Genomic DNA, 288,358 nt, shown 5'->3' with positions numbered 1-288,358 from the left:
TCAAGGAATAAGAGGGGAAGCCCTCCTATGGATTAAAAACTGGTTGAGAAACAGGAAGCAAAGAGTGGGTGTACATGGGAAATGTAGGGAGAGATGTAGGGAGTGGTGTCCCCCAAGGATCCGTTTTGGGACCAGTGTTCTTTAACCTATTATTCATAAAATGACCTGGAAGTAGGGTGCTGGGTAGCGTGGTGGCCAAGTTTGCAGCATGATACCAGAATTAGAGTAGGGTGAGGAGAACCACAAAGGATTGCGAGGGAGCTCCAATGGCGGACCTTGATAGAATTAGGGGTGAGAGTGGAGCTAGAGAAATGGCAAATGCAGTTCAATGTATAGCAAAATGTAAGAGTGATGCACATAGGGGCAAAAAATCCAAATTCTCACATACACAGCTACAGGGGTCAGTGCTATCAGTCACAGACCAGGAAAGGGATTTGGGCGTCTTAGTTGATAATTCCATGGGAATGTCAACTCAATGCATGGCAGCTGTGAAAAAGGCAAACTCTGTGCTGGGGATAATTAGGAAAGGAATTGATAATAAAACTGCAAAGATGGTCATGCCCTTATATAAAGCAGTGGTGCGATCGCACTTGGAGTACTGTGTTCAGTTCTGGTCACCACATCTCAAAAAGGATGTTGAAGAGATAGAAAAAGTGCAGAGAAGGGCAACGAGGATGATTGAAGGATTGGAGCACCTTCCTTATGAGGAGAGGCTGCAGCGTTTGGGACTCTTTAGTTTGGAGAGGAGACGTTTGAGGGGGGATATGATTGAAGTCTATAAAATTATGCATGGGATAGAAAAGGTTGACAAAGAGAAATTTTTCTCTCTTTCTCACAATACTAGAACCAGGGAACATACATTGAAAATGCTGGGGGGGGGGGGGATTAGGACTAATAAAAGGAAACACTTCTTCAAGCAATGTGTGATTGGTGTTTGGAATATACTACCACAGGAGGTGGTGATGGTCACTAACCTAGATAGCTTTAAAAGGGGCTTGGACAGATTTATGGAGGAGAAGTCGATCTCTGGCTACCAATCTTGATCCTTCTTGATCTGAGGTTGCAAATGCCTTAGCAGACCAGGTGCTCAGGAGCAGCAGCAGCAGCAGAAGGCCATTGCTTTCACCTCCTGCATGTGAACTCCCAAAGGCACTTGGTGGGCCACTGCGAGTAGCGCAGTGCTGGACTAGATGGACTCTGGTCTGATCCAGCAGGCTCTTTCTTATGTTCTTATGGGAGTTATGCTTTTTCCCTTATATCTCTGCAACAAAAAGGGCTAGAAAACCTGATACAGTCTTTCATCATTATAACAATATTAAATTGCCTCCTTGCGTCTTCCGCTCCTCATTCCCGATTGGCTGCCGTTCTATGGCGGGAAACGTGAGTGCACGTCCCTTTTTTTGTTTACCGACGTAGGAGCTACGTAGGAGGATTTTTTAAAGGTGCGCTTCTCGCTGCTGCCATGAGTCTCCTGTTCTGCGCATGGCTGAAATACTGCACTGTGATTGGCTGGCTGGCTGGCTGGCAGAGTCGAGGCGAGGGAGATTCCGCACTCCGCCAGCTTTGGCTTGAGTGCAACCTGAGTTCGCCAGAAAGTTGTACTTCCCAGTTGAGCTCGAAAATTTGACGGGGGGGGGGAGCAGAGACAGACACGAGTCGAACGCTACAGCTGTGCAGAGTACCCGGGTCGGACCTATGTCGAACTAAGGTCGAATCCTACAGTACGGAGGGGCCCAGTAAGTCCCCTGTCAGTCCTCTGACTGGCGCTGGGGGAGATGGGCTCTGGAGCGGGGGACTCTCTGTCTACAGTTGGGGGCACAGCGAGCCTATCTAGAAAGCAAATGGGCAGTGAATATAGGAGTGGAAAATTCCCCAGCTTATCTGAGTGGGCAAGGATTCTGTTTTAAGGCAGGAAGGAGGAAGCTTTGCCTTCAGGTCAGGCTTCATCCTTTAGCTTTCTCTTAATTACATCCAGGCTTACATCCTTCAGTGGAAATGTGCTTTCCTTCAGAAGAAAAAGAATTGTAATAATATTCAGATGCAGTCAGCCTGAAGCCCAGTACTTTCTCAAACAACAGGTGAAAACCCTAGAGATCACTCCAGAAACACACCCAAGATGCTTGAAGGGTTTGAAGAAAATGAGATACACTTGTAATTAATAAAGAATATGGCAGTTAGGCAGGAGGGTGGCCAGAGGTCTTTTCCTTTGTTTGTTTATTTGTTAAATTTCTCCCAACACTTATTAGCCCAAAGTCTAAATTTTAAAGTCTTTAAATGGGTGGACAGGATTGCTCTACTCAAATTCCACTATTTATTGTTTTAACGTTAGTTTCTTGTCGTGAATTTTCAGGAGAGGCCAAGATTTAATAGTAAATTTTAATGTTTACCCTGTTCTTACAGAATAAGAAATTCCTACAAAATCTGGTCCAGTTTGCATGACTGCCCAAAACCGTCCTACGGCTGCAGCTTCATATGTCCATTTGAGCATGCTCGAATCTGCTGGGCATGCTCAGTGGTTACAAAAAACAGGAACGCTGCTTGATAAAATTGATTCAATCCAGCACGGGACTTTCACAGCTTCGGGTGTGAAAGAGAGAAAGAGCTTCATTTTGCGGCGCTGCGGTGATAGGAGCAGGTTTGTCTTGTAAAAGAAGATTTATGGGAAGGAGAGTTAGAAGACGCATTGATTCTGGGGGGACAGCATTGAGAGAGCATTAAATTTGGCTGTCAAATAGGAGCTGATCTGGTTGGCTCTTCCTTTTCTTCTAAGGACTGACCACTTGATGCTTGAGCTGAAGAAATAATTCTGCGAGTGCTGTTTACTGAGTTGCTGTGTAAAATCTTTCCACTCTGAGATTCAAGCGTTTGGGAAGTTTGTGTTTCAAGCACAGCCTTCTAACCCCATGCTCTCCTGAACCAATTATTCAGAAATCTGATGTAATTTGCAAACGCTTGGTGATCAAAAAATGATTTATGCCATTTTAGTATTGCTTCCTCTCAAACTAAACATCTCTTTAAACTTTTTACATCTGAAATAATTCTTGTGTTAGTATTGGGGCTAATTAATGAAATAGTGAAAAGGGTCTTTGGCTGCAATCTTAAGGGCACTTTCCTGAGAGTAAATCCCATTGGATAATATGAGGCTAACTTTGAGTAGAGCCTGATAAACAGAGGGAGTGATTCTAAGCTGGTCTACTTGGAAATAAGTCCAGAGTTATTCAGTGGGGCTTACTCATGGGAAAGCATCCTTAGGATTGCATCCTTACAGGGCAATTTTATCCATTGTTTATTTTACTTAGGATATTTCTATGTCAAGCTAGTTTACAGTTAAAACAATGTAAAATATAAATCAGTGGGTTTATATTGGAATAACTCTGCATGGGATTACTTGGAGTACTTGTGATTTAAATCTTGCATAGATGTTGGGGATTGTCAAGACCCAGTATTGTATTTAAAAGATGTATGCAAGTTCTTTGTGCCCTGGAATTTTCTTGTGAGGGTTTGGTATTAACAACGGTCATTCAAAGCAAATTTATTTTGCTCTTCCAGCTAGCTTTCTCTTAATTTTTTTCCTGACTTCACACTCAACTGCTTTATGGCATCCCAAAAGAAGCTGCAAGGTCTTGTGGCAGCCACCATCACTCCAATGACTCAAAACGGGTAAATATTTCCTTGGCTATATAAGAAAACTGATTTGATTTGGTGGTCTCTTACCTTACTTTGTTTCACATTAGTTTGTATTGCTCAGTGAGCTCTGGGATTGTTTTATGGTTTCCAAAGTCACTCATATGTAAATCTCTTCAAAAGAAGGAAACAAAATCAAATGTTGGAAACAAAAAGAAGGAAATAAAATCAAACAAAGGAGCAGCAGTGGCATAGTGATTAAGAGGAGGTGTACTCTGATCTGGAGGAACCGGGTTTGATTCCTGTTTGATTCCCTGCTCTGCTGTCTGAGCTATGGAGGCTTATCTGGTGAACCAGATTAGCTTGTGCACTCCAACACATTCTAGCTGGGTGACCTTAGGCTAGTCACAGTTCTTCTGAGCTCTCTCAGCCCCACCTACCTCACAGGGTGTTTGTTGTGAGGGGTGGGGAAGGGAAAGGAGTTTGTAAGCCCCTTTGAGACTCCTATAGGAGAGAAATGGGGGATATAAATCCAACTCTTCTTCTTCTTCTTCAAATGAGGTTCTGATAGGGGAGGGCAATTAGTGATCTTTTTGTGTTCTAAAGGCGCTTTTGGCCTTTGCAGTATGTAGCTTGGCTCACTTGCCTGAGTTTTCGGTTTGTATTAATTAAAAAGTGAGGATACCTGTTTTCTTCTTGCTTTTTTCCATGGGGTACTCATTAGGCCATGAATTAATGAATACTAGACTAAATGGACCTTGGCCTAGTTCTTCAAAGTACTTCTTAAATTATGGTGTGTACTAGGGATTACTGAGCACTGATCATTTGTCCTTAATTGTTAAAAGTATCCAAGATACTTTTTTTTTGTAAATTTAAAACCAATTACTGGACCATGGGTGTTCTTCTAAAATTAACAACAACAAATATTTATCCATAGATTATAGATTAATGTTTATCCATGGAGGTTGGCCTTCCTATTTATAATAGATTTTTAGTGGTTTCTGTGCTGGCCCTTTCTGCCTCTTGGAGTCCTGCTCAACATAAGAAGTGAAGGTCATGAGATGAAAAGACAACTTCAGGAAAGTACAACCTAATAGTTGCTGGGAAGAGAAAACACAAAGCTGTGTTGAAATAGCAATTCTTTGGGTCATCTACACAATTCTTGACTCATCTTAGAGTAACACTCTCATTGCCCTCCTGAACATGAGAGAATCTCTTGTTGCCTCCATAAACAAAGATATTCTATCTTTACAGATTAACTAGTTTGGTTCAGTCAGCAATGGGGAGACACACTGATAATTATTACCTCAGAGCAGAAGAATGTGAAGCAATAATGTCTATCCTTGGAGCTTCTTAAAAGAGGCAGAAAGGATCACACAAAATATCTGCAGATCAGGGGAGTATCCCAAATGTGAACCAAACAAAATGGCTCCCCATCCCCCCCACATACTTGGGTTACTTTTTGCGCAATATCAAGAGACACTGCTGAAACTGTTGACTGGGCAGAATAGAGTTTCTGTTCCCTCGATGATGACAGAACTTTGTCGTGTCAGGAGTGGGACTGCACTTTTCTGTTGCTGAGTGTAGTTACAGCATACAGAGGAAGAGTGGTAATGAGGATTAGAGATGACGGATAGCTTTTTCAGTGTTGAAGGTCATATAACAGAGATGTTGCTTCCCATGGTGTCTGCACTTCTTTCCCTCCCCTTTTGTTTATGTTGCAGGTTTTTAATCACTAAACTGGAATGGTAGCCATGGGGTCAGAGTGTATGCGTGCATGGTATTCTCCAATCAGAGGGATCATAGAATCATACAAACATAGAATTGGAAGGGACTTCCAAGGTCATCTAGTACATCCCCTTCCACAAATCTGGAAATTCACAACTACCTCCCCCCAAACCCCCAGGGACCCCTGCCCCATGCCCAGAAGATGGCAAAAAAAAAACCCCTTCCAAGATCCCTGGCCAATCTGGCCTGGAGTAAAATTGCTTCTGGACCCCAAAGTAGCCATCACCATTATCCTGTATGTAAGAAAGGACCACAAGAGCCAAGCAGTGGCGCAACCATTCCTGCCTTCCCTCATATGATCTGCCTAAGTTTACAGAAAGTCAGACAGCTATCTTGCTCCCAAGGAAGACTCTGAAACATTGTAAATTCACAAGCTGAACTTTTTCTGGTGGTCAATGTGTTTTGAAGTCATAAATGACATTAGAAGTCATTTATAGTTTCTACTGACTATAGGCCTTGAGTACTTTGTGGTAATCAGAGATGAAAGGGAACAGAATTCTGGTTACTAAAAGACCATATCTCCTAAATCAATTGTTTATTTGTTTACTATTATATCTTGCTTTGGAAATCCTAGTGTAGCATTCACAGGTCATATGTGCTGTTTCCATGTTTCCTATGATTTCTCTAGAAGTATTTCTGACAGCTGGATTTGATTCAGGTATTGGATGACTTCTGTTCATGTCAGAGGCTTAGCTGGGCCAAACTGCGCCCGGTGCACATACTATATTTTCCGCGGCACCCCCCCTTCCCCCACTTACCTTAGTTCCTTTCCTTTTTGAGAACTTTTTCAGGCTGCAAAAGCCCTGTTCTCAGTAAAAACGGCCTGATGGGAACTATAATTCCCAGGAGACCTTGTGAGCCCCAAGGTCTCCTGGAAACTGTAGTTCCTCAGGCTGTTTTTACTGAGAACAGGGCTTTTGCAGCCTGAAAAAGTTATCAAAAAGGAAAGGAACTAAGGTAAGTGTGGGGAAGGGGGGCGCTGCGGGGGGGGTGTGTGCCGGGGGGCGGGGGAAAGGAAGAGGAGCCTGGGGGCGATTTTCTGTGCCCCCAGGTGTTCGCCCGGTGCACGGCGCACCCCCCGCCCCCTTGTAGCTTTGCTGCTGGTTCATGTACAAGTACGAGGATTATCAAGGTGGTCAAATGTCAGAGGTCACATGTGCCCAGGCACATGCCAGCTGGTCACATGGGGGTGGAGAATCACCCCCACACCCCTCCCTTTGGCCCTGCCCACCAGGCTGCTCCTTCAGAAGCATGGTTTTAATGAAAAAGTTGGTTTTTAGTAGATGAGAGGGATATGGATGGTAGAAGGTAGGAATCTGAATAAAGCATTTTCCCCAAGCCAAAGGACAATATAGTCCAGTTGTCAATTCGCCATAAATCCAGCTACCTTTCTCCCCTATACAAGTTCTTTGCATGAACAGTGGTCGTTTCCCCACTTACCTGCTGCTGCGCGCTACTCTCCCCAAGTAGCGCGGGGTCCCCCGGCACTCCCCGCTACAGGGGCGGCAACAACGCAGCCGCCCCGACGCTGCTGCTGTCGCACCTCCTCAGCGTGCGTCATTCCTGGCGCTCCTCAAAACGGCGCCTTTTGATGACGCGGGGTCGTGGGGAAGCCCGGGAGCGCGCCAGAAATGACGCGCGCTGGGAGTAGCGCGCAGCAACCTTTGGTCAAGGTAGGTGGGGAAACGACCAGTGAGATGCAAGAAGCTCCATACCTAATGATTTCTACTGCCTGGCATTCTTTTCTTTCTAGAGAAATCAACTTGTCTGTGATTGGCCAATATGTGGACTATCTGACAAATGAGCAAGGCGTGAAGAATGTATTTGGTAAGTTGCAGCCTGTTTAAACTTGTGCCGTTTCACAAACTGCCCAGCTTTCTAACCCTGCTCTGAAAACTGGCATGGTTCCCAATATGGACAGTTAAAGTCATATTGACCAATCAGATCAAGATTTGAAAAGGCAGCATTTCTGTTTTCGAAACTTGACCAACTACTTGGTGGAATGGCTGTCTGCATTCCCTCTGCGTCTGGACTGAGGCAGACAAAGCCTCTTTGCATCTGAAAAGACTTTTATTGTAGTTCCTGGCATTTGGAAACAGAAGCCTGCCTAAAGTAAGGCTTTGACATGAGAGTTTATGCTGAAAGAGGCTAGTTAATGATGCCACAGGTAGCTATAACCTTTACACCTGCCACAGCAATTAAAGTAAGACATTATTGTACTGCCTGCTTAATTTTCTCCAGTAAACAGGAAAGTTGACCATCTGCACTTCAGATCATGCATTCAACACAGAGTTCATGGCCGTTTCTTCTTCTTCCCAAGCAAGCCTGAGAACTAAATGACATAGACGCCTCTAATGTAATTTTCAATATCTCAACTGACGACAGCTCCCAGGATATTGGGTTATAGTGTATAAAACCTTCTTTTTAAAGCAAAGACTGACACAGCATGGCTATATTTGCAAACAGTTCCTTTAAAAGGACCGGTTTCTGAATCAGGAGACTCGGTAAGGGCCGAAAAATGTCCTTGTCAACACGTTTGCCCATTGCTGTCCATCCTCTGCTATAACATATAACTCAGCTCATGCGGGGCATAGATTTGGCATGCTAGGTATTCTCATTTTCTTGCCTGGAATGCACCCTGGGATTGGCTTCCAGTCCTGTGTATCATGCAGGGGGCTTCTGCAGCAAGAGACTGTTGTGGCAAATATCCCTTGAAAGCAGAAAGTATGAAAATGGCTGCTTTAGAGGAGCAGCTCTGGACATGATTTCCTGCAAGATTCCCGGAACCCTACTAGGAAATTACAAATTCAGTGGTCCAGTCTATTTCAAACCATTTACCGGTTGAATCGGGGTGGAATCAATTCAGGGGCGTACTGCCCAGGGGGACATATGGGGTCAAATGTCTACTGGCTGTGGCCATTTAGTCACACGGGGGGCAGAAAATCACCTCACCCCCCTCCTCCTTTCCCTTAGGTCCATACCCTGACTTCAAGACCTGGTACAAAAAAGTTGTTTGGCCATGGTGGGGGAGGGTGACCGCCCATAAGGGAGGAGGGGGGCGGAAAACTCAGATTTTGCACTGAGCTACATTTTCCCTATACACCTCTGGATCAATCAGGAAGCTGGGTTTTCTGGGTTTTTCTTGCAACTTTCAATCCAAGGTGTTGAGGAACTTAATGTATTAGTACACCAAAGAAACAAAGACAACAATGTATCAGTGTATCAAGGCAACAATTGCTGGTGGAGGTGTAATTTCATATGTCCATAAATCTCTCATTGGAAAGAAATGGCAACAGAAAGCTATTTAAAGGATGTTTTAATCCCTTTTTTGGACTCTTAATTCTCAATGGTAGTGGGAGGAGGAGGCCAAGAGGCCCTCTGTAGGGAAGCTTTCATAATAGGAACTTGGGTTCCATGGTAGCTTTTCACTGTAGGAGCTTTTCACTGTATCAGCAGATCACAACTTCCTTCCTTACTGTCACAGCCCCAAATGTCCCCTGAAGTGCTCCTTCTGAAGAGGACAGGGAATCCCTAGGAAGCAGAAGAGGGGCAGTATGTGAAAATAGTTTAATTAGTAGAAATTTTCCAAAGTCCAGAATGTTCCTCATATGGCAATGGGACATAAAGCAGTCTTCCTTATTTTCAAAAAGAGACATATTCCACCTTTTCTCTGTGTCCTTATTTAAAACAAAACCTTTTTTTAACAGTGAATGGGACTACAGGAGAAGGGCTGTCCCTAAGCGTTCCAGAGAGGAAACTGCTGGCAGAGGAATGGGTGACCAAGGGAAAGGATAAGTGAGTAGTTCTGCATGGAAAAAAAATATTGCCTACTGAAGTAAAGACCGTTGGTCAGCAAATCTGTATCCTTTGTTTATTTCCCTTTTGGGTTTTAAGGGCAAGGGGTGGGAATGGTTTATCAGAAAACTGCTGATGTTGCAATACCCAAATATGCTGTTTTTGATGATTTTGTTCACAGGCAAGAGAAAATAGACTATTTCCCTAAATGATCAGTTCCTACCATTTTGTCTAAACTTCCTCTCAGAGGAAGTTTAGTGTAATGAAGGGGGCTTACTGGTTCAGTGACCCTCCCCCAAGAAGGGATTATTGGATTCCAGAAAGAGATCTCAGAGATGAGTCAATCAATCTCTTAACTCTGACCTTACCTACTACAATCATGCGTAAAATATTTGTGCTGCAAAGTCTGCTGGTATAAATGGCTTCTGCCCCCACCCATATGGATCCAAAAGGCAATTCACTTGTCCAGACCGAGGGTTGTTCATTTTATTTTTATTTTGTTGGATTTGCATCCTGCCCTTTCCTGACTGAAATCAGGCTCAGGGTGGCTAACAGCATAAAACAATCAGTTAAAATGCAAAAATATAATTAAAACTCTCTCAATTAAAATACCCACCAGCACTCCAGTTAGTTCATTTCATTCAACAATTCCCCAGGATGACCAACCAAGGAGGGAGAGACATAAGAAAGAAGTGAAAACCAAAGAAATCAGGACTGAAACAGCCAAAAAGAAATCAGAATCAAAATAGACAAGGGAATAAAAATAGAGATAAATAAAAATAGGAGTAGAGGGGGCAGCAAAGATCTCTATCGTCATCACCCTAGAGGTGGGGGTGGCAGCAACTGGGCCAGGAGCCTGCTGCAGGCGAAGCCTTGTTTTTGCACCCACTACCTCTATTGGGGGGAGGGGAGGGAAACAAGGCCTTGTCCCCAGGATGGGCTTATACCCACATGCCTCTAGTGAGGCGTGAGGAGATTGTAGCAGAAGAAGTGGGTGCCTCCTTCCACCTCTGTTCTTTCTCTTGTTCACAACCGCCAGCTCTTGAAGTACTTTTTTTTTTAAAGAAGGAAAGCTGGTGTCACTTGCTGTAGTTAGACTTGGGAGTTGGTGGGTTCATGTGTCATGTACACGCGATTATACAAAATGCATGTTGATGCAGAAGCTGTCAGTCTTGTTCTTTTCATCTCTCTTCTTTCCCAGCTCTTGTTTGAAAACCTAAAGCTGTTTTGCCTTTCTTGTAGGCTGGATCATGTCATCATTCACGTGGGGGCACTGAGTCTACCAGAAGCAAAAGATTTGGTGGGTGTGTTTGCTTTGTTTTTTTTCGGTTCTTGTTAAGACTGCTTTTATTTTGAATGCAGGTTACATCCTTTTAAAGAATATGTCATATTTTCAATGTGGGCATAAGTGCAAAGTAGTTCAAGGGGGCAAAATCATGTAATTCATATGTCACTGTCAGCTGGTTTGGATTGTTCATTTCAAGAGATATCAGTGGGCTTAAGTGACTTATGATGAGCTGTCCTGCTGTGCTTAGCAAATGAGAAAAAAGGTCACGTTGGATTCCTGGGAAGAAGGGTGTGTGGGGGAATTAGTGGTTAGGGTTTCTTTTTGCTTGTAAGAGAGAAGGAAACAGAGAAGATGGCCATATGTAATAAAGGTGACAATGTTGCTATAACTGCCTTAATTCATGAAATGTAGAAACTACATACAAATGTAGAAACTTCATAGAAATGCCTGCAAAAAGCCCATTTTCTGTGTAACTATTACTATTACAGCAGGGCTTGTGTCAGGTAGCCTTAGAGTGGAAGGAAATAAACTTAAAAAAATTAAGTGGATTCAGGGCAGATTTTGGGTTTGAAAAGCTTTTTACATGGCTGCCTTACAGCATAGATTCTTTCTGATTCCTGGAAGTCTTTTATAAAAGACTTTATAAAAGGAGAAGCAAAGCAAAGCCTTTATTGGCATAAACAGAACAACAGGAGGCAAAAAGAGGTAACCTCAGATAAATACATATTGTTACTGACTCTGAATTATTTCCAGATTTCCAGTAGAAAAAAATGCCATGGAACTGATCCAGTCTCAAAGACCATAGTATTACTTCCGCTTTCTTTTACTTCCTTCCCCCTGAGTTGACCCTCTGTTCTGATATATACCCACGTGGCAAATTTATTGTGCTTAACAAGGCCATTTGCCTGCCCTGTATGTAGCAAAGGTGCTGCCCAGACTCAGCCTTTTTCCATTGATGCCCCTTTGCTCTGGCATGTCCTCCCAGCAGAAGGGAGACAGGCCTTTCGAAAAGATGGTGAGCGTAATGTATTATTCAGGAAGGATGGGTGGCATATACTGGGTGGGTATTTTATTATGGTTGCCTCAGAATTATCTTGGCCCCCTTACTTATAGCACTGCAGGTGGTTTTTTAGGATTGCTTTTAGTTACCCACTTTGGGTTCTGTCTGCACTGGAAGACAGGCGAGTTTATAAATACTTCACAAAAGTACTGAAGGAAACTATGTAACACAGAAGCGTATCAAGGGGAAATGGTGCCCGGGGGCAACACCTCCTCTGGGCACCCGCCCCGCCCCCTGTGCTCTGGGCAGGACTTGGGGTGGGGGTGGGCTTGGACCAAGCCCTACTCCCTCCTCTCTGCAGGCCAACTCCTTCCATCCCCAGGCCCTGGGGAGGGCAAAAGCTGGCCCACACAGAGGCTGGGGGGCGGGACTCGGGTGGCGGCAGTGGGTGGCCCAGGTGGGCGCCATGGCCAAGCCTCTCCCCATGTGACCAAAAGGCATGCGCCCGGGGACATGGGTGACCCCGTGTCCCTGTGGGCCGTACGCCTCTGATGTAACTGCTGAAGCAAATTCTTGTCTGAGAGTGTAGGTAGGGATGGGTTTATCACCACTGCTGAGTTTTGTCCTAACAAGGTCTGGTGGCCATGTGGACTGTGAAATTGCTACATAGCTCACTTTGTTGTAGGATCTTAAAATTCCTGCAAATGAAACCTGAACACTCCATCCTCTGTTGGAGGACCATAGCATGGTCTTCTCCCCTCGTGCCAGTTTCAGCCCCCTTAAAAGGAAAAAAAAAAGAGCAGAACCCATCAGGTAGTTCTGGTTAGATAAATTTATTAGGATGGGAGGGTTAAATGCATAGTCTCCTCCTTGCATGGTTCTGACTTGAACTGGGACCCTGACTGACTAGAACTGCTCTTTTAAAAATCCCTGGAAAGATTTAGTCACAAATGTCTTGTCTCTTTTGAAGTTTATATATCACATTGGGGGTGGATATTTCTCATGTTACACAGTAATAGACTGTTGAACTGTTTAACCTGTTGGTCACGTGTTAGAAGTATGTAATCCATTACCTTACCATGGAGAAACATCTATTTGTGTATAAGATAATACTCGTTTTTTGAGATGAAGGGTTCTGTGTTATTCAAAACCTTGCATACTCTTACATTAAGAAACATTTAGTCTAGGACAAACTACTGTTGCATCTATTTTGTATTTTTTCCCCACTAGGACTCGCCTGATGATAATTGACAATATATTTGCTTTCAATATTGATTGTTAATATAAAATATTATCAATATAGATACATGCCTCTGACTCCTTATATTTCTCCTTTTCTAGGCAAAGCATGCTGCCGAAATAGGAGCAGACGGTATTGCTATCATTGCCCCATCCTTCTTCAAACAGGTGAACAAAGGTTAGTAGGAATCTCACTAGCTGCTGGGTCCCACTAACTGTGTTTAACTTTTGCATCCCACTGTCTAGGACTGTGTATTTGTAGTAAGACTGTTACAGCAGTCAAGTTGTATGGCCAGTTTCTTCTGACTGCTGTGGAATTAATACTTCACTCATGGTTGGAGGTAGGAAAGAGCTACCAAACCTTAATTAATTATCCTTACCTGGCATTTTTTAAAACATGTGTGGCCAACTCTGTGCATACTCCGTAAGGTGCAGGAAAACTGTAGAATATCGCATTATGTAGATCAAGCCTCATGACAGTATTGATCAAGCTTCATGACAGTATTGGTTTTAAAAAGCAAGAAGCATTAATGATTTGGGGTGTTTATGATTTTGAGGACGTGCTGGAAGGCAAGTGGGAGAAATGGCTAGCGAAACCTCAGAAAGCGGAAAGGTAGCTGAAGGAGGTTCTCAGTTCTCAAGAAGCAAGCCTTCACTGCCCTTCCTTGCTCTTCCTCACGAGTGACAGAGGAAGCAGAAAGCTTGCCAACTGATCATCACTGATGTGGCTTGCTTGAACAGGCTGCAGAAGTCTGGTAATTGGGCCAGAACTTTGATTCTGTTTTTTTTAAGTGTACACAAAGCTTTGTATGTAGGAAAGCAAAAGTTTCTGGTTATTTTTCTGTTCTCTGCCTCTTTCTCTCTCTCTTTTCCTTTTTAGATGGTCTTGTTGCCTTCTTGCGTAATGTTGCATCTGAAGCTCCGGGCACCCCATTTTATTATTACCATATTCCTGCCCTGACTGGAATAAAAAGTGAGTGTTATCCAGTCCATCCCCAGTTAAATTTAGGAGAAAAGCCTGACTCAGGTTCCCAACCACATTAACCTGCGGCCACTTCTGGAAGTTTGAAAACAGGAGTGGGAACCACAATAAAATAATTTTGAGACACTTCAAAGGTCATGACTTTCACCAAAGAATCCTGGAAATCCAACTTTGTTGAAAATTCTGCTGCATGTCCCCTATGTCTTCTTCCATCCACCCCACTCGACAATAGTTTGCAGTGTGTCTTCTCTGGAACAATTAAGTTAATTTTGTTTGTAGCATAGTCCCAATACCAATAATTTCATATTTCATCATCAGGGAAGAGGGGACTTCTTGGGATATTTTCTCCAGATGTTTACCATCTGAAATGAGTGGATATTTGCAGCACACTGTGGGATAGTATAGCAACCTGCACTGTGCTGTTGTGCTGCCAGCATCATAAATACTAAATCTAGTGTTAAACCTTGCTGAGAAAGGCTTAAAGCCTTTTTTTAAAAATGTGATTTGTGACTCAACGTACTTTCCCCCGTCTCTGCAGTTTGTGTTGAAGAGCTACTGGATGGTATGAAAGAGCAGATTCCCACCTTTCAGGGGGTGAAGTTCAGTGGCACAGATCTCCTTGACTTTGGACGGTGTGTCAAGAAAAATGATCAAGGCCAATTGATGCTCCTGTATGGTGTGGATGAGGTAAGGGATTTCTATATAGTGACTTCACTGTTGTAGAACTGCAAGGCGACTATGTAAAGAACAGGGACCAAAGCAGTAGTTTGGTTCCACTGGCAGATGGAAGGATTTCTGCCTATAGATCATGCTTTTCTCACCTTCTTACTCCTGCTACAGCCCCAAATGTCTCCCTAAATTTGCATTTAAGGTGACATCTTGAGCTGCAGCTGGAAGGGGGAGGAAAGAAATCCACACTCCGTGAGCAGAAATTCTTTCACCTGTGGAAGCATACTAGTGGATCTAAGTCAGTGTCTTTTCTGTTAAACCCACACGTGAAGCTGCCTTATACTGAATCAAACCATGGGTCTATCAAGTTCAGCACTGTCTACTCAGACTGGCAGAAGCTGTACACAATCTTGGGTAAAGATCTTTCACATCATCAACTGCCTGGTTTTTTAACTGGAGATGCTGAGGATTGAACCTGGGACCTTCAGCTTGCCAAGCAGAGGTGTTTCCACTCCAGAGGCATAGCTAGGGAAAATGTAGCCTGGTGCAAAATCTGAGCTCCCCCGCCCCCCTGGGATGGGCGGCTGCCCTCCCGCACCATGACCAAAGAACATTTTTGCACCAGATCTTGAAGTCAGTATATGGGCCTGGGGGGAAGGAGGAGGATTGTGGGGGAGGGGCGATTTCCCACTCCCCATGTGACTAAATGGCCGCAGCCTGGGGACATTTGACCCCATATGTTCCCCTGGGCGATACGCCCCTGGCTACAGCCCAGCCCTAAAAAGTACCAGTGCAATCCCAACAAGAGTTACTCCATTTCAAATCTTATGTCAAGTAGACCCCAGACTCTTTCTGTGGCCAAACAAGCAACATGGTTTTTATGCATTCAGAGGCTTATTCCACATGTGGATCTTATCAGCCATGTGAGTAGAGGAGGAAAAGAAGGCAGAGCCTGAAATCCAGAGACCAAAACAATACATCAAAGAGTGCCTAGCCCTAAGAGCCTTGGGTAACTTTAGCAGAAAGATTAATGTCTATGAGAGACATTTTTGTATGGGAGCCCAAACAAATGGTGATGGTGAGAAGGGATGAACCGCTGCTGTGGGGAGGGGACTGTGAGTGTAGGAAACACAGCACAGACAACCTTCCTGTTATTTCTTCCCCCCCCCCCCCCGCCCCACATCACCACCACCACCACCGCTGCCATCGCCAGCTCCTGCATTTCCCCAAATCTAATGTATGTGCCAAGCCTTGCCAAGATTACTATTTATCTTCCACACAGGGTGAGAATGGCTCTCTCAGTGTTCTATGGGTGAAGTGAATTCTGCCTCACAAAAGCTGAAATGAATTATTGGTCTTTAAGCTGCCAGCGGAGTCCTGTTTTATTTATGGGAATTTAAAATAAAAAAAACCCACTTTCTTTCCTTAGCAACTCTTGAGCGCTCTGATCATGGGAGCAGACGGGGCAGTTGGCAGGTCAGTCTCTCTTTTACTTTCTGTACTGTGTGCAGGATAAAAAGGTTTCTTTGACTTGCTGGGTCCCACCTTCTGTGGCAAAGAGGATTCTTGGGCAAGGCATTTTGCCTGCTGCCTCCAGCTTTATTTTATTTTTTTACAGAAGAATGTTTCATTTGCAAAATACTGTTTTGATTGTCCTAATGATGCCTAGTTGCAAACCTGTTCTGTCAACCTTAATTTGAGAAGCTGGAAAAATTCCTCTTCTCCAGAAGACCACCTTTGAGTATTCAGTGTTGTGGCTCAGGGCCTGTTTACATATATGCATTCATCAGGTCTTATCAGTTGAACGGTTTCCTCTGAGAAGTCTTCTTTTTGAATTGGCCTCAGGAAGATAAATTTAGGAACTGGCCCTAAGTTAGTGCCTACATTTTAACTGTCTGTTGCCAAATTGTTCAGATGGGATTTAACTCTAGCCCCCACCATCCCTTCAGAACACCCCAGCTATGTGCTGATACTGAAACTTGGAAATAATTTCCTCACTTTTCCGGCTACCTTATATTGTTCAAGCCATCCCACTTTTTAAAAAAAGCTTAAAGGAGTACAGGAAGGTTCACATATACACAACATTATGAGCCTCTATTTTGTGAACTTCTGTTTTTTATTTCATTCTGTTCTGTTTTTGGCAGTTACACACCCCACTTTCCCTATGTTAGACCATTCATGTGGCTATATTTTTAAAAGACACCCTTTTCTCCCCTGTCCCTTTCAAATCCAATGTGAATTGGTTACTGGCACCATAGAAACTTGTCTTGGAGCTTCCAGGAATATTGCTAATGTCAAAATTAAGTTTATGGGCTGCATAATTTTGCTTGTAGGAGCAGAGAGTTCACCCAGAGGCGTAGCTGGGCCAAACTGCGCCCGGTGTGCAGTGTGCTTTTTCTGCCCCCCCCCCCCCCGCAACTGCCTGACGAACTATACTTCCCAGGAGACCTTGTGAGCCCCAAGGTCTCCTGGGATCTGTAGTTCCTCTGGCAGTTTTTAGCCTGAACTGTAAATAGGCTGCTTTTTTCAGCCTCAAAAAGTACTAAAAGAGAAAAGGAACGTAGGTAAGTGTGGGAAGGGGGGCGGTGTGTGTGTGTGCCGTGGGTGGGGGGTGCTGTGGGGGGCTGTGGGGGGTGGGGGGGAAAGGGGGAGAGGCCGGGGTAATTTCCCGCCCCCAGGCATGCACCCAGTGCATGACGCACCCCCGTCCCCTTGGCGCTCCGCCACTGAGTTCACCAGTGCAAAAGTCCTTCAGAATGCATGTTGCTTGTTCACTTCATAGAATATGTGGATTTTCTAGAGATTCTGGTCAAAGGAGCAGCATGTGGGGGATTGGTTCTCTGGTGTCAGCTAAGACACCTGTAACCAGAACCTCAGACTGAAACCTGCAAATGGGGCCAAATAAAGAACATCTGTGTAGGACATGCAGTTTCTGCATGGGGAGATATTGCTCATTCTGCCCATCAGTAGTTGACTCTCTTGATCACATGTTAAAATGATTAATCTGCTTAATAGCTCAGAAGTTGAGATATCTGAAGCTGTAGCTAAACTTCTTTTGAAAGTTTTGTGCATCCAGAAATAACTTTTAATGTTTTTGCCAAGTCTAACCTTGTATTATATCTTGTTTTTAAAATTCATTCTGTAAATGCCAAATAAGGTTACTGAACTGTATACGGGGAGATAAGTTCAGAATGGCTATCCTTGGGTGGTCTATTTTAACTGCTGTGTGAGTACCAGAACATTTTCTGATAGTGTTTTCTCCCCTTATTTTGTTTACAGCACATATAATTTCCTGGGCAGGGCAAGTAACTTAGTGCTGGAAGCTTTCAGCAACGGAGATAACTTCTTAGCACAAAAATATCAGGTATAATGTTTCTGTGGGAAATGTATTGTTGAAGGATTTCATGGCTAGATTCAACTGGTTGTGGTGAGTTTTCTGGGCTGTGTGGCCATGGTCTGGTAGATCTTGTTCCTAATGTTTCATCTGCATCTGTGACTAGCATCTTCAGAGGTGTATCACAGAGAAAAGTCTGTTTTTGCCAAGTCTAACCTTGTATTATATCCCTGTCAGACTGCACAGGGACTGCAGAGGGAGGCCATTGAAATTCACAAACACCGAGACAGCTTCAACAAGAAAGAAGAGACTCTGAAAATTAACAAAGCTTGGCTCCCAGTACTTAAAAAATGGACTGATAACCCCACCCGCAATACAATGCACTCAACCACACCTTTGCATAGCAAGTTCCACCCAAACACTTACTGATTGGTTCCCCACCCTGGGACATGGACAATATACCCCACTAAACTTTCCCTTCTCACTAGACACAATGTAAAACAGACTTCTGTCTGTGATACGCCTCTGAAGATGCAGCCACAGATGCAGGCGAAATGTTAGGAACAAGATCTACCAGACCACGGCCACACAGCCCGGAAACCCCACCACAACCATACTCGAATAAGCTTGTGAAAACAGGCTTATATTGCTCACTGGGTGAGAGTTGCATGCTTTTCATCCAGTCTGATAGCCAGAAATACCTGCAAGTTTTACAGTATTGAAAATCTGTTTCGTATGAGGTGGAGGGAGCTAGAACCAATCCTGCCATTCCCATGGGATTGATGAGATGCCAGTTTTGAAAAGAGGCAGCTACTGCTGCTTCACCTTTCCCCTGTTGTATCCAAGAGATGGAATGTAGTATGATTCAGCAATATAACTTACTATGTCTCTCTCTTTTTAGTTCTCTATTCAGGAATTCCTTGGCTTTGTAATTGCACAAGGTAGGTACTATTGCACACTTTCTTCTTCTATGCCCTTTCTGCATGGCTTGAACATTATAATATGGATTGGAATTCAGAAACGTTGACACAGGTTCTTTGGTTTCCACCTGTCAAAGTTGGGGGTTTGCAACCCGCCACCTCTATGAGGATGATTTGATTCTCTTGTCCCCGAACTGGGGGTCGTAGAATAAATCTCCTTCTGATAGTTTGACCAATACTGGGTTTGGACTCTCACACATGCAATACAACACACCAATAAAAGCAACAGACTTTATTGAAAAGATTGAAGAACAGGTTCTGGCTTAAGCATAAGACAAAGGAAAAGCTTGTACAATAAAATAACAAATCTAGCTTCCTAATATACATTTACAGACATGAAGGCAAGCAAGTTTCAACATTTTCAAATCAGCATAAATAACATAGCAGCAGGCAAGAAGTGCAGCAAAATGGTCCCTGGCCCATTATTAGTCTTGATGTTGTTATTAGATTATGCATGAAAACATGTGCCAGATTGTTGTAGGCTAATTTTATAGGAAATTGAACACTGACCCTCCTAACCCATATACTTGTGATCCAAAAGATTATTCTCAAAAAGAAGCAAGATTCCCTCCTCCCAGCTAAGAGTAGTTAAATCAGATCACTTTGAATGTTGATCTCAAACTTTTCAGCTTAGCTTGCAATCAATAGAAAAGTAGTAAGTATTTAAGATGGAATTCTCTTGCTACTTTTAACACTTGGATGACAAATCAGAAAACAGGCTGTTGCCTTAAATTTATGACAAGGCCAATCCCTGTTTAAACTGTTGACTGTTATAGAGGTGATCAAATTTCTTGAAACCATCATCCAAGAGGTTTCCTAGCTAAATATGCTCTCTGGGCTCCCATCAGGTATCTTTTTGTCCTTTATAAATTCCCTTTAATATTTTCTTCTAGTTGCTGTTTTCTTTCTGATTTTTCTGATTTCTGTTGTACAACTGTGTCCTAATATTCAGCATTAAAAATTAAACAGTGTTTCATATGCTTGGATTTCCATCTGTCAAAGTAGCAACATAAACATAAGACGATGAATGGGCAACTTACTGTCTATTCCAGTATGTTAAAAATCACTCCGAAACAAGATTTCTTGCACAATATATCCGTTTATTGCAGCCTTGGTCATTTCTATGGAATTTAGCTAAACTGCAAAATGAAGGCTCTTAGAATTCTTCCAGGTTTTTTGTTTTTAAAGAAACATCACTAAATATTAGCAACACTTGTGGCCAGCTGTTGACTTTTTATAGCTGGTGCAGCATGGCATCTAAGGGCCATCCCACATGTTGCAATATTTGACATGCTGCTTTGGGGAATAGCATGCAAAATTCTTCTTCTTTCATCAAGTGCAGAAGCAACAGCACAGTGAAAAGGAAAACAGGTGGGGTGGCCAAGCATTATGTAGCATGGGAGTATGAACCATTTGAGTGCTATCTCAACATACTTCCACCCTTCTGGCTCCCAGCTGCATAGTACGATGACTTTTCCTGCTCCTGTGTATGATAGTGAAAATATAGGGGATGGAGATATATCTGGAAGAGATGATCTGTCTTTAATGATTTATTGTTTGCATTTATTTTTGGCTAGGCTTCGGTGTTGCACAGATCAAAGCAGTTATGACTTTGGTTTCTGGGTTACCAATGGGTCCCCCACGGCTTCCCCTGTCAAGTGCCTCTGAGGAATTTATTGCCAAAGTGAAAGCCAGACTGGAAAGTGTGAAGAACTGCCCGCACAGTTAACAACAATGTGGTCTAGAAGTGCTGTCTGTGAGACTGGGTCATCCTGTACAGTTGGAAATATCATCTGAGATGACTGAATAACTTTCATGAAGGGATCTGTTTCTGTTCTGGTTGACTACAGGAAAAAAAACCCTATAGCAGCGATTTTGTTGCCCATCCGGGCTGAGACATTTCTCTGACAAAGAAACTGGCTTCTCTGGAAACTAGAAGACTAAACTGAAATCCTAGAATTCTTCCACAACTTGGAAAGGAGTGTGTGCGCAATGCATATTAAATTGACACATTTTTATGGATTTCCTGCCATTTTATTTGAAGATGGTGGGTAATATGAATGTAATTAGACTTGATAGGTCTTAATCTTGCTTTGTATTTACAAAGCCCATTCATTTTAATAATAAAAATGGACATAAGCTAGACTTGTGTCAGAATTTGCAACATGTGTTATGCCTTCCTGAACATTTTAGTATCCAACTACAGCTCCTGCCATGGCTGATGAATGCTAACTGCCGCTTTCAGGTGTGAAGTGAGTGTTGAGAGTAGGGCTAACGAACACACACAAAGCTGCCTTATACTGAATCAGAGTGTAACCTCAGCTTGTGGGTTCTGTGGGGCAGAACTTGGAAGGAGTTTGCAGCAACTAAATTTTAAACAAAATGGTTTACTGTCTTTAACATATGACCCTTATCAAACATTAACATTTAACTTAACACTCCAGTCCTGTTCAAGTTTCATTCCAAGACCTTCTCATTACAGTCTGATAATGCCAAGTCCATTCTTCCTGCTGGTGGTTGGCTCATGAAGACTCCAGAGGCTTGATGAACTGGATTCAAGATGATGAAGGTCCCCAAAAGAACTCTCACCACTTACATACACAAAAACTCTTAAACAAGGTGTTAAGGGCTTATAAAAATCAATCCAGGGCCCAGCCTGGTAGCCTTGCTTCCTCCAGCCTCATCAGCTCTGCAGCCTTCTGCTTCTTTTCAGACTCCACCCCTTTCTGGGTCATCCCATTCTTAACATAGGGATTACAAGAGCAGTAGTTCTGTTGAGGTCAATACGGTCTACTCAGACTGGCAGCAGCTCTCCAGGGTATCAGGTAGACCATAGAAGTCTTTCGTCTCACCTACTGCCAGATCCAAGATGCTGGGGGTTGAACCTGGCACCTTCTTCGTGAAAAAGAGGCTCTTCCTTAGAGCCACAGCCCCTCCCTCAGAATGGTTATGTCTATAGTCCGGAAGCTGTGCACGTCCACCAGTTGAATTACAATGGATTTCATTCCCTTTTGGAAATTTTTCATGTTTTCCAAAAATTATGGGCGTTACCAGATTTTAAACACTTGCAAAGTACCCAACATGCTTCTTTTGTTCTCTGGTGATCTTTACTAATAGGTTAGGGTATACAAGTATACTCAAGCCAGTGCAAGACCAGACATAGAGAGATGGAGCCTCAAACTGCTTTTCAGCTTTTTCAAAATGAACTCTACAAAACCTTTAATTCTAATAAATTCAGTTTTAATGTATCATCAGCTGCATCTGTGGATGAACAGAACTCCCATTCAGTACATCCTGTTGTCACCCTGGTGGTATGTTTATATTAGCAAGCACTACAAATGGATTAATTACACTAGAAATTTAGACAAGTAAAGATATTCATAAAATCTCTCAAATTGTACAGGGTACAATATCCCTAGAGCACAGGTGTCAAACTTGTGGCCCTTCAGATGTTATGGACTACAGGTCCCATCATGTGGGATGATGGGAACTGTAGTCTATAACACCTGGAGGGCCACGAGTTTGACACCTATGCCCTAGAGCAGGGGTGTCAAACTCGCAGCCCTCCAGATGTTCATGAACTACATTTCCCATCAGTCCCTCCCAACATGAGCATTGGCTATACTGGCAAGGGCTGGTGGGAATTGTAGTTCATGAACATCTGGAGGGCTGCGAGTTTGACACCTGCGCCCTAGTGAAAACGACACTAGAGGCTGCCTGATCCTATTCATGTTTGCTCCGCGATGAGCAGTGGGCTTAACATAGCTTCTAAATAAGAGGGGATAAAATTGCAACAGTCTGGCCCTCTCTGCACATGCAAAATAATGCACTTTCAATCCACTTGGCAGCTGTGCAGAATAGCAAAATCCACTTGCAAACAATTGTGAAAGTGGATTGAAAGTGCATTATTCTGCATGTGTGGAAGGGGCCTCAGTTGTAAGAAGGCAGGGCTATGCCATATTACGAAGGGATTTCTACCCTTCCCTGTACTATTCTACAAACAGCTTTTTATTCTCCCTTGGCTGGTTTCCATGATAATAGTACTGCAATATCACTTCTTCCCATGGGGCGCGCGCACACGCTTTCTAAGGTTCTCTCGCGCCAGTCAGCCGCTCTCGTTTTGCGCAGGCGCAAAACATTCACCCTCTTGTACCGTCGGCTCGAGGGCGAAGGAGGGCCTTGCCGAAGGAGGACGGCTGCGAGCCACAAAAGCAGTGCTGCTGGCTGACACTTAAGGCCGAGTTCTCTTCGGTAGGACAAGATAACATATGCGAAAGTTGTTTAAGCCGCAGGCTTGTATGTATTGATGTGTGTTGAACGGGGCTGTTCGGATGAGTTGAGGTAAGGTAAAGAATGGGGGCATGTATTGCGCGGGCGCGACAATTAAGCGCCGGAGAGGAGTGCGCATGTGCAGGACGGGGGGGTTGAAGATTCCTCTGAAAGCGCTTATGGAGGAGCGCATGCGTCGAGAGAGCTTTTGGAACCGGGTGAGAGGAGTGGGTGCGCTTGCGCAGTTGTGCTCACCGTGGTGTTGGCGTCGGTTCCTTTTCCAGGACTCATCCCGGGCTCTCCCGCCATGGGGGACGTGAAGAATTTCCTCTACGCCTGGTGCGGCAAGCGGAAAGTCACGCCTTCCTACGAAATCCGCGCCGTGGGCAGCAAGAACCGGCAGAAGTTCATGTGCGAGGTGCGTCTGTGAAGAGCCGGGAGGGATTTGAGGCCCGGCCTTTGCACGCCTTCCAAGTGGGATGCTGGACTCTGCCTGGGGATAAACTCACGATCATTGCATAAAGGGAAGGGGATGGAAGGAAAAGTGGGGGAAAGCCGGCTGCTACCGATTATTGCCTCATATTCATGCACATTCCCACGCCTTGAGCATGCAGCTTGGTATGCATCTGTGGCTTGGGAACTAAAGCTGGGATGTGTCAAAGTGCAGCTTAGGTTTGGGAAGATGTCAGTGGGGCTTCATCTACTTTGAAGGAAGAAGGCCCCAGTTTCAATCCACCTGACACAATGTTGTTATTGATAACATGAAAGATTTTTACATAAGACATGAATACATGATGTTGTTTTACACAGAGTCATTCTGTTGGCCTAGCAAGATCAGTATTACCTGCTCTAGTTAAATATAATCCTTTGTGGCCTCAGCCAGAGATCTATTACATCACTTTGCTATCTGATCTTGTTAATTAAAGATGTTAAAGATGTTAGGAACATGCAAAGTAAGATGCTCTTCTGCTGATCCACTCTGAGTCTGAGAGTTAGCAGCAGCAGTATTTTATTGGTTTCCTTCATTTATACCCCAACTTTTTCCCTAGCAGGACCCAAAATAGCTTACATTCCTCCACTTTGTGTACTGATTGTGATAGACTAGTGGCTAAGTCCACTTCTTGTGTTTGTGAATAACTCCCTTAGACTGTATGCTAGCAATGTGTGTGTAGTGGTTAAGAGAGCCAGCATGGTGTAGTGGTTAAGAGCAGGTGCACTCTACTCTGGAGAACCGGGTTTGATTTCCTATTCTGCCACTTGAGCTGTGGAGGCTTGAACTGATGAACTAGATTAGCTTGTGCACTCCAACACATGCCAGCAGGGTGACCTTGGGCTAGTGTCAATCATAAACAGCAAATCCCCTGTCTGGCTCTAATACAGAATTAAAAACTCCATTTTAATATAAACATTTTAAAATACATCAATGAACATATAAACTATACATACAATGGACAACAACAATAATTCGAAACCCTATATACACTCATGCACAAAAATGGGAGAGAGATTCTCTGGACCAATGCATACACAACAAGTCTCTACCATGAAAACATCAGTGAGTTGCGCACGGTTGTGAGGTGAACAAATTGGCTGGTGGTCAATCTCCGATGGAGGTGGTAGTATTGACCCGGGATGAATTCAATACTTTCGACTAAAAAGTCTTCAGCCACTCATATCATTCTGGTACAAGTTGTTAGCCTGATACAATTCCAACTCCTAAACATAAGGCATTACGCTCTGGCCTTAAGCTCAACTCCACAAGTCTGCTCAGTCTCTTGTGGAGTCAACCTGTGGAGTCAACCTGTGAAGTACATGATGACCTTGGGCTTGTTTCCTTAGCCTGCCAGCGATGCAAGACTAAAATCAAGAAGAGCATCATAATCGAAGGAAGGGCAAGATAAAAAATAATTTTTCTTTAATCTTAGTGCTGATTTTTTTCAGATGATTTTGCTTAAGAATTCAATTTGCAGATGACGAACATATAGCACGGGCACCTTAAGTAGGGCAGACAGCAGATTTGTGGCACTTCTAGATAGGGGCAAAAGAGTCCATGAACCTGGCTATTGCATAGTTAAAGACCTGCACTCCTGCCTGCTCCCCTAACTTAGAAGTTTAAAGGCAAAACCCAAGGCTGCATGTGTACACATTAGAGTATCACTAAAACATTCTTTGAGCACTTGGCATGTGTGCGGCTGAGATGATTTAAATACTAATGTGTTATACTTTAGGTATTAGCCACTTTGCAAGTCTACTGAAAGAGGGGGAGAGAAGAGGGCCTTGAAGTGTGAAAAGCTCTTGTCTGGCCTTTCTGATTTCAGTAAACAAATTAACATTCTCAAACTGAAACCCAAGAGGCTTAGAACTGCTGCACCATTTAATTATTTGTTACACTTTTTTATCTTGGCCTTCATTCAGTGACATCAAGGGTGTAGAATATGTGATTCATCTCTCCTTTTATCCTTGCAATGGTCCAGCAAGATAGGTAAGACCCAGAGAGAGTGACTGGTTCAGTGTCACCTAGCAGTCTTCGTGACAGAGAGAGAATCTGAAGTCAGGTTTCCCCAGTCCAGCATGCAAATGTAATACATAATATTAATAACCACTGCACCACCCTGATTGGATTTTGTCCTAATTAAATAGAAAATATTTGCATTTGTAAACTCCAGCAAGTAGTGGCTGAATCAGGCATTCTGTTTACCGTCTCTGGTGTTCCTTTCCCTGGGCCTCCTCCAGCAGTGCAATGAATTTCCCAGCTTGAAGCTGATTTAAAGCCATGTTCACTCAGACAGTGAACTGATGGTTGGTGGGAGTCTTCGTTTTTTCTTCCTGAATATATTTATTCACTTGCTACCGTAGGTTCGTGTGGCAGGCTTCAATTACATTGGGATGGGCAACTCCACCAACAAGAAAGATGCCCAGACCAATGCTGCTAGAGACTTTCTCAATTACCTTGTTCGGGTGAATGAGATCAAGAGTGAAGAAATTCCGGCTTTTGGGGTACGTGGTTTTGCATTTATGCCTCCTCTGTTGTATATTTTGCCACACTTTGTGCTTGTATCAGTTTTGCAGCTAAGAAGAAGCAGGATTCCCATTCCAAATGCATTTTTAAAATCTGCAAGGTGGGCAGTATTCTGTTTTTTCAAAATATTTGTCCTGAGTTGAGCTCATTTATATAATTGACATGGTTGATTTCAGTGGAGATAGTTGGTGTATTACAGAGTGTAGAGTGTTTTGAAAAAAAAATGGGCAGAACTGGAAGGCAGAGGGGGGAACTACAGATACTGAATGGACAAGATCTGTATGTTGGACTGTTTACTTACCATTAATTCCCTGGTACATTTATTTGGGAATAAGATTCATTCAGTTTAAAGGAGTTCATTCCATAATCAGCATGCTTCTTTGCCTTAGAAGCCTTAGTTTTTGCCAGGTGTCTTTGCCTCAGTTTTTTCTTGACACAGCCAGATGAGGCTGAACCTTGCTTAAGAAGGTGAGAAAAAAACTTGAGCTCAAGAATGCAGGTTCTATGACCTGCAGTGCTCACAAATGTACATAAATGCATGCTGTCCAACTAAGATGCTGAACTGAAGTAATGTTTTGTTAGGAAGCATCTGACGTACAAAGATTCTTGGTTTTTTATTACTACTGTTTGCTTTGTAGAAATGAAAGTTATGAATTGAAATAAAACCCTACAAATGTAACTGTGGAAACTTTGGACTTGAGGTTGTTCTGTGCTTATTAGACCAAGCAAATAAAATACACTGTTTCAGGAATTACAAACTGAACAATTGTTAAAAAAGAAACCTACATTTGGATGGGATTTTCCACCCTTTTTGACATTTCATTCCCTCCAAGTAAGAAATAAGAGGCATCCACTTTTCCAGGAAGTGAGATACCTTAGAGTCTAAATCCACATGATTAACCATTGAAGAGATCTTCTTCATAAACATAAGGTCCCAAGTTTTGAGTTTCCACAGCGTTAAAGATAGTGGCTTATTTTTCTTCCAATTTGCTGTAGTACCCAAATGTGCAGTTTCCAATAAAGCTGAATTAAGTTTAAGGTTTGGAGTATCAATATCCCTTCTATACTCTCTTTCACGTAAAGATGATAGTTCTGTTAGTTGAGGTGCAGCGGTTGAGATAGTTGTATGCTTCCGCATTAGAATATACTCCTGAACGAATATGAGAATTATCATTCATTTTCCTGCATTGCCTTTCTCAAAACCATTACTTTGTGCATTATTGAACATGGTACTTTGATAAAAGACCATTTCTAGTTCGTTGAACAACTATCAAATTTTCAAACAGATGGGAGAGCAGGACTAGGTAGGCACTAGGACCCAGGCAAAGCATTCTACAGCAAAGAAGGTCCGGCATGCTTTGTTCTTTGTCTGCTATTATTTTTATGAACAGCAGAGTATAGAAGGTCCAAAAATAACCGTTTGGGAACTAGTTCTAACTTAACACTACATATCTTATGAATCACCATGAGTACTTTGTTCCAAAATCCTTGAATGGTTGGGCATTGCCACTGGCAATGATAGAAAGATCCCACTTATTCTTTTTTTTCCCCAACATACATTTGGAATCTTTCTACTGAAATAATGCACCTTTTTGTGGGGTAAGAATTTTGAAAGATGAAATTAGGATATTTCCTACCTCTGAGGTGACAAAGATGCTTGGTTGTTGGAATAAGTTGGTTCTTTTCATGAGGAGTGGCTGAATTGCCATTGATAGTCTACTCTTGTTGCTTAGGCCGGAGCTGTGGGTGCTCCTGGTGAAGCTGAAGAAGGTGGGAATGGATCTGATGCACCTCTGGGAGGGCCACCCCCTCCTCATGTCGCTCTCAAAACAGAACTGGGTAAGGTTTTGAACATCTACTGCCTGTGTGTGTTTCTTATCTTGAGCTATGTAATGGGACAGAGTGTGTGAATGAGAGGAGAAGGCTACCTGTTGTGGTTTTTTTAGTAAGTATTCTCAGGATGTGTGCTTCAGCTACTGGGAAACATTTGCATTTTCTTCCCTCTTAGATGGCGTTCCTCCTTTCGGACCTGGAAGCTCCGGCTATGCTGGAGCTCAGTGGGACCGTGGAGCAAATCTGAAGGATTATTATTCAAGGAAGGAGGAACAAGAAGCCCAAGCAGTAAGCAGTTTCCTTCATAAATTCCGATTAACTAACTTCGGTATTCATTCCAGTTCCAGGTTCCTTCATAATCTGGGTTGGCACTTCTTGACCCAGAGGGAACACTTCTTTGTTAGGTTTATGTCTGCAAAGTGCAGCAGAGCAGCTAAATAGTTCTACAGATAATGTTCAGAAGAGCTGCAGTTTCTATTTCTTGTATGAAGAAAGATGTTGATTACAGTTCCCAACAAAATTGTCTACACTTTGAGGTGGTAATGGGAGTGAATTTTGTGGATTGGCCCTTGTGTGTGTTTGTTCAATGCGTTCAGAACCCCTAGCATGTGCATCCAGATGAATTATTTTTAGGATTGCTGTTAGCTTTGTTGTAAAAAAAAAGCCTGGTTTACAGGAAAGCAGAGCCGTAAAGGAAAGACTGTTTTGTATTGCATCAGTGTGTGCTTGAAGAGTATAATTTGTAAAATTACAAGTGAGTTGTTTCTACTACCAGACTTTGGAATCAGAAGAAGTAGATTTGAATGCTGGCCTTCATGGGAATTGGACTTTGGAGAATGCCAAGGCACGCCTGAACCAGTTTTTCCAAAAGGAGAAGATTCAAGGAGAATATAAATACACTCAAGTGGGACCCGATCACAACAGGTTTGCCATTTTTCGTTCCTTGTGTTGGTGATTAACATTAGAAATGCTTCTTAGTGAGAAATTCCTTGTGGCTGTCCCAAACAGCCAGTGTGTGCTGTATACTTCTAAATATGTGAAAGGTGTTGCCTTAATACATGGGTCCCCAGTACTGGGAAATTTGAGAATGGTGGGTGGGTGCCACTAGTGGTGGCAAACCTTTGGCACTCCAGATGTTATGGACTACACTTCCCATCAGCCCCTGCCAGCATGGCCAATTGGCAGGGGCTGATGGGAATTGTAGTCCATAACATCTGGAGTGCCAAAGGTTCGCCACCACGGCACTATGGAAAGGCTGCCAGAGGGGCTGTAGCCTATCAGAAAATACCAAGGAGGTTGCAAACCAACCATTCTCCTACAGTGGAGGCAGCTGTTTCTCGATGGCTTTTAAACTTTATTGTACACAGCACGTCAGGGCGAGCCTTTCTCTTTAATATGCTTGTTTTCTACATGTGTTTTTTAATGTAGTGGATAATTTAAAAATGCAGCTTGTCCCATTTGTATCCAAAGTAGGATAGTCACACAAGAACTCTCCATTGTGATTTGCTGATCACAAAAAAACAAAACTGTTACCGTCTTGGGTGATGCTATGGGTGACTTTGTTTCTGGTTTTCTTTGCAAAATGAAACCTGTGAACATGTGAAACAGACTTGCAGCATCCTCTGCTGCCCTCCACTGCTTCTCCCTCGGCCAGTCCCCCCAGCCACTTCCCATCATAGCCCAACAATCAGTGGGTGTTGCCGTGGCAACTGACAGCTCTCCCCACCCTTAATACTGTTAAGGGAGGAGACTGAAAAAGCTAAGGTATCATCAGTACTTTTTAAAATCCTGAGTCGTGAAATAAAACAGACAAGGATTGTGAGGCCATTACCTTAAGGCAAGGGCTGGATGTGACATTGCATGGGTCATTGATGTCACATTCAGGGTTTTGTATTACTGTAGAGTTTCCACAACATCCGCCAACGTCATGTCTGGGTTGTCACTCAGATATGTCGTTGGTGTGTTGTGCAGTGTCATTTATTTCTGCCCCCGCTATTTTCCTGCTAGGCCACACACAAAGCCAAGCGGGAGGACTCAATTGGCAGATGGAAAACCCACAAGAAGCAGACAAATAGCATGTCTCTGACAGGCAAATATAGCTTCAGTTGCTTGTCTTGCAGGTACAGCTGCTGTTCAGATAAGCGACATATATCATGTGTTGCATATTGGTAATGCCCTTTCAACTGTTAAGTCTCAGTTGCTCAATTTAAGTGTATATCATTTAAAAAAATTTTCTTCCACCTTCCATTGGGGATTCCATTCAGGCTTTGCACACCTGAAACATTGACAGTAGGGCTTCCCCTTCCCCACTGGCTCTGCTCCTGTATGTTTATCAGCAGTTTGACCTGTAGCAATCGAGCAGGCGAACCTTCCTGCATCAGTCTATCAGGAGAAACTTCACCTGCTTAATTCTGCATATTGGGCCATTTCTGAAGACTCAGGAGCAGGGTTGGTTGAACTGGCAGTCCTCGTGGATGTAATTGAGTTCAGAAGATTGTTTCCCCCCACTGTAGCTATGGGAGCTGTTGCTGTTTGCAGTGAAGGCTGCTCCTGGAATAGAAAGCTAGAAATCCATTTGTTTGATGAAAGTTGCAGTTGGGTGACGGTATGTTTCTTAGCCTGCTTGCTGATTTTTTTTTCCCAGAGAGCATTCCAGGGTGTAGTATTTATTACTCCCAGGAGGGCTCGGACGGATCAGTCTTGAGTTTTCAGAGAAGAAAACATTGGATTGGAAACATGCTCTGCTATGTCCTTCTGTTTAGATTTCTCCAAAACTGTTTGTGAAGCAAAAAGTAGGGTGGGAGATCAGACATGGGGTATGTTCTGATTACCATGCAAGGATGGCTGTGGTTACTTCAATCAGGATTGATTGAGAAGGCACAGGTGCTATTTGTTAAGGACACTTGTACGTCATCCAAAATTTCTCTTCTTATTTCAAGTCTTAACATTTGCGATTGGAGATTCTTTGCCGCAAACAACACCTGGCAGTATACAATTATTAAATGCAAGCATGTTTTCCTGGGGTTCAAGACAGGGTTTTCTCATGAAAAGTGGCACGGGAAGTCAGTTCCACAGCAGCATTACAACCCGAGTTCCATGCTGAAAGGGGTGGGTGACGGTGACACCAGAGGCTTTTTTCTCGTTCACACATGTGCTGCTGCTTAGGCTGAACTAAGCAATCACATGGGAATCTATTGTAAATTGACTTCTGGTGTCACTGTTCCCCCCCCAGGTGGAGGACAATGAATTGAGTGCTGAATATAAGCCTGGCTGAGAAACATACCGGCATCGGTGTCATTAATGAGAGGGTGGCTGTTGTGTCCCTGAGAGCCAGTGGCCTTTTGACTCATGAAGCCGCTGTGCCTGCAGGTCAGTTCACTGGTGGTTTAGGAAGGGGCCGAAGAACAAGCTCTGACTAACGTGTTTTTTGTTTGCAGTGAGTCATGAAGATCTTGCAGGGATGTCAGTGTTTCTTCCTGCAGCATTAGTAGAAATATTAAAATTGAAGTACTGATGGAAGAGAACTGCATCGCTTAAAGTCCAAGTTGACACTCTGGGTTGCATTTTGTAACTTTTAAACTCATGAAAGCACAATTAGAATCTGTTCACAAACATTTCAAGAAGGATTTAAAACAGATTGTATCTAGCAGCGTTGATCCTGGGTGTCTGCTTCAAATTCATGTTGAAAATCCCTTTTTTAGACTAATCTGGACTGCGTAATTAACAGCCCGATTTTCTTGCGTGCCTGTTTAGTAGCAAGTCTCGCTGAGGTTAAATGAGACAGGCTCTGTATTTATGAGTCTTTAGGATTTCATCTAAAGTTCTGTGGATTGCAATGGCTCCCACTGTAAGATGAGCATGTTTAAGAACACAGCCTTGTTTAAGGAAGCCTTTTGCATAATTTTCAAAGATGTTTAAAAACAGAGTATGTTTTGCCAAATAAAGGGATTCCTATTTGCAGACAGATCCCAGAACACTTGAAACAAGGTTCTTACGGATAGTTGGTTTGGAGGTCAGTCACAACCTTAGATACATTTTTCCTAGATATATTGTTCACACAAATGTTGCCTGTGTTGGGAGAGGTATGTACATTACCCACCTTCTCAGTCAAGTCAGACTTGGGCTCCTGTTGGGGAAGGAGCCTGGATTGGGAACAGAACTTCTGAGGCAGGATTTTAAATGGGGTATTTAAGGTTGAGACTCCATGTGTATGGATGATATAAAATGTGGTTCTGTTCTGTAAAGCAATACTGCAGAGCTCTGTTTTGGCTTGACTGGAGTGTACTTCTCAGAGTATCCTAAAGACCTTTGTATTATTTGGGAGTTTCTGAGTTCATTTGCTGTCTTCTGATCTTCAGAAGACCTTGAGGTTATCTTGATACTGTCATAACCATAAGGTATGGCTGGACGTGCATGTTCGCAAACAGTTGTGCCCATTTTACAGTTTCATCAATTTAAACCCATATTTATAATGGAAGTGGCAATGTTGAGCATATTTACCTTGATCATCCTTAAAAGCTAGAAGCTCTAATGTTGGCTTGGGTTTCTTTGTTTTTTTTGTATGTATTCAGGAGCTTTATTGCAGAAATGACCATTTATGTCAAGCAACTGGCCAGAAGTAAGTATTTATATTATTGGGGGTGGGCATGATTTGAACAGACTCCATCAGAAGGTGTTTCATGTTCTGTTTCAGACTTGCTGCATAGCATAAATAGACTTGCTGTTTCAGACTTGCTGCGTAGCATAAAACAGCATTAAAGAATTGGCTGGGTGGTTCAAAGTATCTTGGTTGGTGCCCCCTGGTTTCTGGCCAGCGTGGTGTAGTGGTTAAGAGCAGATGGATTCTAATCTGGAGATCTGGGTTTGATTCCTTACTCCTCCACCTGAGTGGTAGAGGCTTATCTGGTGAACCAGATAAGTGTTTCCGCACTCTACATTCCTGCTGGGTGACTTTGGGCTAGTCACAGTTCTTCGGAACTCTCTCAGCCCCTCCTACCTCACAAGGTGTCTGTTGTGGGGAGAGGAAGGGAAAGGAGCTTGTAAGCCACTTTTAGTCTCCTTACAGGAGAGAAAGGTGGGATATAAATCCAAACTCTTCTTCATCTTCTTCATGAAGTAATTGTCTTTGTTCATAGTCAGGGAGATGGCCTTTGCTCTGCTTAGGTGCTCATTGACCTGGTAGAAGGCTGGTAAATGCAGCAGGTGGCATGGAAGTGATTGAGAACACTGTAGTACAAGTGTTGCATACAAATGACCTGTTTAGAAATGTGTGCTCCATATGCTTCTCCTATTCTTGTACGTTAAAACTTCTCCAGAGGTTTTTTGAAAGCAGGTGACCTATTTTTTAGTGCATATTTGGCCCCATCCATCCTTTATAGAGCTTAGACTGGGGCACACGGTTCTCTCCTCCTGCATGTTTATTCTCAAGCAAGCCTGTGAAATAGGTGAGGCTGAGAAAGGTCAGCTCAATTTCACCCAGAAAGATTCTTGGCAAATAGGGATTTGAACCTGAGTTTCCGTGGTCTTACTCTGGTCTCTGCACCAATTTGGCTTGCCTCCAGATAACTTTATAAAGGAGGCTGGTAATGCTGTATTTGCTGGTCTTTCGGTTGTTGAAAATGTTCACATCGGGAGACCTACATGTGCATTTGCAGTGAATGTTGTGAACTCTTCTCAATAGAAGACCTTGAGGCATTCCTTCTCCACTTGGATGGTACATTTCCGTAGAGATTTGGCTCAAGTCTCAGCTGCACCACATCTCCGCTGACAGCATGCCTGAAATACACAACGCAGCTGTGCTCTTGAGCTATTTCCATTTATGTTAAAGGTTTTATAAGGGGAGTTTCAGAGGACTGAGTGATGTTTTGTGGAAGCATGATAGCTAAATGAGACTTCCATGTTCAGAGGCATTGAATCTTTGGATGACAGTTATTTGGGGCAGTGTAGGAGGGGCTTTGGTCTCTGAGCCCCTTTTGGGGCACCAGGTCAATCCCTGGAGGAAACAGGATGCTGAACCAGATGGACCATTGGTCTCATCCAGGAGGGTGGTTCTTAAAAGACAGGAGCTTTGGAGGAAGGCTGGTTTGGGCTTCCCAACATAATCACCCAGTTGTGTGATGCAGCTTTAATGGACTGTATGGCACAGTAGTGGGTGTGTTAAAGATCTTACACAGGCAAATTCAGGAGTTGCTGTCACAAGATTGTAGCTGTGAGCAGAGAAACTTAAGAGTGATTTAGCCACATCATTTTCTCCATGATCTCTGATCATTTGTAGGTCTATTTTTCTGTGAGTCTCTGAACTTCAAAAAAACAAAAAAATCCTCCTAATACACAAGCCTCAATATAAAGTGCACAGTGCGTTTATTGTGCTAGTGTGATTCCTAAGCATCCACTTATCACTATGAACTATTGCCTATATCGAATACATAACAAATACTTATTATCAAACATACAACTCTTACTCATAACATACAATTAAGGCATATAATTAAATATAGAAACATACAAGGAACCATTGAGAATGGTGTTAGCCCTTAATTTTGAAAATATTACTAACACATCGTCAATAAAGCGCTTGAAAAGTTTGATATGATCCCAAAAAGGGTTCACTTGGGGATTACAGAAACAAGTCTTCTCCAGCCTGTCCATGTACAGAAAGCAGTGGCTGGTGCAATCCCACATCCCATATTGGCCCCACAAATTATGGGCATAATAATAATTATCAAAACAAAAATAGGCCTTTTAAGTATTATTTCTGCTAGTTCTATTAAAAGATGAGTAGGTGGATGTGGATCAGTTCTGTTATTAAGTACCTCCTCTGGTATACCATGAGCTTCTTCTTGGGGGATATTGGTATAAAGTGTTACCACATCCATGGTCAAAAGGGTAATATTAGGAGAGCAATACATAGCCTCAAGCTGAGCAATTAAATCCTGAGTGTTGTATGTTTGGTAATAAGTATTTGTTATGTGTTAGAATTAGGCAATAGTTAATAGTGGTAGTCTGTTAGGTATAGTGATAAGTGGATATTTAGGAATCACACTTGCACAATAAACGCACTGTGCACTTTATATTGAGGCTTGTGTATTAGCGTGATATATCTTTGTGTTTTGGAACTTATCCACTATCCACTATTGGATATTAGTTTCTGAACTTCACCCACCTGAGAAGAACTGACAGTTTGCTTAGAAGTTCACTTGTCCTTATTAGCTAGGCAGGTTACTAAATTTACTTAACCGTTCAGGACCTCCACCAAAGCACCAGCCACCTGCTCTACAGGTTTGCATGCATTTACCCAGGGTTGTACACAGTTCTATGAGATCCTCTTCCATGTCTCAAGCCATACCTGTGTTGCCTCTTTGGAAGTACTGGGATAAGCAGTCAGACCTTGGCTGGAAGGCATAAGATGGTTTCTTTTGCCTTTGGGGGCTCTGTTGTCAGGTGTGTCACCTGTCTTCACCGCACTCACATGTGCTGTACCCAATTCAAGTACCTAGCCTTATAACCTCACGTATTGGATGACAGATTCACTCCAACTGCTTTCTCTGTCTTTTGTTGTATAAATCAGAATTTGAATGACGAATGCCTCTGAATGAGGTGGCTGATTGTACAGGACCCTGAGCAGGATAGCACAGACTCAACTTAGATGCTGTAGTCAACCACTTCTCAATGTTTGCCCCTTGATCTGTAATCTGGTTATAAAGCAATTAGACTGGTGGCGAAATTTCAGGTTCCCAATATTTACTTGCTGTGGTGACAGTGCTAGTCCTTTAAAAAAAGAAAGAAGAGAATCAGACACATTTGTCTTGCAGCCATCCTACTAAGTGCTTCTGTGTTGCAGGAATCTTTGCTCGTGAGCACGGCTCGAACAAAAAGCTGGCAGCACAGTCCTGTGCTCTGTCTTTGGTCAGGCAGCTCTATCACCTGAACATCATTGAGCCTTACACTGGGCAGACCAAGAAGAAGGAAGGTGAATCGGTGAGTCCTCTGGGCAGTGCCCTGTAATTGCTGCTTTTCCTGTATATGTATGCTGCAGATGTCTGTTGGGCTGCTGATAAAAACGATCCCTGATAAGAAGATCCCTCCTGGATCAAACCAGTGATCTAAAGTTGTTTCCTCCAGTGGCCAGCCAGATGACCTAGAGGCCTATGGCAAGGGCAGAGAGACCAACACCTTCCCTTGTTGCTGACTCTCAGCAACTTCAAAGGTATACTGCTGGTCTCATTTGGTTGTCGTAGCTAATAGCAATTGACAGACCTATTATCTGTGAATTTTAAAGCAAGATCTACCCTGGTTAGTATTTGAAAGAGACCCCCAAGGAATACCAGGGTTGTTATGTGGAGGCAGGCAGTGGCAAACCACCTCTGAGCATCTCCCGACAGGGTTGCCAAAAGTCAGCTGTGACTTGATGGCAAAAAAAAGAGACTAAAAGAAAAAAGAAACTGAATAGCTATCAATGTATCACACACCAATTGTCATTTTTTTCTAAGCTGAAAAGTTTCAGTCTCAAATCTTTTCACATAAGGCAAATATTACAAACTTAATCATGTTTATCGAGCTTTTCTGTACCCTTTTATTTTCTGTTTCAGTTTTCTGTTCTTTTAGTCCTGCTGTTCAGTCCTCAAAGGCCTCTGAAGAGATTAGTAAAATAATTTAAAAGATCCATTTTACAATAATAATACTGAAATCCATAACTGAATTTTGTTTGAAGAGAGCCAGCGTGGTGGTTAAGAGTATCAGACTAGTCCAGGGGTCTGCAACCTATGGCTCTCCAGATGTTCATGGATTACAATTTCCATCAGCCCCTGCCAGCATGATTGAATTTTTAGTCCATGAACATCTGGAGAACCATAGGTTGCAGACCCCTGGATTAGTATCTGGAAGCCTAGGTTCAAATCCCCATTCATTCCATGGAAGCTCATTGGATGATCTTGGGGTAGTCCCATACTCTCAGTATCATCTACCTCAAAGGGTTGTTGTGAGGATAAAATGAAGGAATGGAGGGGAATGTAAGCCGCTTTGGGTCTCCAGAGATTTTTGCATGATTCTATGTATCACAACTCCCAAGATTCTTTTTTCCTGATCAGTCACTTCATGTCAAATCCTATCAGTGTAAATGTTAAGGACTTTTACTACAGGGTGCATCATTTGACATTTACTTATGCTGAACGTGTCATTTTGTTGCCCGCTCGCCCAGGTTAGGGGAGGTCTTCTTGGCGCTCTTCATAGTCTAATTTGGTTTTAACCATTCCAAATCATTTGATGTCACCTCCAAGCTTGGTCACTTCGGCAAATTTCATGTGAAAACGCCTCCTTTCCAAGGATCATAATCCAGAAGAGGCTGTGAAATTGCTGCAGTGTTCTAATCCTCTTAACTGAGATGGATACATGGGCAGCTGGGTGAGGAACTTAAAGTAGTAAGAACTGAAACGAGTGACAGAAGAAAGTGCTAAGAAGATGTTCCCAATCTAGCGAAGACTCCTCGGAAGTTGATAGCCTTTGTGGGCTGTTTTTCAGGATCAGGCTGGTATTACCTGGCTTAACATTTGGTCATTGCATATCTTAAAGATGGATTTCTGTCCTGTTCTATTTCTTTTCTCACCCTTTTCCTTATGGAGCAGATCAGGGTAGGGCACGCTAATTATAATTATCAAAGGGATGATCCTGTCAAAATCACATTGCTCTAAATGCTGTTAATTTCAGTGGGTGAAATTGTTCTTTTTGGCAATATCGTATCAGTACTTCCATGCTCAGTCTTCCTCATTTTATTAATATCATTCATACTGGCTAGTAAAAGGTATCTATATTGTTTTTATTACTTTTGTTGTTGTTGGATTTGCAATGTTGTTTTTCAGGTTTTGTATAATTTAGCATTTATGCAGTGTTGGGAACTTGGCACCTAAAAGTAATTGTTAAAAACAAGACCAGCTCTAGATGTTTAATATTTCATATTTGGGCTTGTGGCTTTTTTAATTCATTGAGAATATTCCATCATTTTCTTTCATGTAAGCATATTACTGTTTCAGTAAGTGTTTGCTATCTATCTCAGTTTGAGTGTTTCTAATATACTAACTCATGTTAATTCTGCAGATAGAACCTTATCAAGTAAATCTCAGTTCTGATTTGGGTAGTCAGCTGGAAAGTCTTGTCAACGACATGGGTCTTGAAATTGTTTCACCGGTGAGTGTCACACTCTGTATGATGCTTTGTTCCTTCTCTTCCTTTCCTTCTTTCCTGCTCAGATTAGATTTGGCCAGTTTTCACTTGTCCAACCTTTATTTCTCTGACTTGTAGCCTGAAGATCCCAGCTCCCCTGCCGTCCTTAACATTGGGAAGTTGGCCCACTTTGAACCGTCCCAAAAACAGAATCAAACGGGAGTTGTGCCATGGTCACCTCCGCAATCAAACTGGAATCCATGGACAAGCTGCAATATTGATGAGGGTCCTCTGGCATTTGTAAGTCTATGGGTGGCAGATTCTGACCAGCTTTTTTCTGATTTCTGTTGTTTTCCCCTTGACTGAAGCTTCTTGTGGTTTAGCTGTGTCAGATTTCAAGAAATATATTTCCTAAAATAGAGCCTTTTTTCCCATTGCAGGCCACGCCAGAGCAGATAAGCGTTGACATAAAAGGCAACCTTATGTATCAATTGGAAAATGATCAGGAATTGCAGAAAGTAAGTCTGATATTGATTTGGTGGCACAAATGATTTTTTCTGTTGGATGAGCCTCAATTGCTAGGATGGAGTCTGAGAATCTTGATGCTGTAGAACCACTGCTCTTTCAGCCAGAATTCATACAGGGACAGGTGGTCTCCAGGAGCCAAATTAGAAAAGACAGCACATGATGTGCATAAGAACAAGGTATAAAACTTACCAAATACTACAAAAAGGGCTGCTGTCTAAATTTGAGCCCTAGTTTGGTTTCCCCTCAGATTGTTTTGGCTTCCCCTCAGATTGACCCTGGAAATGATTAGAAATTACATTACTCTTAGAAGTGGAGAGCCAAACCATAAGAGTGGTCTGCTAGCAAGCCCAACCTGTAGAATCATAGAGTTGGAAGAGACCATGAGGGCCATCAAGTCCAACCCCCTGCCAGGCAGGAACACACTATCAAAGCGCATCCAACCTTTGTTTAAAAACCTCCAAAGGAGGAGACTGCACAACTTTCCAAGGCAGTGAATTCCACTGTCGAACAGCCCTGACGGTCAGGAAGTTCTTCTTAATGTTTAGGTGGATCTGTTTTCCTGCATCTTGAATTCAATACTCTGTGTCCTAGTCTCTGAGGCAGCAGAAAACAAGCTTGCTCTTCAACATGGCATCCCTTCAAATATTTAAACGTAGCTATCATGTCCCCCTGTTAACCCACACTTCTCCAGACTTAACATCCCCAGCTCCCTCTATGACAGGGGTCTGCAACCTGCGGCTCTCCAGATGTTCGTGGACTACAAATCCCATCAGCCCCTACCAGCATGGTCAACTGACCATGCTGGCAGGGGCTGATGGGATTTGTAGTCCACGAACATCTGGAGAGCCGCAGGTTGCAGACTCCTGCTCTATGAGATGCCTTTCTCATCTCATGAGAGAGGCAGCAGTGGCGTAGTGGCAGGTGCACTCTGATCTGGAGGAACCGGGTTTGATTCCCAGCTCTGCCGCTTGAGCTGTGGAGGCTTATCTGGGGAATTCAGATTAGCCTATGCACTCCCACACATGCCAGCTGGGTGACCTTGGACTAGTCACAGCTTCTTGGAGCTCTCTCAGTCTCACCCACCTCACAGGGTGTCTGTTGTGAGGGGGGAAGGGCAAGGAGATTGTAAGCTCCTTTGAGTCTCCTACAGGAGAGAAAGGGGGAATATAAATCCAAACTCTTCTTCTTCTTCTTCTTTCTCCAGCACCTCTGTCTGCCATTGTCATACTCTGCCCAGTGGTCTGTGCACTGATTACTCTTTCCTCTGTCTGCTAGGAGGCAGGTTCTTTGGCAAAACATTTGACCAGGAGCAGGGAAGCTGAACTTATGAAGCCCTCCCTAATTTCTACCTCTTTCAGGAAGCTTGTAGGTTCCAATGTTGTTGTCTGCAAAGGGAGGAAAGCATAACTAGGTCTCCCTGCCCCCTTCCCCTGATTATCTTTAAAAAGGGGTAGGTGAGTGAACCCTAGACAGAGGATGCTACTTGCAGTAGGGATGGCTTCAACCAGTTGGCAGAAGCTAGGTTGGTAATCATTGCAGGGTGTTCATGGTGACCTGCTTTCTGTCCTAAGATTCTCCAGGAGAGGGATACTCTGCCTGTGAAGAAGTTTGAGCAAGACGTTCTGGGAGCCATCCGCCATAATTCTGTTGTCATCATTCGTGGAGCTACTGGCTGTGGCAAAACCACGCAGGTGCCACAATACATCTTGGATGAATGTATCCACAGTGGAAGAGCTGCAGAGTGCAACATCGTTGTGACTCAGGTGAAGAGCATATTTGTTTGTTTGATTGATTTATGCCTAGCCATCCTTGTAGTCTCTACAAGGCATTGGCAATAAAGAGACCCATGCAAACTAGTTGTGGAAAGCTTTATACTGCAATATGTGGAAAGCTTTATACTGCAATGGCTCCTCTGGTTTCTCCTAGGGTATAGCTTGTGCTGAGATCTTCCCATTACCCTGATACTGGTAGACTCTGTTTTATTTGCTTAAGAGAGAACTGACTCTCAAATTGACTCCTTCCATTCACCTCACCAGCAGGCCTGTTCAAAGAAAGCAGGATGTCGTCCCAGGTGCTGCTGCCTGCTGTGCTATGTGAAGCTGGTTGGGAGGTTCCTGTCCTTTCAGTTTCTGGAGGGGTCTTTTGCTTCACTTCTGCCCCTCTGGCCCTTAAATAGCCATGTTGGGAAGGAAGCCCTTTGGGTCCAGCCTCCCTTGGCAGTGTTGGTTGTCCCTGACAAGCACTAGATGTGCAGCTGACATCAGTGGAGCCACCAAGATGGCCACGACATAGCTATGATTTTGAGCTGTAGCATTAGTTGTTTGTGTGTGCTCTGATCATCTAGGAGTCAGGACAAACCCATTCATTTCCTTGATGCCGTGTTGAATGGGGTTTTTATGATGATAAATGCAGTGTTTCAGGCCTGGGGCAGTGTTTCAGGCCTTGAAATGCCAGCATGAAATTTTAATCACTGCCATGACACAGACTTGCAGATTTGCAAATCAAATTGTTGGGCATCTGGTTATCAAGATATTGGAGATCTTCTGCCCGTCTGTTGGCAAGTCTCAGTCCCAGAACTACAGTAGATGTGTCAAAAAGGACTTCTGTTGGTGAGTTGGTGCAGTTTTCCTATTTCCTCTACACATTTCCTGCCCACAGCCCAGGAGGATCAGTGCAGTTTCTGTGGCAGAACGGGTCTCCTATGAAAGGGGAGAAGAACCTGGGAACAGCTGCGGCTACAGTGTCCGATTTGAATCAGTGCTTCCCCGTCCCCATGCCAGTGTGATGTTCTGCACGGTTGGTGCGTTCTGCTTTTCTGTTTTATAGTTTCTGAGCTGGGGTGGGAGATCCTGTGGAGCTAAGCAAACAAAACAAACAAGAAAAAACCCCTAGTGTTGTTACCCTGGTTGTAAAGAGTGTAAGGAAGTACTGAGATTGTTAGAAACTTATTTTATTCTGGATGTCCATCTGGATGTCCTGGAAGCCTGTAATACGAGAATGCAGATGTTTCCTCCACTATGTTCAATCATTGTGCTCTTTAAGAGCAGCAGTGGCATAGGAGGTTAAGAGCTCGTGTATCTAATCTGGAGGAACCGGGATTGATTCCCAGCTCTGTCGCCTGAGCTGTGGAGGCTTATCTGGGGAATTCAGATTAGCCTGTACACTCCCACACACGCCAGCTGGGTGACCTTGGGCTAGTCACAGCTGCTCGGAGCTCTCTCAGCCCCACCTACCCCACAGGGTGTTTGTTGTGAGGGGGGAAGGGCAAGGAGATTGTAAGCCCCTTTGAGTCTCCTGCTGGAGAAAAAGGGGGGATATAAATCCAAACTCTTCTTCTTTTTCTTCTTCTTAAAATTAGATGAGGTGAGTGCCAAATCTTGATGATGGTGAGGAGGAGATGTGGAGATGGGATTTTTTTCCCCCTGCTCTCACTTTTCCCCTTTATGGGGGGGAATCAGCTAGAGACTGGGTGCCATGTATGTTGGGAAGGAAATAGCCATGCTGGGAAGGAAGCCCTTTGGGTCCAGACCCCTTGATAAAGTCAGTTGTCCTAGACCAGGGCCTTCTCAGAGAGCTTTGGTGAAATGACTACATGCCTGATAACTGCCTTCCCTAATAGCAGATTTGCTTCTTTAAGGCGTCCTCCTGAGGAAGCTGGAAGCTGGGATCCGTGGAATCAGTCATGTGATTGTGGATGAGATCCATGAGAGGGACATTAATGTGAGTAAGATTTGAAATGGTCACCATCTTGTTCTCCTTGTAGGTTTTGTTGTTGTCGTGAGGTGAAAAAAACAAATTATACCACGGTGTTCTCTGCCTTCATGGGTACATTGGGCTGAATCTGGTCAAAAAGATCTGCATGCATTGATGGGGGGGGATTCCTCCCTCCTGTGGCAGACCTGCAGTTCCTCATTTTGCCCTGTCCCCCGGAGCAGAATTTGGGGGTTGTTTGAGAGGCAAAAGGTTAGTAAGTTGTGCTTCCATGCATTGAATTTAAACAGAGTCTAACCCTTTATGTAGTTGCAGCGTTAAAACCAGGTTGCATTAATATTGTTTCCAATGCATGTTTCCATCCTCAGCTATCTGACCTCCTTCCTTCCCAACTTCAGCATGTGGGTAATACTCATCTGAATAGCCCAGGCTGGATTGATCTCGTCAGATCTTAGAAACTAAGCAGGGCTGACCATAGCAAGTATTTAGATGGGAGACCTCCAAGGCATACCAGGGGCACTGCTGTGGAGGCAAGCAATGATAAGCCACCTTTGAACATCTCTTGCTTTGAAAATCCCACCAGTCACCATAAGTCAGATGTGACTTGAGGACAAAAAACTACTGATCTACAGAGTTATTGTAAATATATTATATCCTATGTAAAGCATTTTGAACTTTCCAGTTCATATTAATATTGCTTATTTTTAATTTAGGTCAGCACTTCACTCAGTTTTATAGCAACTGAAGCATTGTGTAATATGTCCATAGTTTCTTAGTCTTGAGATTCAGTAACGTTCTCATCATTAAAAAAACAACCCTAACCTGTTTCTCTCTACAGACTGACTTCCTGTTGGTAGTTTTGCGAGATGTTGTTCAAACCTACCCTGAAATCCGAGTGGTCCTCATGTCCGCCACCATTGATACCAGCATGTTCTGTGAATACTTCTTCAATTGCCCCATCATTGAGGTCTATGGTAGAACTTACCCTGTTCAAGGTGAATGATTGCCCAAGGAAAGTTTTGGGGAAACTGCCCTGTTTGTCTTCTTTCATTTTGCTCAAAACAATGTTGTTTAGGTTTTAGTGTGTCCTGGTGTAAAATTGTCATGCTGTGAAATTATTTTTAGTTGTATTTATGCGGTGTACATGATTGTGTTGCAGATGTCAAAGAGCCAGATAGATCCAGTTTTGTTAATTTTGTGTGTCTAATAAGTAGATGGGACTTTTGCACTGTTCTAGGGGTGGAGTCACACATAGGACACACAAGATTTAGGGGTATTGTATTGTCAAAGGCATTCACAGCTGGAATCACCAGGGTGTTGTGGGTGTTCTGAGTTGTATGGCCGTGTTTCAGTAGCATTTTCTCCTGATGTTTTGCCTGCATCATGATCCTCTGAAGATGCCAACCACAGATGCAGGTGAAACATCTGGAACATGGCCATACAACTCAGAAAACCCAAAATACTTTAGGAGTATTGTTTTTATCATGTTTTCCATTTCATCTTTAAATTTGAGGGAAGTAGGGCTTCATCTTGAAAAATCTGAAATACTTTGAATTGGAGCCTCTATTTGACACTTCAGTGTAGTTAGCTGATACAATCCCTACAGTGACCACGTTTTGTCTGTTGTAGAGTATTTTCTGGAAGATTGCATTCAGATGACAAAATTCATTCCACCACCAAAGGACAAGAAGAAGAAAGATAAGGATGACGAAGGTGGAGAAGATGATGATGTATGTCACTGCAGGTTCTTTTCCCTATTATATTTTAATGTCATCAGTACTCACAACAACCAAAATAATAATATTTATTGTTGCCCTGCCTCTCAACATAACTGCTTGTGGCAGCTTCCGGCAAAAGAATATTGCCTGAAATGTTTAAATCTTGTGCTTAGTCTGGTGGTTCCTGAGGCAACTGCAATAACAACAAAATGACAGTAAACAGGGAGACTGTCAGCTAGAGCTGAAAAAAATAACAGCCCCAAAATAAGGTCAGCCAGCAGTGGAAACTCATCAGTTTAACAAAAAATATATAACCTGCCTCATTAGTAGAATGTTGCCCAGGCAGCTTCCAGCAGATTTAAAAATAGAATAGGCTGCACTAAAAATACAATATGCTGCAGACCGCCCTCACTACCAGGAACTCACTGTTATCTCTAGTGCTGGAGATGCATGGTAATATTACCTTAGTTCACTAGTTCTCTGGTTGAAGAAGGAATCCAGGCTGGGTTACTCCTTGTGCTGTAGGTTGGATTGTTCTGATTCGCTAAGCCATAAACCCAACTAGAGTGGAGTTGGGGAGACCTTCCCATTCTGTCTACTCCAGGGGTCTGCAACCTGTGGCTACCAGATGTTCATGGACTACAATTCCCATCAGCCCCTGCCAGCATGGCCATTGTAGTCCATGAACATCTGGAGAGCCACAGGTTGCAGACCCCTGGTCTACTCCAAAGCTTCGTTCCTTATTTTCTCCTTTTGGAACTTCATGTATTCCTCTCTTTCAAATTCTCCTTTTCCCCTCCTCGGACTAGAGCATATAGGAGCATACTATTTACTGTAGAGATGATTGAGCATATATTTTTCTGCATTATATGTTCTTTCCTGTTACAGCTGTTTGACCTGCTGCAGCCCTAGAGAGTGGCTCATTCTCTTCCCCCCTTTTCTGAATGGGTTTAATTTTCCCCCCTATTACATTATTTTGAGCTTCAGCCCTTGGGGAGAGTAATAGCAAAAATAAAATGCCTGCTTCTCCCATGTGGAAGTATTGCATTCACTCACTGGGAACCAGATCATGGACCACTAGGATGGTAGGTTGACTCTTGATGTATGAGCTTCTGTTGTGTACTAAAAGATGCTTACAAGGGGATAAGTGCTGTAAGGTTGCTATTTTGAGCCGGATTGCCTAAAACATATTCTTGAAAACAGGACCAGAATAGGGTTTTCTGAGAATGGAATGTATCAGTGATGTCCTTGCTGTTCAGGGTATCTGCATCTTTCTACATATCTGACCTCTTGAGAGAGTGCTGCATAAACATCTTCAGAGGGAGTCATGTTCATCTGATTGTGCCTGTCACGTTTATTTTCTTTTTTACAGACCAACTGCAACCTTATTTGTACCGATCAATATGGCCCGGAAACAAAACGCTGTATGGCTCAGCTGAATGAGAAGGAAACCCCTTTTGAACTCATTGAGGCCCTCTTGAAATACATTGAGACCTTGAATGTTCCAGGAGCCGTTCTCGTCTTCTTGCCAGGCTGGAATTTGATATACACCATGCAGAAATATTTGGAAATGAACCCACACTTTGGTACAAACCACTGTCAATTTTCTCCTTTCTTTCCTGGGATGTTTATAGAAGTGATAAAACTGTCCTGCATGTGAGGAAAGAGTGAATCGTAGCATTTAAAGCATGAGTGTGAGGGGGCTGCGTGGACATCTTAAGTGTTTACCTCTGTTTATTCTTATTACAGGTAGCCAGCGGTACAGAATTCTTCCTTTGCACTCCCAGATTCCTCGAGAGGAACAGCGCAAAGTGTTTGATCCAGTGCCTGGTGGAATGACCAAGGTGAGCTTATTCATCTGGCAAGGAGCCCTTCGGGGATAGGCGGCCTATAAGTTTAATAAAATAAATACATTTAATAAAATAAATAGTAAAGAGGTAAGTTAGGGTAAGTGTAGTGGTAAACAGCAGGTGCTTTAATCTGGAGAAGTGGGCTTGATTCCCTTTTCTTCCACATGAACAGCGGACTCTTATCTGGTGAACTCAATTTGTTTCCCCTCTTACATTTTGGCTGGGTAACCTTGGGCTGGTCACAGTTCTTCGGAACTCTTTCAGCCCCACTTACCTCACAAGGTGCCTGTTGTGGAGAGAGAAAGGGAAAGGAGTGCATAAGCTGCCTTGAGTTTCCTCTCAGGAGAGAAAGGTGGGCTATAAATCCAAATTCCTCTTCTAAGTTTGCCAGAATAAAACAGACTTGTTGGTTTATCTTCACAGGTAATTTTATCCACCAATATTGCAGAGACCAGCATTACCATCAATGATGTGGTGTATGTTATTGACTCTTGCAAGTGAGTTTTTGATTCTTTTTTTAATTCATTCAGCTACAAAAAATGGTTTTGTGGTGGTATTATGTTAATGCCCTGCGTGCCAGAAAGCCCAAGATTAAGCCCACAAAGCTCTTTTTTTTTCTTTTTGTAATGGTGAAACACCAGGCTAAAATCTCAGAAGCCAAGCTGGGTTGATTCTGGCAGGTGTTCAGATGGGAGTGTTTAGATGGTCCATCTGATTTTGGTAAACTTCTCTGGATGGTAGGAATACTGTATACATGTCGCAGTCCCCAGTGGTCTTCTCATCTTCTGTGACCTCTTTATGGGGAATGATTGTGCGAACAGTAGAGGAAACCCACCGTCTTTAATTTTGATCAACGAATAGAGGTGATATTGTAGTATTACTGCAGGTTCAAATGTCACGGCTACAAGTAAAAAAGAAAGTTCTTCCTCTCCATGCTTCAGCTTACAAGTTCTGTGGCATTTCTTCTTACACCACATCTCAAAACATTGTAAAGACTTGGAGCCCATAATCCTTTCTGATTCAGCTGCTTCTCAATATTTGAGAACATGGAAATATTTGATCTGCAATGTTCACTGCTCAATGTTCACTTGCAGACAAAAGGTGAAGTTGTTCACTGCTCACAACAATATGACCAACTATGCTACTGTGTGGGCATCAAAAACGAACCTGGAGCAGCGGAAAGGACGAGCCGGTCGTGTCCGTCCTGGGTTCTGTTTCCATCTCTGCAGCAAAGCTCGGTTTGAAAGGTAAGGTTGTACTCTGCTTTAGAAATAACTGAATAAATAATTTAATGAAAAATGAGATGGAGGAGGGTTTTCGTGTTGCAGAGGGCTTGTATTGAGAAAACCTGCAGACTGCATTAACAGCGGGCACAAGTTTTTATTTGATGGAAGTTGAAATGCAGCTGCCTGATCCTCATGTATCTTCCAACATAGAACTAATGGTTGGAATATTTATTCCCTTGCTAAGGGGAACTAGTGTGCATGACCGAAAGCTCAATAGATAGCTTGATAAACAAAGTTAACAAATCATCTTTTCAATTCACGTTTTGATGCTATGCTAAGCTGACTTCATAATCTTGACATTTGTTGTGAGGTTACCAAAATTAAATGCACTAGAGAGCACTCGTTGTGGACATCTGAAGCTACTTGGGCTGCAGTCCTAGAAACACTTTCCTGTAAGTAAGCCCCATTCAGTAAATTGGGACCTACTCCTAAGTAGTACATTTTTATGATTGCTCTGATGTTGGCAGGAGTAGAGCTTAGCTGCTGTCATTGCCTGTGAAGATAAATATTGAATTGATTCCTACCAGTTTGTTCCTTGGATGTGAGAACTTCCTTCTCAGGTAGAGGGGCTTGTCGCATCAGTAGGAAGTTCTGTGCACGAAAGGAACATTCTAGTAGCAGTGGAACATATTAGAGAGATCAACCCAAGCAAACTGCAACTGTTTAAAATCTGTACCACACCTGTCTCTAGGCTTGAGACTCACATGACCCCGGAGATGTTTCGCACGCCACTGCACGAAATTGCTTTGAGCATCAAACTGCTGCGGCTGGGAGGAATTGGGCAATTCTTGGCCAAAGCTATAGAGCCGCCCCCATTGGATGCCGTGATTGAAGCGGAGCATACACTGAGAGGTACTTGATTGACCTTGACCCATCTGCAAGCATGGATGACATTCTCACTCACCTTGGTCATTACATTGTATTAATTCAGAATGGTGTATTTCATTCATTCAAATATGTCTGTTTTACGCCTACCACACTGTTTTCTACTTCATCTGCCTATTGGTATCTGTTCCAGTAATTTGTGGCCCATGCATCTGATGGTAAAGGGGGGAAAAGAGCATTCATTTCAGGTTTCCTGCCTGGGCTCCTGCAGGAACATCTTATCACAGGCAGCGGAATTTGTGTCAGGCATTCTGTTTCTGCTCAGAATTGCTGCTTGCTGCTCTCATGTTTGTTGTGGCCCTGCTTGTGCACTGGAAATCTGATCAGAGCCCTCTGAAAGCCCCTTTAGGAAAGCTGTGATAAAAATTACTAATAATCTGATCATCTTGTTTAGCACCTTACAAATTCCCTGGAAAGCAATAGTTCACATTTTTGCTGCTACCTTTCTGTGTTTAAAGTCAGCCTTTAAAACTGGCAACTTCAGAAAACATTGAGAAAACTCCTCAGAAGTTTGCTTTTGCCACCTGTGGATTTGGATTCCAGCTTTGTCAAAAAGTTGGCACGGTGTCCTTGGGCAAGACATTTTCTATCCCTGTTTCTTGAAAAACTGTTTGCCGGATCCAACCCATCGTCCACAATAGTCCAGTTTTATGGTTTGAATTGCAGCCAGCCCAGATTGCTTCAGCGAGGCTTACAAATGGGCAAGAAGGTGATAGCCTTTTCCTTCTGTTGCCATCTGCATAATATTAAATGCTTACCTAGTTATGAGGGTAGATTTAAAAGTTACATGAAAAGTGAACAGGTTTTGCTGATACCATCGTCATTGTGGCTTTTGTTTCAGAACTTGATGCCTTGGACTCAAATGATGAGTTGACACCGCTTGGGCGAATTTTAGCCAGACTTCCCATTGAGCCTCGCCTTGGGAAGATGATGATTATGGGTTGCATTTTCTAGTAAGTGCTGTTTGCTAGGTTAGAAGAATGTGTGGATGAATGGAATCCTGATGAATGTGAGCATTTTATGGTAGAGTGTTATCTTTTTTTCAAGCCAAAAGACCAAATATTTACTTGAAAGGAATACACTGGTTGTTATTAAAGTGTTAGGAATATCTTCACTCATGTTTATCCAGGGTTTATGAGAAGAATTAAGGCCAGGGGTGGTGTGATTCCTCCTGTCTCATTCCCAATTCCTAGCATCTACATTAATGCTTTCTGCTGTGTCTCGTAGTTAGATATCGTGATTTATTGAAGGCAAGCTCTGGAAACTAGTAGCAAGGCCGGTAGAAAATGGATTCTGTGATTTCTGTTTCAGTGTGGGAGATGCTGTATGTACCATCTCTGCCGCCACCTGCTTCCCAGAACCTTTCATCAGTGAAGGGAAGAGGTTGGGTTATGTCCACAGGAACTTTGCTGGAAACCGTTTTTCTGATCACGTGGCCTTGCTTTCAGTCTTCCAGGCCTGGGATGATGCAAGGTAATTTTGGCTGCAAATAGGTCACGTTGCCTACTGAGGCATTCTGCTTAACTATCTTATGGAAAAGGCTTTACCAGTTAGTTGTAGATCACACACTTTCCCCTGTTTCATTCTTCCCTTTTGCAGAATGGGTGGGGAAGATGCTGAAATCCGGTTCTGTGAGCATAAGAGGCTCAACATGGCCACGCTCCGAATGACTTGGGAAGCCAAAGTGCAGCTAAAAGATATCCTTGTCAATTCTGGCTTCCCGGAAGGTAAGTTGCTGCGGGGGAACACAGGCAGCTTTGACATTGCTTTTTGGCATTTGGGGAAAGTATTTGGAAGGCAATACATGGATAACATTGAAAGTTCATGAAGGATTTCTTGCCACGGTTGTTACCTTAGACAAAAGTATTTTGCCAGAATCTGAGCTCCTTTTTTTTTTTAAAGAAATATTAATTTTTAAAGATCTGTTTTTGCAACTTGCGTTGCAGCGGCTAATGGCAGGAGAGGCCAAGTGTATAGAAAGTGTACAGAAATGTAAAACTTGACTAGAGCATATCTTCCCTACAGAAATTGTCTGCATTCTTCCTCAGTTGCTTCTGCCATCAGCATCGAAGATTAATTCTGCAGTCATCTTAATCCCAATTGTTTGCAGAGTGCCATAAGCACATAATGGATTTTAAAGATATGTGAGAAGCTTTCTGCATGCGCAGGGACAAGCACTGCTGTTTGTTGTCAGAAGGAGATTCCCAGCTGCACTCGCTTCCATCTCCTTGTTGTGGGGTGGGGAAAGAAGCGTGTCTGTTCATTTCTAAGAGTTCAGGCTAAAAGTGGCCATTTAATTGGTTTGCTGCACTCTGGTCTCTTATATTCAAAGGGTGCCCACTTCACAGTTCTTTAGAGTCAGAGTTGTAGACTGAAAAGATGGGGGTTCATAAGGACTAGCTATGTTGCTGTGTTCACGATGCAGAAAAAAGCCAAGTTTCTGTTCTCTTCCCAGACTGTTTGATGACACAGGTATTTAACAACATTGGACCAGACAACAATCTAGATGTCGTTATCTCTCTGCTGGCCTTTGGCTTGTACCCCAACGTCTGCTACCACAAGGAGAAGAGGAAGATTCTTACCACTGAAGGGCGCAATGCACTCATCCACAAATCTTCTGTCAACTGCCCATTCAGCAGTCAAGACATGAAATACCCTTCTCCTTTCTTTGTTTTTGGAGAAAAGGTAGGCAGGCATGAAACAAATGCCAACAAAATTGTCTTGTGCCTGTCACTATAGGGAGGACTGTGAATAAGTTTGTATATTGTTAAACATTACAACAATGAAAACTGGACTCTTTAGTAATATATTATTATTAAGCACATTATACCATGTTACTGTAGCAAATTAATTTTCATTTCAACAACAGAATGTTGTATTTGCATGCATAGGAATTACCACTATTTAATGTTATAGATTGCCGGGGGAGGGGAGGGCACTGCTCAATGTTAGAACATTTGCTTGGCTTGCAGAGGGTCCTAGATTCAATTCCTGGCATTTCCAATTGGAAGAATAAGGTGGTAGGTGATGGGAGAGACTTCACTTGAGATACTAAAGAGTTTCTGCCAGTCTTGAGTTGACAGCACAGACCTAGCTGGACCAATGGTCTGATTGACTTCATGAGTCCATTGTCTTATATATTTTCATAATACTCATTTTTAGTAGACACTTGTATTTCATCTCACCCATTCAAAAAAGGGAGAAAAGTTTTTTTCAACACTGAAAATTTCAAAATTTTCCCAGTTTTCCCTGACCCTTCACATCTCTAACCTTCAGCTGTATAACGTTTCTATAATCCTAGTTTGCCAAATACCTTATTTTTGTGGCCACTGAAAGCAAATTGTTTTTTAGGACAGAAAAGACAAAGCAATATATTTTAAAATGTATCTTGTTAATTTTTACATTCAAATAACTTGGATTCCAGTATTTTTTTTTCCTCTCAGAATTAGACGTTTTAGGATGGTAGTCAGGGGACGGGGCAGATGGAAGCTAGTTAGAGATAGGACAGAAATTATGCACAGTATTTCACTGCTGGAAAGGTTTTAGTCTCCTCTATGACCATGGCATCTAGAAACTTGTTCTTTGAACTGTGAATGCTTCATGTCATGATTTCATGCAGTGGAAGTGTACCAGATCCCAGCTTGTGTGACATATATTTCTTCCATTTGCAGATCCGAACACGAGCCATTTCTGCCAAATCCATGACCTTAGTGAGTCCTTTGCAGCTGCTTCTGTTTGGCTCAAAGAAAGTCGTGTCGAATGGCGAGATTGTAGTACTGGATGACTGGTACGGACTTCTGGCTGAGTGGGGAAGTTAAATGCATGAGTGGGTGATGTGAAGTACAGCAGCTGGTTACTTTGCTGTGTATGTCAAGATGTAGGGGAAAATAGAGGAATGTTATCAGAATGTTCTATGGGGAAAGAGTGTGTCACAGCTTTAAATTAAATCAAAGTCTTGATGGATCAGTTCCTGAGGAACCAATATGAACCGCAGCCATTGTGCAATAATTGTAAAAGTAACATTGATATTCTGCATCTTTTCACCTAATCTGGATTGAAAGAAATCCTTTGGACCTCACAAACAGAAATCTGTATTTGTGGAATGCCTTCTGCCCCTGCAGAGTGGCATACGAATGGTGGAAATGTTCATTTGAAACTGCCTTCTCTCCTTAGGATCAAGTTGCAGATGCCTCACTACACTGCTGCCTGTATTGCTGCTTTGCGAGCAGCAATGGAAGCCCTTGTTGTGGAAGTAACTATGAACCCAGAAATCATCAGCCAGTTGGACCAACTGAATGAGCAGATGCTGTCTGTGATACGGCAGATCTCCAGACCCATTGCTGCTGGCATCAACCTTACAGCAGGCACTACAAGGTTAGCGCCAGCCTGCTGTCCTAGAAATGCATAACCCTTGCTGCTGTGATACCTCTGAGCACTTTCACGGACTAGATCAGAAAGTGAATGGATCTTTCTTATCATCTGGTTAAGTCAGGAAACAAAGTCACAATAAATTACACTGTGTTCTTGGTGGAGGGAAGTAAACTGTGAGATCCATGGTGGTCTATGTGAGATATTTGCATGTAACAGATAAACTGAAGGTGAGATAGGTGTGAAAATGTTCGGGATGATAAAATAACACAAACAGCGCAAACTGCCACAGGGCCCTGACATTGACAGTCAAGTCAATAAAATGAAGAGAGTTTGGATTTATACCCTGCTTTTCTCAACTGTAAGGAGTCTCTAAGTGGCTTACAAATTCCTTCCTTTTCCCTCCCCAAAACAAACACTTTGTGAGGTAGGTAGGGCCAAGAGTGTTCTGAAAGAACTGACTAGGCCTCCAAAAAATACCAGGTTTGTGATGCTGAGGCAGGCAATGGCAAACTACCTGTGAACCTCTCTTGCCGTGAAAACCCCATGGGGGTCGCCATTGGTCAACTGCAATTTATTCGCAAAAGAAGTGTGGGGGTAAAGATAAAAACATTAGGAGATAAGAAGGGAAGTTTTGAGCATTGTTGTACCATTCCAGTAGCACCAGACCAGTGAAGGTATGGTAGAGCTCGAGAAGGTGCAAAATAGGGTACACAATGGGGAGCCTTAAACATGAGGGTACAGATGTATGTAGTCAGAAGCGGTGCAGAATATGAAGAAGAAAAACTTGTCCTCGTAACACTTCATTGCTCTATTTAAAAACTTTTAAAATTCCTTGTACAGTTGTCATCAGTGTGAAAAAATGATTTTTAAGGCAAGAACCATGGTTTTATATTATAAGTCAGTATGTGTGAGCATGAATAATGGCTTTCATTTTGTCCCTAGATTTGGCGATGGACCTCGCCCACCCAAAATGGCTCGATTTGACAATGGAGGAGGTTACAGAGGAAGAGGAGGTGGCTACAGGGGTGGATACAGTGGATATGGAGGCTCTGGAGGAAGAGGATATAACTCTTTTCGTGGAGGCTCTGGAGGAAGAGGATATTCAGGGGGTGGCGGTGGCTATCGAGGTGGTTATGGTTTTCAGCAGCCTAGTGGAGGCTTTCGAGGTTCAGGAGGAGGGTACCAAAGTGGTGGAAATAGAGGAGGTGGATTTAGAGGAGGGTGGAGTGGTTACTAGTGAAACCAGTAATAGTCATGGGCACAAAATGAAATGCATTATCTTGTTTTCTTCCATAAATTTGTTATGTAGAAGCGTTCCTACTTCTGGGTTTCATTTTGAATTCTGATATTTATGTAAAATATTCTGATTGTCGTAACAGTTTTACATAGTGTGTTCAGTTTGATCTCAATAAACCATCTTTTTGTTTTCTTTAAATTCTTCCCTGGGCAATATTTTCTTTTTGTTTTGTATTTTATCTTGAGGCAAACTCGAGGAGTCACAAATATCAAGCATACAGTAAAATACTGACACCAGTATATCTAAAACCATGTACTTCTCTCAAGAATGTGCAGAGAGGTACTGAGAGAGGCTAAAGCTGTCATTATTATTAAATTTATGAGACACCCTTCTCCATGTGGGCTCAGGGCGTTTTCAATGCAGTGATAAATCTGTAGGTATTTTTTGTCAAGGTGCAAGTTTATGGAGGTGGTGCAGGCCTATGCTGGTGAATTTGCCCTTCCTGGGGCACTTACCCTGGTGGAGGGGTAAACATGCTGGTGGGTGGCCTCTGCGGCTCTCCAGGATGGCTGAGCATGGTGGTGAGAACAGCATCAGTGCTCTCACACTGCTTTTGTGCAGTGGGAGAGTGGCGGAGGTGTCCCTGGGGTGGCGTTGAGCTTAGTCAGCTTCTACCCAGGGTTTGTGCCAGCTGCACCGTGGCCCCGGCCCTTGGACTTTCACCACCCAAAGGGTGGGCTTTCCAGCAGTGGTGGCAAGGTGCGTATTTGCATTTTCCGCCCTTCCTGCATTGCCAGAAAGCCGACTGGAGGCAGCAGGGTGCCACCATCTCTGGCCGACCAAGGCTCTGGATTGGGCTGTCCTCCGTATTATAAACTTTTGGTCTGCATGTCTATCTGCTCTTAATACTGGCATTTGCTGTAGAGGACTAACAGTACAATCCTAAACAGTATTGCACCCTTCAGTGTTGTATTGAAGTCAATGGACTGAAAAGGGTGTAACTCTGCTTAGCGTTTCACTGTGAACGTTCCATCTGTATTCAACTCACAAGTACTGGTAGTACTTATGGTATTCTGTGACTTAACACTATCCACAACAGAATTCTTTAGTGATGTCTTTTACTGAAGCATATTTCCTTTGTATTACCACACGGACGGGTTGAAACTTCAAAGCATACAAGCTCAGTTAACTATACTGCTGTCTTTAGGGGTCTCTTCCAGCACATTTTTGTTTATCTCAAAGCTCAATTCCTGCATTAGTTTGGAAACAGAATCTTCTCCATCTCCTCCTGCAGCACATTCCACCACTCCTTCCACTGTAGCACACAGCTGCTCAGAAGGCTTTATAATGGTCACCGCACAGCCATTATTACCGTAAATATGATTGTTCTTCATCCTTAGTTTGGGAACAGGAAGGACCTGTTAAAGATTCAACATATTTTCATGAAATGTTTGATGTTCCAGCCAAGACAAATTGTCTAATGAAACTTTAAAACTATCTTGCCATCCTCTCTTCCAAAATGCGAAGAGATTATTTATATAAATATATAATATAAATACATTTACATAAATATCACAGTATAGCAACCCCATTACCTACTATGATTTTACCTTAATGTTTATTCCACCAAAACTACCACGTGAACCATCACTGGTTCTGAAGTTACTGCACTGGTGAATTTTGTTACCCTCCAAAGTAGCTGTGCTTCCAGGAAACAATTCAACTCCTGCTCCCTAAGTAAAGGTAAAAAAAGTTTCTTTGTGATTAACATGAACAGTGCTTTGCATACTATTGTGACTTGCTTGTGAATGAATACAGGAGAGGAGTCACTTGAAATGTGTTCAGAAGATTGTGGGCAACAGCCCCACTTGGCTTTAGTGTGCGTGGCTGTCAGGTCTTGTTGCCACAAGCACCACACACAAAATGGTCTAGGGAGAGATTGGTATACCTCAGAAATCATATGTGACACACAGATTTTCTGTTTCAAAACTACTAGGGGATTACTCATGTTTTCCTGTCTGACTTGTACACTGCTCTGAGCCCTTCGGGGATAGAGCGGTCTATTAAATCAAATAAATAATAATGATGTTCTAACTTTGCTTGCAAATGAATTTTTAAAGGCCCAGTTTATAATAGTAGCAGAATTAGGTGAAATTTTCACTGGATTTAAGGCTGCAAGTGGGATACATGCAGTGGTGGGATTCAAATAATTTAACAACCGGTTCTGGTGGTGGAATTCAAATAATTGAACAATTGGTTGTTTACAAGCACCATTTTAACAACCGGTTCTGCAGAAGTGGTGCGAACCTGCTGAATCCCACCACTGGATACATGTATTTGAATACAAATATTCTCCCAAATTAAAAGTCACAATTATTCACACAAAGAAAATAAGTGCTTGTGAAACCTAGACTAACCTGCAAGTTAGACTGTTTCACTCTGCCTGGTGCTGCAGTTTATTATACAGTATGGAAAAGGGGAGGGGAGCTGCACAGGTCAGCGCCCACTAAAAAAAAAAGGCCTGCTCTCTCATGACCATCACCCTCCCTCCAGCAAATGAGCACGCTCAGTAGAGCCCCTAAGGCAGATCATGTTTACATTGTTCAAGAGAGAAGGCAGTATTTATGATATCAACTTAGATTCAGAGGGCAGCACTGGCTCTCTAAATTGGAGCAGGTAATTGAAACCGTGGAATAGTTAGACCTTTGTGCAGATTTATCAGACCAAAATTACCAAAGAAAAATGAAAAGCTATGGTTTATTTTGCAAAACGTTCACTGGTCTCCCCCAATTAAACCAGATCAATATTTGTTAAGTATCTGGCTGCTTTGTATAAACGGTTTAAATTTTCATACATGGAGGTCAGATCCTTTGTCAGCTCAAATAAGGCCCTCTTCAGTTGTGGAATGGACTGGTTAATAATGTAAGAGCTGTTCACAGAAAGAGGTGCAAAATAGAGCTTTCGGATTTGTTTGTTTGTTTTTGGTCTCATTTCTACTTCCGTTTTTTAAGAGGCCAATTTGTTATTACTGGTTATCTTATCTACAAACCACTTTGAACATTGTGGGAAAAGGATATGCAAATATTTTAAATACTACTCAATGTACTGAACTAAAACAAAGTACCTGAGCGCCTGTAATCTCACTGTTTGTAACTGTTAGAGTAGCCCCAGCAAGTACACAGACTCCAGTTCCTTCACATTTCAGTATACAGTTCTCCAATACTGTGTGTCCAGATTCAACTACTACAATACCATCAACAGTTCCTTGCTGTATCAAAGTAATATTTATTAATTTTATATTTTGGGCCCTGGAGACTACAAAATTCTCAGTGGAAGGGTTTGAAGCAATCATTATTTCTTCTGGTCTTCCAACGCCTAAACATAATGGGGAGAAGCTCTCATTAATAGTAGCTAAATGTATAAATACACATAAAAAGGGAGAGGCAAGCAGAGGGAATGCAAAGTGAAATGTATGAATAAATGGCTAAGTAACTTTGATAAGGACTGACAGTGAGGTTAAGTTACTGCAAAATAGACAACACTTGGAACAACTGGTTAGAAAAGGTGTAATGAGAACTTGGGCAGATATGACACAAATCATCTATACCAGTGGTTCCCAACCTGGGTATGAGACAGAGCGTTTGGGTACATGAAAAAAAAGTGTAATAGATTTGCTAATATGGGGGTACAATTTTAGGGAAATGGGTTGCCAAGGGGTGAGTAAAAAAAAGGTTGGGAACCACTGATCTAGATAATACCTTCTCTAACTTCTCACTCAACCTCTATCACTGCTGAACTACTGAATCTTTAGCTTGCTCTTAAGTGCAAGCCCTACTTCAAGGGAAAGAAGCTAATATATTGTTATTAAGCCATTCATTCTTCTTTAAATTCTACAAATTTGAGCTTTGCTGTGACGAGTCTTTATTCTGTCAAATATTTCCTTTGTTTTCATAATCCATCAATTAAAAATTATACAAGTTGTTTCTAATCTGGTAACTGTATATGCAAAAAACAAGGAAGTAAAATAGCAACCTTTGATGACAATATCTTCAGTTAACATTGAAAGATTTCCTGCTTTATATTCTCCAGGGAAAATAAGAACAGTATCTCCACTGTAACAGTTGTCCAAAGCCAAGTTTAAATTTTCTTCAACAGTATGTGTTTCAGTGGATAATTCTTTAACCTGAGATTCAATAAAAGAGTCAATTATTTAATCAATCTGTCTTTTTGCTCACTAATCTCTTGGACAATAGAATACTAGCAAATCTGTGTAATTCAGAACTCAGCATGCAAGGATGGTATCTGAGTTGGAATTTGGTGCAGACTTTTAATCAAGGCATATATATATATTCTACTACTATAGCAGGCAGCTGTTCCTGGCAGCATACACATCCAGTAACAGAGTGGTCAGCATTTAAAGAGGCGTGGAACTCATCTTTATGTAGCAAAATATGCCCCACTGAAGCTGCATGCCAGTCATGACAGTAGTCATGTAACATTACTGTCACATGACAGGAAGAAGAGCCAGAATTATGTTGGCCACTGAGAGCAACTGATTGGCCACTGTGTGAAACAATGCTGAACTAGAACCAGTCACTTGTCTGATCTGGCAGGTTACCTCTTATGTTTAAAAGACAGACATTTCTTCATTTTATTGGAGCTGAAGGAACATAGCAAGATGCTAAGATATAAATAGAAAAGTCTTTTCTCTGTGATGAATTCATTAAACTGACCTTAAGCAAACCACTTTCTCTCTTGTCCTCCTGCACTGGCAATTCTTATCTACTTTAAAGGACTGAAACACAACAGTATTTGAAAGAGCTATTTCAATACTAAATATTAATAGGCTGTATAACAAACAGCATTTGCCCCATTCAGGCAAGGGTGGGTGATGTTTGCTGACTTGTCCTTCCTCCTGAAGCATGCCCCCCACACATCTGATGTCTCTTCCAAGAGTCTCCAAACCCCAGAATCAGCTTGGGGTAGTGTTAAAGAGCAGCACTCAGAAAGAAAAGGTAGCAGAGTTTCCTTCTGGAATCTTGCTTTATTTGCAAAAAAAAAAGTAGACTGAATCTATTATTAAATCCTAGTCAAAGAAACAATAGATTGAAATGACAGAAAATTAGAATAATTAAGAAAGCTATATAAAGAATTCAACTATGAAACAAACTGTCTAGGGAGATTTTAGAATCTTTTTTAACGTCTTTCAAGGAAACTGCTTTCAAGGAAAGTACCCTCTAAAATAAGCCCAAGCTTATTTTTGTTAAAATGGCAGTGATAGGCCTCAAGCTTTCTAGGTTTCATCTCTGAGAAATCAGTGAGGCGTTTTTTGGGGTTTTTTTAAAGTTTTTTTTGTGGTTCTCACACAGCTTTCTTCCACAAACCCTGCAAGTCTTGCTTATTGCTCTCTGCGTACAACACACACTTGTTTCTTCTGGTATTCAATTAGACTGTTCTTTGTACTTGGTTGGTTTTAGCATTTCAAAATCCAAGGTACAGAAAACTGGACACATCCTCTGATAAAGTGTTAAATATATCAGATAACCAGTTGACAGTGTTGAAACAAGGGTCAAGATGAGAGCCATTCTCAAGTGACACATTATCCAATAAAACAGCTCCTCATCCCCCTCACTAATATTAAACCATGTAGCCACCTGAGAAGGCAAACAAATTTATTTATTGTTTTCAATTTGATACCCCACATTCCCTGGCCAAAGCCAGGCTCAGGGGCAGCTAACGTACAAAATTTTAACCACAGTCATAAAAACAATTTAACAATTAAATAATGTAAACATTAAAACATTCCGATATTGAAAATTTTCAATATATAATATGGGTTGTGAATAAAATATCAAGGACTCTCACAACCCATATTATAGATACTCAATCTCACCCCACTATATAATTTTCCTGTTAGGGTGGAAAGGAGGAAAGATGCAAAACTAAGGGTCCAGTGTGAGGCACTAAATCCACAGGGCCTCAACTGTAAGCTCGGCAGAACATTTTGGTTTTACAAGCAAGTGAATATAAATTAAAAGTCCCTACTATGCAAAGCAGGTGATGGTATTCCAACCATTCCAACTATAAAGTTCCCAGGAGCCAGCTATCCCTGCCCACTCATGTTGCCTTATAAATGAAAAATATTCATACCATTTCTACCGCTGTAGTTTTTGCAACAACGTAAGTTACAGTTTTCCCATCATCTCTGCGTCCTTTCCTACGTTTTAATATTCTTGGGGTCAGAGGTCCATGAGCCCTGAAATTTAAAATCAATTCTGAACTACAGTTAGTGTTAGACAAAATATTCTGTGGATGTAAGTAAAGTAGACTGACTTCAAGTATACTTAATGTTGCATCTGTTTCTGATTTAAACAGACACAGACATTTAAGCCTAAACAATATCCCCATACACAACGAACATACCAGAACTGTCTGGCACTGTAAAGCCTTCAAACTGAAAAGTGAAATATTCAGCATTCCAGCTTTTTTGCCAGACAACTTCATTAACAACTGAAACAATACACTGTAGCCTCTAGAAACGTATGTCATGATTCTTGACTTACAACTGGTTTCTCTGGAAGAAACAAAAGCTGAATGTCAGCTATTTAAACAATAAAAAATAACCAGCTTTAAAGTTGACTAGAAGGTCATGGGTCAAAGCTGCCTGACTGAATTGTCACAAACTGGAACTCTAAAGGTGACGTGCTCTATGTTCTCTTCCCTCCAGTAATTTCCGTGATTGCATTTTAGAGATGTTTTATGTGCGCTTTCAAATATTATTAGAAAGATAAAAATACGGAATCAAAGTGTAACTTGTGTTATAAATGATTAACATCACTGACTGGACCTATGTCTGTGAGTTTTTATACTTCAGGAGACTGCATAACTAATGCGGAATTTTCTCTTCCACAAACAATCCTTTCTAAACCTTCAGCTTTTGCAATGAAGGCAAACATGACTGAAATGCATTTTAATATATTTGGCATTTACGTGGAGTTCTATTTACCAGTGTAGCTCATCCACAGATTACTTATGAAAATCTATAAAGCAGTTTGGGCACATTCCTAGTAGAAGCATTCAAGATACCCATATGTGACAGAAGTTTTTCCTATTCCTCCTGCCTTTGATCCTTCAGCTGATGATCCCAGGGAGTGTATGTATGGAAATAATTTACCTTCGTTGCATGAGCTGTGGGCCTCTCCCCTTAAGCAAACTCCTGCACTGTTTTAAGGAAGTGCTGAGACAGAGGAAACTGCACAACTATTTTGAAAGTAATCTTAACCAATAACCACTTTTACATGATACTGAATCTCTGATCAGATTCTGTTGGGCAATCTGCTCGGAAACATATTCATGTAGATCTCCACCAGTTTCAGTGGAACTTGCTACCTGATAAGTGATAATTCCACTGTATTCATTCATTAGTTCTACCGAGGAGAATAAAGAAAGCAGACATGGAAAAACTTGTAATTGGACCTAGTGGTCCAGTCCAGTGAGCAGAACTGACAGGAAGTGACAGAGTGAATGTACATCCTCTTCAGTTTCCCCTTCCTCTACAGAACTTCATAAAAGGATATAGTGCTTTAGGACACATGGGGGAATATACAGGAAGTAATATGTCAAATGAAATTACCTCAGGTGTAGATCTTCCCATATTTTCAATAACCCACATAGCATTATTAGTTCATAGTATTTTTTCCAACATTCAACAGCTTCTTCTGCTGTGGGCTCTTCCTTAACACTACTTTGGTAATGAATCAATTCCAAATGCATGCTCTTATACTTTTCCAGATTTCTTCTAAAACGGAGTGCAATTGGAGCAGGAATAATCCCATTCTGAATGTCACACCAACTGAGAAGAATTAAAGAAATTACAAATTTGTTCTCTTGAAATTTTATAGAAGAAAACTATCATACAGTTCTCATCAAACGTCAGAGAAGTAGTAAATGTGTCATAACAGCATCAATTCATGATGAAATGCCACCACAGTAGAGACAGAGAGAAGGGTTCTAATTTTCTATATTCAGGAAAGTGGGGGATCAGGAGGAAGTACTGCAACATCTGATGCTTCAGCTCTAGAAGTCTGAAGGGAGGCAATCCAGCCATATGATTTCCACTTCATTCTGGCATTTATGAGAATTAGGGCTAAGGAATATACTTACATTTTGATTCTCTCTTCTATCAGTGCAGCATAGGTTTCATTGTTTTCATCATCATCCCAGTCTCTCCAAAGGAAGTCATAGAAAAACCTAAATAAAACCCATACAGCATTACAGTGAAATTATTTTATACTGTGTGAGTATATACACCAGTACAAAAATCAAGGACAGTCTCTGCCAGATAGCCTACAGTCAAGTATAGCTCAGACACTTTACCCTTGCTCCCGATCTGCCCTGGCAAACAAAGCAGGAACATCTGGGAAGGGTCAGGCAGAGAGAGCATGAGACAACGGGTGCAAGACACACAGGACTTCGGTTGGTATGCGTCCTGCATGGCGACTGGCTAAGGATTTGTTGTCAGACGTTCGAACCCTTAATATACAGTAAGATGCCTGATACTTCTGTTCTCCATGATTTCCTCAAACATTTTGTTTTCTTAAAATACAAGTGGGAGACTCATTAAGGACTTGCAGAGGGGCATCTCACTATCCAATTTTCTCTCTCCCTTCTCTGAAAACCCCGTAGTCTCCCCCCTTTTGTTGCTTCCTTCTCACTAGCCTATCTTTCACGGTCTTCAGTTTCCCCTTTCCGACTGGAAGGGCCTTCAGTAGGGAACCTCATTTTCCTCTGAATCCACTTCTCCATGCTGCTTCCACCTCCTGTCACCGGATATTGTCATCTTTCCTTGCTTCCTTTTCTCCTTGTCAACAATCAGTCTTTACCTGCTCCTCCATCTTCAGCTGTATTTACTTTTGATTTACTTTATTTATACACCACCTTTAAACAAAGCAGCTTACATAATTCACCTCTTTCATTTTATCTTCACAACAACTTTGTGAGGCAGATTAAGCTGAGGGTGTATGATTGGCCCAGTGAGCTTCCACAGCAAAGTGAGGATTTGAACCTGGGTCTCCCAGATTCTATTTTGATACTCTAATCACTACATCACAGTGGCTTTCCTGGGGTGGCTATTATTAGGAACAAGCCATAGCAAACCATAAAGGGGCTAGGTGGGTTATGCAAGTTGTTTGGTGGTCTAGTTTTTGGATTGCTGCTGGCTCTGGCCATTGAGATAAAAAAATGATTCTAAGCCCAAATACCAGGTGGGGAGGAATCAACTTGTGGAGGTGGTAGGGGTTCATTCCAATGGATCTGCCCTCCCTGGGGCACTTACCTCACTGGAGGGGCAAACACACTGGCAGGCTGACGCTGCAGCCCTCTGGGCTGCCTGGGTGCTGCGCTGGGCACCGCATCAGCACTCCTGCACTGCTGATTCTGTCAGCACATCAGAGGCATGCCGGAGGAGTTCCTGGGGGTGGAGCCAATGAAAGTCAGCTTCCACTCTGGCTTTGCAGCCAGTTATGCCACAGCCTGGGGCTTGGATTTACACTACTCTTTGTAACTGAAGACAGAAGATCTTTAATAAGAGAAAGAGTGCTAAGATACCACAGGTTTTGCTAAAAAATAGTTCTTCTAGATACTGAAGTGTAGCAGTATTTGATATCATTAAGTTTAACTTTCTCAAATTTCAGCATGATATTTTTGTTAAAATGGTGTTATCAGTAGAACTTAGCAAGGACGTATCATAATCAAGAAGGAAATTGTTAGGTTTGTGCTGCTGAGAAGGCTGGCTTTTTCATATATGTTGGTCCTGCCCCTCCACTTCTCAAATTTAGGAGAATTATTACCCTGAAATATCAATGCGTGCAAGATAGAATCCGCCCACTTAAGAGTTTTTTAATATTTGTCTTGGTTTCTTTACCACTGAATGAAGCACTTTATTTAAAATCTACCTTTTCACTTGAGGATTCAAAGAAGACTTTCCATCTCCATACATCATTAAATGACTGCCAGCCTTGTTTCCTCGCAAGTTTGGAAACGTTCCTGTTATTTAAATTCATAGCTTTGCCATGATAGCATAATACTCTTAAGCTAGTATAAGTTTGGAAAGAGATGATCACTGATAGATGACAGACTGTATATGTATAAAGCTTTGTAAGCTGCCTTGAAGTCCATAAGGAAGGCAGCTAATAAATGTTTTAAATAAACAATATAAAATTTAAAAATTATCCTCTACTGTATTTCTGCTGAAAGATGATAAAAAATTGTTAGCATGTGAAAAATGTCTAGGATCTGTTAACTAATCACCAGAAAGTTTGTTAAAGTTTAAGAGTCTAACTTCAGTAAAGAAATAATTTTACGTACACAGTATTTACATTTCACTTCTGCCACATGCAATTCTTAAACCAATATTTAGTAGTCGTAATAATAATAAAGCCTTTTTTGGTATATTAACTGTGGAATATCAAATTTAAGAAATACGTACCTCACAGTTTCCAAAGCCCTGGATATATCAAACACTACTTTATCCTGTGCTTCAATAGGATAGATTTCCAGAAGAGGCACAGAATGATCCATTTCCTCCAGAATGTCATCAACTAGTTGTCTTGGAAGATTTGCAATATTAGAAGAAAACGGTTCAGCTACAGATACAGAAACTTTGAAATTAGCAGAGGGATTCTTTGGCGGTTTGCAAATAACCTAAAAAAATTACAAGGAGGTGAAAAATTAAGTGTCACATGTTAATATCTCCACCAACTTATTTTTGATGGCAGAAGACTAAGTTGTTCTACAATCACACATTAAGACTAACTCTTTTAAATACTAAATTATTTATCCTATACAGATCATATGCAGATAAGATGTAGGATGGAAGGTGTGTAGAGAGTTGACAGCAGATACAGAATGAAATAAATTAATCAACCTAAAAAGGAACAGGATAAGTAAGGAACCCAACTGACCATAAACAGGGCATTTTTCATTGCCTATTGCTGTTCCATATAACTGACATCTCCTTTAAAAGAGGGAAACAGGTCAATCATAAAATCAGATAGAATAGAGATCAGGGCTGGATTGCCATAAAATGCCACTACAGTGTCACCCTCAATTTTCTAGAACTCCCATAGAAATTACGTCCCACTTAAATGTGACAAATTATTACTTATAATAACTTTCTGTAAGCACAAACAAAAACATCTAAATAATAGCATCCTTGGATTCATGAGACTTGCAGAAAAAATGATTTGGGGGGGGGAAGAGAGACTTGAAGCACTAACTGAAATCTTTGTGAATCCATAGGCAAACTTCATGTGACATTTTGAGATGCTGCAGAAACCCAAAATAAGGAAAGGGAAGGACATGTAGCCACATGGGAGATGAAAGGAAAGAAGAAGTACAAAAGACAGTATATAAAAGGAAGTAAGGTTCAGCAGGAGTGGGGAGGAGGATGCAGAAGTACGAAAGGAAATAATTGGATTTCTCCTTCCTGCAAGTCCTCAATAAATACGGAATGGCTTCTAAAATAACATTTCAAAAGTAAATAAAACTTGTACAGAAGCCAAAAAGAAACCTTTTTAGTAGAAACTGAGTCCTTTAATCTTCTAGTGGACCACTATATGAGAGGAAATAAATTTTAAGATTCAAAACCAAAGTCCACCACAAAGAAAAGCGCTGTTTCTAAGTCAAATATAATGGAGTCATCTCAATTAAAACTAAGCCAGGTACTTTGCACTGTCTGTCCCAATTGGTTTCTGCTCATCAATGGGAAGAAACTATATATCAAATACACACAGGGCTGAGGATCATTTGGAATTTACTCTTAGAAGAGAATAACTAGAATCAGAACTATAAAGTATTTTACTGTTTTTTTGTGAACATGGATGTAATTTTTGCTATCAATAGTAATTTTGGAAAGTTCAGAAAAAATGTAAGGCCTTAGCCTCCTCTTGGTGAATTTTCAGAACACACACCTGGAATAAAGTTGCGGAAGGGGCAGGAAAATGAATGGTGATTCAGCTCCTATGCTGCTGTAACTCAGACTCACAATGAAAATATCAAGTGTATAGAAGTTTTCTAGAAAGAGTCATAACAATTCCTGATGGATATTAGTATTCAGGTTGTTAGCCACTAGTGGCTATAAAAACTGCCTTACAATTAACATAAAGCTACTTAAAATGAAGTATTAATGACAGATTAAGTCACCTCCACAAGTACACCAACATATGGTATGGGAATTTCTTCAGAATGGACAAAAAAAAGTTCTGGATTGGTCTTCCAGATTCCAAGCCACTTCTCTTTCATCTTCAGATTCTCCAAAAGGTATTTATTGATAGCCTCGTTGGAATCTTCTGCCTTTCACGTGTAGAAGGTAAGACATACATCATATCATTTTAATTGCTCTGTTTTTAGTTTCAAAAATTAAGAATGACACATTATCTTGCTAATTAATTTGGACCACATCATTATCTCTACTGATAGCTAAATATAGCTTAGAATCTATCAGCACCACTGAATAGCCAAGCAGAAGTAACAGGAAAGAAAAAAAAAACTATCCCCAAGCAATCATCTCAAATAGTCAACAGTCAAATAGAAACAAACCCTCCTCTGAATCAGTTCTTTCCTCAATAGGTCACCAAAATATTGCTCAAAACTGCACCTACCCTCAACCCTCCAAATCAAATATTTGCTATTAATTGCTTTCATTATCATTCTTTAGCACCATTCACCCTATACCGAGTTTGACAGAAAACATACACTATAATTGTGTAGTGAAACACTATATGATGTACACAATGAAAAGGACTCAATCACCCTGTTTCTCCAAAAATAAGACATCCCCTGAGAATATAAAACATCCCCCGAAAGTAAGACGTAGCAAAGTTTTTGTTTGGAAGCATGCCCGTTGAACAGAACACCAGAGCATGCAGCTGTGGAGCGGAAAAATAAGCCATCCCCTGAAAATAAAGCATAGCGCATCTTTGGGAGGAAAAATTAATATAAGACACTGTCTTATTTTCGGAGAAACACGGTATGTGAAACTGCCACACAAAATCGAGCCAAGCTAGCTCTTCCAAACCTGCCTTGCATGGAAACTACCCCAGGCTCAATCCCAGGCATTACCGGATAAAGGAGCCATGTGAAAGACCCCATCCTCTCCAGAGCTGTACTGCAGATGTCTATTTCTAGTCCAGATATGAATGCTCAGAAACAGCTGCTAAAGGAAGAACTACAGGAATATATTACAGGAATACACAGGATGATGCTGATTGCTGAACCCAGAGTATGGAATTGTGGTTGAATTCACATAGATCACAGGTGTCAAACTCGCGGCCCTCCAGACGTTATGGACTACAGTTCCCATCATCCCCTGCCCCAGCCGGTAGGGGATGATGGGAACTGTAGTCCATAACGTCTGGAGGGCCGCGAGTTTGACACCTATGACATAGTGTGTGTGTGTGAGGGGGGGTGTCGAAAAACAAGGCACGCTTCCTTGACCCCCCCCCCCCCCCCCCCGGGAGGTTCACCTTGCAGCCCTTCAGGATGCCGTCGCAATACAGCTCCACCTTCTCCCTGCCGGTCAGGGCTCCCAGATGCGACGGGTACTGCACCGGCAGAGGCGCGACTTCCTCCCCACCTCTTGGACTCAGAGAGAGCAGGCGGTGGCTCCGGGAGGGACTAGGCGAGCCTTCCTCGGGGCGCAAGCTAAGGCCAGCGGCCGAGGTCTGACCGGCGGCGGCGGCGGCTCCCTCGTCCTCCGCCTCGACCGCCACGCTCGACGCCATGGCTGCGAGCGCGTGCGAGGACCGTTGGAGGATTTCCCGCGCCCAGCCGGAACTACTCTCCAGGGACAAGCGCGCGGCGAGCCAGGTGAGGACAATGGGAGGGGCGGCGGATCGTTGCCGCAAACGGGCGGTGTCGCCTTGGAGATGTGTGACAGTTTATCGCCTTCCGCAACACCTGGAACGTCTGTTGAAGGTCACAGTGCCATTCCTTTTATTTAATATTTAAAATTTGATTCATAAGCCGCCCTTCCCCAACTGGGCTCAGGGCGGAGTACAGCATATTCATAACAAGTTCAGAAAATAATAAAATCAGCAGTTTTAATCAATTTCCCGATATAATATCCACCCAAGACGCCATAGTTCATCCTAAAATAAAATAACTGGGGGGAAATAAACATACTGCAAAATACAATAAACATACCCCAGCTCCCTAAGTCTCTCCTGGAAAGATCTGGAATCCATGCCCTACGAGGAGAGACTTAGCTGGGTATGTTTAGTTTGGTGAAGGGAAGGTTAAGAGGTGACATGACAGCCATGTTTAGATATTTGAAGGGATGTCATGTTGGTGAGGGAGCAAGCTTGTTTTCTGCTGCTCCAGAGACTAGGACCAAGAGTAATGGGTTCAGGGTGAAGGAAAAGAGATTCTACCAACATCAGAAAAAACTTCCTGGCAGTAAGGGCTATATGACGGTGGAATGCACTCCCTTGGAGTGAGATGGAGTCTCCTTCTTTGGAGGTTTTTTAAGAGAAGCTGGATGGGCATCTGCCAGGGGTGCTTTGATTATGTGTTCCTGCATTGCAGGGGGTTGGGCTGGATGGCCCTTGGGGTCTCTTCCAACTTTATGATTCTAAGTAGAGAGAAAAGCGGAAGAGGAGGGAGACCAGCTCTGTTGGATGCCGTTGATGCCCTGGACCATAAGCCTGGCGGAATAAGCCTGTCTTGTGCTATGTGGTTGGACCTACAGGGCTTGGGTTTCATTTGGCAGAGCTTCCCACAGGCTCTAGCCTTGGTTGAGGACAGACAGCTATCATGTAGCCCAGCCTTGATATAACCAGGTTGCCATTCTCCAAGTGGGGCTTGGAGATGTCCTGGAATTACCACTAATCCCCATACACGGCAGAGACCAGTTCCCCAAGAGAAAACAGCTGCTTTGGGGAGTGGATTTTTTGCTGAGACTCTTTCCTCCCCAAACCTGCCCTCCCAAGGCTCCACCTCCAGGAATTTCCCAACCCAAAGTTGGCAACTGTAGCATATAAATCCAGTTTATATAGTGTGTGTGTGTGGGCTCTGATAACACTGAATATAGTGTAATTGTAGAGAGTCTTAGAACTGGATCATACAGGCCATCTAGTGCAACTCCTGCTCAATGCAGCATCAGTCTGCTGTCATGATCAGCCCCTACATCCCTGATGAGTGTTTGTCCAGCTGCTGCTTAAAGACTGCCAGGGAGGGGGAGCTCATCACCCCCCTAGACAGCTGTTTCCACTGTTGCACAACTCTTGCTATAAAAATTGTTTTCCTAATATCCAGTCGGAACTTTTCTCCCTGAAAATTAAGTGACAGACCTTCACAAGCTTAAAGAGTGCAATCATGTTCCCCTAGATCTCCTCTTCTCTGGACTAAACATTGTCAAGTGCCTCAGCCTTTCCTCTTCTCTGCACCCAATCCATTTTGTCCTCATTTTCTTTGAAGTGAGTTTTCCAGAACTGTACACAATACTCCATGTGAGGCCTGACCAATGCAGTGCATAGTAGGACTATGACATCTTGCAATTTGGATGTTATATCTTTGTTAATACACCCTAATATCCCATTAACCTTTTTTGTTGTTGCATCACCTAGCTGCTCATATTTCTGTCCACCTGTGCCCCCATCTTCTATTAGCTCCCATTGAAAACAATGTGGGATGGGGGCATCCCCTTTGAGAGTCCATAACTTTGGACCCCCTGAACCAAACCTCACCAAACTTGGGTCGTATCATCAGGAGAGTCTCCCAAAAGATCCCTGAAACCATCTGGCCATGCTGGCAGGGGCTGATGGGATTTGTAGTCCATGAACATCTGGAGAGCCGCAGGTTGCAGACCCCTGTGCTAGCCCCAGAACTGCACCCCCTGCAGGCCAAAAACTGAAAACACAATTTAAAAATACCAAAAAAACACAAACGGGACGAAGCTTTGGACATGTAATGGGGGGGGGGTTAAACCCGAGAAACCCCCCCCTTACCTGCATCCTTGGGGAAGGCTAATATTGTGTACACATAAGATATTCTCATCAAATCTTTCTCAGAGATGTTAGTAAAAACCTTAACCAAAGATGGAATTATTCAGCATCTATAAGAACAAAACCTGCTGAGGGAAAATCTTGATGGCCTCTGCTGCCTTACGAAAATTTTGGAGTTCTTTTGGAAAGTGAAAAAACGTGGACCACAGGGACCCAGCTGACATTATATACTTGTCTTGGACAGTCCAGCTTAGAAAAGAGACAACTAAGGGGGAATATATAAAATTAGATATGGTGTAGAGTGAGTGGACAGACAGCTTTCTCTCTCTCTTTTTAGAAACCAAGATCATTCTTTGAAGTTGGTGGGCAGTAGATTCAGAAGAGAAACTGCAATTGCATAATGGTGTTCTGTCGCATCCACAAGTAAATTGAAGCCAGCTCTGTGGAGTAAAAGGGTACAGACTCAGGATGTGTTTGTGCCTCCCACCACCCCCAACAAACAGTATGTGTTCACAGAATGGATTAAGCCCTGCTGTGGGGATAGGGCGGGATATACATTTGATTAAATAAATAAATAAAATTTCTTTCACTGGGTTCCCCATTTCTAATAACAGTTAAAGTTTATTACAGTTACAGTTCCAAAATCACTGCCCTAGGAGTAAGCACCACTAAATAAAACAGGGTGTGTTTCTGAGTAAACATGCCTAGGATTACATGATAAACCAGTCCAGAAATATGGTTGCCAATTCTCCCAGAATTACAACTAATGTCCAGCTTGTGGAGATCTGTTCCCTTGGAGAAAATGTCTGCTTTGGAGGATGGACTCTTTGTTATTATATCCACTGAGGTCCTACCTCTCCCCCAAAAATGCCCTCCCAGACTCTGCCCCCACATCTCCAGGAATTTGGCAATTCTAGGGGTAACTGGGAAGACCATGGTTTCTGCTTTGTCTCAATACATTAAATTTTGCATGTTCACTTGATAGCAGGAAAGATATTGTCCTGTTCCCAGAGGTCCAAAGGGAGAACAGATATTAATACCATGTTCCATGTAATTTCTCCCACATCCCAACTTTCCCCTAATATCTAATTTGCTGTATGCTTTTAGAGCAATGTTTCAATTCTGTATTAAGCCTAGAGCTGAAAACAGTCAGCTCCCATTTTGCTGTTCATGGACACAGTCTTCTGTATCTGTCATAACTATTATGCCTGGTAATAGCAAAAGTCTCCCCTCAACTGAGAAAGTGTTGGTGGGCAATGGTGTGCCTCAGTACCCATCATCAGTAAACAAAAGCAGCATCTTTTCTTGCTTTTGTCACAGTCTTGCCTGGAAGCAAGCTGCATGGCACCATGCTCCCACACTGCCCCACTGAGCCCCCTCACCACGAAGCCTTGTCAACTGCTTTCCTCTTCTATCAGTCAGCATGAGGTCAGCCCTCTGTTGCCTGTACTTGCGCTGGTGAGCATCAGGAGGGTGAGGAAACAATGTTTCTAATGGCTGTTGTGGTTTTTCCAGGCTGTGTGGCCGTGATCCGGTTTTTTCTTCTTCTAACCTTTTACCCACATCTATGGCTGACATCTTCAGAGGCATGTCACAGTAAGATGTGTTTCTCTCCAGTGCAACTCACTGTACATAAGACTATCCTTGGGCTAATGCTTAATATCTCTTTCAAGTGAAAACCCAGAAGTGAAGTCATTGCCCATTTTCTCCATGGCATCCTAGGAACAGCCTCTATGGTATTTACCATAGTGTGGGAAGATTCCATTTTCTAGAACATCACAGCACGGGGAGAAGAATGACTTGACTTTGGGATCTTCACAGAGAAGTTATATAAAAGTGTCAGTGATGTTCTAACCCCAAACAATTGTCATGAAGTTCTGATGTTGGCCTGGCATCCCTGCATACACACAAGCCAAATATACACATTACAGTGAAGCAAGGGAGCCAGGCTATCAACCAGGCTTCTATTGAAGTTCACTGAAGTAATGGAAACAAAATGAGGGGGAAAGCAGTATCACTGCTATGACAATTCCTCCCAGGACCCTGTCAGGCTACTTTCACTCCCCACTTAGGCAAACAGCCTGCTAGTAAGCATAAGCATTTATTGTCATTGTGCACGCACAACGAAATTTACAGCAGCATTCCTCGATGCACACAATTTCAGACTCATACCCCATCCTCACTTTCCCCTTCCTCCATCCATCCCTACACAGCTCCAAACACATCAACACGAAGCCGTGGAGTTTAGCATAGCCACAACTCTAGAGTAGAAGCTGTCTCTAAGCCTCTTTGTCCTAGTTTTTATAGACCTGTATTGTCTGCCAGATGGTAACAGTTCAAAAAGAGAGTGTGCTGGATGAGACAGGTCTCTCAGAATATTTTGGGCTTTCTTTAGGCTTCGGGAATTATAGGGTTCTTCCAAGGAGGGGAGAGGGCAGCCGATAATCCTCTGTGCAGTAGTGATCACCCTTTGGAGCGCCTTCCTATCTGCCACTGTGCAACTGGAGAACCATACAGAGATGCAGTAGGTTAAGACACTCTCTATAGCACAGCGGTAAAAGGACAACAGGAGTTTTCCATTCAGTTGTTGTTTCCTTAAAAGTCTCAGATAGTACAGTCTTTGCTGGGCCTTCTTAACCACTGCGGCAGTGTGTACGCCCCAGGTCAAGTCCTCTTTAATCATAACGCCCAGAAATTTAAAACTAGCCACCCGCTCTACTTGGGAGAGAGGAAACCCTTCTTGCAGACCAAGACAGAAGTCATTTTGGGTGAGGGAAATCTGTTCATCACAGCTGAACTCCCTACTTAAGTGGGGTTTAGAGCCTTCTTTTGGGTACCACTTCCTGATTTCTGACCCAGCCCTTCTCTGGGCCACTGACAGGAGGTATAGCCCTCTACCGGTAATGTGAGCCTGCAGCTAGGCTATGAGTAGGAACCACATTTATTGCTACAGGCACATCTCTAGAGTAAGTTCAGGTTCAGGGCTAAAGTACAGAGTAAGAAACGAAAAGGTTGCAAACCTACTTGAGATTTACAAATTCCAACATGTCATCTCCCCTGCACACACGCACACACACAAACATGTATTAATAATCTTCTTCCTGTAACCTTGATCCAGACGTGGCCCCCATGCACTTGAGAGTCTTGGTTGCAAAAGAGAACGTCCATTGCACATCTGCTTGGCAGGACAAAGGGTAAACCTATAAATTGTGAAAAGTGCATTTACGCCATGAAGTGTACTGGTTTGACCTCAGAGAACCCCTATGAGGTTGATTACACTAAACAATTGCTTGCCTAAGGATAGCCTGTGTGTTTTATACATGAGCAAAGATTTGATCCTGGATTTCCCACACCCACGCTGTAGCATATTATCTCCATATTTTTGCCCATATTTCCTATACTGGTGGTCTGGCAAGCCTGGTGGGTTGAATTACTTTCCTATGAGAGCTCCTACTTTGGCAATCTGTATGACATTTTGCACAATATTGTACATGGAACCCTTTTAAAAAAGATTTTGTTTAAAAATAATCCACGTAATTTGGCAGTAATTATTTGTGTTTCGATATTTCTTAGTTGGGCTAATTCCTAGTTAGAATTGTAAATCTGAAGAAATTGGCAGTCATTTCAGAATGTTCTGAGAAGTGTAATAACAAAACAGGACAACACCTGCCATCTCATAGTCTCATCTGGAGAGAATCTTTTAGACACTGAATGTTTGGACTCAGTATGGGAAAAGTATTAGCTGCACGTTGTTGTAATGCACCTCATGGGAGCTGTCAATCATGTGTTTGTCCTTGTAATTGAAAATCCGGATGTTGTTAGATCAGCTAGCTGTTTTCTGTGAAATAAGAAGAAATAGCTGCTATTGTATTCTGCCTCTGTATCAAGTTGCAGTGGTTAAGGCATCAGACTGGGACCTGGGAAACCAAGGGTCAAATCCTCACCTGTGCCATGGAAGCTTCCTTAGTGACCTTGTTCCAGTCACACACTCAGCCCTGACCCTGGCTAGTATTTGGATGGGCAATCTCCAAGGAGTACCAGAATCATGATGTGGAGGCAGGCAGTGGCAAACCAACTCCTAACTTCTTTTGCCTTGAAAAGCCTTTGGGGTTGCCATAAGTCAGTTGAGACTAGAGGGCAAAAAAAAATGCTTCATTGGGAAAAAGGTAAACATAATAGATGTTTAGAACGTTATGTACCATTCCGGTAGCTTCAGATCAGCAAGGGTATGGCAGAGAAGGTATAAAAAAGGGTACGCAGTGGGAAGCCTTAAATCTGTTAAAGGCTCAACATACAAAAGTTTTTTTGACATGTGTAGGATTTTGACATGTACAGGTGATTCAAACCCTCCACTACCTTTTGTTATTCTTAATGCTGTACTCCCTGCAAACCTATTCAAGCTTCTGTAAGGGCTAACTTTTTTGCAGAGCAAGAGCTCTGCCACTGTTTTACAGTATTTCAAAACCAGGGCTGGGTGAATGCTACAGTGTGCGAGGAGAGGGGAGCATAACCAGTCCATGTGTTTTTTAAATATGCATGCTTTCTGAATGATGGAGCAACAAATGGGGAAGGAAGCAGATGCCCTTGCTGTTTCTTAAACACTGTCTTCTAAACTAGCATTATTTGAGAAGGTACTGCTTTTTCCCTAACGCCATTTGGTTATCTTGGTGCCTAGTAAGGTACACCCTACTGTGCTTTGAGAAGTGTAAGTAGAATGGATTTCCTTTCCCAAAGATAGTACATGTGACTTGCATAACCAGATGGAGAAGCAGAGCTAAATAGCTGGGGTAGAAAGTATTTAACATAGCCATCTTTCCTTCCATGATCTTTCCTTGTTCTTTTGTCACTTTTCTAACTGGGAGCCTTGTTCTGGTGCTAGGTTAGGAACTATGCTTAGGAGCCATTTCATTTCAAATCTCTTAAAATGAATGTTGCTTACATTCACATGACATTCTTAAGGCCAGGGTGTTAGAGAGATCAGCCCAGATGTTGGAACAGAAGTTGTGCTAATCCCTGGAGATGAGAATGCAACATCGTAGCAGGGAGATCAGCTCATCTGGCACTAACTTCAGGACTCTCTGTCTCTTCTGGTGTGCATCTGGGCTGCAAGATGTCTGTCCTCCAGCACAGCCGCTTGGTCTGTAAGATCAGGTTTCATGTTAGTACTGATGGCTATATTTTTTAAAAAATGAGTGTTTTCAGGGTCAGAAAAGCTGCAAATGACTCATCTTATTTTCCTACCTAAACTTTGGGACGTGTGAGTAGAATGGATTTCCTTCCCCAAAGATGGTCTGTATGAGTTGAAGTCACAGTCATTCAGATCTGTTGATATCACTGGCAAGTTGAGGAGAAATAAGTCCAAGGTCAGCTTGCTTATTTGATCCCTTTGTGGTTGCATCTGCTTAGATGAGAACCTGTTAAGTGCAATCACTTTTTCAGAAACCAGATCTTCCTCACTGCAAACTATAACATATTAGTAGCTGTTAAAAGGAGAGATTTTATGCTCCTAGACTTTCAGCAGGAACCAGTGAATTACATACAGACAGCCATTTTAAAGCCATGTAATCAGTCTGTTAGAAGTTTGAAAGGTTGTACAGTCAATAGATGTACAATAGATGTACAATAAACAATAAAATTGTACAAGATGTACAATAGATGTACAATAAACATCAACTGTACACTTTATGATGACCTGTGTGTAGTGTGTCTGGCTAGCTTCTGGGAGACCCAGCTTTTAATCTCATCAGAAAGAAGGGTGGAGTGTAAATGAAGTATATAAATCAACAAATACTGAACTATCAAAGGGCATGTCCTAAACAGAATTATGCTGTTCTAATACAGTTTACTTCCTTAGATTTAGAAGAGTGCAGCTCTTAAAACTGTACTGTTAAATTCCTTAAACAGCAATCCTGTGTCTGCAAATAGCATTTTACCAATCAGATAATGGAGTTGAATAAACTCCAACAGTGTCAGAGTCTTAAATTAGATGCAGGTGACAAGGGATCTAATTAAACATCAAAATGGAAAATTTCATTTTAGATTATTGTTTATAGTACAAGTTAGAACTATACTGGGACTGCACTTGTCATCTTCAGTGACCTCCCCCTCCCGCCCACATACATTGCTAATTATGGAAATTCACAGTCCTTTTATACCTGACTTGTGTACTATTTCCTTCAGCTCAAAACCTCCTTCCTGCATGTATAGATAGAAGACTAATGCTGAACGGTTAGCATACCACCTTGTCTCAACAGCTGGATCAACAGCAAAGTAGCTATTGTGCTTTACTTGCTAAGTTTCCCTTCTTTCGAGGTCGTAGGCAGTGGAATCCTATTCTGGTCTACTCTTTTGCAACTATGTTAAGAGCTATTTACTACCAAGAAATAATTTCAGAAAAGTAGCCATGCTAGTCTGTTGCAGAAAAGTTAAACAGAAGCAAAACTTCAAAGGCGCACCCAAAAAACCCACATTTATTCCACTATAATCTGTCCAAAGATCACTTTATTAGACGTCTGTATATTCATCACTGTGGATGTATATTTTTGCATCTGATATAATTTTGCTTTCAGGTAAGTGTGCATACTGTGACCACAAAGGTAGGCTATTGTAATGCATTGATCTTCCCTTAAAGTCAACTCAGAAACTTCTGCCACACTTTGGTTGCCATCAGGAACTAGGTGGAGTAGTCACATCATATCTATTTTATAGTTGACTCCATTGGTTACTGATAAGCTACTGGGTTCTGTTTAAGTTTCTGGTCAATATCTTTCTGGCATTTCCTGTTATGCTACATTATTTTGTTTATCTGAGTGAAGCTGTTTGAGGATATCACCCTGCAAATGGGTAAGATTGCCAATTGCCCATACTTGTGTATTCTCTGTAGTGATGTCTGTCTTATGGCGTGGCTTGCCTGTGAAGATTAGAAAGGCCCCCACAGGTTGATAACTTCCAGGCAGGGCCTGGAGATCTCCTGAAATTAAAATTGTTCTCCAGGCATTATCAATAGGATTGTACTCTATTACAATGCTTACGTATGTATCACCCTGCATACTGTATTATTTTCTACCTATGTAAATCACTTTCTACATTATATTTCATGCCTTTGACCTGTTTTTATTTTTTGAAATTTGTTGGCCAGTTATTTAATTGTAGTTGCATTGCATTGTTTGTTGGATGTTTTATGGTTGTATTGTTTTCTATATTTTGAAGTTTGCCTTGAGTGACAGTGAGAAAGCTGGCTATATATGAAGGAAATGGGTAGGATTGCTTGCTTAAACATACTGCACTTTGGTCATGCAACGATGTTCTCCTATTATCTGGTGTGATTAGCTTCCCCCTGCACCAGCGAAGAAACACTTTCCAGGAAGATCTGTGAATCCTGGTGGTGGACAGACAACATGAGGCTAGCAACGTCTCAGTCACGTTGTTTGAATAGCTCTTCTTTCTCCTACTGTTCTGTTCAAGAACCATGCGGTCAAACTGAACCAGATGCCACAGTTACCACAGGTGACTCTGGGATAACCACTCTGGAACCGTCAAAAGGATTAAGAGCGGTGTCTCTGATAATCCTTGAATCACTAAAACCATGGGGAAGGCCAGTAGGGCGCTTCATCAGAGATGACCACTCGCTCTCACCTGTCGTCATTTTGTATCCCAGAGGTGACGCCATCAGATCCCATACATATTCCAGTGGGATCACCCAGACAACTTAAGCTTAAATCCACTATCTTTATTAACAAAAATAAATATTTTTTAAGTTCGGAATCCAATCTAACGCCAAGGGAGGTGGTTCTGCCTAACTTTTGCTCCGACCCTACCCATCCCAGGGGAACGTTTATGGCACCACTCTGGATGCTGCGTTTGGTCCCTGAGGGCCTTTCTCCCTTTCATACGCATAGGAAAAAATGTCAGAGAATGTGAGTCCCTGTTTATTAACATGGTGGTCCCTGCCTATGGTAAAGGTGAGGCCACCATGTGTCCCTCTGTGGCCAAGATTAGTTCCAGCATTAGGACGAAAATGTATCATTGAAGGCGCACAAGACTCAGCTGTCTAACCCGGTCTCCCAGTGGCATCACGGCCCACTCTGCAATCAGGATTCCTATTGGTCAACTGCTAATTGTCCCTAGAATAGACAGATGTAGGGGTGGCCACTTGGGCCTCTCCCTTTTCCCTTTATTGTGAGGCACTGTAGGTTGACCTCTCTGGATTGCCATTCAGGGCCCTCCCCTTTGGAAGGGAAGGAACCTGGAGCACATTATCGGAGATTAACAAGAACCCACCCTACGGGTCACTGCTTGGGAAGTGCATCCAAACAAGGATGGCCTACACTCCATCCAGGAGAACGACCCATTGGATACTCACCGTGAAGGGAGTCTTCTCCTGGGTGGTTGTTGGCCATCTTAATCCCTCCCTGTTCTCGTTCTCTTCTCTCCCGTAATGTATGGAACTTTCATACCTAAAATTGCAAGGTTAACATTCCAAGATAGAGTTTCAGAGCCTGTGAGAATTCCTTTAAGCTTTGGTCCCTTCCAGAGTTGTTAGGTTAGGTTTGTTTTTTCAGCATGTTATTGTGTATTTGGTTGTGGTTCCATTGTTCTTGTCTCATTGTGGTGAGTCTGATCCTCGGCCAGTCAGATACTGGGGCAAGACGGCTACGACCCGCCTACAGGAAGTGACTGAAGTATATTTCCTGCCTCCTTGATTGATGGTAGAGAACAAGATGGCCTACAACCACCCAGGAGAAGACCCCTTCATGGTGAGTATCCAATGGGTCGATCAGCATATTTTGACAACAGAGAGATGGGTGTCATCAGCATATTGTGTCAACAGAAAGATGGGTGTCATCAGCATATTGATGATGCCCAGGCTTGAAAAGATAGATGTTAAAGAATATTGGAGAGAGATTTGTCCTTGGTGGAACCTTCCATACCAATGGATGGCATGTGGATGTTCTCTGTCCAACTGCTACCCTCTGCCCTTGGCGAAATGAGCACAGCTACTATAAACTTGATCCACACATCCCAGTGTTGATGAAGTGATTTTCCCTGGGGGACTGAAAGGGGCTGTGGTAAGATCACTCTTAAAGAACTCATCTTTGGATCCTCTCAGTCTCTCTGAATGCCACCCAGTGTTTCATCTTTCTTTCTTGGGCAAGATGGTTGAGAGAGCGGATGTGGAACAGCTCCAGGCTTTCCTGGAGGATGCCTTCTAAATTAGCACTGCTACTCCCTGCACCCTTTTGTTCAAAACTGATGAACATCAGAGATACTGTATGTGTGTATGTGTGTATGTGGCTGACTATCTTGCTATACTTCACCCAGGTCTTAGTCATGCATGCTAGGTCCACTTTCTGCTCTACTAGGAAGTCATTTATGGTTCTGGCATGCACATAAGCCAGCAAATATTATCTCCTAGCAGCTCAAGATGGAAAAGTCTGGAAAAAGTGACTGTCTGCCTCCCTCACGGCTGCCCCTGCTGCTTCTGTGCTCTCGCTCGTTCTTGACCTTCCCAGCCACCTTCTCCCCTTGCCCAGCCTTGCCTGGATTTACAGTCAGCGGAGATGTTGTGGGGTTGGGGGTGGGAGTGAAGGCTGCAGGTCAAATAAAATCTTGCAGCAGGCCATAGTTTGGAGACCCCTGATCTGGAAGAGTGTATTGAACTGAGGAAATTGACAGTAAAAGAGTTTGTGTCAGAAAGGGACGATTCTTTGGGCAGATATTATATATAGAGCTGCATCTTTCCTTATTGAAATATTCTCTATTATCTTATTCCCCTGTAATGTGTGTGTGTGTGTGTATGTAATTATGTGTGTGTGTGTATACACACACACATATGTATATTCACACAAACATACACATATATACCTCTCTCTCTGTGTGTATAGCTGGCCAACAGTGAAGAAAAGAAGATCTTAGGAGAATTAGGGAATGTTCATTGCCTTTGGATATTGGAAAGTGGGAGATTTTCTTTCCTCATGATTCCCTGCCTTCATACCAGCATTCAAGGTATGCAAAGCTCTGGGACAGGATTCTCCCTTATACCCCCAAATTCAAATCAGGAAAAACTGGATGCCTTAAGAGTCTCCAATGTAAAGAAATCTACCTTTCATGGTCCATTTCAGCACATTGTACATCATTATGCAGGTCACAAGCCTGCATAATGTAATATGTTTTGTAGAAATGCCTGAGTTCAGAGCTGGATTTATGCTCAAGCTAAGTAAGATGCATTTTATGGTTTTAGATTGTGGAGGGCTTCTGAATGCAAACATAATTTGCTAAAAATTACTAAAGTATCCATTGGGGGGGTAATGCTGTGGTGTCTCTTAAACTTGACATTGTTCAGGTTGTTACAATGCCTTAATCTGATCCAATTTGAGTTTTAGGACAAGTACAACTGATTGTAGCTTGGATAAGATCTGCTTTGAAACAGTCTGCTTTGAGGAATTGTGTTCAAGAGGACTTCAAGCAACATCTGTCCTGTAAATCACTTTATTTGCTGGCACTTGGAAAGCCAACAAGGTAATCTCCTTTGAAACGGAAACTTGTTTTTTTTAACACACTTGTAAAGCTTTCTTTCAGCTTTCAGCAATTCCCACTTCAAAGTTTTAAAAGCACCATTTCCTACCTCTATCATCTTGTCAAATGGAAAGATGACAAACCAAATTTCTACAATGATTAGCTTGTTCTTATGTAGCATTTTACAAATTCAAAGTGTTTTCATTACATCGGAGCATGACTTCAAGAGTAAATGCAAAAACAGGCAGGAACTGCTGGATTCCACCATGGAATGACTTGTTTGCATATTCAAATTAAAACCAAATTCTGAAAACATCAGAGATTTAGAATACTTATCAACTACTGGGATTTCTTATATAATTTGGTCTGCATCCTAGGCCCTTTCCGCACGGGTGTGAGCAGGGGTGCGTCGGCATAAACAATGCCAACGCACCCCCCCCCCCCGGGACCGTTCGCACGGACGGTCCCGGTAGGGGTGCAGGTGGTGGCGCAGCCTTCGCACCAGGGGGGCTTATCCCCTGGCCTCTGCGATACGCCAGAAGCCAGGAGACGAGGTACAGGGATGGAAAATGGCGCCTTCCAGTGGTTGGAAGACGCTGCTTCTGAAAAACCTCGCTCAGGGAGTGAAATTTGGAAGCAGCGTCTTTGCACCGCTTTGGGGTGGCGAGGCCGGCGCTGCTGCAATGCAGCAGTGGCGGCCGTGTGAATTCCTCCCCAGGGACAGCGTTTTTACCATCCCTGAGGTGCTCTATTCCGCCCGTGCGGAAAGAGTGATAGAAACAAAAACTATTCTATGTTATCACATACACATAAAGGCCAGGACAAGGTGTTGTGGTGGAGAGGAGACCCATTACAGGATAATATTTCTGGGGCCTGATCAGCAACTAGTTCACTATGGGGGCCACTTCATGGAGATTGGCAGGGGCCACAAGAGAGAGTGCCCTTAAATTAAAAAATCCCATTCCCTGCCTCTAGATTCACAAATGGATGTCTGTGTGAACCTTCCTCAGAGGGTTAAGTTTCACTTGGGAATCACCAGCTCCTGATCCTTGTTATGACAGCAGCATTATTATTTTTAATCTAGGTTGAATATGGGAATGTGGTACCCTGGAGAATGGGCCTCCATCTCTGGTCATGACCCTGCATCTCCATCTTTTCTTTTCTTTTTTGCAAAGTTCATTACTGATGGAAGAGTTTCAGCTGAACCAGTGATAAACCTAGTTATGTTATTGTTGTTGAAAGAACAGACCAGGTCAATTGTAACAGAAGACATGCGGTTATAGAATAGCTCTGGGAGTTATTCATCTGGCCTCATATAAGTGAAAAATGTTGCATGTTATTGAATCAGTTCACACATCTTGCTTTTTGATGATCTAGTTATTGAGGCATCAAGATAGATACCATCGGGTCCTTTGAGAAAGAGTAGACTCTTTAAAAGTCATACCAAAAAACGATATCAAGCTACGAGAGCTCAGTTCATGTTTTAGCTGCAAACAATTAGTAGAGCATCCAAATCCATTTGTGAACATGCCATACTATTTTGGAATGTGTTACATTTTACTACACTAACAGTCTGAAATATTATCTTTAAATATGAGAAACTTGATAGTGAAGTAATGGGAGTAAATCCATGTTAAAGTCATTGTGACTTCTGAGGAAATCTGTATAGGCTATTCAATCCTGGTGATTTCAATGGGACTTTGGGCCAGTGTATATACATGACATTGTAGTGAGTGTTCTGGTCCTAAAAATAGTAGTGGGAGGGTTTGGCTTGGATGCTCTTCCCTCCTCCTTGATCTGAGATTTCAAATGCCTTAGCAGACCAGGTGCTCGGGAGCAGCAGCAGCAGCAGGCCATTACTTTCACATCCTGCATGTGAGCTCCCAAAGGCATCTGGTGGGCCACTGCGAGTAGCAGAGTGATGGACTAGATGGACTCTGGTCTGATCCGGCAGGCTCTTTCTTATGTCCCCCCCCCCCCCCACCCACACACACTGTTTTTCTAAATGGAAAACAGCCCTTCCTGCAGGTCTGCTTTAAGTTCTGGCAGGAGTAAATATGGGTCTGTTTTTATTTTCCTTAATAGTTCTTAAAGCAATCGAGGAAAACCATCAGGCATTTTTGCAGGAGAGAAGAATTAATTATCATCCCTTCTTCCAGAACAGAGGCCTGGCTGCACATCAGGTCCCACTGCAGTGGCCTTTCAGAGCCAGTTTGTATGAGTTCAAGTCATGGGACTCCTAATGCCACACATAATTTGTCCTTAGTTTGTATTAACTTTTGCTCTGTTGAACAGTGTGGTAGAGGAAGCCTGACATGTGGATATTGGAAGTAAGAATGTCAACTCTGAGTTGGACAAATGCCTGTAGATTTGGGGAAAAAGATTAAGGAGGGAGGAGGTTCTTTGGGGATATGATGCTATACAACCCACCCTCTGAAGCTGCCATTTCCTTCAGGGAAAACAATCTCTGTATAGAGATCACGCGTAATTTCAGGAGATCTTCAGGTTCCATCTTGAAGTTAGTAACTTTCTATGGAAGGTGTTGATTCTGGGTTCATATCTCTACTCTGCCACGGCAACTGGCTGGGTGACCTTGTTCCAGTCACACACTCTCAGCCTAATCTACCTCACAGGCTTGGTATGAGGATAAAATGGAAGAGATGAGAACAATGTAAGGCCGTTTCCGCACGGAGGCGGAAATGGCCAGGTCGGCGCATTTCGCACCGACCCGACGACGCTGGGACCGTCCGCACGGACGGTCCTGGAAACAGCCGGGCAGCCGGCGCCGCGGAGCGCCGGCGCCCGGCCGACCCAGCATGTCCCTGGGCCTCCGGCACGTCGCCGAGGCCTGGGGACACGCCCCCCTGGCCCTGCGCGCCTGCTCCAGCGGCGCAGGGCAGGGCCGTGTCCCAGGCCTCGGCTGGCAACAGAGGCCCAGGGACAAGGTAAGTGCCGGGTGGGGGCGTCGATGAAGCCGCTGCCGTTAAGCTCGGCAGCGGCTTCTGGCAATTTTCTCAAAAAGGCGCTTTCCCAGCTTGGAGTAAACGCCAAGCCAGGTCAGGCGGCTGCGATGCAGCTGCCTCGCGATAAAGCCTGGAGATGAAGCTTTTGCCCGCCTCCAGGCGCTCGATATCTCCACGTCGCGAAACGCCTGAAGTTGCTTTGAGTCCTCAATGGAAAGAAAAGTGAGGTATAAATGAAGTAAGTGAATAAATAGAGTAATGATTCTGCATACATCTTTCCTCACATGCTGAAGCAGAGGAAGGGGAGAAAACAGGGCTGTATTTGTCCATGGGGAATCCTTTGCATGCATACACTGAACACTCTCTCAAGGAAAAACCATACACTTAAAGTATGCCTCCCTCTTTTGACTCCTGCAAGAAATATCTGCCAAAGAGCTCATAATCCCAACACTGAGTTGGTCTGTAAGGTGCTACTGGACTCAAATCTAATTGTATTTCTATCTAACATTGGATATTGATGCAGGTTGAGTCTGGAGCCTCTTTTTAAGGTAAGTTTCTGAATTAGCATATCTGGTACAACATCAGCAACTTTTTGATTATTTTGTTTGCTGTCCAAGGGTGGATCTCTTTTGTGCGAGGCCGTTTACCAATAATACACACTACGCAATTGCTGGGGTAATAAATTGACCATAGCCATTTTATTGAGCAGAAGCATGAGGCTAAGCATGGCTCTGGATCTGGTATAGATAGTTGCAGAAGAGAGCCCATCATCTTTCATGTCCATCTGGATAAATGGTGCAAACAGGACATTGCAGTCAGCATCTCGGCACTGTGATGTATTTAGAAGAATGAAAGGAATGTATCTGCGATAGGGCTGTTGATTCCTTTCTGGAAGGATTAAAGTTTTATGTATCAGTATTACATGAAAATCCCTCGAATAGGACCACCAATTTATACTATTTTATGAATGCAAATGCAGCATTATTGATACTCTAACCTTGAAAAATTAGCGAGTTCCAGGAATTTAAAAGAAGATATCATCTGTAGAGAGAGAACTTCAGTTCTATGTAGAAGTTATTTTCACCTAAAGGGGTTGCTAGCGGGCTGGAATGTTTGACACAGCAGCTCTTCTGAGATTTTCCAGAACAAAATTCTTGAGTTGTAGTAAGTGGGCTATAAGCAAAAATCAGGTGGGTTTCAAACAATGTTTTAAAGACCCAGGAAGATTAATTGTTGTCTAGACTTATACACTCACTATGTATTGTTTTGTGAGATTCAATGTGAAAAAAACCAATAATGTTGCAGAAGAGAAGGAATAAGAAATATCAACACTACCACACAGCCTCCACAGACGAAACAATGCAACTCATAACAGTGCAGTGTGATTTTAATAAACGCAATGTGCAAATCAAGTGCAGTCCAAGAATCACTTGAAGTAAATAACAATAAACGTAAGAGTCCAGAACAGAGGCATAGCTAGGCAAAGCTGCTTGGAGACGGTACCTCTGAGGTTTCCGCCGCCCACCCCTTGCGCCACCACGTACTTTATACAGAAGTTTTGACGGTGCTTTTGGGTGGCCATGGCACAGGGATCCGGGGGGGGGGGGGGTGGTTTGCGAGAAAACGTGGAGCAGGGCAGAGGAAGTTTTCCCTGCTTGGGGTAGCAGCTCCAAGCAGCGAGAGCAGGCCACCGCCGCCATTCCCCCCTCTGGCCCATGGAGCAGGCAGCTGAACCTCCTTCTCCATAGGGGACAGGGGGTCCTTGACGCTTCCAGCTCCTGCAGAAGGAGAGAGGGAACTTCTGAGAATGACAGGGGCGCTGCTGCAGCCTCTAAACTTGGCGCTATGGGTTCCCTTTCTTGGCTTAAAAAAAGGAGGAAGCCCAGAGCTCCGAGGTTAAAGGCTGCACGCAGCACCTCTCTCACTCTCAGAGGGAAGTTCTGAGAGTGAGAGAGGTGCTGCAGCCTCCATTCTGGGTGTTTGGGGGTTTTTTTAAGGCGAGAAAGGGACCTTTCTCAGCTAAAAAAAGGGTGTGTGGTCTGGCTATTTTGCACCCCGCACGTGACTTCTTTTGGTGGCACCCGGGACAAACCACCCCGGATGTCCCCGTGGGAGCTTCGCCACTGGTCCAGAAACAAAAATATGACATAGCTATGCTCCAACAATGTTTGTGATGGGTTCCTTGATATATATTTCCTGCCTCCCTGAGCTGGGGTGGAAAGCACCCATCAAGATGCCTTTCTGCCGTCCAAGAGAAGGCCCCTTCACGGTAAGTGACCCAATGGACTGTTTTGCATTCTCTAGTGGTTTTGTGGTATATTTTTTAGAGTGCCTGATTAGAAACTACAAGGTCCATTTTCCACTGGGCCAAAGAAGCTCACCTGGTGACCTTAGGCCAGTCACTTTCTCTCAGCCTGATCTACCTCAGAAGGTTGCGAGGATAAAAGTAGCGGTGCGAAGAGAACAATGTTGGAAGTCACTTTGGGTCCCCTGGGAGCAGGAAACAGCCTGTACAGCTCTGGCCCCAACCTGGTGGAACACTCTCCCTCCAGCGGTCCGGGCCCTGCGGGATCTCAGTGATTTCCGCAGGGCCTGTAAGACTGAGTTGTTCCACTGGGCCTTTGGAGAGACCAGTCGCTGAATTGTGCCCCCCCCTCTGTTCTCCTGTGAGGGTCCCTTTACATCTTTGGGACCCACTGTGTCCCCCTCTTCCCTTGTTAAGAGGATTTTTAAGTGAGGGTTTGCGGGACGCCAATTTTATGTAGCAATCGCTGTTTTAAATTAAATGAATAATTTTGGAGTGTATGGGGCTGAGTTCGTGATGTGAGGTATTATTTATTAGTTGCTATTTACTCGCCCTCTTGTTATTGTATTTTATGTTGATGTTGTACACCGCCCAGAGCCCTTCAAGGATGGGGTGGTATACCAAATTGAATGAAATAATAATAATAATAATAATAATAATAATAATAATAATAATAATAATAATAATAATAATAATAATAATGTTGGTGTTAGGAAAGCCTGACTATGCATGCAACAAAGTGAGGCAGAGGAATTTTGAGTCAATAGAGTGAGCAGTACACTTCTGAGTGCAGGGGAGGAGAGCCACATTTCTCAGGCTTTTCTATGTAAATAGTTCAAACAACTTAAAAAGTAACACATTTTCTAGCCTAGCTCTTTGCATGCATGTTCTAATTTTCCATTTACAGAAAATTGTTAATATAGTGAGGGAACTGTGAAAATGTAGATGAAGCGTTTGGATTGATACCCACTTTCTGCAACTGTAAGGAGTCTCAAAGCAGCTTACAAATTCCTTCCCTTCCTCTCCCCACAACAGATACCTTGTGAAGTAGCTGGGGCTGAGAGGGTTCTGAGAGAACTGTGACTAGCCCAAGGTCACCCAGCAGGCTTCATGTAGAGGAGTGGGGACCACTGCTCTTAACCAGTACACCATATTATAATCCCCTGCAGCTTAAAGTGGCACAGTCAGTTGTAGCTCTGTAGCACTGTGTCCCTGTTCTATTGTATGTCTAGGAGAGCATGGATGCTATTTTTAAAAATCAGGTTATTTTGGGAATGTATAGGCAAATGAGGGCATGCCGTTTCGCTGCTCCAAATCACTCCTTCAGGCAAGCATCCTTCTTCCCCTTCCCCTTCGGGATAACAGGTTTGTACTTGCAACATGTAACTGGAATGAAAAGTCACTTGGGGAGAAATCTGGAGCAGAGAAAGTGTGGGTAAAGAAAAGCACCTCCTTCTCAGACTGCTTCTCTGCTGCTGAATTGGCTTTCTGGTTGCTGGCTATTTGTTTTTTTAATCAAATCTCCCTTACATGTTTTGCATGTAACGTGAGGCTCGCCCCTTTATCTTACCAACTTATTGCTAAGTTGCCAAGTTGCCAGCTTTTTTCTCACAGTTTATTGTTATTGTTGTCCAACACTAAAACAAATAAACACAATGAAAAAACTGACTCACAGAGAGTCCTCTAAAATCAATTATTTTGCCCACAAGAAGTTCTATGACTAATAGCTGTATTGCTATGATTTTATTTTGTTGTTTTAGTAGCTCCAGAGAACTCTGCTCAAGCCAACTGGAATTTCATCAATAAAAATTTTTAAGTGAAGACATTTCAAACAGAATTTCTGACGATAATCACACCATATGTGAGGATGCTCCTTTTCTGTTCAATTTGGGAAGCTCATAAGGGCTTTTTAAAGTCCTGGGTAAACAGTAGCTAATTTATAGGGTATGAGTGCTATTCTGCCAAAGTTAATCGCATTTTTAAGCCCCATTGATTTCATGGGACTCATTAACCATGTTCTTGAATCCGCAGGAGTTAATATGCTTGCCTTTGACTGGCTCATGCCCTTTGTTTCTTATTCACTTCAGCCATAGCAGTTCAAAGAGACATACTCAGAAAGGTGCATATGCAGTCTTGATTGTGTTGTGATTTCTTTTAAAGGCATTTTCAGAACTTCATCTTCTATTTCAGATAGCCTTTATTGTCATTGCCTAGGTAAGTCCAAAGACTGTAAATGGTGCAAATAAAATAAACGTATCCATATTTGTTTGATAAGTTTGAAGTAGCACTCCTGTTCTAAAATAAGGGTTCTTTTAATACCTGTGAGGATGAATGCAGATTGTTGCTTCCCTAATTGATGAGAAAGGGCAGGTCTGATAGCTGGTCCCATGGAGCACCAAAACCATGACACTCCTTTCCCAAAGATGGACATTTGGCAGCATCCCTTTGTATCTTCAGAAGGCAGAGCTGCTGAGAGGCATTATAGGCCTAGGGTTGCCAACTCTGCTTGGGAAATTCCTTGGTGGTTCTTGGGGAGGAAGCTCAGTAGGAGATGTAACACCACAGGACCTACTCTCCAAAGCTGCCACTTCATCCAGGGGAACTGGTCTTTCTCTGTAGTCTTGGAATCAGCTGTAATTCTGAGTGAATTCCAAGCCCCGTTTGGGGGGTTAGCAACCCTATAAATAGGCTCCCAGACAAGGTTTGTGCGGAAAGGGCCATGTTTGTCAGTGTGCTTTTTGGTTTGAATATAATGGTTGTAGAGAAGGTGTTTTGCTGTTGGCTGGCTTTGAAATGTGAGCAGGCTGAATTTATTAAAATAGCATTCTGGTTCTTTCTATTGTAATGGTTGGCCTGATGGGTTTTTTATTTGTCTTTTTTTTGTATTGTGCTGAGTGATGTGCTTTTTACCATATTGTAAGCAGCACTGCAAGTGCTATTAGAAAATAGACTATATTTAAATAAATTAACAAATAGCAGTGGTATCATTCTTTTGGCATTCCTTATGGTGGACAAAATCTGACTGAATCAGAAAACAATCGCTACATGCGTTCAGTGGGTTATCTTTATACATCCTTAGTTTGGAAGCTAACATCATTCATTGATAACACATGATGAGGTCAAGATTCTGAAAAATAGACACAATGCTGTCTTTACTTTTAGCAGTTGCCCCCTTTAATCCTGTCTCAGAATATTTAGTAAACTTTCAGAAACCAACTTTTGAGGTTTTGTTTGCTGTTTTTAAAGGCATAGAGCTGTGCTGCACTGGCTTGCAAGTTCTGTATGTGCTCAGTAGCAAGCCATGTGAATGTTTTCTGGAAATGCTTTTGATATGCAGAGATCTTTTTGGAAATTGTTTCTTTGTTTTCATTGCTGGGCTCTCTCTCAGGAGACTGACTGCTGTTTGGAGGGAAGGAAGGAGGTGGAGTTAGTTCCCCTTATATCCAGAACAGCTGATTAGTAGCCCTTATCATACTAGGCTCTGGGAGACCCTCGCTCAGATCCCCACTCTGCCATAGAAACTTGCTGGACAACCTTAGACCAGTGACATACTCTCAGTCCAACCTACCTCACAGAATTATTTCGAGGATAAAATGGAGGGCATGGAATGATGTTGTATGCCCTTGAGCAGGGGTAGGGAACCTGCGGCTCTCCAGATGTTCAGGAACTACAATTCCCATCAGCCCCTTCCTGCATGGCCAATTGGCCATGCAGGAAGGGGCTGATGGGAATTGTAGTTCCTGAACATCTGGAGAGCCGCAGGTTCCCTACCCCTGCCCTTGAGGGTCCTCACTGTGGAGCAAAGTAGAGTATAAATAAATATTTTCAAATACCTGACTTGTGTTATTCAAATATGAATATCAAGCTGTTCTAGTCCCTTTTAAGTCTGGCTTCAGGCCAGGCTATGGGACAGAGATGGCTCTGCTAGCGTTAGTTGATGATCCCCATCTAAATGTCGACAAAAGCCATGCCACTCTGTTGTTTTCATTGGATTCATGTGCAGCCTTCAATAACAGTAGATCATGGCATCTTCTTGAGGCAGAAGTAGTTATCAAGGGATGAACTGGTTCAAATTATTCCTCATGGATCGAACTCAAAGGGTTACTTTTAGAAACCAGTTGTAATTGGTATAGGATCTTTTTTGTGGGGTTTCACAGGGCAAGGTTGTATCCCCCATGCTTTTTAATCTCTAAGTAAAGCCATTAGGACAGACCATTAATATATTGTCGAAGGCTTTCTCGGCCGGAATCACTTGGGTGCTGTGTGGTTTCCGGGCTGTATGGCCGTGTTCTAGCAGCATTCTCTCCTAAGATGTTTCGCCTGCATCTGTGGCTGGCATGATCCTCTGAAGATGCCAGCCACAGATGCAGGCGAAACGTCAGGAGAGAATGCTGCTAGAACACGGCCATAAAGCCCGAAACTTCAGTACAGCACCTGGGCTTCAATAATACTTGGGGGTTGGTTGCTTAATACTTTGATGACACTCATCTCTATATAACCTTATCCATATCTCCTGGTGATGAGGCAGGGACCCTAAATTGTTATCTGGCTACAGTAGTTAACTGGGTGAAAGTTAAGAAATTGAAACTAAACCCTGAAAAGACAGAGGTAATGTGGTTTGGAAAGATGAAGGCCTTCATTGTTCTCTCTATTTTTGATGGAGTTCAATTGATTCTTCCTGACTCAATTAAAAGCCTTGGGGTCATACTGAATTCAGATTTATTATTGGAGAAGCAAGCTACATCTGCAAAAAAGGCTTTCTACCAACAAAACCTTCCCTGTAAGATCGCCCCATACTTTGATATGCCTGACTTGGCCACCTGGATCCATACCCCAATAACATCGAGACTACTGGACTACTGTAATGAATAGTACGTTGATCTCCCCTCAGAAACAAATCAAAAATTCCAGCTGGTCCAGAATGCCATTGCTGTACCATTTGTGGAAACTAGCAGAGTATACATGTTACCCTAATTCTGCAGATGCTCCAATTGGCTGCCCATTACTTGCTGCGCTCAGTTTAAGGTATGGGATATCACATATGAAGCCCTTCACGGCCTTGGCCCTGCAATTTGCAGACCTCCTCTCCAATGGTGGGATTTAAATAATTTAACTACCGGTTCCGGTGGTGGGATTCAAATAATTTAACAACTGGCTGTTTACAAGCACTATTTTAACAACCGGTTCTGCCGAAGTGGTGCAAACCTGCTGAATCCCATCACTCTCTCCTTGTGCCCTGTCATGACAACTTTGCTCATGACAGCAGGGCCTTCTGTAGGTGCCAACTTGCAAATGGGCAAAATTAACAATTATCTGTATATATGTGTAACGGACTTGCCCCACCTTGAAGGGTTGGCGTGAAACAGTCCTGCTTATACTGTAGAGGCCTGGGTGACATTTAAAGTAATGCAGCAGGCCCCAATTTACATAGGAGCAATGTGATTGGTCGTTGGGAGGCACAGTTCCTATAGTGGCAATGTTAGAAATGATATAATGCTGACAAGATAGACAGAGCAGATCCTGCTGTGAAGAGAAGGAAACAACAGAATAGTCTTCTGTGTGTGCTGAAGTGAACAGCTTGGAGTTCCTGTCTCAGAACAGATCCAGTTTGTGAACAGCTTGTATTTCAATTTAGAGAGCAGAGTCACAGAAGAGTGGAGCTCTCTCAGTGTCCTGACTCTTGTGCAGAGGGATTCTGATCCAGCTCAGATAGCTGACAGAATTCTGGTAACTCTCTTCAAGCGGAGGAGTTTGTGCAAGGCCAAGGAAGGCCCTGGTTGTTGGTGCAGGCCAGGCATGACCAGAGGCTTGTCAGTGGACACTGTCCAGACCCTAGGAGTCTGTCCAGCTTCTCTACCATGCCTGTCTGGAGAGAGACCCCAAACCTCTAGGCAGAGAGGGTTTGGTGGTGTGTGTGTGGCAGGGGAGGGAGGGAGGCTGTGTAATGCCTGGAAACTCACAGGGCCAGGACTGAGAGTGTGTGAAACAGTGGGTAGTGGAAGAATACAAAAGGTCAAAGGTGTGTCTGTGGGAGAAGAGTAACTCATATTAAAAGCCAATTCGTTTATTGAAAGAGACACGTGCAGGTCTGACTGTGTGTTAGTCCCTGAGGAACCACCAAATATCAAAAGCTTATTTGAAGGTTATTTCTGGGCCAGTTAAACAAGAATCTTTGTTTCAAAAAAATAAACTTTTATTTATTTTGTTCAAATTCCTGCACGTGCCAATCACGTGTCTTCGTGGAGTGTGTGATTGATAGCATTGAAACCCCAGCCATCATGAGTTCCCTCCAAAGTTGTGTACACAATTAAGGGACCCTGCCCAGGAACTTCCCTCAAGCCAACAGTGGCCGAGAGGTGGGGAATCCTTGAAAATACTGGTGGCTAAAAGCAGTGTGGGAGTTTTCTAAGATCTCCCTTAAGTAAGTAGTGACAGCTTAAAAGTAAAATAAAGGAGGGCGCCTGAAAACAACAACCAGGAATCCCTTTCTCTCTGGGCAATTTGCTATATGTGGTGGCCAGTGGCGTGGTGTACTCGCTACAACATGCTTTCTCCATTGTAGCTTCTGTTTGTGGAATGACCTATCCGAGGGAGGTCCGAATAAATGTTCCCACTCTTCCAGACCTTCCATAAAACTGCACAAAACTAGACTATTCAAGAGGGTTTCTCCCTACAGATAAAGAGGATTATAAGTTGTATAAAATGGTTCAGAAACTTACTTGGGTAATAATTGAGACAGCAGTCTATACTGCTGGGTTTAGTTCTTTCTGGTAGTTCCATACTTCTGGTATCCTAATGCACTGGTTATTAAATGCCCCATTTTGTTGAGTGTACTGGCTCACTGTTAAAATCTGCTTTCAGGCCCTGTGAGGAAGGTGGACTATAAATAATGTAAATAAAAAAATAAAATAAAATAGTGCATCCTTAAAAATCCATTCATTTTTCTGCCTGATGTGCATACCCAGGCCTTTATGGATGTATTTGTTTGCTGAGGGAAAACTAGTGTATATAGATATACCCACAATGTTCATATTTGCTATATAAAGTGTGGACTGTACATATTAGTGAGTTCCTAAAATCAGCCAATATGTTACAGCTACCTGAATTCCTATCTTTCTAAAATAAAAATATTTTATGCAAATGTATTTCATGTGTGCTTATTCCTATACTACATACTTGTAATAACCAATATAACAGCATGCAAATTGCCAGTTGGAAGGTTTTGCCTCATATGACATAACAAAAGCAAAATTGAAAGATTGTCTTCAGTTCCCACATCAATTAGGGTCCCAATGATTGTTGGCTGAACAAAGGAATGTGTTGAAGTAAGTTTGCCTTTCCTCACTAAAAGTCAGCCAGGCCTTATAGAAGGGCAAGCCCAACCTTTATATGCATTCCTGAATCTCAAAAGATCCCATGGTGATAGCTGTCTCCCTTTTAGACCAATAAATCAGAAGTGGTCCCAGGTTCCTAACTAGGGCTAGGACTAATCTTCATCAGTGCTAAGGATCTCAGACAAGTTAATGCTTAGAAGAATGAGCTGATTGAGAACTGTGGAAAGGGAAATTTTACCTTTACTTCAATTCCCTTATTTTCATGTAATAATGTCAGAAACAATAGTAGTGTTATGTTTATTATTTTTAATTTTCTGCGAAAAAGCCTTCTGAGACAATGTCTGAATAGAAAAAAACAGTACACAAGAAACAAACTGAAACACAAATGTCAATTTTCAATATTTTGGGTGCAAGCCTAAGCGTTTTGTGAAAGCCAAAGATTACAAGGGAAAATTCTCCCAACTCCCTTATGCTCAGAGGCAATTAATGTTTTCTAAATCTCTTAAGATCTTCTTTTCCCACCAGAACAGGAAGGCCTGTTCTGCAGCCTGCTGGGTTTCCTAAAGTAAGTGTGTGTGGGGGGGTGCCGTTGTGGGGGGAATCAAGCATTTGTGGCACCTCCCCCACGGCTCGCTGCTTCCACTTCCACTCAGACTTACTTTAGAAAACCGAGCAGACTGGAGAACAGGAAAGCCTGTTCTGCAGCCTGCTGGGTTTCCTAAAGTAAGTGGGGGGGGGGGGGGCACTGCAGGAGGGCCGTTAATGCAGGAGGGGAATCACGCCACCCCCCCCCCCCTGCGGTGGTACCCCCCACTTCCACTCCCACTTACTTTAGAAAATCGAGCAGGCTGGAAAACAGGCCTTCCTGTTCTGGCGGTGGGGGAGGGGCCGGGGGGATTTTGTGCCCCCCACGTGACCCAAATCCATGTGCCTGGTGCGTCGCGCACCTCCCCGCCCCCCGGGGAGCTTTGCTGCTGGTTGTCCCACCCTGTTCCTCTTCAAAATAAATATTTAACTGAACCAGCTTTGGGAACTGATCTCCCGCTTCACTCCCCCTCTCTGTTTTACCTCAGAGAACCACTCAAGGATGGCCTCTCTCTGATGCAATCTCTTTCCCTGTTAGTTCCCTCAATTCTTCCTACTCTGTTCCAAGAACCTTCTCTACCTAGAAGTAAACTCCCTTCCTGGCTAGAGTTTGGGACTCTCTCTCCCCCAACACTCTTCCTGCCAAAACCAGAGGTCTCTCCCAGATGCTAAAACACATCTGCTCTCTCTGGAACTGAAAGTTGAACTCCCCTCAAATTCTGCCCACACCCTGCCTGTTACTCACATTCATAGGCTCTGTGAGGGTTTAATGCTTTACATTCTGGCTTTTATGCCTTTGCCTGCTACTAGATCAGGGGTAGGGAACCTGCGGCTCTCCAGATGTTCAGGAACTACAATTCCCATCAGCCTCTGTCAGCATGGCCAATTGGCCATGCTGGTAGGGGACTGATGTAGGAATTGCATTCCTGATTATCTGAGAGTCTTATGAGTTCCCTACCCCTGTACTAGATCAATCACAGTGAGGTCTATTCAGGAATTTGGGAACCTGCGGCTCTCCAGATGTTCCAGGAACTACAGATTTCCAGAGCCTCTATCAGCCCCTACCAGCATGGCCAATTGGCCATGCTGACAGAGGCTGATGGGAATTGTAGTTCCTGAACATCTGGAGAGCCGCAGGTTCCCTACACCTGGTCTATTCAATGTAAATCCTATTTTACTCAATGGGGCACTATCCCAGAAAAGAGCCTTTAGGATTACAGCCTCTGCATGCTATTGTAAGTTGTCTTGTCAACACAAGTCCAGTGGCAAATAACTGCTATAAAACAACAACAGTGCAACATTTCACAATATCTGGATATGGCTAATCAAAGAGAATTTGGGATAGGGAAGAAAGCAACAGCTTGGTTTATAATGGGCTGGAGCATTTTAAAAAGGAGATGTTAAAGATTGTAGCAACTATTGGACCATGTGTTGATTCCTCATGTAAGTAAAGTAATGCTCAAAATCTTACAACAAATACTGTTACCAAATATGGAACGAAAAATGCCTGCTGTTCAAGCTGGGTTCAGAAAAGGAAGAGGCACCAGAGATTGCAAATTTACATTGGGTACTGGAGCATATTTCAGTATTTCAGAAGAAAATAGTTTTGTGTTTTATCGATTACAGCAAAGGTTTTAACTGTGTGAATCATGAAAAGCTTTGGCTGGTTTTAAAGGAAATAGGCATATCACAGTGTCTGATTTTTTTGAGGCACAACTTATACTCTTAACAAGAGGCTACTGTTAGGACAGAATGTGGAGGAACAGAATGGTTTCTAGTTGGCAAAGGTGTCAGAGAAAGAAGTATTTTATCTCCTTGTCTTCTAAAACTATATGCAGAACATATGATAAGAAAAACTGAATTACATTTGAATGAAGGTAGAATGAAAATTAGCAAAAGGAACATTAACCGTTGAGATAGGTTGATGATACCACATTACTGGCAGAAAATAATGAAGACCTGAAAGGACTTCTGGTGAAAGTTATAGTAGACACTACCAAAGCTGGACTACAGCTAAACATCAAGAAGTCAAAAGAAATGACTATTGGGAATTAACTTTAAGGTAGACAGTAAGGGAAATGAAATTATTGAAGACTTCCTATTCCTTGGCTCCATCATCAATCAAAATGGAGACTGTCACCAAGAAATCAGGAGGAGATTTGAGACTGGGAAGGGCAGCCATGAAGGAGCTAGAAAAAAATTGACTCTATAAAGGAAGCCATGACCATCAGCTGGCGATACCTAGGCTTGTTCAGGTATCACCAGCTGATGGTCATGGTTTCCTTTATAGAGTCAATTTTTTGGAGGACATTGATTCATAGAGTTGCCATGAGTCAGAAGCTACCTGATGTTATTTAGCACACACATAGTCACACCAGAAAATGTACTGTATGTGATTAGCAGTGGAGTTTTGTGGGAGTTTGCTTCCCCACCAACCAAATGCGGCATGCTTGTAATATCCAATTGTAGGTTCATATTGGCTCAGATCTGCATTAGATTCATTCTCACAGGAGTTGGCACAGATGACTGATCAACTCTACAATGAATAATTTATCCTGAACTGTAGCAGCCTTAGTAACACCGGGAAGTAGTAAGTGAAATATTAACAGTGATCTCTACTGCAGTATAGTACTCCAAAGTGAATCACATAGAACACTAATGCAGTTCTGAAATACTATCTTGTTGTACCTTATTTCTCTCTTCTCTATCCAAACTCTCTCATCAAATTAATTTAGCCCTTGACATTCAAGCTTCTTCCACTTCTCCCTATTCTTTTTGCACTTGCCTTTTTCTTCCCTCCCCTCCTCCTTCTGTCCCTCTCCACTACTGGAATGTAAATTCTAAGTAACTTGGGGCAGCTTAGGAAATTCTCAAAGTTGCTCTGCACAAATAACCTTTCAGAAGGCTGATAGGTAATGCTTATCTTCCATTTCCAGTGGACATCAAGTAAATATATCTGGCCATATGCTTATAATCACTTGCATGGAGTGAAATTAAAATGATAAGAGTCCTCTTCTATCTTACTGTCCTACTCTTAAAATACTAGGAAATTACTAACAGGAAATAGCCCAGAGGCATTTGAAAGCAACTAAAACCTTCTAGCTTGTAAACTTTTTTTGGCTTTTTGTACTGGCAAGGTTTATTAAAAATCGTATTCAAACTCCTCTGGAGAGGCTTCCGGAAATGACTCATGTTGCAGTTAGAACTCTTTCTCAGCCTGTGACTAGCATTTTATTGACAAGCATTGGGGAAAGGACCAAACAATTCAGATAAGTTGTCACAGAAGCAGATCTATTCTGGTCCAGTAGGACCTATGCTCCTCCAAATCCTGACCTCATAGAAATGGGAACAGATGCCTAGAATCATTGCTGCAAGATCATCTTAAGCAGGGATGGGAATTTGATTTCAGAGGGCTGGATCCAGGCTGAATTATCATATGGCAGAATTAAATTATCCAGTTTCCTGCTCCTTGCTGCAGCCAAAGACCTCCACAAAATGCACCTCCTGGGGGGCAGTGGACCCCAAGCAATGAGGGGGCGGGGGATCTGGAGCAGGAAGGAGGAATAGGTGGAAGCTGCCAATTTAGTCTGGGTCCAATCCAGAATCCTCATCTACATGTGTGCTCATATATACATATAAAATGGATTAGAAATATGCATTGCAACAGAAACACACAGAAGAAAAACAAGTTGACCAGAGGGTATGAAAAAAATCCTATTTCCTATTATTTAATGACATTCAGTGTATATGTGTGTCTGTACATATACATACACACACATATACATTCTGCTGTTTAGGATTGTGTGTGTGTAGATACGTGTGTAGATATATATCTCTACACATAAACGCACACACATCCTACTGCTTAGGAGTATATGTGTGTGTATACATCCTACTCTAGGAATATAGGTGTGTGTGTATGTGAGCATACACACACACACACCCTACTGTTTAGGATTATATGTGGGTGTGTATATAACTCTAAGCAATATTACAGCCTTTTAAACGTATTGAAGTCAACCGGCCTGAAGGGTGTAGCTCTGTTCAGAATGACACTGTCGGCCCTGAGGAAATGGAGCGATTGCCCGGGCAAGCCCAGTCTTCTGATTTGTCCTAAGTACCGTAGCATTAAAACAAGAGGGAAAAAAGCAATTGGCTTGGCAGATGGACAAACGCTATAGAAATGAGCCCGAGCTGCAAACCCTGTGCACATCTGCACGGAACTCAATCAACACAATTTATTTCCAAGTTAGGGTATAAATCCTATTCCTTATTTTTCGGAAGGGGGTACACACAAAACCCTATGCAGATTCTTATCGAATTCAGCTGGATCTACCTCGGAACTAATGCGCTTAGGCTCGCGCACCGACGTGGAGTAAAGCCCTCTCGAATTTACCGGGGGTTTCTTGCGAGTAAAGACGCGTCGGAGGTCAATTCATACCCCGGGCTTAAAATCAGCGAGATGGGGGTCTGCAACTGTTACTGTTGCATTTGGGGGGACGGAGGTTGCTGTGATTACAACTAGTTGAAAAAAGTCCTCCAAGCCTGCGACTTTGCAGGAAGTCGAGATTTGTCCTCCCTCCCTTTCCCAGAGGGCTCCCCCCCCCCATGACGTTCCCATGCGGGAATTCCTCTCCCATTCAAAGCATTCCAAGGCGGAGGAGGAGGAGGGTCCCTAGTCGAGGTCCCCAGCCAAATCCCGAGTTTTTTCCCCCCTCCTCCACTGGAGGGCCAAGTATCCCGGCGTGCAACGCGGTGCCCCCACCCTTTTTGCAAAGGGCGAGCGAGAGTGTTGCATGCGAGGGCGCGTTGCATGCACAGTCGCCGTATGTGACTCTCCCGCTCTTCCTTTTGCTTCCAGCCGGGGCCGCGTCCGCTTTCCCTCGCAAGGTTGCAAAAGCAAGAGGCGGGAGCGGCGGGGGCAGGCTCGATCCCCGCCACCCCTTCCCGCGAGAGGCCAGTCTCCGAGGTGGCCTAGGGAGGAAAGGCAAGCGGAGCGCAGGAGGAGGATGACCGCCCGGCTGCGCCTCGGGCTGCTCTGGCTGGTGCCGCTGCTGCTGCTGGCCGGGCCGTGCGGCGGCGCCATGGACGAGTGCGGGGACCAGCCGGGCCGGCAGCCGCAGCGCTGCATGCCCGAGTTCGTCAACGCCGCCTTCAACGCCACCGTGGTGGCCACCGACACGTGCGGCAGCCCGGCCGAGGAGTACTGCGTGCAGACGGGCGTCACCGGGGTCACCAAGTCGTGCCACCTGTGCGACGCCTCCCAGCCGCTCCTGGCGCATGGCGCCGCCTTCCTCACCGACTACAACAACCAGGCCGACACCACCTGGTGGCAGAGCCAGACCATGCTGGCAGGGGTCCAGTACCCCAGCACCATCAACCTCACCTTGCACCTGGGTGAGTCAGAGAGGGAGGGACAGCCTTGGGGAGGGGGGTGCCTTGGGAGACCCTGCCCTGGGGAGGAGCCATTCATGCCTCTGGAGAAGCCCACCAAAGTTGGTGGCTGGCCAGAAAATAATTGGCTAGTTTTAGTCGCTGCCAAAGTCTGTGGTGGCTGGACTCAACTGGCTGTGGCGATTTTTCCAGGTGTGTGGCCACAGTCTGATAGTTTTTGCTCATAACTTTTTGTCCAACCTAGGGCAGGAATCTTTGGAGACATATGTGTTCTTAACTTTTTTAAAGATGTCAGCCGTAGATGAGGGCAAAAAGTTAGGAGCAAAAACTGCCAGACAACGGCCCCACAGCCTGGAAAACCCACAACAGCCAGTTGGTCAGTTTCCTACAGGTGCCTTTTAATTTTAGTCATCTTACATTCTCTGCTTCTCTCAAGAAACTCAGGGTGGGGTTCCTGGTTCTCGTCCTCATTTTTGTCCTCCTGGCAACCCTGTGAGGTTCCCGAGAATGATGCTCCTGTTTGTTGTGGCTGTACCAGGCTGACATCCTAAATATTTGTGTAGTGAGAATCCACTCTATGTATCTGAAGAAGTAGTTTGGTGTCTAAACAAAATCGTGATAACTGTTTAAGGAGCTCCCAGTCTCCTGCTTGTTTTGGTAGCAGCAGACTAATGTAGCTTCTTCTCAGGAATGGCACAGGTCTTGAAGCAAGCAAGCAATCACAGGTCTTGAAGCCAGAAGTCTGACTCCAAGCATAGACCTGCCTTGCTGGGTCACAGATTCCTCCAGTTCCTATATGTCAGTTCCCTTCCTATCATACCCTTCCAACAAGGAGCGTGTGGGGTCTTTTCTCCTCACAGCAGCCCTCTGAGGAGGGTAAGGATGAGTCAGGGGAGGTTTCTCAAGGTCACCTCTGTGGTGGGGTGACTGGTTTGAATCCTGATCTCTCTGGTGCCAGTCACACTCTTCTCGCAAAGGGCACTCTAGTTGATGAAAGTTGTGTTGGATAACATCTGGTTTATTCTGAAGGTGCCAGCCACTAGACTTCCAATTATAATCTGTTCAACATAAAGATCTAAGTAGACTTGTATATCTGTCCACCACCACTTCTTGGACCTTATTTGTCTGTGCATGCGTGATTTTAGCTGTTTGGGCCAAAATGCCATGGTAGGAATATGGGATGGACTCCTTACTCTCTTTTGGTTACTCTGAAGTTTTACCATGAAAAAAAGGCAACTGAGGACTGTGAGGGCCTGGAGACCCTCAGGGCAATTCCCAGGCTGGAACTCCTCTGAAGGGAGTCGTTGCCTCTGCCCTTCAGACTCCTGGCTGGGGGTTAGCAAGGCGGCCCCACGGCATACCCTCCCCCCTTCTTGCTCACGGGAGCTGTGAGGAAAACGAGAGGCGCCTTCTGCCCCTGTTTCCTTTCTCTCAATTTCTTCTGCCCTTTGCACCTGGAGGTGTCTGCTTGCCTCACACCAAGCCTTTCGCTGGTCTTTCCATTACTGTTGTGTTCCCCTTGCCGTGATATCCTGTCCTGCAGCCTTGCAGTCACAGTGGAGGAGTTGATGAGGATGGCTCCACTCAGCTCTGGCTTCAATGCAGCTTGGCAGGCCTCCAGAGTAGCAGCAGTGGCAGCATGAAGAATGTGGAGTCCAGCTGGAGCAGAGTGCTCCTGAACTCGGTGCCCCTGTGAGGGTATGGCTTGGTCCTCTTGGGCCCCAGCAATGGTCTTGGCTTGCAGGAGAATCAGAGAAGCAAGCAAGGAGGAGCCCAGGTGAGCCTCCTAGGGAAGCCACTCTCCTATAGCAACAATCCAATGTACCAGTGGAGCACCAAGTACCTGAGGTTTGCATCTCTGTGAGGAGATGAGGAACTGAGTGGCAGTGGGTGAGTGGGGTGGGTGGGCAAATGGCAGTGGGCATGTGAAGGAAGGGGGTAATAGACATTCGGGACTATTTTCAGCTATGGAAGCACGCTATTTCCGCTGAAGCATGTTTGAACTGCACTTGATTCTTTTTGTTGAACAGAGTATAGTTTAACATCTGCAGACTAGTTAAACTACCACTTTGGAGTTATTACCAGTCTTAATCTGATACTCTGCCTCATGCTTGACTTTTTGTGGTTTTTTCCCATTTATATTGCTGTCTTTGGGGTCGCTCTTGTTGTCAACAGATATATTTTAAATGCCTCAGAGGTCTTTCTTCTTTTGTCAGTGAAGTGCTGTATAGATTTGTCTTATTACATAAGTAGTAACTACGATCAGATGTTTTTGGAAGTTCACAACCTTGTGGTAAGGTAGAGGTTCTTTCCGGTCTGGTCCCCACCATCAGAAACTGAGTTCTGCACCTTCTGGGCAGGAGAGTTAGATTCATCCTCATTGGCCAGTGCTTGCTGGCAGACTTTTCCGTAATGAATGTGTCTAATCCCCCTTGGAAAGCTCTCTAAAGATTCTGCTATCATCACATCTAGTGGCACTGACTTATCCAGCAGTCCCAGATGTATGAGAGCGCTGAGGGAAAAGTCACTTTGAGATACTCTATGGGCCTGCAAAGCTCCCAGGCCGAAATAAAAACTTGCGTGTGTTCCTTGCACCTTGCCAGTAGCAAAGATAGAGGGCGAGTTTCCTCTTACTTGTCCTCTCCCATTGGGTATGATGCTTTTCCTCACAATGTTGAGAGCTAAACTAGGGTGCAGGAGCCTGTGGGTCTGACTCGCGATGTCATTGGCACCAATGCAGCATGTATGGTAGGGAAAAAAAGAGGGTGTCTTTTTCCATATGTACAGTAGTGGCCTGGAAGCTTTCTGACAACCAGAAGAAATGAGGATCCCCTAATATAATTGACAGGGTTTCTTAGCCTTGGCAGCCCAAATGTGGAAGAACCCTCTGATCATCTATCCACCTCACACCACATCTATTTGGTTTTTTGTGTCAGGTGAAGTTTTACCGGTTTCACCAAGAGAATAATTTTTTTAATTGCATAATTGATGCCTGTTTTGTTCTTTAAAAATATTTTGGTTTGTTTTTGTCCTTGGCTCTGAGACTGCATTGGTTTTATTGATTCATTACGGGCTCTTGAGATTTAAGTGTTTGGTGGGATGCTAAGATGTGTTGATATGTGTATTTTAAAAAAATATTATGATTTTGGTAACATCTTATGTGGGAATAATTTTTTTTTGAATGAGTAAATACAAAGGACATCTGTATTTTTTGTTTCTCTCTAACCTGGTCATGTTGGTGCTGTGTCCACACAATTACTGTCTGTGAACTTTTTCTGTAATTACATCTTCCCTACTCCAAAGATAGAAAAGAGTGCTGCTGGTGCAGGTTTGGCATTCTACGTAATTAGATGTGAGAACCAGGCTCTGGTTGAAGCATCCCAGATGGACTGACTCAACAGCTGCTCCCTTAGTTAAGAGAGGCATTTGGACTTGTTATAACCTGCTTTGTCCAGTGGAAGAGAGATTACTGATATAAATGGTGGCCTTAGCAGTGGTGGGATTCAGCAGGTTTGCACCACTTCGGCAGAACCGGTTGTTAAAATGGTGCTTGTAAACAACCAGTTGTTAAATTATTTCAGTCCCACCACCGGAACAGGTGGTTAAATTGTTTGAATCCCACCAATGGGCCTTAGTCATTGCTCGCCATATGAAATGATAACTAACTGCTTCTCAAAATCAGCAGCTCTCCCTTGCTTATGTAAAGAGAGTGTCCTGACTTTAGACCGTCTACTCTACCTTTAGAAGAAGACGACTTTATACCCTGCTTTTCTCTCCTGTAAGGAGTCTCAACGTGGCTTACAGTTGCTTTCCCTTCCTCTCCCTGCAACAGATGCCTTGTGAGATAGGTGTGACTGAAAGAGTTCTGGGAGAACTGTGGCTAACCCAAGGTCACCCAGCAGCCTTCCTGTGCAGGAATGGGGAAATAGTCCTGGTTCACCAGATTCCACCGCTCTTAACCACTACATCATGCTGGTTCTCTTGGAGCCGATACCAGTTCTTGATTTGCAGTGATTTTCACAACTTTTGAAAATGGTTCTGCTTTATTCTGTTTTTTTTAATTGGAATTATGCAAATTGCTTTCAAGTCACAGCTGACTTGTGATGACCCCACAGGCGTTTCAAGCCAAGATTCGTGGAAGCGTTTGCTGCTGCCTGTCCCTGCATAGTGATTCTGGACTTCCTTGGTCGGTTCCCTGCTTAGCTTAGCTTCCAGGATCTGACGAGACCAGGCTAGCCTGGACCATCCATGTCAAGGCAAGGCCTTTTAGTGAACCCATATGTTTCCCCATTGACGTGCACTGATTCTTCCTGCTGCTGTGATTTGATGAGGGCTGCTGGTAATCTTACCTTTGCAACAGTGGTGACATGACTGTGACAACTATAGTCACTCCCTTCCTTTCTCCCATAACGCAATTCACCAGCTGTCCATTTATTTTGAGCAGTTGTTTGGTTTCAGTTCCACGGTAGAACGACTTGGGTGCTTGAACGAACTGTACAGGTACATATGTAGAGTAGCAAAAATCCTCGTTTTACAAACTTTCCACCACCAAAACGGGGTGGAAAGAGTGATCGTTTCTCCCCCACACAAGCATAAAGGGTTTAGTGTGTGGAGAGCTAGTTTCAAAGGGTGGTGAGTGGGTGCCGCTTTAGCAACACTTCCAGCCCAGTTCTATAAATTTTTGCTTTGAAGTTAGTCGGCCTTCTTACATAGCACTGCCTTCTTGAACTGCTTTAGAGGGTTGAAGAGTGCAACTTAAGATGATTTTAATTTCTGAAGTCTGTCCTCCTGCTGCAACTTCTTTGCTTGGGGAAGGAGGGAGTTTCGAAGCATCACCTTCTTGCTTATCTGCATCTCGCTAAAACTATACCTGCAGGTCTGGTTTCTTTCACCACCTGGATGTGTTGTGCAACTAACTGGAATCTTGTGCCTAGTAAAGCACAACAAAATTAATTTTCCTTGGCCAGATAAAAGGCTTTGCTATCTTCCTTCCCTTCCGTAATCCCATATTTAGTAAGTAGTTGCATATCTGGCCTCTGGGTTTTTATTCTTGGATCATGAAATCTGTTCTCTCTGGATGTGTTCCACAATGGAATTGTCTCCTCCGCGTCCCCCCCCTTCTTGTACATACATTCTTCCTTTTCCCATACAAGGACTCTGTTTCCTCTTCTCGTTGTCCTCTTATAAAAATGGAATGGATTTCTCCGTCCTAATTCCTCTGTGCAATCCCAAACACTCCTCCTGTTCACTTTAAGAGACTGTTGGTCTCTTGCTCTTTGTGCACGTCCTCTAACAAGGACCCCTGGCTGCATCTACTTGCTGGGGTTGGAATGTTTAACTGGGGAGGGGGGACTTTAGTGGACTGAAACGGCTGGGTTTAACAGATTAGTGGCTAACGAAGGTAGAAAAAGTTATAATAATTACAAGCTGTGAAAACTTTAGAAGGAGTAAAGTTACGGAGGATGTGCACAGTACACAGTTCCATGTTTCTTTTGTCTGTCTGAGGACTGGGAATAACTGCTTCAAAGCGGTGTTTCTGTCTGAGAGTTAAATTGTTGCTTTGTGGTGGTCAAACATAATTTTAAAAGGTCACAAAAGTGGTTGCGCAGTTAATCCCGACACACACAAAGGTAAAAGAAAATGGGCTGGTTCCTAGAGGTAATAAATTGTAAAGGCTGATTTGTGCAGTATCTTATATTCCTCCCTGGATTAGTTCTTTCTTTGGTTTTCTTTGAACGGCATGTGTGGCGGAGGAGGGATTTTGAACTCAGTTTAAACTCCCCCCCCCCATTGGAACTAGTTGCTTTAATAATGACTTTGTCATTTGGGGCAGTTCTCTTGATTCTTAATTGCAAATAGTTGAATATTTGTGCACCTGTGATGCGGTAGGTGTCAATTCTAAGGCCTTTTGCATGAAACAGTAAAAGACTGTGAGCACAGGGAAAATTTAATCTGTTTGCTTGCCAAGGTGCTGGTTTGACAATTACACTTCAAGTTTGAAACAGGATGAGGTATAAGTACTTGGTTTCTTGACCATAAAGCAGAATAGGATCAAACGTGTGGATGATACATCCCTGTATATAACAGGTGGTGGTGTCCTTTTCAGGGAGGAAGATGGAGTCCATGCAGTCGAAGGAAGCTTGTTTCAATTTTACTTATTGTATCTGACGGGTATTTCCTTATTATCTGATTGGTACTTCCTAATAGAATTCAGACCTGAACAATTTCATATCCTGGATCAGGCTTTGCTTGTATGTGAACTACTCCTTGTTAAAAGTAGTTAGGCCTCTTCATTGTGTGGAGTATATTAAAACAACGTTCTGCTTCTCAGTCACTGTTGTAGCTAGATTTGAGTCCAGTAGCATCTTAGGCCTGTTCCACACGGGCCAATAAACATGGGTGTAGGACAGTAAAAAAAACACACTAGGGTTTTTTGGGGGGGGGGGGGGCTTTGCACAGATCCTGCCCCTAAAATGAGTCTGCCCTGTGTTATTCCCCCAACCAGTTTTTTTGAGAATTGAGCTATTAGCAAGTCTTTTCAAACATCCCAGATTGCAGCTGCTTGCAAGTGAACGGCTGGGCAGAAGGAGCTTTATTCGCCCTGCTTACCTTTTTAAAAAATGTCATGGCTTACATCCGTGTAGCTACGCAGGTGCAGATGGTTCAATCATGAGACATCAGCATGGCTGTGGGGGTTCATTTGGGCATGCCTGCGTAGCTGCGCATCGGTGGGAAGCGAATTTTAAAAAGAGATGTGTCTCCCTGCGAAGGCACGACAGCAACCTGGATTGTTTCCTTGGGCGCCAATCGCTGCCTGGACGGTTGCAGTGAATGCGAAAACAGGAAAACGGGTTACTTTATCCCAACTGCAACCTGTTATACATTAGCTGTGCGGAGGGGGCTTTAGAGATCAACAAGGTAGTATGAAAGAATTACCTCCCTTTGTCAGATACTGGGGGAGCTCTGACTCAACAGCTTATACCTTGAAAATGTTGTTGGTCTTTTGCTGTTGGACTTGAATCTAGGTCTTCTGTTTCAGACCAACATGGCTACTCTTTGGAATGGTTTTCAGTTCAATATATTTGAACTGTATTAAATTGTACTAATTTGCTGCATTGTGAAATTTTGGTTTACTGGTTGATCTGTCTTCTTATTTTGAGGCAGCATCAGGATAACATGAAACTTCTTCGATGTGATCGCCAACTCTACAAATGTCTTTTGTTTCAGAAATAAGTGAAATCCATGGTTTGGAGAAAGCCCTTTGGGGACCAAAGGAGGGGTGTAATAATGGAGTAATATTACTGTCTGTAGTCAGTTAAAGAGAAAAAATCAGATTAGCCAATCAATTTATGTAACATAAGAAAATTAAAACTTTGAAACTGTTTTAGATAACGCTTAAGGGTTGGGAGCAAGGAAGACTCCTCGATTCATTTCAAATGGTCAGTCATATATCTGATTTTTGTGTGTGTGCAAGGATACGTTTGCATAAATGGATGGGTGTATTAACCACCTGAGGCACTTTTTTTCTGTTCAAAGAAACAAAGGTGTGTTTAAAATGTTGATTCACCTTGTGCATTTTTTCCATATCACATCCAGTCATTCCCTCTAGGTATTTTTGGATTCTCTTGATTGTTGTTTGACTATAAGAATGTGGCTCTTTATGTGTACTCACATGCTGTGCGTTTATGTGCTGTTTGATGTTAATGGCCCTTGTGACTGGGCCATGATTCTTTCCAGTTTTACTTGCTTTTAGGGTGTTAGGCTGAATCAGCAGGCAGTAGGATCCTGCTGAGGAGAGATTATTCTAACAAATGGTGCTATTCTAACAAAGGCAGCCATTCTATCTAGAAGTGGCAAAACTATTAGGCTATTTCCTGGAACATTACTGAATTTACAATTCCCTACTGATTTGATGAGAATTGTTAGGAAAGTTGTGCCTTCATTTTTTGAACTTTGGGTTGATATTACAACATTTCATTATTTACCAGAAGATATGTATCTTCTCTCCAAGTTAATTAGGGGATGCCTTTTTCCACCGTCTGTCATTTACTGTGTTAGATTGCAGATGGTGTAAAGCAGGGCCTTCTCTGTAGTGGCTTCCACTTTGAGGAAGTCCTTCTTGAGGACAGTCTTAGAGTCTGCTAGTATTAAAACACCTCTTTTTTTCTGGTGTTTTGTTGCCATAACTACTTGTGTTGATATAAAGACAGTATTTTTAGATGACTTGAACTTTTTTTTAATCATTTGATTGGTTTATTGACAAAACTACCATTTCATTGTTGAGATATGGAAACTGTCTCTCAAACAGTTAGATAACATGTTTCTTTTTAAACTGCACTCTACTGGGCAAGCTGTTTGTTATGGGAGACAGAGGTTCAATGCTGTGGTTGTTTAGTTGTGGCTTTATTTTAGCAATGAAATGTTGACAGCTCAGAATGTGTTTGTTCCAAACTATGTTTTTAAAGTTGGGTGTGAGTTTTTGTGTGTGTTCCCTCCAATTCTTTGGAGCTGTGTTTTTGTGAAAGGCAAAAGGACTGTTTTATGATTGCTTTCTGTCTGCTACCTAAAAAGTTTAGAAATCAGTAGTTTGTAGAGTTTGACTAATAGAGGCAGATCTCTTCTGTATAAGGTCCATGTTGCCTGGAAATGGCTTTATTTACCCAATTAATACTGAAGAAATTTTACAGTGTTTACATCTGAATTTTTTTTTATCTAAACATAGTTCAGCTTGGAATTTGCAACCCAGACTTCATTAAACCAAATCATTCATAAGACTGCTAGGACCTTCTTTGTTTCGAGAGCAGTGTAGGGGTATGATTCACTGGGGTTATTGGACACTGAGGAGACAAGAACCCAACTGAATACGCAAAAAGCCATGATTAAAGCATGTGTGATTGCAACATACAATGACAGCTAAGATATCACAGAAACAGAGATAAAACCAGAGTGGGGTTTGTGTGACATAATTTTTTCTTCTGCAGTACGATGCAAGTTGCTCATGTATCCAGCGACAAAATGAGAAAAATGTGTTGCAGTCTTATTGCTGCATGAGATAAAAATCAGCATACTGAGAATTTCTCACTGAGTCATCTCTTACAAAGGGATAGTGCTTATTTATAAAACCCCCAGTGATAGAAAGATAAATAAATATATTGTTGGAAAAACTATATAATCTGCCAGATATGTCTTCTGCATTGAGCAGTATTCATAAATGGCATAACTGGTGCCCAATAAACCATTGACCTGTTGAGGTCATTGTTGTCTACTCTTGACTGGCAGCAGGAGCCCTCCAGGGTATTTTTCCTCAGCAGCCACCTCCTGACTGGAGATAGCCAAGACTGAACGAGGGAACATTCTGCATACAAGGTTGATCCTTAACTACTAAGCCACAATCCCTCCCTGGACCTTCTGGATTTCTCCCCCATCCCCAAAGTCTCCTGTGTCCACCCTACACGTTGAAGAAATACTGGTAAAGTATGTTTTTCAGGGGCGATTTGGACAAGTCTCTTTTTATACTTCCATGAATTAAAAGAGGTTATTACTTATTTTTCTTTTTGTATGCCTAGGGGTCTGCAACCTGCGGCTGTCCAGATGTTCATGACTACAAATCCCATCAGCCCCTGCCAGCATGGCCAATTGGCAGGGGCTGATGGGAATTGTAATTCATTAACATCTGGAGAGCCGCCAATTTCATCCAGTTTTGCACATTGCAAGCGCTATATGAGCACTCTGTACTGGAAGCTATTTAAAAATGGGTGGTAGTTTGTGCAGTTGGATTAAGTTTTGACTGAAACCTCATTTACATGGTTTTCATTTTTAATTATGGTAATACATTTTAACCCCATTTTTTCCCATGCTGTTCAGGACCTGGTAACTTGAATGAAAAATTAAGCTTGTCCCTAATAAGAATCCCATACTGGCAAGTTGGAGGAAGCTTTAGGATCTTGAGTAGTCCTAATTAAACGTTGTGAAAGTAGAGTAGCTTAGTTATTTCATAGCAGAACCAATCATTGTAATGAAGTTGAGAGGAACACAGGTGAACTAGGTACAAGAAATTAGTGGCAAGGAGAGCTTATACAGCCTTGCAAATTAAGTCCTCAGCTAACTGAATCAATCCTTCCTTTGCTACTCAGCTTGTAAGCATAGCTCTGTTAATCCTTTGTGGCCAAAAGAACCTACTTCTGTGATGTTTTCCCAGGAGATAGTTCTTTCTCATTGCAGGTGACTAGATGGCGAGTGTGGTTATAAAGCCTGAGATTTGTCTGTGCAGCTATTCCATCTAACAGAAGGTGAACAGAACGGGAAAATCTCTGGAAAAATAACATGACCCTGCCTAAGCTGCAACATGTGCTTCTATAAGGAGGCCTATCTCATGGTTTCTTAGTTGTAGCCTTAAAAGGAGGATAGAACACACAGTGGATACTGACATAGATATAAATCCAGTTAACTGGCAGTAATGTTTACAGCAGTGATGTTGATTTTTTTTTTGAGTGGTACAGTAAAATTTGGGCAGGCAAAGGTTGGAGTAGCATACTATAGAAAAGACTGGACCGTGGATTGGGAAGTCTGGCTACTCTAAACAAATTCAAGTTTCCAGGGCCTGGTGAACTACATCCAAGGGTACTAGAAGAAATGGCTGAAGGTATCTTAGAACCACTGACAATAATCTTTAAGAATTCCTGGAGAACAGGAGAAGTTCCAGCAAACTGGAGGAGGGCAAATGTTTTTCCCATCTTTGAAAAGGGAAGAAAAGACGTCCCAAACAATTATTGCCCAGTCAGCCTGACATCAGTACTGGAAAGATTCTAGAACAGATCGTTAACACAGTCTGTTAGCGCTTAGAAGGGAATGCCATAATCACTAAAAATCAACAGGGGTTCTCAAAAACAAGTCCTTCCAGACTGATGAAGGGAATGCTATGAATAGCATACCTTGATTTCAGTAAATCTTCTGACTAGGTTCCCCATGATATTCTTGCAAAAAATCTAGTAAAATGTGGGCTAGACAATGCTACTCGTAGGTGGATTTGAAATTGGTTGACCGACCAAACCCCAAGAGTGGTCATCATTGCCTCATCTTCATCCTGGAGAGAAGTGACTAATAGGTGCAGCAGGGTTCTGTCCTGGGCCCAGTGCTATTTAGTATTTTTATAAATGATTGTATGATGGAATAGAAGACATGCTAATCAAATTTGTAGATTTTGTCAAATTAGGAGGGGTAGCTAATACCCCGGAGGACAGGATCAGAATTCAAAATGACATTGACGGATTAGAGAACTGGGCCAAAACTAATAAAATGAATTTCAACAGGGAGAAATGTAAGGTACTATACTTAGGGGAAAAAAGGGGGGGGGGAAGAGAAATGAAATGTTCAACTATACAATGAGCAACACCTGGCTTGACAATAGTACATGTGAAAAGGATCGGGGAGTCTTAGTAGACCGCAAACTGAACATGAGTCAACACTGTGATGTGGCAACTAAGAAAGCCATTGTGGTTCTGGACAGCATTGATCAGACCTCACCTGAAATACTCAGTTCTGGGTACCACAGTTCAAGAAGGATATTGACAAGCTGGAGCATATCCAAAGGAGGGCAACAAAATGGTAAAAGGTTTGGAATCCATGCCCTATGAGAAGAGACTTAGGAAGCTGGGTATATTTAGTCTGGAGGAAATAAGGTTAAGTGGTGACATGATAGCCAAGTTAAAATATTTGAAGGAATGTCATATTGAAGATGGATCAACCTTATTTTCTGCTGCTCCAGAGACTAGGACAAAGAGGTTGAATCTACTTTAGAGGTTTTTAAACAGAGGCTGGATATCCATCTGTCAGGAGTGCTTTGATTGTATATTCCTGCATGGCAAGGGGGTTGGACTAGATGGCCCTTATGGTCACTTCCAGTTCTATGATTCTGTGATTAAATAGCAGAATTTTGGGTTGATAGATCCCCCCCCCCATGTGCTTTTCATGTGAACATGCTAAACTTGTTTTAATGATTTTTCTTAATTTAAATGAGGAACAAAATAAAAGTAACATAACTGTGATTCTGTAACCATAATGTTGACTTTCAAAGCTAATCAACCCACAGAATCTCTGTGTTGTATAAGAAATATTAATTGGAAGCACTTTTCAGTATTTAGTTTTATTTTATTATTTTATTGTTATTGTATTGGTGTTTATTACAATAAAGGACTTCCTCCTCTTAAAAGTCACAGGTGTCGGGAGACGTTAGTTCTTGCTTGTGCTGTTAGACCTGAGGAGGTGTCAGTTTTAAATTATAAACTGCCTCTGTCATGAGGGGTTAACTTGGTTGTAAATCACTTGTGTAGGAATTCTGAAATATAAGAGCTTCAGCAGGGTGTGAATTTTTTTCCTTAAATAAATGAGTTGACTGTAAGGTAATGGTATGAGACTGAAAATGACTTTCAACTGTGGGTTGTGAGTTTTTAAATGGACCTCTTATTAAGTGAGTGGTTTTTCCTCAGTTGAGGGAAAGTCATTTTCTGGCCTGAAAATAAACTGTAGGCCTCTCTTTTAAAAAACCAGTTAATTTTAATTCTGTTCACCTGTTTGTGAACCCGTACTTGTATGGCACATGTTTTAGTCTTCCTGCTCTGCTGTCCTTTAACCCTTTTCACTTCCTCTTAGTCTAGACCACAATTTTACTTTGCCTTTATTTGCTGGATTCTCCTTGTTTCCTTTGGCCTACTCATTTACCGTACTTCAGTCTTTCTTCCTTTGGACTGTCATTTCTTCTGTCCTTACTTCTTTAGGCCATTCTGGCCTCCTAATAATTCCTAACAGCTCAATTTCTGACTGCCATCACCACAACCAAACTACTTAACATAAAATAATCTTGTTGTGCATTGCAGCACACTTTTGTACATCAGCACATGGTTTCCATCTTTTTCCTTCTTTTGTTTCTTATTTATAAGCTTGCATGGTTCTCTTGCTGTAGTCTCATGAGGCCATTTATCATATTTTGTAATAGTAGTGTAGTGGTAAGGCAGTTTCAGGGTAAAGGAGAAGAGTGACCATGGCTAAAGTGAAGAACTAGACATAACTAACAGGCTAATTGTAGGTGAAAGGCTCGGCATTGCAAATGCCAGTTCTGTCCACAAATGCAAATTGTATCCTAAAGTATCTCCAAAATATTGAAGTGTATAAATTATTTTTGTGGCTAAACAGTGGAACACTTCCTTTGCATGCCCGGGATCTCAGGCTCAACCCCCAGCATTTCAGTTAAAAAATAATAAGGTAGTAGATAATGTAAAAGATTGTGGAAAACCACTGTGTAGTCCTGATTAGATAGTACTGACCCTGATGGACAAGTTGTTTGGTTCGGTATAAGGCACCCTCGTGTGTTCATAAGTATTGTTATTGAATACAAAACACCTGCTTGGTATGGTATTCTTCCTTTGTAGAAATGGCCTATAAAGGAACAGCTCTGATTTTGGCAAAGCGAGCCATTTAACCATGACATCAGCTTCTGTGCTTTAATAGGCTCTGCCTGTAAACATTCTTTTAATAGAGATTTTGTTTTAGGCACCCAAGAAGTGAAGATTAAACAATCTGGAAGAAATCTCTCTCAGTTGAGAACTGTGACTCTAACTGTGAAATTTGTCAGGAAATCCTTTGGAGACTTCATTCAATCAAGGTCTGGGAATAGCTCGCTGAACACTTCAGTGACTTCACTGTGGTATTTGTGGAGCCCTGAGGGGACTCTATTTTAGTTAGTCTCACAAAGGCTTGATTTACATTTTGCAGGTTTTGACTTGAGTAGTTGAGGAAGCCTTTAAAAAAATGCCCAGCAGTTGTTCAACACAGCTATATAAAGTTGCTGTAAAGCTCTTTATCTCTGCCTTATTCTCTTTAAACTCTCAGATTTTTCTGCAGTTCCTTCCTCCTTGAATTGCTTTCGTGGAGCACTGGGGCCACTGTGAGAGACATTAGGGAATACTATACATGGCTGAGCATTTATTTTAAGGGATGGAAGGGGATGGAGCCAGTGTGGCATTTTGCTGCACAAAATAGCTGCTATTTGTGATCTTGGACAGACTTGCCATGGAAGGATTTCTCTTTGGAGCTGGCATTTTCTATCAGTTGTGTGCAGCTTTTAGTATTTCTTGATTGACTGATCAATTGCCTGATCTGAATACATTGTCATTTCAAAAGAGAATTTGCTTTCAAGACATGTTGAGTGCTTAGCCCAAACACAAAACCAGAATTTACTGGGAAACCTGTCTGTGGTGGGATATAGACTTGAGTCTCTGATTTTACATAGACTGAGTTCATATGTGGTTGGAAAGCGGATTCTTGTATGCCATATGTACTTGTGGAATTATATTTTTGTTGCATATTTGTTGCACATGTGATTTCATTTGATATTTGATTTGTTGCATGTTATTAAAATAGCTCATGTGGGCTTAAATATATTTTTGTAGCTGGGGAAGTTATTTGATATATTTTAAATCCCACAGTCTGGTGTAAGTGCACTTCTGTTGGTGGGGTAGGGGATGTAATTTTTACCAGTTGCTACCCCACTCTACAGTGCCCAGTGAAGTTTTTCCTGGTAAAGGATCCTAAGTCTGTAGGACATGATTTTTTGGTGGTGGTGGTGGTGGAGCTTGGACTGTTCCACAGTAAGCACTTTGCTTGCTTTATAGGATACAACCCTGCAGGTTAGAAGTTTGTTCGGTGTCATTTTTCAGCTGCTTGTGTTTCCATCTTGCAGAACCTCCAGAGACAACGCCATGGCCTAACTATGGTTTGTCAATTAAAGCCAAGGCAAACTTTAGTTAGCACAAACTACAACTTGCAAACCAACTTTACACCATGGTTTCTAATTTTGGTTTGCTGGTCTGTTGCAAACCATGTTTATTTTTTGCTAGTTCAGATATCACACAAAACCGTAGCTAAGCTTTCTTAAATCATGTTTTATCATCATATTTGAAGACAGAGTGGCACCACCTTGAAGGGATTAAGGGTGTGTGTGGGACTGCGTTCTTCTTCCCATTTGATGTTAATGATCTAATGAATCCTGGTCAGTAGAAATCTTATCTGTCTGATTTCTCAGTTTCTCCAGGCATTGCATGTGCTCACACAAGTCTAGGTCTCCACTTTTAAGGGATAGTTCTGTTCTTATTCAATATCTTTTCTGCTTGTTCTGTTCTTTCAGAAATCGTAGAAAACAACATTCCATGCCTATGGATAAATGTTGTGCAAATCTAAATGGTGGTCTGTTCATTTCTGTGTGAACTCTGCACAGGTTCTGGAGAAAGGTCTTCCAGATTGAAGCATAATTTTAATATAGCGGTCCTTTGAGGAAGCTGCAAAGCAGATGTCTGGGTGAGGTGACTGGCTGCAAACTCAATCACAGTAGATAGATCATGATTCAATCTGTTCTTTTTACGGGGTTTCTTTTAATGTGTGAGTTATATTGCTGCATGCTCAGTCATGGAATGAGAAATTTCCTCAGTGCTGGTATCTTAACAACTGATGCTGCTTCATCACTCATGGGGGCCCAGGGCTCTAGAATAGTTCTGTTCAGAGCCTTCCCCCTGGTATTCTCTGCAGGCATGAGTTAACTGATTAAATGACATTACACGAATCACTGCTCGTCTGCTTGGTAAGCAGGCTGGTTATACACACATCTGTATATATACACAGCTACTTTCTCACACCCTCCACTAGTATTTTTTTCCTAATTTGCCTGGCCTCCTTCCTTGCGGTCTTCTGAGCTGACATATTGGGATATGTTTAGTGTAAGCATGTGTTTTGTTGAGGCTTGATGGCTAAATCGAATAGTTCTTTGTGGAATACTTTTGGTGATTTTTAAGTAAATTTTAAATATATCAGAAACCGTGCTGATAAGCAAAAAATAGTCTATAAGCAGTGAAAGTAGCTGTGGATACTCAAGTTCTAAATCAGATAATGTATTTAACTAACCCCGTTTATACATTATCTGTGGGGGAGGCATTAAAAATCCTTTGATTGTGTTTTTAATCTGCAACAGGAGGAATGACCACTTTAAATTATCTTGAACTGGTTTTCAGCAAACCAAATTTCAGTATCCTTTTATTAACTTAAAAGTTAGTGTACTACAGCGGCTGAATGAGTGAACTACAAATCTGAAAACCCATAGTTCAAATCTCACTTCTGCTATGAAGTTGTGATGATGGCAGTCAGAAATTGAGCTAAGGCAAGCCACTCTCACCTAGAACAATATTGGGGATGACACCTTTCATGGACGTCATAAGCTGTACCACAAGATAATGCATCTGGCATCTGGCACTTAGATATTTATTTCAAGAACCTCCTTTGACTAAGTGCAGGCGTGATATGGGGGCCAAGGTTCAGTTTTCCATGTGGATGGACAAGACATATGTTAACTGTTCCCTTGTCCAGCTGTTTCCCAAGAGCCCAACCGCCCTTAACCCTGTACATGGTTTTGCTGCAGACAGAAATTTCCAAACTCTTTTTTCATTTTTTAGATTAAAAAATGCAACAGTAGATCATCAGAACCACTCTACAGAGCAAGGAACATGCCTTATTCACAGATTAAAAAGTAAAGGAAGAGAATATGCACGGGTATAGTTATTTCTTATCCATTCATTTCTAACTAGTGAAGCATTTTTAAAGCCGCCAATTGGTGTAAATGTTTGCTATTTAAAATATTTTTAAAATTCTGATTTGCTATTTGCTTACTGATAGCAATTCTCATACCTTCAAGGACCATTCTCATTTGATAGGCAGCAGTAGTTGTTTCCAGTAATATGTAGATACCAAGGAATTTCCAATTTTTTTTGAAGAAGCTCTGGATTTAGGTTAGCCAGCTACCCACTGAAGGGAACAGAACAATGGTACAGACCCATCCTTTCTGTAAGGATACTTTCTTCAGTTTAGTAGGCTCTTTTATTGGAAGAAGACTCTTTAGGCTGGAGGAAGGCTTCAAATTTTGCAGTGTGGAGTGGTAGGATAAGACTAGGATCCATTCTAATGGGATGCAGGAATAAAGGAAATCTGTGTAGTCAATGCCAAAAGCTGCTTGAGGCCTGAATGGAGTGAGCACACCCTGAAGGCATAGGTTTTTATAGATTAAATATGTTGTTGGATCCTCATCCTGCCGTTAGAGGCCTAGATCTTCTCCATGGCACATATCCCCTTTGATTCAGCTTCAGCTGGTATGCCGGCTTCAGCGTTCTTGCAAAGCATGATTTGACTGTGATAACCCATTTTCTGACCTCATCTGGGTTAGGTTACTGTAAGTCACTTCACATGAGGCTGCCTTTGAAAACTTGTCTGAAAACTTCGAGTGGTTCAAAACACAATGGTTAGGCTACTGTCAGGGACTGGAGCCCAAGTCTGAAAACTTCGAGTGGTTCAAAACACAACGGTTAGGCTACTGTCAGGGACTGGAGCCCAAGTCTGAAAACTTCGAGTGGTTCAAAACACAACGGTTAGGCTACTGTCAGGGACTGGAGCCCAAGATCGTATCACTCTCCTGTATGCTGGCAGTATGCACTGGCTATGTGTGTTTATGGGCACAAATTAATGCTGGTGCTTTAAGGCTTTGAACAGCTTTGGGCAGGGGTGCTTGAAGGACTGCCTCTTATACTGCCCATCCTATCAATTAAGAGAGCCAGTGTGGTGTAGTGGTTGAGAGCAGGTGGACTCCAATCTGGAGAACTGGGTTTGATTCCCTATTTCTCCACATGAATGGCAGACTCCTATCTCGTGAACTGGATTTGTTTCCCCGCTCCTACATTCCATCTGGTGACCTTCTGCTAGTCACAGCTCCCTCACAATTCTCTCAGCCCCACCTACCTCACAAGGGGTCTGTTGCGGGGAAAGGAAGGGGATTTGTAAGCCCCTTTGAGCCTCCTTACAGGAGAGAAAGAGGGGTATAAATCCAAACTCTTTTTCTTCATCTTCTACTTAATCCCTGGTCTCTCCTTGGCCTCCACGCCAATCCCCATAGAGGTGAAGCAGGCAGTGGCTAGAAACACAGCTTTTTCAGTGGTGGGGTCTCATCTGTGGACAGCTTTCTTCCTCAAGGCTTGTCTGATGCCTCCTTTACTTTCCAAACCTAGTTATCTGTCGTCCTTGGAGTGAAGGTAGGATAAACATTCAGTAAATAATAAAACTCTTCTTTCTAAGCTTCCTCTGTAGTGGAAATATGTTGTTCCTAGTTCTGGAAGACTTTAACATATCCCTTTGCAAATAGTTGACAAAAGTATTCTAGAGCTTTGAGTGAGCATTCTGGAATGCTTGCTAATAAGCTGTTATAAGCGATCCCATCAGCGACTGGTTATAATCCTGGTTGGCCAAGACAGAATTTAATGGCATTTTAAGTTGAATTCTGGAGGAAGCTGGCAGTCACTGTAGTTTTAAAATCCCTGGGAGATGTTCCCCTGGCTGCCGCCCAGACTATAACCAAGCTGATGCCTTTGGACCCAGTTGTAGTTGGTGGACTACCCACAGTTGGGCAAGGAATGGTCTTGCTGAGAAGTGTAAAATCATGCCAGTTTACCTACTGCTGGACATTTTAGTGCTGTCATTAGGGGTGTATGGGAGCATACTTGGAATTCTAGACAAGCGTGGAAATACAACCAAATGTGGTCTAATGTGACAGAATTTGATACTATCCCAAACAGAGTTACACTGCTGTAAGCCCAATAACTTCAATTGACTTATGTATTAATGCCTTTTTTTTACACTGTCCTTCTTCTACTGCAGTTTGGGAGGTATCTCTTACTTGTTTCACACTGAATGCCCATCTGCTTCAAACATACAACACTTTATGCTAATGATGGGAGTTAATACCACTAACTGAGAGGAAAAGGGGAAAGGAGGGAAGGGGGAGGAAAGGAACAGTAAACCAGATAACCCAACAGGAAAAGACAATGGAGGAAGGAGAAAGGGAAATGGGAGGGGACATATGATGGAACACTTAGAAGGCCGTGACTCTTCTTAGGATTCCACTGTTATTCTCTCTCTCCCCCCCTTTGTTTAAACAACCGATACACAGCTGAGTTTTAGGTTTCCAGTGGTTGGCTTCAATGGTTGAATGATACTTTGCCCTTCTATATGCCTGGCAGAGCTAGAATAAACAATGCAAAATAATACCGATTTTCAGAAGTTATGCAAATAACATGATTCTACTTTTCTTGGTGTAGAATTTGAGTTGTCTGCTTGCAGAATTCTCATTGTAATGTAGAGTACACACAGCTTGGACAGATGCACTATATACACAGAACAAGTTATGCCATTTCCTCCCCACCCCCCGCCAATGGGAATCAATTTATTTTGTTGTTTGAAATGTTAGAGGACCATGAGATGCTTATTGCACACATGTGGTGGCCTTTAAATCTCCAGTTAAATAGTTATTTTCTTCAAAGTTGATGTTCCAGTTATTCTTTTAGCAGCTAACATCTGTAGTATTTCAAACGATTACAAAATTTCAGGAAATAACTTACTGAGTTTGTTGAATACCACATTCCCTTAGAGACCTATTTGCTTATTTGAGTTTTCCCCTTTGCTAGGACACAACTGTTTTCATAAAAGGGGGGATGGATTCTTTCCTCAGCATAACAGTATAACAGTGAAGGGGCCAATTCATCCATTTAAACTGGTATAGTCCTTTTGAATTCAGTCAACCCCTTCCATTTTAGCCAAAACCATGGCTGTTGACTTCATGAGCTGTGGTTCATTGACAGGTCAATTAAAAGCAGATGAAGAGCAAGGGAGGCCGGGACTGTTTGCATTATGGTATTTAGGGAAATTAAAACATGGGTTTTCATAAAGGAAAGACTAGTGTTCTTTTTCTAACACAGCACCGAGCTCTAATCTGAAATCTGTTTGGACCAGCTGTGCTGCAGCTGCAGGAATATCTGTTTTTGGTAATGTGGTTTCTTTTAGCTTTGAATCCTGTTTACAAGCTTCCCATATCTATTTTGCAAGCTGTTGCTGGTTCACTGGTATAGATTTGAAATCATTTTCGCAAGGGCATTGACATGGAATGTTTTGTCTTAGGGAACCATGACTACGTTAGGATTTGTTCACACTTAACCATCCATCTCTTCTCCCCCTCCCCCCTTGTCATTGCTGTCATATTTTTTGTACATCCTGGAAAGGTTGCCAGTTCTGCACTGTTCTCTTCCTCCCTCTGGCCTCCCAGCCAGCTCCAGTTAAGTCTGTTTGGGTCTTTTAAAGGATCCAAATCACCGATATTCCAAGATCCCTGCTCAGTTATATTGTTCTTGCTTGGAAGCAGTTGTGCAAAAGAACCACTGGCCTGCTGCCATCCAGATCTCTGACATTTTCCTGTGGTGGTCAGTGTCCAGATGTGTTTCAGCCCATGTGAAGCTACAGGCACAGAACCAACAAAAAGCTTCAACATTGCCAATTTGCCACTGAGTAAGAGAGCATCTTTGTTTTTTTGTGTGCCATATTGAAAACATGCTTCGTTGTTCATTCAGGAAAGAAAAGACATGATTAACCATTTTTAACAATTGTCAATTTGTTACATGATCTTTGTTCCTCTGTTCTTATTTAGGTTGATTTAGATGCTCCAATCTCCCCACTCTAGTTAAACTACACCACAGTGTAATTACCAGCAAGTGTGAGTCTCGGAAATCTTTCTATTCCTGACCTGTTACGAAAATGTAAAGAATTAATATTTAGATGACAACGTTGTTTACATCCCGTGATGTTATCAAATTCTTTGCTGCATAGTCGATGTATGAGTGTGCCTAATTCATTACCTGTTTGGGATAGAAGAAGACTTTATTTACAATCAATGACCAAATATTTGTTTGGGATAGTTCTTTCAAAGGATGGTCTAACATAATTTTTCCTTGTCCGTGGATTTTCAGATGGGAATGGGTTTTAAAAATTCCATTGTTGCTGTTTTGAATGGGAAATGAATGTACTTAAAATGCCATCTCTAAAACTGCTTCTCCTGATAGTGAATTATCTTCCCTTGAAGCACTTTCGTGCAAGAAATTTCATGAACCTGAGCAATTGTCAATTCAGAAACTTTCTTTTTTACTACGTATACATCTGGCAAAACTGATTATATGCAGCTTTATGATGTACACATGGGAGTCCATGTTGTATGAAGCACTCGTAATAATAATTCAGGAATTAGTCTTGTGGCACCTTAAAGATGAAGGTGTTTTTATACTAGTACGTGGACTACAGCCTGCTTTGCCAGAGGCTTCATTTGGTGAACTTGGCTCTAGTCCATGAACATTAATGCCAGAATATAAACCTGTTTGTCTTTATGCTGAGACTCCTATTTACTTTAACTGTAAGTGAGTAATTCTTCTGCTTCAAGAAGATGGTTCTGATTGGTGAAAAGTGACTATATCAAATCGTACAAAGGGCGAACAGGGTTATGTCATTGTGTGTTTTTCATGTAGGGTGTGGAAAGGACTGATTGGAAGGGATATTTTGTAATAGAATTACAAATTTAGAACCTGGTACCTTCTTCCTTTAGCAAGGTATACTACAGCATTTAAAATGTGCCTGATTATGTAGCCAGCAGTGCGGAAAATGTCAGTGGCTTTTATCCTTACAAATACATAGCTGACCCAAACATTCTTGTTTGGAAGCTGTTGCTTGTTTATGAAAGAGAACTCTTCTGAGAGAAGATTTGCCCTCTTAATCTGCTGTGTAGACTCCCACAGGTATTAGTCGGTGATGCTGATTTATTGTTTACTTATTTGATTTGATTTCTACCTCCTACTTTACTATCCTGAGTTGATGGTTTCCAAACTTCAGGAAGTTATTCCCATTTGTACTTCAGAACCTGTGCACATCTGTTGGGGAATCCAGTACACTGCAGAGCATTCTGGGTAGTATTCTAGATGTACCCCCCCCCCCCCCCCAAGCAGCGTTGGCCAGCTCTGTTGGGCTTCACCTTTGCCCTGTTGAACACAACCAGCATTTCCTACAGTTATATACTATGGGCATGCTGTCATTCAGGGAAGCTTGTCTGCCATTACTAATTTTACAGAGGAATCTATAAGCTTTCAAGGAACCCAGAATTTGAATAACTATTTTCAGATAAGAACATAAGAAAGAGCCTGCTGGATCAGACCACAGTCCATCTAGTCCAGCACTCTGCTACTCGCAGTGGCCCACCAGATGCCTCTGGGAGCTCACATGCAGGATGTGAAAGCAATGGCCTGCTGCTGCTGCTGCTCCTGAGCACCTGGTCTGCTAAGGCATTTGCAATCTCAGATCAAGGAGGATCAAGATTGGTAGCCATAGATTGACTTCTCCTCCATAATTCTGTCCAAGCCCCCTTTAAAGCTATCCAGGTTAGTGGCCATCACCACCTCCTGTGGCAGCATATTCCAAACACCAATCATGCGTTGCGTGAAGAAATGCTTGTCTCTATTGTTGCCTGGTAGGGTAGAAAACAGAGCTTCACATTTTTGCCAAATATTAATGTTCATGGTATGCTAAGTTTGATGAATCCCAGGGAAGCTTCATAATTTGTGTTGGGGTTGGAGACTAGTCATCCAGGTATTCGGATGTCATGCAACTGCTGTGGTAATTGTGTGTATAAACAGGTGCCTCTAGAAGATTTCATAGAAGATAGTCAATGGCATTTGTTGGATCCTGATCTCTCTTGATAATATAGGATGTTTGAGGAAGCATTCATGTTGCATATTTATATATACAGGGAGATATGAACTTGGATGTCTTGATTCATAACTCCTATAACCACTCTGCGTAATTTTAACATGACTGTATCACACAGAGTAAACCATATCTTGGGCATAGTGCAGATGCTGCATTTCCCAAGAGTGTAACCATGGCTGATCTGTCTGGTCCTGTCCTCCTCTTTTGCGTTTAGTATGGAACAATAAGATTTCTGTACTGACATTAAAACAATTAGTTAAACAAGCTGGTTTGCAAACCTGGGTTTGTGTTAACCTTGAATGGTGCCAGTGCAGCCATAATGTTGCACCCTGGTTAACCCTGAAGAGGGAAGAAGGATTCATACAGAAGAGGCTGGCATTGAATATCTAGCTGTTCAATGAAATTGTGGGGGCGGGGGGGAGGTGTTAGGATTTTGGCATCTTCTTCAATAAAGATAGCATTTTCCTGCTTCTGCAGTCTGTGCCTTTTTTCCAGGCTGGAATTCTCACCTGACCACCTGACCTAAGAAGAGTTCACCGTCTGGTGTTAGGTATTTCCCTCCATTCCCAAGAGGCTTTCCCTTCTCCCAAACCGAAGTAACATAAAAGTACATATTGTATCTGCCACCCGTATAGCCAGAGGCACGTAATTAACACTGCAGGAAAATACATGGCTCAGAGGCATTTCTTCTTAGTTTCCCATGATTATACATACAGGGAAGGTTACATTCTAGACCGCCTCCGGTGTTCTCAACAGTGGATTCCATGCCTCAAGGGCAAAGCACAGATGATTCATAGCTTCCACACAATGGTCTATAAATTAACAGAGACTGAAAAGGTGTATGGCTAGGTTATGTTTCAAAAAGTAGAAAGTGAAAACAAAATCCTATTTTACATTCCTCATGAATACAGTCATAGTTAGAAGTTGATAACCCAGACTGTTCAACAACAAAAAATTTGCGAAAAGTATAAGCCACAATGGACAACTCAAGATTCCTCAAATTTTGCATACAAAACATTTAAGGATAGGGACTCAAAGTGATCTTAATTTGTTTTGTTTCAACTGAGTTTTCTAAGTCACCGATTTGACTACATTCCATAATTTACCTGACTGTTCAGCAATTGGGGGACATGCCAAATAGTGCCAAGGCCTGCCCCCTGTGCACATCTGTTCACTGGCACAGTTTATTGCCAGCTGCAAGTAAATTTGGTGCCAGGAAGAAAAGAAGAGGCGTAAAGCCAGTAACATGCATGTTGCAACATGAGTGGGGGGGGGGGAGTGAAGCAGTGACACCTCCACATGCTTTTGGGCTGCAAGTGACATCACTCTAAAACAGAAGGGAAACAAAACCCAATCTGTAAAACAAACTAGAAATCTGAAAGTAGAGAAAAGAAGTGACATTACTGCATCCTGTGACACTATTACCACCTCCACCCAATTACCTCTACCATTACCACCTCAGTAAACCTTCCACTGTCATCCCAAGGTCAACAGATTCCTATTTAGCAAAATATTTTTGAAGATAAAATATCATGATGCGCTGAAAGATAGTGCTCCCCTCTATTAATCGTTATATGGTATCATATTAATAAGCAACCCTAGAAGCTGTGTATGTTATTTTAGCTATGGGTGTGATGTCAGAGATCTCCAGTCATATTGACCATTATCTTACATAAGTAATCAAGTTCTGAGAACTGGAGCTTAAGAGCCACCAGTCAGTACACACAAATTTAGCCTACAGGTAAACAATGGTTCTACAGGGCCATTTCAGTTCAGAAAAATAGTGCGGAATAGGGTTTTATGCCCCCTTTCCCTACTATCCGAATCAAAATCAGGTCCCCATTGAGATTCATAACAGAATTCACACTGTATGACTAGTTTGACAAACACCTAGCTAGACCCTCAGTGATGTATCAGGCTACAGGTGAAGCCTCATGACTGAATGATGCCATCACAAAGAAGTGCTTCCACTCAGTAAACTAGCATGTCAGGAGATAGATTCTACTATAGGCTTTCCTGCAACATTTTTATATGCACTGATTTCAAAATATATAATATTACATTATCTTCAAACATACATGTCAGCATCTGCAGCCAGATGAGAGGCCAGATACAAATTTGTTATCTGAAAAGAACATTTAGAACACAGAGAACCACTCCTGTGTCTCTGCATGACTCAATTTTCAGCATGCATCCCAAACGGGAGACAGAAACACTGAAACAGTTACTCCTGCAGAGACAACAGACAATCTCTCCTGAAGATGGATAATTCTGCTACATCTCTGGATCAGCCTCTGAAATGGGAGTTCCAATTTCCTGAATCACACAGAGATATAGCAGGTCACTTCCCCAGTGGTTGGGTACTTGAGTCACTGGAGCCTTAACTCGTAAATTCCTAAAGCCATGTATCTCACAAAGTTTTCAGACCTACTGGTGTGTAAAGAGGACAAATATAGATTTTAATTTAAAACTATGCAGTCTATCGATGACAAGTCCATCATGACATTCTTCTGCCCTTTCTGCACAAAGGCATGAGCGGATGGCTAACTTGATCCCACTGAATAAGAGCACTACACTAGCCTGCTAATTAACAGAACAGGAACTGTCCAGACATCAGACACCTTCAGCTTTTATCCTACAACCTATATAACTCTCTTATAACAATAGATGCCTGCCACCTAAACCAGGTTTTTTTTCTTTGCTGATTTATATCTCAATCATCACTACAAAAAAACCTAATCCATTAAGAAAACCTACAGCCTAGTTTTTCAAAGCCTGATGATGAAAACAGATCACCCACTTGCACTAAAGCTTCTCTCTTTTATACGTTTTAAAAACATACAGGCAGTTAAAGCAGATGGGTTGAAACAGAGATTGCCGAGGTGAAAGCCTTACAATCATGTTGTTTGCACATGCTACCAAAACATACAGACTGGAATGTTGCAACATGATTTCATGTAACCGAAGGTTGTACTTTAAAGATGCAAAGATAACTTGCAATTCTTCTATACACGCTTATTTGAGCATTTCACCAACTTGAGTATTTCATGTAAAACCCAAGAAAAGTTATTGCTGATTTCCTTCTCTCTGTGTGTGTTTTGAGTATTTGCATGAGGTTGAGCACTTTCTCTTCTATTTATATATTTTGAGCTGTGGAAATGATTTAGTTGTACCTACGACCAAACCTGAATATTGCTCAAATTTGGGTTTCCCAGGAATTCCTAAATCCCTGAAGCAACCAGAGGAACCATGACTGATACCAGGAACCATAGGAACCGTTCCTGTTTAGGTTTTTAATGTTCCCCTGCATTTTTTTTTCTTGGGTTTCTTTTATTTGGGGTGGGAGAGGCAGACTGGATAGGTTGGAATTTCAGATTTGTAATGTTCTGGTTGGCTCCACATTTAACCTGGAAGTTGTAAATCTTATCGTAGATACTGTGAGTATAGGTATATATAACGTGACATCTGGGGAATGTTGTGCACATTACAGGGTAAAATCTTATTCACCATTCCAGAATCCTTTTGAAAGATCACTTGGGAACAGTTCTATACATTGTAATCAATACCGATATTTCCAGCAACATGTTGATGTTACATACCAGTTTAATGCATCTTTATATATTGGCTTGGCCATTGTTTCCAGATATTTATTTATTTATTGGATTTGTATCCTGCCCTATCCCTGCAGGGCTCAGGGCATGCACGCGCATGTGATGTCCCCATATTTCATTGCCAGTTCAGGGACACACCAGTTAAGTTCACTGCAGTGAACATAATTGTTTAACCAGTGTGCTGGGATAAAATGATCAGGTGAACTGCAGATTCTTGGCAGATTTCTGCAACATAAATGTGGTGTTTATGTGAGTGTGTTCAGCATTAAGGAAAATTCTGTCCTAAGAGCAACTAAATTGTGATTTGCAGTGTGTACATCCTTTATTTCCAATTTGTATACTTTATTCTGCAGCTGTGAAGAATGACAAGGAGTTACACAGGAGGGTCTCTTGCTCATCAGATTTTCACCAGGCACTGCCAAAATGTTTTCAAGCATGTCTGTGCATCCAGGATTTTTAGAAACTCCTTTGAGTGGAAACTGAAATGCTAAAGAAGCTGAATTTTGCATTTGTCCTTTCTGGTTCCCTCCCCCTCCCCCATGAATAATTTACACAGTCCTAGTGACATAAGGGGACAGAAAAGGAAGTCAGGCCAGCCCCACAAAGCTGCTTGTTTAATTGTGTGAGCTTGGTTCCCATCATTCACAGCGTACTGTCTGGTGTGATTTATTCCCCCCCCCCCTTCACCCCAATAGTTCTCTATGTAGTACTCGTGTCCTTTTAGCCCTGCGCTGGCTTCTTCTTAGCTGCACTGGGGGAGATAGGCTGTTGCTCAGGATTGCTTTGAATGTCTATTCGACACCGAGACAAAAATCTCATAGGAGGATGAGCTGGGATTGAGTGGTGGGAGAGCTAAATTCACTCATGCCTGGTTTGGCCCAAGCCTCATTTAGATATAGTTGTGGCCAGTTTATGTTTGAAGATACTGGTGCTGTTTGGACCTTGAATGTTGGTCATACATATGTAATCAACAAAGAGAAAGAACCCTTAAATGTATTTGGATGCATTCTGTTGGGACAATAAATTACTTTTTTGTAATGAAAAAAACAAATAAGGACAGCAAGGGAGATATGTGAAAGTCTAAAAAAATTACCTGCTCTTCTCTGCTGACCTATACTTAATGTATTTTTTTTGCTTTTGGAAGTTTTCTCTTTGGTGTTATTTTTGGACTGCCAACCCGTCACTTTCATGTACTAAGGCTTCCCCTGTATGGACTTATGCAGATGATGGGAACTGCTTTTCCATCTGGGAAAGAATTCTCATCAAGCATGTTTTCACAGATGCCATTGATGTTTACATAGTATACATTCAGTGGCTTGCACACTTAATAAGCACGTCTAGAGATCCAGTTCTCTAACAAGCTGAACTGATGCTCCCACAGTGTATTTGCCATGGAATGCCAGCTGCCACGGTGGAAGGAGCCAGGAAAGAAAGGGAGATGAGCAAGAATCATCCCATATTTGTTCCTGTATCAATGAAGAGGCATCGCTTCTGCTGCTCTGCCAACCCTGTGTTAGGATTCCCAGGACATGAGATGGAGTATATGTTTTCATTCAATGCTTTAAAAAAATCTCTCTTCCTATTTATGCATACAGTATGAGCCTGCTATATTATTAATCTGATATTTAATTACATATTGTTATATTATTAATCTGGTATATAATTACATTTTTTTCTCCAGAGATCTAGGGGTAGAGAGGAAAATATTAAGATGCCCAAATACAGGAAGTGTGTTATGGTTCAAACATCAGTACACACCTGGTGTTTTGATTGTTAAATATATACAGAATGGTGTGTAATGCAAGATTAAATCTGAAATCCCTTAAAAAAACCTTAATTGCTCTTGTTTTGTCAATACTTGTTTGTTGTGTTGGGAACTTAACATCTAAGTAGTTCTTGCTTTGAGGAGGAGGGCATCTTGAAACTAATCTTATCACTTCCTGACTCCCAGCTGGGAATCTCCTAAGTTCAGTTTACTTCCTACCTTGCAGAGGGAGAGCAGCCAAGAAGTACCCCTCTGCAGCAACTACCATCTTCTCTTCCAGATTCTTTTCTCTACTTTCATCTTTATTAGAGAAAGCTCTCAAGTTCCTGTTTCTATTGCAACTGCTTCTCTCTCTCTGTCTTTTCTTCCACTTCCACTCACAGTGGAGTAAGCAGCTTGGGAGGAGCCCAGTGGGGATGGTTTCCAGTCTGAGGGGGTCTTCTACTGCAAGGAGACAGTGAGGCTTCCAGAACTTTCAGCTGTGGTGAAAGAGAGGAAAGGGTGGATGAGCTGTTGGTGCAAAAATGAAACAGACAAACCACATCACTGAAGAAAGGTGTGAAAAAAGCCTCAGTGGATAAAATGGCCCCAATGGCTACCTGTTTGGCCTGTATCAGCTATGATGGTAGGTCCAACCCTCCTGACAGCATTCCCCTGAGTCAACCAACTGAGATATACCAGACTTTAACATATCACCACCACCCCTCTTCCAAGGTTATGGGAGGACAACCACCCAGTCCCATTGTGATAATGGAGGTAGTCAGAAGGGCTCTAAGGGAGAAGCTGCAGCCCTCTCCTCCTCCTCCCCCCCCCAAATCCAGAGGATCACATCTCTCCCCATCAAGCTTCCCTCCCATGTATTCCCACCACTCAGTATAGATTTGGGGAGGGACAGGTTGCTTTCTACAAGGAGACCTCTAAACAGTGACCCACTAACGTACCTAGGAAGGCCACATTCTCAGGGGTCTGCTCTAGTCTTTCCCCAAAAAATGTTTCCCATTTTTCCATATCAGACAATGAAAAGGAGGAAAGAGTTCTCAACTCATGAGGATGAGTCTACAGTGGAAGAACACCAAATTAGACTTTTCAATGGGGAAAACTATCATTCCCTTCTAGCAGAAGCCAGCTTGGATTTTTCTGAGGAACTCCATCCTGGAGAGGAAACAAAAAGGAGAAAATCTATAATTAAGAGGACCCAAAGAGTTTTTCCCAAGGTTGCCATCCTCCAACAGATCAGCTGTCTTTCTCAAGTACTTTGAAAGACCTGTGAAGGCAGAATGGGCTAAACCCTTCACTAACAGGCAGTTCTCAGCCACTACCAAGAAACTTTATTCTCTGGTCCTACATGTTATGTTTCATTGGTGGATGCTCCCATTACTGTGCTACAATCCACAGATCCACTGTTGGAGGGGGGCATGGGATCTATAACAGATTCCCTGGATAGGAAAGCCACCCATAAAATTCCTGAGGCTTTGGCACCAGCTGTAAGACCAGCAGCAGTGACAGCTCTTGGATGTAGAGCTTCAATCATCTGGGCTTGAAAATCGAATCAGCTAATTCCCAACGACAATACAAGAGCTACAGAGGGAGCTAATCACACCTGGCTACCCAGAAGTGGCCACCCTTCTGACAGAAGCATCCCTTGACACTATGACTTTTGTGGTTTGCTCAATGGCTTCAGCAGCTACATGTAACATTCTGTGTGGCTGAGGGCATGACAAGCTGATCCTCATTCCAAGTTAATAGTGATGATGATCCTTCCAAGATATTAAGTTGTTTGGAGACAAGCTCCTAGCGGAGACAAGAGCTAAGAAGACCATGGTGGACATCTTCGAAAGGATACCAGGGCATCTTTCTCGAGGAACTGCTTTTGATCCTACCGTAAGCTATCTCATTCCTGATCTGACCATAGGAGAAGTCTGCAGTCAGGCATCAGAGGGTCATGATTCAACAGATCACCTCATTTTCAACCCTATCCATCTGACAAGCTGAAAAAGGACAGGATATGAAACATGAGCTGTGGGGAGACAGCTGCAACAATTTCAACCCCAATGGATGCAATCACAACATGATCTTTGGGTATAGCCAGTCATTCAATTTGGTTATGTCACAGAGTTCACCAATCTTTCCCCTGACTGTTTTCTCCAATTCCTCAGATCCCTCAGGTTGGAGAAACAAGCAAGGATTTTAACTGCCATTGAACATCTTTTGCAGGTAAGAGTGATAGAGCCAGTTCCTTCTTATAAACATCACCCAGGAGTCCACCCCATATTCTTCCATTCCTGCCACCCAAAAAAGGAGAAAGGGTTGGTGAGTCATTCTTGACCTCAAATACATAAACAGGTTTGTGATATACTTTCTTACGGCGATTCTGTTCTCAGTTTCTGAAGCCCTCATGCCAGGTCATCAGTTGATCTCATAGAGACTTACTTGCACATCCCCATCTATGCAGGCCATCGCAGGTTTCTCTGATTCTCCTACAAGACCATCATTTCCAATTAAGAGCACTACCCTTTGGACTTGCCTTAGCCCCTGGAGTGTTCTTTAAAGCACTAGTAACACTAATAACCCTTGGCTGGAGGCAAAGCCTCTAGATTCATTCATATATGGATGGCATACTGATTTGTTCTTCAAATATATATCAGGTGTATCATTGACAGCCCCAAAATGGAGAAGAAGATGCCTAGGTCAACAATGAGCTATTATATTAGACAGAGTGTATTCCAGGTCCCAAAAGCCAACAACATTCCCATACTTTCAGGCATCAAAGCACATTCTGTATGAAGCACAGCTACCAACAGTACCCTCAGTAGTCAAGATTCAGTAGAAGAGATATGCAAGTCAATTAAATGACCCTCCATCTTGATCTTCGTCAGACACTACAAGCTTAATTCATTCTCTTCAGCTGATACAGCCTTTGAACGCAGTGTTGCAATATGTGGTGGATGAGGATTAGTTACCATGTAGATTGAGGGACACCCCTGTTGGAAGTCCCAAGCTTCAAGATGCCCTCCTCAGAGTGAGAATTAAACTTTGGATATTTATTCTGCTCTGAGGTAGGAAAGGTGTCTTGCCTATTCAAAAAGAGTGAGAAAGAGGAGAAATTTTTAAGATTCAGACAGTATGTTGCTCAAGTAACAGTGTTAGAGCATGCTCTAGATTGTCAACAGTTATCTAACACCTAAAGGGAAAAGATTCAATCTGTCTTCTCCCTCAAAAAGAAGTTCACGTTCCTTTTCTTTGTTCTAACACCTTACACTGTGACATAGTTTTATCTGCTCCCATTAATGTTCTGTGTTCTTTGTATTCCTTCCTGTCTTTCTTCTTATTAGCTTGGAAAGTATTTAAACTGAGCTTAGGAGAGTCCCAGCTGGGAGATAGGAAATGATAAGATTAGTCTTGCCTTCCTGAACAGCTGGTGGGAATCACCCAAGTTTCAAGATTCCCTCCTTACCTTAGAGCAGAAGGGAACTGACCAGTAAGTGTCAAAGGCTCTGTTCCCTGAACAATTTATACAGTTTCTTTTTTCTGTGGGTGGGGCGTGTGAGTGTGCTCTTCTGACTCTGGGATATTCTTGCTTAGTTGCTGGTATTATATTATTCCCCTGCAAAACCACATCTTTCAGTCACTGTAGCTTCCTGCAAGCAGTCCTCTGCGGGCCGTGGGAATCCTTTCCAATTCTGCTGACATTGATCTACAGGAGTGGAATATTCTGTAAACACTCTGTAAACACTGATGCATACATGCGGATAAGGAGAGTAGTTTGGATTATATGTTAAACACTTCTGCCCTATCCCATATCAGGTCCGGTGTGTGGTGTGTGTTTAAAATAGTGTGTGTGTGTGTGTGGTGTGTGTTTAAAATAGTGAGCAGAAGTTACTCGCATCTGGTATTTTGTCCTTTAGTTTTTCTCTCATGTCAACACTGTAGGCTTTTCACTCAACTCTGGTTTCTGTAGGCATGCTATAAAATAGGGTCCTGTGAAGTAGTGGGCATCATGGACCCTGCCATACTATCTTTGATACTCATTGATCTTTTCAGAAAGTGGATGGGACCACTGTAAGGCTTCTCACATTCAAGAGTTTTCCACTGGAAGATGAGGAGGACTGGTAACCACTCTAGACTTTTTTTTTGTCAGTATGTGGTTGCATTCTTTGTTTTTTATTTCCTTGTTGCGAAGAGGTGTGAGGAGGGAAATATTCTGTTTGGCTTCTTCTTTTTAGGCAGCCATTTTGAGTTTGGCTCTGCTTCCTGTGGAAGCCATTTTGGGGTGGAGCTCATCACCTACTCAAAAAATTCCAAAGAGTGCCTTAACCTTCCAAAAGATTGATTACCCTGCTCCAACTTCTTCTTTGTAAAGTGAAGTCTCCCCCTTTTAAGGCTTCAGAGTTCCTAAAGAGCAGTGTAGGAATTTTGAAATCAGTGTAATAGATTGGGGCTTCTAGCACTTTTTGCTCCTTCCTATTGTGAGCTGATGCTAGGAGAATGAATAACTGAAGTACACCAGAGTTTCTTCCCACACTGTAATCAGGATTGACTAGAAAGGGGACTTCCATGATTCTGTGGCTGAGGGAAATTTACCTATGGATTTGTGGTCTCTGGGTTGCAATTATGATAGAAGGCTTTATGGGCGGTTGGACAGACTGATCGAGCATAGTTTTATCAGTGGCTTCTAGCCTTAATGAATTAAGGTAACATCCACTTTCAGAGGCTGTGAACTTCTCAGTAGCAATGCTAGGAGGCAACATCAAGGGCCTTGGCCTCTACTATCTGGTTGGCCACTGTGTGAAAAGGAGGCTGGAGCAGATGGACCAGTGACCTGCTGCAACAGGGGTCTTATCTTCTTCAGTCGTGAACAAGTTTGTCTTGTAAGGTAACTTCTGTGCTGTTAAAGATAGAGGAAACCCAGATTGAAAGCCACTGCTGTACGTGGTGACTTGATGTACATGTGAGGAAATAACCTATATTGTCCAAAATACTGGGGGAAAGCAAACGTTAGCATCCAGTACATCTTCCTTTTTGCCCACTCTCCCTCAAGCTGTGAGCATTGCTAGCCCACTCCAGAACATGGGCAAAACTATTTGGAAAAAAACACTTCTTCTTATGCTTGATCATCCAATATACAGCTGCATCATTGTGCACACTTGATGTTATTTCTGGACCAGCAATCAAATTGAAAAATTGGGGGAACAGTTTGTCAGTTTAAGATTCCAACATTTGAAGCAGTTACTCATCATCCTTCTTCTTGTTGCAGTTAGTGGTTGCCAGAATTTAGCTCGTAATCTTGAGGGCAAGTGTGCCTACTGTAAGTCAGGAACTTAGCTTCCAGATCAAATGTGTAGTCTCCTCTCAAGGACTTTGCTCTCATTTCACAGGCAAACAGTGAGGATTTTGGATTAAATACACACAAACTGTGTATGGATCTGTCCTTTCATTCTGTCCACCTGGCCCTGAAAACAAAGAACAAGTTTTCTGTCAAAGGACAAGCTAACCTGTGTCTACAAAACTTAGCAATGGCGAATATATCTAATAGCAGGGTAATGATTATACATTTCAAGTGAAACAAATAAGCTTTGAAGGAAATGAATTACTTCTGGCTTTACTAACTGATGAGAGTGGTTGTTTTTCTGCCTGAAGAACAAAGAGATCAGAAATCAAAACAGCTCTCTACCTGGCTTCTTGCTGTGTCATGTGGTTTTTTCAGGTGTGAATGACCCACCATACACAGAACTTTGATTTTATCCGAAGCATGGTATTTTAAACAGTTTGTGTATTCAGATGAGGAGAAATCAAGTAAGTCACATAAATGTGCAAAATATTGCATAGAAGTAACTGAAATCTGACCCTCGATAGATAGTGGGTGTTCTTCCAGATAGCTCTACCCTGTTTCCCCGAAAATAAGCCCTAGCCTGAAAATAAGCCCTAGCACGACGTTTTGGGATTTTTGGAGGATGGTTGAAATATAAGACCTACTCCAAAAATAAGCCCTAGTTACAGATTCCCTGGTGCAGCTCATCTGGTCATGTGCGGGACGCAAAATCATGGAAAAAAATAAGACATCTCCTGAAAATAAACCCTAACGTCTCTTTTGGAGCAAAAATTAATATAAGACCCTGTCTTATTTTCGGGGAAACACGAGTATGTGTGATTCTGAATGTAATGAAGAAAAAGCCACAGTACTAATGGAAGAAAATATATTCAAACTAACAATAAAACCCATTGTGCAACAAAATACAACAGCCCCTAGAAAATTAATTCTCTAGGGCAGCAATTCCCAACCAGGGTTCCGTGGTACCCTGGGGTGCCATGAGCATGTCCCAGGGGTACCGCAGCAACGCTACCACCACCACCACCCACCGCACTTTTGCAGTGTCTCCTGCAGGCACTGGCAAGGATATGAAACTGGTCCAGGGGGCAGGGCCTGCCACAAGGTCAGCAGCCACCTCCTCCCCCCCCCGCCCCGTACTTCCCTTCATCCTGGGAGGGGAAGGTGGGGGGTGGCAAGCAGGGGAACTATGAGGGGAAGGTTGCGGGAGGATGGTGGGGGTACCGTGAGATATGAAGAGTGAGGTCAAGGGTACTGTGACGTCAAAAAGGTTGGAAAACACTGCTCTAGGGCAAGAGATGTGGATGGGGCATATCTACAAGAAATGGGTCATGACGCAACACTGAAATTGTGCCCCCCCCCCAATTATCCCAACTTTGCCAAGTAGGGGCTGCATGGTGCCTGTGAAGATGGGGAGAGTTCTCCTTATCTCTATAGGCAACAGGAGGAGTCTGGGAATTGTATTCCCATCAATCCCTCTGTACATGAGTAAGGGTACCCTCTGGATTACATCTTCCAGAGTCCTTTGCTTTTTCTGATTCGTCATCGGGAACACACTGGTCAGTTATGCAGAAAGATTGTAACTCATTTGACTAGTAGTTTTGAAGGCTAAGAAATGATTTGGGTCCACAGCTGTGGTTCTCAACCTTCCTAATGCTGCGACCCTTTAATACAGTTCCTCATGTTGTGGTGACCCACAACCCTAACATTTATCCATTTTACAGATGGAGAACACTGATGCAGAGAGTCTTAGGCGATCCCTATGAAAGGGTCGTTGGACCCCCCAAAGGGGTCGCGACCCTCAGGTTGAGAACCGCTGGTCTACAGCTTGTATTATGGCTATTGATAGACTGGGGAAGAATTTTAGACTTGTACCATTTCAGAGTGCAGGTTTTTTTAAAAAATGTTCCTGCACATAAAAGACATTATTCAGATTGCAGGTGGAAGCTGAGGTTTCTTTAAACATGCTGCATTTTATAAACTACCATTTAAAGGGAGAATTTTAGCACAGTCAAGTGTGTCAAATAGCTGCCACCATTCATAGTTGGTTATGTTTAACACATTATTTTTGTCGTGAGCAATCAGGTTAGAGTGATGTGTGGTGTGCTGCTGTAGCATAAACTGCAGATAAGCACTTTTTTTTCCTTCCCAGCCACCCCATCTTTTTATAGCTGCTGGTTGTATTTTTCACGACTGTTTACTCCAGTAGAAGGCTGACTAGAGCTTTTGAACTTAAGTGTCTTGTAAACAGAGGGGTAGATGGGGTTACCTCCAGAAGTGCACTTCCGTTGTAACCTAATGCGTGTTCAGATGCAAGGTTCAGCGTGGATTCCGCTTTTCTCCGGCTACTGGGCTTACAGTTTATGCATTTGCATACTTGCCAGTGCAATGCTGGAAGAGAATGTATGTTTGAAGTAGCAGCCTGGGGTACTGACGTGTGGTAGCCAGATACAGTTACAGGAGCTAAGTCACTGAAGTAAAAACAGTATTTAAAAAATAGGCTGCCTAAAAACTGCTTGGTAATCTCCCCTGCCCCTTGTTCTACACAGCTGCTTCTATATGCCACGTGGTGTGGCTTCCAGCAGCAATTCCTGTGGCAGCTACTTTCTGCACATTCCTAACAAGACGTTATCTGCGTCTGAAATTCTCTGTATCTTGTATATTCTTAATGCTTATGAAGCAGCATCAATAATTCTGGTTTTAGGGGATGGCCCTGTTGGTCTGCAGCTGAACAGATAGATTCGTGTCAAGTAGCATGTGAGAAACCAACAAGATTTTCAGGGTGTGAATTCTCGAGAGTCAAAACTCCCTTTGTTAGATTCCATCAAAAGCCTATACTGTGGACAATCTTGTTGATCTCTAAGATGCTACAGGATTCTAGTCTAGCACCTCTGGTCCATTGTTCAGGTCAGTTTCTGTATTCAGTGTACAGTTCCCCCTCCTGACCAGTGGTCTTTTGTCCCTCTGAAGTCTCTGTATTGCATCCCTCCTTTCTAATGACCAAGCCCCGTTCATTTTCTCTGCCACCAGCTTAAAAAACAACAACTCCCACTAGTGAGCAAGGAGAGACAACCCTGTATGCTCACAGGCACTCTAGTAATTAAAATAGATATATTTTATTGTTTCAGTGGTGATGAGGGCATACAGTAATCAAATGGCTGCATCTCAACTGACCGAACTATCATCTTTCTGTGAAACAGAGTATAGAAGAGGTAGGCAGCCCACTCTTTTGTGGCTGGTTTGCAAGTAACTTTAGCTCCTACTATTGCCACGAGTTGTCTGCACCCTGTGATGAAAAAGGTTCACTGCCACTTCTGCAAGGGCAGGCAAAGTACATTTGTTATTATTTGACATAGGTAACTAGTAGGAAGCCAGTTCATTTGTCAAGAGACAATATCAGATGTTCAGTTGATGACACTCCAAATTGACGAAACTACTGTGTGGAATAAGACTATAAAATAACGGCTGTGTAGCATTGGTGCCTTGTTCAGTCTATATTTAGTAACCTGTTTCCCCCTGCCATAGCTGATGTGAAGAGGCTGCTTCCTCCCCCCCCCCCCCCCAATTTCAATTATGATGGTTTGGCTATATTAGTTACATCTTTAAGGTATCATTTTACCTTGTAAGCCAAGTTCAGTGTGTGTCATCACATAACTTCAGCTAGAGCGGCGTGTTTAGTTATAAGAAGTGGACAGCGAGTCGGCTTCTTTATGAAGATGAAAACCCTCCCAACTTTGGGAGAGAAGATTGGGAATGCCTCTGGTGAATTGTATCCAAAACATTGTGCCTTTGAATTGTTCACTTAACAAGTACTACTTAATGATCATACCTTTCCATTTAGTAATTAAGAGGAGTTAAGAACGCAATCATTTACTAAGGCTGGCTTTTCAGTCTTTCCTGTGCAGTAATGAAAACTGTAAACAGGTTGTCCTGTTGTTAAGCAGGAAATAGAAAGCTTGTTTGCTTTTCTGTGACAAACCTGAATTATGGATACTCTGTTTGCAGCCAACGGCAGGTGCAGGCTGAAACAAATGTTTCTGGGTAGAATGACACCTAAGCGATTGCTGGGCCACTTGTGTTAGGAAAGGCAGCATTCATTATGTGGTGGGGAGACTGTGTTGTACAGTTTGCTGAACATTGTCTTGTGGCTTTGTGGGCTGCATAATGAATATGGGTGGTTTGGGAAGAAAAGGGAAGAGAGGCGAGACTATATTTTAGCAGCAAAGCACATGGTTTGAATGTGTAAAGAACTATAGAAAAGAACTATAACTGGCATATTTGGTTAAAATAATTTTTGGTAACAGGGCTTGGGTGATGTGCTGGGAAGCCAAACTCATTAAGGGGAAATCTTTCTGGCGGGGCTGGGAGCTGCTGTAGCATCCATTAGGCCTTGTATGCTACTGAAGTCATGTTGGTTACCTGAAATCACACGAGGCTGTTACTGAGGCCCCTTCCGCACATGCAGAATAATGCACTTTCAATCCACTTTCAATGCACTTTGCAGCGGGATTTTACTGTGCGGAATAGCAAAATCCACTTTCAAACAATTGTGAAGGTGGGTTGAAAGTGCATTATTCTGCATGTGCGGAAGGGGCCGACCTGGCTATTTGGAAACTGGGGCAGTGCTGATATGAGGAAGCTGCTCTGTTGGCACTTTCCATGCCAGTTCACATTATCTCAGCAGAGATGTGGAAGCGACAGTGCCTCACTTCCCAAACTACTGAGGTACTGTCAGAAGGGGCCCTTTAAAAGGTCAGTCACCATGCTTTCTGAGCTCCGGCTATGGAAAATCTCATGGCTTGCCTGAGGGAGACTTAATTTATCTTCCATTAAAGTAAGCATTCTTCTTGGCTGCCAAGCTACAAGAAGAAGTTGGATGAGCTGTTGTAACATTACTCATTCCTGCGGGCAGGATTGTCCTAACACTTGGACATTCTTAAAGATTACTGGCACACAAGCTGGCTCATCTACTGTGCCTTTTTTGGCCTGGGTTTGGAATAGAACCCAATTGGGCTGTATTTGTGGGCTCATGTCTCTTCTGCTTTCTAAAATATTGTTCAGGTTATGATACCTTCAGCTGTTCATTTTTTCCCCTTTTTCTGCAATGCTTGACTTAAGTTTTTGGGGTCAAGAATAGCAATGAACCCCTCACACACACACACACACACACACACACACCCACCCACCCACCCACCCACCCACACCCATTCCTGCTTCTGTTTCCAGTGTCGTAGATTGACTATGCATTAATTTGAGAAAATTAACTGAACATATCTTCTTGGCTTGGTTTAAACATGGATGTATATGAATGTTTTATTTTGTATAACTACTGGCAGCTAAACCTATTAATTGCTTCCTCTGGAAAGTATTGCTTTTGAGCCATAATTAAGAAGCAGATTTTTGTCTGCAGCATTAGTAATGGGGGCAGCTCATTAATACAATCTGGCCACCAGTTTGTTTTCTTTGCAACATCAAATGATCATGTATGTGTGTGAATCAGACCCTTATGACCACCAAATGTAACCAGTTAATTTGTGGAGGACATTGTCGATAGGATAACTTGTGAAGGTTTGTATCCATAGCCCCCAGATAGGGGTATGATATTATTAATGTTGGGGGGGGGGATCAGCAATCTGGGGGTAAGAATCAGGTGTTTTTTGTTTTATTCCGGGGGTTGTTTTGCCCCCCTTAAAGGCTTCAGTTTTGAGAACTTTTTGTCGCTTTTTGTAAGGGGAAAGGGAATGGAAATCTGGGGGGGGAAATACAAATGACTTTGAATGATTGAGATCCTTTTAAAAATTTTAAGTTTTTAAAATATCAGGTGTCCCCTTATCTCATACAGAAAACTGTTTAAAGTTACTGGAAATAATTGTACATGAGAAATTACAAGAGCTACATATAGAAGATATATGCAACTTTCTTGGCATGATGTGGTGGTTAAGAGCAGATGGATTCTAATCTGAAGAACCAAAGTTGATTCCCTGCTCATCTATATGAAACCTGCTGGGTGATCTTGGGCTAGTCACAGTTCTCCCAGAACTCTCTCAGCCCCACCTACCCCACAAGGTGTCTGTTGTGGGGAAAGGAAGGGAAGGAGTGTGTAAGACACTTTGAAACTCCTTATGGTTGAGGGAAGCGAAGTTTAAATCTAAATTCTTCTCTTCTTAATTCCTCTTACCTCTGTATTGTAAAAGAAACTCATTTGTGATTAGAAGCTCCTTATTTCTGAACTTGGTATGTCTTAGTGTGTGAGAAGACTAGAGAACCTTGCTTTGATCCTTGCAAACATTTTAAATTGATTTTTAGAATCCAAAGCTGTTGTTCTTTTGGAATATGTTCTTTTGGAATATGGTTTCTGATTGTTCTTTTGGAATATGTTCTTTTGGAATATGGTTTCTGATTAGAGAAAGATGATGCTGGTTTCATTTATTTTATTATCATTTATTTGATTTAATATGCTGCCCCCCCTTTCAGGGCTTGGGGTGGCTTACATCATATGTATTTGAAAGATATTACTTAAGGGATATTATTAGATGAGATACGTGGGTTTCACATATCTCAATTTTGTCCACCAATCATATGGCACTTTGGCTGCATGCAGGTATTTCAAGCAGAGTGCAATTTGTTATTGTTGGGTTGAAGTCCAACAGTCCTCTCCTGCTCCACCCTCTATATTCTCGTGCCATGAGGTGTGACTACTTTCTGGTCCATGGACTCTTTAATGTCAACAATCATTTGTAATGTCCGAATTCAGGGGCTTTTATAATCTGGGGGCTGTGTTAGCCCCCTCACACATTGATTCCAAATTCTGGCTTAATCTTAGCATCCCAGTTTAGAAGCAGGAAACAAATGTTTTATTCTCCTGGAGGCGAGGCTCGGGCATCCTGATTGGGTGATTCCCAACCCATTCTCAGGGAGGCAGGACCAACTTTGTTGTCACTTCCTGTAGGGGCTTGGGCACCCAGCTCGGATCCAGTATTGTTCCTGCCTAGCTAAGGGAGAGCAGGGCTTGGACAGAGCTCCAAGCTTCTTTGGATAGATTCCTAAAACTTTTCACTTCTTCACTCTGTGTCTTCTTTGTCTTCTACAAATTTCAGTAAGTGTTAGTTAGAGTCTAGATCTCCCCAGCGTAGTCTACTATTTCCCACCAAACTACAGGCCCTCGCAATGGCTCTTAATGGCCTCACTCGCCAAGTATCTTTTCACCTCTCCCCCCAGCCCGAGGCTGCCTTTGGAAAATGCGGGCCGCCCAGAGAGCACTCTTCCAGAGCGGCCACCCAGCTCCTGAGCAGCCCAGCTCTAGCCAGTAATGATCAGCTGTGACAGCGGCGGCTCCAAAAAAGCGAGAAACCAGTCAAGGGAACAAGCAGCCCAAGAAAAAAAAGGCGCTAAACGGCCCCGACAAGCGCCCGAAAACTCCCAGGAGGGAGGAGCTCGCCGATGGCAAACGAGGCACCAGCTGCCCCACTTACCCAGGGACCGGTGGCTGGCCGGAGGGCCTCCGCAACTGCCCCTCTGCACTTCCCAATCCACTCCTAGACGGAGGGATTGGCAGTGAGACCGTTACGAGTTCCTCTGCCCGAGAGAGAGGGCGGGGAAGACTGCACGGGCCACGCCGAGGGAGCAGGCTGCAGTCCCACTCCAGCCAAGAGCAACTTCGGCCAAGGAGGAAACAGGAGGCACTGCAAAGATCCAGGCAAGATCATGGGTAAACGTAGGGGGGTAGGCGCCTTCTTCTAACTGGACTCAGACTCATGGGCCAATAGCTTCCCCGGCTGCAATCCAATGCATTTATTTTACCAAAGAATGAGGGAGGGAGATTTCTCTGTATGATAGAGCTAGAAACAGAAAAGCTACAGCAGGGGAAGCCCAACAGATCCATAGACGTAGGGATAGACGCAGGAGAAGGTACAGCTCCAGTTGCTCCCCTCAGGGTCCCTGCAGTCCCCCATCCACCCTCCGGCCCTATAGAGATTCAAGGTCTATTTCCTCAGACGAGAGGAACACAACGAGGAGGAGATGGTAGAACCTGTTCTGAGAGCATTTCTCAGAAAATGAGGGAAACCCCCATTGAACCTGCTGAACAATACCCAAACGTTTCTTTAAGCTTAAGAGGGAACTGCCCCTCATGTTACTCCAAAACCATATCAAGTTAGAATTGTATGATGAGGCCAGACGCTGAAGACCCATCGGCCTCCCCTCAGACATCTCAAAAAAAGCCTAAAAGGCTGTCCCAAAGGGAAGAAAGAAATTTTTCCTCGAACGGAGGAATCCCCTCTGAGTTTTCCCTCTACCTAGAGTACTTTGAGAGGAGAATTTAGAGAGAATGGCTCAATTTCAGAATGCTAGCAAAAGCTGCCCTTATGCCACGGCAGAAGCTCCTATGTAGCTTCCTAGACCATATCCCACTCCCATGATCCAAACCCCTCTAGTCGACGCCCCGGTCAGTGGCTGTTCAGTCAGGAGGGACTGGTGTTCACCAAAGATGGAGGAGGGCACCCTAAAAGATCCCTCGGACTCGACAGGAGGGAGGCTCATTCACTAAAAGAATGCACGACCCGGGCCTAGCCCTCTCAGATCAGAAACACTGGCATCTTCCGGCCACCATGGCCAAGAGCTGCTATAGTCATGGGGCTAGAAAGGATCTTTATCAAAATCATCCACCCCAGAACACATAGGATTTCAGGGAGAGGAATGGAGAGAATGTTGTCGTCAGCTCTCATTCTGGGCTGACTCCACCTTTGCACGGCAGCACTCTATCCCCTTAACTCCCGCGACATTATGGGCCTGGGAGTCCTGGTTAGGAGACAGGCATTGGCTTAAGGCCTGGCAGGCGGAAGACTTCCATTCTAAGCAAGTGGTCGCAGCCACGCACTACTCATGGGTCACTTGCCTGTTTGGAAAGGGAGCTAGATGTAGTTCCCCAGGAGCTCCAAAAGAAACAAGAAAAGCCATGCCCAGGTATGTTAGATCAGACCCAAACCTCATCCTTCAGGCCCTAAGCACCACATTCAGGTCACAGCGCATTAATAACACGTGCTCCCAGGGATGGCAGACAGCTTGGTCCAACACTACCCTCCTTCCGCAGACGCCTCCCAACAACAACAGCTAACTCCACATAATAAATTCTTCCTTTCTACATGCCCCTCCAACTCTGTGAGGACAGGGCAGGAGGGCAAATCTTTCCGTAGCCCGACCGACCTGCTGTGGTCCTGACCATCAATGGTATACATCCCGTCAGGCGGATGAGCCTGCCAGAGAGTTCCCACCAGCGCTGGACAGGCCACGTCGACCAATGGACTCGAGAGGTGGTAATGCCACCGGCTACCTCATAGAGTTGCCCTACAGAATCCCAAACCACCGCTTGATTCCCAAGCCTTCCCCTACACTGCTATGCTTCCAGTAAAGAAACTGAGAACTCCAGGAGGCCATTCTATCATCTTCTCCAGATCAAAGGGCAATCAGAACCAGTGCCGCAGACTTTTCCGGAAGTTCGTTCCTATGGAGTCTTACTCCCACTTCTTTACTGTACCCAAAAAGAAGCGGAGTGGGAGCGCGCCATCCTGGAATTTAAGGTATGTGAACAGAGCCATCCTCAGCTTCCAAGTGACGGGTTCAAAATGGAAACCCTACGATCCATCGAGGGAAAATCTTCAACTGGGACTATCTCACGCCGCTAGACCTCAAACGAGGTATATCTGCATATACCCATAAATCCACGGTATCGATGTCTCCTGAGATTTGCAGTAGGAATACACTTACTGCACTGGAAGCTTTCCATTTGGTCTTCGGCCACCGCCTCGAGAGTTTCTGCTACAAAGGTGCTCTTAGCACCTATCAATGCCCTCCGAGAACAGAGGCACTCACGTATTAATTCACCCTTACCTCCTCGACGTACATTTTCCTACTGGGTCGGAAGATTAAGCCCACTCCAAAGGGAAAAAAAGCGGGAGAAGATGGCATGCGGTCGCAGTGATGAAAAAACTCTGCGCTCCTATCATGGTTTCTTAATCAATTTGCCAAAAAGCTCACTGCGACTCCACCACTTGCCAAGCATGGAGCACCTAGGAGACCATAATAGACACTCAGCGCAACGCATAATATCTTCATCTCCCTCACGCGAGAAGGCCCCTCAAAAAATTCAGAGACTCTCGACTTCCTTCATAACAGCCAGGAAGACTTCCCTTCTGCAGTTAGCCAAGTTGATGGAGCTCCTCATTTCCATAATAGACATGCTCCAGTGGGGACGATTCCATCTTGCGCGAATCCCTCCAGAGGTTTCTGAGACCCTGCACCAATGGCCTCATAATGCAAAAAAATAGACAAGACAGTAATCATCCCGACATCGGGTCAAACAGAGCCTCACATGGTGGTCGCACCTCTGTAAGAACATCACAGTCCACAGGCAAGGTCTACCTTCACGACGGTAAAGAGTACAGATTTTCACCCAGACAGCCAGTCTTCGGGGCTGGGGAGCCTCCCTCCAGGGCCAAACCGCCCAAGCTGCATCTGGACTCCAGCCTAGACCCAGCCTCCCCATCAACCTTCTGGAGATGATGGCCGATGAAAGTCCGCCTAGCACTCCAAACAATTCCAAGAAACACATCCACAACCGCCGCGTACTGCATCTGTGAGAACGGACAACATTGCAGCCAAGGCACATCCTGTCAACCACCAGGGGGGTTCCTAGATCCCTCCAGCTACACCTGTGGGAGGTCGGCCAACATCCCTGTCCTGGGCAGAACTACACCTGCAATCTCTGTCAGCCCAGAACACATCAAAGGGACACTCCTCAAATATAGAGGCCGACTGGTTGGAGCAGACAAACCATCCTGGAAGCCCGGAATGGAAACTTCATCCTGCATCCATCTTCCTTCAGATCAGCCACTCAGTCTAGGGACTGTCGTAGATAGACCTCTTCGCATCAGAGAAGAAATCCATCAACTACCAACCTTCTCTACCAGATATCAATATCCCAGAGCGGGCGCCACCGAAGGCGCTTGACATCCCCCTGGCTAGCGGTCCCATCATACGCTTTTCCACTGGGTTCCGGGCTATACTGGAACTCCTGAGGGAAAAATATGGAAGGAGGAAGCAGATGTGATCCCAGAACAAGGGTGGGCTTCTAGAAGACCGTGGTTTTCATCCATTCTTCAGCTGTCCGTCGGGGCCTCCTCTTCGACTTCCTGGTACTCCCCTAGACATGTTGTCCTAGGGACTCCATCCTACACCACATAACCCCCAGTGGCTCTGCTTCCAACTGCATGGCAGACTTCTGAACGCTGGGCCGCTAGAGAAGAAGGGCTACTTCCCTCAAAAGGTGATAAATACTCATCATGGCCTCCTCCACGCCCATCTACCACCCGTGATTCACGACTCTTCGTGGAGATTCCTTCAGCCAGGTGGGCCAACCTACCACCACGCTGACCCCTGGCTAACCCTAAGGTTTCCTAGGTGGTCCTGGCCTTTCTGCAAGAGGGGTCTGACAGAGTATTCTGTGATGCAACACTGAAGAGATAAATGGCAGTAACTATCCACTGTCTGGAACTCTACTCCAGGGCGTCCTCGCTACCAAGACACCCAGACATACCTAGGTTCCTTAAAGGAGTCCACAATCTCAGCCTCCCAGTCATCTGGCACCGGGCTTCCCCCCGTCAGGTGGAAACTGAACATCGTATAAACGCTCTTACTAAACCGCCTTTTGAACTAGTAGTACAATCGGTACCACTAAGATGGATCCGGATGAAACTATTATTCTTAGTGGCACCTCACTTCCGCCAGAAGAGTCTCAGAACTCCCCACCCCCCCCCCCCCCCACCCCCCCCCCCCCCCACCCCCCCCCCCCCCCACCCCCCCCCCCCCCCACCCCCCCCCCCCCCCACCCCCCCCCCCCCCCACCCCCCCCCCCCCCCACCCCCCCCCCCCCCCACCCCCCCCCCCCCCCACCCCCCCCCCCCCCCACCCCCCCCCCCCCCCACCCCCCCCCCCCCCCACCCCCCCCCCCCCCCACCCCCCCCCCCCCCCACCCCCCCCCCCCCCCACCCCCCCCCCCCCCCACCCCCCCCCCCCCCCACCCCCCCCCCCCCCCACCCCCCCCCCCCCCCACCCCCCCCCCCCCCCACCCCCCCCCCCCCCCACCCCCCCCCCCCCCCACCCCCCCCCCCCCCCACCCCCCCCCCCCCCCACCCCCCCCCCCCCCCACCCCCCCCCCCCCCCACCCCCCCCCCCCCCCACCCCCCCCCCCCCCCACCCCCCCCCCCCCCCACCCCCCCCCCCCCCCACCCCCCCCCCCCCCCACCCCCCCCCCCCCCCACCCCCCCCCCCCCCCACCCCCCCCCCCCCCCACCCCCCCCCCCCCCCACCCCCCCCCCCCCCCACCCCCCCCCCCCCCCACCCCCCCCCCCCCCCACCCCCCCCCCCCCCCACCCCCCCCCCCCCCCACCCCCCCCCCCCCCCACCCCCCCCCCCCCCCACCCCCCCCCCCCCCCACCCCCCCCCCCCCCCACCCCCCCCCCCCCCCACCCCCCCCCCCCCCCACCCCCCCCCCCCCCCACCCCCCCCCCCCCCCACCCCCCCCCCCCCCCACCCCCCCCCCCCCCCACCCCCCCCCCCCCCCACCCCCCCCCCCCCCCACCCCCCCCCCCCCCCACCCCCCCCCCCCCCCACCCCCCCCCCCCCCCACCCCCCCCCCCCCCCACCCCCCCCCCCCCCCACCCCCCCCCCCCCCCACCCCCCCCCCCCCCCACCCCCCCCCCCCCCCACCCCCCCCCCCCCCCACCCCCCCCCCCCCCCACCCCCCCCCCCCCCCACCCCCCCCCCCCCCCACCCCCCCCCCCCCCCACCCCCCCCCCCCCCCACCCCCCCCCCCCCCCACCCCCCCCCCCCCCCACCCCCCCCCCCCCCCACCCCCCCCCCCCCCCACCCCCCCCCCCCCCCACCCCCCCCCCCCCCCACCCCCCCCCCCCCCCACCCCCCCCCCCCCCCACCCCCCCCCCCCCCCACCCCCCCCCCCCCCCACCCCCCCCCCCCCCCACCCCCCCCCCCCCCCACCCCCCCCCCCCCCCACCCCCCCCCCCCCCCACCCCCCCCCCCCCCCACCCCCCCCCCCCCCCACCCCCCCCCCCCCCCACCCCCCCCCCCCCCCACCCCCCCCCCCCCCCACCCCCCCCCCCCCCCACCCCCCCCCCCCCCCACCCCCCCCCCCCCCCACCCCCCCCCCCCCCCACCCCCCCCCCCCCCCACCCCCCCCCCCCCCCACCCCCCCCCCCCCCCACCCCCCCCCCCCCCCACCCCCCCCCCCCCCCACCCCCCCCCCCCCCCACCCCCCCCCCCCCCCACCCCCCCCCCCCCCCACCCCCCCCCCCCCCCACCCCCCCCCCCCCCCACCCCCCCCCCCCCCCACCCCCCCCCCCCCCCACCCCCCCCCCCCCCCACCCCCCCCCCCCCCCACCCCCCCCCCCCCCCACCCCCCCCCCCCCCCACCCCCCCCCCCCCCCACCCCCCCCCCCCCCCACCCCCCCCCCCCCCCACCCCCCCCCCCCCCCACCCCCCCCCCCCCCCACCCCCCCCCCCCCCCACCCCCCCCCCCCCCCACCCCCCCCCCCCCCCACCCCCCCCCCCCCCCACCCCCCCCCCCCCCCACCCCCCCCCCCCCCCACCCCCCCCCCCCCCCACCCCCCCCCCCCCCCACCCCCCCCCCCCCCCACCCCCCCCCCCCCCCACCCCCCCCCCCCCCCACCCCCCCCCCCCCCCACCCCCCCCCCCCCCCACCCCCCCCCCCCCCCACCCCCCCCCCCCCCCACCCCCCCCCCCCCCCACCCCCCCCCCCCCCCACCCCCCCCCCCCCCCACCCCCCCCCCCCCCCACCCCCCCCCCCCCCCACCCCCCCCCCCCCCCACCCCCCCCCCCCCCCACCCCCCCCCCCCCCCACCCCCCCCCCCCCCCACCCCCCCCCCCCCCCACCCCCCCCCCCCCCCACCCCCCCCCCCCCCCACCCCCCCCCCCCCCCACCCCCCCCCCCCCCCACCCCCCCCCCCCCCCACCCCCCCCCCCCCCCACCCCCCCCCCCCCCCACCCCCCCCCCCCCCCACCCCCCCCCCCCCCCACCCCCCCCCCCCCCCACCCCCCCCCCCCCCCACCCCCCCCCCCCCCCACCCCCCCCCCCCCCCACCCCCCCCCCCCCCCACCCCCCCCCCCCCCCACCCCCCCCCCCCCCCACCCCCCCCCCCCCCCACCCCCCCCCCCCCCCACCCCCCCCCCCCCCCACCCCCCCCCCCCCCCACCCCCCCCCCCCCCCACCCCCCCCCCCCCCCACCCCCCCCCCCCCCCACCCCCCCCCCCCCCCACCCCCCCCCCCCCCCACCCCCCCCCCCCCCCACCCCCCCCCCCCCCCACCCCCCCCCCCCCCCACCCCCCCCCCCCCCCACCCCCCCCCCCCCCCACCCCCCCCCCCCCCCACCCCCCCCCCCCCCCACCCCCCCCCCCCCCCACCCCCCCCCCCCCCCACCCCCCCCCCCCCCCACCCCCCCCCCCCCCCACCCCCCCCCCCCCCCACCCCCCCCCCCCCCCACCCCCCCCCCCCCCCACCCCCCCCCCCCCCCACCCCCCCCCCCCCCCACCCCCCCCCCCCCCCACCCCCCCCCCCCCCCACCCCCCCCCCCCCCCACCCCCCCCCCCCCCCACCCCCCCCCCCCCCCACCCCCCCCCCCCCCCACCCCCCCCCCCCCCCACCCCCCCCCCCCCCCACCCCCCCCCCCCCCCACCCCCCCCCCCCCCCACCCCCCCCCCCCCCCACCCCCCCCCCCCCCCACCCCCCCCCCCCCCCACCCCCCCCCCCCCCCACCCCCCCCCCCCCCCACCCCCCCCCCCCCCCACCCCCCCCCCCCCCCACCCCCCCCCCCCCCCACCCCCCCCCCCCCCCACCCCCCCCCCCCCCCACCCCCCCCCCCCCCCACCCCCCCCCCCCCCCACCCCCCCCCCCCCCCACCCCCCCCCCCCCCCACCCCCCCCCCCCCCCACCCCCCCCCCCCCCCACCCCCCCCCCCCCCCACCCCCCCCCCCCCCCACCCCCCCCCCCCCCCACCCCCCCCCCCCCCCACCCCCCCCCCCCCCCACCCCCCCCCCCCCCCACCCCCCCCCCCCCCCACCCCCCCCCCCCCCCACCCCCCCCCCCCCCCACCCCCCCCCCCCCCCACCCCCCCCCCCCCCCACCCCCCCCCCCCCCCACCCCCCCCCCCCCCCACCCCCCCCCCCCCCCACCCCCCCCCCCCCCCACCCCCCCCCCCCCCCACCCCCCCCCCCCCCCACCCCCCCCCCCCCCCACCCCCCCCCCCCCCCACCCCCCCCCCCCCCCACCCCCCCCCCCCCCCACCCCCCCCCCCCCCCACCCCCCCCCCCCCCCACCCCCCCCCCCCCCCACCCCCCCCCCCCCCCACCCCCCCCCCCCCCCACCCCCCCCCCCCCCCACCCCCCCCCCCCCCCACCCCCCCCCCCCCCCACCCCCCCCCCCCCCCACCCCCCCCCCCCCCCACCCCCCCCCCCCCCCACCCCCCCCCCCCCCCACCCCCCCCCCCCCCCACCCCCCCCCCCCCCCACCCCCCCCCCCCCCCACCCCCCCCCCCCCCCACCCCCCCCCCCCCCCACCCCCCCCCCCCCCCACCCCCCCCCCCCCCCACCCCCCCCCCCCCCCACCCCCCCCCCCCCCCACCCCCCCCCCCCCCCACCCCCCCCCCCCCCCACCCCCCCCCCCCCCCACCCCCCCCCCCCCCCACCCCCCCCCCCCCCCACCCCCCCCCCCCCCCACCCCCCCCCCCCCCCACCCCCCCCCCCCCCCACCCCCCCCCCCCCCCACCCCCCCCCCCCCCCACCCCCCCCCCCCCCCACCCCCCCCCCCCCCCACCCCCCCCCCCCCCCACCCCCCCCCCCCCCCACCCCCCCCCCCCCCCACCCCCCCCCCCCCCCACCCCCCCCCCCCCCCACCCCCCCCCCCCCCCACCCCCCCCCCCCCCCACCCCCCCCCCCCCCCACCCCCCCCCCCCCCCACCCCCCCCCCCCCCCACCCCCCCCCCCCCCCACCCCCCCCCCCCCCCACCCCCCCCCCCCCCCACCCCCCCCCCCCCCCACCCCCCCCCCCCCCCACCCCCCCCCCCCCCCACCCCCCCCCCCCCCCACCCCCCCCCCCCCCCACCCCCCCCCCCCCCCACCCCCCCCCCCCCCCACCCCCCCCCCCCCCCACCCCCCCCCCCCCCCACCCCCCCCCCCCCCCACCCCCCCCCCCCCCCACCCCCCCCCCCCCCCACCCCCCCCCCCCCCCACCCCCCCCCCCCCCCACCCCCCCCCCCCCCCACCCCCCCCCCCCCCCACCCCCCCCCCCCCCCACCCCCCCCCCCCCCCACCCCCCCCCCCCCCCACCCCCCCCCCCCCCCACCCCCCCCCCCCCCCACCCCCCCCCCCCCCCACCCCCCCCCCCCCCCACCCCCCCCCCCCCCCACCCCCCCCCCCCCCCACCCCCCCCCCCCCCCACCCCCCCCCCCCCCCACCCCCCCCCCCCCCCACCCCCCCCCCCCCCCACCCCCCCCCCCCCCCACCCCCCCCCCCCCCCACCCCCCCCCCCCCCCACCCCCCCCCCCCCCCACCCCCCCCCCCCCCCACCCCCCCCCCCCCCCACCCCCCCCCCCCCCCACCCCCCCCCCCCCCCACCCCCCCCCCCCCCCACCCCCCCCCCCCCCCACCCCCCCCCCCCCCCACCCCCCCCCCCCCCCACCCCCCCCCCCCCCCACCCCCCCCCCCCCCCACCCCCCCCCCCCCCCACCCCCCCCCCCCCCCACCCCCCCCCCCCCCCACCCCCCCCCCCCCCCACCCCCCCCCCCCCCCACCCCCCCCCCCCCCCACCCCCCCCCCCCCCCACCCCCCCCCCCCCCCACCCCCCCCCCCCCCCACCCCCCCCCCCCCCCACCCCCCCCCCCCCCCACCCCCCCCCCCCCCCACCCCCCCCCCCCCCCACCCCCCCCCCCCCCCACCCCCCCCCCCCCCCACCCCCCCCCCCCCCCACCCCCCCCCCCCCCCACCCCCCCCCCCCCCCACCCCCCCCCCCCCCCACCCCCCCCCCCCCCCACCCCCCCCCCCCCCCACCCCCCCCCCCCCCCACCCCCCCCCCCCCCCACCCCCCCCCCCCCCCACCCCCCCCCCCCCCCACCCCCCCCCCCCCCCACCCCCCCCCCCCCCCACCCCCCCCCCCCCCCACCCCCCCCCCCCCCCACCCCCCCCCCCCCCCACCCCCCCCCCCCCCCACCCCCCCCCCCCCCCACCCCCCCCCCCCCCCACCCCCCCCCCCCCCCACCCCCCCCCCCCCCCACCCCCCCCCCCCCCCACCCCCCCCCCCCCCCACCCCCCCCCCCCCCCACCCCCCCCCCCCCCCACCCCCCCCCCCCCCCACCCCCCCCCCCCCCCACCCCCCCCCCCCCCCACCCCCCCCCCCCCCCACCCCCCCCCCCCCCCACCCCCCCCCCCCCCCACCCCCCCCCCCCCCCACCCCCCCCCCCCCCCACCCCCCCCCCCCCCCACCCCCCCCCCCCCCCACCCCCCCCCCCCCCCACCCCCCCCCCCCCCCACCCCCCCCCCCCCCCACCCCCCCCCCCCCCCACCCCCCCCCCCCCCCACCCCCCCCCCCCCCCACCCCCCCCCCCCCCCACCCCCCCCCCCCCCCACCCCCCCCCCCCCCCACCCCCCCCCCCCCCCACCCCCCCCCCCCCCCACCCCCCCCCCCCCCCACCCCCCCCCCCCCCCACCCCCCCCCCCCCCCACCCCCCCCCCCCCCCACCCCCCCCCCCCCCCACCCCCCCCCCCCCCCACCCCCCCCCCCCCCCACCCCCCCCCCCCCCCACCCCCCCCCCCCCCCACCCCCCCCCCCCCCCACCCCCCCCCCCCCCCACCCCCCCCCCCCCCCACCCCCCCCCCCCCCCACCCCCCCCCCCCCCCACCCCCCCCCCCCCCCACCCCCCCCCCCCCCCACCCCCCCCCCCCCCCACCCCCCCCCCCCCCCACCCCCCCCCCCCCCCACCCCCCCCCCCCCCCACCCCCCCCCCCCCCCACCCCCCCCCCCCCCCACCCCCCCCCCCCCCCACCCCCCCCCCCCCCCACCCCCCCCCCCCCCCACCCCCCCCCCCCCCCACCCCCCCCCCCCCCCACCCCCCCCCCCCCCCACCCCCCCCCCCCCCCACCCCCCCCCCCCCCCACCCCCCCCCCCCCCCACCCCCCCCCCCCCCCACCCCCCCCCCCCCCCACCCCCCCCCCCCCCCACCCCCCCCCCCCCCCACCCCCCCCCCCCCCCACCCCCCCCCCCCCCCACCCCCCCCCCCCCCCACCCCCCCCCCCCCCCACCCCCCCCCCCCCCCACCCCCCCCCCCCCCCACCCCCCCCCCCCCCCACCCCCCCCCCCCCCCACCCCCCCCCCCCCCCACCCCCCCCCCCCCCCACCCCCCCCCCCCCCCACCCCCCCCCCCCCCCACCCCCCCCCCCCCCCACCCCCCCCCCCCCCCACCCCCCCCCCCCCCCACCCCCCCCCCCCCCCACCCCCCCCCCCCCCCACCCCCCCCCCCCCCCACCCCCCCCCCCCCCCACCCCCCCCCCCCCCCACCCCCCCCCCCCCCCACCCCCCCCCCCCCCCACCCCCCCCCCCCCCCACCCCCCCCCCCCCCCACCCCCCCCCCCCCCCACCCCCCCCCCCCCCCACCCCCCCCCCCCCCCACCCCCCCCCCCCCCCACCCCCCCCCCCCCCCACCCCCCCCCCCCCCCACCCCCCCCCCCCCCCACCCCCCCCCCCCCCCACCCCCCCCCCCCCCCACCCCCCCCCCCCCCCACCCCCCCCCCCCCCCACCCCCCCCCCCCCCCACCCCCCCCCCCCCCCACCCCCCCCCCCCCCCACCCCCCCCCCCCCCCACCCCCCCCCCCCCCCACCCCCCCCCCCCCCCACCCCCCCCCCCCCCCACCCCCCCCCCCCCCCACCCCCCCCCCCCCCCACCCCCCCCCCCCCCCACCCCCCCCCCCCCCCACCCCCCCCCCCCCCCACCCCCCCCCCCCCCCACCCCCCCCCCCCCCCACCCCCCCCCCCCCCCACCCCCCCCCCCCCCCACCCCCCCCCCCCCCCACCCCCCCCCCCCCCCACCCCCCCCCCCCCCCACCCCCCCCCCCCCCCACCCCCCCCCCCCCCCACCCCCCCCCCCCCCCACCCCCCCCCCCCCCCACCCCCCCCCCCCCCCACCCCCCCCCCCCCCCACCCCCCCCCCCCCCCACCCCCCCCCCCCCCCACCCCCCCCCCCCCCCACCCCCCCCCCCCCCCACCCCCCCCCCCCCCCACCCCCCCCCCCCCCCACCCCCCCCCCCCCCCACCCCCCCCCCCCCCCACCCCCCCCCCCCCCCACCCCCCCCCCCCCCCACCCCCCCCCCCCCCCACCCCCCCCCCCCCCCACCCCCCCCCCCCCCCACCCCCCCCCCCCCCCACCCCCCCCCCCCCCCACCCCCCCCCCCCCCCACCCCCCCCCCCCCCCACCCCCCCCCCCCCCCACCCCCCCCCCCCCCCACCCCCCCCCCCCCCCACCCCCCCCCCCCCCCACCCCCCCCCCCCCCCACCCCCCCCCCCCCCCACCCCCCCCCCCCCCCACCCCCCCCCCCCCCCACCCCCCCCCCCCCCCACCCCCCCCCCCCCCCACCCCCCCCCCCCCCCACCCCCCCCCCCCCCCACCCCCCCCCCCCCCCACCCCCCCCCCCCCCCACCCCCCCCCCCCCCCACCCCCCCCCCCCCCCACCCCCCCCCCCCCCCACCCCCCCCCCCCCCCACCCCCCCCCCCCCCCACCCCCCCCCCCCCCCACCCCCCCCCCCCCCCACCCCCCCCCCCCCCCACCCCCCCCCCCCCCCACCCCCCCCCCCCCCCACCCCCCCCCCCCCCCACCCCCCCCCCCCCCCACCCCCCCCCCCCCCCACCCCCCCCCCCCCCCACCCCCCCCCCCCCCCACCCCCCCCCCCCCCCACCCCCCCCCCCCCCCACCCCCCCCCCCCCCCACCCCCCCCCCCCCCCACCCCCCCCCCCCCCCACCCCCCCCCCCCCCCACCCCCCCCCCCCCCCACCCCCCCCCCCCCCCACCCCCCCCCCCCCCCACCCCCCCCCCCCCCCACCCCCCCCCCCCCCCACCCCCCCCCCCCCCCACCCCCCCCCCCCCCCACCCCCCCCCCCCCCCACCCCCCCCCCCCCCCACCCCCCCCCCCCCCCACCCCCCCCCCCCCCCACCCCCCCCCCCCCCCACCCCCCCCCCCCCCCACCCCCCCCCCCCCCCACCCCCCCCCCCCCCCACCCCCCCCCCCCCCCACCCCCCCCCCCCCCCACCCCCCCCCCCCCCCACCCCCCCCCCCCCCCACCCCCCCCCCCCCCCACCCCCCCCCCCCCCCACCCCCCCCCCCCCCCACCCCCCCCCCCCCCCACCCCCCCCCCCCCCCACCCCCCCCCCCCCCCACCCCCCCCCCCCCCCACCCCCCCCCCCCCCCACCCCCCCCCCCCCCCACCCCCCCCCCCCCCCACCCCCCCCCCCCCCCACCCCCCCCCCCCCCCACCCCCCCCCCCCCCCACCCCCCCCCCCCCCCACCCCCCCCCCCCCCCACCCCCCCCCCCCCCCACCCCCCCCCCCCCCCACCCCCCCCCCCCCCCACCCCCCCCCCCCCCCACCCCCCCCCCCCCCCACCCCCCCCCCCCCCCACCCCCCCCCCCCCCCACCCCCCCCCCCCCCCACCCCCCCCCCCCCCCACCCCCCCCCCCCCCCACCCCCCCCCCCCCCCACCCCCCCCCCCCCCCACCCCCCCCCCCCCCCACCCCCCCCCCCCCCCACCCCCCCCCCCCCCCACCCCCCCCCCCCCCCACCCCCCCCCCCCCCCACCCCCCCCCCCCCCCACCCCCCCCCCCCCCCACCCCCCCCCCCCCCCACCCCCCCCCCCCCCCACCCCCCCCCCCCCCCACCCCCCCCCCCCCCCACCCCCCCCCCCCCCCACCCCCCCCCCCCCCCACCCCCCCCCCCCCCCACCCCCCCCCCCCCCCACCCCCCCCCCCCCCCACCCCCCCCCCCCCCCACCCCCCCCCCCCCCCACCCCCCCCCCCCCCCACCCCCCCCCCCCCCCACCCCCCCCCCCCCCCACCCCCCCCCCCCCCCACCCCCCCCCCCCCCCACCCCCCCCCCCCCCCACCCCCCCCCCCCCCCACCCCCCCCCCCCCCCACCCCCCCCCCCCCCCACCCCCCCCCCCCCCCACCCCCCCCCCCCCCCACCCCCCCCCCCCCCCACCCCCCCCCCCCCCCACCCCCCCCCCCCCCCACCCCCCCCCCCCCCCACCCCCCCCCCCCCCCACCCCCCCCCCCCCCCACCCCCCCCCCCCCCCACCCCCCCCCCCCCCCACCCCCCCCCCCCCCCACCCCCCCCCCCCCCCACCCCCCCCCCCCCCCACCCCCCCCCCCCCCCACCCCCCCCCCCCCCCACCCCCCCCCCCCCCCACCCCCCCCCCCCCCCACCCCCCCCCCCCCCCACCCCCCCCCCCCCCCACCCCCCCCCCCCCCCACCCCCCCCCCCCCCCACCCCCCCCCCCCCCCACCCCCCCCCCCCCCCACCCCCCCCCCCCCCCACCCCCCCCCCCCCCCACCCCCCCCCCCCCCCACCCCCCCCCCCCCCCACCCCCCCCCCCCCCCACCCCCCCCCCCCCCCACCCCCCCCCCCCCCCACCCCCCCCCCCCCCCACCCCCCCCCCCCCCCACCCCCCCCCCCCCCCACCCCCCCCCCCCCCCACCCCCCCCCCCCCCCACCCCCCCCCCCCCCCACCCCCCCCCCCCCCCACCCCCCCCCCCCCCCACCCCCCCCCCCCCCCACCCCCCCCCCCCCCCACCCCCCCCCCCCCCCACCCCCCCCCCCCCCCACCCCCCCCCCCCCCCACCCCCCCCCCCCCCCACCCCCCCCCCCCCCCACCCCCCCCCCCCCCCACCCCCCCCCCCCCCCACCCCCCCCCCCCCCCACCCCCCCCCCCCCCCACCCCCCCCCCCCCCCACCCCCCCCCCCCCCCACCCCCCCCCCCCCCCACCCCCCCCCCCCCCCACCCCCCCCCCCCCCCACCCCCCCCCCCCCCCACCCCCCCCCCCCCCCACCCCCCCCCCCCCCCACCCCCCCCCCCCCCCACCCCCCCCCCCCCCCACCCCCCCCCCCCCCCACCCCCCCCCCCCCCCACCCCCCCCCCCCCCCACCCCCCCCCCCCCCCACCCCCCCCCCCCCCCACCCCCCCCCCCCCCCACCCCCCCCCCCCCCCACCCCCCCCCCCCCCCACCCCCCCCCCCCCCCACCCCCCCCCCCCCCCACCCCCCCCCCCCCCCACCCCCCCCCCCCCCCACCCCCCCCCCCCCCCACCCCCCCCCCCCCCCACCCCCCCCCCCCCCCACCCCCCCCCCCCCCCACCCCCCCCCCCCCCCACCCCCCCCCCCCCCCACCCCCCCCCCCCCCCACCCCCCCCCCCCCCCACCCCCCCCCCCCCCCACCCCCCCCCCCCCCCACCCCCCCCCCCCCCCACCCCCCCCCCCCCCCACCCCCCCCCCCCCCCACCCCCCCCCCCCCCCACCCCCCCCCCCCCCCACCCCCCCCCCCCCCCACCCCCCCCCCCCCCCACCCCCCCCCCCCCCCACCCCCCCCCCCCCCCACCCCCCCCCCCCCCCACCCCCCCCCCCCCCCACCCCCCCCCCCCCCCACCCCCCCCCCCCCCCACCCCCCCCCCCCCCCACCCCCCCCCCCCCCCACCCCCCCCCCCCCCCACCCCCCCCCCCCCCCACCCCCCCCCCCCCCCACCCCCCCCCCCCCCCACCCCCCCCCCCCCCCACCCCCCCCCCCCCCCACCCCCCCCCCCCCCCACCCCCCCCCCCCCCCACCCCCCCCCCCCCCCACCCCCCCCCCCCCCCACCCCCCCCCCCCCCCACCCCCCCCCCCCCCCACCCCCCCCCCCCCCCACCCCCCCCCCCCCCCACCCCCCCCCCCCCCCACCCCCCCCCCCCCCCACCCCCCCCCCCCCCCACCCCCCCCCCCCCCCACCCCCCCCCCCCCCCACCCCCCCCCCCCCCCACCCCCCCCCCCCCCCACCCCCCCCCCCCCCCACCCCCCCCCCCCCCCACCCCCCCCCCCCCCCACCCCCCCCCCCCCCCACCCCCCCCCCCCCCCACCCCCCCCCCCCCCCACCCCCCCCCCCCCCCACCCCCCCCCCCCCCCACCCCCCCCCCCCCCCACCCCCCCCCCCCCCCACCCCCCCCCCCCCCCACCCCCCCCCCCCCCCACCCCCCCCCCCCCCCACCCCCCCCCCCCCCCACCCCCCCCCCCCCCCACCCCCCCCCCCCCCCACCCCCCCCCCCCCCCACCCCCCCCCCCCCCCACCCCCCCCCCCCCCCACCCCCCCCCCCCCCCACCCCCCCCCCCCCCCACCCCCCCCCCCCCCCACCCCCCCCCCCCCCCACCCCCCCCCCCCCCCACCCCCCCCCCCCCCCACCCCCCCCCCCCCCCACCCCCCCCCCCCCCCACCCCCCCCCCCCCCCACCCCCCCCCCCCCCCACCCCCCCCCCCCCCCACCCCCCCCCCCCCCCACCCCCCCCCCCCCCCACCCCCCCCCCCCCCCACCCCCCCCCCCCCCCACCCCCCCCCCCCCCCACCCCCCCCCCCCCCCACCCCCCCCCCCCCCCACCCCCCCCCCCCCCCACCCCCCCCCCCCCCCACCCCCCCCCCCCCCCACCCCCCCCCCCCCCCACCCCCCCCCCCCCCCACCCCCCCCCCCCCCCACCCCCCCCCCCCCCCACCCCCCCCCCCCCCCACCCCCCCCCCCCCCCACCCCCCCCCCCCCCCACCCCCCCCCCCCCCCACCCCCCCCCCCCCCCACCCCCCCCCCCCCCCACCCCCCCCCCCCCCCACCCCCCCCCCCCCCCACCCCCCCCCCCCCCCACCCCCCCCCCCCCCCACCCCCCCCCCCCCCCACCCCCCCCCCCCCCCACCCCCCCCCCCCCCCACCCCCCCCCCCCCCCACCCCCCCCCCCCCCCACCCCCCCCCCCCCCCACCCCCCCCCCCCCCCACCCCCCCCCCCCCCCACCCCCCCCCCCCCCCACCCCCCCCCCCCCCCACCCCCCCCCCCCCCCACCCCCCCCCCCCCCCACCCCCCCCCCCCCCCACCCCCCCCCCCCCCCACCCCCCCCCCCCCCCACCCCCCCCCCCCCCCACCCCCCCCCCCCCCCACCCCCCCCCCCCCCCACCCCCCCCCCCCCCCACCCCCCCCCCCCCCCACCCCCCCCCCCCCCCACCCCCCCCCCCCCCCACCCCCCCCCCCCCCCACCCCCCCCCCCCCCCACCCCCCCCCCCCCCCACCCCCCCCCCCCCCCACCCCCCCCCCCCCCCACCCCCCCCCCCCCCCACCCCCCCCCCCCCCCACCCCCCCCCCCCCCCACCCCCCCCCCCCCCCACCCCCCCCCCCCCCCACCCCCCCCCCCCCCCACCCCCCCCCCCCCCCACCCCCCCCCCCCCCCACCCCCCCCCCCCCCCACCCCCCCCCCCCCCCACCCCCCCCCCCCCCCACCCCCCCCCCCCCCCACCCCCCCCCCCCCCCACCCCCCCCCCCCCCCACCCCCCCCCCCCCCCACCCCCCCCCCCCCCCACCCCCCCCCCCCCCCACCCCCCCCCCCCCCCACCCCCCCCCCCCCCCACCCCCCCCCCCCCCCACCCCCCCCCCCCCCCACCCCCCCCCCCCCCCACCCCCCCCCCCCCCCACCCCCCCCCCCCCCCACCCCCCCCCCCCCCCACCCCCCCCCCCCCCCACCCCCCCCCCCCCCCACCCCCCCCCCCCCCCACCCCCCCCCCCCCCCACCCCCCCCCCCCCCCACCCCCCCCCCCCCCCACCCCCCCCCCCCCCCACCCCCCCCCCCCCCCACCCCCCCCCCCCCCCACCCCCCCCCCCCCCCACCCCCCCCCCCCCCCACCCCCCCCCCCCCCCACCCCCCCCCCCCCCCACCCCCCCCCCCCCCCACCCCCCCCCCCCCCCACCCCCCCCCCCCCCCACCCCCCCCCCCCCCCACCCCCCCCCCCCCCCACCCCCCCCCCCCCCCACCCCCCCCCCCCCCCACCCCCCCCCCCCCCCACCCCCCCCCCCCCCCACCCCCCCCCCCCCCCACCCCCCCCCCCCCCCACCCCCCCCCCCCCCCACCCCCCCCCCCCCCCACCCCCCCCCCCCCCCACCCCCCCCCCCCCCCACCCCCCCCCCCCCCCACCCCCCCCCCCCCCCACCCCCCCCCCCCCCCACCCCCCCCCCCCCCCACCCCCCCCCCCCCCCACCCCCCCCCCCCCCCACCCCCCCCCCCCCCCACCCCCCCCCCCCCCCACCCCCCCCCCCCCCCACCCCCCCCCCCCCCCACCCCCCCCCCCCCCCACCCCCCCCCCCCCCCACCCCCCCCCCCCCCCACCCCCCCCCCCCCCCACCCCCCCCCCCCCCCACCCCCCCCCCCCCCCACCCCCCCCCCCCCCCACCCCCCCCCCCCCCCACCCCCCCCCCCCCCCACCCCCCCCCCCCCCCACCCCCCCCCCCCCCCACCCCCCCCCCCCCCCACCCCCCCCCCCCCCCACCCCCCCCCCCCCCCACCCCCCCCCCCCCCCACCCCCCCCCCCCCCCACCCCCCCCCCCCCCCACCCCCCCCCCCCCCCACCCCCCCCCCCCCCCACCCCCCCCCCCCCCCACCCCCCCCCCCCCCCACCCCCCCCCCCCCCCACCCCCCCCCCCCCCCACCCCCCCCCCCCCCCACCCCCCCCCCCCCCCACCCCCCCCCCCCCCCACCCCCCCCCCCCCCCACCCCCCCCCCCCCCCACCCCCCCCCCCCCCCACCCCCCCCCCCCCCCACCCCCCCCCCCCCCCACCCCCCCCCCCCCCCACCCCCCCCCCCCCCCACCCCCCCCCCCCCCCACCCCCCCCCCCCCCCACCCCCCCCCCCCCCCACCCCCCCCCCCCCCCACCCCCCCCCCCCCCCACCCCCCCCCCCCCCCACCCCCCCCCCCCCCCACCCCCCCCCCCCCCCACCCCCCCCCCCCCCCACCCCCCCCCCCCCCCACCCCCCCCCCCCCCCACCCCCCCCCCCCCCCACCCCCCCCCCCCCCCACCCCCCCCCCCCCCCACCCCCCCCCCCCCCCACCCCCCCCCCCCCCCACCCCCCCCCCCCCCCACCCCCCCCCCCCCCCACCCCCCCCCCCCCCCACCCCCCCCCCCCCCCACCCCCCCCCCCCCCCACCCCCCCCCCCCCCCACCCCCCCCCCCCCCCACCCCCCCCCCCCCCCACCCCCCCCCCCCCCCACCCCCCCCCCCCCCCACCCCCCCCCCCCCCCACCCCCCCCCCCCCCCACCCCCCCCCCCCCCCACCCCCCCCCCCCCCCACCCCCCCCCCCCCCCACCCCCCCCCCCCCCCACCCCCCCCCCCCCCCACCCCCCCCCCCCCCCACCCCCCCCCCCCCCCACCCCCCCCCCCCCCCACCCCCCCCCCCCCCCACCCCCCCCCCCCCCCACCCCCCCCCCCCCCCACCCCCCCCCCCCCCCACCCCCCCCCCCCCCCACCCCCCCCCCCCCCCACCCCCCCCCCCCCCCACCCCCCCCCCCCCCCACCCCCCCCCCCCCCCACCCCCCCCCCCCCCCACCCCCCCCCCCCCCCACCCCCCCCCCCCCCCACCCCCCCCCCCCCCCACCCCCCCCCCCCCCCACCCCCCCCCCCCCCCACCCCCCCCCCCCCCCACCCCCCCCCCCCCCCACCCCCCCCCCCCCCCACCCCCCCCCCCCCCCACCCCCCCCCCCCCCCACCCCCCCCCCCCCCCACCCCCCCCCCCCCCCACCCCCCCCCCCCCCCACCCCCCCCCCCCCCCACCCCCCCCCCCCCCCACCCCCCCCCCCCCCCACCCCCCCCCCCCCCCACCCCCCCCCCCCCCCACCCCCCCCCCCCCCCACCCCCCCCCCCCCCCACCCCCCCCCCCCCCCACCCCCCCCCCCCCCCACCCCCCCCCCCCCCCACCCCCCCCCCCCCCCACCCCCCCCCCCCCCCACCCCCCCCCCCCCCCACCCCCCCCCCCCCCCACCCCCCCCCCCCCCCACCCCCCCCCCCCCCCACCCCCCCCCCCCCCCACCCCCCCCCCCCCCCACCCCCCCCCCCCCCCACCCCCCCCCCCCCCCACCCCCCCCCCCCCCCACCCCCCCCCCCCCCCACCCCCCCCCCCCCCCACCCCCCCCCCCCCCCACCCCCCCCCCCCCCCACCCCCCCCCCCCCCCACCCCCCCCCCCCCCCACCCCCCCCCCCCCCCACCCCCCCCCCCCCCCACCCCCCCCCCCCCCCACCCCCCCCCCCCCCCACCCCCCCCCCCCCCCACCCCCCCCCCCCCCCACCCCCCCCCCCCCCCACCCCCCCCCCCCCCCACCCCCCCCCCCCCCCACCCCCCCCCCCCCCCACCCCCCCCCCCCCCCACCCCCCCCCCCCCCCACCCCCCCCCCCCCCCACCCCCCCCCCCCCCCACCCCCCCCCCCCCCCACCCCCCCCCCCCCCCACCCCCCCCCCCCCCCACCCCCCCCCCCCCCCACCCCCCCCCCCCCCCACCCCCCCCCCCCCCCACCCCCCCCCCCCCCCACCCCCCCCCCCCCCCACCCCCCCCCCCCCCCACCCCCCCCCCCCCCCACCCCCCCCCCCCCCCACCCCCCCCCCCCCCCACCCCCCCCCCCCCCCACCCCCCCCCCCCCCCACCCCCCCCCCCCCCCACCCCCCCCCCCCCCCACCCCCCCCCCCCCCCACCCCCCCCCCCCCCCACCCCCCCCCCCCCCCACCCCCCCCCCCCCCCACCCCCCCCCCCCCCCACCCCCCCCCCCCCCCACCCCCCCCCCCCCCCACCCCCCCCCCCCCCCACCCCCCCCCCCCCCCACCCCCCCCCCCCCCCACCCCCCCCCCCCCCCACCCCCCCCCCCCCCCACCCCCCCCCCCCCCCACCCCCCCCCCCCCCCACCCCCCCCCCCCCCCACCCCCCCCCCCCCCCACCCCCCCCCCCCCCCACCCCCCCCCCCCCCCACCCCCCCCCCCCCCCACCCCCCCCCCCCCCCACCCCCCCCCCCCCCCACCCCCCCCCCCCCCCACCCCCCCCCCCCCCCACCCCCCCCCCCCCCCACCCCCCCCCCCCCCCACCCCCCCCCCCCCCCACCCCCCCCCCCCCCCACCCCCCCCCCCCCCCACCCCCCCCCCCCCCCACCCCCCCCCCCCCCCACCCCCCCCCCCCCCCACCCCCCCCCCCCCCCACCCCCCCCCCCCCCCACCCCCCCCCCCCCCCACCCCCCCCCCCCCCCACCCCCCCCCCCCCCCACCCCCCCCCCCCCCCACCCCCCCCCCCCCCCACCCCCCCCCCCCCCCACCCCCCCCCCCCCCCACCCCCCCCCCCCCCCACCCCCCCCCCCCCCCACCCCCCCCCCCCCCCACCCCCCCCCCCCCCCACCCCCCCCCCCCCCCACCCCCCCCCCCCCCCACCCCCCCCCCCCCCCACCCCCCCCCCCCCCCACCCCCCCCCCCCCCCACCCCCCCCCCCCCCCACCCCCCCCCCCCCCCACCCCCCCCCCCCCCCACCCCCCCCCCCCCCCACCCCCCCCCCCCCCCACCCCCCCCCCCCCCCACCCCCCCCCCCCCCCACCCCCCCCCCCCCCCACCCCCCCCCCCCCCCACCCCCCCCCCCCCCCACCCCCCCCCCCCCCCACCCCCCCCCCCCCCCACCCCCCCCCCCCCCCACCCCCCCCCCCCCCCACCCCCCCCCCCCCCCACCCCCCCCCCCCCCCACCCCCCCCCCCCCCCACCCCCCCCCCCCCCCACCCCCCCCCCCCCCCACCCCCCCCCCCCCCCACCCCCCCCCCCCCCCACCCCCCCCCCCCCCCACCCCCCCCCCCCCCCACCCCCCCCCCCCCCCACCCCCCCCCCCCCCCACCCCCCCCCCCCCCCACCCCCCCCCCCCCCCACCCCCCCCCCCCCCCACCCCCCCCCCCCCCCACCCCCCCCCCCCCCCACCCCCCCCCCCCCCCACCCCCCCCCCCCCCCACCCCCCCCCCCCCCCACCCCCCCCCCCCCCCACCCCCCCCCCCCCCCACCCCCCCCCCCCCCCACCCCCCCCCCCCCCCACCCCCCCCCCCCCCCACCCCCCCCCCCCCCCACCCCCCCCCCCCCCCACCCCCCCCCCCCCCCACCCCCCCCCCCCCCCACCCCCCCCCCCCCCCACCCCCCCCCCCCCCCACCCCCCCCCCCCCCCACCCCCCCCCCCCCCCACCCCCCCCCCCCCCCACCCCCCCCCCCCCCCACCCCCCCCCCCCCCCACCCCCCCCCCCCCCCACCCCCCCCCCCCCCCACCCCCCCCCCCCCCCACCCCCCCCCCCCCCCACCCCCCCCCCCCCCCACCCCCCCCCCCCCCCACCCCCCCCCCCCCCCACCCCCCCCCCCCCCCACCCCCCCCCCCCCCCACCCCCCCCCCCCCCCACCCCCCCCCCCCCCCACCCCCCCCCCCCCCCACCCCCCCCCCCCCCCACCCCCCCCCCCCCCCACCCCCCCCCCCCCCCACCCCCCCCCCCCCCCACCCCCCCCCCCCCCCACCCCCCCCCCCCCCCACCCCCCCCCCCCCCCACCCCCCCCCCCCCCCACCCCCCCCCCCCCCCACCCCCCCCCCCCCCCACCCCCCCCCCCCCCCACCCCCCCCCCCCCCCACCCCCCCCCCCCCCCACCCCCCCCCCCCCCCACCCCCCCCCCCCCCCACCCCCCCCCCCCCCCACCCCCCCCCCCCCCCACCCCCCCCCCCCCCCACCCCCCCCCCCCCCCACCCCCCCCCCCCCCCACCCCCCCCCCCCCCCACCCCCCCCCCCCCCCACCCCCCCCCCCCCCCACCCCCCCCCCCCCCCACCCCCCCCCCCCCCCACCCCCCCCCCCCCCCACCCCCCCCCCCCCCCACCCCCCCCCCCCCCCACCCCCCCCCCCCCCCACCCCCCCCCCCCCCCACCCCCCCCCCCCCCCACCCCCCCCCCCCCCCACCCCCCCCCCCCCCCACCCCCCCCCCCCCCCACCCCCCCCCCCCCCCACCCCCCCCCCCCCCCACCCCCCCCCCCCCCCACCCCCCCCCCCCCCCACCCCCCCCCCCCCCCACCCCCCCCCCCCCCCACCCCCCCCCCCCCCCACCCCCCCCCCCCCCCACCCCCCCCCCCCCCCACCCCCCCCCCCCCCCACCCCCCCCCCCCCCCACCCCCCCCCCCCCCCACCCCCCCCCCCCCCCACCCCCCCCCCCCCCCACCCCCCCCCCCCCCCACCCCCCCCCCCCCCCACCCCCCCCCCCCCCCACCCCCCCCCCCCCCCACCCCCCCCCCCCCCCACCCCCCCCCCCCCCCACCCCCCCCCCCCCCCACCCCCCCCCCCCCCCACCCCCCCCCCCCCCCACCCCCCCCCCCCCCCACCCCCCCCCCCCCCCACCCCCCCCCCCCCCCACCCCCCCCCCCCCCCACCCCCCCCCCCCCCCACCCCCCCCCCCCCCCACCCCCCCCCCCCCCCACCCCCCCCCCCCCCCACCCCCCCCCCCCCCCACCCCCCCCCCCCCCCACCCCCCCCCCCCCCCACCCCCCCCCCCCCCCACCCCCCCCCCCCCCCACCCCCCCCCCCCCCCACCCCCCCCCCCCCCCACCCCCCCCCCCCCCCACCCCCCCCCCCCCCCACCCCCCCCCCCCCCCACCCCCCCCCCCCCCCACCCCCCCCCCCCCCCACCCCCCCCCCCCCCCACCCCCCCCCCCCCCCACCCCCCCCCCCCCCCACCCCCCCCCCCCCCCACCCCCCCCCCCCCCCACCCCCCCCCCCCCCCACCCCCCCCCCCCCCCACCCCCCCCCCCCCCCACCCCCCCCCCCCCCCACCCCCCCCCCCCCCCACCCCCCCCCCCCCCCACCCCCCCCCCCCCCCACCCCCCCCCCCCCCCACCCCCCCCCCCCCCCACCCCCCCCCCCCCCCACCCCCCCCCCCCCCCACCCCCCCCCCCCCCCACCCCCCCCCCCCCCCACCCCCCCCCCCCCCCACCCCCCCCCCCCCCCACCCCCCCCCCCCCCCACCCCCCCCCCCCCCCACCCCCCCCCCCCCCCACCCCCCCCCCCCCCCACCCCCCCCCCCCCCCACCCCCCCCCCCCCCCACCCCCCCCCCCCCCCACCCCCCCCCCCCCCCACCCCCCCCCCCCCCCACCCCCCCCCCCCCCCACCCCCCCCCCCCCCCACCCCCCCCCCCCCCCACCCCCCCCCCCCCCCACCCCCCCCCCCCCCCACCCCCCCCCCCCCCCACCCCCCCCCCCCCCCACCCCCCCCCCCCCCCACCCCCCCCCCCCCCCACCCCCCCCCCCCCCCACCCCCCCCCCCCCCCACCCCCCCCCCCCCCCACCCCCCCCCCCCCCCACCCCCCCCCCCCCCCACCCCCCCCCCCCCCCACCCCCCCCCCCCCCCACCCCCCCCCCCCCCCACCCCCCCCCCCCCCCACCCCCCCCCCCCCCCACCCCCCCCCCCCCCCACCCCCCCCCCCCCCCACCCCCCCCCCCCCCCACCCCCCCCCCCCTCCACCCCCCCCCAACCCCCCCCCCCGCCCCCCCCACCGCCCCCCCCCCCCGCCCCCCCCTCCCACCCCCCCCGCCCCCCCCCCCTGCCGCCCCCCCCACCCCCCCCGCCCCGCGTGCCACCCCCCCCCCCCCCCACCCCCCCCCCAATTTAGGTCTTTATAATGAACAAACCTGTGTTTTCTTGCATAAAAATATTTCTGACACAGTGTAGCATTCAGTTTCATGGAAAAGCTATGTACAGTATTCCGTTTCGTGTAAGAGACACAGCTGTGCTGGCTGTGATTTGACTATTAGTAAAACTTCTGTGTAACATTTGAAAAACCATCCTAAACCTTTGCCAAAGTTTGAAATGTGAGAACCAGGCTTCCCCCCCCCCCCCATTTAATATATTAAATAACTGTTAGAATCCTTTTTCCTTGTTGGAAAGGTTGCCATAAAAATTGGTTTTCAAAATATAGGATGTGCTACAGTTATACATTTGTAAGTATGGGTGGGCTTTTAAGGGAAAGAACATCTGGCCAACCATGTGTGGAGGTAACCATTGCTACCTAGGGGAGGGACTCATTGACTGCTCACACACACACACTGTCCTGTTGAAGCCATTAAGTCTGCATCTTATGTCTAATTCAGAACCTGATTTCCAGCATGCAAATTAAAAAAATTAACACAGTGGGACTAAGCATAGATAAACTTGGCAATACCCATGTTTGGAGTACAGTCTTAAACAATGAAAAGGGGGTGGGTGGGTTGGTGAAACATAAAGATCAGAACTGGTGACACTCATGAGTTTGCCCGGTAGGAGATAAGCCCTGTCAGTCACAGGGTCTCACAATATGGGTTCTCAAATCACAGTCCAACACCAAAGTTCAGGGTTAGATAGCACAATCTAAATGCAAGGCCAGAAGGCAGGTCTCAGGTGACATGTCCAGAGGCATTCCCTCAACAGAAGTGTGAGGCCTTGGGCTCCCAAGTGCATGCTCCTGTGCTGGTCTGAGCCTTAATCCTTGCCATTCCTGGGATTCCTCAGGAGACCATGATTGGTCTGGCAGTGGGCAGGTCCATTCTGGAACCTCCTGGCTGGAGGGCCATGCTTGCTTAGAGGACAGTAGCAGTGCTGAATCAAGACCCCTTTGGGGAGGCCCTGAGACACTGGATTCACAGGGTGAGTTTACAAAGGCAGAGCTTGGGAGTAGGTTGTCTTCCTTCTCCAATGAGGGCTGGCCTTCCCATGCTAAACCAAGGTCATCAGTGACACAGAGAAGGAAAATGTACTTCTCCACACCTGATCCTGATGTCTTTCAGTTCTGTTTTCCTTCCTGCCTCTGAGCCTCCCTTCATCCACCATGCCTGCATATGACTTTCACCTCACTGATCAATTGCATTTGAGGCTGCCAAGGCAATCCAAAAAGGACACTGAGTTCTTGTGAGGTAATGTTAACATCTTTCTTAGTGGTCATTATGAAGCTGAACTGTGGCCAGAATTGTCTATTTTGGTGGGAGAAAACCAAATTGTGGCCACACTATTATTATATAATATATATTATTATATTGTAAATATTGTTAGTGATGAGGTACCTACAACTTTGCATTGTTCAAAAGATAAAGTAGAATTACTTGCTTACAGTCTGGGAGTATAAAGTGGAAGGGGAGAGAAAGGAAGAGGCAGAATGAGCTGGATTGAAAACTGTTAATCAAAACAAACATCTTCATGACTGTTTATCCAGTTGGAGGGATTTAGCAGAACAAATATCAGTTGGCAATTGCAAGGCAATAAACCAACTGAAGAAAAATGGGCAGAAATTAAAAATATGCTTTCTGAGGCTTAATCATCAGAAAAGCAGATGAAAGCAAAAAGAGGAGAAGAAAGCCAAACCAGTGGGGGAAATAAATTTGAGGCAAGTGAATGTAAATATTTAAATAAAAACAAAATAAAGTAACTCCATGAAGCTGGGAGGGCCAAAGCAATTTCTTTGGGCCCCGACAATGCTACACCAAGTTTTAATCCAGTTGCTTTTTTGTTATGTGAAAAACTCTACCCCAGTGCACGTGCGCTATAAGAAATTGCTTGTTGACTTCATTTGATGTTCAGATATTTATGTCCAGTTTTTCTCCCCAATGGGGACTCAAAGGAGCTTACATTGTTCTGCCTGCCTCCATTTTGTCCTCAGAACAGTAATCCTATAAGGTAGATTAATTTGAAAGTGATTGACTCAAGATCTTGTCCATCTTTCTGACTGAGACGTGAGGCGGATTTTGTAATTGACTTTGGAATTGCCTTTCTTAAGTTTTTTGCTGCTGAAGTAACATTGGAACCAGGAACTCTTTACATCTTACATTTGCTTCTCTGCATTGCTCCAAACTGTGCATCAATGGTAGCTTAGTCAGAGCTTCTGACTGAAGTAAGCATCATACAAGTTATGAAGTTATCAATATTTTCAGTGCAGTTCTGCAAATAGGGGTTACTTGATTGTTGCTAGTGATTTGCATGTAGATAGAGCTTTCAGCAATGGGGAAAAGATCCTCCTGTGGTTAACACTAGAAGTATTCTTAGTCAGAATCTCAGATTTTCAGTGGTTACAGTTTGAGATCTTTCACAACACCGTTGTATGTATATCTGCACTAGGAGGTTTTATTTTCACGTTTTTATTTTCAGAGCAGTAGTATGCTGATTTTTGTTTCTTATAACATCTTGAAATGACAGATTAAAATAGGACATCTGATTGTTCCCTTTTCATTAGTGTATGTATTGTAATAAGTGGGTTTGGGACCAAATCAAACCTGAACTCACCCTTTAAGCTAAAATGATCAAACTGACTGTCGTATTTTGGTCACATTATGAACAGACACGAGTCACTGGGAAATGACAATAATGCTAGGACTAGTTGAAATCAGCAGGAAAAGAGGAAGACCCAACATGAGATGGATTGACTCAATCCAGGAAGCCACGGCCCTCAGTTTGCAAGACCTAACAAGGCTGTTAACTATAAGAGGATGTTTCATAGGTCATTAATTCATGAGGTAGTCAGAAGTGACTTGACAGCACATGACACACACATTGTAGGTCTGGCCTGCACATATAGTGGAATGGAGTTGAGATGAGGTGATTACTGAACTGTATCACTTCAGATTGAAGGTAGATAATATTTTTGAATGGGCTTCCTTAAAAACAAACGCTAAAGTAGAAAACTAGCACAGCAAAGAAAAAACTAGCCAGCGCCTTTTTCATTGGATCTCCAAATGTTTTTATAAAAATAAGGAAGTGTTCTTTAACAAATGATATTTCCTACTAAATTAGTAGTTTGTCTTAGCACCTCAGGCTTCTATTACTTCATTCTGCTGTGCATCTAGAGTAGGGCTTAAATTGATAACATACTACGTTGGGGTGGAGGGGAGGCTGTATTCAAGTCAAGTTAAAAAGAAAACACAATTGAAAGTGCATTGATAAGAAGTCAGCGTAGGCTGACTGAAGATCTCTGTGTGTTTACTTAAGATATTCAGAGGGCAAAAAAGATGTTTTTGTATATATTGCAAAGTGCTCCCAAATCCGTTGCTTGTGGTCATAAAATGTAACTGGAAGTACAGGGGCATCTGAATATTCAATATGTATTGGATACCCATATTCAGAGGACACAGATCCAATTCTCACATTACTAACCTGATTTGGTAGTTCATTTGTCCCTTCCCCTGACTTGTATAGTCATCTCATATTGCCTTAGCAACATATGAAGTTCTGAAATGTGTGCCATTGCGCTGACTTCCCACGCAACTGTCACCGGCTGGATTAGAGGGGGGCATTGATGATGTGGAAAGGAACAATGGTGCTCAGACTGACCCCACATGATTCAGAGCTTTTATATGTTACCAAGGTGACTGGCTTATCTATGGAGTATAGTACTTTGGTGGATTTCACACTACTTTGGCAGCGTTTTCTCCCAAGACCTTCTGAAAAGTAGCTCTTTCAAAAAGGCCTCATCCTCACCTGATGCCATCACACATATTTAGGCACTGTATCTGCTGGCATCTGTTTCCATCTGTGCTTATCCATCTCTTACTGTTAGACTTTAGGCTCCCTGATATGGGGTTTCTTTTTTTATTTCTTTCTGTTCTGTTATTTTCAAAACAAAGACACTGAAGTTGGTCTATGAATATTTTGTTGTTTGAAACATTTGTATGTAGCCTGTGCACATTTAAGATGGTTCACTGCACAATGAAACCTGCAAATGGTAGGCAGATGTCTATCATTTTGTTATTCATCCGTGAACGCTAACAATCCCAGGAAAACTGAGCAAGCGGATGGTTGTGTGGTCATTTTCACACATTTCAGCGTAATTGATACTTTAATGCTGTGGTGGTCTTCAGACCACTCTGGTACCTTCAGGTGAATCACAGAGCCCTACCTTCTGGGTCTCAAGTTCTTACAGAGTCAACATATTTTGCTGCCCACAATCCTTGTCTTGAAACCAGTGGTGCCATAACCTTGGCTTTTCTTCTTCCTGTCACGTGACTCTACACATGAAGCTGCCTTATACTGAATTAAATCCTCAATCATCAAGGTTAGTATTGTCTACTCAGACTGACAGTGGGTCTCCAGAATCGCAGGTGGAGACCTTTCACATCATCCAGTACTTGGCCCTTTTAAGTGGAGATGCCAGAGTCTGAACTTGCATACTATGCAAATTGTATAGAATTGAGTCACAGCCTCTCCCCTAACTCTAATGTTATACACTTGCAGCTTAGTGAGTCCCAGGTCTAGAAAAGTTGCTGACTACTGGGTTAAGTGAACTTTGCACTGTGAGAGGTAACATAGAAACAGGAAAAACTCTCTCATTTCATGATGTGGTTATAAATCCAGTGGAGAGAAGAATTGTAGCACTATTGAGGTCTGTCTTGCTGTTACTTGCGTGAACAGGAAATATTGTCCTTACAATAACCACTCAACTTTTGTTCTGAAAGGCATTTTTGCAAGATGAGTTTTCCAGATACATACTACGTCCATCTGAAAATTGTTTTGACTTTAGTCCTTTTAGTGAGATTCTAAAATATGTGAGGACATTTGTTTTTTTCCCTCATGCTTGGTGCTTTGAGGCAATGGCAGGGTCCAGGCGATACAAATTTATTGGAAGTTTGTTTGGGCTCGAAGGTTGATGGCAGTTAAGACACTGACACTGTATTGATGTAATTCATTACTGGTTTTGGAAACATGATTGCTGAGGTGTGATGCCTGCGAGGTCTTTTTAGTGAAAGCTGCTTGTTTGCTTTAGATGCTACTCAGTGATACTCAGGGCTGATGGTGAGAACAGGAGGGAGACCAATGCGCTCCTTTTATTAGTAGGAAGGACTGTAAGGATATAGTGAATTATTGCATTTTGTGAACTATATTTAATTTAGAGGAAGTTGTAAACTGTTTTTTACCCGTATAGTAGAATATAAGTTACAAATTATATAAGGTGAAATTCAAATAAAAATAAAGGAAGGAAAGAAGGAGCTAGAAATAGTGGTTTATCTCTAGCCAATTATAATTTGCTTCAGAGTTCGAGCTAGCAGAAAGTTAATTTATTAAAGTAAAGATAAAGTAAGGTAAGAAAATGACAGTAAGAAAGATGGATATTTTCATTTTGTAAAACAGTTGTTCAATTTTTGTCAAGGATAGTAGTTGAATGCTGAAGGATGATAGAAAGAAGGAAATATTTTAGTAAAATGGTATAAGATATATGTCTAATATATGGAGGCATAATATTGAATTTTTAAAATATGATCTGATATGGGAACAAACATGTATTTGGTGTTATAAATAAACTAATTGCTATTTTAAAAAAGATAATCAGTGACTCAGGATTAGTCATTCATGGATTTATATCAGATTAAAAAAAAACTCCATGAAATTACTTTCAAGGCAGCCAGGGGAAGATATACATTTTGATGGGTGAAAACTGGGGTTTGTAAGGTAATCATGAAATTAGTTGGTAGCAAAGACTGGCAGGAGATACAGAACATACAGCATGTTTTTAAGCACAGAACTCTGCCCCCCCCCCTTCCTTGACAATGAAAGATTACACCCTGCTAGCTATAGACTTTCCCCAAGTGAATCACCAGGTTATTTAAGTCCACTGTTTTTTTGGCTGCATTCCAGCTAGCAAGTTCTTGGTGAAGTATAAAGGTGTTGTGCATATGTGCATGGGAGAGAGGGGGTAAGAGCTGTCTCTAGAAGGTAATGCGTGAAGTTCCCTCGTGAGAACTCAACTATTGTTCTGTTATTAGATATCCTCTCCTCTTCAGTAATAATCCTAATTGGGGCCAGGAACATGTCCTAGGTGCTGGCTTCGATGAGCTCCCTTCCCTTCCCTTCAGGTGATATTTGCTGTGGGAGTGGCCAGTCATGCCGCTGAGGTGTGTCTATTACCCTCCCATCGGTGTGGTTTCTTTAACAAGTTAACCTCACATATTAGTTGAACAAGCATGCAACAACATTGTCCTTTTCCGGCAGTGTGCACAAGAGCACACGCCAGGTTGCTGCTGGCGAGGAATTTCTTGTTCCTGGAGTTTGCCGTTTCAGACAAAGCATCTGCACAGTGCCTTTAAGAGTGTCAAAGCGCAAAGCCTACAAAAGACTTTGCTTTTGTTTTCAGCCTGTTCTATGACTGAAAACAGTACTGTGACTGTCTTTGGAGTCCTTTTCTGTCCTGGTATCATCTTGGCCAGAAAGTGAGGGGGCACAGTACCACTACAAGGACAGCACTACTTTTATGCTGCCTAGCAGTTAAGAATACATTTCTTTTAAAAAACTCGAAATCAGAATCTTAAAAACTTTTTCAAACCCAGTAGCCAATGGGTTTCAATGATTGTCTGAGTCTGGGTATGGATGGCGGTGAACTAAAAATGCTCTTAAGTAGATCAAATATTTGCGCAGGAGTAAATCTGGCTTATTCTCAAGTAAATGAACACAGGAATGCAGTTCCAAACTTGTGAAGCAGTTCCATCTAGTCCAGCACTCTGCTACTCGCAGTGGCCCACCAGGTGCCTTCGGGAGCTCACGTGCAGGATGTGAAAGCAATGGCCTTCTGCTGCTGCTGCTCCTGAGCACCTGGTCTGCTAAGGCATTTGCAATCTGAGATCAAGGAGGATCAAGACCATTGATCCTGCCTGCCCACATTATGAATCAGTGGTAGGTCTAAAGGACTTACTAGCGTATGATTCCCTGCTCTACTATCAGAGATCCTTTTACCTGGAGATGTCAGTGCTTGAGTGAAGGCAGCTACCACTAAGCTGTTGCCTGTTGATATGGAAAAACTGTTATTCCCTCACTCCACCCCAAAAAAGACAGTGCTCTGTGACACACTGTTATGGGCTTAGACAGTTCACAGCTGGTAACATGGAAAGATGTGATAGCCATACTTTGCTTGGAGTGACAGAAAGCCCTGGAAGATAATAGGCCATATTTATATAATAAATGCAATATGTGCCAATTAAATTAGAATTCATAGTAATAGCCAGAAATCGGTTGTAAACGGTGATGTGAACAAAAGTGATCTTAGCTACTGTGATAGTATGTATGCGGATCCCGCATCTCTGCCGTATTTTTAGTACCCCATATATCTGACAGGAAGGCTAATTTTTTCCATATGCACTGTCAAGAAAGAGTGGGCATCATAAATTTGAGATAGATATATATGTGCAGAATAGTGAATAACCTTGCCAACTTAATTTGTGAGGGTAAGTGTACAGGTTAACTGATTTCGTGGACCTTCGTACATATATCTTAATGAGAAATTTGGGTCGAGTAGCAGGTGTGTATCTGTGAGCTTTATAAACTAATTGTAATTGAACAGTATGAACTGGAAAACAGTTATTTTGGCTTCAACATATTAGCACATGAAGTGTTTTATCAGTCAGATCATCCATAGTAAATTTTAGCTGATGAGTTTTTGATAAGCTTAGCAGATTTTGAAATTTCAGAAGCCAATTTTACAAGGAAAGGAGTTTATAAGTTGAGAAGAAGAAAGGAAGAATGCCATTCAATTTGCTTGTTACTGTTTTGGGTTTGTGTGCCTGCTGATGCATTAAAAATGCTGCAGTTGTGGAACTTATGGTGTGCAGGAGGAATATGTTAGTGTTGGCTGAGAATGTGAAGGGTGGGGGGATTGTTGCGGTACTGAAAGGCAAACAATACAAATGTTAATATTTTTTTTCTGGCTTGGGAAAGCTGAGGGAGTAATGACTTTCAGACCCATGTCCAACCAGTGGCCGTTTTTCCAATGATTCATTTGAATCTAATTAAAATCAGAAGCATCTTTGATGAAGCACAAAAGGAAGGTTATAAGGGCATGAGACATACAAATTGTTTTCATTGAAGTATTTTTAATTAGGAACATCAAGGTTTTTCTGTGTTATGGTTTCAGTGCCTTGATATTATATTGTTTAATGGTTTACAGCACCTTGACTCTGTCTTCTAAAATAATACAATTCCCTGGCTTAGATTCCCTGATTTAGGATTTCCTTTCTTGCGACCTTGTAACTCAACCGCTTGTTCTATTGTTCATATAATTATTCACATATTTGGTTCTGGTTCTTTCTAATCCTACTAGTGCTTGTTGTTTATATTGCACATGACACTTTAGATTTTTCAACAATCCTTACAGCTATCTGGAAAGGCAAGCAGTGTTCCAGTTCTGCAAACAAGGACTTGAGGAGGCATGATGGTGGCTTGCTTGAGTTTTCCCCTAGTGACATTTGGCTAAGCAAAGGTTTGTATTGGAGTCATCTTGACTTCACAACCACAGTGTCATATATTCTCTCTTTACAAAGACAAATTCAAAAGGGGACATGTCTTGTTTCTTAGCAGAATCAAAAAGTGCCTCTTTCACTTTAAGGCAGTTTTTAGTGACAGCTCTGAAAATTTTCAGATGTCCAAGAACCATTGCCCCTTCTCTTCATTTGCTCTCAGGAAATTGGGCTTGTATAGTATTGTGTGTTATTTTATTTAGTATGTGCTGCTTGATTGGCAGGCGTCACCCATTCGATGATGCTAATTAAAAAGAAACGTGGCGCCAAAGCAACAGTGTATATTGACAGCAATATTGAATGTTCTAACCATTGTTTCTCTGGAAATATTTCTTCTTATCCTGAAAGCACTAATTTCTAGCTGAAAATTGAAGTTGAAAAATATTTTGGCAAAACCCTACTTTTGCTGTCTCCTCCTGCTTGCATACTTTTAATATGTCTTTGGTCTGTTTGTCCAGCTACTTTAAAGATTCTTTCCCCAGGAGAAAGAACATCTTTGTATATGGGAAAACATGCATACTGCCATTTGTAAAGAATACACAATATGCCCACTTTGCCCCAGGTACCCATGAAGAGATCCTAAATGGAATGTTTTGAAGCCCTGTTGCTCTTCTTGGTATTTGTGGTTATAGATATGCAAATATGATTCTATTCACTGTCCCCTAAGGGTCCCAGAGTAACCACTGTGTAGTTAGGCACCATTGTATAAAGTGAAAATGTTTGTCTTTTTCTGATTGAGAGGTGATTTATAGCTTTCCTCTTTTGCTAGGAGCACGCCATATGCATACTTTCCAATATCGCCTGAATATATGCAGGTGGCTTCAATATGATCTCCCAGTGTAGGAAGATTGTTTAAAAATCAAAGCTGTAGAAATTAAAGATTTGCTACTCCTCTTTTTCCACTCCGCCCCTGCAGCTGCATTCTGGCTTTTAAATATTTCTGGTGCCTGTGTGAGAGCACTTTTCTGTGAATGGAGCAAGGCAGAAGGCAGTTGTCTTCCGTATAACTTCGTAAGAGTTACAGAAAAATGTAGCTACAGTCAGTAGGTTTAGCCTAGTACTGAATTGTCACGGAATAATGTATTATACAGCCTTGTGCTGTCTACAGCCGCCTACATGCCCAAATCAATGGAGTCTTTGTTCCTGACCGTGTTAGAAGAATGCATGAGTTAATAGGGTGGTGGGAGTTGAGCTTAGTTCCAGTGCATTAGAGACCTTGCAGAATTTCCCAGAGGGTCCCAGTATTTCCTGCCTCCTTGCAGATAGTGCAGTTATAAGGAGCCCTTTATCTGGGATGTATGCGGTTTCCTCACCACCCATTTCTTAGTAAAGTAGCAGGCATCAGTGATTATGGTGTGGTAGAATTGGGTCCTGTATTATGGTGTGTTCAGAGCAGGCCGAAATTAAAACCATTGAAGATGAAGGAACTGTGGCTGGGACAAGAGAGGCCAGACCGGGATTCTAACTGCCAAACTTGGAGGGTGAGGCTTTAACACCTGCCTCATCTGTAAAGAGCCTGGTTGTGATCCTGGAATCCTCCTTAGCTATGGTGGCCCAGGTTGCACATACTACAAGGACAGCCTTTTTCCACCTCTGTCAGACCAGGCAGTTGGTCCCCATCTGTCCCATACAGACCTGGCCACAGTGATCCATGTGACAGTCACCTCCAGGCAAGATTACTGTAACTCGTTCTACATTGGTCTGCCCTTGAGACTGCTCCGGAAACTGCAGCTGGTCCAGAACGTGGCCACAAGAGTACTCACTGGGACACCAGTGAGGGAGCACATTAGACCTGTTGTCCATCGGCTTCATTGGTTATCTGTTGAATTCCAGATCATTTCCAAGGTTTTGGTTCTAACCTTTAAAGCCTTGAGCGGTGTGGGACTGTCATATCTTTGGGACCGCAGCTCCCTATATCACTCCCCGGAGGACTCTGTTCCTCCAGGAGCAATTTACTGGTGGTCCCTGGCCCCAGGGATATTTGGCTGAGTTCCACCAGAGCCAGGGCCTTTTTGGCTTGGCTGCTGACTGGTAGAACTCACTCCCAGCAAGATTATGGCTCTGCAAGATATAAACCAATTCTGTAGGGCCTGCAAGACCGAAATGATCTGCTGGACGTACACAATAATGCTGATCCCAAACAGAAATATCTTGGCCCCATAATTTATACCCCTTCCTCTCTCACCCATAAAAGTTTTAACTGGGGTGAAAGTGGAACGGGTATGTGGATCAGTTTTTAGTTACCGCGTATACTCACGTATAAGCCGAGTTTTTCAGCCCTGTTTAAAGGCTAAGAAAAGCCCCCTCGGCTTATACGCGAGTCACCATTTTCTACCAATCACAAGCTGCAGCCGGCAGGCTCTAATGAGGCTGGGGGTGGGGCTGGGACAACTTCCGCGCGGCTGGGAAGCCCTGCCAGCTGGCTGGGCTTCATCAAACCCAGCCCAGGCAGAGGGAGCTCCTAATTTGGGCAGTGACTCCCCCTGATGTCACTGCCCAAATAAGGAGCTCCCTCTGCCTGCCAGCTGGGCTTTGCTGGGGCAGGGAGGTTGTCCCTGCTGGCTGTGGGGGTTCCCCCGTTCACCCTCCAGAAGGGCAGCAACAAGCGGCTTCCCAGCCACGCGGAGGTTGTCCCGTTCCCGCCCCCAGCCTCATTAGAGCCTGCTGGCTGTGGCTTATGATTGCTAGAAAATGGTGACTCGCGTATAAGCCGAGGTGGCTTTTCTTAGCCTTTAAACAGGCCTGAAAAACTCGACTTATACGCGAGTAAATGTATCTGCATTCGTATTGATATATTTTGTTAAGACTGTTTTTAAACGTGTATGTTAGCTGCCCTGAGTTCAGCCTTGGTTGGGGAGGGCAGGATATTAAATAAATAAATAAATTAATTAAAAGGGTGTGATAGAATTATGCCTGTCAATTGGTGTGATAGAATTGGGCCCTACGCAGATAGGGCTTTGTTCTGAAAGGCTGCATTTGTATACGTGCAGGCCAAATGTGGTGGAAGATCTTACCCATGGTGTTCCATCCTGCTGAATTGAACTCTTGGAAGGCATAGCTTGACAGGATTATCCATGCATCAGTTCATGTAACTAGGTATATTTGCTCAAGGATTAAATGATCAAGAATAGCAAAATTTAGCCTCTGTATTTGCCTAGTCAGCTGAAAACAGAGAATGAGAAACTGGATCATTTGTAAGTAGATGTGGACAGGTGCACTCTTGTATGTTATATTTTAATATTGAAGTACGTGTGCGTGGTGGAGAGAGACTGCTGTTCAGTATAATGAACGAAACTTTCCTTCCTTCTGTTAAATTGTCCACAGTAGTGAAACATAGCATTAGTGCCATATCCAGATGCCAACTACCAGCTGTTTTCCCATTCTCTCCCTGTTCAAGTCCTATTTTTTTCCCCATCAGTTGTTTTGTTGTAGTGTTTTTAATGGGCTGAATGGAAACATAACTTCTGGGGTTCATGTATAGTCTCTGTATTGGGGGTGATGTGTGTTTTGGAAAATTCAGAAAATCATTCTGTACTTGCAGCTTCCCGGCGCCACCCAGAATGCCACCAGGAGCACCATCATCTATTAAGATTAATTCAGTTGAACAACATCAGTAGAAGTTGGTAGAAACAAATAGCTTGTATAGTTTGCAGATGGCTTCCCTATGCTGAGTTCCCCCATCCTGAAATGTGTCTAGGAACACTTTCATCTGTGTTGTGGTTTGATATATTGTGTGTTTCCTTGTCCCATCTCTACAACATTGATTGTGATTGCAGGAGAAGTACACAAAGCAGTGGCATCACAATAAGGTTTACAGATAAATAGTGCGATGGAATAAAGGGAACTCAGTATGAGTAGTTGAGCTCTGAGACTAGCAAGCTTGTATCGCTGTTTGCACTCTCTTTATAGCCCTATCTTTGCATTGCTTCAAATTTTCTTAGCTAAGTAAATTAGCTGACTCTTAGCCCCGTGTCAAATGCAATGAGCTAAGACCAGTACATATCTCAAAAGTATAAGAATAGCCTTCTAAAATGTTATGCTCCAGAGAGCAGCAACCACCGAGATTAGCATCAACATTAGCACACCTTATTAGAGGTGTGCATTCTGCTAAAGCTGAACAGGACCCCTCCCCCCCACCCGAAAAATACCTTATTGGATTGTGGGGGGAGGGTTCCCCTAAAAACGGGATCTGAAAAGCGGATAATCATCAAAACAATTCTTTGGTACCAGGTTGCTGATCTCTGTATTAGCTTGACCTTCTTGGAGCTTCCAGGCATGATCACGCTTGGTACTCCGTCAGTGATTTAAAAAATGTATTATTTCCTTTTGTGGCAATAACTAGTTTTCAAAACCTGCAGATGAAATTTTCCTAACATTTCAATATGTATATATGAACTCCTGCTGCTTCATTGTAGTTGTAGTATTGATGTAGGAGTGTTGGTAAGTACAGTGAGAGTGTTTTACATATACAAATATGAATTGTGCTGGTAGTGCTTGGTCTACATAGGCCTGAGTACTTTTAAGTACAGTCTACTGTCTGAAACCTGATTGAACTCCCATTTCCCATGGCTCCAGCTCCCAAGGGGATTCTTACAGGACTAGGAGGGAAGTGTAGAAGGAAGGAGAGGAAATAATTTGGCTGCTCTCCAAAGATGAACAGAGGTAATAACTAGCCTGTTTGCTCCAGACAGGAATGAGAATGCTCACGGGTGTTGTAGATATTGATGTACCCTTCCTGAATGAATGAAGAAGATGAGATTGATTAAAATAGATTCTTCTTTGTGGAGTCCCTGAATGCAGAGTTGGAAGGTGGGAATGTAAATCAGCATTGTATTCATACATTAAGGCAACATTGCTGGTAACTTTTCCAAGGGTGGTTATTAACCTGAGCTGCCTTTCCCCAGCACCAACACCATCACCAAGTAGGAAACCAAATAGAGACTGTTACTTCTTTTGCAGTTACTGCCCAATTTTGAGGCTGTAAAAAGGCTGGGAGGACCTACCTCAATCGTACATGAAGGCTAATGGAACTCTGTCTGACTATACTTTGTAGCGTTTTAATGTTCAGATAAGAAAGGGATACTGAGTTCTCTCATGCACTTCCTTACCCTTTCCTCACACCTACATTTCTCCTTGCCAGACCATGTTGCTCCAATCAGATGTGGAGCATGTCCAGAAGAGGGGCTTGGCCAAAGTGTTGGCTTTTTGTGGGTCACGGTAATGGAAATAATTCATCACCCCCTTCCTACCCATCACTCATTTAAACTGTGACCCTCAATTTGTGTGATATAGAACACATGGTTTGTGCAGCCAACCTTTGCAAGAGATTCTTTTGTTTTAAAAACCTTCCCTGTGCCAGGTGCTAGGGAGACATTGCCAAGGTTCAATTAGGTCTCTGGCACTAGTGCATGCGTTGTTGGTGTGCCGATGTAGTAACTCATCTCTGATAATGCTAAGATCACACAAGTAGGTACACCGATATAGGTAAAGGGGGGTTCCCAGGTTCAACCCCCCCTTACATGTCCGAAGCTCCGCCCCCCCGTTTGTGGGTTTTTGTGTATTTTTAGTGTTTTTTCAGTTTTTGGCCTGCAGGGGGTGACGTTCTTAGGCTAGCAGCACCAACATTTCAGGGATTTGTTGGGAGACTCTCCTGATAATACCACCCAGGTTTGGTGAGGTTTGGTTCAGGGGGTCCAAAGTAATGGACTCCCAAAAGGGGTGTCCCATCCCCCATTGTTTCCAATGGGAGCTACTAGGAGATGGGGGCTACACCTTTTAGGGTCCATAACTTTGGGCCCCCTGAACCATACTTCACCAAACGTGGGTGGTATCAGCAGGAGAGTCTCCTAAAGATAGCCTGAAAGTTTGGTGCTGCTAGCTTAAAAATTGTACCCCTGACAGCAGGCACCCCCCGAATTTCCCCAGATTCTCCTTTTAAATCTACCCCCTTCGGCATGGACTTAAAGGGAGAATCTGATGTCCCCAGTTTAAACATTGAAAGTGATGCTATTTCAGAGTGGGGGAGAATCCACCCCCAAACATCATCACTTTCAATGTTGTTTTAACTGGGGACCACAAATTCTCCCTTTAAGGTGGATTTAAAAGGAGAATCAAGGCTTCCTAGTTTAAACACCATTGAAAGTGATGTTGTTTTGGAGTGGATTCCAGCATCACAGCAGCCGCCTAAGGGGTGTGTGTGCAAAACTCAGATTTTGCACTGGGCTGCATTTTCCCTAGGTATGCCTCTGCCCAGAGGGGAGGGCAGAAGGGACTGCTGGCTGCCGGCTGGGAATTCAGCTGGTGGGGGGACAGGGCGGGGCGGGGCAGGCAGGGGTGTCTGCTGTCTCTGGCCTTGGAGAGCTGCTTTTATAACCACTGAGACCTTGGGTGGGGCTTGGGGAGGCGTGACCATGCCACCAGGGGTTGGTGGGGGCGTGGCCCTACCCCCTGAACCCGCCCCATTAAAAATCCATACCTGTGTCACTGAGCAGGTACCAGAAACCTGGGATAAATGTGGTGCCAAGTGTTCAGAACCATGCATGGTTTTGTGCAGGCGTCTAGACTGGTGAATGGAAAAAGGGCACAATCTCCTGGAGGCGAGGCTCGGGCATCCTGATTGGGTGATTCCTAGCTCATTCTCAGGGAGGCAGGACCTAATTTTGTCGTCACTTCCTGAGGAGGGCTTAGACACCCATCCTTGCTCAGTATTGTTCCTGCCTAGATAGGGAGTGCAGGGCTTGGCTAGGGTTCCAAGCCTCTTAGGTTCCTTATTCTATTCCTTATTCTTTCCTTCCGTCTGGTGTGTCTCCTTACCCAGTAAGTTGTGTCTGTGTTCGTGTCCGTCTTCCCTCCCCCCCCCTCCCCATCTTAGGCGGGGAAAAAAGCGGAGAGAAAGAGTTCTTAAAAAGCTGCATCAGCGCATAGATTCTCACATGGCTTCCCTGCAGTTCCCTTCTCCTCACCAAGCAAGTGGGAGGGGGCCTAAGTGGAAGGTCCTCCCACGGCAGAGGACACCCGGGCATCTACCCGTCTACAGGGAAGCAACGTCCCAAAAAACTACCGGAAGCGCCAAGGCGAGGAGGCCCCCAAAAAAGCCAAAAAACTTCGCTGGCGGCGCTTAATGGACAAGGCGGCAGCTCCCCGGTGCCAGGGACCGCCAGCCCCGGCGGGAGAAAAAGGCGCGAAAACCAAAGCGGCCCCAGCCAAGCGCCGCAAAACAACGGAGACCGCCGCCCAAGACCGGAGCACCAGCGTCCCCTCGCAGGACGTGGATGGCGAAGCTCCGCAACTCCCCCCGCGCCCCCCTCCATCCCAAACCGAAGAGGAAGGCAGAGAGCGTTCCTGCTCCTCTGCAGAGAGAGGGGGCGGGGAAGAAATCAATCCGGAGGAGGAGGAAGTGCGCAGCAGATCCAGTCTCAGTCTCTCAGACTCAGAGCAAACAAGGCAAGGGCGGGCCCCTGTGGCGGGTGGAGGTACTTCACCAAAGGCCATCTCCTTAACAGATACGTCTTCCTGGGCCAATGCCTCTCCTGCGCAGTTAATGCACCTCTTTACTAAAAAGTTAAGAAAAGAGATTTCTATTTATGACAAACAAAAACAAAAAAGCCGCGGCCGAGGCCGCCATAGATCCAGCCATAGACATAAACGCAAGAGGCGATATAGCTCTAGTTCCTCCTCCTCATCTCACAGCCCAGTTCCATCCACCTCAGCCTACAGGGAACCTCTTAACGTTCCCGAGGAGGGGAGTAGCGAGGGAGAAACCCTAGAACCGGTAGAACACTTCTCTGAGGGAGAGGAAATCCCTACTGAGCCCCATGAGCAATGTAAAAGATTTTTCAAACCAGAGGAACTTCCACTCATGATCACCAAAACCATCTCGGCTTTGGAACTTCACGATGAGGAAGACGCTGAAGACCCATCTGCCCCAGATGGATCCAAAAAACCAGTCAAGGGAGTCCCCAGAGGGACCAAAGTAATTTTTCCTCAATCTGAGGAAACCCCCCGTGCCTTCCCCTTACCAGAGTATTTCGAGAAGAAAATCAAGAGGGAGTGGCTCAACCTTGATGCCAATAAAAGCTACCCCTCCCTTCTCAAAAAACTATACGTGCTCCCAGAGCATATACACAACATACTACATACACCACTAGTTGACGCCCCCGTGGTGTCCGTCCAGTCGGGGGGCCTTTTTACTAAGGATGGAGAGGGTACACTAAAGGACCCCTTTGATAAAAAGGGTGAAATCTTACTCAAAAGAGAGATGCCACGCACCCTGTTTTAGCCTTAGTGTTAAGAACTTTAGCCCCTTCGGCCACTATGGCCAGAGCCGCTATCATATGGGCTCGAAGAATCCTCTCCATCATTCCCCCCGAACACGTAGGAATTAGAGAAGGGGTGGAAAGGATGCTGTCAGCAGTTTCCTTCTGGGCAGACTCCAACCTAGATGCTCTTACTCTAGTCTCCCGCATCATGGGCCTCGGAGTAGTAGTCAGGAGACAAGCCTGGCTTAGAGCCTGGCAGGCCGACTTCCACTCAAAACAGGTAGTTTCCACATACAACTACCATGGTGCAAGACTATTTGGCAAGGACCTGGACGCAGTCTTAGTTGAGTCCAAAGGAAATAAAAAGTCCATGCCCAAGTATGTTAGATCAGAACAGGGCTCAGGCTACAAGTCCTATTCCACATTCAGGTCCCAGCGCACCCTTCCACGCACCTCCAGAGATGGCAGACGCTGGTCCAACTCCAACGCCACTCACAGGCGTGCCAACAACAACAACAACATCAACAATAACTCTAACCAGTCTTCCTGGTTAGAGAGGTAAATCCTTCCAGCTGGACCGCCCCGCCAGGCAGAGGAGGTAAATCCTTCCAGCTGGACCGCCTCGCCAGACTCGCATGACAAAACAGATACCCCGGTCGGCGCCCGACTTCAAAAGTTCCATCACCGCTGGACGGGCAGCCATGTAGACCGATGGACACAGGAGGTAGTCACCACCGGCTACCTCATAGAGTTCTTCAGAATACCAAAACCAAGATTTCAAGCCTTTCCCGCTCTCAGAAACCGGGAAAAGAGACTAAGAACCCAGGAGGCCATTCGTCATCTCCTACAAATCCAGGCCATAGAGCAGGTACCCCCTTCGGAACGCTTCTGCGGAGTCTACTCCCACTTCTTTACTGTCCCCAAGAGGAACGGAGAATGGCGAGCCATCTTGAACCTACGTTACGTCAACAGATCCATCAAACTATGTCGCTTCAAGATGGAGACTCTCAGGTCCATTGTGGAGAACCTTCGGCCAGGGGACCACTTAACATCACTGGACCTCACCGAAGCGTACCTACATGTGCCCATCAATCCCCGACACAGGAGCTTCCTGAGGTTCGCGGTAGAAGACCAGCATTTCCAATACATAGCTTTGCCATTCGGGCTCGCCACAGCCCCCAGAGTTTTCACCAAGGTACTACTAGCGCCCATCACGGCCTTAAGAGAAAGGGGCATCCACGTCCACCCGTACCTAGACGACATCCTCATACGATCACCGTCCAAGGAACAGGCAAGGAGGGACGTCCAGTCAGTAATGACGACGCTGGCCTATCATGGCTTCTTAATCAACTTACAAAAGGTTCTCGGTAGTGTCCCACCACGGCCTGCGATGCTGGAACACCTCAGAGCCATAATAGACTTAATTCAAGACCAATCAGCGAAGTATTCATACCCTTCATGCCAAAGCCGTGAAAATTCAGAGGTTAGCAACATCGCTTCATACAAAGAAGCAAGGCGGTGCTGGCACCTACTTCAACTGGCCAAACTGATGGGTCTCTTCATCTCCATCATAGATATGCTGCAGTGGGGGAGGTTCCACGCAAGAGCGCTCCAGAGATTTCTACGCCCCATCAATAGTGGCATATCATGCAAAAGAAGGACAAAACCCTGTAGCGTAACTTTCCAACACAAGCCAGTCACAGCCTGGATCTGGTGGTCATGTCTTTAAAAATCTCCTCCACCGGGAAGATTTATCTCCCAAGACCAAAAAATCCAGAAGCTATCCACAGACGCCAGCCTACGGGGCTGGGGAGCCTCCAGTCAACACACAACAACGTGAGCCCAAGGAGTGTGGAGCCCGAATCCAGACTTCGGGCCTCCCCATCAACCTACTGGAGATGATGGCCATTCGGCTTATCCCTTCAACACTTTCACCACTTCATCCAAGGCCACCCACATACTGGTGAGAACGGGACAATGTGGCAGCCAAAGACCCACCTCAACAATCATAGTTCCAGATCCCTCCAGCCACTAAGCATCAGGAGGCAAACCATCACATCCTGTCACCCAAGTGAAAAACACCTCAAAGTCACTGACAGCAGAGAGCACATCAGAGGAAATCTCTAACATAGAAGCCGACTGGCTGGAGTCGCCAGGACCATCCACGGAAGCAGGAATGGAAACTTCATCCATCCATATTTCTGCAGATCACTCAACGCTTTGGGACAAGCGAGGTAGACCCCTTCTTCGCCTGGGAGAAAAACCACCAGCTGCCAATCTTCTTCACCAGGTTCCATCACCCCAGTGCAGCGGCCACCGATGCACTGACCTCAGAGTGGCCTCCGGGCCTCTTATATGCCTTCCCTCCGGTGCCAGTTATCCCCAAGCTCCTGAGGAAAGTCTGGAAGGAGGAAGCAGAGATTATTCTAGTCGCACCATGGTGGCCGAGAAGGCCATGGTTTTCTTCCATTCTGCAGCTGTCAGTCGGCTTCCACCACCTCGGCATCTCTCCCACGCCCCCAGATATGCTTTTCGTCCCAGGGCCCCATTCCTATTCACCACAACCCAGAGTGGTTTTGCTGAACCGCGATGGCAATTCTTGAACGTGCATGCGTTAGGAAAGGAAAAGGATACTCCCAAAAAAGTGATCAACACCATCATCGCTGCCACGGCTAGGCCATCCACTCTCAGAATTTACTTGACTCCTCCTGGAGATCCTTTGTCAAATGGGCAAACGCTCATAGCACCGACCCCTTGCACCCAAAGGTGTCACAGGTCCTGGCCTTCCTGCAAGAGGGAGCAGAGCGTGGCCTCAGAAGCGCGACCCTTAAAAGACAGATGGCCGCACTATCCACCGTCTGGATCCGACTTCAGGGCCACAGCGCCACCAAACATCCAGACATCCTTAGATTCCTAAAAGGAGTAAAGGAAAGTCAACCACCAGTGATTCATCTATTTCCTTCATGGAAACTGAACACTGTACTGAACGCGCTCACAAAGTCTTCTGCACTCCATTCGAACTCCATCCAATGCGATACCCCCTTAATCGCGATGGCTCAGGGATGAAACTGATTTTTTTCCTGGGCTATTGCGATCACCTCAGCAAAGAAGAGTTTCTGGAGCTAATGGCCCTATCCAGTAGAGATTCCGCAAGAGCTATGCATATTTCATAAGAACAAGGTGGTCCTGCGCCTGGACCCCTCATTTGTTCCAAAAGTCAGATCGCATTTTCACCTCAAGCAAGAAATTGTACTACCTTCCTTCTTTCCTAATCCGAAGCATCCCAAAGAAATTCTTTGGCACACCCTGGACGTCAGGAGAGCCCTCAAGGCTTACATCCTTCGCACGGAAGACCTCAGAAAAACCGAGTCCCTGCTCATTAACGTCTCGGCACCAAACCTGGGAACTCAGATGTCTCGAGCAGCCATCAGCTCCACCATCAGAGCCTGCATAACAGAGGCCTACAAATCCTCCAATATTCCGGTCCCACCAGGAATCACGGCACATTCCACCAGGTGTACCGCAGCCAATGCTGCATTTAGGCGCCAAATTCCGGTCGAGGACATTTGCAAAGCAGCAACGTGGTCCTCCGTCACCACCTTCATCAAACATTATAGACTGCAATCTATAGCCGACAACGACACAGCCTTTGGACACAGAGTCCTAGAACATATATTTGGAGAATGATCCCACCCGTTAGGGACACTGCTCGGGGAGGTCCCAATCCAGGGAAGTTGCCCGAGCCTCAGCCTCCAGGAGAGAACGTGCAGTCCATTGGTAGACTTACCTCTGAAAGAGGCTCCTTCTCCTGGATAAAGCTGGCGAGGGCATCCTGGCCCCCCCCCGTAAGAAATGTACACAAAGGAGACCAACGCAGTTAAGTGTTCAATCAAAGATCTTCAGTAGGCTTGTTGCCAGTTTCATGTTACTTGTTGTTACTTCCTAATGTTTTGCTCTTATGTCCGGAGACAGTTTTCACTCTATACTACTAGGTTAATCGAATACTGAGCAAGGATGGGTGTCTAAGCCCTCCTCAGGAAGTGACGACAAAATTAGGTCCTGCCTCCCTGAGAATGAGCTAGGAATCACCCAATCAGGATGCCCTTGTCGCCATCCAGGAGAAGGCCTCTTCAGGGTAAGTCTACCAATGGACCGTTTGTGCATGGCCACAATCCTGTATTGAAATAAAGCTGTGTTACTTAGCCAGCATGCTGAACTCTTCTTGCCTGCCTCTAATGAGCAAACAGCTATGTTAAGAATTGAAGGGGAAGTGATAATATACTCCATGTTCTCCTCTTCCTCCTCCTCTTTTTCTTAAGACTCCTTTTAAGATGTATTTTTTTAACCTCTGAATTGCTTGTGTATGTAAAGTGCCATCAAGTGGCAGCCAATTTATAAAACCCCTGAAGGTTTTCAAGGCAGGAGATAATCAGAGGTGGTTTGCCATTGCCTAACTGTGTAGCAACTGCAGACTTCCCAAGCAGTTTCCCATCCAAGTAGAAGATTTATTCCACACCTTTCTCTCTTGTAAGGAGACTCAAGGTGACTTACAAGCTCCTATCCCTTCCTCTCCCCACAACAGACACCTTGTGAGGTGGGTGGGGCTGAGAGAGTTCCAAAGAACTGTGACTAGCCCAAGGTCACCCAGCAGGAATGTATGAGTGCAGAAACACATCTGGTTCACCGAGTGGGGAACCAAACCCTGTTCTCCAGGTTAGAATCCACCTGCTCTTAACTACTATACCACGCTGGCTCTCTGGGGCTAACTAACTGGGGCTGACTGCTCAGTTTCTGAGATCTGATGATGCCCCCCCCGTGCTCATGGGCGGGGCTTGGGGCATGGCCCCACCCCCACCTCTGTGCAGGCCAGCTTGGGAGGCAGCACCACGCCCGGGCCCCCCACGGCCTCTGTGCAGGCCAGCTTTTGCCCAAAAGCCAGCCTGCACAGAGGCCAGGGACAGGGCTTGGTGGCGTGCGCCCGGGGACATGGGTGACCCCCATGTCCCTATATGCCAGTGGTTCTCAACCTTCCTAATGCCACAACCCTTTAATACAGTTTCTCATGTTGTGGTGACCCCCAACCCTAACATTTATCCATTTTACAGATGGAGAACACAGATGCAGAGAGTCTTAGGCGACCCCTGTGAAAGGGTCGTTCGACCCTCAAAGGGGTCCCGACCCCCAAGTAGAGAACCACTGCTATAGGCTGTATGCCTCTGCCAAGGCCTCCAGCAAAGCAGGGTGGTGTGGCCAGAGGCAAGCATGTGCACAGTGAGAGACATTCAGGTAGTGTTTTTCTAGGAACAGCAACTTGGAGTAAGGTTTCCACCTGTTCTCAGCAGAGTAGTAAGATACAGGCCAGTGTATCCAGTTCCCCTCAAAATGAGCTGCAGTTCATAGTTGTCCATCTTCATTCTGGTCCCTGGGGTGGTGGCTGAAGCAATGAAAGCAGCGTAGTCTAGGTATGTGGTGATGGGGACATGTTGCTCTATGTGGCAGTCTGTGGTTTTCCCCCTTTGGTTGTGTTCCCTGATGCCACATTAGTAGTACAGAAGCCTCTGTGTCGACTCTGGTCTTATAAGTGTAATGTTCTTCCCATCGACAACTTCCTTGTTTTTGGACAAGGCTTCGTTACCCAAAAAGAGAATTAGCAGACTATTAAGTTAGATACGTGCAAGATTGAGAACAGCGGCAATAATCCACGTCCAAAAGTTCAAGAGGCGGGCAGGAGAAGAAGGAATGAGAGAATTTCAGCCCGTGCTTATCTCATGAAGGCAATCTTCTCACAATCTGGCACTTGTAGCAGGAGTGCCAGCTGGCAGGGATATTTTGTGATATGAATTATCCATCCGTTCTGAAGCGCAAAAGAACAAGGGGGCTCTTGTACTCTAAGGACAAGGGCGGGACTGCTCCCTTTGACTTTAAATGGCATCTGCTTGCCTTCTTTCCTCTCTCTATATTAATAGACTCAAGGCTGTATGTACCATTTTCGTAATACTTCTGGTATTTATTCAAAAGGACGGACATGGTTGTAACCTTCCCTTTCCCAAACATTTTAATCAAATGTCCTTGGCTATCGGTGACTTCAAACATACACCTCCTGGCAAAGCAGGTTTAGTCTTCTAGTTGCAGTTTCAAACTAGTATGTATAACACTTTGCATTTCCATTTGTTTACTCACTTCATTTCTCACTTGTTTTTTCCCCAATTGGGACACAAAGGAACTTATGTCATTCTCCTCTCCTCCGTTTAGTCTCACAACATCCCTGTGTGGTAGGCTAGGCGGAAGGTATGTGAGTGGCCCAGGGTCATCCAGCAAGCGGCAGAGTAGAGATTTGAACCTGGGTCTCCCAGATCTTAGTCCGGCACTGTAATGATTACACTGTGATGACTCTCATAGCATTTGGGAAGAGAGCAAAACGAGCATACGTTGTTCGTGTAGAGCCCAAGGGCCAGTCTCTCAGCCTGCCAGTTTAAAAGATGAGAACTTGTACCTGAAATCCCAAACTGTTAAGGCTAGGTGCAGTTGTTCTTCTGATGTATGTCAAAAAATCCAGTTGACTAAAGGAAAACTCTCTATTCCCAGATGTCAACCCAGAAGACAACCAGCTATGAAAGGGGAAGTGGTTTTGTTTGGAAGGCTAGGGTGAGAGGGGAAGGCTGGATTTGGGGCACTGTACCATCTGGCTTGGCTACTTGATGACCAGAGCAACAGATGTTTTTGCTGTCACTCTCTAGAGGAGAATGGGAACTGTCTGTAGTCTAGATAGCCACATCTGTAAGCAGTGGTTTGGGAACGGAAAGTGTATTCTGTTTGCAAATCTGTTTACTCATGAATAGGGTCCATAACAATTGGTATCAACCAGCAGTAAGAGTTCCGCAAGGATCATGTACTGCATGTATGCGGTGGGCCACATTTGAAACCCAAAAGTAATGCAGTATCAAAGTATGGCTTCTAGGTCCAGCTTGGTTGTCATGGTGGGCACGAACCTAGTTAACGGTTGCCATCGTACGTTCACTTCTTCAGCACAGCAAGAGCAAGGAATAAACGGAAGGCAAAGGATAAATTTTTTTTGGTGTATGTATAGGTGTGCAGGGGAAACACAAATAGAAATTTGTGGCATTTTGTGAAAGGCGTAGTTGAAAAACACATTGAAGAGGTGTGGTGTAATGTTAGAGCAACTTTTTGAGCCTGTAGGCTCAGAAAGGTTTGAGAAAGGGATGGTGAGCGCCACCTCAAAATGGCTGCCTCGGGAAGGGGGAGGATTCAAGAACAATGCTACCCTCCTCGCTTTGCAAAAGAATCAGATAATAAAAAAGAAATGAAGGTAAGCCTAAAGGTGGGAGGAAATGGGAAAGAGAAGAAGGAATAGAACCACACACTGACGAAGGAAAACCTGGATGCTTTCCAGTAACAATCTCTGCCCTGACTTACAGAGGCCTGGCCCACTTTCTGGAAAAGCTTAGCAGGCTCCAGGAGAAGTACTTGCAGGTACCATGGTGCCTGTGAATACCACATCAGGAGTTAGGAGCTGGGAGACCTAGGTTCAAATCCCTACTCTGTCATGGAAGTTTAAATGAAGTGAATAAACTTCATGTGTTTTACAAAACCAGCAGAAACTGAAAGGAACCATGAGGGATTCATGTGTTCACAGTGCCTGACGAGGAGGGCAAAGAAAGGTGCATGTTCTCCCAGCGTTCAACGGAGGCTGATTCTGCACAGGCAACATGGGTAAATGTAACCTGTTTCAGTTGCTAGTGCCACCATTTGCATGGCCAGAGGCCAGCTGGGATCACTGGGGTCCTGGTGGCAAGTGGCAGCATGGTTCACGCAGGAAACACTTTGTTTCCCTGCAAACTGCACAGCCGAGAATGCATCCGCTGAAAATCCACCCTCCCAAGAATCCCACCCAGTTATTGGCTCAACAGGGTGGCTGCCTATTAGAGAATCCACACTGGGGAATCCACCATAATGGTGGATGGAAGGGGGTGAGAATGGAATGCTTCTTGCTTGCCGTAGTTTGCACAGGCAAGCAGGAAGCGACTGAAACCTGGGTTAAAGAAAAAAAAAGTTGCTAATTTATCAACTTTAGTTTAACCTGGGTTCAGGCAAATAGAACAAGTCAGAAGTGTTTTGGGGGAGCGAGTTCTGTGGGCACATCCCTCACAACATGCGTTTTAAAAAGGCTTGGACCCTTCTGTTTGGCCTGTGCAGAATCACCCAGAGTGCATCTTTTCCCTCCACCCTGACACTCAGCATGACATGGGAAAGGATATGTGTGTGTGCTTCCTTTCTTTTAGCTGCTGTAAAATGTTCAAAGTGACCTCTAGAAGGCCAGTGTTGACAAGGTTGCTGAAGTGGGGCCTCCAGGCTATAGGAAAAGATCAGGTGTGTGTTAGGGAGGTTGCTGATACATTAGACGACAGGTATTCTGATACTCATCCAAGAAAAAAAATGTTTAAATGCTATTTCTACCCATCTCCTTGAGACCTTCTATTCAAAATATTCTAGCTACTAATTTAAGGACTCGGCTTTTTAATCTTCATGGGACAAATTCATTCCATCTTTAACCCAACCCTAATACTTCTGGCAAATAAATAAAAGCAAAAAGGAAAGGAATGATCTCTCTCCAGGATAGCAGAACACACCGTTATTTTAAAAGCTTTGGCATGCTGAAATGATTCAGTGATGTTTGTTTTTGTAAAAGTTAATAATTGTGTGCTGTTAAATACATTGAATCTGGTCCAGTTTTTCCTGCCCTGCACTTTCCCTAGTTTAAACCTTAAGAACCGTAGAGGAACCCGGAATATAAATAATTGGCCTGAAGAGGGTGTGGTGGTTGAGTTCTGTCAGCATCCCATTGAAAAGAAATTCTGTCCATAGATTTGTGCAGCAAAAGGTAGCATTAGGAGTTACAATGTTTACATTGGTACTCAAATGTGATCAATAGTCCCTTTTAATTGCTCCCCACCACTGTGTGAAACTTCTCAAAGACTGAGTGGAACTGAGCTGCCTGGGAGAGTTCCCCCTGCCAGACAAGTCCCTATTCTGCACAACACTAATATGGTGACAGCGCAATCGCATGGCCGCCCAGCTTACAGGGGACATTGATTGTGATTCATCAGTAGTACTGGATGACCTGATTGGGGGGGGGGGTGCGTGGGTGTGTGAGTGAGTGAGTGAGAGAGAGAGAGAGAGAGAGAGAGAGAGAGAGAGAGAGAGAGAGAGAGAGATTGGGAGAGAGATAGAGAGATTGGGAAGCACACACATCATATGCCAGTTCTTCCTGGAAACTCCCTTTGCCTTTACATTTGGGTTAACAGTAGGTGCAAGTTGTGGGAAACCAGTTTATGGGGTTACAGGCAATATGTAGAATAGATACTACAGGCAGCTGCAAATGAACTGAACCTTTATGAGCCTCCTCCTCCTCCACTAGCCTGGGAACAGACTGTTTTGAGTCAGAAGGCTGGGTGTGTACTCTGCATACTGCTTTGCTGCTCCCAAGTACTGCGTTCCTCTGAGTAGCTTCTTATTTATTTTCTTCTTATTTAGCTTCTTATTTATTTTTTTTACAGGGTGAGGGGAGGCAGAAGATTGATTTATTCACATGCACGCAGTATGTAGCCAATCTCATAAAGCCACAGAGCCAATCTCTGTGTAACGTTTCAGTGGTTTGCAGTCTAAGTGCAGAATTATTTCTGCTATAATAATTATTTCTGCTATAATTATTTCTGCTATAATTATTTCTGCTATATTTCTGCTATAATAATTATTTCTGCTATAATAATTATTTCTGCTATTAAATAAGTCCGTTTCTTTAACTATTTTCTGTATGTTCTCTTCCAAAAAAATAATGGTGTTAAAGGGTAAACATAGCCTTTGCTCTTGGCAGTAGACTTCTCAAAGTTGAACGTGACTAAGTATTTCTTAGCATCTTAGCTGAAATGGATATGCTTCATTTTGTGGTCTTTTTTGGCACTAACTTCATGTTACTTCACCCATAAAATGACTATGGTTATAGTTTTCTTGCCCTGCTCATCTCTATTGTTGTGAAAATTTCCACAAACTGGTCCCATGACACTAAATGAGGTGAGGTTTGATTCCAGGTTTCCTGTTTTAGTTTTAAAAAGAATGAGGCACAACCTCCCTAGGGATTTAGGATCCACTAGATTCACCTTCACCTGCTGAATGAATTAAATTAGTCAGCAGCTGCATTTTCCTAGGAATGAATGCCAAAAATGGTCTTGAAGGAAATGAACCAAACAGCAACTCCTTTACCCTCAGTGCCAACTGTCATGAAGGAATGTGGAATACCCCCACCCCCAGAGATATTTTGTAAGCCAGTATTCCTATTGGCCTCTAAGTTGGCAACCAAGGCACCAAAAAAATCATCCGTGTGGGAACAGGTTTCATGCAGGAGCTGATCCGTTCTACTTAGTGAGCGAAGGCACTAAGGAGGTAGAAGTCATGGGGGAAATTTTATCCAGTTTTGAACTCCTTCAGTGCAATTTTATCCAGTTTTGAACCCCTTCAGTGCAAACTGGATCAGAAGCAGGGGAGCATCACCTCCACCTGGGAAATCCCAGTAATGAGAAATTTTTCCTGGTATAATTCTGGAAGAGATAGTCTCACGTCACCTCAACTATAGTCTCTCAGAAAAAGAGGTTAGTAGGTTTGTCTATTCCTCCGCCACAGAACTCAACATGTCACACTTTCTTTGTTGCAGAATCCTAGTGCCTATCTAGCGCCCCCCCCCCCATCCATTTGGTTATTGGTGATAGTTGTTCAATGAGCTATAAATACTATTGTATCAAAGTACCATGTTCAATAATGCACAAAACAATGGCTTTGACAAAGGCAGTGAATGAAAATGAATGATAATTTTCATATTCGTTCAGGACAAATATGCAGAAGCATACAATTTTAATGCAGGAGCATACAATTTTCCCAATTGTAGCACCTCAACTGACCATACTAACACCCCTTTCTGAGACAGAGTATAGGTGTTCATTAGAGAGGAGGGTTGGCTAACTCTTCCTAGTTCCTTTCCCCTCTCTGGGTTTCTCTCTCAATTAGAGACAGAGAGCTATCTTCCCTTGGACTGTTAATGCCTGCTTGTGGTTTCTGAGTTATCTGGGGACTAACCCTCATTCCCAAGGATCAAACTCTGTGGTTTCTAAACAGAGCTTTATTCCACTAATTTAATCAGGAAGCAGAAATAAAAAAATGTTCTGCAACACAGGAAAATAAAGCAAGATTAGCTAGGGAAAGAAACCAACCTTAAAACCATTGCTACCTAGAGTTAGCTCACACTTTCTGAACAAGCCCCCATTTTTCTTCTTTGAAGCCTCCATTCTGTCTGAATGAGCTCCTCAAGGCTTAGTCTTCCCTAACATTAAAAGATTGGATGAAGAAGGAGGAGGAGGAGGCGGAGGAGGAGGAGGAATTTGGATTTATATCCCCCCTTTCTCTCCTGCAGGAGACTCAAAGGGGCTTACAATCTCCTTGCCTTCCCCCCTCGCAACAAACACCTTGTGAGGTGGGTGGGGCTGAGATAGCTCCGAGAAGCTGTGACTAGCCCAAGGTCACCCAGCTGGCGTGTGTGGGAGTGTACAGGCCAATCTGAATTCCCCAGATAAGCCTTCACAGCTCAGGTGGCAGAGCTGGGAATCAAACCCGGTTCCTCCAGATTAGATACACGAGCTCTTAACCTCCTATGCCACTGGTGCTCCGAAGACTGGACAAAGCAGCACATGTCTGTGCATAAGCATAAGCATTTTATTGTCATTGTGCACGCACAACGAAATTTACAGCAGCATTCCTCGATGCACACAATTTCAGACTCATACATCATCCTCACTTCCCCTTCCTCCACCCATCCCTACACAGCCCCAAATACATCAATATGAAGCAGCGGAGTTTAGCATAGCCACAGCTCTAGAGTAGAAGCTGTCTCTAAACCTCTTGTCCTAGTTCTGGAAGCCTATGCGTCTGCCAGATGGTAACAGTTTGAAAAGAGAGTGTGCTGGATGAGACGGGTCCCTCAGAATATTTTGGGCTTTATTTAGGCTTCGGGAATTATAGATTTCTTCCAAGGAGGGAAGAGGGCAGCCGATAATCCTTTGTTCACTCCTGCTTTGGGAATGGGAGGGTGTCCCCTTTTGGATTGTGAGAACTGAGGCACATTCTCCTTGTTCTACCACAAACCAGTTCACCAAAAATAATCCCAGCTACTGAGCAGAGGTTTGCTAGTCTCTCCCTTCAGTTTGATGATGGAGTAAGTTGGCTCTTTGCTACCTTACAGGCAAATATCCCCATATCTTCCATCCGTGAAAGGAGACAGCTTTACAGATGCACGGAGACTTTTATTTTCTTACCTGCTTTTTATCTAGTAATAGTTCCTACCTGTAAGTGTACTTTGATTTTGTTTCCTGTTTTCTTGGTGCCGAATTATACTGTTTCATTGTTTTGTAGTGTTCTTTTAATAAGTTAGTGATCTGGGTGCCACCTTGAGAACCTTTTGGTTGAAGGGATGGGGTATGAGTAAGTGATCAAGAGTTTACCGGTTACCAGCAAACGTAGCAATTTAATAGACAGACAGTGGATAGGAAGAGGTCTGATGTACTGTATAACATGGGTTTGTTACTAGGGCTGTTCATTCTGTGCTAAGAAAATGCACTTTTTTAATGCATGCTGTTGGATTTTTCCAGTGTGTACAAACACCCTTCAGGGTGGGTGGATAAAGGAAGCACAGCCAGTTACTAAGCAAGTAACTGGCCTTGGAAAGCAGGGAAAAGATTTACCAAATTATTCACCAAGTGTAGCCACCAATAAGCTATGTATTGCTTTAGGTGGTTTGTTTCACAGAACTGTATTTCTAGTACTAGCTGTTGCTCCTGTTTTTGTCTTGCTTCCTCCGACTTTTTTTTAAAGATTCAGAGTAGGAATAAGAAGCTTATTTATTTAATCTTGCCAGTAATAACTGAACTGCAAACTTCAAAGATTTCTAGAAACATTAACTTCCTCTTTCTCCCAAGGTCCTGCAGTACATATGGGAGAAATAAAACAAGAGTTTTGCATGATTTTCTGAGTAGTTAGCGCTACTGCAATCTTTGGGGAGTGTGCAAATTATGTGAGAGAGCTAAATTTGAGTCCAGGAGGACCTTAGAAATCAACACATTTTGGGGGCTATACGCTTTTGAAAACCAAAGCTCCCACCACTGGATATAATTGGGAATGGACTGTGACGTGTAGATTTTTTATGGGGAGGGGTTCGGGGGTGGGGGCCACCCCACCCACCCCTGGGGACATGGCCACGCCTGCCCAAGCCCCACCCCTGGCCTCAGTGCTTATAAAAGCAGCTCTCTGAGGCCAGGGATGGCAGACTCCCCTGCCTCACCCCCCACCAGCTGGACTCCCAGCCAGCAGCTGGCAGCCCCTTCTGGCGCTGAAGTTTGGTTCAGGGGGTCCAAAGTTATCGACCCTCAAAAGGGTTGCCACATCTACTATTAGCTCCCACTGGAAACAATGGGGATGGGGGCACCCCCTTTGGGGTCCTTATATCCCAGCTGAAAGATGGGGATTGGGGGGAGAGAGTTGCAAAGAAAGGAGTCAAGATGTAGCGGTACAGTGCAAAATGTAATCAGCTTGATTAGAGCAGGGGAGAAATGATTGGGGGAAATTAGCACCTCTAGTGAGAAAAGGAACCTGTGATCCTATTTGGGCGTCCTGTTGGTGGTTCCATTGTTCTGAATTTGTGAATGAACTCAAGTTCAGCAATCTCATGTTGTAATCTCCCCTTGAAGCTTCTCTGTTGCCACTCTTAGGTCAGCAGTGGAATATCCTTGAAGATTAAAATGTTTTCCCACTGCTTTTTAAAAAAGTGTTGTGATTTTTTGCCATCAGATTTATGCCCTTTCTGTGGTTAATGGGTTAAACTGTTATGCTCCAATGTAATATTAGCTATGCTGCAAACTCTTGTATTGGGTTACTGTGCTTTATAAGCTTAAATTTTTTCTGTTTGGCTTAGACAATTTGAGAATAATAGTTTTCCTGTATGAAGTTAAAGGGGTATCTTGGTGTTATAAGCATCTGTTTTAATGTTGTTGTTTCCTAGGACAGATGTTTGGCTTGTTTCTTTTACATCTTTTTTGCTAAGGTGATGTTTGCTGCATCCTTTTAATAACTACAGAGGGTAAGTCATACAAGGTTACAGCACAATGGCACTGATTATTAGCCTGAATCTTTCTCTCCACACCCCACAAAGATCTAGCTAACCAGTTGCTGCTAGATCCTTGGGGTTTTTTGCTATAAATTAGAAGTTTTCAGACTTTATCCGTAGAAGCCAGGGGCTCTTCAACAGGAAGATAAGAAATAGCAGACATGTGACGATAAGACCAGAAGCTCATCGTTTCCAGTTTTACCCTGGTTTAGGCACACAGCTATAACATTCGCATCCTTATAAGAAGTGGGCCTCATGCAGATTTAAGAAAAAATATCCAAGTAGCAGGGCCAGCAACCAGTTTCTCCACTGGCCCTGGAAAGTAGGGGAGAGATTTACCAAATTATTCCCTAATTTACCAAATTATTTGCCACCAATAGGCTGTGTATTCCTTTAAATGGTTTGTGTGTTGCTCCTGTTTTTGTCTTGCTTCCTCCTAGGTGTTGTTTTTTTTTTGAAGATTCAGAGTAAGAATAGGAAGCTTATTTATTTAATCTTGCCAGTAATAACCGAATTGCAAACAGTGATGTTTGCACATGTGCATGTCAGCATGGTGTCTGGCATTGCAGCTGCAACCCCCCAAGGTGAGGGTGTTGGGAGTGGAGTCTACTTCTGTTCCTTACAGGCTCTCTTCTATAAATCAAATTTACATCCTGAAACAATCTCCAGGAATTTCTGCAATGCTTGTTCTTTTTCACTGATGTGAAGTCTCAGTTTAAATGTCTGCTGTCAGTGGGCTCATGTGTATGTATTCTACAGGCCAGTTTTCCCTTACAATGTCAGCTCAACGTTTCTTCTGCTGTGCTTTTCTGAAGGGGTCACCAGGCTTTGGGGCAAGATTTTCAGAGGGAGCTGTGGGCTGCAGAGGTTAAAAGGCCTCTGGGTACGCTGATCTCTTGCGAATCTTTTTCCTGCCTGGCAAGTTGTTTTTATAATACGGGGGTGTAGACAAAACATTTAGGCTTCCTTGTTTGTCCATCGATCGTATGTTAGGCTTTGTGGTATGGCAGTAACTATGCCTGCTAGAAGCCCTCATTTAGGTTCTTGCTATTTTTAGAAATAGGCTTTTCTGAATCCAGGCTGTTACTTTTTTAGCCTGAGTCAAACTAGTGGAAGCAAAGCCCAGATTATGTCGATGCTGACCTTGCGGTTAGGTCAGCATATTTGTACCTGGTCGCTAAGTTCTGTGCTTTATGTATGATTTGCTTTGCAATTCTGTTGGCCCAAGTGAGAGCTTTAATGCCTTTTGACAATATAAGTGTTTGTGTACTACACCTCACTATACTCAGTCTCACCAAAAGATCTCAGGAGATTCTTTTTAATTCATCCGTCGCCACTTCCTGGAACTCTTTCCTTGTAGAATGCTCCTGTCGGGTTCTAGTGCTTGGTGTCCCCCCAGCCCGAACACCAAGCTCGGCTGGCCAGATAGCGGCGGCAAACTGCTGCTCTCATGCTGGACCTGGAAACAGCTTCCCCATTCCCCTCCCCTTCACTCTCCTCTCTGCCCAAACACCAAACTGGGCCTGCCTGCCTCCTACAACTCACCGCTCACTCTACATGTATATCTTGGTCACCCCACCCCCTCCCACCCTGCCTCATTCGCCTGCCGCCTGATTCTCCTGCCGACCTCCTTGCTCTCCTGCCTCACTCTCCCACCTGCTGTCTTGCTCTCCCGCCCGTTCCTGCTTTGGAGAGGTAGCAGTGTGATTTTTGGGGTGGAGGGCATGATTTTGGGGGGCCAAGAGGACAGTTTTAGTTCTTGCCCTGGGCACTGTTTTCTGTCAGCATGCCACTGACTCGCTTGCCCGCCTGCTCATAGTCTTTTGGAGCACCAGTGGCGTAGTGGTTAACCTTGTATTACTTACCCTCTGTAGTTATTAATAGGATGCAGCAAATATCACCTTTGCAAAAAGGATGTAAAAGAAACAAGCCAAACATCTAATCTGGAGGATCCGGGTTTGATTCCCTGCTCTGCTGCCTGAGCTGTAAAGTCTTGTCTGGGGAATTCAGATTAGCCTGTGCACTCCAACACACGCCAGCTGGGTGACCTCAGGCTAGTCACAGTTCTTCTGAGCTCTCTCAGCCCCACCTACCTCACAGGGTGTTTGTTGTGAGGGAAAAAGGGTAAGGAGTTTGTAAGCCCCTTTGAGTCTCCTATAGGAGAGAAAAGGGGGCTATAAATCCAACTCTTCTTCTACTACTATATTCTTCTGCTATTTTCCACACTCTAATGACCATACTTTTATCTTTCTGTGAGACATAGTAAGCAATGGAGTAGTGCCCACCGGGCGGGGGGGCAACACCCCAGGCAGAGCAGTGCTGGAGGCGTGGCCAGGTCATCAAGGGGGCGCTCCAGGAGCATTCCGGGGGGCGGGTGACGCTGCGGCAGGGGCGCAGGGCACGCACAGATCCAGGCGCAGTTTCCCCTAGCTCCACCTCTGTTAGTAAGGAGGAAGAGAACACTGAGTTGGTTCTTTGATTGCCACCAGATTGCCCACACCCAAGTGTCTGGCTCAACTTTTGACTGTATGAGCATGTAGAAAATAGCATGTGAGTATAAAAATGTGTACAGTTAATTACGTCTGGTTGTCATTGTGGTGGTAACCCATTTCAGTACCATGTGAATCACAAAAAACAAAGCAAACACTTCACAAGTAATTGGTTCAGTCTTTACTTCCTGTTTCCCATGTGAAAGGAGCCTAATGACATTGGCGTATAGGGAAAAAAAGACTAGTATATTCACAATAAATAGGGCATCACTGTCTCCCATCTGCCAGAGCAATATTTCTTTGTCTGTGAGTGGTGTCTAATCTTTCTTGCAGCCATCAGTACATCTACAATAACCTTAAGGACCGATTATTTTCTCCCTTCTTGCCAAATCATAAACCTGTGTGTTTCTAATGGCATCACTGTTGCTGCCTCCACCTTGTATCTGATGAAGTAAATGTTTTTCACTTTGTGCCACAGTTCATTTAATAGGTTTGGGGAGCAGAAGAAATGGATGGGCAGCGCTAAAGAGCTGGAAAAATCAACGGAGCTAAAGTCTTGGGCACTGTCTCAAAAATGAAGACTGTATTAGTTGCTTAAAATTTATGGAGGAGGAAGAGGAGAAGGAGGAGGAGTTTGAATTTATATCCCCCCTTTCTCTCCTGTCGGAGACTCAAAGGGGCTTACAATCTCCTTGCCCTTCCCCCCTCACAACAAGGTAGGGGGAGGTAGGTGGGGTTGAGAAAACTCCGAAGAACTGTGACTAGCTCAAGGTCACCCAGCTGGCGTGTGTGGGAGTGCACAGGCTAATCTGAATTCCCCAGATAAGCCTCCACAGCTCAGGCGGCAGAGCAGGGAATCAAACCCGGTTCCTCCAGATTAGAGTACACCTACTCTTAACCACTACGCCATTTTGAAGCATTTTGAAAATATTCGAAAGGGCTTGATGAGTAAATGGCATGAAAAGAGTTTTAAAATGTTGATTGTGAAAACCAAGAGATCAAAGCCTTATAAATATGTATTAGTTTTACATTATATTTAAATATAAAATATAACAGGGTAGGGTTTTTTTGTTATATCTGTTTTTAGCATCCACATTTCAAAGACTCTGAGGGAAAACTCATAAAACAATACTTGCTAATCGTCAATTACATATTGGTATTTGCAGCTGCACTCTTTGTGAGGTTTAAAAAACGTAGGACGACCTTCAGAAACTGCCCCCCAAATCCCCTGTCAACCACAGATTAACAAAGAAAAATACTCAGTAGGCATCTGAAAATAACTTAATGTAATAATTGGATCGTTGGGGTCAGCAGCAATATAAAAAGTGCAGGAATCTAAATGAATTAGCAAACCACTTAATTATGTATTGGCCCTAATGAAAAAATTAGGAAAGAAAAGAATCTGTTTGCAAGAAAGTAGTAAAGGATACATCTGATGCATTGCAAAAGTGGAATCACACAGACATCTGGCCCATGAGCTATACTTTTCAGTAAACAAATGCAAATAAACTTCTAAGTGTTTATAAGCATTTACAGTATGTTTGTTGAGCATTATGAATCACTGGTACATCTGATGGTTTTACATCCTACACTCCTGCAAGAAGTTAGATGCCTCTGTGACAGATGACAGATTTTTCCGCCAAGTTACATTTCTGAGACTTCACTTCTACGTTTGGCTTTTCACTCTGTAAGGAGCCACAACTCAATTGTGTCAGTGGAGTAAAAGTGATTAGAAGGAACCTCGTTGCAATGGCATGCACTGAAAAACAGGCCTGGTGTAACTGAAGAATATTGTTCACAACCTAAGCAAGGCAGTAAAGCTTGAGGCGACGATCATACCATAAATAACTGTGAGTTCTTTTAAAACTTTTAAATAGTGCCTGTAAAAATCTACTGTGCTGTCGAGTGGGATAGCTTTCTCTGGTGCTTTTTTTTGTTGCCGGGCTGCAGGGACTGTTGGTTACGGACAGATTGTGTATGCACAGCTTTGCCCACTGAGGTGAAACAATAACAGCTGGTATGCAGCTGTACACCTCATCCTGGGAACTTTTCTCACAGCCAGCAAGCCCTGAGAGGAAGGTGACTTGAAACATTTTTTTTACAACCTCTTGTCGTAGCTGTAAGCTTTTCAATCATCCAGGTCACTCCACTGCCATGTGAGGTCCCATCTTTTGTCATTCTGACTGATGTCACCAGGACACAACAGTGAGGAAGCTCATACCGCAACTGACTTTTCCTAATAGTGAAAAAAACCATTTGTCTTGAGCGTCCAGGAGGCCACTGACAGAACGTTTCCTGCTTTGAAATCCAGGCCTGGGAATAGCAGCCAGCGCCACCTCGGTCTGCCTCACTGTTGAACTTGAAAACAATAGGCACTGTCTCCTGTTGCTACCCTGTAGTGCAAAACTGTCTAGGAAGTCCCTGCTGAAAATTCCTTGGAGTGCCTTTCAACAGAAGTGCCACTGTTCTTGAACACGGAGGCTTGGGGTGACTTCTTTTCACTTCCAGTTCCAAAAAGCTCCTCCCGGTTCCCCACAAAGCAAATCTTTAGGCTGTTAAAATTGTGCTGCCATGTGAAGAGGCAGGACAGCAGAATTCAGAGTGAACTCCTAAATGGAGGGGAGGCTGGGGGACACCCCCCTAACTTCCTGTTTTCCCCTCTCTGCCCTCCCCCCATACAAAGAACAGGCAATAGCAACTCGTGCTACTGTCACTTGATTGCTTGGCCACACTCCAAGAGTTGCTGCTGTCGGACCAACAGCAGCTGTTTTGTTTGCCCTCATCTCCTTCTGGTTATTAGCTGCTTGTTTGGGCAGGTGAGGTGAGCGAGCAAACTATCCCCCTCCCCCACCCCAGTTGTCCAGAAGAGAAGCAAAGTGAGGGTGAAGTCACTTGCTCCCTTGAGCTGGCAGTGTACTTACCAAGGAACAGATTAGTGAGTGATATTAGTGATTGTACTAGGTGCCATTGCGGTCCTGTTAGTCGCATCCCAGGGGTCTCCAGCCTACACCCCTCCAGATGTCCATGGACTATGGTTCCCATCAGCCCCTGCCAGCCTGGCCAGTTGGCAGAACTGATGGGAATCATAGTCCATGCATATCCGGAGGGCCATAGGTTGGAGACCCTGTTGCTTCCCAACCATGAATAAGTGAGTGACAATTATGTGCAGACCTTGCTGCTGTTGCTTGCTCACTTGCCTGCTAGGTGGTTCATACGGAATGCTGGCCAGACTTGTTCCACTCTATTTTGCCTTGAGTGAGCCAAGAGTGTGTTCCGGAACCTTCAGTAAAATCTGTATGATGAGAAACCCTGAGCACAGAGGCCAAACGAATCTTGATTCAAAATGATTGCAGGTCTCCTAGAACAAACTTGAAAATAGACATTTATGTGGACTACCTATGCCAGGCAAGTATAGTCTCCTGAGGACCAGGCAGGAACGCATTTGCAAATGGCAGGTGGTTGAGCGATGATACAGGCAATGTTTGCTTGGTTGCAATGGGAGTCCTTCAAGTGTGTGCTTAACTTTCACAATGAAATTGGTGGGATTTTGATGCATTTAAACTTGACTGGCTTGTGCCCCGAATTCTGTTCATTTCTGTATCTTCTCACTGTAACTCAGTTTGGTGTGCAATAAACTTCTCGTGGGTAGTAACTCTCATGGAGATAGGAACAAAGGAATAAACCTAGAACAGGTCTTTAACTGGGGTGGGAATCACCACCTCCCCAACACATGCAGAGCAACAGTATGCTGAGCTGTTTTGTTTGGCACACAGGGCTGGTTCTCCACCCAAAGTACGTGGCACACTCCCAAGGTGCTGCTACCCCTGCTAGAAGCTCGGATAGTTTCCAGTGTGACTGGTACATCTCTATGTCCCTATGTTCGATGGCACACCAAGTTCTTCACAGATGGGGGGAGGAGGTGTGTGTGTGTGTGTGGGGGGTTATGGGTCAAAAGAGGTTGCCTACTTCTGCCCCAGAATTCCTTATAACATTCATGGATTCCTTGTCAGAAATTCTATATAAAAAGGGCTCCCTGAAGGGACAAAGTCTGAAAATTGCTGGATTCAAGGGACATTTCAATGTGCCATTGAAGCAGAAATTCCTATAAGTGGCTTCTTTGATATTAGGTATGTTTGTGGATATGCCTGTATCCAAAAGGATTCTATAAAGGTAACTCATCTGCTAATTGCTGCAAACCTTCTTGAAAGTACACGTAGAGTAAGTGTGTTTCGTTTATTTTTCTGGGACAGAGGGAGGGTCAGACTTTTACATTTCATTAAATGTCCTTTAGTCATTGTCTGCAGAGATTATTCGTGATACTGAGATAATTCATGATACTTCCGCCTTGCTTTCTGGCATCTTCCTTCTTTCTAGGCCTGTAGGCCAAACAAAGAACAATTTCTTGATTCAAACTATGTTGGAGGGAAATGGTAACGTAACAAATGGTTCTGTAATAATGAGAGTCCTGCTTACAGTTTTCTGGGTCATCTCCAGCACTTCCTCTTTGCTATGTCAGCTGAAGGAAAGGTTGGACATGTTACTTTTGTTCATGAAGTACATCTTCCACAATTCTTCTAAGTTGGCTACTTCCAGGACCTGCATTTTAGGATCACGTCTGCAAACAGTATAATACAAACAGTGCAATACAAACCTAAAATTATGTGGATCTCATTTCAATCAAAGCAGGAACGCATAAATTAAATTTCTAGAGCTTCATGGCTATTGCCTCAGTCGCAAATCCAGTGTCCACATATTTCTGGGCAGGGAGCTCAGGTTGCCAGGTTAACAACCAGTAGAACTTTTGGGTAGGGTTCACTTTGAATTGGTGACTCTGCAGCTCGTAGATAGACGTGTTTTATCAGCTATAATATGGAGGCCTACAGTTCACACATAGATCCAGCATAGTGTAGTGGTTAATAGTAGTAGATTCTAATCTGGAGAATTGGATTTGTTTCCTCACTCTTCCACAAGAAGTCTGCTGGGGACCTTGGACCAATCTCAGTTCTCTCAGAATTCTCTCAGCCCCCACATAGGCAGGCAGTGGCAATCCACCTCTGAAAACTTGCCATAAGCAAGCTATGACTTGACAGCACTTTCCGCACAGTGCACTCATGAGCTATGACTAGGCCAAATGCTCACCCAGGCATAATTCTCAGTGCCATTTCTCCAGACTTCGGCACCAACACAAAATACCTGATTGACTAAACACATAATATATTTCATGCATCGCTAGATTTTTGCGCTTTTAAGCTATACCACAGTCTTAATTTCCAGCACTGCTCTTCAACCATATAAGAGCTAAAAATGCTGAACATTAAAACTATATAACATTCAAGAAGCTGGGGATTAAAGCATAGCTTTTAAGAATTGATTTTAGATATTACAGTGCCTTTCCCTTTGTGGTTCACCTGGTGCTTACCCCTATTATCTCTTAAACACTAGGCCAAAACATTTATTTTTTACCACAGCATTTAATTAAAGGGATAATAGTTCAAAATTGTCCTCAGTCTGCCTTTAGCCTGACAGTTTCTCTGTGGCAATAGTTTTATAGGCGGCTGAAAATTTGTGGGTTTTTTTTTAAATCCTTATGTTCTGGTTGGGGTTTTAGTGGTTTGTTGTAATAGTTTGTTATTTTGCGTGTTTTTTATGATTTTACCTCTTGGAGAAGGTTGTACACAGCTGTGATATATAAATGTTCTAAATAAATAATAAAATAGCAGAAGCTAATAACGAAATATGAATTTACAATATTCACCATACTAGTTCAGCTTTCATGTGACGCATTGACTCTGAATCAGATGAAATCTGATATGTGCATTCTTAAGGAACAATAAGTTTCATAATTTGGTTCTCCTGCTGATCTTTGCTAGAAGGATGTTTTTGTGTATGATATAACGTGGGTGATGGATTCATAATTACATTTTTAGGAATAGCTGTTACACTTGCATTTCATATATATGGTTGAAAATTGGTAAATGAGAATCAGCGATAGACTGGGGACACGTGAGTTCCAATCGCCAGTCATCTGATGAAGCTCATTGGGTGACCTTGGGCTAGTCAGTTGATCTTGATGAACGTAACAAGGTTGTTGTCAGCATTTACCCAGCTCTGAACTACTGGGAGAGAAGGCAGGAGGCAAATGTGATTGGTAACAGGTTACCTAAATAAACTAAGAAAAGTGAAAGTCACTGGGGTGCTGTGTGGTTCCCGGGCTGTATGGCCGTGTTCCAGCAGCATTCCCTCCTGATGTTTCGCCTGCATCTGTGGCTGGCGTCTTCAGAGGATCCTTTGAAGATGCCAGCCACAGCTGCAAGTGAAACGTCAGGAGAGAATACTGGTAGAACAAGGCCATAATGCCCGGACCCCACCCCACCCCAGTGATTCCGGCCATGAAAGCCTTCGACAATACAATGTGAAAGTCAGCCATGCTATTTTTGTTTATGATGGTCCTTAAACAACTGTATGGTTTACTAGTCTTACACTTAATGTTGATAAAAGTTACTAGTCTGTAACAATTTTTACTAGTCCATGGATTTATGGTATTTTATCTGATTATGATGGCTTATGGCTTACAATAAATTATAGCTATTGCTAGTAGCAGTAGTAGTCCACTTGCCTGTGCTGTCTATTTTGGTGGAGGTGTGTGTTTGGGGGAGGGGGGGTTTCATTCTCATGGTGTTGATAAAACTTCTCCCTACTGGAAAGACTTCTAGTTGCTCTAGAGTCTAAATAAATGACAGTCTACAGATTGTGATATGGTGAGCTTGGCAAAATATAGCATTTTCAGGTGAATATTTTTTTAAAAAAAAATCTTGATACTTGCAGAAGAGCGGTTCTTTCTGTTTTTACAGTCAGCTGCTTGAATTTAATCCCTTCAACTCTTTTTCGGTTGTCTTCTTTTATAGGAAAGGCGTTTGATATTACATATGTGCGTCTGAAATTCCACACCAGCCGGCCGGAGAGTTTTGTCATCTACAAGCGTACTCGGGAAGATGGTCCATGGGTGCCTTACCAGTATTACAGTGGATCGTGTGAGAACACTTACCACAAGCTCAATCGAGGCTTCATCAGGACTGGGGACGATGAACAGCAAGCACTTTGCACGGATGAGTTCAGCGACATCTCTCCGCTCACTGGAGGCAATGTGGCCTTTTCAACTTTGGAGGGGAGGCCCAGCGCTTACAACTTTGACAACAGTCCAGTTTTACAGGTAACAAGAGTTAGAATTTAGCAAGCATGCCTCAATTCTTGGTATCCAAGATTGTATTCTGATGTCACAAACCTGTTTGTTTGTAAGGGACAATAAAATGATTTGCTCTCTCCTTCCTTCCTTCAGGCACAGAGCACAACTATGATTTTGTTGTGACATCCAAATGAAGTTCATTTGTTCACCACAAACTGGGATTTGAAACTATGCTTAATCCTGGTTTAGAATCCCTATTTCAGAAGAAACAAAATTGATCTTGGCACGTACATTTGGCCATTGTTAGCTTGAAGACTTCTGAAACAAGGAAGTCTGCGATAGTGCTGTGCATTTGGGGAGGGAGCAAGGAAGTTCAATGAACTGTGTTTCCGCTTTGCATGTAGCCTAAGTTTCCTTTCAATGTAAATATGACCAGGAATCTTGATGGTGACCCTTGCTAAGGCTCCCAGCCCTTTCAGGATTTTCTTGGTTAATAAGATTCTTGACAATTTAGTATTTCAGAACTTCTGTATCAGCCAGTCTGGTGCTGACTGAGCACCCAGAGTAGCTTTTGGTGTTCCATTTAGAGCAGCAGAATGAAAGGAGGCAGATCTGGATCCTGAGGCACATTCTGCCAGCCAGTACTCCCACATAATCCACATTGACAGGAACCAGAGGAGACAAATAAGCCACAATGGCTCCTTGGAGAGGAAGTATGGGATGAAATAAACATGCAGTAAACAAATTGAAGTATAGTTCTTAAAAGAGAGCAGTGAAAGAGGGCTAGGAATTTATTTCTCTGACTTGTCCTTTTGTCCTCCTGCTGTCCTTCAGAAGAGGAAACGAATACTGATTTTTATCTCAGTAAGCTTACATTGCTTTACACTTCAAATGTGGAAACCAGACTTCTTCCTTTTAAGGAAACTAAAGCTCTGTGGGTTGTATTGCTGTTGTTTCTCCATGGCATCTACCAGCTTCATTGTTGAGTTCTCAGCCTGTTTTTACATGAAATGTAAAAAATGTTTACGATTTTTTTTACATGAACTTAATGGGGAAAATGTTGCATTGCTGTGAATACCACAGCTATGGCTAAATGATTCTTCTGTGTGTGTCCCCCCTACCATGTAGACAAAGGCAGTTGCAGAATAAAGCTGAAGAATAAAAGCTTAGTATTAGCTCTTTGTTTTGAGAGGCCAGAATATCTGGGGATGGGTGTCCATTGTGTAGCAGTGATTCTTAATCTCCATGTGTGGCAGTGGTCTGTAGGAGGATAGCAAATGGAAAGTAGGAGTTAAAATGAAGCATCTTTCAAATTTACAGGTGAGTGTCGCGTTGTCTGTGTTTTGTTCACACCTGCTTTTCTAACTGGAAAGCATCATGCAGTGCAAGGGTAATACATCTACTTTGCATTTTTACTTCTTTCTGGCTTTTTCAAATCATTTTATAGAATGTCTGTTTGGGGGGGGGGGGTCCTTGCATGTCACTAGGTGAAGTTGCTCTGTTGCCTTTCGTTGATGGAGTTCTGTTCACACAAGGCACAGAAAGGGTGATTTTGTTCCCCTTTCCCACTGTAGCTGACCTGAGTGACTATTAGTACATGCAAGTTCTTCTACCCCTCCCCCAGGAATAAACTTCCCTAGGGCTGAATGGGCTGGAGGGGTAGCAAAGATCCCAGACCATCAGCAACTTCCACTGGTGATTTACAGGATCCAAATCAAAATATGCAGTGTGTGGATTTCTGGTTATGAGGAGAGAGAGAGAGAGAGAGAGAGAGAGAGAGAGAGAGAGAGAGAGAGAGAGAGAGAGAGAGAGAGTGTGTGTGTGTGTGTGTGTGTGTGTGTGTGTGTGTGTGTGTGTGTGTGTGTGTGTACACTTTCACATTGGGGTTATGCTGCTGTTGTAAAAAAAAGAGCAAAAAAGAAGTGCATTGAGGCTGGTAACATTTGCTAACAAATTAATGCCAAGTTGGACATATAACATTAAATCTGTGGCTTATGGAAGGTAGGATATGGTACTGAGAGATCTGGTATGTAAATATTTTATAAAGATGCTTGGTTCTGTTTGACTTTTTTCTTTCTTTTGCCCCTGCTTCATGCATGTGAGAAACTTTCTCCATATGCTTCGGTATCAGCAGGTTATTTGGCGACAGACTGAAGGTTTAAAACGACTTGTGTTCTTTTGCAAGTGAACAGCTGTCTGCTAGATTCCCTAGTACAAGTCGGCGTTTTTAAAGATAAATCTCTTTCACATGCACATTTTGAGACGCACTGGTTGTTTTTTTAAACTCTGTTGAATTTGTAACTTTATGGCTTTCAAAGGACAGACCAGTAACAACATGGGTTGATTGGAGAAGGAATGCACAGTTGGTTTAGGATTTTGTAAACAGTATTCAAATAGGCTTCTGAAACTCTCATCTGAAGTTTATAGTGGGACTTAATGGAAATGGGAAGAGTTTTAGTGACGGATGAACTGTGGTCACAAGATAATGATGGCTGTCATAAGAAGGCTCCATCTGAGTGATTTTTTGTTCATTGACAAGTTCACATGCTAACTAAAAAAATAAATAAGTAGGATTGAAATCAAGGTTGCCACTTTCTGTCCTAGTTGAGAAAAGAAGGAAAACTTCTTCAGCGGGAGAAAAACAAGGTATTTTATTTATTGCTTAGAAGAACAGATAAAGAGTAACCTCACAATAAACACACAAGCATTGAAAAACCTTGTGGTTTGGGTGTACGTTCAGCCAGAACATCAATGCAAAAACAGTGAAAGCTCTCATGGATGAGGAGAACCCTTTTCAATTTAGGAAGGGATGATATTTATGGAGATGGACCGATGTTCATGGGCTCAAAGAACCTCATTTCTTCTGGATCTGTATGTTTTCACATCCTGCAGGGAAGATTAAAAAAAAATCCCTGTGATGTGCAAATACCTGACTCCTGGCTATTGTGTTCTGGCAGGCCTCTGCAGTCAGAAACCAGATTTTCTAGGACTTTCTACTCGTGGGGGAGGGGGATTCAGTAGGAACTGCTCTTTGATGGTGTGCGTTTGTCTGTGGAGGAGCATGTCCATGTGAGTGACAGCTGAAGATCATCTTCCTGCAACTATGAGGGAAAAGCATGTACCATCATTTCCAAGTTTAGGTCAGAAGCCATTCTCTGTTTTCATTTTCTCGGTTAGTATCTGCACCATATTTTCTATAGCCTGCATACATGCTAGAGATGTGGATAGTAAAGTACAGCTTGAACTTTTTTTTTAAGAGAGAAAGAGGCTGCCTTGATTCCTATCTGCAAGTTTTGTCTGGGTGCCAACATTACCAAACAGCCCTGTTTGATGCCCCTCCTGTCATGAAAGGGGAGGTAAAAACTAGGAGGTTGTGGCAGCTACTGGAAAGACAGCCGTCTCCCAAATCTTTTCAGGGAGGATTGCGGTTATCTGTTTTGAGAAAGGTGGCTTTTCCTAAGCACAGCAGATACTGTTTTTCAAGAGTTGAAATAGAACACAATTTGTAAAATGTACCTTAATGTAAATGTCATTACATAGGACTGAGGGAGCTCCAGATATGTATTTTAATGCTGGAAAATTATACAGAGAAGTTGAAGTGTTTTCGGAAAAGACATACTTGTTTTTCATTTGTCCTACCATTATTCTTCTTGCTGCCTGTATAGCTTAACACTGTTAATGCTTTTCCTTCAAAATGGCCTTGTTTCTTTCATACATGATAAGCCATGGCGTTAACGTTACCTGAACTTGACTGTGGTTTGTCTATTTTTATGGACCTGGATTATGTGGATTGATTTCTGTTTCTCCTTTTAGGAATGGGTAACTGCTACTGATATCAGAGTAAGCCTCAATCGTCTTAACACCTTTGGAGATGAAGTATTTAATGATCCCAAAGTTCTCAAGTCATATTATTATGCCATTTCCGACTTCGCTGTGGGTGGCAGGTAAGGGAGGAACCATTCTTCTTGAATCATTTTTACATAAGGAGGCCTTCTTGAGCCTCTTGCACTTTGGGGATGTTGAGAACAGGTAGTAGGTGCCACCACAAAATGACTGCCTCGCAGGTGGGATCAGTTACAAAATTCATGCATTGAGTTCAGTTATACAAAGTTGGGAGGTTCCACAGGCTGTTCGGAGGTTCCAAACCAAGTATCTTTTTATGGTGGAGGCAGTAGTTTCTGAAAAGGTGCAACTGCTGATAACCAGGCTGTTTTGAGAGGTGATGATTCCTAGGCTCTTCTGATGTACCTCTTATTCCAAGGAGGTAAAAGAAAACTTGGATTGGCTTTTTGCTCTGGAGGAAGAGACGGAAGGGGGTACCAGGAAATACCTACCCTGGTAGGCACCATGTTTGGAATCATCACTCTTATAGCTTCTATAATGATTCGTTTAGGTCTTCAGCTGCATTTCTGTTTTAGCTGTTGAGATGAGTCTTTTCAATGGCTTTTTAAAAAAAGAAACAAACAAACACTTGTTATACACCCAGACTGATACATAACTGGCCTATGCCTTATTCCTGTATTGATTATGCATCTGTTGACTTTATTGGCACTGGATTCACATGCACCATTATACTAATTGCATTTTATAGAAAAGGCTCTACTGAGGATAGAAAACAAACTAAACTGTGGTTGCATTTAAATAATTGTTGGATGAAACGACCATCACAGTCTATGCCCCTCCAGTGACTAGCTATTTTTACAGTAGCGTTTAACATATGCTAATATTTTATCCAAGTTTTGGGATCTGTGGATGGAATTGGTCTGGCTTGCATATGGTTGTCAGGAAGTTAGTAGCTGAATTTCCCCATCTGACAACTCTACATACTATGCCAGGGGTCTGCAACCTGCAGCTCTCCAGATGTTCATGGACTACAAATCCCATCAGCCCCTGCCAGCATGGCCAATTGGCAGGGGCTGATGGGATTTGTAGTCCATGAACATCTGGAGAGCCGCAGGTTGCAGACCCCTGTGCTATGCTGTACTACCTGTTACTGTTAGAATTGGCAATATTTATAAGCATTTAATACATAAAAATTGCTTTACAGACTGATCTCCTGTGGCACCATACAAACCAGCTAATTTGGTTCTTACAACTGCCTTGAACGGTTTTTACTGCTTTTGGTAAATGTGTTGCTAAGCCTTAGCTTCTAGTCTGCTAGATGAAAATTCTAATAAGCTTTCTGAGCGGTGAAGAAAAGCACATTTTTTTAAATTTTAGAAGTCTTTCTGCCTTTCAGCCCTCAAAGTGGCTAACATTAAAGTATAAAGCCCATAAAAAAATAAACAAAACTCATAAAATAGTCATAACTGAATCATTAAACAGTTAGATGGTCAGTAGTAGTTGCAGTAGCACTCAAGTTATATGTTCACTTTTACAAGCACCAAAGGTCCCTCTAGTTGTTACCAGTTGCTGTGCGGAACTAACAAAACACCACACCCAGGAGAGCTGCTGGGTTGCCCCTTATCTGTGCTGCACCAAGACGGTGGTCGTGTGTGGCTTACAGGGAATGTTGACAAGCTCCAACTAAATGCCTGAATTGTCTTCAAGAGGAGTTCCACAAAGCAACTACAGCAATCTAACCTGGCTAGGTTAGCGTTTCCAGGAACATGTCAAAATTAACTAAAGCTGGTAAAGGCACTCCCATCAATCACAGTCAACTGTTTTTCCAGGAACAATAAGGCATTTTGAAGATTAGCCCTTCCCCCAACTACTTACTTGGTCTTTCAGGAGGATTTACTTCACTTAATTTTGTTATGATAATAGATCAGCAGTAGCTTTTCAGGAGCGTTATAACCCCATCCAGAATAGGTTGAGTGCTTGTTCCCCAATCAGTTCAACTGGAAACTGTCATCCCATAGCACTTCCGTTTTTTTCTGAATTTTTAATTTATTCACCCTCAATTAGTCCTTCACAATTTCCAGACAACATTTTAAATATTTATGCTGCCTTCCTGTAATTAGGTGAAGGGCAAGGGAAACAGATATCATCAGCATCCAGATGGCATTCTAACCTCGTAAACACAACCTCTTCATGTGCTGGCTGAACATGCAGAGAGCGGAGGCGCGGCTCGCACACTCATGCCTGCTTTGTGTAAAGTGCCCATGCCCTACATCTCTGGATAGCTCTCCCTCAACGACTTCATGTGGAAATATTAAATAGCATAGGATACAAAGCGTAACCCTGCGGAATACCATAAGTCATCTCTCATAGGACAAAATGGATTTGCCCAATAACACCACCTAGAACCTTATGGTTAGAATGCCATACTTGAATCTGAGAGATCCGAGTTCGAATTTGTGCTCTGTCATGGACGCTTGCTGGGTGACCTTGAGCCAATCACGTGCTCTCAGCCTAACTTACTTGATAGGGTTGTTATAAGGTTAAATGGAGAAGGAAAGAATGCTGTGAACCACTTTGGATCTCCATTGGAGAGGAAAACGCTATATACATGAAGTACATAAGTAAACCTATTTCCTAAGAATTGTCAAAGCCAGTGCAAGACGATATACTCACTTGGGCCAAGCTGTCCAGAACAGTACCACAATTGATGGGATCTCAATATGTTGAGTTGAATCCTGTGGATTTGGTTTGCTAATGGCAGCACCTTCGTGAGGCATAAGGTGATTTCCTTTGACACGAGAGGCTGTTCCGCTGCCAGAAACAAATCCTTAGGATTTCAGTAACAAATGGTAGCATGAAAAGAACTTAATGATGCACAGCCCTGATCAGCATCTAACTTTCAACAGAGACTTTTTGTGGTGGTTGCAGTTTTTCTTTTAATTGAGATCTAGGTGGCTAGTAATATTGATTCTACCCAGTTGCTTATTCCTGCACCAGCCAAGTTAATGTCTCCTTTATCTCATGGGATAAATATTGGAGGTTTGGGCAGTCTCTTCTGTTACTCACTTCAACTTGCCGGGGTCTTCGCTTATATATGAAAATCAGCCAACACTTAAGAGGCATCAATGGAAAACATGTGAGAGGAGTAGGGTATTAAAGAGCTCTTTGCTTAGGTCTTAGTCGTGGTTTATAACGTGGACAGGATTCTGTTAATGTTCATAATTTTAATGTTGAAGAAGTTAATGCCCCCATCTTGGTATCACCAGGAGAAATAATTTGTGGTTGTATAATAATGGGGAAGCTGAGGGGCCTCAGTGGTCTTTAGATTGCCAATTGTCTGCATTCAGCATACTCTTTTGTCATGGGTTGTGAAAAGAGTTTGATTGCTCAATTAAGTAATGTTAGAATATGGCAAAACCCTTGCTTTCCTCACCACAGCTGGAGTGTTGCTTGAATACATCAGGATTGCCCTCTTTCTGTCCATTATTATACTCTGTCTCACCAAAAGATCCAAGGGCGGCCAGTAGTTGTTAAGCAGAAGTAGTGTGCTTCCACCATAGAAAATATTCCCCATCACACTTAGACCTTCTGTTGGGAAAATATTCTCAGCAGGGCAATAGATGGCTTGCTGCTGCTGCCCCGCCAGGCTGTAACCCTTCAGCAGACCTCTACTGGTGAAACGGGGGGGGGGGGGGGAATTTGACCCAGAGGCTATTCACTAACTGCTTTTCCTGCACACCTGAGGTTTCTGCTGCCGCCCTCATCACCCCAACTCCAACCTCACCCGCCACTTTTTTCCTACACCAATGGCTTCTGCCACCTGCCCAGTTCCCCCCAACTCCCCCCTCACTCACCCACCGTTTTTCCTCCGCACTCATGGTTTCTGCCACCTGCCTAGCTCCCCCCAACTCCTCCTTCACTCACCCACTGCTTTTCCTCCATGTCCACAGCATCAGCTGTCAACCTGCCTCACCCCAGCTGCCCCCTCGCTCACCTGCTGCTTTTCATCAGCATTTACAGCTTCTGCCACCCGCCCGTCTCCCCCCAACTCTCCTTTCATTCACCTGCCACTTTGCCTCCACGCCTGCGGCTTCTGCCACCTGCCCACTCCCCCCAACTCCCCACTCACTCCTTTCTCCTTGACTGGACTCCACCGGTCTACACGCCTAACTCTGTTGTTGGTGTAAGGTAAAGTGTGACTTATTTTACTTGGGGGGGGGGGGGGTTGCAAGTTTGATGGGGGAATAACTCCAGTGGTTTCATGGGATATGTCTAGCTTTCAGTGAGGTTGTAGCGGGCTTAGGAGGGCTGGTGGGCACTAAGCCCAAAGTGGAGCAACAAACAAGGCCCAGGAAGTGGTGGCGGATGACTTCAAAATCTCCTGAGATCTTTTGGTGAGATGGAGCATAGTAATATAATTGTTTCCACTGCAGCATTATCCCCTTCCTCTTAGGAGGAATGGCCTGGTCATGGGAGTCCCTCCTTTCTTGGAAGCGATCTGGTCCATGACCGTGTGGGAGGCTTGGACGTGTTTTGGGCACAAGACATACCATTTGTCTGAAGCCTCTTCGATCGCCTTGCAGGTGCAAGTGTAACGGCCACGCGAGCGAGTGTGTGAAGAACGAATATGGAAAACTCGCTTGCACTTGTAAACACAATACCTTTGGGGTTGACTGTGAGAAGTGCCTCCCTTTTTACAATGACCGGCCTTGGCGAAGAGCAACTGCAGAGAGTGCCAGCGAATGTTTGCGTAAGTATGTGAGGGGGATTGTTCTTAAATAATCCAGCTTTGTCTGAGAATGGGAAAAAATCTCCCTGCCAATTATTTCACCGCCTCCTACTGTCAGGTGGGTGGTAGCCAATTTTAATAACCCTTTGGTGTGTTCTCTTCCTTCCTTTTTTCCTTCTGGCAAGCTCAAATCTAGCTGCTTCCTGTCTCTCATCTGTATTAAATCAGGAGCTTAACATAGTTTCGAACTATTTTTCACTGTCTCCCCATTCCAAAGTCTTTATGCTTATCTTATCACTCAGCATGTGGTAGAAACGTCTTGGGCCCTCTAGAGACTTCGGTAATTCTCCTGTTCCTATCTTGAATCCCAGAACACATTAGCTACTAGTGATTCGTTTATCTATGGATTATTGTTGGCATACCTAACTGTTTATCAAGCTGCCCCATTAAAAATTCATTTCTCACTCATCCATCCATTATTGATTTAGTATAGTGGGGAGGGGAGCTATTACACTGAAACCAGCGGTGTGTGTGTGTGTTGTGCTCTTAGTAATTTAAAAAATAAAAAATCTGTACCAAGGCACCTCAGACCCTGCAAAATACTTCTGCCAATATGAAACTTGGGGGAGGGTGTGTGGCTTGTCTGTGATCGGCGCGGCATGCGCTTGGCGGCGGCACCAACTCCTGCAGCAGCAACACCAACACCAGCAGCAGCCACAGAGCGGCGCGCCTCCCTCCCTCGCGTTCTCCATTGACAACAGCAGAGCCGGAGAGGAGCGACAGCTTCCCTTCAGGCCGGCGAGGCTGGAAGGATAGCTAGGGAGGGGAGCGGGAGGGAATGGAGCCGAGCCCAGGCCCAGTGGAAGACCCAGCCACAGTTAGCGCCCTCTCCCTCCCTCTCTCGGCGCGACACACGGTAAGCCACAGCGAAGCGTGGCCGGGTCCGCTAGTACATGATAACATTTTAAAGCCATTAAAACCAACCCAAAATCACATTGTTAAATTAATTAAATCCAGAGCTAAAATACCTCCCAAGGCAAAAAGAAAAATAATTAAAATATCAGGCAGGAAGGAAGGATCACTGAGGGAACACGAAACAAATCTTCTGCTTGGTGGAAGATGACAGCAGAAGCGAAAAGATAAAACTCTTGGGAGGTAGGGGGAGAGTTTCAAAGTTTTGGTGACATGGTTTGCATGTACAAGATTTCTTCTGTTTTATGTAATGTAACCTGCTACTTTTGTTGGTCTGCATAATTTATCCATCAGAGGGGTGAGGCAAGGACCTATTCAGAGCACTGAAGTCTTGATTCACGAACATTCTATTCTTCAGGCAGTGGCTATTATTTTTCAAACACATATTTGCAATCAAAAGGACTAGAAACTTAGTTTTTGTGTTAGTTTTTAAGTGAGGTGGGAAATGTTCAGGAACAGAATCTTCTATCTGCACACCACAGCACATAGCTGTTCTCAGAAGAACAGAGGCTTATGGGCAGCTCTGGTTTTTAAAGTTCACAACAGTCTGGAAAATGGATAGTAATCTAAGGTTATTGTCATATATCCAACAACACAGTTCCAAAGACTTAATGTTGTTTAAGCCTTCAGACTGAAGATGCATGCGGATCTCCCCTCTTCTCCCATTTAGCTAGATGCCCAGGGTTATCTGGAAAGGGGGAACAGAAGGAAGGGCCTGTTATTCCTGAAAGAAAAAGCAGATAAAGGTTTGTTGTTTTGGAAGTGCTGAGTGGAAACCTGGCATGTAGCAGCTGGAAAAGTGGCATGGTGGCTCACAGTCAAAAAGGCTACAATGCAGTGTTGACACAATGGTCTCACCTAGAATTTCTATAGGTACAGAGTAGGGGGCTGCTGATGCCCCCTAGGTGCTCCTGCAGGTAGATGGGAAACTCCCAAGAATAATTTAGTGGAGGATCTCTGCCTCTTTTCTCTCTGTTCTCTGCCTCTTTTGGGTGGGTTCTCAAAAATTACTCCCCCCTGCCTCGCCCCCCTCCCCCCAGTGCTAATAGAAATTCTGGATTGGAGCCAGGCTAACCTAATTACAGTAAAAGCAAACTGCTTTGTTTTGCTAAATCCTGCGAGTATGATACAATTGCCTTATTGCAGTGGCTTCTCCGCAAGATCCAAAAGCAACCGCAGGCATGCCCCGGTGGTATAGTCCTAGTGAATAGGCTTTGTGTCATCTTAACCATCCCTTGTGTTCTCGCCATCATGGCTCAGGAAATGGCATGTCTCCTGAGTAATTAGAATAATTTTTGGGATCACGCCATGCCTGCTAATCTCAATACAGGCTGCGTCAGAGAATGAAGGTGCACCCTTATTCTTTTTTGGAATAATGTCGCTTTCCATATATAGGCAAATGGTGCATTTAGTATAGTGTCTCTCCCCCACCCCCCAGATATGCCTAAGTCCCTTTTGTTGCATACTGGTGTATTCCCCTCCCCACACGCACAACTTGGAATCCCTGACTTATTGCATGGAGGGAGAAGAATTTCTCCTGCCGCTTTTTTCCCCGTCTTACAAATAACGCTGAAAGTCCCCAACCTTCCGTGTGAATCTGTGACTTCACGCTGAAGACTTGATGAAGCCGTTGTCTGATAGCTCTTGTTCTCTGCCTCCCATCCTAGACATGAGCAATTGGATTAGTCTGTCCTAAGGAAAGCAGAAGCCTCCCCCCCCCCCCCTCACAGGATGCAGCTGGGGGAAGCTGGTCTCACCGTTATCTTTCCTTTGCAGCTTGCATGCCAAAGAGGAGCGTAACTGTGTGGGAGAGCTGTGGGAAGGGATAGAAACTGTAGCACAGCTGGAAAGGAAAATCTGGTACACTCAGTAGCACATCCCAGCCGTCCCCCCATTTTTGTCTACAGGCCAAATTTTTTTTCCAAAGGCTGTTTCCTCTTATTAATGGTAGCCAATCTTTTATAGTGAGTGAGCCACAAATGAAGTCCAAGCTATGAGACTGAGTTCTCACCACCTGATGTCCAGCATAGCTGCAATCCCAGGGACCACCCACATCAAATAACTCAGTCATTTTCCAGAGACAGAGGAGTTTCCACCCTGGTACTAGAGACTTTGACAAAGTGCCCTCCAGATGCACCTCTGGTGCTGGCATCCTCATTCACAGGACCCTGGAGGGCACAGGTGAATACCAAAGCCTCAGCAAGACTGGGTTGAAGGCCCTCTTGTGTTGGAGTAAGGAGTTGGTGGGTGGAACTTGTGTTACTCACCTCAACTCTTGCTTAGCTTAAAGTACACCTGGATTTTTTTAAAAAATATGCTGACCCAAGCTGTTTTGTAGCTAAACCTGTAGGTTCCCACGCCCTAAATCTAAATCCCATCCTCTGACCTGTTCTACTTGTGGCACATGTGCCAAAGTTGTGAACCTCGTATATCCAAAGGAAGGAAGCCTTTGCTGAAGGACTGAATGAAAAACCATTGCGTAAGCCAGTGGCCTCTGGTATGGCACCATGGTGCCCACATACTGATAGGCTTGATAGTCCCACATGATGCTTTGACAGAAGCATCTCTTCCTCAAAGCAAAGATCCCATCCTGGTTTCCATTTGCCTCACTGAGGCAGGAGGCAATTCAGAGAAGTCAAGGAGTTACCCAGTTATGTCTGTAGGAAATGGTGCCCATTCTAGACAGCTGCCTTTTATGTGGGGCGAAGCTTGGCTTGCAAGCTCCCAATATTCTCTGGTTTACCCCAGCACGCTATGGTATCTGTACTGTGGTAGCACCAATCCCCATTCTTACATTTCAGAAGTACTCACAGGCACAATAAGTTCGGCACTCTTAGTACAGACAGATCATGTGTTCCTTCAGTTAACATGGCATACAAGGTAAAACAGTTGCTTTTTTCTGGCTTCTCTTTTCACAAACACTCCTGAGCCATTTGACTTTTAAATTGCTCTGCATGCCCAAGGCAGGTATCCTACTTTGAAACATCTACAGTGCTTGTATGTATCATTTACTTCTGGAATGGTTGCAGTGAAAAGGTAAGGCGTGAGGAGGATTTAAGGGAAGCTTTTCTTAATTTCAATATAAATTAATTTTTTTCCTTGCCCACAGCTTGCAACTGCAATGGACGGTCCCAGGAGTGTTACTTTGATCCTGAGCTGTATCGTTCCACAGGCCATGGTGGCCACTGCTCAGGTTGCTTTGGTAACACTGACGGGCCCAACTGTGAGAGGTGTCGGGAAAACTTCTACCGTGTCGGTAGTGAGGAAAACTGTCTGCCGTGTAACTGCAACCCTGTTGGTGAGTGGGAGGAAATGCAGGATCTATGCATTCTTTAGCTAAGGAACATGTGCCATGAAAATCACTGAAGTGAGCAGCATAAATATTAGTTTAATAACCTGATTAGAGCAAGGACTTTTTAAAGTATTGTAATATCCTTTATTCTGTGTACACAACATTATACAAATTTGCTTATTAATTTCCTTTTTAAATTTCCTTTTAAATTTCCTTTTTAAATGAGAATGTAGCAAAAATTAATTAGGTTGCTTAAATGATTTTTTTTAAACAAAAAAGGAAGACACTGAAGTGGTTAACAGCAGGTGTCAGCAGCTTCCCAGTTGGTAACATTCCCAGCAGCTTCCCAGTTGGTAACATTCCATCACACTCTCTAGCATCACCAGGGAACAGATTTTTTAAAATGATATTTTTATTGTGTGTTTAGTGCTTTTTCCAGAGTTGCTCTCCCTGCTCAGAGCTCAGGACTGCAGATATGGTTTTCACTATCTTTACCAGCACCCTTATGAAGTATTTGTAGGTGGAGTTAACAGGGATATAACTACCCGGTTTCAAATTCAACCTTTAAACCACTTACAATGTGTCTGAAATAAGTACAACAGGGGTGTCAAACTCGCGGCCCTTCAGATGTTCATGAACTACAATTCCCATCAGTCCATTCCCACATGAGCATTGGCTATACTGGCAAGGGCTGATGGGAATTGTAGTTCATGAACATCTGGAGGGCCATGAGTTTGACACCTGTGAAGTACAAGATTTACACAGGTAACCAGGTTTACCTATACACACCATGTACGTAATAATTTTGCAGGTATAAGGCCTTCGTAGCCCTGTTTTGACAGAAAGACAGAATATAAATGTTGCAGATAGATAAAGTATATACGATATGAAGGTGAGAGGCCCAAACTCAGATACCAGTTCAGATTGCAGTGTCTTTTTCCATTGAGTCTGGCTGTGCTGGGTCATTTTGTCTTGGTGCTTTTGTTTGCACGTATGCTTGGATTTCCACCCTTAAGAGCCTTTGATCCAGGGAGGCTATCTGTGCTTCTTCCCCTGTCCCATAACAGCATTTCCCTTTGTATTGCCAAGTTCAGATGTCAAGTAGTGTCACAGCAATGAAGGTTGGTCGCTTAGGTCTTCAAGGGCAAATCTTGGAAGGCTTGATAAGAAGCAGTGAAACCTAACAATATATCCCATGACACATAGTCAGCCAGTGTGTATTTAAAGTGTGAGTGTTGATTTAAGGTGGTATTTTTGTCTGAGTAATTGTTTTCTGAATAATTATAGGCTAGACAGAAGAATGCTGACTGTATATGGTACAGCTTTTTTGTGTGTTGATAAATGATTCTGTTTTTGTTTAATCCTTTTAAGACAGGCAGATTTTGTTCTCTCTAAAACTTTTTTTCCAGCTTGAAAGCTAGAAGCTTTAGAAGCACTCCCTTCTAAATAAAAGTTAGCTTTTCAAGTCCTGGTTGTCTCTTAAAATACTGATTCTTCCTATTCTTGAAGCTAGTAATTTATCCGAATGTACTTTAAAACGTATCCAGTAATTATGGTCCTATTAGCATCAAGGCCCAGTTCAGCTGGCCTTTGACTTTCAAACTGTGTGGGTTATCGTAGAGTTATATCTCTCTACCTCTCTAGAGTTATCTCTCTCTCTTTCTCTCTCTCTCTCTCTCTCTCTCTCATTATATCTCTATCTCTCTACAGTTATCTCTCTCTCTAGAGTTATATCTCTCTATCTCTCTAGAGTTATATATCTCTCAAGAGTTGTATCTCTCTAGACATATATCTATCTCTCTAGAGTTATATCTCTCTTTCTTTCTAGTTATATCTCTCTATCTCTCTAGAGTTATATCTCTCTCAAGAGTTGTATCTCTCTCTTTAGAGTTCTATCTCTCTAGAGTTATATCTATCTCTCCAGAGTTACATCGCTCTATCTCTCTATAGGGGTTAGTAACTATTTCAGGGAGAAAGTATGGGTTAGCAACCGGAGGCCACCAGGCCACATGGTTCTTTAGAACTCCTGATCACAGCTCACAACATAGCTGTGAAAGAAGTGTGGAGAAATGACATTTGCAGCAACAGAAGTTACCATTGGGCTAATACGGGAAACAGAAATGAGACAATGGCCTGTACTGTACACTTTTCACTTATTTTCAAAGTGACCCTCCAGGAAAAAGAGCGCTTTTGCTGGGTGACATTTGCATTATTTCAGGGAACACCTCCCTGGTTGAACCAGAATCTTGCTCTGTGTTTGCTCAGTATGTGAAACTTAAGACTGAGTTCATGGAACCAGTTCTGAGGAGATGTCTGGTAGCTGACACTGTGCTTCAGGAAAAAAGTCTGGCATTGCAAGGTCTACTGCTAGCTAGATCATAGACTGCCTTCGTCCTCAGAGAGATGACAGAATCTTGACTGTATCAACATAGTCTACCTCTGACATCGAACATTTTTTTCATACAGCAGTGCTACTGAATATACTCTTAATGGAGCCAAGTTCCCTAAACATTTTTTTTAAAAAAATATTTATGTTAAGGTATAGAATCATCCCATGAGATGCTAGGCCTCCATGTGTAGAAAATATTCCATTATATGAGCTTCATCTACAGTCTAATGTGATACCATTGAGAGACGGTGAGGAAAAGTAGGTCTATGTTTTTGTCCATTTGGATATTAATTTTATTCTGTTGCTCTTATGCTTTGTAAACTTTGGTTATAAATTATATGTGGCTTATAGCATATGGCAAGATGGGATAAAAATTGTTCTTAAATCATTTTATTTTAAACTCCCCTGGGCTCAGCATAGTGAACAGACAACTGAATGGTCTCCCACCAGATGCTGCCATTAAAACCAATAGATTTTCTTCAGCTGGAGATGGACTATGACGCCAAATGTTAGGCAGTGAGGGTGAAACAAAGAGAATTTAGTGGGGTCTTTGCTCTAAATGAGATGCTGACAATTTGATTATAAGGTTGGAGAAATTGTCTTGAAATGGGTAATAATAGCAGTAAAATGGAAATACAGAAAACTTGGGAAAAGAGAAGTAGAAAGGCAATGTAAAAATCGAATCACTGATCATTGGAGGGAGGGAGGGAGGGAGGGAGGGAGGGAGGGAGGGAGGGAGGGAGATAGATAGATAGATAGATAGATAGATAGATAGATAGATAGATAGATAGATAGATAGATAGATAGATAGATAGATAGATAGATAGATAGATAGATAGATAGATAGATAGATAGATAGATAGATAGATAGATAGATAGATAGATAGATAGATAGATAGATAGATAGATAGATAGATAGATAGATAGATAGATAGATAGATAGAGTGTCTTTAATGTTCTAGTACATAAAATATGAAATATATCTTACATACTTTAGTGGTCATGCTAGTGATAAAGCCTATGTTTTAAATATTCAGACTCGAAATGTTGAGGGTGTTTTGTACATAATCTAGTGTCGCTTCCAGTCACTAGATTAACCAAAGTGCAATGTCGCTAGTCCTGGTGTTGATAGAAATAAGAACACTTGATTTTCTATACCCACCTGAAAGTCATATTCTATGACATAGACTGGGGTTATGTTTCCCTCCCTCTCTTTTATAAGCACTATCTTAAATCTCTTTTTCCCCACACAGGGTCTCTCAGCACGCAGTGCGACAACTACGGGAGGTGCAGTTGTAAACCTGGGGTGATGGGTGACAAATGTGATCGGTGTCAGCCGGGATTCCATTCTCTCACAGAAGCTGGTTGCAGGTAACGAAATCAAGTGGGAGGTGAAGAAAGCTGCATCAAGAAAGAATGTAGGCTCTTGAAATTTGGTTCAATTAGACATCACAGTGGGGTGGTAATGAAGCGACAGAGGTGGTTGAATGGACTGTACTATTTCACACTATGGGGAAGGCATCCATTAGTTGACATTCCAGTCATGAATAAATCCCTGTAAGTGGGAAACCAGCACAGCATGTAAGTGGCTGGGTTAGAACATTCCATGCTGATTGTTGGTTTGCAGGGGAATATTTAAAATGCCCCCCGCCCTCAGTCTGAAATAGTTCAGCCCATTCCACCTCCTGATGCTTATACCACATCTTATAGTCCCTAGTGTTCTGACTGGCTTCTTTTCTTTTTTCTTCAGGCCATGTTCTTGTGACCCTGCTGGAAGTACAGGTGAATGCAACGTGGAAACGGGACGCTGTGCCTGCAAGGACAACGTAGAAGGGTTCAACTGTGAGAGGTAATTTGGTTTTGCAATATGTCTTAGGATTATCAAATGTTGGCCAGTCCGTCAGGGATCTCAGTTGAAACGTCCGGTGAAATATAAGGGAGTTGCCCAGTTGAATCCGCATATATCTGGTGAAATAGGTTAGCTGGAAAGAGAACATCGCTGAGATCGCATAGGAACAGCTTGGCCAGTCCTACCCAACTTAACATTGGCTCATTTCCTACAAACAGCAGATAAGGTGGTAAACTACTTTCATAGCAAGAAACAATTGGGGGTCATTGTAACATGAAGCACTAACACAATTATGCTGTGTGGCTCACAGCCAAATTGCTGAATTACTTAAAGGAATTGCTTTAGGAACATCGAGTGTCCCTTGGAAAAAATCCAAAACACAGAGCAACTCTAGTTAGACTCTAAGCTCTTATACTGGGTGATGCTCTCAACTATACGCATCAATCTTAAGTGAGAAGAAATGTGCACACTTGATCTACAGAGTGAACGTGGCTCTACTAGCTTCAACAAAGTACAAAAAGATTTAAGATCACTGAGCCTAGTCAGCACCCAGGTAGAAACCTGACCTTGCCGATGCTTCCAGGACTTGTGGTTTACACACGGTTCCCTCAAATTAGAACTGGTACAAGGTTTCACGCTGTTGCTCAGCCGTCCCATCACTCAAAGGGAACAAAGCCTTACAATCTAATTCCAGACTGCGGTCTGCATGTGTATCTCTCGGCTGCCAGGACAACTGAGGGACAGAGTTAAACCTTGTACCAGTTCTAATTTGAGGGAGCAGTGTGTGAACCACAAACCCTGGAAGCATTGACAAGGTAAGGCCTAGGTGCAGAGGCGTACCTAGGCAAACTGGAGCCCTGGGCAAAACCTGTGTTGGTCGCGGGCGGCCACCCTCCGCCACCGTGACCAAAAATGATTTTTTCCATCAGGTCATTTCAAAGTCACCATCACATTATAGAACATGCCCCAACTCACAACTCACTGAACACAGTAATGGGCCATGCCACACAGCAGAAATATTTTTGAAAACATTTTCAAAATGCTTTCAAAATGTTTTATTACTGCTATGAAAACATTTTATGGTGTTTTATCCAGTCCCCCCAATTGGGGAAACAGCATCACTTTCAATGTGATTTCAACTGGGGACCCCAGATTCTCCCTTTAAGGTAGATTTAAAAGGAGAATCTGGGCTCCCTAGTTTAAACAAATGATGCTGGAATCCACCCCCAAACAGCATCATTTTCAATGGTGTTTAAACTAGGGAGCCCAGATTCTCCTTTTAAATCTACCTTAAAGGGAGAATCTGGGGTCCCTAGTTTAAACAACATTGAAAGTGATGCTATTTTGGGGTGGATTATCCCCCACCTTGAAACAGCATCACTTTCAATGTTTAAACTGGGAACTTCACATTCTCCCTTTAAATCCATGCCGAAGGGAGTGGATTTAATAACAACAACCACCTTTATTAGGCATTGAGAGAATAAAAGAAAGAAAGAAAACAAGCATTGGCAGAAAGGGGGTGGATTTAAAAGGAAAATCTGGGGAAATTTAGGGGGTGCCTGCTGTCAGGGGTGCAGTTATTAAGATAGCAGCACCAAAATTTCAGAGTATCTTCGTGAGACCCTACTGATGATACCAACCAGGTTTGGTGAAGTTTGGTTCAGGGGGTCCAAAGTTATGGACCCTCAAAGGTGTAGCCCCCATCTCCTATTAGCTCCCATTGCAAACAATGGGGGATGGGGCACTCCCTTTGAGAGTCCATAACTTTGTACTCCCTAAACCAAACCTCACCAAACCTGGGTGATATCATTAGGAGAGTCTCCCGAAAAATCCCAGAAATTCAGGTGCTTCTAGCCTAAAAACAGCGCCCTCTGCAGGCCAAAAACGGAAAAACACTGAAAATACAAAAAGTCCCACAAACGAACCTGCACTTTTTGCGCCCCCCCACAAGGGGGCGCCCTGGGCAACTGTCCACTTTGCCCAACGGGAGGAACACCTCTGCCTAGGTGCCAAATAGGCTCAGTGGTCTTAAATCTTTTTGTACTTTGTTGAAGCTCCTAGAGCCACATTCGCTCTGTAGATAATGTGTTTCTTCTCACTTAAGCTTGATGTGTATTACCCAGTATAAGACCTTAGAGCAGGGGTGTCCAACTCTGGCACCCCAGATGTTCATAGACTACGATTTCCATCAGCCCCTGCTAGCATGGTCAATTAGCCAGCATGGCCAGTGGAAATCAAAGGTCCATGAACATCTGGGGCGCCAGAGTTGGACACCCCTGCCTTAGAGTCCAACTAGAGTTGCTCTGTGTTGTGAATTTTTTCAAGGGACACTCCTTGTTCCTTAAGCAATTCTTTTAAATAATTTAGCAATTTGGCTGCAAATCACACAGCATAATCGTGTTAGTGTTTGTCTTGGCGAACTACATTCTGGCAGCACCTCTTCAGCTTGTAGGTATGGGTTTACAAGAATGGATAATCTTCAATTCCAAAAAATTCAAGGTGGTACCCATTTGTTTTTGACTGCAGTTTTTGTCTGCAGGGTCTGTGTGTGTATATGGAATAGCAGTCACATGAGCCCCACCTGCAGTCTGAAGTGTAACAGTTCACAAGTCCCAGGTTTACTATCTCATCTACTGTTTGAGAAATGTATCTTTGTGGGGTTTGTACATAGCGTGGGGGAAATACATGCATTTTCCAGGTTAAATGCAAAGTATAAATGTAATTATCTATGGAAAAGATCTTCTGAGAGGGCTGTTGTTCTCCTGACATGCATACAGTTCAAGGATTTGCATCTGTCATTTAAACTACACTTATTGACTATTGGAAACTGTGGTATAATGTGGATATATTCACAACAGGCACCGTTGGTGTATAAAGCGTGGCATCTCAGTAGGATTCAAACCCACATTTTAGCAGCTACACCACAGGGAAAAGGCAATTTGTACCTGACTACCCTTCTTGCACGCTTCCTGGATATTTATAGTTACTTTGCACAAAGGGACAATTTACTATCATAGTACATGAACACATGATGCTTTCTTATACCCTTGGTCCCTCAAGGTCAGTGTTGTCTCCTTTGACTGCTAGCAGCCCTCAGGGGTCTCAGGCAAAGATCTTTACTTCATCAGCTAATTTATCCTGTAATAGAAGAAGCTGGGGATTGAACCTGAGAACCTTCTGCATTCACATTCTACCATCGAGCCATGCACCCTCCCTACCATGATTGTTTGACACATTGGCACCATGACTCAGTTAAAAGAGACTCCTAAGAATGTGTGCATGAATGCAGAAGAAAGGGCGTACGGAGACTTAATACAAATGTGTTGGATTTTTTTTTAGGTGTAAGCCTGGCTTTTTTAATCTGGATCAAGTCAATCCCAGGGGATGTACTCCCTGCTTCTGCTTTGGACACTCATCAGTCTGTACTAATGCCATTGGCTACAGCATCTACAGAATTACCTCCAGTTTCCAGAGCGGTAAAAATTCTGGCTTTTATTCTGACATGGACAAGAGATGTGTATTATCATGCAAACTATAAAGCTTTGCAATAATTTATCTTCTGTTTGTGAGGCATCAGTGCCGCATTCCAAGTGAACTATGATCAAACATGCTTAAGAGTTCCAGCAGTATGAATCAAATCTAAGTAAAACTATCAACTGATAAGACAGCGAAAGAATCATGTAGATTTTGCAGCAAATTAGTTTGGCAGTACTAACTTATAGAAAGTCCCGCTTGCCAAGCAATCTGGAGTATAAACCGTGCAGTTGGGCTTTTATTTATTTTTTTAAATAGCTGTTTTGAATTTAGCCAAGTATTCAGTTGAACTCAGTAGAATTTTGTTAAAAAAACATTTTAGCCCAGTATATTTCAGGTTAAAGAGCTTTTCTGAGAAGCTGAACTAGTCCCAATAGCAGAAAAGTAATAGTGTCTGCTGGCCAGAAAAAAATTCACTTTGCTTCTGAGGAGTGGTTTTGTCACAAATTATTTCAGAAGTCCATTTAGTGTTCTCAGAAGGTTCCCTGAGGGTTCTCTGAGGGTTCTCTGAGGGTTCTCAGAACTCCATTTAGTGTCTTGCAGGAAGTGGTGAGTTGCTTTACCGTTAACTTTCTTCTTGTGGCCATCAGGAGAGGAAGATTGGCACGCTGAACAACGAGATGGCTCTGAAGTCTCAGTTCAGTGGATTGCTGAAACTCAAGAAATCTCTGTGGTCTCGGAAACACCTTTCCCCATCTATTTCATCGCACCAGGTATGTAGTTAGAGTAGTACGACTGTTTACACATTCTCACGATATAATAATATCTGCAGTTAAAGTTTCACATATTTTTTTTTCTTTTAGGCAAGTTCCTTGGGAATCAAGTCTTGAGTTATGGCCAAAACTTGACATTCTCCTTTCGGGTTGATAGGCGAGACACACGCCTTTCTGCTGAGGATATAGTTCTTGAAGGTGCTGGATTGAGAGTGTCTATACCTCTCATTGCTCAAGGCAACTCCTACCCTAGTGAGAACTCGCTGAAGTATTCCTTCAGGTGAGGGAGTGTGTGCTTCTGTGTGCTTTATTATTGGAGATGTCTACAGCTGGTTGAAGACCCAACTGCTTATAGGCAGAATCTAACAAAAACTTTTGAGCACAGCAGGCCTAGGTTGGGAAGGGAATGGTTTATTTATTTTATTTGCGTACTTTGTTACGCTGCTGTCTTCAGCCGTAGAGCTTGCGTTGTGAGCTTTCTGGCCAGTCTGCAGGTCAATCTTCCACTGAATATAGTTTCTTATGCTGATCAGGTTTGCATTTGTTTTCTGGCTCCCATCTGTTGTCTTTTCATATCCTCGCTTTGCATGTTAGCAGTACAGTTTGAACAAAGATCACAGATTGGCCTGCCATGCATGTATAATTCAGATCTAGGCTTCACATTTTGCTGTGCAGTCCCTGACCACCAGATGTTTTTAGAGGAACTTATGTATGTTTGTATGCTAAAATTGTATCAAGGCACTTAAGAGGAGTTAGGACCATGGGTGCAATAATTTGCTTGAGAAACTGCTGAGTCACTTCTGGATTAGGAAAGTTTGTGGAAATCTTGATGGAGGGACAAGCCATGAGCCCCGAGGCTCTGGCAGGCAGACTACAGTAAGTAAAGCTCTGTCAGAGGACCTCTGGGATACCAACAAAGGAGTAAGACATGAATTGGAACACTGAAACTAAAATACACAAAGAACACCGTTACTTAGGCTTTAGGGAGGCAGATTTCCCAACACAATAACATTGCACAGCTTCCTTCGATAGTTTGTGGAAGAATCTTGCTCACTGGTAGGTCTGGATTCTTGAAAAAGAAATATTCCTCTTTCCCCATAGACTCCATGAAGCAACCGACTATCCCTGGAGGCCTTCTCTAATGCCATTTGAGTTCCAGAAACTGCTTCATAACTTAACAGCTATCAAGATTCGTGGGACCTACAGTGAAAGAAGTAAGTCAGCGCAGCAGCTGCGAGATCAGACTGAGAAGCTGCGGAAATTATTGGCTTCTTAAAACACGAGGAAAGAAATAGGGCATTCATCTACTTTACAGTCATAGCGATTAGATATGTTGTGATAAGGTGTATTTATCTTTGCTACTAATTCTTAAGGTTTGAAAAAGCCTGGAAAAAATGATTGCAAAATTTTATCAGTAACTCTGAAAGCCAAATGAGTGAGTTTAGTAAATATCCAGATGTCATGCTCAGTTTCATCTGGCTGCCCTTCCCTTCCTCTTGGTATATGTCTTCTCTTTTATGTCCCTTCCTATCTTTTTCACCTGCCCCCTCCCTCTCTTTCCTTCTCATCTCTCCTTATGTTTCCCTCCCTTTCTCCCTCTCTCATTGAATAGGCTGAAATAAATGGGCAAATGTGCTACACTGATGTAGCAGGCTTGAGGAATAAAACCCCTGTTAGACTATGACAAGAAATGCGACTCCAAACTTAGGAAATTTGTATGATACATTTCATGTTGATGGGGATGAGTATTTTAATTGTTTTATGGTTATATTAATTTGTATTATGGTTATATTAATTTGTATTACCATATTTTGTACATGAAATTATGTTGGGAGCTTCCCTGAACCCCATCTTTGAAGATGAGGAAGGAGGAGGAGGAGTTTGGATTTATATCCCCCCTTTCTCTCCTGTAGGAGACTCAAAGAGGCTTAGAAGAAGAAGAAGAAGAGTTTGGATTTATATCCCTCCTTTCTCTCCTGCAGGAGACTCAAAGGGGTTTACAATCTCCTTGCCCTTCCCCCCTCACAACAAACACCCTGTGAGGTAGGTGGGGCTGAGAGAGCTCCAAAAAGCTGTGACTAGCCCAAGGTCACCCAGCTGGCATGTGTGGAGTCCACAGGCTAATCTGAATTCCCCAGATAAGCCTCCACAGCTCAAGGAGCAGAGCAGGGAATCGAACCCGGTTCCTCCAGATTAGAATGCACCTGCTCTTAACCATTATGCCAATTTTATAGGTTATACAGTTAGGTTAACGTTGTCCCTTAGCTGCAGCTCTAGCGTGTGTGGAGCTGAGGTTGAGAGAATAACTTGCCTTGTGACCTCTCCTAGTGAGCTGATTTGTAGTTCTCTCTTATAACCTGAACCCGGTACTAATGCACTCTGTGCCATCCAGATATAGCAATTTTGTAGGGATTGTTGCAGTCAGAATGACTGGATTGTCTTTTTCATCAGAGTCTAATTATAAACATGGCTAACTCAATTCTGTTTATGTGGTTGAAATTGTCCAAAGGCTAATGTGTGCTTTTTATAATCTGAAGTGTGGTAGACTGTATGGATCTTTAATTTGAGTTGACTGTTTCCTGCCTCCCCACATAATTGTTTAGGTCTGTGTTGTTTTGATGTTAGATTCCCATAACTTAACTTGAGGTTGATGCAGTGCAGAAGTAGTTAAGGGTAAGTCACGCCGAATATGTGTGGAATTTGGGGGAGAATTGGGGAAACGAAACAACACATACTTATGGGAAATTTCTTTACCTGGGGAGATGGGGGTAGTGGTGGCAGGGAGTGGGAAAACAGAAAGACAGCAACATAATTAACATTCCTTTCATTGCTAACATGCAGGGGCACCTAGAACTGTGGTCCGATATCTACAGTTGCTACCCAAAATGTAAATATCCTTTCACCAACACATAGGCCTATAAAATTTGCTGAGTAAATGAAGCAGAGCCCTTCCTAGGAACAATTACTAGTGTGTAGCTGTCAGACATGGGCCCATTTGGAAGAGATTCCTGAAGCTAGTAGCGACACGACAGTTCCTTTCTTCTTTTAGTAAAAATCCACTTTTTTTGAAGGCCTGCAGTATATATTCATAGAGGATGGGATTAGGAAGTCAGGTTGGCTGGTTGTCTGCCCAGTTGCTCTGCAGAGGGTCGGCGCTCTTATGGTCCCTTCTTATATAAGCAGAAGGAATGATGTAATCAAATGTGATCAAGGCAGTAAATGCTTTATTCTTTATTGTGGAGGTGGAAGGGGAGAACAGTATTCCATCAACACTAAACTACATTCTTTTGTCCCTCTTTGCTCAGAGTTACCCTGCTGGCTCCCCCTCCCTTGCCAAAGCCAGGATCCAACTTTGCCAAGAGAGGGGTACCTATTGAGGATAGCAGGATGGAGAGTGACAGGCAGAGAATAAGCGAAAGAACAGACCAAAAAAAAGGTGGCCAAGGGTGAGGAAAGGCAGACGGAATTGGCCCTCTCAGTGGGTGCTGTTAATCCACCTAGAGCCCACTGTTTTGTTCAGCACAAGCACAAAACACTTTTCTGCTAGTTTTAAATATTCACACTTCCTCTTAAAGGCACCGACAGCATGACGTTAAAGGATTCCCTGACATATGCTTTAATAAAAAGGTGGCACTATAGATCTGAACCAAAGTGTGTGCATGGGCCGGGGGCGTGGGGGTAAACTCTTTGAAACTCTTTGAAGATCTGTTACCCATAGGAAGAAGGAAAAAAAGATAGATTGCTTTTTCCCCTCCTCCTTGGAACTCAAAGTAGCTGAGGTGGGTTTAGGAAATGGTGTAACAGCAAGGAGTTAAACTTCACCTTTTGCAGTTCTAAATCATCTCCCCACCTCCGCAGCTGTTGGCTTCAAGACTGATGACAGATCCTCAGTGTTGCAAGTTGTTTGGTTCTTCATTAACTTTGCAGACATGCATGTATGCTGATTTTTGCTTCTCTCCATTTTTTCCAGATGCTGCATATCTGGATGATGTCACCATTACGAGTGCTAGACGTGGACCTGGAATCACAGCTCCATGGGTGGAAAGTTGTACATGTCCCACAGGTTACCTGGGCCAGTTCTGTGAAGAATGTGCCCTGGGCTACAGGAGAGAAACCCCTAGCCTTGGTCCTTATAGTCCATGTGTGCCATGTTTCTGCAACGGACACAGTGATATCTGTGACCGTGAATCCGGTAAGAACTGTCTCAGGGATGCAAAGGGTTCTTAAGCCATAATTAGTACAGAAGCGACAAGGGAATGAATTTTTTTCAAGTGATCTCAGGGAACTAAAGTCTCAACCTGGACTTCACGTGCTGCATTTGAAGCTTTATAAGGCCTGTTGGGATCTTATTGGCCCCTTAAGTCACCTGACACAACTGAAGTACTGACTTCCACCTAATTAAATTAGTGGCATCTCTTGGCAGTAGAGAATTGGGGTAGTAGCTGTCTGTTCTAGCAAGCTGCCATCACACTATTAAGTTGAAAGTGATTTGCTCTGAGTGTCAGAGTTTCTAGTTTGAGACTTTGAGGCAGAAAGCCGGGGATGACACTCCTCATCTGCCTGAATCATGGAGGAGTGTTTCCCTTGAAGATGCCAGCCACAGATGCAGGCGAAACGTCAGGAGAAAATGCTACTAGAACACAGCCGTACAACCCGGAAACTACACAACACCCTAGTGATTTCCGCCATGAAAGCCTTTGACAATTCAGTGTTTCCCTTGTTTTATACTCCTTATCTAGATTTACCTCTTGACCCAAGATAAGCAACCTTTCTATGACCAGAGAGTCAACATTTAGAACATCATCAAAACGTCCTGTATGAGAGAACCTATTTGTTTATGTTATTTATTTTTAATTTTATTAAATTTGATACCCAGCCCTTTCCTGACTGATGTCAGGCTCAGGGCAGCTTACATGCATTCTAATTAAAACATATAACATATACAATTATAACAAATTACCTTGAAACATTTGATAATTAATTATAATAAAACACAATATTTGCATAGCTGAAATTATACAGCTTAACATTACTGATCATTGCCATGTTGAACAGTAATCTATAAAACTCCTGCAGCTCAAAAACTGATTATTGTGAGTCCTTCTTTGATAAATGGCACTTATAAAATGTAACAATAAGTAGTAAGCATCCTACACAGTTGTTCTCGTGCACTGGAATATATCTGTACATGGTTCACACCTGGATTTCTGGCAATCGTTCACCTCTGGCATTTCCCTGTCTCTGAAGCACCTCTAAGAAGTTCCAGAGTCCGATGACTCTGGCTTCACATACAGGTGATTCCATGATCCCACCTACCCTTCAGCACACTTTTGCTTCAACAGCCACATTGGGTAGAAGAGGCACAGGTTACAAGCCCCTGCCTTGGCCTTCCCATCTCCCACCATGGACAGTGTTTTTGTGTACATGCCAATCACATGGTTGAGTCAGAAGAGGCTCCTGTAGGTCAGCTAACTGCATCATGCTGGATAATGCATTCCCACCCCATTTGTCACTTCAATACAGGAGCGTGCGACTGCAGAGACAACACAGCAGGTCCTCACTGTGAGAAGTGCAGTGATGGCTACTATGGAGATGCGACAGTGGGCACTTCTTCAGATTGTCAACCGTGTCCCTGTCCGGGGGGCTCGAGCTGCGCCATAGTGCCCAAAACCAAGGAGGTGGTTTGTACTAACTGCCCAGTTGGTACCACAGGTACACTGCTTTATATGGAGTTTCTGCTGTGTTCACAGAGATGCTGAATGCCAGAGTCCTGCAGTACTGCATTGGGGGCAACACTGTTTATATTTATTTTATTTATTTATTTTTTGGATTTTTATACCGCCCCATCCCCAAAGGGCTCTGGGCGGTGTGACGTGTCTCTCATAATTATTGCTGAATGTATTTGTTTTTTATTGAAGCATGATTATTGGATGCGTTTAGTAGAAGACTTTGTAGTGTATTTCCTCCAGTCCAGGAAAAATTAACCTAAGCTCCTTATGTCTTTCCAAGATTGATAAAGAGCGGTCATAGGATACAGCTTGACTGCAGACCATATTTTGTGACAAATCTGGGTACAAAAGGAGGAAAAAACTGTAACAAATGGGCGTGGAGCATAAAATGCATATTATACATAAAACCAAGGAACGGCAATTGATGGCAATTGAACCAACTTATACTTTCAGGGCTTACCTGAAAGGTAGTCAAATGGAAGAGGGCAAAGGGAGATGTAAAGATCTAAAATTACAGGAAAGTATATCTTGTTCAAACATAAGAAGACTATTCCTAACAATGGAGTCAATTAGCTGAGGTCAGGGAGGAGCCTATACCACACTGGAGGTCTCATTGTAGAGGTTGGGCAGCCTTCTGCTAAGAATGTTTTATCTTTGGATTCCCAGCACTGAAGAGGGGGTTGGACTAGATGACCATTAAGCTCTAGGACTCTGTGGCTACAAACCTGGTGCCTTTTATTTGTCAGCCTAGCTCCCCCGCCCCCCAGTAAATTAGAATTTGGCGTCAAAGGCTATGATCCAGGGAAGCAGCAAAATACTTTAAATAGGATTTTTTCCTACCTAATTCATGACTTCACCACTCCACACTCTCTTCCCACCATCTGTATTCATGTCTGGGTGGGTAGTTTAAAACTGTCCCTCCACTAGCAATGAGGACTGTGATTCTTGCCTAATGATTCAGCCTATGTCCATGTCCACAGATAGTTTCCAGATCTGTTCGGAAGGGTTGTGCAAGCCAGCACAGAAGCAATTTAATGGGGCCTTTTTGAATGATGGATTGGGTTGAAGTTCTTTGTAGTTCTTACCAGCCTGAACTGTTGAGGTACAGACTTGGGCTTGAATCCTAAGCAGCGCAAGCAGAGTCACACTAAAGGAAAGCCATTTCCCCCCACTCCCTAAATCATGCAAAATCATCGATTCAAAGGAACAGTAAGGAGGAAGGAAATTGGAAGGCTGCAGTGATGGAGGAATATGGAGGCTCCAAGCCCTTCTTTCTCTCTGAAGTTCAGGCTTTTTGTTGGCTTCTCATTCCACCACTCTCAAATAGTGGGCAGATGGCAATTATGGTAACTAGTCAATACTGGGTTAACAGGACTTTGCAGAAATATGGCAATCCTAGAAGCCAGTTGAATGAATGCTGTAGAATAATATAGTGTGGGTCAAGAGTTCATTAAGAAATGCTCCTCTTAGCTAAGTCTTTTGTTATCTGTCAATATATATGCTTTAGCATGTGGGAACTGGTCTATGAGCTTTTATCTAGATATAATCTCATGTGCCTCACTTCCCTTCTGAGCTGGGCTGCTGTAGATCAATTGTTGATCTTTCTCCTTACCACTTAACACCAGATATTGAAACTTCAGAGTCTCAACAGCCAAAATAGAAATTCAGAGGCAAGACTGTGATTAAATAGGAGGGTTTATTTTCTTCTGCAGCCGAAAATAACTGAATTCTCTATAATTCAAAGATCAGAAGCCCAGCACAAAAGCAGGTTGCTAACTTTGTAGTAGTTTACACATTAATTTGCATATATAATTAATACATCATTTTTAAGGCTCTTCCCAGTTCATGCAAAGCATATAAAAGTCCAGAACATGCAATGCATGTGATACATGATCAAAAAGAGGTTGGACTTTAAGCAAAGGAGGAGAATTTAGTATTTTAATAAGACATTTGGTACCCTGGGTCAACCTTGTCCCCAGAATTTCATATTGCTGTCAATTGTACCAAGCCACAAGTATAAACATTCACTTCATGTCTTTTTCTTCAAACCAGCAGCCCTCCAGATGTTATGGACTACAGTTCCCACCATCCCCATGCTGGCAGGGAATGATGGGAACTGTAGTCCATAACATCTGGAGGGCCGCAAGTTTGACATGTGTGCTGGGAGAAAGATGGGGGGTGGGTGCAGGAGAGAGAGGAAAGAACATATCCTCAAGAAGTTATGATTAATACATTCTCTTCCTCCCTCTCCCCAGTTGCCCATTCAGCACATTTGTCCTGATAGATCAAAGTCTTAGCACAATAGCTGTTTGCTGGTATCTTCTGTTACTGGGAGAAAGAGAAAGTATGTCAAAGTTCATTGCTTCTTACTGTACTGAACTCTGGCTATGAAATGCTAGCTGTATGTAAATAAGTGAATATAATATGCATTTTCCAAGATGCTGCCACATAAGCTTGCTCATGGTCTGTGTGCTCTTCGATTTTTGTTCCGCTGCTTTCCTTTTTACTGTAATATTTATTTTGGTTTCAGTATGTGGACTCATTTTACTTTTCAGTTGTTTTCTCTTTACGCTTCTATTACATTGTTACGGTTTTCGGTATCCAGTTTTCTCTCTGTCATCAAATCAAATCTTCCCTCCCCTTTTCTCTCGTTTTCCCTCATGTCCCATTTGTTTACTCCTTCCCCCTCCCCTCCATTGATTTATGAATTCTTGATTCTTCCAACTTCCTTCTCCTTGTTGTTTGTTTGTTTGTTTGTTTGTTTATGCTGTGTTGCCTTTATTAGCTTGTTAGCCTCTAGGAAACGACACTGTCTCTTCTGTCTGTCAGGAATGCCAAGTGCCTTTTTTTTTGGTTACTTGTCAGCTAATCTTGCATTTTAAATTTATTTTCTACATTTATACCCCACCTTTGTCCCAGCAGGGACCCAAAGTGGCTTGTATTATTCCCCCTTCCTTCATTTTATCCTTGTAACAACCCTGAGAGAGAGTTAGGCTGAGAGCATGTGTGACTGGGCCCACTCCCATAGCACAGCAGGAATTCAAACTTCTACTCTAACCACTCCATAATCCTGGCTGTCTTAATAACCAGTTGAACATTCTATTCTGAGAATAGCTGTCTGGTTAGAGCATTGGTCACGGGCATGGCAGACCCACATTCAGATTTTCCAAGGCTGATCAAGTGTCCTTGAACTAAGTCATGATCTTTCAGCCAACCTCTGTCTTAAAGTCATTATGAGGCTAAGATTCTGATGAAACATTAAAGGTAGATTAACATAATGTTGAGTGTTTTATTATTTTTGGCTCAATCGTGCACATCTTCTGTTTGGATGGGAGTATTTGCATTGTTGCATTGAAAATTCTATTTGGTGTTGTGTATGTGGTGCATTGATTAGAATATTGGACGAGGATCTTGGGGAGACCCAGGTTTGAATCCCTGCTCAGGAAGACTGCTGAGTGACTTTGGGCCAGTCTCATTCTCTCAGCCTAACCTTCCTAACAGGATTGTTGCAAGGGTAAAATGGAGGTGAGGAAAACAATGAAAGGTGCTTTGAGTATTCACTAGGGATAAAGGCAGGATATGAATAAAATTTATATCATCATCATCATTAACCTTTAATAGGCATAAAATAAAATGTATATACTGAAGGAAAAAATAAACATAATTCCAGTGGTACTTTAAGGCAGTGCTTCCCAACTTTTTCAACGTCACGGTACCCTTGACCTCACTCTTCATATCTCACGGTACCCCTGCCATCCCTCCCCCACCTTCCTCTTCCAGGATGAAGGGACGCACAGGGAAGGTGGGGTGGGAATTGGCTGCTGACCTTGCGGCAGGCCCTGCCCCCTGGGCCAGCTCCATGTCCTTGCTGGCGCTGGCAGGAGACACCACAAAGTGAGGAGGGCCGGTAGCATTGCTGCGGTACCCCTGGGACATGCTCACGGCACCCCAGGATACCACAGAATCCTGGTTGGGAATCGCTGCTTTAAGGGCTACCAAAAGTTAGTTAAGAACAAAGTGACCCTGGACTTCTGATTAGTTTTTCTGCAACAGATGAATACCTTCTGGAATTATCTTGAGGAAAAATCCTTACTTTCTGCTCTTGCAGGTAAAAGATGTGAGCTGTGTGACGATGGCTATTTTGGGGATCCTCTTGGTGAGAACGGCCCAGTCCGGCTTTGCCGCCTCTGTCTATGCAGTGATAACATTGATCCCAATGCTGTTGGTAACTGCAACCGCTTGACAGGAGAATGTCTGAAATGCATCTATAATACGGCTGGCATCTATTGTGACCGGTGCAAAGATGGATTCTTTGGGAATCCCTTAGCCCCAAATCCAGAGGACAAGTGCAAAGGTAAGTTTCTTTCATGTGTGTCATCAAAAGCAAGAAACATGTAACCGCTTTTTCTTAGGATCATCCAAGCTTGATTGCTCGTGTGCTGTTTTGTATCATTTTGGTTGGTCCTTTTAAAGATTCATCGCATGTTCGGTGGTGGGGCTGAGTGTTATTTTGGCTCAATTCTTACTACTTGCAACCTTTTACTGTACTAAAAAAATCATGATACTGCAGTAACTTGTGATCCAGGGGACATGAACCTGATATCCTCATCTTTGAGAGTTGCTCCACATAATTTTTTGCAAGTGAAAGAAAAATGTAGCACAAGTAGCTTTCTTGCCCTTCATGTCTCCCTCACATTTCTGATATTTATGAAGCAAACTTTAATGTACAAACCTCACATGATGAGTGAAATGTAAGTGGAGGTAATTAACACAAAGAAGCAACTTTATTTAAATACTGTACAGTCCGCAAATTACTTCAGGGGCACTTTTGTATGCCACCCTAAGCATTTTGGAGGAAGGTAGGACAAAAGGGCACTAGATGGAATAAGGTGGACTGGCCAAATCAGGAATGTTTTCTAAAATTAGTGGATGTCTTTAACTGATTGTTACAAAATGGTTCCTGTGAGTAGTGATGACCTTTTGTACCGTTTGACATGTTTTGTCTTCAGCATGTAATAAAACTTGTGTTGTGCACATAAAGCAAATATTGAAATGCAGACTAGAAATTCTGCAGATGATTATCTTGTGCATTTTTTCTATAAGGGAGGATGTAAGAGATTTATTTCGCTCACCTTGCATCCCCTTATCAGGGGGTTTCAGAAACCTTGCTTCTCATAACGCACATGTCAACACTCCCCTTTTTTGTTCTTGCAGCTTGCAACTGCAATCCTTACGGCACAGTGAACGTGCAGACGAGCTGTAATCAAGTAACAGGTCAATGTGAGTGCCTGCCCCATGTCATTGAGAGGGCCTGCAGTTCCTGTGAGCCTGGGTTCTACAATTTGCAAAGTGGACGTGGCTGTGAGAGGTGAGCTCGTCCTTTTTGACATTGGAAGGCAGGGTAGCATATCAAACATGGGTGTTGCAGTTAGCAGATGCCATTTTCATAGTGATTTAGCTCTATTTGTTAAACTTACGTGATGCTTTTCCATAAGCATAAGCATAAGCATAAGCATTTTATTGTCATTGTGCACGCACAACGAAATTTACAGCAGCATTCCTCGATGCACACAATTTCAGACTCATACATCATCATCCTCCACCCATCCCTACACAGCCCCAAATACATCAATATGAAGCAGCGGAGTTTAGCATAGCCACAGCTCTAGAGTAGAAGCTGTCTCTAAACCTCTTTGTCCTAGTTCTGAGGGCCCTGTATCGTCTGCCAGATGGTAGCAGTTTAAAAAGAGAGTGTGCTGGATGAGACGGGTCCCTCAGAATATTTTGGGCTTTATTTAGGCTTCGGGCATTATAGATTTCTTCCAAGGAGGGGAGAGGGCAGCCGATAATCCTTTGTGCAGTGGTGATCACCCTTTGGAGCGCCTTCCTATTCGCCACTGTGCAACTGGAGAACCATACACAGATGCAGTAGGTTAGGACACTCTCTATAGCACAGCGGTAAAAGGACACCAGGAGTTTTCCATCCAGTTGCTGCTTCCTTAAAAGTCTCAGATAGTACAGTCTTTGCTGGGCTTTCTTAACCACCGCGGCAGTCTGTACTCCCCAGGTCAAATCCTCTTTAATCATAACGCCCAGAAATTTAAAACTAGCCACCCGCTCCACTTGATCTCCATTTATAGTCAAGGGCTGAATTTCTGAGCTATTCCTTCTATAGTCCACTATGAGCTCCTTTGTCTTGTTAGTGTTAAGAACCAGGTTATTTTCCTGCAATCTGTGAGAGCAGTCGGTCCACTTCATTCCGATAGGCAGACTCATCCCCTCCAGAGATGAGCCCCACCACCGTTGTGTCATCAGCAAATTTGATAATGGTGTTACTATGATAGACAGGAGTACAATCATATGTATAAAGGGTGAACAGTAAAGGACTCAACACACAGCCCTGTGGCGTTCCCATATTTAGAGTAAGAACTGAGGAAACCCGATTTCCCAGTCTAACCCTCTGGGAACGTCCAGACAAGAAGTCCCTAATCCACAAACAGATTGAATGTGAGAGTCCAAGGACCACAAGTTTTGTCACCAGTCTTTGTGGCGAGATTGTATTAAATGCGGAACTAAAGTCCGCAAAGAGCATTCGCACATAATTCCCCTGCTGTTCCAGATGCGTCAAAGCTGTGTGGAGGCTAATGGCAATGGCATCCTCCGTAGATCTATTAGTCCGATATGCGAACTGATGTTTATCAAATGTATCTGGAAGGCAAGAACTAATATGCCTATGGACCAGTTTTTCAAAACACTTCATGATGATGGGGGTGAGTGCCACTGGTCTATAATCCTGAAGATTGTCAGCAGGAAATCTCTTTGGTAGTGGAACAATGGTGGAAGCTTTCAAACAAGATGGAATGGTGGACTGGGATAAAGATCGATTAAAGATCCCAGTAAGGACACCAGCCAGTTGGTTAGCGCGTTCCTTTTACACACCACCTGGGATGCCATCCGCTCCAGCAGCCTTCCTTGGATTCACAGCCCTCAAAACTTGCCTCACCTCATGTTCCTCCACAGTGAGGTGTGAGCTGCAATCACCTAGTGGCTGTGTGTCATCTCCTTCTGATAAACCTGTTTCAAAGCGGGGAAAAAAGTGATTTAGCTCCTCTGCCAGAGAAGAAGAATCCCCATCTACAGAGATGTCATTGGTTGGTTTATGATTGGTAATTTGTTGAATCCCCTGCCACACCTGCCTCATGTTGTTATTATTAAAATAATCTTCAATTTTTCTCTTATAACTCATCTTGGCTTGTCGAATGCCTCTCTTGAGACTGGCTCTCGCCGCACTATACTTTGCCTCATCACCAGATCTGAAAGCAATATTCCTGTCATGCAAAAGTCGCTGAACCTCCCTTGTCATCCAGGGTTTATGGTTGGAGTAAATCCGGATGCGCTTATCCACAGTAAGAGTGTCTGTGCAGTAGGTGATATAACTCAGAACAGCAGTGGTATACTCCTCCAGATCTGGGTGGTAGAAAACATCCCAATTTGTTGTCTCAAAACAATCTTGAAGTAGTTTAGAGGCATCATCAGGCCAGGATTTTACAGTCTTTATTACAGGCAACACCCGCCTCCCAAGTGGAATATATGCTGGTGCCAGAAACAGTGACAAATGGTCTGACTGACCCAAGTGTGGTAATTGTATCACCTTGTAGGCATCCTTAATGTTGGTATACACTTTATCCAATGTATTGGATCCTCTAGTGGGGCACCTAACATGCTGGTAGAGTTTAGGGAGCACTGTTTTTAAATTAGTATGATTAAAGTCTCCTCCTATAATGAGCACAGCATCAGGATGCTTTTTCTGCTGGTTTTCAACAATGTTATACAGAGTTTTCCAGCAGTTGTCTCTCAAAGCAGCTTTCATCACTAAAGAGGCAGGTCTTGCTCTGGGGCTCAAAATCTTAAATATATATATATATATAAACCTTTAATGGCATAATTAAAACAGCAGCAATATACCAGAAAAATGGCGACCTCAGTGTAATGATACAATCTCCAGTACAGTTATAACCGTTTGCTGATGACAGAGCACAAAAAGTTAGCCAGCGCTTCCAATACACTTGCAGAACCACAATCCAACATCGTTACCACAATTGATAGATTAATATTATCAATGGGGGGTTTTAACCACGGGTTTAGATATTTATTCCTGGCTAAACTGTGTAACGGGCAGTGTAATATCACGTGTTGGATTGATTCTTCGTAAGCTGAACTGCAGGGACAAAATCTTTCATTAAAAGGCACTTTCTGTATTCTGCCCTGAGTGGTAGCTGAAGGGAGAATATTGCACCTGGCAAGGGTCAGGGCTCGTCGCAATTTGGGTTCTAAGACCAAATGGAAATACTTGGCCATGGTATAGGGTTTTAATGGTATACCCAAGTGCAAGGGAGAGCAGCGTTTATTAGCCTGCTGCATCAGGTGACTATACTCGGTCACACAATCTGTTTTGACTAGTCAGCTTTAGCTCATTGGCATTCATTAAAACCAATGCATCCAAGGATAGACCCATTTCATGGATTTTCGCCTCAACAAAGGACCACCACTCGGTTTTGGCTATGAAAGAAAGAGCCTGGTAGGTAAAGCTTTTGTGACAGTTGTTAAAGCACAATCGTATCCAGAATTGGAAGGTCATGCACCATGCTCTTGTATGGAGTAGATGTTGGCCCACCTCCAAACAGACCGCAGCATATGGGACTGAGTGAGGTAAGCCGAGTATACTATAGAGAAAGCATGACTGAACTCTTTCCATATCGCAGCTCCATGCTTGTATCCACAGTGGGATTCCGTATAGTAATTGCATGGTGATTTTAGCATTAAATGCCTTAATGGCTGCAGGTACAAATTCATGACCTTTGGTGCGAAAATAGCGGCTAATGGCCTTGCAACTAAGTTTGCTTGATTCAATGGCCAATTTCCTGCAGTACTGCTTGATTCAATGGCTCTTAAATAAAAAACAACCAAAACCCAAACAGACAAGACAGGGAGATGATGAAAAAGTTTGGGAAGGAGATCAGGATGTGTTTTTGCTGTCCCTGGGACGCTCTATTCCGCTTGTGCGGAAAGAGCCTCAGAGTCCTTTTCCTTCTTTTCTTCAATATCAGGGCAACTGACAGATGAAACAGAGTTCTTTTTGGTTTTGAAAAAGGAAAAACATATGTTATAGATTTTGTTAAAGCAAACTCTTAGTTAGAAGCATCTTGAAGAAATTCACTTCAAAAATATATCTGCCATTTCTCCCATATTGCTTCTTAGTCCTGGAACCTCCTCTCCAGAACAACTACACCATACCACCTCCCTGTTTTTCCTTCCTTCCGATCTCTTTTCAAACCTGTTCTGTGAAGGACGTGGCTTCACTCGTCCTCTCTCGCCTGCCCTCAAAGTCCTTTCAGAAATTAACCCCAGACACTTACAACTGTCATATTCTTAGCATCCCCCATTACTGTATCTTAGTCTCTCTCCCTCTGCCGAGATATAAATTGTGTAATGAAATACTCAATTCGTGCAACATAATAATCATGAAATGAAAAAAACAGCTCGTTGCACTCTGCCGCAACTTGGGCCATGGGCCTGTCATCTGCTTATGCATCTGTGAAGCTATAGTAAACAAATAATACATTAAAAATTGGGTCGACTCATGAGTTGTTGAATTTTTACCAGTGTTAAGATAACAAAATGTAGGCCAAAACAAGCAAGCAAGCAAAAACAACGGTTTAATCACTCAAAGAATTAGAGCCAAAAGAGAGCTTGGTAATTGTAAATATTTGTGCTGCACTAGCAGACTGCATTATTAGTTGTTGGATTTCTATGGTTAATGCAAGGCAGTCCGTCTAATTGGATGCAGCTGGAGCAGCAGGCCTTGACAATAAAATCGAAATATTTACCCTGGGCTGAAAGGGAGGATGGTCAAAACTAGGATTTTCATAATGTTCTTTTCAAAGCAGATTTACAAGTCTTCTCCATTGTCTCCTTATCTAAGAAGAGGTGTGAAAACATTATTGTGTTTATTTTTTTTTTACACACAAGTTTGCAAGTGCTCAGACATTGGTTAGGCTACGTGAAGATTTTTAATTCTGTCATTTTGAAACTAAGGATGAATGCTCTTCAAACTGTGGACTTTGAAGAATTGGTTACCAAGTTAATTTATTAAACTCAAAAATTCCTTCTGTGGGTTTCTTGCGTGTGGTTGAGACCTTTTTGATCATAGGGAGCAGCAGTGGCGTAGGAGGTTAAGAGCTCGTGTATCTAATCTGGAGGAACCGGGTTAGATTCCCCGCTCTGCCGCCTGAGCTGTGGAGGCTTATCTGGGGAATTCAGATTAGCCTGTACACTCCCACACACGCCATCTGGGTGACCTTGGGCTAGTCACAGCTTCTTGGAGCTCTCTCAGCCCCACCTACCTCACAGGGTGTTTGTTGTGAGGGGGGAAGGGCAAGGAGATTGTAAGCCCCTTTGAGTCTCCTGCAGGAGAGAAAGGGGGAGATATAAATCCAAACTCCTCTTCTTCTTCTTCTTCTTCATATGCATTTGTTGCTAGATAATAACTGACACATTAACTGACATCTTGTATCCCATACCTGTGCCAGCAGTTCTGTGGATTGTTCTCCAGATGTTCATGGACTACAATTCCCACCAGCCCCTGCCACCATGGCCAATTGGCCATGGTGGCAGGGGCTGATGGGAATTGTAGTCCATGAACATCTGGAGAGCCGCAGGTTATAAACCCCTGTTCTTGGGGAAAGGATGAGTCTCGTTTGATGGGCACATGAAATCATGGTGGTGGCATATTCTGAACCATGTGCTTGTGCTTGATGCTCAAAACCACTCACCACCTCACTTCCTCTAGGTGTGACTGCCATCCACTGGGTTCCACTGACGGACACTGTGACATACAGACCGGGCAATGTGAATGCCAGCCGGGGATCACTGGCCAGCGTTGCGAGAGGTGTGAGGCCAACCATTTTGGATTTGGTCCTGAAGGCTGCAAACGTAAGGGGGAGCGGGGAACACAGTTTTTCCATCTCATTTTGCATCTGTTTGTGGACCTCCTCCATTTCTTCTGGATCTGCTTGCTTTTGGTTATCTTGTTATATTTATGCTTTGGTTATCTTGTTATATTTATGCTTAAGAAACCATCTCCTAAAGTGGTTTGTTTCAATAGAGGGCCTCAGGCTTACCAACTAGAAACATAAGATGGGGGAGAAGGGTGAAGAAGAAAGTATGACTGGTTTAACAGAATGTTTCTTGATCTGAGATTGCAAATGCCTTAACAGACCAGGTGCTCGGGAGCAGCAGCAGGCCATTGCTTTCACATCCTGCATGTGAGCTCCCTGAGGTATCTGGTGGGCCACTGCGAGTAGCAGAGTGCTGGACTAGATGGACTCTGGTCTGATCCAGCAGGCTCGTTCTTATGTTCTTTCTTGCCTGGTTTTCTCTTGGCGGTGGTATTGCTCGGAGGGTGAATCTTGTTTAAAGGGCACATGAAATCATGGTTGTGGGGTATTCTGAACCATGCGCTTATGTGGCCCTTTTGTTGATATTTGGGATGAATCGTGGTTGAGTAAAGTGAGGTGTCAAAAGAACCTTGGTCTGGGGTGGCTCTTGCAAGTCCTGACAACAGGCAGCTGAAGGCGAGTTCATTTTGGCAGGAAGGGAGGAAACGAGCTTCCTGTGGCTGCTCATTCCTGGCTGAGAGCATAATACAAGTCTCCCCTCCATTTTTTTGTCTGTTTCTTGTGCATTGTGTGAACTTCAAGTCAAATGAGAATGTATTTTGTTTGTTTGTTTTTGTGCCGTATATGTATGTCTTTTTCTCCTCCAGGGCCTTCGTGTTACATTTACTTGTAACCCATCTGCTGCTCCTTGTCACAAATACTTGTGCTGAATTTTGTCCCAGAACTGACCCATTTTTTTTCTGACTCCTACGCCTCTACTGTGGAATGTGGCTTTTAGCCGCTCGCGCAGGCTTGGGAACGTGCAAAGTGTGAAAAATTGGGACATACATAGGAATGTATCTAAATCTTCCAGTCTCTGCGTCCTTAATATTTCAAGAACAAATGAAATGTTTACTTGAGTGATGGTGCCCTACAAACTCCGAGTCAGCCAGAGGACTGACTTGCTGGGCTCTCCAGAGCCATTTCCCCTCTCCTCCCTTCCTTGTGTACACTGAATATGCATTAATGCCAGCCATGGTGTCCTCACAAAGCAAAGACTGAAAAAACAAAACGGATTTAAGTGAGCATAGGAGGCTTTGTTTACAGTGCTTCACATAAAATATGAAGCCATGTTTATTGCTGGCAAGAATGGAAGGAGGGGAGGAATCCCTCGGGAGAAGGGAGGCAGATTGCGCATCCAACCACGCTGCTGCTTCCAGTAACTCTAGTTTGTAAAGAAGGCTGGTAGAGCCTACATTAGCCACAGTGTGTTATCGTCTTGTGCTAGCAAGTAAAACTTGAAGATAAGTAGGAATTCATCACTAAAAAATATCCATTGTTACCATATGTAACATGAGCCTGACCTCATCTGAATGAATTTAATGCATTAAAATCTCACAATACTAGAACCAGGGAGCATACATTGAAAATGCTGGGGGGAAGAATTGGGACTAATAAAAGGAAACATTTTTTTCATGCAACGTGTGATTTGTGTTTGGAATATGCTGCCACAGAAGGTGGTGATGGCCGCTAACCTAGATATCTTTAAAAAGGGCTTGGACAGATTTATGGAGGGAGAAGTCGATTTATGGCTACCAATCTTGATCCTCCTTGATCTGAGATTGCAAATTCCTTAGCAGACCAGGTGCTTGGGAGCAGCAGCAGCAGAAGGCCATTGCTTTCACATCCTGCATGTGAGCTCCCAGAGGCATCTGGTGGGCCACTGCGAGTAGCAGAGTGCTGGACTAGATGGACTCTGGTCTGATCCAGCAGGCTCTTTCTTATGTTCTTAAAATGTGACACAAGAAGCAGTTGTTCTGTGCCCTAATTCTTGTAAAGAGCAGATGAGGTGACGCGTCCCGCCCTTATGTCAAGGAGAAGACTAGGCTGGAGCCCCTTTCTCTGTGATAGGGTAGTTTTTCTGTGCCCAAGGAATTTTCTTTGCTCATGTGCAAAGGAGCATTTTCTAATGTGAATCCCCACCAGAAGTGGTACAGTCCAGACATAGACCAGCGCACCTAATCTGCTGTTTGTGAGAACTGAGCTTGTCCATATTCTGATGGGCAGCTGTGTGTTCTGAGTGTTTTGTTTGTGAATTTTTGAAACAGGCTCGAGTGCTGTGATGCCTTTAAGACTAACAAATTAGTGGCGCTTTAGGGATTCAGATTTGTGAGTGTTAAAGCATCACGGAGCACTTCGTGTACTTTCAGGAAGAGATCAGCTCGGTCATTTTGTTCCTTATCTCTACCTCGTCATGATTTTTACTCTTCTGGCTTTTTCCACAGCGTGTGACTGCGACCCAGAAGGTTCTTATTCTCTTCAGTGTAAAGAGGATGGTCGCTGTGAGTGTAAACAAGGGTTTGTGGGGACTCGCTGTGACCAGTGTGAAGAGAACTACTTCTACAACCGGTCCTGGCCAGGCTGCCAAGAGTGCCCTGCCTGCTACAGATTGGTGAAAGACAAGGTTGGGAATTGTGTGCTCATGGCTTGTTTACTTTGTTAGGCTGGGAAATCACTTGGGATTGCAGCACAGGCAGGTCCAGAGCAACATGGGATTTTATGCTATAAATAATAAATGTTCACTGTTGCCAATCCAAAACTTTCGTACCGATGGATTTGTCAGGCCACCTTTACATGCAGTGTGAACTTCTTTAATCACCCAAATGTTTTAAGTAGAGAGAACCCTGGTTATATCAGGATATGTGTATCAATTTTAGGTCTCCGCTAGCATTGAACTGTTGTTGTTTTTTTTAAAAAAAAAAGATCTTTTGCTCTTGTATTGTCGAAGGCTTTCACGGCCGGAATCACTGGGGTGCTGTGTGGTTTCCGGGCTGTATGGCCGTGTTCTAGCAGCATTCTCCCCTGACGTTTCGCCTGCGTCTGTGGCTGGCATCTTCAGAGGATCTTTTGCTCTTGTTTTTATTTCTTTTATTGTGTTTGAACCTTTTAGTTTATTATCTGGGTTGAGGATAACACAGGAGTCACATATTGCAGCACAAGCATCTATTTAGTTGGTGAGAATGACCTGTAATGCCTTCCCATTGTTGCTGATGCAATTACCAGAATTGGGAGATGCATTATGTTTGGTTGCAATGTTGGTTCCTTCAGCAGTTCAGATTTCAAGATAATAATTGGACAACTTTAGCTCTTCCTGGTCAAGAGGGAAAAAACCCACAATGATTTAGCCTATTGGCTTTAATAGTCTCTGTCCCCAGGTGGGGATGTAAGATGGGTAACCTGTATGTTTTTCCTTTGGCCAGAATTATTTGCATTTGTAAGCCCTGAAGTGTTTGGTACTTGGGGAAAGTGATGATTTCCTTTACTGTAGTTTTCACTTTGCCAGGCTTTTACTGGCAGGAAAACTTTCTGATGCCTGTGTGATATGCAGCCCTGAGTGCCAAATATAGAGGTGAGTTCTAGGATAGAGGGCACGCATATAATAAATAGTTAATACATAATACATACAGTGGTTATAATAAACAATTAACACCTAACACATACAATTCTGTTCCGTTCCTGATTCATTCCATTATAGCATGCCCCTTGAATAATTCTTTTTCACATAGTTTGCAGAACGATAGCAGTGTAGGTGCCTTTCAGGCTATTCATTGTTGGATGTTGACATTACATCTCTCCCACTTGAGTTTTCTGTGATAGGCGGCCACGTGGAATCCTATTTCACCTATACACCTGCTTCCACAGAGATTGAGTGACACCTGCTGGAGTAAATGCTTGGTACCTCACCTGTCTCATCTGCCCTAGTACAGAGATCTTTTCCTTTAGCCATCCTTTCATCTGTCCTTCCTGTTTAGGTGGCAGAACAGCGAGAGAGATTGCAGGAGCTAGAAAACCTTATAGCCAACCTAGGAACAGGTGATGATGCCATAACAGATCAGGCCTTTGAAGACAGGTTGAAGGAAGCAGAGAGAGATGTCATGGACTTGCTTAAGAATGCCCAAAACAGCAAAGGTATGTGGATGCTTTTGTTACTTTTAAGACTATTTCACCCTTTTTATTAGCCCATACAATGTTTCTTGAGAGGCAGGATCCTGGAAAGTGATGTTTGCAGTACTGTGCCCCCAGTGCTTGGTATGATAACGACTTTTGATATTTGTATCTGAGACCTGTCTTTTCTAAAACTGGTAATTCAAAAGTTCCATAAAGGGCAGCTTGTTTACTTTGGAGCTGAGAAAAGCAAGAGGTTTCCCAGGAAAAGTGAGTTGCAGTGAGAATTTGAAGAGATTCTGCTGTAATCATTTCCACTGATCTGTGAAGAAATCTAGAGACATTTTAGGGTTATCTCAGATTTGTGCAACATCAAGTTGATTTTTCATTCAAGATGGTTTCGTCTTCATCCTTGCCTAGATCTTGGCAGATTGTCTAAACCTCTGCAACATCTGGAAGCCACTGCATTTCTCCTCTGCCTTTTTGTTTTTTGCATTTGTAAAATCATTAAAGCCTGCTCAGAGTTGCCTTATTTTCATCCTTGCCAATCTTTGTGTGATTAATGGAAACATGATGAATGAAGAAAACTTATACACCAACTTTCATGTTTAATATATTGTGTTCACAGAGGTAGAGATGCGAGGGTACAGGTAAAAACCAGAAAAATTTGGAGAGAAAACACCCCCTGTTTTGTCCTGAGGGAGGGGTGCACATTTTACCAGTGGGAAATATGGAAAACTTGAAAGAGCACTAAAAAGAAATTAATATGAAACATTTTCTCTTTTAGAATGAGTGAAATCCTTCTTCGGGCATATAATCCAGTTTCCTTCCAAGTTTCCTTTTTTTTCCTGAAATCAAATGAGGTTTTCCTATGCCTTTAATGTTTCTGGAATTTTTTCATCTGTACCCAGATGTAGATCAGGGCTTGATGGATCGTCTCCATGAGATCAACAGAACCCTGTCTGGTCAACTTGGCCGGTTAAGAAACATCCAGAAGACAGTAGCAGATACAGAAAACCTTGCTGGACAAGCCCGCAACCGGGTGGACGACACAGCTCAACTGATCAAAACTGCTTCAGATAAGCTGGCGAGAGCATCGGAAGCAGTTTCCAAAGTGGTGAGTGAGCTCTGCACTCGGTGGTGAACTTTCACTCTACCTGGTTGAAGTAGCTGTGGTTATATAAGTATGCCAACCCTCTTAAAATGAATATTGGCTTTCTTGTATGCTTGTTTTATAAATTGAGTTTCTGTATCCTTGGAAAGGTATGAACAATGCCTAGTGAAATTATAGAGGTCAAATAAGTTAGCTGAATAACATTTCCACTAGTCAGATTATGGCTTGCTGCTCTTGATAGCTTGAAGAACCAAAATAACTGATGCCACATAGTAAAAAATGCAGAATAAATTATATAAAATGAAAAATCTTGCAAGTTGCTTAATTTGCATAATGTAGTCTGTGGAATTTGGCTTTTCTGGGCCCTGATTTACGGTTCTCTTGGTGCTTTGTTTTTAAGCTGCACAGACTATACACAGTGCCAGTAATTATCTGGTTTGCAGTAGAATAGCTTCTTGCCTCAGGCTGCAGCCATACTTTCATTTCATTTGGAAATATACCTTATTCATCATTGCATACTCCTAAAGAGGCTGGGGCTGAGTGTACCTTTTCTTCCTCTAATCTTTCTCTTCAGTCAATGTTCAGCATGACAGCACACTTTGAATGTATAGCATGAAGTCCTGAATTAGACCCCCTCCCCACCTCTGTTTTAGTTATACAAGGCAAAAATGAAGGGCAGTGGCATAACTGTTAAGAGCAGGTGCACTCTAATCTGGAGGAACCGGGTTTGATTCCCTGCTGCTCGAGCTGTGGAGGCTTATCTGGGGAATTCGGATTAGCCTGTGCACTTCAACACATGCCAGCTGGGTGACCTTGGGCTAGTCTCAGTTCTTCGGAGCGCTCTCAGCCCCACCTACCACAAAGGGTGTTTGTTGTAAGGGGGGAAGGGAAAGGAGTTTGTAAGCCCCTTTGAGTCTCCTGACGGAAGAGAAAGGGGGGATATAAATCCAACTCTTCTTCTTCTTCTCTTTTTGATTGGAGTTAGCTATTTGAAATAATTGTTTAACGTGATCAGTGGCAATCCTGCTTCATGAGTGAGTAGAAGGTCAAGACACACAAACCCCGTCATCCTGTCTCACAAGTGCAGGGACTGGCAAACCTTGTTGCTACGGAAACAGTTCCTTTTGCATACTGTTCATGCCTCTGAACTCTCTATGTGACCAGATAGGCCGTGCCCTTTGAAAGGCTCTGTTCAGTTATGTTGCTGATCCCTGGAAAAGATTAAATGTAGAGCAAAAATTCTTGAATTTTGAAAATCGAAATTCTGACATGAACCCTGGAATGAAAAATGCCATTCGCTCTCAGTCAGATACTAAATGCTGTTTCATGTTAATATTTACATATTGTGAGCCTTGCATCAAGTTTCCTGTTTCCATAACACATGCATAATATGTAATTGTCTTGCTATGCATATCTCTGCTTATTGGCTGCTGCGCATGAAGAAAACATAAGGAAATGCATGGGGGAATTGACCCCTATAGCACATTTCCATAACGACACAATGATCAATTGTACATTGACCTTTTCCAAAACCAGCTTCTTGGGCGCTGAAAGGATTACACTCTCTGACTTTATTTATTTACTTCACTTATACCCTACCTTTCTTTCCAGTGTGAATCCAAAGTAGCTTATAATGTTCTCTTCCACAACAACTCTGTGAGATAGTTTATACTGGGAGTGTGTAACTGGCCCAAATTCACCCAGCGAGCTTCTATGGCAGAATAGGGATTTCAACCTGAGCCATTCAGATTCTAGTCCAACATATTAACCACTATACTGCAATAAACAGTGTTATGAACTTAGAACTCTAAATTATTTCCTGTCTAGTATAGATCCATGTATAACTTAGATGAGTTCTTTTATGTTCTGGTAACTATAAATACTCAAACAAAAGCTATTTTCGATTTGGCGGTAAATTGCCATGTGTGGGTTTTTTTAACATGATCATATAATCACTTTTCTGTTATCAATTATGTTTTTATGTGTGGGAAATCTCGCTTGAATTATTTTAATATCCTTGGTTTTTATGTTTTTGAGTCAGTATTCTTAAACTTTCCTGTTATAGTGACCCTTGTGATTGCCTTCAGCCAAAAGCAATACAAATTCTGAATGCTTTCCAATGAAACGCAGAGCCTCAGCGGGGTGTTTTTTTCCCCCCAGAGTGGACGCTTATCATTATCTTATTGTGGCTGGATTCAATCTAAGTCAGTCTGCTTCTAATATATGAACAATAGTTGCTTATATTTTAAGCTGTTCATAATCTGTGTACAGTCCCACTTATGGATTCTGTACCTATGCAAAAATAGCTTGAGAATGTTTTAGAACTGGCTCAAAAAATTGATACTCAGATCCCCTAGACCAGGGGTAGGGAACCTGCGGCTCTCCAGATGTTCAGGAACTACAATTCCCATCAGCCTCTGTCAGCATGGCCAATTGGCCATGCTGGTAGGGGCTGATGGGAATTGTAGTTCCTGAACATCTGGAGAGCCGCAGGTTCCCTACCCCTGCCCTAGACAGAGACCACAGCTTCACCATGCATGGTGTGAGGGGGAGGGAAAGCACCTCATTACTCAATTGTCTTCTGAACTCTTTGTTAGAAGACAGTGTATTTTAAATGTATGAACTACTGTGTCTTGTTCTTTCTCCATTAAGTTGGATTTAAAAAGACGCTTGAAAGTGTTTTTGGTTTCTTCTCCAGACTCTTCCGTCACCAGACTTGATCAGCGATCCCAATAATATGACCGTCCTTGTAGAAGAGGCCCGTCAGCTAGCTCAGCGGTGAGACCAATGACGTTCTTACACAGAGAGTGCCTGGTGTGGATACTGTGCTTTAGTTCCAGCCATGTTTGTGTTGAGGCTTCACCTTTTCTCCTCCCCCTTTAATTTTGCTCCCCCGCCCCCCCACTGACATCTCCAACCTCTCCTTTATTGCTCAGCCTGTTAACATAGAATCTATGATCCTCCTTCACTCCTTGTGGGTACCATGTGGTGCATTCACCATTTTTACCATGCCCAGAATCTTTGCTGATATTCACCCCTGGCAATCAAAACATATACTCCTGTTGTTACTGCATTGCATTCTGATTATAGTCATGTAAATGCAAGCTTATTCGTGAGTCATTTTTCCTTACTAAAATATGAAATTCACACAGTGCAAATTGTGTAGTTTATGGGGGGATAAAGAGCCACAACATTTACTTTTATTTATGTTACCTTATTTTTATTTAATTTATACCTGTTTTATTTATTATTTATTCAATTTAATATGCTAATATATATATATATATATATATAATATATATATTTATATATATATATATAAATAAAGAGAGAGAGAGAGAGAGAGAGAGAGAGAGAGAGAGAGAGTTCTAAATGCCAGCTCATCGTTCTCTTCTTCCTTCCCCTGCCTGATCTACAGCTCGGTGGCCTGTATTTTTCTGTAAGACCTTCAGTGAAAATCCCTATCTTAACAGTTTCCATCAGGTAGAACACAGCTGCTTATGAAATTTAAATAACAGATGGCTGATTTTTGGCCCCGGCAGCTGGAGCATGTGGCACTCCTGGAAAGGAACAGAGGTTCCAGTGGACCGGACTGTGACATAATGTTCCTGCTCGTCTCTCTTGTGTGAACCACAGTGGCTTGTGCTTTGCTTGTTTATATGTTTTCCAGAAGGGGTTCTACAGACTGGCTTTCAGTAGAGCTGTATGCTCAGGCACAATCCATGCAATGTTCTCTAAATCAGAGAATTAGAGCATATTACTGGCTTGGTTCCTGCTACTCCACTGAGAAAAGTTTGAAGCATTCCTCCAGCTTAAAGAGCCTCCAACTGCAAGGGCTCTTCCTTCAATAGGAGTCACTTAGGTTGAGGAATCTTCTTCAGCCCAAGGGTAGTATACATGCTAATCTGTCTGGAAATCATGCTTCATGTTTTGACCACTGGTAAAAAGAGCGTGGAAGTGTTTCTTGATAACTGCTTTCCTCTTCTAATATTATTACTCCAGGCATAAGCAAGAGGCTGACGACATCGTGCGCATAGCCAAAGAAGCAAATGATACATCAACGCAGGCGTATAAATTGCTCTTGGATACACTGGCAGGAGAGAATCAAACAGTAAATGACATCAGTGACCTTAATAGAAAGTAAGTCTGGTATAGAAGGTGTAGATATGATGATGCCATAGTTTTCAGTGACTTCTGTGGTCTTATTTTTACATGCTTTTAATTTATAAACTTAAACTGTGTTGTCCGATTTAGTTCACAATATTATTATTTCAGGAGCCGCGTGGTGTAGTGGTTAAGTGCTTGCGCTGCCATTCACAAGGCCAGGAGTTCAATCCCCCTGTGGGTCAGATATCCTGGCAGCTGGCTCATGGTCAACTCAGCTATCCATCCATTTCTTGGTCGGTAAATGAGTACCTAGCACCTAGCTAGGGGGTAAAGAACAGCCGGGGAAAGCAATGGCAAACTACCCCACTAACGGATAGCAGTGGTACTCTAGGGTCATATACGACTGAAGGGGAAACTTTACCTTTATTATTATTTCTTTATTTAACGTATTTCTATCTTGCCTGACTTGGCTGACCAAATTAAACTTTGTGACTTGTTTCATTTTAAGTAATTTGTGTGTAAAACAATTTTGTTAAATTGCAGTGAACTCGAATAGGCATTAGTAGTATTTTAAACCTGTGATCAGTAAAATGATTGTGAAAAAGGCAGAGAATGGGACGATGGAATGAAAGTTGGAATCTGTTTCCCTGTTTTACAGTGTATGCATCTTACTCATCTTGCTCTAGTATGGATGACAGCAATATCTCCCTAGTAGATGTGAAGGTACATGAAGGAATTCGGAGGAGAAGGCAGTTCCTAAGTCATACAGAGGCCCAGATTAATCAGATTAATTTGGAGGAATAGCACTAATACATTTTAGTTGCTCCCCAGAAGTGTAAAAAGAGCAATTCAGGGAATATAAAAATACCAATTCAAAGGCATATTGTTGCAGCACGTTAAATAATAGTTCACTTGTTAAAACATTCTGACATTAAAGTATCTCACAAACATTATGTTCGTAATATTCACAGCAAGGTAGGTCAGTGTTACTCTCATACAGCAGTGGGAGGGGGCATGCTGAGAGCGAAGATGATTTGCACAAGGCCCACTTGGGAAATGTGTGGTCGTAGCAAGGTTTGAACTAGGGACTGTCTTCCAGCTGCTGCGTTACACTGTGGCAGGATGTGTTCATTTTCATTTTTTCCCCATCCTTTCCCCAAGGGGCTTAGGGTGGCACACATTGGTCTCCTGTTCCGCAATTTGCTCTCACAAGGACCCTGTGTGGTTAGGTGGAGTGTGTGTGGCTGGTCCAAGTGCAACCAGAAAGCTCCGTGGGAGAGTAGAGATTTGAGCCTGGGGCTTCCAGATCCCAGTCTAGCCCTTTAAGCACTACATCAGGCTGGCTTAGAAACATTTGACATACAGGTTCCATGGATAAAAAGCTCTTTTCAGTTAAGACGCTTTAGAAAAAGTTCACGTGTGAACGTGACAAATGATGACTTTAGTCATGAATCCCAACTGCAAACAACGCTGCGGGATGAAAACCTGAAATGGTTAAATCTAACAGATATTACAATGCTAAAAAGCCCACTTTTAATTGGATGTTGAAAAGTATTTAGTAGTATTATCAGGATTTGAATATCACATCATCCAGGTTTGAAACTTGGGCCTTGCTCACCCACAGTGAGACCAGTGAGCCAGATCAGTGGGAATTCTCTTCCTCTTAGGTATAATCAAGCAAAAGACATCTCCCGAGATCTGGAAAAGCAAGCGACCAAAGTCCATGCTGAAGCAGAGGAAGCCGGGAACAAGGCTCTTCAGATCTATGCTAATCTCACCAGCCTACCAGTTGTGGATGTAGAAGGACTGGAGGTGAGTCGGAGTTGGATGCCTCGAAAGCATATTCTGACTTGTGGCTGTGGATCTTGTGTAAAATTTCGCTTCCTCTCTACTGCTGCAGCCGCTCAAAATGCTTCCCTATGAAAAAGCTATGATTAATGGCAAGACCAGAAGGAGTTGCTGATGAGAGGGCCCCAAGAAATATGTGGCCTAATTAAAACAAGATTACTTGATCAGGAACAACAATATTTAATCACCCATGCAACAACTTCATGTTCCCCCATTGCACCCTGATATTAACCCTGATGTGGGCAAGATAGCCAATTATCTATTACAAATTCCAGATCCTAAACAGCGCTGGGTTCTGACTTGAGCCAGATGCAGCGTCGTCTCCCCGGCCCTCTTACAAGGACGGATTGACAGGCTCCCACTGTCGGATAGAGTATGCCCATATTGTCCTACCTCGGTGGAAACATTGGAGCATATTCTATGTCATTGCCCGAAATATAACCCACTGAGGGAAGCCCTATTATTATCTGTTATGGGTAAAGCCCCTCCTAAAGTCTGCATGGTAAAACTACTTAATAGTAATGATCCTCTGATCCTAGTACTACCTGTTGCTGGTCATGTTGTTAAGAGAAATTTAATATCACATGTTACCCTTTCCCATTGTCATAATGTTACTTTGTACAAATATGCCTCATAAAGGTTTTTTGAATTTGAATTTGGCAAGGCCAGAATCCCATGTTCTTTGCTGGGGAGTCTGCTGTATCCCTCAGTGGTTGCATTCTGGTATCCTTATCTTGGTAAGCAGAGAATCATGAGAAAAGTAGTTCTGATAGTTATAAGCACCTTTGGGCACTGCTGTGTATGCTTGTTTCAGCGTCCCAAGGCTAACAGAGACTGTACTACAACATCCAGCGTGATGCACTAGGGGCACAGTCCATTCCTGACCCTAGTTGGAAAGTAATGTGGGTCCCCTGAGTTATGCGTGGGGTGTGCGTGGGGTGGTTAGATTCTGCCCATCATATAAGCATTTCCAGGATAGCACAATAAATTGTGATTCTGCTTCTTGGGTTTGCAAAGGCAGGTTCTCAAACGTTCCTGACTCTTGGGAACAACCTTTAATCCCCAGGTGACAGCATGTGAGTTGCACATGTGTCACAGGGAGTAATGTGACACCACAATTACTTGACATTAGAGTCATGTGATGGGAAGAGGATAAACTGTGCCTGTGCTCCGAAAGAACCCTCTCCACCGATAAGTGACTTCGCTGCCCTGTCTTCCTTATCTTCTCAGCTTGCATGCGGAGAGAGGCAGTATGTTGTTTCTTAAACAGGTGGACTTGGGTTTAAAAAGGTGACTGTAGGCTTGCAACCCAGCATGTGGGGCTCCATGACTCACCTTGAAGGTCTTGGCCCTGGGTCAGACTTCCTAAAGGATATACTGATCCAATTTGCCCAATTGAATGTTAAGATTCTAATTTCTTCTTCCTGAAAACGTCACAGTGCAATTTTCCATATTCTCAGCAGTTTTTATTCCTGTTCTTTTTTTTTACTCCTCCATATGTAGAAAGAGGCAAAGAAGATCAAGGAGGAAGCCAACGAACTGGATCAGCTAATTAATAGGAAGCTGAAGAATTACGAGGATCTTATTGAAGACATGAAGGGGAAAGAACTGGAAGTGAAAAATCTTTTGGAGAAAGGGAAGACTGAACAGCAGGTCAGTTGAGTCACTAATGGCATCCATAAAATATGCAATAGCCAACGTGATAACTGTTCTTACATTTCTGATAACGGGTTAACTTGGCAGAAGCCTGCTGCCCAGATGTTCAGAGCTCTTCAGCAGCGTTCTTGAAGATTTATATCTGTGAGGAACTTGTTCTTCCCGATTTGGAAGCGCAATTTAGTTTCATTCAAGGCGGAATGGGGAGCTGTGTTGGGCTGTAAAATATAAGATAAATGACCAGGGATGGATATGAGAAGGGGAAGAGCAGGGCTGAAAGAGGATTAAAGAGATTAAATGCACACTTTATACAATGAGCATATTTGCATCTCACCTGCCGGCATCTGCCACAGTAAATCCACTGTGAAACAGTTGTTTAAACCGGTGAGAACCAGCATGGTGTGGCGGTTAAGAGTGGTGAACTCCTAATCTGGAGAACCGAGTTTGATTCCCCTCTCCTCCACATGATTGACAGAGTCTAATCTGGATAACTGGATTTGTTTTCCCACTCCTGCATTCCAGCTGGGTGACCTTGGGCCAATCACAGTTCTTCAGAACTCTCTCAGCCCCACCTACCTCACAAGGTGTTTGTTGTGGGGAGAGGAAGGGAAGGCGGTTGTAAGCCACTTTGAGACTCCTTACAGGAGAGAAAAGTGGGGTATAAAAAGCAACTCTTTTTCTTTTTCACACAGTGATTGTGCACCAGGGAACCCTGAGTCCCCCAAAACACTGTGGCTTCCCCATGAGCTTGTAAACCTGTGCCCTTCTATACAATAATTTGTGCTACAGGTAATTGTTTGGTGTATGAAGGCTGAATTAGCCTTTTGGCATTTCATGTAAAATGCAGGCAACTCTGGAAGTGAGCCAGAATGGATCTTAATTGTTATAAGCACCATAAGCACGTTGCTCAGAAGAGCAAAGTAATCTGTCAAGAACAGGAACTGCGAGGGGTGGATGGCCTTTCCTCTTTCATAGCATCCTTGACTTCTATGTCCCCTCTTTCTAACATTTTTAAAGGTTTTTAAATAGCAGTTGAGATTTCTTTCACAGCCTTGACTGTTTAATTTATTTGTAAGCTGCTTTGAGCATTCTGATGATCAGTTGCTGAGGCCCACTGTACCTTGGAGACTATTGCCTTCCTGGTATTCTGTTGCAGACACCACTCCCACCTGTCAGGTGGCACCCCTGACAGCAAACAGGGCCCTGGTTTCTGTCATGGGAATGGGTCTCCTCTACTGTCTGTTTCCTGCTGCCTTTGCGCTTTGTAACCAGTAGTAGATTGCGCCCAAGCTCCAGTTGGGCAGATAGCCCCTCCTATGTTCTTGAGAACTACTGGATTTCACATTCCTGTTCTGTTATGCTTTGCTTTGATATTTTGTGTGTGTGTGTGAAGGTAAGGGGGCATCTTGGTGGGCATAAAAAGGGGTGCTTGGGAAGCCATTCTTTGGAACTGGCTTCTTCTGAGGCCATGCTGTCGTCTGTCAATAAAGGCTTTTGATTAAAATCACTGAATCTGAAATTTCTACAGATCCGGAGCTTGACACCACCTGATATGCCAGTAAAGCTTGACTTGACTTGACAACTCCCACCACCTCAGTTCAGTTTGCAGGAGCAGGAAGAGATGCTGTCCGTCTTCAGTAGATCCATTGATGTCCCAAGCTTTGAGCCCCTTTTAGAAGCATTACAAAATTTGCCTTTGGGGGGCTTTTGTCATGGTCCCCAGATTACAATTCTGGCCAGCTTTTGCAATGTGGCAGGCTGTACATCAGAATAAAGCCATGCAGTTTTGAGCACATATGTGTGGATTTGTGGAAAGGAAAAGGAGTGTACACTGACATGCTGTATGTTTGTTTAGACGGCCGATCAGCTGCTGGCTCGAGCGGATGCTGCCAAAGCTCTGGCCGAAGAAGCGGCCAGGAAGGGGAACAACACATTCCAGGAGGCCAAAGACATTCTTGGCAATCTAAAAGGTAGGTGGTGTGGCTTCCTGTTGAGTCATCCCGCAGCATAATGAACTGTTCTAATTTGTGGGATTGGAAATAAAACAGCCAATGTTGTTATGCCCCCGTGTAGTTCATTTGGAATACTGTGTGTAGTTCTGGTTGCTGTATCTCTAAAGGATATAACAGAGCTGGAAAAAAAGTGCAGAAGAGGGCAGCCAAGATTATTAAGAGTTTGGAGCATCTTTCTGATAAGAAAAGGCTGAAAAGTTTTGGATTTCTCAGGTTTAAAAAAGAGATGACAAATATGACAAAGGTTTATAAAGTTATTTGTGAAGTAGAGAGTGTAGACAGAAACTTTTTTCCCTGTCCCCAAATAGTAGAATTCAGACTCAGCCTTCTATGCTCTCTTGCTGGCCTTCCAGAGTAACTGGTTGGTTACTGTGATTCAAGAAGCTAAACTGGTCTGGTGGAACACTGGTCAGCCCTCTACCGAACAAATCTAGTTCCACTTCCTGGAATCCATATTTTTACCTTTCAGTTTCCTGCCAGATTGTGACCTGAGGGGACTGTTTTGGAGGCACCAGAATGTTCTCACGAACCTGAAATCCCAGCAGGGCTTTTGGACTCCGTAGCAACATGCCTTTCAATACTGCACCGTTTCTTCCCAATTACCTTTCCCCAAGTTTCCTGGACTTGTGCCAAGAGGACAAGAATGTTGAGCCTTGGATGTGGCCCAAGCTACAAAGATCCATGATCCCTCTTGGAGGAGGGTTGTCACATCCCTCCCTCTCCCAGATCTGAGAATGAGAATAATCACATAGTCCACATGACTGAAACTTAACAGTGGACTGATAAAGAGCTGCCACAGAGACTCATCTGTGAGATGCTGAAGCAGGGCAAACCCCTTTGCTCTATAATCTGTTCCGCTTTAAGATGATAGTTCAGTCAGTTGAGGTGCAGTGGTTGAGAAAGTTATATGCTTCCATACTGGAATATAGTCCCAAACGAAAATGAGAATTATCATTTATTTCCACACACTGCCTTTGTCAAAACCATCATTTTGTGTGTTATTGAATATGAAGCTTTGATACAAGAGCATTTATGGCAAAATGTATTTTTACTTTTAATTGTGTGTGTATGGGGGGTGGGGGAACAGGGCTCGTTAGGCCCTAGGACCCAGGCAGAGCATTCTACAACAAAGAAGGTCTAGTATGCCTTGTTCTGTGGTGGAGGAATATACAACCCTACTATCATCTTTATGTGGGACAGAGTATACCAGGAGATAGCCTCTACGCTGGATTACTTGTCCCTGATCTATTAAATCTAGATGTCACTGAGAGAATTCCAGTGATTTGCGCTGTTCCATTTCAAATGGTTGAGGTGGGGAGGGAACAGGACATTCACATGGTTTCCCTATACTAAAAAAAATAATCATGGCATTCTAGAGTAATCTTCTCTCTGACATAATGTTCCTCTGTGTGGAGTAAACTCTGTCATGAGAACCTCTGCTTGGTATTTGAAGCATCTTGTTTGACCTCATTGAAAATAGGGCACAGGACTAGATGAGCATCTGGTCTGACCCAGTATGGCTCTCTTAATCTTCCAGACTTTGACAAGCGTGTCAATGATAACAAAACAGCCGCTGAGGATGCCTTGAAAAAGATTCCTGCTATTACCCGGACCATCACAGAGGCCAATAATAAAACACTGCAAGCTGAGCTGGCACTGGGCAACGCAGCTGCGGATGCCAGGGAAGCAAAGAACAGAGCTGATAATGCTGAGAAAATTGCTAATTCCGTACAGAAGGTGAGTCGAGGGAGGGCCTAAGGGGCCCCAGTGGTAGACCACATTTTGTGTGTGGAAGCTCCAGAGTGTAGTCCCTGACATTTTGAGGTAAGGGTTCTCAGACGGTCAAGATAGGGAGAAGATCTCTGCTAGGGTTCTAAGAGATCTTCTGCCAGGGAGAGTTGGCAAGTGGTCTGATACAGGAGAGTTTCTGTTCCTGGCGCCCAGTTTATTAATATCTTCGTTTTTATCCATGCCGACTCTAGAACGCTGCAACAGCGAAGGCCGATGCCGACAAGACCTTTGCGACTGTCACTGAGCTGGACAAAGAAATGGATGATATGTTGCAGCAACTGCACGACGCAGAGGAAGAGCTGAAGAAGAAACAAGACAGTGCAGACCAAGATATGATGATGGCAACAATGGTGAGGCATTTTTTTTTAAAAAAAGCTTCATTAATATTGGCACTTCAGGGCTTCCTCCAATACAGGTTACGTTGCATACTTTCTGTATGCGCATGAAAGATCAGCACTTCTGAGAACACTTGTCCCTTTCGAAAAGAAAATGACTGGTACGAGGCTGGGTGGTCATCCCTCGTCATTCCAGAGCCACGTTCTTTTCCTCCCTCTCACCTTTTGCCTTCCTGCCAAAATGGCACAGGATTCCGTAGTGTCTGAGGCTGAATTTGCACACGCATGCGTTTCTTGATGATGCCTTCATTGGCTCAACATCTGTGGAAATAGCCGCCACAAAATATTCAAGTCGTCTGTGACTTCCGATTGTACACACTTTTGCAAATCGTTAGGCACGCATGTTGAAACTGAACCCATGCATTTCTTTGTATTTCGCCCTTTGATTGTACAGGCTTCACAAGCTGCTCAGGAAGCAGAAGACAACGCAAGGAAAGCAAAGAACTCTGTGAACAGCTTGCTCAATATGATTAACGACCTACTTGGGAAATTAGGTATGTATCCTCTTCTTGGGTTACTAAATGTCTACACCTCTCATCCTGAATGGTACAGTTGTCAAGCTACTGCTTTTTAATAATATTTTTCCCCACATTGATGACGTATCTCAGTGATGGCAAACCTATGGCACGGGTGCCAGAGGTGGCACTCAGAGCCCTCTCTGTGGGCACGCGCACACCGAATTTATCATGTGGGGGGCAGAAAATCATCCCCCCACACACACATCTAGGCTGGCCTGGGCCACTGAGAACGACGTGCGCGCCCCGCGGTGAACAGGGAGGACTCAGCTAGCGGGCCTGGTGCCCCTGCTCTGGGTGGCTGCTGCCCGAGGGGGGTGGGTGCAGAGGAGGCAGAGATGCTAGAGAGGCACAGAGTGGTGCACGCAGGACTTGCTGGAGGCTAGAGCAGGCTGGCCCCTGCTCGAGCAGGTGGGGCGGAGGAAGAGGGAGCCAACCGTTTTTTTCTAAATGAAAACCTCAGCATTCAGGTTAAATTGCCGGGTTGGCACTTTGCGATAAATAAGCTGGGTTTGGGTTGCAATTTGGGCACCCGGTCTTCAAAAGGTTCGCCATCACTGACCTATCTGGTTCTTTGTTAGCTGGTATCTTCTAGTGAATGCCCAGAATTTGGTGCTGTGGACCATCACGCATGATGATAAATACCAAAGAGCACAGTGTACTGAAGCCCAAATGGCAAGATTCTAATAAGGCTAGCCTGATCTCATCAGAAGCTAAGCAAGGTCAGTTTTGGCTAGTACTTGGATGAGAGATTACCACTAGGCTTGGTGATTCGGCATGGCCAAATCATAAAAAAAAACCCCAAATCGCAGTGCGATTTGGCAGATTCAGGTTGCATTCACATCGAATGCGAGCCTTCTGAATGCAAGCCGACCTGAATACAATGCATTTGAATTAGCTTGTATTGATTCAGCAATAACGAATCGTCATTCGTTCAGGCCAGGGATCTTTAAGCTTTAACGAATGCCCCCGTGTCATTCTGAAGGGAGAGAAACGTTTGTTGCCAAGCCCTGTGCATGCCAGAGGGAGAGGCAGGGAGAGAATCGCTGTTGGAGTAGAGAGAGAGAGAGGCAGACAGGCAGGCAGAGAATCGCTGGTGGAGGAAAGAGAGAGGGAGACAACAGAGAATCGCTGGTGGAGGAAAGAGAGAGGAAGGGAGACAGGCAGGCAGAGGATAGCTGTTGGGGGAAAGAAAGAGAAAGGCAGGCAACCGAGAATCGCTGGTGGAGGAAAGAGAGAGGGAGGCAGGCAGAGAATTGCTGTTGGGGGAATGAAAAGGAGAGAGAGAGGCAGGCAACAGAATCGCTGGTGAGGGAAAGAGAGAGAGGCAGGCAGGCAGAGAATAGCTAATGGAAAGAAAGAGAGAGAGAGAGGCAGAGAATCGCTGGTAGGGTGCCTGTGAGGGGTGCATTTTTTAAGGCCGTTTCCGCACGGCCAATTAACGACGGCCTGGGGGCGGTAAAAACGCCGCCCCCAGGCCGCCCAAGCTTCAAGAGAGGTGCCGCTGGAGTCTTGCAACGCAGCAGCGGGCGACCTGGATGTGCTTCCTTCCCCAGGGCGACCTCAGGTCGCCCTAAACAACAACCTCCTTTAAAGGGTTGTTGTTGAAAGCGATCTTCCTGAAGCGGCGCGGTGCTAACCGCTGGGAAGAACGCTGTCTCCCGTCTCCGCCCACTCACCCAGGTGTCACAAGCCATTAAGCCTGCTGGGGAGGCGTGCAGTAGCCCGCGCCCACACTGTCCTCCCAACCTCCAGGGGTCGAGGGCAGCGTGGGCGAGGCTGCTCTTCCAGCAGGCGTACCACGTGGCACCGTGAGTGAAGATGGGGAAGCGGCGGCTCTATGCGGAGCCTGCCGTCCTGCCCGGCCTCGGCTTCGCTCTGTTCCATGCGGAGCGGAAGAAAATTGCGCCCCCACTGCCGCCCAGCACTCTTGGCGGCGTGGGGGGCAATGCAAGGAGGCCATCTTGAGAACGGCATTTAAGCTAAGCGGCACCAACATTTCAGGGTATTTCAGGAGACTCTCTTGATGAAACAACCCAGGTTTGGTGAAGTTTGGTTCAGGGTGTCCAAAATTATGGACCCTCAAAGGGTCCCCCATCTCCCATTGGAAACAATGGGGGATGGGTCACCCCTTTTGGGGGTCCATAACTTTGGACCTTCTGAACCAAACTTCACTAAACCTGGGTGGCATCATCAGGAGAGCCTCATGAAGATACCTTGAAATATTGGTGCCGCTAGCCTAAAAATGCACCCCCGAAAAAACACTAAAAATACCATAAGAATGCAAACAAACCTGAATTTTTCAGTATATCCAAATATATTTGGGTATACCGAATCAGGGATTCAGCTGATTCTGCTATAACAATAATTTTACAGCCAAATCAAGCCAAACACGAATTTGACCGATTTTTTTTCAAGCTTAATTACCACCAGGATTGCTATGCAGAGGAAGGCAATTACAACCCACCTCTTTAAGTCTCTTGCCTTGAAATCCCTACTGGTTTGCCATAAGTAGGCTGCAGCTTGAAAGCACTTTACGCACACTTCTGATGAATGCAAAGTCAAAGGTGGATGAATTGTTGACATAACTGGCACAAAACTCATTACATGCACTGCTCCATTGCATGAAAGTTCCATAAATTACTACCCAGAGAAACCTCATCTCAAAGTGGATATATGAGACCGTATAACCCCTGAAGAGTTAACACCAATATCTTGTATTGGTCACTGTTCTAAGTAGATTTTATTGTTGTATAATTAGCTCTTTTGTATTGTTTTCCCCTATGAAGGAGAATACATCTTTTATCTCCCACTAAAAATAGTTAAATGACCTTATCTGCCTCTATTACTATAAGGAAAGCACCACTAATCAATACAATGACTCAAAATTAAAACTGTATTAACATAACATTATAACCTTTAGAACTCTCAGGGATTCCAGAGCCCCTCGGGGACGGGGTGGTATAAAAGTTGAAAGTATAAATAAATAAATAAATAAAAATTCCAATTTCACTAACTTACATTTGTTCATAAAACATCAAAGAATAGTCATCATATCTAGTTCGTAATCCTATATTAATAAAGTTTTTATGGGACATGTCTTATTTTGATATTAATTTATATTGTTCAAATATTCATACATTGTTTATAGCGTGGAGGCAGTTTTGATAGCCGCGCATCAGTTGACGGTCACAGACAAATGTTGTGAATGTCCAGAAACTTGGAGATAACCATGGTGAATGCTGAGCCATTTTGAGAACAAAGGAAAAACAAACGCAGCCAGATCATATTCAACTGCTGCTAGCCAGCTTTAGTCTACTACCTCCCGTGCCCTTTTATTTTTCTCTGTAGCAATAAATAGCAACCATCATCTGTAAAGGAGAAAGCAAAGTGCAATGCTCTGGGCATGCTATTGTGGATATCCTGTCCCTCCCTGGCAGAGATCCTTTGGAAAGGTGCAGTGCCTTTGTGTGCTGAGAGCTAAGACAGATGTCCTGCATTAGTCAGGACCCTTGTGATATCCAGCTCTTTTTCCCCCCCTGCCCTCATGCTAAGACTTTGCTCATCAGTTAATGTGCACATTGTAACACTTGAAAACTGAAGTGGATTCTGAAGAACTCAAAATAGGATCTCTCGGACTGGGTGAGGTAGCAGCCATGAGGCAAAAGAGGACTGAAAATCCTGTTCATGCAGATATGCTGAAAGGATTGTAACTGGAAATGATTGATTGGATATTGGCGTTATGGTGGATTTCCTAGTATGGATTACTAGGAAAGGGATTGAAAATATTCCCCCTGTAATAGATCTATACTGTATAGATCAATGAGGAGGAAAAATGGGAGGTGTCCAAGGAAACCAGGATGGCTGTCTAAAGAACTTTCAACTGAGCTGAGATTTAAAAAGGACATGTACAAGAAATGGAACAGGGGGGAAATAACCAAAGAGGAATGCAAACAAACTAGCAGGATGTGTAGAGAGAAAGTCAGAAAAGCTAAAGCTCACAATGAGCTGAGGCTTGCCAGAGAGGTTAAAAACAACAAAAAAAGGCTTTTTTTGGTTACGTTGGTAGCAAAAGGAAGAAAAATTATAGGATAGAGTCACTGCATGGAGGGGATGGCAAAATACTAACGGGGGATGGAGAAAAGACAGAACTACTCGACACCTTCTTTGCCTCAGTCTTTTCCGAAAAAGGAAACACTGCACATCCAGGAGAAAAAGAAACAGAAGATACAGTAGGAGAAATGCAGCACAAAATAAATAAAGAGGTAGTGCCTGCAGAGGAATACACCTAGCTACTTTTTAAATTTAATTCAAATTTCCAGGACTCCGATGAACTGGCATCCCCAGGGTAGTGATAGAGACAGAACTGGCAGTAGTAATCTCTCAGAACCACTTCTGGCTATAATCTTTTGAGGGAGACTCCTGGAGAACAGGAGAGAGTCCCAGTGGACTGGAGGAGGGCTACCGTTATCCCCTAGACCCCCCCCATCTCCAAAAGGGGGGGGAAAAAGGAGGGATCCTAATAATTGCTATCCCAGTCCAAGCCTGGCATCCATTGATACTGAAGGAGGAAGATTCCTTCTGGAGGCAGATCATTAGACAGATGGTCTGCCAAGCACTTAGAAGGAAATACTGTGATCTACAAAAGTCCAGCATGGGTTTCCTAGAAAAACAGATCATTCCAGGACCAAATCTTATGCTTTTTTTTTTGATAAAGTGGCCAAGCTCTGGTAGACCATAGGGAATCATGTGGACCTGTATACCTAGTTTAAAGTAAAAAGCTTTTGACAAAGGTGCCCTATAATATTCCTCACAAGTAAGCTTTTAGTGAAAATGTGGACTAGACAATGCCCTATTAGGAGATAGTTTTCTAATTGGTTTGTCCTGATCCGAACTCAAAGGGTGCTTTAATTAATGGCTCATCTTCATCTTGGAAGAAGTAGAAGCTAGTGGAGTGCCACAGGGAGGTTCCTATCCTGGAGTCCCCAGCAGCTTATTCAATATTTTTTATCCAAGCACGTAATTTGGATAATGGAGATAGAAGGCATGCTATCAAATTTAGAATAGAATAAATAGGAATAGGAATAGAATCTTTGTGGCTAAGTGCTTGAATTCTGGACACAAAATTTGTCTCAGTTACATGTCTCTCAGGTGTGCATAAGAAACATTTGTCAAAGAATCATAGGTACAGCACTTAATGATTGTCCATATAGGTCCCTATAGTAAACAATCAGGAAACAATCAATAGTAGCCAAGCACTTAAAATGTAAAGAATCATAAAATAAAATGAAAATGTCAGCTGTGATTATAGTCATACAGGGAGGTCATGAAATTGGGAGGAGATGGAGTAGCCAGGGACCAGTGAAAAAGTGGGTGGTAATTATATGCTCGTATAATAAATGGTTTGACATTGTCAGGGGAGATTGGCGTTTATAGAGTGGTGGCATTAGGGAAGAAAACTGTTCTTATGTCTAGTTGTCTTGGTGTGCAGTTGCTCAGCAGCGTTTAGGGTAGAGTTGGAAACAGTTTATGCTCCAGGATGCGTAGAGGGTCAGTAAAATATTTTTTCCGCAGCCCTTTTTTTTTTTTGGGAAGCGTTACGTATACAGGTCCCTCAATGGAAGGCAGGTTAGCAATTGTTTTTTCTGCAGTTCCCTGATTATTCTCTGAAAGTCTGTAAGGTTTATCTTGTTGGGTTGGGTAGAACCAAACCACACAGTTATAGAGGGTGCAGATGTACAGAACTCAATGATTCCTCTGTGCAGAACTGTATCAACTTGGCAGCTCCCCTTATGGGCAGTTTGAGCTTCCCTGAAGGTTGGCGCAGAAAGAACATTCTTTGTTGTGCTTTTTTGATGGTAAACATTTTTGATATTAGGTGACCACTTTAGGTCCATGAGATATGATGGAGCCTTAGAAATTTAAAGGTCTCTACTGTTGGATACTGTATATTTGTCTAGGTATTGGTGAGAGGAGGTAGGATGGGAGTGGTTTCTCACGGAAATCTACCACCACCATTTCTAATGGGTTTTAAATTAATGTTCAGTTCTAGATTGTTCCGAGTGGGCACCACGAGGTTGGGATTGTTCAACCTCCCGTCTGTGCTCGCGGTTTTCGCATCGTTGTCCTAGAATGAGACCAATCCTCACTGCTGTATCTATCAGATGGATCATTTGAGATGCAGATCATTTAGGTATATCTAGAGAGAAGAGAAGTGGGTAGAAAGTGACACAGCCTTGGGGCCCTGTACAGGTGTCTGATGTAATTTTTCCTAGCTTCACCTGCTGTTTCCTATCTGTTAGGAAGCTTGTGATCCACTTACAAATTTGCAGATGACACCAAATTAGGAGGGGTAGCTAATACCCCAGAGGACAGAGTCAGAATTCAAAATGATCTAGACAGATTAGACAGCTGGGCCAAAACAAACAAAATGAGTTTCAATAGAGATAAATGTAAGATACTACACATAGGCAGAAAAAATGTAATGCACAGATATAGGATGGGTGACACCTGGCTTGATAACACTACATGCGAAAGAGATCTGGGAGTCTTAGTAGACCATAAACTAAATACGAGTCAGCAGTGTGACGTGGCAGCCAAGAAAGCCAATGCAATTCTGGGTTGTATCAACAGGAGTATAGCGTCAAGATCGAGGGATGTAATTGTACCATTCTATTCTGCATTGGTTAGACCTCACCTGTAATATTGTGTACAGTTCTGGGCACTGCAGTTCAGGAAGGATATTGACCGGCTGGAGCAGGTCCAGAGGAGGACAACCAATATGGTAAAGGGTCTGGAGTCCATGCCATACGAAGAGAGGCTTAGGGAGCTGGAGATGTTTAGTCCGGAGAAGCGTAGGTTAAGGAGTGACATGATAACCATGTTTAAATATTTGAAGGGATGTCATGTCGAAGAGGGAGCAAGCTTGTTTTCTGCTGCCTCAGAGACTAGGACACGGAATAATGGATTCAAGGTGAAGGAAAAGAGATTCCACCTAAACATTAGGAAGAACTTCCTGACCGTCAGGGCTGTTCGACAGTGGAATTCACTGCCTTGGAGAGTGGTGGAGTCTCCTTCTTTGGAGATTTTTAAACAAAGGCTGGATCAGCATATGTCGGGAGTGCTTTGATTGTGTGTTCCTGCATGGCAGGGGATTGGACTTGATGGCCCTTGTGGTCTCTTCCAACTCTATGATTCTGTATGATCTGCAAATGTGGCCACTTTGTTTCTTGCCTGTAAATAGCACAGGTTTGCAATATCAATCCTGGCAAGACTGCGTTTTCCTCCATTGGGAGGGCTGTCCATTTACACCAACTCTTTGCTCCCTGTTTAACTATGTCTCAGAAAAAGATGTTAGTGTGGGCAGCTGAGGTGCGGTGGTTAAGAAAATTGTATGCTTCTGCATTAGAATATAGTCCCGAACAAATATGAGAATGGTCATTCATTTTTATGTGCTGCCTTTGTCAAAACCATTATTTTGTGCATTATTGACAATGGCACTTTGATAGTTAAAATGAATGTCAAAATGTATTTTTACTTTCAAACAGGTGGGGGGTGAGGGTGGGGAGCAGGGCTAGGTAGGCACTAGAATCCAGGACAAGCATTCTACAACAAAGAAGGTCCAGCAGGTTGAGTTCTGTTGCAGAAGAATAGACACCCCTACTAACAGCTTTTTCTCAGACAGACTGTAGTTTCTAATCTTCAAGAGGGACTCATCCTCTTTTCCTGACAACCTAGACTGCTGTGCAGCTGTAGCTCTCTGGGGCTGAGTAAGGATGGAAGTTTTATTCTGCAGTCTTTCCATCTCATCTGTACAACCACTAATGAGGTTGGGCCATGTTGTTGAAGCTGTGAATGCACCTACATGTTCCCTGCATATCGAGATCAACAAGAAAATGATTACATAGAAAATGGAAAATACATTGTTTATATTGTGGTTTGTTTTGTATTGTCTAAAGCAAATATTGTATGTCAGCCTGTTGTAAATGTTGAGTAACAGTTAAATCTTCACAGTGCTAACATTTGTAAACCTTACGATACATAAATTCACAAGTGTACACTTCAGGAACTTTTGGGTTGAATACAGCTTTGAGGGTGGGTGGCAGCAGCCAAATTTAGTTACACTGTTACACATTACAGTGGAACCTCGGTTTTCATTGCCTTCGGTTTTCATTGGTTTCGGTTTTCATCGATTTTTTCAGTGAAAAATTTGTCTCGGCTCGGTTTTCATCGATTTGCAGTAAGGTGCAGGGGTTTGTGGAGAAAAATCACCCGGACAAAGCTGTTGCAGGCCATGTCTGCATCTTGTTTAATGACAATGTCTTGCCCCATTTCAGATAAATCTTAAAGAGGTGTCAGAAACAGACCTCTTTGGACAGCTTTCTGGTGCGACATTGGTCTACTGGCTCTGAAGCTGGTCCTAGTGTTATTGTTTGTTACTGTTTTCAGCATTAAACACTATATTCACAAAAAAGTGTGTTTGTGGTATGTTTTTTGGAGTGCCTAGAACGGATTAATTGGATTTACATTGATTCCTATGGAAAAGTTTGCCTCGGTTTTCATCGGTTTCGGTTTTCATCGATTCTTTTTGGGCGTATTGCCAACTACAACCGAGGTTCCACTGTATTTGGATCTCAAATTAAAATTCTGGAATTAAATAACTTGGGGGGAAATTGTTTCCTCTTCTGGTTAGAGCTAATTTTTATACTAGAGAATGGTTATAGTGCAAATGAATGTAATTATCATGCAGCAATCAAACCTTTGTCTTTCCATTCTGCATTTCTTTGTGGTTAGAATTTCATTCCGACATGAATAAGTGCAACTTGATTAAGATGCTGTCCTCATTCTCTGTCTTGCTTTTTTTCCCCAGGGGATCTAGAGACGGTGGACTTGAGCAAACTAGAGGAAATTGAACGTACCTTAAATACCGCCCAGAACCAGATGAGGGACAACGATCTGGATAGAAAAGTGTCTGATCTAGAAAAGGCAGCAGAGAAGCAGGCCAGTGCCATTGATGAATACAACAGGGACATTGACGCCATCTTGAAAGACATTGCTAATCTAGAGGACATCAAGAACACCTTGCCAACCGGCTGCTTTAACACCCCATCCATTGAGAAACCCTAAGGATGTGCTAAAGGCAGGGGGGGGCTTCCCCTCAGTGACTGGTGGAGCAGTTATTTGGCCATGGAGTGCCTTAATTCCTAAAATTACCTTCTTCAGGACCCTCACCACATCTCCCATTACAGCTCTCAGTTGTTCTTTCCCAATTCAAGAGAAAACAAACTTCTGAATGAAAAGCAAATTTAAGAATTGGTCTTTTGGGCTTTGAGACAACTATATATACAGGTTCTCCTGCTCAAACGCACTCCACTTGATCCCTCTTTCTCAGAAAACACTCCCCTTTTAATTTACACAATGATGTGAAATATTCTGGACTGTTGTACTGAACTGTAGAAGTGGCCATGGGAAATGGTGTACAGTTGGATCGCAAACAATCTTTTTTTTCTTCATTCCCTTCTTTCTTGTATCGTTCTTCTCCTTTCTTCCCCCACTTATTTTGTGTTCTTTTTTTCTATGAAGGAAAAGGTTTGGCTACCAAAGTGTTCAATAGTAATGGCCAGTTGCAGCCACACGTTGTAAGAAGCATCAAAGGCCTTCTCAATAACCACACATTAAAAACAAAGAGAATGAAAAGCCAGCCATATATATAATTGGCCAATAAAATCACAATTTTTGGTAGCCAGTTGCCAGTTTTCTAACGTGCAATATGTATATCCCGTTCCTAAGGCACAGATTCTTAGAAACAGCTTTTGCGGAGTCATAGGGGAAGAGTGATGCATTAGGTCTCCACGGTGCTATATCTTGGCCTTTGGCCTCTGAGAACAAAGGCAGACATTGAATTTCTGAAGATGGGAAAATCTGCTTGTGATCAGGATTAATTCCTGTCACCAGCCAGTCACTAAAAATCTCATTTTCCAGGGACAACTGGATTAACGTGAACAGATTCTCTCTCAATCAGACTTCGGTTTCTTTCCTTTTTTATGAAATCAACCATCCAGAAAGAACTTCTCTTCCTAGACATGCTTGTGAAGTCGTCATAATCTTCTAAGTGTTAGAAAACGGGCCAGATCTTTCCAGCCCTGTCTTCCATGGAAATTGGCTGGTGTTTCTTTTATCCCGGGAGGCTTTTCTTTTTGTCTGATGGCTGAGAAATTCTACAATACAGTTGATCCAGTTTTTCTGGGAAAGGACACCAGGCCTAATTTCTGGGATAAATAATTCCCTAAAGTTTGTAGTATTTACAAATACAGTTGTCTGCCGCTCAGCACGAATTTCTGCCTTCCTCGAGGTTCTCTCCCTCTTCCACTATCCATGTTAGTTTATCTTCCTAATAGGGAGAAGACAGCTCTGTTGTTTCTTCACGCCCATATAAGTCAGCCATTAGAGGAAATTATCAGTCTCTGGTTTCCTTGATAGAGTGATCAGAGGCTTCCACCCCACCCCCCTGCCTTTTTGAGATCCATGTATACCTGCCCTTAAACACTATGCAACTTTGTACGTTTGCGTAGAGGGGAAGAAATTTATTATCTGACACACACACTGGTGCTATTAATTATTTCAAATTTATATTTTTGTGTGAATGTGGGTATTTTTTTTGTGTTTTTTAATCATGATTATAGTGTGAGGAAAAGTCTATTCCCCTCCCCTAATTCCTTCATGTAAATAGGCTTGGTCTTTTTTTTTTCTAAAATGGCACTGTTCTCCTCTATGCTTTCTCTTAACCATCACAGTACATGCACTCTGTCCTTATTACTCTGGGGGCGGGGGGGAGGGGGTGTTCAGGTATTTTCCCTGCCCAGTCTCCTAACTACTTTGCACACTCATGTGTTGGCAGTTAACAGTTTTGTTTGATGTTAACATTAGCCTTCTTTCTTGTATACTGAGGCAAGGTACCAATTGTTTATGTCTTCTTTTAAAAGCCAGCATGGATGCTCAGAAGATGGAGGGCACTCACTTGTGTAGAACTGACATTCATTGGACCTTTTCGTGCAATATTTTGCATTCCAGGACTCTACCTGAAGTATGATCAGGGACGTGGCTTCAGATCTATGCATCTTGTCCTCCTCTGTCAGTGGAAGTGGGATTAGTTTCTGCGTTCAGATAAATTCAGTTTGCTCCCTACCTTTCCACTTATGATGAGGGGAACACTAGAAAGTGCATATAAATCTGAGGCCCACTCACAGCACAGTCCTGAGGGACAAAGTATTGTCTGCATAGGCCCTCTGTCTCTGGTTTCCAAATTTGGCTTGGATCCACTGGAGTGTTTCTGCTTACAGAAGGGTTTCCAGTCATGGGACATTACTTTCTCTCCTCCCCCCTCTCCCTTTAGCTTAAAATATCATCCAAATGCTGTCCTTGAAACAGCATTTGGGAAGGCAAATACTTAAAGGTCCTACTCAGGCAAAAATCCTTCCATCTACAGAAACATTCCCAGAGATCTAAGTCACTATGTTCAAACAGATTTAATGTTATAAGCTGTTGCAGACTTTTTGCCGTGCTTGTGATGCAACCTATTCAGGGGTGTCCAATTCTGGCGCTTCAGATGTTCATGGACTACAATTCCCATCAGCCCATGCTGGCATGGCCAATTGCCAGCAGGGGCTGATGAGAATTGTAGTCCATGAACATCCGAAGCGCCAGAGTTGGACACCCCTGAACTATATCCTTGGGCTAGTTCTCACTGTGATGATAGACCTGTGACTGAGCAGTACTGCTTTAGACCAGTGGGGTGGTTTAGAGCGTTGAACTAGTACTGAAACCTAGATGCAGGTGGCTTTGGCCCATTCACACAGTCAGCCTAACCTACCTCTCAAGTGTGGATAAAAAGAAAGGGGGGAGGATTAGATATGATGCCCAGAAGTCTTTAGGGAAAATGGAAGGATAAAAATAGTGAAAAGGCATAAAAATACCCCTACAGAAATGGTCTCCATGGAAAAGTAGACTCAGGCACAAATACTTTATGCTGTTGACATGCTAATTTTCTTTTTATCAGGTAGGAGCTTTCAGCCCTGTGAGCCCCCACCCGCACAGTCTCAAGTAATATAGCCCAGACACAGGTTTTCCCACCTGAGTAAAAAAGAAGTTGTTGTTATAGGCTCAGTACCCAAGTCTTATTGCAAAATAGTGGCCTTTTCTGCTTGCATTGTTGTATGAGGGGAGGTTGTGTTTTCAGTCACTGAGGATTACTGTATATTCCAGGGGTGTGGTATGGGGCTAATCCCTCCCTTCTTGGAAACAAATGACTTCTCAAAGGTTTACATGAAACCAACTTGCCTGCCTACCACCCTGAAGCCATTTACTGGAAACGACCTTGTGTTGTGGCACGTCACACTTGACGCTTCAGTATTTTTTGTCTGGCTGAGCCAGTCAGATGGCTGTGTTCTAACTGTATCACCTCTCCATCATAGTAGAGCTTGCTTTTTGCATGCTTCTGGCCTTAAGGTTCCCTGTCTTTCTTAATATTTGTCTCTTTTTTTGCTGAAAAACCGGTTTTAACAGATTTTTTAAATTTTTAAATAAATAAAAGACCTTTGTAGGAATCCTCTTAATTACAAATACTGCGTTAACAGCCATTATCACATTTGTTAGAGGTCCAAGTTATTTCTTTTACGTAACAGAGACGACACAGCCGCTGCTCGCAGAAACACACCCAGGTGCTACAGCAGATACCCATTTGAAGAGTTCCCCTCATTTTACTTTTTATTCTTGACTGTGAGCACCCCGTATGTGCCTTTATTCCCTCTCCCTCATTTTTCTTTTTGCCTTAAATCTGTGGTCTTGCTGTCTGGGGGCAGTGAACAGCAACAACAAATGCAACACTTGGCAGTTTTTATGTATAAAACAGTATTTCTTATTTATAATAAAGTCTGAATATTTGTAACCCCTTATAATGCTGGTTTGTTGAGAGTTTACTGGGGGAAGGGAGATCAGTTATCGACATCTTCCATTCATACACACTGCTTGTTCAAGGCAAGAGGTCCCCAGCCTCGTTGATCCTGTGAGCACTCTTAGATTGTTGAGAGAGAAATGGAACCACCACAAAAAAGCAGGATTACGTGGATGTAAACGCTACTAGATCATCTCCCATAATTAGTCTCCCAGGAGTTATTTTCTGTTGTGGCCAGGATGGTATTGGTGGTGAACTAAGGGGAAAAAATTCCAAGGGGCTCCATGAAGCCAAGGAAGTCATGTTATTTAATTGTGTGTGTTTTCACCCCATTGTGGCTGCTGTGGTCTCTTATCAGTGAAGGCATTCTTGCTGATGGCTACTTCACAGTGTCTTGTCCTGTTCTATGCTCTGTTTCACATAAAGATGTTTGTTCGGTCTGTTGAGGTACAGTGGCTGAGAAAATTGTATGCTTCCACATTTAGAATTTAATCCCAAATGAATATGAGAATTATCATTCATTTTTACACACTCTCTTTGTCAAAACCATTTGTGCATTATTGAACTTGGTACTTTGATAGAAGAGCATTTATGCCAAAATGTATTTTAACTTTCAAATGGATGGGGGTTTGGGGGGGGGGGGCAGAGAACAGGGCTAGGTAGGCACTAGGACCCAGGCAGAACATTCTACAACAAAGAAGATCCGGCATGCTTTGTTCTGTGGTGGAGGAACATACAATCTACTAACATCTTTACGTGAAGTTGAGTATAGCTGATCATGTAATTCAGCCTAACAGGTGCAGCATTTGTAGTTCTAGCAATATTCATACCAGACGAGTGCTTCTGCAGCCAGATCTGGACTGCACGTTCTGATGTAGCTTAATTTACAGGTTAAAATTAGAATTGTACCTGAAGACTCAAATGAGAGAGTTACATCTAAACCTACAACTCATTTTAAAATTCTGCCGTACTAAATCTTGAACCCTTCAGAACTTCACTTTTTTAATTTCTTCAACCGTTCCGAACTTCAATAAATGGAGGAGACCAAACTAAAAATCAGCAACATTCTCTAAACTCAGTTTTTACAATGTGAATTTGGAATATGTTCATCTTCGTGGTCTCTGCAGTTCCACATGGAACTGCGCATGCACAGGCCAGTCACGGAAATAGGATCTTCCAAGCTTCTAGAAAGTTCTTAGTTGGAGTGTTTCACCCTGCTGTCCCACTTGGTACGATCATTTCCCACCCAAACGATCACATGGAAGAGGAACACTCCATCCCCTCAGTTCTGCTTCTGTTGCCACTCTCACTTGTGTAAGAAAAACAAGAACAGAAACAGGCGGAGGAGGGATGTGTGCTTGCACAGAAGACCTCTCGATGAACAACAGTTAGTGGTAAGTACTGTTTTTCATCTTTGTGGTCTCTGCAGTCTCACATGCGAGAGTAGCAAGCTCAACCATGCCTGGAGGCGGGTGCAGACTGCCTACTTAACAATAGAAGCACGGTTCTCCCCACAGCCACTTATGACATCCACGACTAGTGTATAATGCTTCATGAACGTGACCACTGTGGACCACGTTGCCGCCCTGCAGACATCCTGGAGATCTACTGCTGCTCCGAATGTGGCTGAAGCGGCAAGGGGTCCAATTGAATGCGCAGTGACTCTAAGCCAGTGATGGTGAACCTTTTCGAGACTGAGTGCCCAAATTGCAACCCAAAACCCACTTATGTATCGCAAAGTGCCAACGTGGCAATTTAACCTGATTACTGAGGTTTTGGTTTAGAAAAAAACAGTTGGCTCTGAGACGTGCGTTACTCGGGAGTAAGCTTGGTGGTAGTTGGTGGCTTTGCTTTGAAGCAACCGTGCAACTCTTTCAAACGGGTGAATCATGACCTAGGAGGGTTTACTCAGAAGCAAGCCCCATTGACAGCAACTGAGCTTACTCCCAGGTAAAGGATCATTCTGTAGTTCTTCGCATGAAAATCAGTGGGGTTTAACAGCGCTTAACAGGGTTACCTACATTGTTTCCCCAAAACTAGGTCTTAGGTTTAATGCTAATAATCGAGCCCAGCGACCCAGGCCAACCTAGATGGGTGAGGGTGGGGGTGGGGGCGACTCAGTTTGCGTGTGCCCACAGAGAGGGCTCTGAGTATCACCTCTGGCACCCGTGCCATAGGTTCACCACCACTGCTCTAAGACAACACTGCACCTGTCCTGTAAATAGGCTATATAAATAGATTTAGAGATCCAGTGGGACAATGTCTGGGTTGTAACTGCTCTACCTTTTCTTAGCCCATTAAAACACACAAACAAGTTAACATCCTTGCAAAAGTCAGCTGTCCTAAGCAAATAGCATCACATCACAGTATGCCCCCAACATCACAGTATGTCCCCCCAACCCGTGAAGGAGACATCCGTCAATGTCTCTAAATCATGGTGAATTATGCCAGAATGGACCCCTTGTACCAGATTCTCAGACATTGCCCAGCCAGAGACATTGCCCAGCCAGATTCTCAGAGACGCCAGCACAGCCATGGGGATTGAAAGGCATAGCCACTGTGGGTCGAAACAGCTCTGTAATGTGGAATGAAGCAATTTTGCAGAGGTCTCATAAAGAGATGAGCATGTTGGACCAGGGTGATTGTGGATGCCATAAAGTTCAGCAGCTTCTGAATACTCCTTGTTTGTTGGAACCTATTTTGATGAAAACGAAGAACCCAGGAACAAATGGCCATTGCTCTGGAGAGCGGTAGGTATGCTCCGGCCAATTCTAGTCTCGCCCCTATAAAATTAACTTCCTGAATAGGGACCAGACATGAGTTGTCGTAATTAACAATAAGTCCCAGATTCTCCATCATTGATATGGTGAGGGCCACTTGTTTCTCTTAATTCATCCAATTGATGAGGCCACTAACAGCTAATCATTGAGATGAGGGAATATGGTACACCCCTGCAGGTGCAGGTGGCCCACTATACCCACCAGACACTTGGTGAACATCCAAGGGGGCATGGCCAGACGAAACAGAAGAGCAGCAAACTCGAACACTGACTGACCAAGGAGAAATGGAGGTACTGTCTATGGTTCTCATGAATAGCAATATGAAAATAAGCATCCTTCAGATCAAGGACTGCAAAACAAATGTCCATGTCAAGCAATGAAGTACCTCTGGGAAGGACAACATCTGGAATTTAGACACTTTCAGGTGCTTATTATCTTCCTGAGGTCCAAAATAGGCCGTTTTCCCCAACCTTTTTGTCAATTAGGAAGTAGCTGGAATAGAAACCTGACTGAATTGTGGGGTCTGAGAGTTCCGAAAGAGTCCCCTTTGGTAGGAGTTTTTTAATTTCTCCCAGAAGCAGTGCAGAAGGGGGGGGGAAGGGGGGGAGAAGAAATGCCTTCTTAGGCTTATTCTTCGACTTGTGTGTTTTCTTGGACTTTTTCAAGGGCAGCCCCGAGTTAGCCCTGGTTAAGTTCATGGAAGGAACAGCCAGAAACGTCAAAGGAAGTGGAAGGGGCACCACCAATGGAGTTTTGTCCTCCCTGCTCAAATCTTGGGAAATACCTAGGAGCCGGATCGATTGCTCCCACGGGGCTGCTTTTAGAAAGTGGCTCTCACCTGCCTTACTTTGGGTGTCAAAAGGGCACAGGCCTTGCACTTAGAGGGGACATGAGCCTCCCTGGGGCACGTCAGACAGTCCTCGTGTATGTAATTCTGAGCCATCCTGGCACCACAACTTGTGCACGCCTTGAAGAGTGCAGTCTTTCCCCCTCCATCATGCAGCTCCAAAAGATAAAAAGACCACAGTGAGAAGAAGCACGTCCTGCTCCTGTGACAGTGGATAGAGAACTGAGCAGATGGAGTGTTGCCCTCAATCCCCATGTGTGCCTGCACAGAAGACCAAACAGTTACTGGTAAGTGCAATGCTGTTTTTTCAGTGTTTTATTAATAAATGGATTTCTGAAGGAACAGTATCCCAGCATTGTGGTCAGACGTTAGAGCAAACCTACTGGGAATACTTCAAGTTTACAGGGAACAAAATCCATAGTTTTAAATAACTCAGACGCTAGCCTTCATTCTTAAAATATGTTGCCCTTGATTTAGCTTTTTCTATGGGAGGATTTTATATAGATGACTAGAGCATTTTGCTTCCTTCTCTCATGTTACTTTCTTAGCATGTTTTGTCATTATAATTCCCATGGTGTGTCACCATGACGGATCCGTCTGTGTCAAATGTGTTCTCTTAGCAGTGCATTTCCACATCAGAGAACCAGACTTCTGGATCCAATGGCCTATTCCTGAGACTACTTTGATTACAAAATTCAGGAATGACATTTGGAGTGTGTGTGTGTTAAAACACCAAGGAATCAAAATGTAAACTATGAAGGCTTTCTTTTGGGCAATCCTTGCATGCACCAATTTTGAATCCCATAATCTGCAGATGCAAGGATTGAATATCGTTTCCACATTCCTCTCCTCAGCAGTCCTTTCCAATTCCTGATCTTGCTGAACTGACTGAAGCAGCAGGAAGGACAATTTTGCCTCCTCTCCCTTTCTGCTGTAGCTTCCTCTTGCATGATTGTCCATGTGGATTCCATGATCCTGGATATAAATTTTCCCAGGGTCAGAAACAACTGCTGGGTCATCTGCAGGAGGTTGTGGCCACAGGCGCCTCTTGTTGCAGCTGCGTGGTTGGCTTGGGGTTGGGGTTGGGCGTGGCAAGCAGCGTGAGTCAGTTTAACAGCCGCAGCGTTCGAGGGCTCAGAGTCCAGGAAGAAGCGGTAGGTGTCAGAGAAAATCAAGTTCTACCTGGCTCAGGGGTGGCACCTGAGGTTTATAAATAGCGGAAAACACTCTCGCTTGGGTGAGCATTGTTCAGGGGAAATTTCAGAGGATTTGGCCCAGCAGTTTCAGTGTTAGGGCGTGAGCAACAAACTCACGGTTCCATATACATACATACATACACGGTTCCATATACATACATATAAATTGAGTGTGTGTGTGTATATTTGAATGTGTGGATATACATACATATATACATATACATATATACATATACATATATACATACATACATACATACATACATACATACATACATACATACATACATACATACATACATACATACATACATACATACATACATACATACATACATACATACATACATATATACACACACACACACACACACACACACACACACACATACATACATACATATATACACACACACACATATACATATACATATACATATACATATACATATATACACACACACACACACACACACACACACACACACACACACACACATACCCTACAGTGTCAGTAGAGACTGAAGATAAATCTGTAGTTAAGTAATGTGCAAAACTGCCATTCATAACACAAAATGAAGGACAATCTTTATACAAGAAAAGCACTCCATAACACCTGCTTCTCCATGGTTTTATCCCACTGCACTATTTGGCCTAATTTGTGGGGTTGTGGCCAAATGAAAAAAAATGTTTAAAGAGGGCTCCAGTAACAGGAGAGACTGAAAGGACCTGATGGATTTCAGAGTTTTGTAGGATGCCCTTTTTCCTCAGAAGCAACATCTGGGACTGGTCAAATAAATCATTTAAGTATGGACTTATTTTTGATCTAATATAGTTGAAAAGTTTATCTTAACATTTATGAAATAAATTTATCTAACACAGCAGCACTATAACTAAAAACATTTGTGCCCATTGTGCCCATGGCAATTAAGTTAATTTGTTTTAAGTGTAACTTGTTATGTGGTGATTTATGATGAGGGACCACTCTTGTACATATTTTTTGTGACCACCCCATCCCACCACTTCTACCTGAGCTTGTTAGAAATAAATGATTGCTTTTGTGAAAAGTACTTTTAGCTAAACACCTTCAGCAACCCAAGAATGGAAAGAAAATATATTCTGTATTGACTAGTCATTGCTAAGAATATTGCTAAATAATTCAATTGTCATTGTTGTCGTCGTTGTCCCCTCCCCTGTCCCCCTTCCTGTTGACCGCTGTAGAAGACATGCTAAAAGGGCTGGGTTAAAAAGCAAGCATGCAACGGATGTCAAGAGCAAGATAAATTTATTGCTTATTGAGGGAGGAAGCATTGTTCAGGTAGGAGATGCAGCCTTGACAAGGCCAGGTGTGACTGTACTTCCTTGCACTGCTGACACCTCAGCCACAGTCTAGCCACTTTGGCCTCGCCTGGCTTGCTCACTGCACCTGAGCAGCAAGGAAAGGTGTGCCCTTGATTGCCACAGCCCCAGAGGGGGTGGAAATTAACTTCCAACTTAGCTTGAGATAAAGGAGCCCTCCAGGCAGCTTTATCTAAACAGCCAAGTAGTCACCAACCAGGTCATGACAGACACATTCTAGTGAGTAGTATTTAGTCATAAGTTGTGTGTGCAGGAAGCTTTCCCCCCGCCCCCCCGGGCTGTGTCAGTTATTTGCTTTGGAGCTCCTCCACACATAGAAAGTGCTTTTCATGGAAATGAATGGTTGAAGCCTATTTGAGCGCTTGCATTACCTGGTGGTAATCCTTGCATAGGGTTGCCCACTGTGTCTTGGGAAATTCCTGGTGATTTGGGGGCAGTGTCTGGGGAAGATGGAGTTTGGGGAAAAGAGGTAGCTCAGCAGGGAAGTGATGCTGGATAGAGTGCTCTCTGAAGCTGCCATTTTCTCCAGGCGAACTGATCTCTCTAGTCTGGTTGTGATTCCCGGAGAACTCCAAACCTCCTTCTGAGGTTGGTATTTCAACCATCCTGTAAGGTAGATCAGTATTATAAACACCACAGTGCAGGCGGAATAAGGAAGAGCATGTTTTTCCACTGCCTGTGGTTTGATGCATGATCATGAGGTGGGAAGATCTAGGCTAGGTCCCTTCTGCACATGCAGAATAATGCATTTTCAATCCACTTTCAATTCACTTTGAAGCTGGATTTTACTGTGTGGAATAGCAAAATCCACTTGCAAACAATTGTGAAAGTGGATTGAATGTTTACCTCTGCTTCCCAGTTCACACACAGCAAGTGTACATTAGGGATGTACAAAAAGTTTTTGTTTTCAGTTTGGTTTCTTTTTCGAAACCTTAATGCGGGATCAGCAGATTCAAAATTAAAGCTACATTAGTAACTCATGGTGTGTATGTGTGTATGTTTCCCATTGAAAACCAATGGAGAAAAAAAGATAAATAAATTACATTTATTTTTGTAGGGGGTATAGATATAGATATCAATCTGTATGTATTATATAGGGGATGTATATCGATATCGATATCGATAGATAGATAGATAGATAGATAGATAGATAGATAGATAGATAGATAGATAGATAGATAGATAGATAGATAGATAGATAGATAGATAGATAGATAGATAGATAGATAGATAGATAGATAGATAGATAGATAGATAGATAGATATCTGTAGTTATGTGTGTGTGTGTATTCATTTTTTCTCCATTGGTGTCAATTTCTAGCTGTCATTTTACTCTCCCTTATCCAATTGGGGACATCATACCCAGGCTGTCCCTTTACTCAAGGGACATTCCCTGCTAGATATCAGGATACAGCATTCCAATGTCATAGGCTATTAATTTTTTTTTACTTGAAGAGTGGTCATCAGGCCACATCAGTAATTCAAGCATATGGCATAGCCAGAGGAAAACAGATAATAAAAAACAAAATGCTACTAGGCAGGCTCCACATATAAGTAGGAACAGGGATCATCTCTGTACTGGGCATGTAGAGAATGGGACTAGGGGGTGGGCACACTATGCAAAATTCTGACTTTCTGCCTGCTCTGTGGCTTTAGGATGTGGGGCTTTTCCTCCTTTCCTTACGGGTGGTACAACATGTTGTTGTACTTCTGTGATCTGTTTAAACCAGAAGGCTTTGAGGTTTCACAGAAGGGAGCTTCGTCTGCTAGGATGCTATACTGTGGCACTAATTGTAATATGTGCACATTATTGAGAGAAGAGCAGGTGAATTTTTCTCTAATCCTCCTCGTCTTCTTGTGTTACCCGCAATAACATAAAAGTTTAGATAGTTTTTTTTAAGTCTCCATCACGTACGTGAGAGTTGAAGGCATCCAGGCCTGGCTCAGGAAGCTACACCCTCGGCTTCAATCCTACGATTTAAAACATTAAGAGACTCATGAACCATTACAAAGGGTGCAGGTCTTTTGACTGTCTTTATCAATTAGCCTCAGGGTATTGATGGAATCATCAGAGCAAGGAAACACCCCTGACCCACCTCCGGATTGCCTTCAACAAATGAAAATAAGGACTCCTTTCTATTTGCCCGTCTCCCATTTACTTTGAATTTTTCCCCTATAAATTGTTTTACATGTGCTTTTTGCGTGTGTTTGTTTTAGTAAAGTGTTCCTGCATTTAAGATTCTTAAGTCTGTCCTCATTTCCACTGAGAAAACCCCCCTTCTTGCTGGGCCGAGCTGCCGCCCGGTTGATCCTGTTTTCGGTTCGGCAGCATTAATTGTTACTTTGGCAGTGGTAACACCTGTACATCAGGGAGTAGAAACAAAACATTGCAGGCACAGCCCCCAGAGAATGAAATAGCATGTAAATGGAAGCTACTGCTTATGTAAAATGAAAGCCAATGAACCAGCAATGTGATTTGAAGTAAACATTTTGGAAACATTTTGGAAAGACAGAACACAATCTATATACCTCTACTGGTCGGAAAAGGTCTCTGTCATATCTGTATGTAATTTTTCCCCATTCTCCCCCCTCCCTCTGACCTTACATTCTAAACTAGACACTAGTTTGGCAGCGATCCAAAGATTTCCAAACATACCCATATTCAGTATTTCTGACTGAAATAATTCTAATAAACATATTTATTAGGGAAAGTTTGGTTCAGGGTTTTAATTCATTTCTGAATGTGTAACCAGATGTGGGATCCAGCAGGTTCTCACAGGTTCCTGAGAGTAGGTTACTAATTATTTGTGTGTGCCGAGAGGGGGTTACTAATTGGTGATTTTGCCACGTAATTTTTGCCTTAGTTACGCCCCTCCTCTCAGCAGTAGCGTGCAGAACTGGAAGCAGTCTACCAGGAGGTGCATTGGCATGCGTGGCAGCCTGCGCCTGCAAGCATCTCAAGGCTTTCCCACTCCAAGTGACTGGCGTACAGCTGCTGGCGCCCCTGCCACACAGTCCCACTCCAGGAATGCCCTCCTGCCTCTCGAATGCCCTTCGCCACCGCCTTCACCACAGTGCCCCGCCCAGCCCCATTGGTGCTACGCCACAGTTTGAATCCCACCACCATGGGAACCTGTTACTAAAATTTTTGGATCTCACCACTGTGTGTAACCATAGAGTTTAGCATGCAAAACACTTCAGGGAATCCAGCATAATAATAATCATAGCTGATGTTTTAGCACTGAGCTTTCAGTTTTGGCATTTTAGATTGAGCTTTCAGTTTTGGCATTTGATTTTGGTACTGTTCAATTCTGATCCCCCCCCCCCCCCGAAACACTGATTAATAGCTACAGATTTGTTTAACTAGTTGGTAGTTCGTTCCAAACACTTGCATTTTTTTTCTGCTTACATTTGTCAGTTTCTGAAGCCCTCTTCCACTCCGAGACCTAAAAGCGGGCATACATGAATGTGTATACTTCTATGTCATTTTATCCCCAAAATAATTTGTACTGGCTTAAAGAAAATTACAAAACCATTTAAACAAACAGGCAACGAAAACACAGAAATATCTGGGCTAGTCTTTGTTCATCAGACTGCCTAGTAGTGCAAGCATCAGACTGTGGGCCGCATGCCAAAAATCCTGCCTCTGGCTCACTGAATTGCACCCAAAGGCACATGTGTTTAGTCCCACCCATAGTAGTTGCAAGACGAGGAGAACAAGCTTAATCAAGAAGGAACTCTGATGTTTGTAAGCTGCCACCACCAGGATCCTATTCCTCTATGTCAGTGGTTCTCAACCTTCCTAATGCCGTGACCCTTTAAAACCGTTCCTCATGTTGTGATGAGCCCCCAACCATAAAATTATTTCCGTTGCTACTTCAAATATGTGTTTTCTGATAGTCTTAGGCGACCCCTGTGAAAGGGTCATTCGACCTCCAAAGGGGTCACGACCCACAGGTTGACAACCGCTGCTCTATGTGTTATTCTTGCCTCTGTGGTCCTGTCAAAACAACATCCTTGGAGTTTTTAACTTCCCTACTATAACATTTATTGATTCATATCATGTGACAGGCAATCATGTAATGACCCTTTCCTCTAAAGCCTTTAGGGCCCTATATCAGTATTCTGCAGGGCATTCTACTATACCTGGAATGGGCAGAAGCATGGGACATCAAAGACCATGTCATGTTGGATCAGCTGGAGCCACGTTGCTAGGGCTTTTTGCAGAGAATCTGTATTAGGTAGATGGTGGTCTAATCTTGAAATGTACTGATGAAGTGAATACTCTTTTATCGGGAATTGTGACCTGTTATGGTTCCATCTTGTGAACAGACGCCACAACTGGAATACACAAAAATACAAATCAAGTATGCTTAAAGCTTGAAAGTGCATTTTGCAAATTTAAAAATATACACTGCTTGTTGGTTCTCAACAGACAAACCTGGAACTACTAGAGGCTGCAGGGCCAGACACAGTCTCTTGAAATGGCTTCTGGAAAGAATTACATTTGAATGGTAGAATCTATTGATTTTGGACGGCAATCAGAGTTTTAGCACCATATTCAAGTGAACTACTGAAATAGCTAAAAAATCACTTCTGGTCTGGTATGACTGATAACAAATGCTTAAGCAAAACAGTTATAACTGATGAGTAAAAGGGAGGGGCAACTATGATTTAGTATGAGGTACAGTTTGAAAACTGTAAAGCTACACCTGGATAGATACGCAGCTGCCTTTATTTGCGTATGCAGAAGATCACACTCTCATGCTTGCAATAAGTCCAGACTTATTTTGTCATTCCTCCCTCACCCCACAATTTTCTACTTACTTGGGACTAGACATTTGTTCAGGGGAGAGAAATTCTTGTAGAAATATCATCATGCAATCCAAGAGCCAATGCCCCCAATTCAGAAGTGCTTATCTATTCTTGGAGACCCCTGAGGTATCTCTCACCTCCCCTTTACCCATAGGCAGGAATGTTCCCTAATTCTGAAATTCACTTCTGATTTTCCTGTTGGTCAGCTTTACTATATATAACTTTGAAGGGGGGAATTATACTATTGTCTCACAGAGCCAGAGTAGTGATTGAGAGCAGCGAGCTCTAATCGAGAGAACTGGTTTTGATTCCCTACTCCTCCACACGAGTGGCCAATTCTTATCTGGTGAACTAGATTTGTTTCCCTGCTCCTGCACTATGGTTTAAAGAAAAAGCACCTGACAAAAATGAATCAAAATTTGGATCCCCGCCACACATTTGGCAAAAGGATCTTCTGAAATACTTGGTGATCTCACCCCATGGTTACTGTAGTTGTGGCATTTCTAATTCTCCTGGAAACTGACCACAGAACATTACCCTGTCTGAATCAGCATCAGCAGCTTATGGCTGAGGAAGCTATCAGACAACTCAAGAGATGATAGAAACCACCTAAACTTTAATTACTTAAAATTGGAGTTTGGAATCGTCAGTGCTGAGCTAGCCACTGAAGGAATGTTGGTGTGCATGTCATCCACATCTCTGAAATCAGAGAAGCACATTGTATTTTTATTACTATCATTTATCTAGTTATCCCCCACTTTTCTCCTCAGTGGGAACCTAAATCAGCTTGCAGTATTGCTTCCCCTTCCTCTACTTCATTCTCACAAAAACTACCTTGTGAGGGAGATTAGGTTGACAGCAAGTGACTAGCCCATATTCAACCAGTGGGCTTCCTATTCCTATTTAATGGATATTCCACATCCTATTCTTATTTTTATTTATATACTTATTAGTTTTTCTATACCGCCCCTCCCCCGAAGGGCCCTGGGCGGTGCACAGCATAAAATACAGCCACAAACAAATGGAGCACATAAACAGAGTACAAATTACAATAAATAATATGGGTTCCATTAATGATAACACTCTAAAATCCCTTAAAACACAGCGCTCAATACAAAATTATTTCGGCGTCCAACATTAAAATGCGCATTAAAACCCTCCCAAAGAGGGGGAACGGTGGTCCCATAGATGTTAAAGAGACCCAAAAGAAAGAAAGAAAGATTATGATATTGTAGCCACTATACCATGTTGACTAATCCCTCACTGCTTCTGAGCTACTGGTATTACTGCCAAACAAGCAGCATAGAGGAGTCCCTATGAAAAGCGTACTGATTATATATGCTGTGGTGCCCAGGCTGCTAACACAAGTAAATGGGGCCCCACATTAATGAATGGGAAAAATAAAATTTGCAGTTTATAGACTTGAAATTAATCAGGATAAATGCTCCAACAGAATATGTGAAAACTGGGTGGCTATACAAAGTAACAAAATGACAAACAAGAGTCACTGCAAGTAAGCACAAACTGATGCACACTGGAACAAAAATATTGCAGCAATATATGTTCTTTCTCATCTTTAAAAATCAGCAAATAAATATTGTTACATTGATGGAGTGTTATAGCAGTCTGTATATCACTTTCTGTGAATTCCCAGCTTTTATTTTTAAAAGGTCTTTAGCCTTTTTTGATGTTATATAACCTTTCCCCTTACACAGAGGTGGGATCCACCAGGTTCTCACAGGTTCCCGAGAGTAGGTTACTAATTATTTATGTGTGCCGAGAGGGGGTTACTAATTGGTGATTTTGCCACGTGATTTTTGCCTTAGTTAGGCCCCTCCTCTCAACAGTAGTGCGCAGAACTTGAAGCAGTCTAGCAGGAGGTGCACCGGCGTGCATGGTAATCTGCGCCTGCGTGCATTCGTTTCCCGCCCAAGGGTCCTTGCCACAGCCCCGCCCAGGAATCCCCTCACCTCCCCAGAATGCCTCCCTGGCCACGCCTCGGCCAGTAGCCACCTTCAGCCCTCCCATTGCTAATGCTACTGCACACAGTTTGAATCCCACCACCATGGGAACCTGTTACTAAAAATTTTGGATCCCACAACTGCCCTTACATCTCCAAAACAAAAGGAGCTAGAGGCTTAGGGCTTTTACACACATGCGGTATCCTCACTGTGAGCGCATATTCTTTTAGGATTTGATTCTCAGTTATGGAGAATTCCCCCTTTCTCCCTTGGCAGTCAGTTCAAAGAATCTCTACTGTTTCTGAAAGCACAACTTTTTCCTTACTCTTCACAGGGAAAGCGAAGGAGATCACCATACATTAAGCTTTCTTGGACATTTCTTGCTTCTCCCCACTTTCCCTTGCCCTCACCATAGCTGTTCCTCTCATTCTTTGAACCACAATTTCAGGACTATTGGAAGGGTTTCTATTTTTTTTAAATTAATGCTGAACATGAAATCCTGTGAAAACTGACATGGTCTAGCAAAGTAATGGTCTTAAGTTTGTTTGTTTTTTCTATTGAAAACTGGAAATTCATAAGAAATTATGCAGCAATTGCCATAACATTATAGAATGTTATTCATTTGCTGATTCTTTTAAAAAGGCTGAAAAAAGCCTAGGGGGCATGGAGGGAGGTATTGGCCATTGCCAGTGAAGTGGGGCTGCGAAACTATGGGAATACTAGCCATGAGGAAGCCCTGCTGCTGTATCAGCAGAGGCAACAATTACAGAAACAGTCACAATCCTGTTCACTTGTGAAAAGCTCTTACATCTGGCAGTAACATAGAACCATCTCATATAAATCTGTAGTGCAGCTACTTTTGAATACAGTGTACTTTTTGGGTTGCTTCATTAAAATAATCCGAGGAGTTTGGAGCACTTTTTGTTTGATAATTTGAGCTTTATAATTTATGACTGGTGTTAGTAATATGACAAGTATATAATATCATGATTAGTATGGATGCAGGTTTTTCTTTTTCTCACCATACTAAAACTTGAAAGTCACACACTGACTGGCAATGGGCACAGTACAGATGCAAAGATGTACTGCTTGATATAAAACATCGCTGATATGGAATTTGTTGGCATAAGATCTAGAGAAGAAGAAAAGTTTTAGATTTATGCCTCCCTTTCTCTCCTGCAAGGAGACTCAAAGGGGCTTACAAACTTCTTTTCCCTTCCTCACAACAGGCACTTTGTGAGGTAGATGGCGCTGAGAATGTTCTGTGAGAACTGACTAGCCCAAGGTCACTTAGTAGAAATGTAGGGGTGCAGAAACAAATCTAGTTCATAAGAACATAAGAACATAAGAAAGAGCCTGCTGGAACAGACCAGAGTCCATCTAGTCCAGCACTCTGCTACTCGCAGTTGGTCACCAGATGCCTTTGGGAGCTCACATGCAGGATGTGAAAGCCATGGCCTTCTGCTGCTGCTGCTCCTGAGCACCTGGTCTGCTAAGGCATTTGCAATCTCAGATCAAGGAGGATCAAGATTGGTAGCCATAGATCGACTTCTGCTCTATAAATCTGTCCAAGCCCCTTTTAAAGCTATCCAGGTTAGTGGCCATCACCACCTCCTGTGGCAACATATTCCAAACACCAATCACACGTTGCGTGAAAAAATGTTTCCTTTTATTGGTCCTAATTCTTCCCCCCAGCATTTTCAATGTATGCCCCCTGGTTCTAGTATTGTGAGAAAGAGAGAAAAATTTCTCCCTGTCAACATTTTCTACCCCATGCATAATTTTATAGACTTCAATCATATCCCCCCTCAGACGTCTCCTCTCCAAACTAAAGAGTCCCAAACGCTGCAGCCTCTCCCCATAAGGAAGGTGCTCCAATCCCTCAGTCATCAGATTCACCAGATAAGACTCCACTGCTCATGTGGGGAAACCAGATTACAGTCCACCTGCTCTTAACCACTGCATCGCATGGGATTATTAAAGGTGCTCAATGCTCATTAACTGAGGAAGCTTTAAGAGTGTTAGATATCTGAACTTATCTCCCCAGCTTATATTTACTTTTTGTTCCTCTTTTTCATTTAGATTCAAATGGGTAGAAATTAAGAAGAGTGTGTTTGAATTTCTTCCTCACAGAGTAACAAGTGAGTTGAGTTTTCTACAACCAGAATAATAACAATTGTAATGAAAACAAATTCTTGACAACGATTCAGTTGGGTGAAGGCTGACTGAGAACACGTCTAGTCCATTCCAGAGTTTGGTGTAG

The 288,358-nt window shown here is 46.7% G+C and overlaps 4 protein-coding genes across 5 annotated transcripts; 3 read left to right on the top strand and 1 right to left on the bottom strand.

Annotated features, from left to right (window-relative positions):
• Positions 1–2,515: 2,515 nt before the first annotated feature.
• On the top strand, positions 2,516–20,863 carry NPL (N-acetylneuraminate pyruvate lyase). Its single transcript, XM_048482493.1, has 12 exons — positions 2,516–2,635; positions 3,550–3,660; positions 7,166–7,239; positions 9,120–9,207; positions 10,450–10,507; positions 12,837–12,912; positions 13,615–13,707; positions 14,255–14,403; positions 15,815–15,861; positions 17,665–17,749; positions 18,621–18,660; positions 20,277–20,863. Exons 2-12 carry the CDS (start codon positions 3,596–3,598, stop codon positions 20,426–20,428), a joined length of 927 nt encoding a protein of 308 aa, XP_048338450.1. The 5' UTR covers positions 2,516–2,635; positions 3,550–3,595; the 3' UTR covers positions 20,429–20,863.
• Positions 20,864–22,823: 1,960 nt separating this feature from the next.
• Positions 22,824–53,759, top strand: DHX9 (DExH-box helicase 9). Of its 2 annotated transcripts, XM_048482491.1 has the most exons (28): positions 22,824–22,950; positions 23,253–23,386; positions 25,825–25,965; positions 27,721–27,826; positions 27,996–28,108; positions 28,596–28,744; positions 32,392–32,438; positions 35,661–35,797; positions 37,910–37,999; positions 38,114–38,275; positions 38,416–38,493; positions 40,075–40,266; positions 41,162–41,303; positions 42,141–42,223; positions 43,053–43,209; positions 43,844–43,944; positions 45,305–45,518; positions 45,682–45,776; positions 46,206–46,279; positions 46,877–47,029; positions 47,760–47,920; positions 48,795–48,906; positions 49,265–49,426; positions 49,553–49,680; positions 50,409–50,638; positions 51,625–51,740; positions 52,127–52,327; positions 53,267–53,759. In XM_048482491.1, exons 2-28 carry the CDS (start codon positions 23,276–23,278, stop codon positions 53,559–53,561), a joined length of 3,750 nt encoding a protein of 1,249 aa, XP_048338448.1. In that variant the 5' UTR covers positions 22,824–22,950; positions 23,253–23,275; the 3' UTR covers positions 53,562–53,759. The 2 variants fall into 2 exon arrangements, with proteins under 2 accessions (XP_048338448.1, XP_048338449.1); XM_048482492.1 differs by lacking the exons at positions 22,824–22,950; positions 23,253–23,386; positions 25,825–25,965; ... (1 more) ...; positions 27,996–28,108; positions 28,596–28,744 and adding an exon at positions 31,066–31,189.
• A 974-nt stretch (positions 53,760–54,733) lies between these two features.
• SHCBP1L (SHC binding and spindle associated 1 like) lies at positions 54,734–67,342 on the bottom strand. Its single transcript, XM_048482533.1, has 10 exons — positions 67,085–67,342; positions 65,763–65,912; positions 64,048–64,262; positions 61,725–61,811; positions 61,195–61,413; positions 59,712–59,817; positions 57,594–57,744; positions 56,686–56,936; positions 55,172–55,294; positions 54,734–54,979 (listed from the first exon to the last, which is right to left on the bottom strand). The coding sequence occupies exons 1-10, from the start codon at positions 67,340–67,342 to the stop codon at positions 54,743–54,745; spliced, it is 1,797 nt and encodes a 598-aa protein (XP_048338490.1). The 3' UTR covers positions 54,734–54,742.
• Positions 67,343–98,021: 30,679 nt separating this feature from the next.
• Positions 98,022–273,138, top strand: LAMC1 (laminin subunit gamma 1). The gene is made up of 28 exons (XM_048482484.1): positions 98,022–98,661; positions 204,322–204,626; positions 208,413–208,543; positions 213,026–213,192; positions 217,253–217,441; positions 221,078–221,195; positions 221,575–221,673; positions 225,013–225,149; positions 225,798–225,920; positions 226,011–226,200; positions 227,022–227,134; positions 229,891–230,112; positions 231,444–231,632; positions 235,758–236,003; positions 236,864–237,017; positions 242,499–242,641; positions 245,091–245,269; positions 246,618–246,774; positions 247,662–247,867; positions 250,563–250,642; positions 251,867–252,004; positions 253,639–253,783; positions 255,323–255,472; positions 257,331–257,445; positions 259,025–259,224; positions 259,470–259,628; positions 260,068–260,167; positions 269,058–273,138. The coding sequence occupies exons 1-28, from the start codon at positions 98,061–98,063 to the stop codon at positions 269,312–269,314; spliced, it is 5,013 nt and encodes a 1,670-aa protein (XP_048338441.1). The 5' UTR covers positions 98,022–98,060; the 3' UTR covers positions 269,315–273,138.
• The last annotated feature ends 15,220 nt before the right edge of the window (positions 273,139–288,358 follow it).

Source organism: Sphaerodactylus townsendi, unplaced genomic scaffold (genome assembly GCF_021028975.2).
Source record: "Sphaerodactylus townsendi isolate TG3544 unplaced genomic scaffold, MPM_Stown_v2.3 scaffold_18, whole genome shotgun sequence".
In the NCBI taxonomy this organism is placed as follows: domain Eukaryota; kingdom Metazoa; phylum Chordata; class Lepidosauria; order Squamata; family Sphaerodactylidae; genus Sphaerodactylus; species Sphaerodactylus townsendi.
This window is presented reverse-complemented; position numbering and strand designations above follow the sequence as displayed.

Bases quoted from the DNA above. Each gene is read 5' to 3' on its own strand.
- NPL (XM_048482493.1), top strand. From the start codon at position 3,596: ATGGCATCCCAAAAGAAGCTGCAAGGTCTTGTGGCAGCCACCATCACT. The intron at 9,208-10,449 runs GTGAGTAGTTCT...CCTTTCTTGTAG, and splicing joins GTGACCAAGGGAAAGGATAA to GCTGGATCATGTCATCATTC. The intron at 14,404-15,814 runs GTAAGGGATTTC...TTCTTTCCTTAG, and splicing joins TCCTGTATGGTGTGGATGAG to CAACTCTTGAGCGCTCTGAT.
- DHX9 (XM_048482491.1), top strand. From the start codon at position 23,276: ATGGGGGACGTGAAGAATTTCCTCTACGCCTGGTGCGGCAAGCGGAAA. The intron at 28,109-28,595 runs GTAAGCAGTTTC...TTCTACTACCAG, and splicing joins AGGAACAAGAAGCCCAAGCA to ACTTTGGAATCAGAAGAAGT. The intron at 45,519-45,681 runs GTACAAACCACT...TTCTTATTACAG, and splicing joins GGAAATGAACCCACACTTTG to GTAGCCAGCGGTACAGAATT.
- SHCBP1L (XM_048482533.1), bottom strand. From the start codon at position 67,342: ATGGCGTCGAGCGTGGCGGTCGAGGCGGAGGACGAGGGAGCCGCCGCC. The intron at 56,937-57,593 runs GTTGCTATTTTA...CATTATGTTTAG, and splicing joins TGAAGATATTGTCATCAAAG to GCGTTGGAAGACCAGAAGAA. The intron at 55,295-56,685 runs GTACTTTGTTTT...ACCTTTACTTAG, and splicing joins GTGAGATTACAGGCGCTCAG to GGAGCAGGAGTTGAATTGTT.
- LAMC1 (XM_048482484.1), top strand. From the start codon at position 98,061: ATGCGAGGGCGCGTTGCATGCACAGTCGCCGTATGTGACTCTCCCGCT. The intron at 204,627-208,412 runs GTAACAAGAGTT...TTCTCCTTTTAG, and splicing joins ACAACAGTCCAGTTTTACAG to GAATGGGTAACTGCTACTGA. The intron at 230,113-231,443 runs GTAAGAACTGTC...ACTTCAATACAG, and splicing joins TATCTGTGACCGTGAATCCG to GAGCGTGCGACTGCAGAGAC.